The sequence below is a fragment of the Balaenoptera physalus genome (assembly GCF_965194825.1).
Source record: "Balaenoptera physalus genome assembly, chromosome: X".
In the NCBI taxonomy this organism is placed as follows: Eukaryota; Metazoa; Chordata; class Mammalia; order Artiodactyla; family Balaenopteridae; genus Balaenoptera; species Balaenoptera physalus.
Window position 1 is genome coordinate 20,923,839 of NC_138903.1, and position 262,612 is coordinate 21,186,450.

General features: G+C 40.1%; 3 protein-coding genes, 1 long non-coding RNA gene and 1 pseudogene across 10 annotated transcripts; 3 read left to right on the forward strand and 2 right to left on the reverse strand.

The window, feature by feature from the left end:
* Window positions 1-2,735: 2,735 nt before the first annotated feature.
* LOC309652990 lies at window positions 2,736-137,812 on the reverse strand. Its single transcript, XR_014258953.1, has 4 exons — window positions 137,724-137,812; window positions 136,015-136,082; window positions 118,434-118,674; window positions 2,736-18,434 (listed from the first exon to the last, which is right to left on the reverse strand). It is a non-coding gene; the product is annotated as an uncharacterized lncRNA (long non-coding RNA).
* A 219-nt stretch (window positions 137,813-138,031) lies between these two features.
* PRDX4 (peroxiredoxin 4) lies at window positions 138,032-155,423 on the forward strand. Of its 2 annotated transcripts, XM_082447281.1 has the most exons (7): window positions 138,036-138,392; window positions 141,901-142,018; window positions 144,819-144,935; window positions 147,473-147,595; window positions 150,941-151,071; window positions 152,090-152,124; window positions 155,309-155,423. In XM_082447281.1, exons 1-7 carry the CDS (start codon window positions 138,149-138,151, stop codon window positions 155,357-155,359), a joined length of 819 nt encoding a protein of 272 aa, XP_082303407.1. In that variant the 5' UTR covers window positions 138,036-138,148; the 3' UTR covers window positions 155,360-155,423. The 2 variants fall into 2 exon arrangements, with proteins under 2 accessions (XP_082303408.1, XP_082303407.1); XM_082447282.1 differs by lacking the exon at window positions 144,819-144,935 and having other exon boundaries at window positions 138,032-138,392.
* Window positions 155,424-158,170: 2,747 nt separating this feature from the next.
* Window positions 158,171-232,270, reverse strand: ACOT9 (acyl-CoA thioesterase 9). 5 transcript variants are annotated; one of them, XM_082447203.1, is made up of 19 exons: window positions 231,918-232,270; window positions 223,477-223,916; window positions 211,877-212,079; window positions 199,956-200,012; window positions 186,734-186,831; window positions 185,566-185,592; window positions 184,916-184,961; window positions 182,891-183,061; window positions 182,595-182,632; window positions 178,499-178,582; window positions 178,018-178,121; window positions 173,171-173,244; window positions 168,168-168,235; window positions 167,587-167,698; window positions 167,334-167,424; window positions 167,071-167,156; window positions 166,571-166,658; window positions 166,271-166,421; window positions 158,171-165,847 (listed from the first exon to the last, which is right to left on the reverse strand). In XM_082447203.1, exons 4-19 carry the CDS (start codon window positions 199,976-199,978, stop codon window positions 165,759-165,761), a joined length of 1,350 nt encoding a protein of 449 aa, XP_082303329.1. In that variant the 5' UTR covers window positions 199,979-200,012; window positions 211,877-212,079; window positions 223,477-223,916; window positions 231,918-232,270; the 3' UTR covers window positions 158,171-165,758. The 5 variants fall into 5 exon arrangements, with proteins under 5 accessions (XP_082303329.1, XP_082303331.1, XP_082303330.1 ...); XM_082447205.1 differs by lacking the exon at window positions 185,566-185,592; XM_082447204.1 differs by lacking the exons at window positions 199,956-200,012; window positions 211,877-212,079; window positions 223,477-223,916; window positions 231,918-232,270 and adding an exon at window positions 191,610-191,768.
* Window positions 205,590-210,683, forward strand: LOC309652977 (methyl-CpG-binding domain protein 3-like 2B pseudogene; annotated as a pseudogene). Its single transcript has one exon. The product of its transcript is annotated as a methyl-CpG-binding domain protein 3-like 2B pseudogene (transcript).
* Window positions 232,271-232,511: 241 nt separating the features above from the next.
* SAT1 (spermidine/spermine N1-acetyltransferase 1) lies at window positions 232,512-235,536 on the forward strand. Its single transcript, XM_082447313.1, has 6 exons — window positions 232,512-232,774; window positions 232,999-233,050; window positions 233,141-233,224; window positions 234,651-234,752; window positions 234,847-234,887; window positions 235,016-235,536. Exons 1-6 carry the CDS (start codon window positions 232,709-232,711, stop codon window positions 235,184-235,186), a joined length of 516 nt encoding a protein of 171 aa, XP_082303439.1. The 5' UTR covers window positions 232,512-232,708; the 3' UTR covers window positions 235,187-235,536.
* The last annotated feature ends 27,076 nt before the right edge of the window (window positions 235,537-262,612 follow it).

The following is a 262,612-nucleotide window of genomic DNA, read 5'->3' on the forward strand; positions in this document are numbered from 1 at the left end:
GACACAACACTGTAAAACAACTATACCCCAATAAAAAAATAAAAATTAAAAATAAACAAAAATAAAATAAAAAAATTAAAGATTACATTAAATGTAAGGGAACCGATCCCGAATTCCACACCTAGGAATTTGTTGCAAGGAACTTTTTGGAGATGCACACAAGGATGTATATACAAGAACATTTACAAATCAACTATACCCCAATATAAAATAAAAATTAAATTAAAAAAATCACAATGCTGGAACCAAAAAAAAAAAAGAATATTTACTGCACTGTTGGTTACAATAGAAACTCATTAATAGTAGCCTAGATGGCAAAAATTAGAAAAATAACTTATAGCTAACCATATGATTAAAAAACATGCAGCCACTAAAAAGCATTCTTCAGAAGGATATATATATACGTATACACATACATATTCTTTTTATTGACTGCATATATATACTATGTTGCATAGTATCCCCCCAAAACTTCATGTCTACCCAGAACCTGTGAATGTGACCTTCCATCGTTCCTTCCTTGAATTACATCTACTAACAGGTATTCTTTGAGTAAGTTTCCATTTCTGAAGCAAGTTCAAGTTGCTTTAGAAGTTCTGAAGTTCTTTTCCTCATACCCCAAAGTATCTTAACACTCACAGGAAAAAGAATATTGAACGTGTGACAAAAATCTCATGAGATGATAATTTAAATATTTTATTTACCTTGCTGTTTAACAACTACTACAAGGATAGTATCAAAGATTTTTAAAAACCCTGTTGAGAGCAAAGTTACTTATTTCTCCAAGTTCAAATTTAATAAAGGCCTCATCCTTGGTATAAAATTTCTAGCCTTCCTCTAGGTACAAGACAAGCTAAACTGATATAAAAAGCAGGACTGTGAGGGAGAAGGAAACGTGCCTTTTAAGAAGAATATGGAATTTATAAAGAGAAGTTAGCCTTCACTTCACCTTAAAGAAGGGGAGACTTGCCATATTCCTGTCCTTAAAACTAAAGTGAGAAGGGGGAGAAAAAATAATTATTTTTTAAGTTGGTGGATTCTGAAAGAAGGGAGGTCTAAAGTGTTCAGAAATACTGTCATAGTATGACCAGGTATAAAGTGGGCAAAGACTGCTCTCCCTTGAAGTTCCCAGGTCTCAAAAGATTTACAGAGGGACTTCCTTGGTGGTCCAGTGGTTTAGACTCCACGCTTCCAATGCAGGGGTGCAGGTTCAACCCCTGGTTGGGGAACTAAGATCCCACATGCCACGTGGTGTGGCCAAAAAATTTTTTTAATAAAGTTAAATAGAATCACACAGCTTTAAAAAATTTTTTAAAAACAAATATTGGAATACACCAGTGTTACCAGAGTTGGAGAAATGAATGAGAGAAGAGAGATAGGGTCTATCCACTTTCTGTGAACCAATGCAACATGGGACAAAGAAGAAGATCTGAGAAAAGAGGCATGAGGACACCATTCAGAAGAGGTAGGTGAAATTCCCAAAGGACCACCAAGGCCTAGGAGACTAGGAGAGGTTCTTAGGATTGAGCTCCCCTCCAGCAGGCCTATTAGGGACACAATCAGTTCATGACAAGTCTACAAATGAGACAGATCTACTTGGGTGAAACACAGAAAGGACTACCACTCTTCCAACTACCAAAAGTGTTGCTGCTCGTGCATGGGAAAAGCAGTTGTGACCAAACTAAAGAAGAGAGTCAACCTGTCATGAACAATCATATAAGAAAGCATCTGGTATTTTTCCTGTCTCTCCTCCCAAGTCCTGCATCAGAGGTACAAACACAGAAAGGATGGCAGAAGTGTGCATCTCTGTATTCATTACATACTAGAGAAATAAATATTATTTTAAGAAAAGAATGAAGCCACATCCAAATACTCGAAATCTTTAACTGCTTTCATACTATTCACCTCCTCATTCCCATTAAGGAAACTGTGGGCTTGGGAGAGTGTTCATCAGAATAAACCAAAGGACCTACCTCCTTATGTTTTATATGGTTCTTGAATGACTCAAACCGTTTGGCATCAAGAATTACACATTATAAAGAATAAACTAGATACGGAGTGGGAAGCACAAAACAATGTTAAAGCAGAGAATGAATAAATGTGTAGAGGTCATCTCAATAGATGTAGAAAAATTATTTGACAAAATTCAACATCTATTCATGGTTTAGGAAAAAAACTCATCAAACTAGGAATAAAAGGAATCATCCTCAATCTGATAAAGGGCATCTACAAAACAACCCTGCAACTAACATCATACTTAATGGTGAATGGCAGGAGCTCAGCTGAGTTAAGAGAGCTGAGCTGCCAGGTGTCTAGAGTAGACAATTAAAAAAATAAGCCAAGAATAAAAGAAACAATAAAGCTTTTTTTTTTTATAAATTTATTTATTTTATTTATTTATTTTTTTTGGCTGCGTTGGGTCTTCGTTGCTGCGCGTGGGCTTCCTCTAGTTGCAGCGAGCAGGGGCTACTCTTCCTTGTGGTGCGCAGGCTTCTCATTGCGGTGGCTTCTCTTGCTGCGGAGCACGGGCTCTAGGTGCGTGGGCTTCAGTAGTTGCAGCACACGGGCTCAATAGTTGTGGCTCGCAGGCTCTAGAGCGCAGGCTCAGTAGTTGTGGCGCACGGGCTTAGCTGCTCTGCGGCATGTGGGATCTTCCCAGCCCAGGGCTCGAACCCATATCCCCTGCATTGGCAGGCGGATTCTTAACCACTGCGCCACCAGGGAAGCCCAACAATAAAGCTTTTAAACATTTATTGTAATAGTATAAGCAAAATGGCTAAAGTCAGAGAAAGTACTGACTTTCCCTACCCCTCCACACCCACTTCGATTTTCCCCAGCAGTTGAGGGTCAGGTAAATCAGCACAGATGTGGGTGAGGGTTCTCTCACTGTGGACGTATCCCAAACAAAAGGCTCCTGTATGGACTCAGGCCAGTGAGAGGGAGAGGGGGGAGGGCTAGGCATGGAAAAATACTGAGTACTGACTCAGAATGGGGACAAGTATCTTCAAGTTTTCCCCTTATCCCCCAAAAGGAACCCTCCACAGAGGCTCCTGAGGAAAGCCTTGCCCAAAGAGTACCTGGGCTAAGAATGAAAATATGTGTAAGAACATGGCCGTCCAGAGAGATCTGAGTCTTTGACTGCAATTCCCTTCAGAGACTGCAGTGCAGTCTGGTGGGAAGGGCATTTCCCCTGTGAGGTCTGCCAGGTAAAGCCTTTGGAATTGCCTATGATCAGGCCTGATAAATCACATATAGGTATTTTATATAGGAGCCAGACTCCTCAGTTAAAGACTGAATGCTTCCCCCTAAGATCAGGAATAAGGCAAGGCTGTACACTCTTTCTACTTCTAGTCAACATACTGGAATTCCTAGCCAGTGCAGTCAAGCAAGAAAAAGGAAATAAAAGGCATATAGTTTGCAGAAGACATGAGTGTCTATGTAGAAAATCCCAAAGAATCTACAAATAAGTTACTAGAACAAACAAGTGACTTTAGCAAGGTTGCAGTATACAAGATCAATGTACAAAAATCAATTGTATTTCTATAGTCTAGCAATGAAAAATTGGAAAATAAAATTTTTTAAAAACTATTTAAATAGCGTCAAATAAATCATAAAATACCTTGGCATGAATCTTAGCAAAACAAGTGATGATATATATGATAAAATCTATAAAACACTGATGGAAGAAATCAGAGCAGCTATAAAACTCATGGGAGAGATATACAGTTTTAGTAGATTAGAAGACTCAATATTGTTAAGTTAGCAATTCTCCCCAAATTCATCTATAGATGAATGTAATATTTTAAAAATCCCAGCAGGATTTTTAGAGAAATCAGCAAGCTGATTCTAAAACGTTTGTGGAAAGGCAAAGGAACCAGAATAGTCAAAGTAGTCTTCAAAAAGAACCAAGTTGGAACACTCACACTACCTGATTAACTGACTTACTATATATAATCAACACACTGTGCTATTGGCCAAAGGACAGGCACATAAATCAATGGAACAAAAGAGAGTCCAGGAACAGACCCACATACACCTGGTCAATTGATTTTCAATGAAAGTTCAAATGAAATTCAAAAGAGAAAGAACAGTCTAGGGCTTCCCTGGTGGCGCAGTGGTTGGGAATCTGCCTGCCAATGCAGGGGACATGGGTTCGAGCCCTGGTCCGGGAGGATCCCACATGCCATGGAGCAACTGAGCCCGTGTGCCACAACTGCTGAGCCTGCGCTCTAGAGACCGCGAGCCACAACTACTGAAGCCCATGGGCCTGGAGCCCGTGCTCCGCAACAAGAGAAGCCACCACAGTGAGAGGCCCGGGGGCCACAACGAAGAGCAGGCCCCACTCACCGCAACTAGAGAAAGCCTGCACAAAGCAACAAAGACCCAATGCAACTAAAAATTTTTTTAAATAAAATTAAAAATAAATTTTAAAAAAAAGAACAGTGTATTCAACAAATGGTGCTGGGACGTTTGGACATCCACATGTAAGCAGAAAGGAAAGAAAGGAAGGAAAGGAAAGGGGAAAAAAGGAAAGGAAAGGAAAGGAAAAAATAATTTTAGTCCATCTGTCACATCAAATACAAAAATTAGCTCATAATGGATCATAAACCTAAATGTAAAACCTAAAACTATAAATATCATAGAAGAAAATAGAGGAAAAAATCTTTGTGACCTTGAGTTAGGCAAAGAATTCTTGTATACAATATCAAAATCAGGATATGTAAAAGAAAAAAATAATAAACTGTACTTCATCAAAATTAAAAACTTCTCTATCAAAAGACACTAAAGTAATGAACCAACAGGCCACAGAATGGAAGAAAATATTTGCAAAATATGTGTCTGATAAAGAACTTGTCTCCAGAATACATTAAGAGCTCTCAAAACTCATCAGTATAAAAACAAACAACTTAATAAAAACTGGGCAAATGATTTGAAAATCACTTTACCAAAAAAGATTTATGGATACTGAATAGACATATGAAAAAATGTTCAACATCATTAGTCATGAGGAAAATGCAAATCAAAAGCACAATGAGATAACATTACAAATCTATTACAATGGTTAAAATTAAGAAAACTAACTCTACCACGTGCTGGCAAGGTTGTAGAGTAACTGGAACTCTCATACATTGCTGGTGGGAATGCAAAATGGTACAGCCATTGTGGATCATACAGCATGCTGCCTTTTGAGGCCTTTTGAGGCTGCCTTCTTTTACTTATCTTTCACTTATAATGCGTTTGAGATTCATTCATGTTGTTGCTTGTATCTATAGTTACTTGCTTTTTATTGCCAAGTAGTATTCCATTTTATGGATAAACCAGTTGTTTTTACCCAGTTTGGGGCAATTATGAATAAGGCTGCCTATAAACTTTCACATACAGATTTTAATGTTAACATAAATTTAGATTTCTTGAGGGTAAGTACTTAGGAGTGCAATTGCTGAGTCACATAGTAAATGTATATTTAACTTTAGAAGAAATTGCCAAACTATTTTCCATACCAGCTGTGCCAAAATGGCTAAACTACAGGGACAAAAACAGACCAGTGGTTGCCAGAGGCTGGGGTGGAGGGAAGGGTTGGCTACAAATGGCCACAAGGGAACAATGTGAGTGATTTTATAGCTTGAAGGTGCTGTGTTACAGGACTGTATGTGTTCGTCAATACTTTTATAACTGTACACTAAAATGAGTGAGTTTTATGGATGTAAATCATATCTCAATAAACCTGAATGAAAACCATTTATGTAGAAGGAATGCATAGAAATCCTAGGACATCCTATGCCATATTTAAACCAAAGATCTGAGATAACAGATGGCTTCCCATTGCCTTCAGGATAAAAAAAAAAAAATCTAACTCCCTTAGTTGGATGTATGTGGGTTTTAACCATCTGGCCACTGCCTGCTTCTAGGAGGTCAGCATTAGTTCCATTTGGGTCTCATCTCAACAATGACTATCCACATTTGGGCATTTCCATTGTTTTTTGAGCTTGTTTTCAGCCCTTCCCAGCCATTCCATTGACTTCTGAAGTCATAATCTTCCTGCTTTAATACTTTAATACCTAGACCCCACCAAGCCTTCTCACCCGGCCTTGGTATGCAGCTAGCTCACTGACAGACCTCTTGGCAGGGTCCCAGATTCTCCCTACATACAAGCAGCCAAGAGAAGGGGCGTCACCTTCCCAGCCTCACTTCAGAAGACTGAACGAGACATAAACATAGGTATATATGTGCAAGCACATGTTTCCTGTAACACCTCTGTGACGCTCTTTACAGATAACCAACTCCTTTTATTCTCTCTGTTGATTCAAGTATAGCACAGCTTGACATCCCTATTGCTAGAGAATGCAATAAGTCTGATCAACAGTCGCAAAACTAGGAGCAGTGGGGAGCCTGGATGTAGCACTCTCAGGCTCTCATGCAGCAGTTTTTGCAAAGTGGATTCACCAAAGGTTAGTCACAGCATAGATAGAAGGAACTTTACTGTCATGTCCCTGTTTGGACCCTGAATTCTAATAATCACTCCCAACAGTTTGAATATATCATTCTGTTTCTAGAAAAGCAGGCTTTGCACCCCTGATTTTACCAGAGGAAATTTTTTCAGAATAGAAGAAACAATGATTAGGCAAATTCTGAAGAAAATAATTTTAAATATGTGTTCAAAGTACTTCTTGCTGGTATTAAAAATAGCAAAGATGGCTCAAAGTGAAGTGAAGATAAGCCTATCAAGGACATACGGTTTCAGCAAAGCAGTCCATGACAACCATTTCAAATGCTTCGGGGTCTTTCTCAATTATTTCTGACTTCAGAGTCATCCATGTTCCATGCTAAAATGAGACCTCTGCTTAAGAATGACTATCACTGCACATGTTTAAAAAAATTTTAATGTTCTCTCTTTTTTTTTAATCTAAACCAACCTATCCCATTAAGCAATTGAGTTTTGCTTTCTTAAAACTCTTTCTTTCCTTGGATTCTGGGACTTTACCTTCTCCTCATTCTTTTCCTACATTTACAGGCAACTTCTCAGTCCATCTTCTTAACTGAGCTCAGGGCATGTCCCTCCCACTCCCCATCCTGGTGGAAATCCTCCTGTAATTAGCGACATTAGAGTGTTGCACATAGGAAAAGCTGAAGACAAAAAAGCAGTTTGGAGGGCTCTGCTCTGCACTCGACCTCTCAAACATCCCATGTACTCCTCTGGTTTTTAACAACTTCCTGATTTCCAAACATGTGGCTCTACTCCAGACTTATTTTCTGAGCTCCAGAGTTATCTAGTAGTCTGGCTGTCTTGTTAGGGGTGCCACAATCTCAAAGAATCCAAAAGTAAACTCATCCTTTCTCCCTATCCATTTTCCCAACATATTCTTATGTATACTCCATATCTTAGCAATAATTTCTCATACATTGATTGTCTTGCCAATTCTACCTCCTAATTATGTCTTGAATCTGCCTCTTTCTGTTCATTCTCACTACTATAACCTTAGTCCAGAATGTCTTTAGCTCTTGTATGGGCTCTTTCTGTAGCAACTAGTTACTTTTCCTCATACACACACAATTTCACTCCTCCCTTCCAGTGCATCCCTTACATCCTCGCCAAAAAGGTCTTTCCAAAATGCAAACTTGACCATATTTCTTCCCTAGGTAAAATTCTCTAGAGGTTTTCATTGTCTACAGGATAAAACCCAACTTCCTTAGACTTTTTCTAAATTGGCTCCTACCTACTTGCCATCTCTTTATCTCCTAATCAACCTTCAAAACCATACTCAGATGTCAACTCTTCTATGAAGCTCTCCTAACCAACCCCTCTCCCCACAGTCCACTTAGGCCCTCCTTCCTCTATGTCATGTACCTAGTATCCTTATCATTGCTAAAATAAATTATAATTAATTTGTGTACAGGTGCTACTCATCTAAAAAGATGACCTCTATGAGGAAAGATTATTTATTGTTCCTATCTACATACTTAGCACTTGTTCTCAATCACCAGATGGTGAATGGATGAATGATTAAAGTGAAGAAGAAATCAATTAGTAAACCATCAACGACTGTTTATTTTTCTAAACATTCTGACTAGATTTCCTAATTGTCTTGAATGAAAAAGTTCCTGCTGCCATGATCATTTGAGCAATTGAAACTGCTATGTTGGCATCTATTCTGACAATAACTATAAAAGAAAAATAAAACCTTGTTACATATCTGGTGCTCTGAGTAATAACCTTGAAAACAGGCCATGAAATTTCCCCATTAAAAAAAAAAATCCCAATGATGAGGTCTCTGCCATAGTAATAAAATTCTGGTAAACACCGTGACCATTTATTTAGGAGAAGAATGAATTTGCAGCCTCAAGTGCTAGAGTCTCATGGAGAAGGAGTCAATACAGCCAAAAAGAAAATCCCTGTCACATTTAAGAGGAATAGAAACTTTATCACCCTGGAATATTCCAGGTCAAATTCAAGATGGATCATTCTTTGACATTTTAATAGGTGCAAATTAAATATGGTAATAGGTACATTTCACACAAAGCGATATCTCCTGCAATCAGACCACTATAAAGCTCTTTTTTTTAAGTAAATACTTGGATTGAGTATCTTTATATTCCCATACATATGCACAGATGCTGTCAGATGAGAGAATAGCAAAATTAATCTGTTCAGATAAAAAGGGTGAGTCAAAGAGAGACAATGATTACCACTGTTTTGCAGAGTAAGCTAAATTTACATTTCTGTTGTGTGTCATAATCAATTGCAATGAGAATAAAGACCAGCAGTCTGGGAAATCTCTAACAAGCCAGGAGCCCCTGCTCAGCTACATCTAACTTAGACTCTGACCCACACTGACGCCAGAAATAGAAGAATTTGTATGAATCTTTCAAATACCACAGAGATAATGGAAAGCCTAAGTCAAATTTCAGTCATTGCCCCACAGAGTTGATAAACTCATGCAATACTGACATGTCCCTGAAATTGTAAAGCAATTAAATATTTGTCAAAATCAAGCCTTTTCTATTTGGCTCAAATTCTGTTATTTTATGTCTTCCTACAGCTCCCTCAAATTTTGCCTATTTATATTTCCAAAATCAGTGGCAACCAAGTGTTTCAGTCGGGGTCCAAATAGGTTGGCACACTCAAATTAGGTTAATTTGAGGAGGATTTATTTTAAAAGGACCTCTTTTAAAAAGGTGTGGGCAAGATGCAGGGGAACCACAAGTAGCCCAGGGTTAACAACACAGGGGCAATTACAACCCCTAGGCCGAAAGGGAGGGGGAAGGGAACAGTTTCCAGAAAGCAAAGGAGAGAGTTGTGTGAAGGGCACTGACCTTCAGAAGTTCTCAGCCAGCCCAAGGTAATTTTGCAGGGAGGGAGCCAGGAGATAAATACCTGATCTCACTCCCTCTCTGAACTTCTGCTGGGGCTACCATGGGCTGAACCTACCTGGAAGCCAGAGGACATAAAACACCTTGATGACATCCACACAGGTCAGCATCCCAGGGCAAACACTAAAGGAGACTGGCTCTGGAAGGACAAATGGAATCTATCCAACACTCCATGTTTTAGGGCGAAACAGTTTTTCTTTTCCCAAGCATCATCTACATATAGTTAAGTGTCCACTGTATGCAATGTACACAATTATAAAAACATGGTGGGGCTGGGGTAAAGGAAGCTGAAGATGGAAGGAGAGTCACAAAGGAAGAAAGTACTCTTCCTACAGGAAATTAAAATTAAAACATGTTTCTAACTGGGGCAAAACTCATTCAACCACCATATTTCCCAGTGAAAATCCGCTCAGAGTGCAGCCTATGGAGGAGCAGTGTCAACATCGTCTGGGAGATGATTAGAAATGCAAAATCTCAGGCTGCACCCCAGACCACTGACTCAGAATCTTTTTAACCGGGTCCCCAGGTACCTGTTATGCACATGAAAGTTTAAGAAGCACTGCTTTAAGGACTCCCTAGAGTTACTCAGGGAAATAAGAGAAGTCTGGAGTAATTAAAGCTAGTGAGATTTCACAGGTAAAGGTTCATGGAGGAGACATATTTGAGAAGGATATTAAAACATTATGTTACAGAAAACGTGGCTTTTTATTTCGTTATAAAGTCAGAAAGCAAATATAGTTAATCAGTAACTGAATATATAACATTCAATCAAAAATATAGTCAAACACTGATGCTGAATATTGTTCCATTAATACAAAGTTCTTTCACAATAAAATAAAATTCTTATGCTACATAAATTCTCTAAAGGTTCTCTAAAGAAAGGGACAATCCAGGCTGATTTAAATTGGAAAGCTCCTGCTTAGGTTTGGGGCTTTGCTGTCTTTCTCTTCTTAATGCTATTTTCATTTCTATTTCAGGCCCAACTCTGGCACTTAATGGGTGTTCAGTAAATACTTTTTGATTGATTGAAGCCCAACTGATTTAAAATTGTGTGCTAAGCTGTAATAATAGATCAGCATCAGAACGCTAGTTGTAGATTTCTACTTAGAGAACACCACCATCTAGTGTCTCCACAAGAAGGTACCACCTCCAATCCAGTGTATGTTTTACCTAGCAGTAAGAGAAAATTATATTGCTAAAGTGACGGAGAAAAGACAGTCTCTTCAATAAGTGGTGCTGGGAAAACTGGACAGCTACATGTAAAAGAATGAAATTAGAACACTCCCTAACACCATACACAAAAGTAAACTCAAAATGGATTAGATACCTAAATGTAAGACCAGACACTATAAAACTCTTAGAGGAACACATAGGAAGAACACTCTTTGACATAAATCACAGCAAGATCTTTTTTGATCCACCTCCTAGAGTAATGGAAATAAAAACAAAAATAAACAAATGGGACCTAATGAAACTTCCAAGCTTTTGCACAGCAAAGGAAGCCATAAACAAGACGAAAAGACAACCCTCAGAATGGGAGAAAATATTTGCAAACGAATCAACGGACAAAGGATTTATCTCCAAAACATATAAACAGCTCATGCAGCTCAATATTAAAGAAACAAACAACCCAATCCAAAAATGGGCAGAAGACCTAAATGGAAATTTCTCCAAAGAAGACATACAGATGGCCAAGAAGCACATGAAAAGATGCTCAACAGCACTAATTATTAGAGAAATGCAAATCAAAACTACAATGAGGTATCACCTCACACCGGCCAGAATGGCCATCATCAAAAAATCTACAAACAATAAATGCTGGAGAGGGTGTGGAGAAAAGAGAACCATCTTACACTGTTGGTGGGAATGTAAATTGATACAGGCACTATGGAGAACAGTATGGAGGTTACTTAAGAAACTAAAAATGGAACTACCATATGACCCAGCAATCCCACTCCTGGGCATATACCTGAAGAAAACCGTAATTCCAAAAGATACATGCACCCCAATGTTCATCGCAACACTATTTACAATAGCCAGGACATGGAAGCAACCTAAATGTCCATCAACAGAGGAATGGATAAAGAAGATGTGGTATGTATGTACAGTGGAATATTACTCAGCCATAAAAAAGAACAAAATAATGCCATTTGCAGCAACATGGATGGACCTAGAGACTGTCAAACTGAGTGAAGTAAGGCAGACACAGAAAGACAAATATCATATGATATTGCTTATATGTGGAATCTAAAAAAAGGGGACAAATTAACTTATGTACAAAACAGAAATAGAATTACAGATGCAGAAAACAAACTGACGGTTTCCAGGGGATAAGGGAGGGGGAGGGATAAATTGGGAGATTGAGATTGACATATACACACTACTATATATAAAATAGATAGCTAATAAGAACCTGCTGTATAGCACAGGGAACTCTACTCAATACTCTGCAATGGCCTATATGGGAAAAGAATCTTAAAAAGAGTGGATACATGTATATGTATAACTGATTCACTTTGCTGTACACCTGAAACAAACACAACATTGCAAATCAACTATACTCCAACAAAAAAAAAGGTAGCCCATTGTGCCACATCTATCTTACTACACCACTAACGAAGTCTTAGAATTATTTCAGTTTGCTTTTCCCATGCATCAGTTCCATCTGTGAAACAGGAGGAGTGCTTTCATTTACTGTGGAAAACCAGCTCTCCCTCAACATCTGTGCAGCCCAGCCCACATCCTCTTACCTCAGTCCTTACAAACTCACTGCATGCTATGCTGTTTTCCAACTTCCAGAACCTGTGTGCCTGTGCCTCAGGGCTTTCTTAGGACACCAAAGCCCACCTTGCTGCTCACACAGCAGGCCAGACTTAGCATCAACCTTGCTCCCAAAAAGCCCCAATGGATGACTAATGGGAGTTGGCGTATAAACATCCCAGCACCCTTGCCCCTCAGGAGGGAGACTCTGTTTCCTAGACTTTTCTCATGACATTAATCAACAATCACTCACAGTGGTGGGGTTTTTTTGGCCACCTTCTCTTTCCTGTCTCACTTCCCAACTCCCATACCAATGTTTCCTCACCTCCAGATGAACTACTTGTACTTGAGTCTTTGCCTTGAGGTCTGCTTCTGGGGAAATCCAAACTAAGACATTCTCTAAAAAAACACTTCACTGAGGTATGACTGAGATGTAAAATCTGTACATATTTCATGTATACAACTTGATGAGTTTGGGGATAAGTATACACCTGTGAAACCATCACCACCATCAAGACATCCATAGACCTCCATTACCTCCCAAAGTTTACCCTCATCACTTTTATTACTTTTTTGTTGTAAGAACACTTAACATAAGATCTGCCCTATTAGAAAAATTTGAGTATATGATACAGTATTGTTAGCTATAGGCACAGAACTTATTTATCTTGCATAAAATGTTAATTTGGTAAAACGTGAACCTTGGAAATAACAATCTTTATACTTGTATACTAACAAATGCTCAGATATGAAATGTACTTTTATTCCAGTGACATGTATTGTGACTGGTTTAGCAGATCAGGTGTGGACCTGTAAATCTGAGTTTTGCCAAAAAAGTTTTCATAATGGAAATGGGAATTAGAAGATAATATTTGCACATATAACCTTGGTTATGAAAAGGTGACTTTGTTCATTCAAGGCTCAGAGCTATATTTATGTCCAACAACATCAACTTGTAGTCAGCAAATATTTATTGAGCACTTGCTGTTTGTAGGCACTGTTCTAACTGTTGGCAATACAGCAATGAACAAAACAAAGCTTCTGCTCTTATGTAACATTCATGTGATGAGGAGTTTACAGCATTAGGTTGAGAGGGGTTAGCAAATGATGAGCCAGGCATGGCACATTTCTTTGCTGCCTGTCTTTGCCAATGGTTTTGGATGGGATATGGTGCAATAAGAATGTCTCTCTGTGTGTGGCTTATTTCACTGTCATAATGTCCTCCAAGTCCATCTATGTTGTCACAAACGGCAAAATATCCTTCTTTTTTAAAAAGGCTGAAAGTGAAAGGGAATAACCTACAACCAAGATTACTCTACCCGGCAAGGATCTCATTCAGATTCGATGGAGAAATCAAAAGCTTTACAGACAAGCAAAAGCTAAGAGTATTCAGCACCACCAAACCAGCTTTACAACAAATGCTAAAGGAACTTCTCTAGGCAGGAAACACAAGAGAAGGAAAAGACCTACAATAACAAACCCAAAACAATTAAGAAAATGGTAATAGGAACATACATATCGATAACTGCCTTAAATGTAAATGGATTAAATGCTCCAAACAAAAGACATAGACTGGCTGAATGGATACAAAAGCAAGACCCATATATATGCTGTCTACAAGAGACCCACTTCAGACCTAGGGACACATACAGACTGAAAGTGAGGGGATGGAAAAACATATTCCAAGCAAATGGAAATCAAAAGAAAGCTGGAGTAGCAATTCTCATATCAGACAAAATAGACTTTAAAATAAAGACTATTATAAGAGACAATGAAGGACACTACATAATGATCAAGGGATCAATCCAAGAAGAAGACATAACAATTGTAAATATTTCTGCACCCAACATAGGAGCACCTCAATACATAAGGCAAATGCTAACAGCCATAAAAGGGGAAATCGACAGTAACACAACCACAGTAGGGGACTTTAACACCCCACTATCACCAAAGGACAGATCATCCAAAATGAAAATAAATAAGGAAACACAAGCTTTAAATGATCCATTAAACAAGATGGACGTGGGCTTCCCTGGTGGCACAATGGTTGAGAATCTGCCTGCTAATGCAGGGGACACGGGTTCGAGCCCTGGTCTGGGAAGATCCCACATGCCGCAGAGCAACTAGGCCCGTGAGCCACAACTACTGAGCCTGCGCGTCTGGAGCCCATGCTCCGCAACAAGAGGCCGCGATAGTGAGAGGCCCGCGCGCCGTGATGAAGAGTGGCCCCCGCTTGCCGCAACTAGAGGAAGCCCTTGCACAGAAACGAAGACCCAACACAGCCAAAAATAAATAAATTAATTAATTAATTAATAATAATTTAAAAAAAATCTGTCCAAACAAGATGGACTTAATTGATATTTATAGGACATTCCATCCAAAAACAACAGACTACACCTTCTTCTCAAGTGCTCATGGAACACCCTCCAGGATAGATCATATCTTGGGGCATAAATCAAGCCTCGGTAAATTTAAGAAAATTGAAATTGTATCAAGTATCTTTTCTGACCACAATACTATAAGACTAGATATCAATTACAGGAAAAAAATCTGTAAAAAATACAAACACATGGAACCTAAACAATACACTACTAAGTAACCAAGAGATCACTGAGGAAATCAAAAAATACCTAGCAATAAATGACAATGAAAACACGACAACCCAAAACCTGTGGGATGCAGCAAAAGCAGTTCTGAGAGGGAAGTTTACAGCAATACAATCCTACCTCAAGAAACAAGAAACATCTCAAATAAACAACCTAACCTCACACCTAAAGCAATTAGAGAAAGAAGAACAAAAAAACCCCAAAGTTAGCAGAAAAGCTGGTTCTTTGAGAAGATAAACAAAATTGATAAACCATTAGTCAGACTCATCAAGGAAAAAAGGGAGAAGACTCAAATCAATAGAATTAGAAATGAAAAAGGAGAAGTAACCACTGACACTGCAGAAATACAAACGATCATGAGAGATTACTACAAGCAACTCTATGCCAATAAAATGGACAACCTGGAAGAAATGGACAAATTCTTAGAAAAGCACAACCTCCTGAGACGGAACCAGGAAGAAATAGAAAATATAAACAGACCAATCACAAACACTGAAATTGAGACTGTGATTAAAAACCTTCCAACAAACAAAAGTCCAGGACCAGATAGCTTCACAGGTGAATTCTATCAAATATTTAGAGAAGAGCTAACACCTATCCTTCTCAAACTCTTCCAAAATATAGCAGAGGGAGGAACACTCCCAAACTCAATCTACGAGGCCACCATCACCCTGATACCAAAACCAGACAAAAATGTCACAAAGAAAGAAAACTACAGGCCAATATCACTGATGAACACAGATGCAAAAATCCTCAACAAAATACTAGCAAACACAATCCACAGCACATTAAAAGGATCTTACACGATGACCAAGTGGGGTTTATCCCAGGAATGCAAGGATTCTTCAATATATGCAAATCACTCAATGCGATACACCATATTAACAAACTGAAGGAGGAAAAACCATATGATCATCTCAATAGATGCAGAAAAAGCTTTTGACAAAATTCAAAACCCATTTATGATAAAAAAAAAACCCTCCAGAAAGCAGGCATAGAGGGAACTTACCTCAACATAATAAAGGCCATATATGACAAACCCACAGCCAACATTGTTCTCGATGGTGAAAAACTGAAACCATTTCCACCAAGATCAGGAACAAGACAAGGTTTCCCACTCTCACCACTATTATTCAACATAGTTTTGAAAGTTTTAGCCACAGCAATCAGAGAAGAAAAAGAAATAAAAGAAATCCAAATCAGAAAGGAAGAAGTAAAGCTGTCACTGTTAGGAGGTGACATGACACTATACATAGAGAATCCTAAAGACTCTACCAGAAAACTACTAGGGCTAAGCAATGAATTTGGTAAAGTTGCAGGATACAAAATTAATGCACAGAAATCTCTTGCATTCCTATACACTAATGATGAAAAATCTGAAAGAGAAATTAAAGAAACACTCCCATTTACCATTGCAACAAAAAGAATAAAATACCTGGGAATAAACCTGCCTAGGGAGAAAAAAGACCTGTATGCAGAAAACTATAAGACACTGATGAAAGAAATTAAAGATGATACAAATAGATGGAGAGATATACCATGTTCTTGGATTGGAAGAATCAACATTGTGAAAATGACTATACTACCCAAAGCAATCTACAGATTCAGTGCAATCCCTATCAAATTACCAATGGCATTTTTCACAGAACTAGAACAAAAAATTTCACAATTTGTATGGAAACACAAAAGACCCCAAAGAGCCAAAGCAATCTTGAGAAAGAAAAACGGAGCTGGAGGAATCAGGCTCCCTGACTTCGGACAATACTACGAAGCTACAGTAATCAAGACAGTATGGTACTGGCACAAAAACAGAAATATAGATCAATGGAACAGGATAGAAAGCCCAGAGATAAACCCATGCACATATGGTCACCTTATTTTTGATAAAGGAGGCAAGAATATACAATGGAGAAAAGACAGCCTCCTCAATAAGTGTTTCTGGGAAAAATAGACAGCTACATGTAAAAGTATGAAATTAGAACACTCCCTAACACCATACACAAAAATAAACTCAAAATGGATTAAAGACCTAACTGTAAGGCCAGACACTATCAAACCCTTAGAGGAAAACATAGGCAGAACTCTCTATGACATAAATCACAGCAAAATCCTTTTTGACCCACCTCCTAGAGAAATGGAAATAAAAACAAAAATAAACAAATGGGACCTAATGAAACTTAAAACCTTTTGCACAGCAAAGGAAACCATAAAGAAGACAAAAAGACAACCCTCAGAATGGGAGAAAATATTTGCAAATGAATCAACGGACAAAGGGTTAATCTCCAAAATATATAAACAGCTCATGCAGCTCAATACCAAAGAAAAAAACAACCCAATCCAAAAATGGGCAGAAGACCTAAACAGACATTTCTCCAAAGAAGATATACAGATTGCCAACAAACACATGAAAGGATGCCCAACATCACTAATCATTAGAGAAAGGCAAATCAAAACTACAATGATTATCACCTCACACCAGTCAGAATGGCCATCATCAAAAAAATCTACAAACAATAAATGCTGGAGAGGGTGTGGAGAAAAGGGAACCCTCTTGCACTGTTGGTGGGAATGTAAATTCATACAGCCATTATGGAGAACAGTATGGAGGTTCCTTAAAAAACTAAAAATAGAACTACTATACGACCCAGCAATCCCACTCCTGGGCATATACCCTGAGAAAACCATAATTCAAAAAGAGTCATGTACCACAATGTTCACTGCAGCACTATTTACAATAGCCAGGACATGGAAGCAACCGAAGTGTCCATTGAGAGATGAATGGATAAAGAAGATGTGGCACATATATACAATGGAATATTAGTCAGCCATAAAAAGAAACGAAATTGAGTTATTTGTAGTGAGGTGGATGGACCTAGAGTCTGTCATACAGAGTGAAGTAAGTCAGAAGAGAAAAACAAATATTGTATGCTAACACATATATATGGAATATAAAAAAAAATGGTTCTGAAGAACCTAGGGGCAGGACAGGAATAAAGACACAGACGTAGAGAATGAACTTGAGGACACGGGGAGGGGGAAGGGTAAGCTGGGATGAAGTGAGAGAGTGGCATGGACTTATATATACTACCAAATATAAAACAGATAGCTGGTGGGAAGCAGCCCCATAGCACAGGGAGATCAGCTTGGTGGTTTGTGACCACCTAGAAGGGTGGGATAGGGAGGGTGGGAGGGAGACGCAAGAGGGAAGAGATATAGGGATATATGTATATGTATAGCTGATTCACTTTGTTATAAAGCGGAAACTAACACACCACTGTAAAGCAATTATACTCCATTAAAGATGTTAAAAAAAAAAAAAGAAACATAGGAGAAGGGAAAAAAAAGCCATCGGGGTCTACAGGGAATTAGGAAATTGGTAGAGGTGTGAAATTGTCTTTCAAGAGCTAGACTCACCCAGACAAACCCTAAAAAGTCCCATATTTCTCTAAAATGAGTATTCAGAAAAAGGGTTGGATATGAGGGTGGGGTATGAGTTTAATGGTCATTATCTTGATCTTGCTTGTTAAATTCCTTGAGTATAAAGAACCTTCAGAACATGCTGAGTTTCACAACTGTGCTCCAGAACACAGAAGCATCTGTTATTCATATCTACTCACGGATCTGAACTTGATGAATATGACACCTTCCAAATTGCTAGGTTTGCCTGAGTTGAGTACACATCAAAGACTCATGCTGCACCTGTAAAACATGAATTAATATTAATGTTCATTAGCTTGGATCCTTTATTTCCAGGATCATATCAAACATGACTAAAGACTGTTCAAGGGCTATTCCTCTCAGTTTCATATGACGATATAACCAGGTTCAAGGCCAGCCCTAGGCTAAAACGTGAAGGAAGCAGATGCTATGTAACTGGGAGATCACATGATTGAATATTTAGGAAAATAAAGCAGAAAAAATGCCAGCGATGCCAGCCTCATAACAATAAGAGTAGCCATCCCACCTTTCCACAATCCACACCCCACCCCAACAAGAAAGTTTCAGCTAGAATTTTTCAAGTTAAAATGTATTGCTGACTTGCTTATTTTCCTTTGGGTAAAAAGGGGGGGATATATTAAAGACACATTTTGAAATGGCAGTGATAAAATTGTTTCTTTTCACATTTTCTTAATATGTATACCCTTTATTCTCTAAATGCCAATAACTAACACATGATAATTTCCATTTAGTTCAGCTTAGCATTGCTCCTGTGTAAACAGTATAGAAAAATGGTAAGGCTAACCATTTAGGTTTATTCACATTAAGGCCAGGACCCCAGCACAAATTAAATTCTCATTAAAATTCAAACCATGAACAGAAGAGCAATTTAAATATTGAACAAGGTGGGTCTCAAACCATGTATCCCATATTCAGCTCAGTCCACTAATGTGGTTAATGATCTAGACACAGGACCACTGGGAATGCATATTGACCAGTTTGGGATGCAGGGAAAGCACAGTAGATACTGCAGTGATCAGTGGTCCAGAGGGTTGAGATTGTTAAGGCAGTGTTATCAAGTACTCAGAAACAATACACTCATGAGAAACATTATGACAGGCACTTCCAGCTGTCCCCCTTCTCTCTCACAATAAGAGAACCCCTGATTTTAAGCTAGACTCTTAGCCTCCCCAGTTTAAAACATTTTCCATGCTACTCTGTAACTGGTGTGGTTCTGTGTGTCTATGGTCTGGTCAAAGGAAGATGAGCAAAAGTAAAGTTTACATCATTTGGGTCATGTCCTTAATGGCAAGAATGTGGCCCTCCACTCCTATTTTATACCCTTCTTGCTGCCTGGAATTCAGATGCTAGGAGAGTCATCTTGGATCATGTGGATGAAGTCAACATTCTAAGAATGACAGAGCAAAAAGATGGAGGGTGCCTGGGCTCTAGATGATGTCTCAGTACAGCAGCATCATAACTGCTGAGATTTTACTTTGAGAAATAAATTAACCTCTATCTTGTTTAAGGCATTGTTCATTTTCGTCTCTGTTAGAGCAGAGATTTTATACTATTACAAATACATGGCAAATAATTTCTTACTAATAAAATTTTAAGGATGGATGATCATGAGTTATTTATTTTGTTTTAAATTAGAGTAGTTGTTCTATTATAATACTACTCACACTAACTTCTATTCCAATATGTTTTATAGAGCAGGAGAAAAGGAGTATAATTGTATGGAGCATGTCACAAATTGTGAGAAGTCCACAGTGTACCCATATGATGTGTCCAACACGTGAATGCCATCTGTTATGTGTACTACGGGTTGAAAACTGCTAGACTGGAACAGGAAGCTAAGAAAACCATGGCTGTAGGTTTAATACCCATGTGGATTACTTGTCTTATACTCAGATTGTACTCCTTACCTCATTGATTGAGTTGACTAATTGATATCATAAGGCAAAACCAGCAAGAAAGCTGGACGCAAAATAACCTCCACTCATGGAAGAATCATATAGGGCACAAGCCCTACTACTGGGAGGGCAGCTTAATGACAGCCAAACGGGCAAAACTGAGGTAATAATGAGCTAAACAATAAAAAGCATGTTTTGCTTATAAAAATGTCAAGAAATAAATATATAAGACTTATATTGGCCAGAACATGAATAAACAAGCACTCTCCTACACTATTAGTAGAGTGTATATGTTTAATCCAAAGAAAAAAATCAGACAAGAATCAGACAAGTGCACAAAGATGTAATGTACTAAGTTGTTCATCATAATGCTATTTTTTTTTTAATTTTTGGCTGTGTTGAGTCTTCGTTTCTGTGCGAGGGCTTTCTCCAGTTGCGGCAAGCGGGGGCCCCTCTTCATCGTGGTGTGCGGGCCTCTCACTATCATGGCCTCTCTTGTTGCGGAGCACAGGCTCCAGACGCACAGGCTCAGTAGTTGTGGCTCACGGGCCCAGTTGCTCCACGGCATGTGGGATCTTCCCAGACCAGGGCTCGAACCCATGTCCCCTGCATCGGCAGACAGATTCTCAACCACTGCGCCACCAGGGAAGCCCCATAATGCTATTTATAATAGTGAAAAATTGGCTACAACTTACATGTCCAACAACAGAGAACTGGCTAAGTAAATTTAGTGCATACCTGTGATGGAATAATTTGCAGCCATTAGAATTGAATTATAGAAGATTATTTAATTACATAAAATCAACAGTGCAGGTTTAAAAATACATGCAGTATGATCTGGATTTTGTAAAAAAAAAAACACACACACACACACACACTATATAGATATAATTTACATGTGTGTTTAAAACATTTAAAATGTTAAAATGCAGGACTTCCCTGGTGGTCGGGTGGTTAAGACTTCGCCTTCCAATGCAGGGGTGCAGGTTCGATCCCTGGTCAGGGAGCTAAGATCCCACATGACTCGTGGCCAAAAAACCAAAATATAAAACAGGAGCAATATTGTATCAAATTCAATAAAGACTTTAAAAATGGTCCACATCAAAAAAAAAAGTCCAAAAAAAGAATAATAAAATAAAATGTTAAAATTCTAATGTTGGACTTCCCTGGTGGAGCAGTGGTTAAGAATCCGCCTGCCAATGCAGGGGACATGGGTTCGAGCCCTGGTCCGGGAAGATCCCACATGCCGTGGAGCAACTAAGCCCGTGCACCACAACTACTGAAGCCTGTGCACCTAGAGCTCGTGCTCCACAACAAGAGAAGCAACCGCAAGGAGAAGCCCCCGCATCAAGACGAAGAGTAGCCCCCACTCACCGCAACTAGAGAAAGCCCGCGCACAGCAACGAAGACCCAACGCACCCATAAATTAATTAATTAATTAATTTAATTAAAATTCTAATGTTATCTCAGGGAAGGAGGTTATGAGTAATTTTTATTTTCTTCATGTGCTTTTGTTTGTTTTTTTCAGAGTCTTCAGTGAAAATATATGTTAATTTTACAATCATATAAATAAATGTAATTTTAAAAGGCAGGATGAGAAGACAGGAGGGAGGGAGCAAGGGAGAGGAAGAGTGAATGCAGACTCTTGTATGCAACAGATCTGAATCCGCATCCAGACTCCACCTCATAGCTCTTTGACACTGAACAAACTCACAACTTCTTTAAACCTAAGTTCCCTCATCTGTAAAAACAGGACCAATAATTACCTGAAAAGGCAATTATGAAGGTTTAATATCATCATATGTGAGTATTTTCCAAATTTCTGAAGAACATTAATCATTTTAAATGCTCAACTATTTCCTTGGGAAATTCAAAATGTATGTTTGGATATTAAAGATTCTACCAAGCCTCCCTTAAATAAACCAGTTTAACTTCATTTAATCTAGCCCTCCCTGAATTTACCTGACCATGGAAATATATTTTACAGAATATCTATGAACCTACTTAATTCTGCCCAACACATCTTGGGAAATGCTGACAGGTTAATGGACACGCTCCATTGGGTAGTTTTTGGACTTTTTTCACCTATAAAGGACTGAGACTGGATTCTTATGATGCCAGAAATAGTGAACTACACTGCGCAGAGGACAGCTCATAATTAAGAACCTAAAAGAATGATGAACTTAAAAAGGAGAAGTTGGACTGGAAATAACACTGACAAATGCTGCAACGTGTTATTTCCCAACACAGGAATGAGGTATTTAATGCTGAAAGGAAAAAAGGAAGATGATGTCATTCCCTGTTAACATAAAATCATGATTTCTGTTGCTGATACTAAATGTAATGTGTAATCAAAAAATGAAGTTTACATGGGAGTAACATGTTGATTAATCCTAATACATGCCAAGATCCTTACAGATAAAAGCAAGCCAATTTCAATTTATGATTTCATAACACATTAACATTCTCTAGGGGTCTTTCCAACAGGAGATAGCAAGGCCCACCTTCAATATAATTAATCGTTTTACTTACAAATTGAATAATCAGACCCTACAGATATTCTTCAGGGGTCAGCATGAAAACTTCCCAGAAGAAATTAAATAATACATGATAAAACCAACATGTTTCACGGATAACACCATGAAAATTCAAAAAGCATTTTACGTTTTCACCATCGTTACCTTTAACTTAGTACAACTAATGTAATGAATGAATAATTGGATAAGGTAAAAAGTGCTTTGCGTATGATTCATAAATGGTGAAGGTGGATGAATTAAATACGCTCTCAAAATCTCTTATAACCCTGTCCCTGTATTCCTCATCTTCAATATATTGTTGACATTAGAAAAAAGTTACCATATGCCAACTGGTATTGAGCAAGTGGTGGATGAAGGGGAAATCTCTGAGAATTTGTAAAGACAGTAGCTTCCAGGAGATTCGCAGCCCAAAGTCAAATCACCTGGGTGGGCCAAAAAAACTTCAAGCAGGGTTGTTATTTTTTTTTTAACATCTTTATTAGAGTATAATTGCTTTACAATGGTGTGTTAGTTTCTGCTTTATAACAAAGTGAATCAGTTATACATATACATATATCCCCATATCTCTTCCCTCTTGCATCTCCTTCCCTCCCACCCTGTGGGAAGCATGCAGTCTTAGCGGGAGGTAACTCCTGGAGGAGACAGTATGTTTCTCACAGAAAGCAAAGCCCTTACCCTTGACTTGGAATGCACTCTTTTTCCCAGGCCTGAGGAATGCAAAAGAGATTAGCAAAGCTATCTCAAGCCAGGAGACCTCAGGGAGCTGAGAGTCCTGGTTGTTCCTTATGGCTGGGGGCTGTGTGTGTGCCTGGTTAGGGAAAGATAATGTTCAAGGATAGTTGTTGTAAACTTGTTGATGTCCATGGTGGTGACTGAACTGAGACGATAAGCAATTCTATGAGTTCATTGTCTAATAATGAGTTCCTCTCCTGTCTATATTAGATTCAGTAAATTCTAAATAAAGTGCCTTGCAACCATCAGTTGTCTTGGTCCTTCTGACCCCATACGCACGGTGCTATTCAGTCCCTTACCCCTCTCCCTCGGGACCTGGAAGACCCCCTGCGGTGGCTGGACCATCACACCACCCTCCCTATCCCACCCCTCTAGGTGGTCACAAAGCACCAAGCTGATCTCCCTGTGCTATGCGGCTGCTTCCCACTAGCTATCTATTTTACATTTGGTAGTGTATATAAGTAAGTCAGAAAGGGTTGTTACTTTATATCTGCAGTTCTGAGCCTTGGATGCTCATTGGAATCACCTGCGTAGCTTTAAAAACTGATGCCTGGATTCTACTTCTGCAGATTCTGATTTAAATGGTCTATATAGTTCAGCTTGGACATCAGGATTTTTTAAAGTTCATCAGACATTTCTATATATAGCCAAGTTGGAGAACCACTGTTAGTGATCCTAAAGCATATGTAAATGCAAATACTATTTGGAGGAAGGCACATCATTCCTAGGTTGCAAAGAAGTCCCACACTGTTTTCAAGAACAATGACCATTACACAGACAAAAATAAGAAAGCCCCAAGAAAACGAGATACCATAATTAAGAATAAGAAAAAATAAGAGACTGTAGAAACAGACCCTTGAAGACTTCGAATATAGGAATGAATTGTTAAGACACAGACCTAAAACAAATATTCCTACTAAGCTTAATGAAATAAAACACAAGCCTGAAAATAACTTTACTGGAAACCACAAAAAGTTTCCAGGGAGATCTGAAAATGTAGCCAAAGAACTTATAGAAATAACAATTAAAATCTAAAATTTAAAACTCAATGGATTAGTTTAACAGCAGATTACATATAGCAAAAGGGAGAGTTGGTAAAATGAAATACAGGTCAGAAGAATCCAAAATGCAGCACAGAAATATAAAAATATAGAAAATTAATAAAAAGCATTTAAGAGACTCTACGTAGAGTGTAGAGTGAAAAGGTTTAACACATTTTTAATTAGAGTTCCAAGAAAGAAAAGAAAGGGTAAGAATTTGAAAAGTTAATGACTGAGAATTAATGAAAAATACAGATCTGCAGACTTAAGAAATCCAGTGAGTCCCAACCCGGATATATAAAAGGATTTTTACCTTAGACACATAATAGTAAAACTGCAGAACACCTAAGACAAAGAGAAGATCTCAAAAGTAATGAGTGAAAAAAAAGAACAGACTGCATTCAGATGAATGACAGACTGAAAGCTGGCTTCTTAACAAGAGCAATGGAAACCAGAGGAAGGTAAAATGATATATTCAGTATTCTAAAAGGAAATAACCACCAATTCTATGTTGAAAATTCTCAAGAGTGATTGTAAATTGAAGACGTTTTAAGACAAACAAAAATGGAGAGAATTTGCCTCCAGCAGAATCTCACTAAAGGAAATTCTAGAGAATGCATTTCAGGCAGAAAAATTCCAGAAGGAAGAATTATGATGGAACAAAGAATATAGAGGCAAGGAAGAAGTGGAGCTGTCAGAAAATCTTTTAAATATTACTTTAAAAAATCAATAATAATAATGTTTTTGAGATTAAAATATAATTCTTACAAAACAAGAATAATTTATAACTGAAGAGAGAAATAATGAAATTAAGTGTTCTAAGACCCTTACAGTGTCCAAGAGAAAAATAAAGGTACCTATTAATTTTAGACTTGACAAATTAAGTAAGCATTTTGTAATTCTAAGGACACCACTAAAAGAAAAAAAATGTTTAACTTTTGAAACTGGTAGAAAAAATTAGAATGATTTAAAAAGTACTCAATCTGAAATAACGCAATAAAAGAGAGAAATAAAAGCACAAAATAGAATGATTAATTAAGACCAAAACCTATTATTAATTCCTTCAAATGTAAATCAATCCAATACTCCAGTTAAAAGACAAAGGGGGCTTCCCTGGTGGCACAGTGGTTGAGAATCTGCCTGCCAATACAGGGGACACGGGTTCGAGCCCTGGTCTGGGAAGATCCCACATGCCGCGGAGCGACTAAGCCCGTGAGCCACAATTGCTGAGCCTGCGCGTCTGGAGCCTGTGCTCCGCAACGGGAGAGGCCACGATAGTGAGAGGCCCGCGCACCGCGATGAAGAGTGGCCCCCACTTGCCACAACTAGAGAAAGCCCTCACACAGAAACGAAGACCCAACACAGCCATAAATTAATTAATTAATTAATTAATTAATTAATTAAAAAAAAAGACAAAGGTTCTTAGAAAAGATATATTTTAACTTAAAAAAACTACATTTTAATCAAAAAACTACATTTTGATCCAAAGCGACAATATCTAGAAACTAAGGCTAGAAAAATGTTAAAGTATAAGGATAGAAAAAAAATATACCATGCAAACACTAATCAAAAGAAAGCTACTAGGATAGCTATAGTACTGTCAGAAAATATGTAAGTCAAAAAGTATTACCAGAGATAAAGATAATCACTTTATACACATCAAAGGTAAAGTTTACCAGGAAGATAAAACCATTTAAAACTTGTACCTAATAATATAGCATCAAAATAATTAAAGCAAAAATTGAAAGAAAAAGGAGAAATACACAAAGTCATAAACATAGAGATTTTAACACAGGTCTCAGTAATTAATAAATAAATATAATAAAAAACCAGAATGGATATGGAAAATTTGAACAACACGATTAACACACAAGTTCTAATGGATATTTACAAAATACAACAATAAAATATACTCAGTGTAGAATTATTTTCAGAGTATTAAATATTTATAAACAAAATGCTTGACCATGAAGCTGGCCTCAACAAATTTCAAAAGACCAAATCATACGGAGCATATTTTCTGATAACAATGCAATTAACACAGAAGAAAATTACAAAAAGAAAACTAGAAATACTCACATGTTTGGAAATTAAGAAACACAGTTCTAAATAACTCATTGGGCAAGAAGGAAATCATAATAAAAATTATAAAATATTTTGAACTGGAGAATAAAGAAATACCACATATTAGCTGCAACTGAAGTGGAACTTAGAGAATATAGTCTCAAATGTATAAATTAGAAAAGAAGACAAACTAAAAATTAAAGAGCCAAAGCAGCCATCTCAAGAAATTAGAAAAAAAGTGCAGCAAAATAATCCCCAACAAAGCGGAAAGAAGTACAAAAGATGAGAGAAGAAATTAATAAAATAAAAAAGAAACATGAATCTTCCACTTCCAGTAACAGTGGGCTAGGTAATTTAGACCAATGCTTCCACTGAGGACAACTAAAAAAGATGGATAAAATATTTTTTTAATTCTTCTTAAAAGTATCAGTGAACTAACAATTAAGTGGGATGGCAGAAATAAGATAATTTCAGACATGTAATTTCTAAAAACTGTCTACTTTCCATGTATCCTTTCTCTGGAAGCCAATGGAAAATGTGCTCTATTCACAGCTGTGCTCCATCAAAATGAGGAGTAAACCAATGTGAAGAACATTTTACACAGGGATTATCACATAAATATTGAATAGTGATATAACTAAAATTATAATATTGGAATGGTGGAGAAAAGGACTTGTCCTTGTGTGTGTGCACGAGCATGTACGTGTAGTGGGGATGGGATGGTAGTAAAAGAAACTAAATCCTCTTCTTCTCTAGTCAGAAACCAATGGTTCAGGCCAAAGCTAAAAATTCATAAAGTAGCAATGTAAGCATGTCATTTATTTGTTTATTTATTTGTTTGTTTATTTATTTATCTATTTATCATTTTCTCTTTTTTATTTTTTCATTGAATTAAACATTCTTTGTTCACCAACAGAGCCATGGATAAAGAAGATGTGATTGTATATGTGTGTGTGTACACACACACACACACACACACACACACACACACACACACAATGGAATATTAGTCAGCCGTAAAAAATAAAATAATGCCATTTGCAGCAACATGGATGGACCTAGAGATTGTCATAGAGAGTGAAGTAAGTCATACACAAAAAGATAAATATCATATGATATTGCTTATATGTGGAATCTTAAAAAAGGGTACAAATGAACTTATCTAGAAAACAGAAATAGAGTTACAGATGTAGAAAATAAACTTAGGTTACCAGTGGGTAAGGAGGGGGCAAATAAATTGGAAGATTGGGATTGACATATACACACTACTATAAATAAAACAGATAACAAATAAGGACCTACTGTATAGCACAGGGAACTCTACTCAATACTCTGTAATGACCTATAAGGGAAAAGAATCTAAAAAAAGAGTGGATATATGTATATGTATAACTGATTCACTGTTGTACACCTGAAACTAACACAACATTGTAAATCAACTATACTCCAATAAAAATTTAAAATTAAAATAAATTTTAAAAATAAAAAATAAAAATTCAACAGAAAAAAATAAATTCTATAGTGCTTCACAATTTTCAAAAGTTTCACACACATGATTTCATATAATCTCATAATAACCCTTTTTTTATCCCCTACCCCTATATTGCCCCTCCCTCCTTCCCTCTCCCCACTGGTAACCACTAGCTTGTTCTATCTGTGAGTCTGCTTCTTTTTTGTTGTATTCACTAGTCTGTTGTGTTTTTTAGGTTCCACATATAAGTGATATCATACAGTATTTGTCTTTCTCTGTCTGACTTATTTTACTTAGCATGATGCCCTCCAAGTCCATCCATGTTGCTGCAAATGGCAAAAATTCATTCTTTTTTATGGCTGAGTAGTATTCCATTGTATGTATGTATGTGTGTATATATATATATATATATATATATATATATATATATACACACATACACCTCTTTTTTTTTTTAAACATCTTTATTGGAGTATAACTGCTTTACAATGGTGTGTTAGTTTCTGCTTTATAACAAAGTGAATCAGTTATACATATACATATGTTCCCATATCTCTTCTCTCTTGCATCTCCCTCCCTCCCACCCTCCCTATCCCACCCCTCTAGGTGGTCACAAATCACCGAGCTGATCTCCCTGTGCTATGCGGCTGCTTCCCAATAGCTATCTATTTTACGTTTGGTAGCGTATATATGTCCATGCCACTCTCTCACCCTGTCACATCTTACCCCTCCCCCTCCCCATATCCTCAAGTCCATTCTCTAGTAGGTCTGTGTCTTTATTCCCATCTTGCCACTAGGTTCTTCATGACCTTTTTTTTTCCTTAGATTCCATATATATGTGTTAGCATACTGTATTTGTTTTTCTCTTTCTGACTTAGTTCACTCTGTATGACAGACTCTAGGTCCATCCACCTCACTACAAATAACTCAATTTCATTTCTTTTTATGGCTGGGTAATATTCCATTGTATATATGTGCCACCTCTTCTTTATCCATTCATCTGTCAGTGGACACTTAGGTTGTGTAAGCACGTTATTTAGATAACACGTAGGAAAGGGTGGGGAGGAATGAATAGGAAGAACGCGAAGGATTTTTTTTTTTTGGCCGTGCCTCTTGGCTTGTGGGATCTTAGTTCCCTGACCAGGGATGGAACTCATGCCCCCTGCAGTGGAAGCTCGGAGTCCTAACCATTGGACCACCAGGGAATTCCCCACAAAGGATTTTTAGAGCAGTAAAAATACTCTGTATGATACCATAATGATGGACTCATGTCATTATATATTTGTCCTAACCCATATAGTGTACAAAACGAAGAGAGAACCCTAAAGTAAACTATGGACTTTGATTGATAATGATCTGTCAATGTAGGATCATCAATTATAACAAATGTACCACTCTGGTGGAGAATGTTGATAACGGGGGATAATGATACATAACAGTGTCAGCATGTTATTTAGATTTGGACATAAATACCAATGGAATGAACTAAAAGAGTTAAGTGTTTGCTTCTAGGGAGTGAGAAATGGTGGTGGCTAGGTGGAACAAGCTATTTTTCAGAGCAAGCCTTGTAGAATTATTTGAATTATTAACAACGGATATGTATACATTTGACAAAAATAAAAACCAAATTAAACTTTGAAAAAGTAAATGAGAAGTGAAGAAGTGAGACAGTATCTGTAGACTGCTCCTTTAGAGCACTTCGCTGTAAAGTAAAACAAAGGAATGATTTAGTACCTGAAGAAAGATGCAGAGCCAATATTGGGTTTTCCTTTTTGAGGGGCAGAGTGGTTCTTAAGATGGCTACACTACAGCATATATGCTGGGCGAATGATCCAAATAAGACAAACAGAAATATATATTGCAGGAAAGAAAAAGGATAATTGAAGGAGCAAGGGCTTAAGAAGGTGAGGGTGATGGGATCCAGAGTATCACTGGCAGAATTGCTTTTTTGTGTGTTTTGTTGTTGTTATTGTTTTGTTTTGTTTTGTTTTACGGGGGTTTTTTAAGGTTCAGGTAATTTCCAGTTTATTAGTATTATCTTGGCAGAGTGGGAAAGTTTGCAACAGTTTGGCATAGCAAAACTGGTTGGTATTGAATCAGCCATTTAAAATATAATCATATTTATATTCCCACCAACAGTGCAAGAGGGTTCCCTTTTCTCCACACCCTCTCCAGCATTTATTGTTTGTAGATTTTTTAATGATGGCCATTCTGACTGGTGTGAGGTGATACCTCATTGTAGTTTTGATTTGCATTTCTCTAACGATTAGTGATGTTGAGCATCCTTTCATGTGTTTGTTGGCAATCTGTATATCTTCTTTGGAGAAATGTCTGTTTAGGTCTTCTGCCCATTTTTGGATTGGGTTGTTTGTTTTTTTGATATTGAGCTGCTTGATAAAGGAGGCAAGGATATACAATGGAGAAAAGACAGTCTCTTTAATAACTGGTGCTGGGAAACTGGACAGCTACATGTAAAAGAGTGAAATTAGAACACTCCCTAACACCATACACAAAAATAAACTCAAAATGGATTACACATGTATCTTTTGACCTTGATTTTATCAACTGCTAATTTTTATGCTCATGTATCAGTTGCCATGTGTAAAGCAGTGACAAGCTTTAATTCTCTTTATTTCATAGCTTAGTGGCCTCCATTCTTCCCTTAAAAATAGATAAAAATATTTTGAGTGTGTGAACTTTACAAGTGCATCTAAATTTTGCCAAGTTCCAAATAATGGCGGTGTAACTGTAAGTACACTCTCTTTTAGCTCTTCATCATTTTATAATGAAGAGTTTTCTCTAAATCAGTGATTTTTTTGAGCTGCAGATTAAGACTCATTGGTGAACTGTAAAATTGATTTAGCATATCAAAAGCAGCATTTTAAAAGAAATAAACCAGAACAGAAGACTAGAAAATATTAGAGTACACTTAAGAGTAAGAATTGTTTCTTAAAATTTATTTCCATGTATATAGCTATTTACATATATAATGTATATTTATTTCTATATATACCATGTCTACATACACATACATGAACATATATGTTTGAATGTACTAAGTTATAATGTAAAATTATTTTTTTAATTGTAGGTTGTCATCAAAAAGTTTCAAAGCCACCACTGTAAATAATGTCTCAGGTCCCTTAAAGTTTTGAAGCCACATAGCAAAATATACATATAATATTTCTACTTCCTACCCTAAAATATCCCAAGGACCACCTTCACACCCTGAGAGAGCAAGTATATTAATGTCAGCTCTGCTGTAAAACAGGCAATCTCAAAAATCTCAAGATTACAACAACAAACATTTATTTCTTGCTCGTATCATGTTGGCTCTTGCAGGTGTGCTGCTGCAATTCCATATGTGATTTCATTCTGGGGTCCAGACTCCAGGAGACGCCCCTACTTGGGACATACCCATTTTAATGGCAGAGAGAACAAGCAAGAGAGATGATGGAAGTGTGTGACGCTCAGACGTGGCACACATCGCGTCTACTCACATTCCATTGGCTAAATTATATCACATGTCCAAGCCTAAAGTCAATGTAGTAGTATTATAAACTCTGCCTTCAAGATGGCGCAGCAACGCAAATGCCAACAAGCAAAGACATAAAAACTTCTCATCCGTAAGGGAGCTAGTATTTGGGAACAATAATACAATCTATCAGAGCAATTCACTTCTCTCCTTTCCCTTTCTAATCCCTTTGTATGATAAAGGAAAAGAGAATATTTCTTGTCCCCAAGGTAGGAAAGAGGCCAAGGTCATGGCTTATGTGAGCTGTGGCATGGCTAGTTTCCTCTGGATTGTGGTCAAATACTTCCCACTTAATTTGGGCTATTATCCTGTAAATGGACTAGCATTTTGAAGTATAACTAGAACAGGGCAATTCCATCCATGTACGGGAAAAAATCACCTAGAGAACATAGCAGGAAGACAACAATGATTACCTAGAAATAAAGAAAATTTCAAAAATGAAAATAGTTACCCAAAAAGAGGTAACACTGATCTTCTTCTGAAGGGCACCAATGAATTTTTATAAACCACTTGCAAATAGCACTAATAAAACTATGAGAAACTGGATTTTTTATGGTGTACGTTAAAAGTACTCATTTTCTGTTCTCTTGTGGAAGTTTACCTAAGTAAATGTTATTATCATTTTCTCAAGATCAAACTATTGGAGATTATGCATTCTAGTGTTTCTTCCTTAATTCAAAAATAGTTTAGAATCCCAGTCATAAATAGAACAGCTAATAATAAATCTCACGAATGCTTATGACTCTCTGGGAACCCTTAAAAAAGTGACAAATTAGGTATTCATAAGTGGACATTATTTAAAATTTTCCAACTAGTATGAATCATCCCAAACCAAATTATAGTAGAAATGCCCTATCCATATTAAATCCTAAACTATGCACTTCAATGGCCAATAATTTATTCTCTGAGAGAACACAAAGAAGACTCCAATCAATTTACATGAGACAATCCAAGCAAACATGAAACTGCTGCCAAGTTCCAACTGTTCCATCCTAGTAATTTTATTAAAAAAAAAATTGAGTGGAAAATGAGACAGTTGTTTTTATAACTTAACTATAAATAAAATGAAGTGTGTGTGTGTGTGTGTGTGTGTGTGTGTGAACTCTAGGCCACATGGTACCTCCTCTTAAACACCTTCATGCAATACACAAGAACACACCTCTATGTGCCCTGCACAAAAACTATTCTTACAGTCTTGGGTGACCTCTATGTTATTCATCAAAGAGAAGCATAATCATTCAGTACATACTTGATCCCCAAGTAAACCCTCACCTCACTAGTCACAACCTAAAAGGAAAGCCTGAGAAGGGACAAAGTGGCACTTTACCTTGCTGTGGCCCAAGGAAGACTTTCATTGATTATATGACAGGTCGCTCTCATTTCATTGAGATATCAAGGGAGGTTGAGTGTGAAGGAGATCCCCCCAAACATCTCAAAGGAGGCTACACCAACAGTCACCTAAACTCTGGGTAGAACACAAAACATAATGTCACTATTTCCACATAAGGTGACTGAATTGGGTCTTGATGGTGACTCCTGGTGCAAAGGGGTTGCTTTAAGAAGCACCCAACTACTACGCTCACGAGGTAAAGAAGAAAAGGGGCTTCCCAAAGTACAGTCGAGGCTTGGAATGTTAAAATTGAAGGAACAATAAGAGTTATTTAATTTGACCCTTCTGTTTGACATATAACGAAGCAGATCCAAAACATTTTAACGACTCTTCCAAGGTCACCCTAGCTAATTTTTTATGACAATTGGACTTAAACCTATGTCTCACTATTCATAGTTCATTGCTCTTTCCACTACAACTCTAAAACCCCAGTTTCAGCACTGATTTCTCAACAAGGGAGCACTGGACAATTATAGCTAGGATGTTAGTGAATAATATTTAATGATGGGAAAAAGGAACTTTCTTGCGTGACAGAAACATTCTAAATTTGATTGGGATGCCACACATGTGTATATATTTGACTGTATGCTCACTGAACATAAGATGTGTACATTTCTCCATAAATTATTTTATTATTAAAATAAAAATACATAAAAATAATTTATGAGATGCCAAAAATTATTTAATGATATAAGAAACTATGCACAATATATAGTTAAGCTTGTGCCACCTTATCCCAGGTCATGAAGAAATCAGAACCTGAGGCAAGGATTAAGACATTAAACTTTATTTGGTAGGTGCAAACTTGGGCAGTAAGAGTGAGGAAAAATGGGATGAGGTAAGGAGCAAGATAAGGAAAAATGCAAAACATGCAATTACTTAGCATGATGACTGCTTCACAAGGAACCACGAAGAGACACAGTAATACACTCAGCAGACGCATTCTCTCAGCACATAGGGCTTCTCTAGAAGCTTTGCTAGAAGGACTCGTAGGTACTTCAGAGCACTCCAGAGGAGAAAGAAAGGAGGAAAATTCTATCTGACTAGCTCCTTAACACTCATTTCCCGCTCCCATTTCGCACATTCCCCAGTAATACCAAATGACCCCTGGGCAGCTGATCAAGAAACCAGATCCTACAACCCACTGTAATATTTCTTCTCAGTCTGAATGTGGAGGATCACTCAGTGCAGATGGAGCACTAATCAAATGGGCAGAAAGAAGGAAACAGTCACAGAAACCTGAGATGGCACACAAGGTTTGTAACCCAATACAGATTAACGAGGAGGCGATAGAATAATATGCAAATTATTATCTTATTTTTATTAAATTAATAAATAAAGCTAGGAGAATATATTCTAAAATATTAAAAGTAATCATCTCTGGGGTGGTGAAGTTAACGTTGATTGCTTTTCTACCTTGTTCTTCTCTGTATTTGCTAAATTTTCTACCCTCCAAAATCTAATACTCATGTCTCCATTTCCCTTTTCTCCACCTTACTACCTTCAACCCTTCATGCCATGATGATGTTTTTAAGCCTACAGAGGAGACTTACTTGGGATTTAGTCACTAAATTCAACATGCAAAGCAAATATTGCATATAGTAAAAATCATTTTTGAAAATCCCTTAAATTACTCATAATAATTAGTTTACTGCCTGTAACAAATGGTATGTTGTGTACTACTCACAAACTAATTCTGAGGACCCCTAAAATTTGAGAACTTCTGAGCTTTACTGAAGGAAAAATAAAAAATCAAAAGTGTATGTGCAGTTGTCTGGGCAGTCAAACTATACTGCGGTCAAGATAACACTCTCACTCTGAGTGCCCATATGGTTCCCTTCCTTCCTTCCTTCAATCATGGTTCCACTCAGGTGTGATCTCCTAATATACAGGATGGTTTGCAGGAGGAAGATGAGAAAAAGAGAGAGCACTCAGCACCCTGCTGGAAGATTCCAGAGAGGAGATAGCAAAAAGATCAAGACACAGGTATGAAGAGGAAGAGATTTCCAACATGTTGGTATTCCTGTTCAGTTCAAATTATTAAATAAAATCCACTGAAAATTATCATGATCTACTGTTTGAAAATGCAACTTACTTAATGTTTGTATACGCATTGAAATAAAAGAACATATTAACAATGAAAATAATGGAACTTCCACAAATGCCTCTTTGCAAACTGCCATATCTGAAATAGCAACTCTTGTTGACCTCTACCATTTTAACTTGTTTTATTTAGCTTAGAGCTCTTTTAACAGCCTGACAGCATATCAAATACATAGTTGTTAATTTGTTTATTGAATGTCTCCTCCATCAGAATGTAAGCTCCATGAGGGCAGAGACTTTGTGTGTTTTGTTCACTGCTGTATCCTCAATGAGCTTAGAAGAATCCGTGGCACGTAACAGGTGCTCAATAAATATTTGTTAAAGAAAAGTATTAAATCCCTAATCTGTTTTAATATTAAGCCTCTATAATCTTAACATATATACTCAACTGTGTTTACTGTTGGTTGTGTTAAGGAAGATACCCCACTGTTCTTTCCTCTTTTTCTTCAGACACAGGTATTAGCAAGCTCAGGGCATTAATAGCCCAGCTTAGAACTGAATGGCACTAGGGCCATACTTCAAAGATTGCACTCTACTTAATAAATCATCTTACAAATTTTGCATTTTTCATGTTTCATTTCTAAATCATTGAGTTTTTATAGAATTATTACTATTTCCTACAAAATATTTTCTTATTCTATCATTCTAGACTTACTGAATTATAATGGTTCTGTTTGACATACCTTCAATATTCCATATGAAACTTGATTTATGCCACTATATCTCTGGGACTGGAAATTCAAGTTTATTGATATATGACCTACAGAACACAATCTATCCAGTAAATTTACTAGTACCTTTCAAGTATTATGTTATACTCTTCTATAAACTGCTACAGTCTGGTCTTAAAAACATATTTTACAAATATATAAAGTCACTTAATGAGTCTGACCCAACTCCTATTTATATTTTGCTTTTTTAAAAAATTTAATAAGCTCTTTTAAAACTATGAATAAGGGATGCTTCTGAGATAATGGAAGGGTAAATGAATATTTTAATTTTCTTCATTCATACCTTATTTCATTCCAAAAATGATTTCAGACAACATGATAATACATAGACTCTACAAGGTGAAAAATATATAAGAACACAAAGACAAGGAAAAATAAAGAAATAATGGTACTATGTGACCAGAGAAGTATCCTTTATACTTAGAAAGTGTGGAGCAGGAACAGACTATGAATAATTATACTTTATTGTTTTTTCCCCTGTCACTGTGACCAAATAAAATTTCCATACCATGAGAAAAGGGGAGCAAAGTATTCAATTCTTCCTTAAAAAGACTCAATTCAAGAAAGAAAAACAGGGAATTCCCTAGCGGTCCATTGCTTAGGACTTGGCACTTTCACTGCCATGGGCCCAGGTTCAATCCCTGGTCAGGGAACTAAGATCCTGCAAGCCTCATAGTGCAGCTAAAAAAAAAAAGAAAGAGAGAGAGAAAGAAAAACAATTAGAAAATGTCTGCTTCATGTCTGAAATATAAGAGAAAAATATCCTGGTTAAGCTTGGCCCTCAGATTCCACTAATCAAAGTAGGGTTCAGCCCTAAATGTCCATTGACAGGTGAATGGATAAAGAAGATGTGATGTATATATACACAATGGAATATTACTCAGCCATAAAAATGAATGAAATAATGCCATTTGCAACAACACGGATGACCTAGATTATCATATTAAGTGAAGTAAGTTAGACAGAGAAAGACAAATATCATATGATACCACTTATATGTGGAATCTAAAAAACACGATACAAATAAACATATTTACAAAACAGAAACAGACTCACAGACATACAAAACATATTTATGGTTACCAAAGGGGAAAGTGGGGTGACAGGGGGGAGAGATAAATTAGGAGTATGGGATTAACACACACACACTACTATATATAAAATTGATAAACAAGGACCTACTGTAGAGCACCGGGAACTATATTCAATATCTTGTAATAACCTATAATGGAAAATAATATATATAACTGAATCACTTTCCTGTACACCTGAAACTAACACAACATTGTAAATCAACTACACTTCAATTAAGAAAAAAAGTAGAGTTCAGACTTCAAAGTAGGGTTTCTGTACCCTAGGAGGTACATATGACAACCTATCAACCAATGTAGAGTGAAAGGAAACTATTAGGACTTCTTATGTTTACTTTTATATTATCCAATTAAATTTTTTTTTTGGTTCTGTACTGTTTATCTTACATATTTGGGATACTTCTTTTAAGCATATTTTCAAAGCACAAGAACAGTTTTTAACAAAATTGGGATTAGAATATATATATATACACACATATATGTACACATATATACGTGTGTGCATACATATATAACATTTGTCACTTAGTATTACTTTTTTACTGAGACTCTTTCATAAGCATTTTCTCATGCATTAAATATTACTTGAAAAAATAAATTTATTGAATACATTATATGGATGAACTATAAGTTCCATTTAACTGTAATCCCCAGTTGTTAGAAAATCAGGTTGTTTCCAATATTAACTATTTTAAATGAAGTTTTGATGAACATCCTTGGACACAAACACTTTTTTTCTTTAGAGGTAGAATTCCTCAGTCAAAGGATATGAACATTTTTGACACTTATGATATGGATACTGTGCTATTTTTACAAATGCAAAAAATTTTAATGGAAAAAAATAATTACTGATTGTGACTTTGACCTCTTCCCATCACATTTTAACAGCTGGAGCAATCATTTTCAATGTACTACTGTTACTTTAAAAAAATCTTTTCCTCTGACCCTGTATTTGTCTCTCCAAAGTAATGCCATAATAAAAGATATCCTCTTAGAAAAATAAACCTATTTATGTTAGGCCTTTGTTGTGCTGGGTAGAAATAAAGGACATGGAATACATAAGCTTTCAATTATACAGTCCTTTATTGCTGAGAGCTGCAGCTAATCCCTTCCTCCAAAAACACTGTTGAAGGCAATTATAGGGTTAAAAAGTCCTGGGAAAACATAAAGATTCAATCACAACCATGTCACATGTAGCCATCATATTGCCATCTTGATCTTTGAATAAGATCAACTGGAAATTAGAGCACAAAGCTTGAGAAATTTTATTACTATTTAACTTTTTGCTCAAATTATGCCAAGGTGTAGTCCAGATCATCATCCAGCTAGTAGATGCTATGGGCAGCAAATGAGAAGACACTTAAAATAGCAAGTTTTAATAATAATTATGAAACACGACATACCTTGAAGACTCAGGCTGCTCTGAGTACAATCTACTTTGGAAGGACCAATTATTGATTTGAAAGGTTTGTCTGCATAATGTGAAAGCGAATCTAACCTTAATCATCTTTTTGACCAAAATGCACAGAAACTTTAAAAATTAAAGAGGATAGGTATAATTGTGTTGATTTTTTTAAGCTAAAAAAATACGACCAAACTTTTTTTAAAAAATGGAATACCTCTATGGAAAGGGTGGGGAATAAAGTGAAGGGGACAGAGTTAAAAGTTAGACTTCTCTGTCCATACTTAGTTCTTAAGGTTTGATTTTGGAACCATGTAACAATTTAACATAATTGGAATAGAAAAAATAATCAAATTAAAATAATACAATTTCAGTGAGAAAGCGATTCCTAAAAATCAGGAGCAAAATGAGACAAATTAAGTGGTGTATTGATTTTGCAGCATAATCACAAAGAAAGGAAGAATTATTTCAAGTGAATTTAAATCATATTAATTTAGTTATACACCTCTAGTGGCATAAATCCTATGCCCAAAAAGAGACAAAATAGTATTTTCAGTAATCATATTTCTGCTGCTGGTAGTAATGTTGGTATTATTATTTGAAGGCCATCTTATAGAAAAAAACTAAATAATTAATTATGTTGGAGTCATTGGGAACCAGAATCTTTTGCATTGGGGGAAGGAAGGATAAGTAAAACCCGAGCATTCCTAAACTTATTTTGAAGTATTAATTTAAACTGATAATGCATTTTATCTTAAAATTATATACATATACATATATGTATATATATAAATACATATATACATCTCCACTGAAAAAAGCCTAGGTACAATGACCATTCTAGTAGCGATGAGCTCCCCTAGTGCTCCATTTGTGGTCTCTAAATACCATTTCCCACTAAAAGGGAGCAGAGCCCCTTGGAGAACGACTGATTCTATGTTGGGGCAGGAAATGTACAAGGTAAGCCTGGAATATCTTGTCATATCAGAAACCAACAAAGTTATCAAAGACTGTCTGGGGTCATGTCAAAAGGACCCAGAATCATTAATAATACCATGAAACGCTTTCCATCATTCCCCTTCCTCTCTCAGAGTAGCATAACCCATGCATAGAGGAGAGTAAACACTTAAAAGATCACCTTAAAATTTCAGCTTCGGGATCAGTTGAAATGGCCACAGTCTTTGATGTATGCCATGATTTCAGCCTCATAGCTGTAGCCAGTAGAACGTTAAAATACAGAATTTGTTTGGAGGTAGGAGTTGGACAGGAGGAAGACAGATCTTCCAGTTAACATTACCAGGAAACCCATCTTTTCACTCCAAATAAATAGATTTTCAGAAAGAAAACTACTTTCCTATCCCACCGAGAATAAAAGAAGGAATAAAAGACCTATTGCGCTGAATGCAATGCTCAGCCAAAGGAATAGACATGAGCAAGACAAAAAGAAAACTGGCGGCTCATGAGTAGAGAGAAAAGAACAAAAGACAAAGAAAGGAAAAATGCGAAACGTGACGTCCTGAGAGATCAGAGCCAGTTTCACCATAAGAAAGCAAGCAAACGGGCAGCAGAGGTTGGACAAAGCAGAAGAGACCAATTAAAAGAAAAATAAGAGATAAATGGAGTCACAGCCACTCAGATCTTGGAAAAGACTGAAGTATACAGAAAACTCTCCTTTCAACACATTTGCATATTGTAGATGGCAAGATCATTTTTAACCAGGTTAATATGTTTAATAAAAATGCTTAATAAGTTTTCATTACATGAGTTGTAGACTGTATTAAGATTTTCCCAAATAATACTTTTTGTTGCAGAAGTAAGCACCCAGCAAGCTTTTGACTGTATCAGTCATGAGGGATGCTAATGACCCCATAGTCACTAACTCATATTCAACCAGAGACTTTGGATTTCTGATTATGTACCTACATCCTTTCCTACTCAATAATTAGAGGAAGACACTAAGCCAGACTTCCTGGGTGAGAAAAAACACCAAAATTGAGGTTTTAATTAAGATTCAGCAACACAATGAAATATCATACAATCTTAAAAATGATAATTATAATGACCAGTTGGAAAATGGTGAAAGTTGTACAAAAATGAAATCATTAAAAACTACAACTATTTAATGATAGGTCATCCATGTGTAAAGTAATTTGCAAAACTAAAAGATGAGCCAGGGCGGTAGAAGTGTGCATGATTTCATTTTTGTATACTTACTTTACAGTTTTTATTATTAAAATAGTGGAAAGAGGCAAAGAGTAACTAGAAAGATTTGAGACTTTTAAATAACATGAACATACCAATTTTTAAGGAGCTCAAAGAGTAATAAAGCAACTCTCCGTAGAAGAAGCACTGAAAGCACATCTGCTCGGAGCTTTGCTGATCCCAGACCCTGCTTACTAAGTGGGAGGCCAAGTTCTTATCAGTGTCCAATACAAAATAGAAACTGTCATTTCTGACACTCTGATAGCTAACACCTACTTCAAGACTCAGACCAACTAGAAGAGAGAATAAGTATCAAAGCCAAGTGTAGAATCTCCTCCCCAGTGATAACCAGGGACCAGGTTCACACTTTTAGTGTCTTTAAAATAAACATCAATCTGTGTATCACTCTAATAATATCGAGACCAGTGATATCCAGTGGAAATATAACGTGAATCACAAGTCTAATTTTAAATTTTCTAGTGGCCACATTTTGAAAAGTAAAAAGAAACAGGTAAAATTCATTTTAATAATATATTTTATCAAACCCAATATATCCAAAATATTATCATTTAAACATAAAATCAAATATTTAAAATTCTTCAGATATTTTACATTCTTTTCATACAAAGTCTTTTAAATCGGTATTTTACACTCAGCACATCTAAATTCAGAGTAGACAAATAGCCATATGTGGCTAGTGGCTATCAACTTGGACAGTGCAGTTCTAGATTTATAGATAATAATTTTGTTAATTGATTTTATTTTTAACCAAAGAATCTGTTTCTAGCAAACTTGGAGAATTTCTACTTATCCCTGAAACGCAATGACAGTTTAATAACAACAGTTTTGAAAATTAACCTCCAGACTAACAAAGACTATTATGACGTGAGTTTGCAGTTTCAGTGGCTTTCTACTTGCGAGTTTTGCTGTGGTGGTGGCAGTCAGAGTAAAACTACTGATTAATTATGTACTATTTCTTCTATTATTTTGTTAAGTTGGTTTTATATTCAAGCACCTTAAAAGCCTGCCAATGTGAAACAACATTTTTCACCTGTTATTACATTCTACTTACTTAAAGCAGACTGCATTTAAATGATTTCTGTTTTATTTTCATCACAAATACAGATAATTTCAGGATATTCCTATCTTTAGCATAACCACATTTTCACTTTATAAGTTGTACTTTCATTATATCTTATTATAGATTTATTCAGTTAATAAATACTTACTGAGCATCCACTCTGCAAGCACTTTTGTAAGTACCAGGATTACAGTGAGAAGCAAGAAAAGTACTCTGTCATTCTACAGTTTCCATTCTAGTGAGGGAGATGCTACAATGACTGTACTTCACTTTAAAATACTTCATAGTGCCATAGTAAATGTGTATTGTTTTGTTAAACTTCAATTCTAAAAACAATCAGTTGCCTTAATCAAGATTCTATATTCCTGGAGTGGTCAGTTAGCATAACACAAAGACTATACTCCAAAGGATGCTACTACAAGTTCTTCTGTTACCCTATCAAGACCAACACCCCCATGCTTTGTTAATTAGCACACTGAAAGTCAAAAGGAGGGATTTTGGTGAAATGAGTGACCTGTTAAGTAACATGACGAATGTTTGAAACGAGCTTTCCACAACAAAGACAAAGCTACTCAAGAAATATGGACTGGATAAAAATATCTTAGAGTCACTGTCCACATTTACATGAACAGGGTATTAGAAACCAGCAAGGCCCACTGCCTTTGCACTTAGGGATGGTACCCGATGCTTGATCACTAAACAATTCTGGGTCCAGCTATTCATTCAGAGAATTTCTAATTGCCTGATGCAACCAGAGGTAAAAAAATCCTGCCTCTGAGATACTGTTATGTCTGCCTAACAGAACCTTTCATACAAGGTGGAGGTCCAAACACCCAAACAGACAGAGGGTCCAGGCTTTAAAAAGCTTAGACAATGGGTTGAATTACTGCTTTGTGTCTGCTTGCTAATGAACACTAATTTAATTAAGACCTGTATATGTAGCAGGATTTGGTTTGAGATTTGCTTTCATTATGACATGGTAGTAAGGCTACAGATGAATAACTAACCATCTTCCAGTAAAAACTTCTTCAGCAGCTACTGTTATCCTACCAAAGAGATCATTTAAAATGTACATGGGGCTTCCCTGGTGGCGCAGTGGTTGAGAATCTGCCTGCCAATGCAGGGGACACGGGTTTGAGCCCTGGTCTGGGAAGATCCCACATGCTGCGGAGCGGCTAGGCCCGTGAGCCACAACTACTGAGCCTGCGCGTCTGGAGACTGTGCTCCACAACGGGAGAGGCCGTGATAGTGAGAGGCCTGCGCACCGCGATGAAGAGTGGCCCCCGCTCGCCGCAACTGGAGAAAACCCTCGCACAGAAACGAAGACCCAACACAGCCAAAATAAATAAACAAATAAATAAATAAATTTATATAAAAAAAAATGTACATGACCAAAGTGACTTAGGTAAGTTCATCTGAGGGGTGACAATCAATAAGCACATAAAAAAAAAGTAAATAACATAGTTTCAGATAATAATAAGAGCTATTTAAAAAAGTAAGTGGCAAGAATATAGAGGTTGGGAGGTCAGATAGAACCTCTCTGATAAGCTAATATTCAAGCATAAACATCCCATGCCATAATTGACTTTTAAATAGCAGGTTGGTTTCCCCATACCCTCAGAAGCAATCAATGAACCTCTTTAAAGAAATAAACCTCAAATATAAGTCTCAAATTACTGCCCAAAAAAAATGTCATGGAACCAGAGCTTAAAATAATAAATCACAAAACACAAAAGAAAACAAGCCACTGTGGGTAAGAATCAGTAGAAACAAGAAACAGCAAAAAAGAGGCTTATAAAGACTATAAATACTGGAGTGACCAGATATAGAATACAGCATAAAGATATGAAATATATTTAAAGAAATAAAGGATGGTATTGAAATTTCTAAGGAATAACAGACTATCATCAAAAATGACCAGAAAATGTATTGAAGATTAATGTCTACTACTAAAAATACTGTAATAACTGGATAGAATAAATGAACAGGATAAAAAGCAGCATATTAGACACAGATGAAGACAGAATCAGTAATGATGAACTAGGTAATTAAACCTAACCCTCTAGCAAAGAACAATTAGAAAAGCCGGGAAAATGTTTTTATTTTGTGTTTTACAGGCAGTGGAGATAAACTACTCAGTGAAGAATTTGGGAGAGGGGGAGAGTGGGAAGAGAAGAGCCAAGCAAAGAAGGAAACTAGAGTAGTGAACAAAGGAGATGAAAGAGAGAATGGGGGAGGAGCAATATTTGAAGAGACAATGGCTAAGAATTTTCCATGGTGAGGAGAGACATCAAGCCACAGATTCTAGAAGCACTATTAATCCTTAGCAGACAAATACAAAGAAAATCACCTGTAATGGTTAACTTCATTTGTCAACTACCTAGGCCATGATACCCAGTTTTTAACCAAACATCAGTCTAGATGTTGCTTTTTATTACATGTGGTTAACATTTAAATCAGTAGATTCTAAGTAGATTTCCGTCCATAACATGGGAGGGCCTCATCCAATCAGCTGAAAGTCTTAAGAGAAAAGACTGAGGTGCCCCAAGGAAGAAGGAACTTTCCCTTCATACTTAGACTCAAGCTACAACATCAACTCTTCCCTGGGTCTCCAGCGTGCTGGTCTGCCCTGAAGATTTTGGACTTGTCAGCACCCACAATACATGAACCAAATCCTTAAAATCCAGAGATAGATAGATAGATATACATACATACATACATTCATACATACATACATAGGGATAAGATACAGATATCTATTGATATACAAGAGAGAGAGATAGAGATAGAGATAGAGATACATAGAGAGAGATGGATGTATACCTATTTATAGATATAGATGTAAGATAGACATAGATGATATAGACAGATGTCTATAGATGTGTATCTAGATAGACAGATAGATCTTAAAGGTTCTGTTTCTCTGAAGAACCCTAATACAACACCCTAGGCACATCACAGAAAACTTGTTAAAGCCACAGACAAAAAGGAAAATCCTACTATAGACAGACATAACAAATAGGTTCATTTCACAGAAGCAGCAATAAGACTGACAACCAACTTCTCAGCAAAACAATGGAAGCCATAAGTCAACGTAATTAAAATTTTAAAGTGCTGACCCTAACCTGAAATTTTATCCCACTTTCAAAAATTAAGGTAAAATAAAAACATTTTTAGACATACACTAGAAGAATCAATTTATCACTAACAGATCTTCACTATCATGATCTTCAATCACAAGTAAAATGTTCTTAGGTGGAAGAAGCTATAAAAAAGAATGAAAATTAAAAACATGGGTAAAGAGCCAGTAGGGGATTTCGCGCAGGCGCGTGCAGTCGAAGCAGACACCTGGGTTTCCTCGGTTCCCCGCATCCCTCTGGCCCACCTGGGTGGGGTCTTTTAACCCATAGTGGGAGCGGCCTTGGAGCGTAGCGTAGCATGGGCCCGGAGGGCGTTGTTGAAGAAGTGATTTCCCACTCTCAGGGTAAGGGCCTAGAGAGAGTCATCGAAGGAGGGGCCAGTGAAGTGTTCTCCTATCCAGCCGCGGGGGTGGTTTCCTGAGCCGCGTGGCTCCTGGGCCTTCCCTGCACCACTCCAGAATGCTCCTCCCGCCGGGCAGGGCCCTCCCACGCCCAGCTGGCGCGGCTTCCAGTACGAGGCCGGTTGGTTACATGAGGAACCTTAAATGCTGGACTTGAGTTCTTTGGGGCTTTTCAAGGAAATTAAATAATCTTTTTCTCCTCCAAGACGTTCTTCCCACAGTATTGTCCGGGTGATCCCACACAGTGGCTATCTTTTATAGGGGTTTATTTTTAAATGGCGTGTTAAAAACAAATTTATTACTTTCCTTCATCTTAGGCTCTGACCGTCAGCCCGCCCCAACCCGCTCCCCTTTACCTCCGCCCCTTTAGTACCAGGTGCTCTCCCCAGGTTAGTCTTAATCACCAGCGTTGTCTTAACAGAGGTAGAATGTGAACAACATAATGTAATTTTAAGGTTTCTAGTGTCCCCATTATAAAAAGTAAGAGGAAACAGTTTTAATAAATATACTGAGCTTAGTATATTCAACATATTATCATTTCAACATGCAATCGATATAAAATTATTGATATCTTTTATAGTTTTTCGCGCTAAGTCTTTGAAAATGGTGTGTATTTTACACAAGGATATCTCAATGTATGTTCGCTTCACACTAGTCATATTTCAAGCACTGAGTACTAGTAGCTCTAGACCTTGATTTTTGAATTATAAATTGAGATCCTTTCTATTTTGGATTTATAAAAAAAAAAAAAACAAAAAAAAAACAAAAAAAAAACATGGGTAAATATGTAGGTACACATAAAAGAATATGATTATATAAAACAACTATTAAAATTTATTATTTTAATAATTTAATATTGTTTAATTCTATATAGAATTAATTTAATTAAATGTACTATTTAAATTTAATTAAAATTTAAGAAGCTGATCATATACCAGTGTATGTTCTCTGATCACAAAAGAATTAAGCTAGAAATAAATAACAAAGATAACTAGAAAATCTTTCATATATTTGGAAATTAAGTAGCAATTAATTAAATGACCCATGATTCAAAGAAGCAATAATGACAAAAATCAGAACATATTTTCAACTGAACGATAATTTCAAAAAACAAACAAACAAGCAACGTATCAAAACTTATGGATGCAACTAAAGCTATGCTTAAGGGGTAACATAAAATTAAAGGCATCTATTAGAAAGCCTGAAAAACAATGATCTAAGCATTACCTCAAGAAGTTAGAAAAAGAAGAGCAAATTAAAACAAAAAAGTAGAGTTAGGGAAAAAATAAGGGCATAAACTAGTATATAGAAATCAAACAACCAACACACTCTTGAAAAATAATGTGGGAGAACTCAGTCTATTGGACATCAATTTACTCTGTAACTACCGAAATTAAGACATCATGGTATTGGCACAAAGACAGAAAAATAGAACAATAGAACAGAGTTGAGAGTCCAGAAACAAACTCTCACACATATAAAGACCCTTGATTTATGACAAAGGTGGTACTGCAGATCAGAGGAGAAAGGGTGGCATTTTCAATAAATGCTTCTGAGTCAAATTAATATCTACATGGAAAATATAAGAAACTTGACTCTATTCTCACACAATATACAAAAATAAATTCAGAAATCTAGTTAATCTAAATTTGAAATTTAAAAAAACAGTAAGTCTTCTAGAAGGTAGGAAATTAACTTCATGATCCAGGCATGAGGCAATAACATTTTTTTTTGAATTTTTGAATTTTATTCTATTTATTTTTTATACAGCAGGTTCTTATTAGTCATCCATTTTATACACAGTGTATACATGTCAATCCCAATCTCCCAATTCATCCCACCACCACCACCACCACCCGCCGCTTTCCCCCCTTGGTGCCCATACGTTTGAGGCAATAACATTTTTAAACTAAACATAAAAAAATAATAACCATTAATAAGTTGTATTGCATTAAAATTCAGAACACCTTTTCATCAAAAGACATCAGCAAAAGAGTGAAAAGGCAAGCCTCAGACTGGGAAAAGATACTTGTAATACATATAAAAAACACAGGGCTTATGTCAAGACTATAGAAAGGATTCCTATGAATCAATAAGTGAAAGACAGATGTGTTAGTCCAGGTCCTCTCAAGAACAGATGCCAAAATGGGATTAAATGTGCAAAGACTTTAAGGGAAGTGCCTGTGAAAGAAATTTAATTTAATGCACAAGCCAGTGTTTTAACACTTTCAGCCCCATGAAGGACACAGAAAAGTTTTAAACTATTCATTTATGTATATTTCGGCAGAGAAGTAACATACATCTAAAGATAAAATAAATTACATTAAGATGAAACTCCGTAATAGAAGTAGAATGGAATTAGGAGCTCATGGAGAAAACTGAATGATGGAAAACTCACAGTTTTAACTTGAAAAAGACACAGAAGAACAGAAACTATAAGGGACTGAGTTTACCTAGAACTGACTAAATTACATTTTCTGCTATAAACTGAGTTCAAGATAGAGACTAATTTCAGTCCCCACTCCACCTTCAAGTTTGTGGCCATTGAAAATTTATATTCTACACGTGCAATTGAGCATATTTATACCTAAATAATAATCAAAATGGAAAATATCAGTGCATTGTACTATATATTCAAGCATATGTTTTGCCTTTTAGAATTAAAGGCCCACAGTTTTTATTTTAAAAATTGAAGCTATTATAAATATGATAATGTAGTATAAATAAATATAATATATATTTTAAATATTTTTAGGTTCCTAATTTATATCCAGGCAGGAGCTTGTGCACCCCACAGGATCTACTTCATTCTCTGTGGTAATTGATGCTACACAAAGAAAAAAGGAAACTAAGAAGAGAAACGCAGTATGAGCCCATTTAGGGCTGAGCATGAATATGAAATGGAAGTATAAGAGGATAAGTAAACAGGTTGTAGGCACAGAATGAAGGGACTCTTCCTTAAGTGAAAATGTAATCATCTCAAGTACTTACAATGCACTGCACAGATGTTTATTTATATAAGAACATGTAAATACATACATCTGTCTAATTAAAAGCAGATTACAAATCCAGTGCTTTGAAATTGAAATGTATTAAGTACTATTCTAGCTAAGAGTCTCTTAACCACACAAAATGCACAATATGACATGATTTGGGGAGTTTTGATTTTGCTTTGTTTTGTTTTGCAGAAACATAAAAGTTATTTGGAAACATCTTAGCATATGTGGAATCATGCTATATCCTTTAACATTAATCCAGAAGATTTGAGGGAATATTAGAGAAATATATAATTTGATATTACAGAAAAAAGCAAGGGCTTTGGATTCAAAAAGAACTGAGTTCAAATCATAGCTCTCCAACTTAACGTGTGGCCTTGGACAAGCCACTTAACTTCCGCGATGATCTGTTTTTCCTTCTGTAAAACTGGAGAAGCTAATGTCTAACATCATAGGATGTTGGAATGGGACTCTCCTTGCTTGAGGTATCAAAATGTAAATGTCAGAACACAGACGTGAAACCAGACTCCTTCACCCACCCACTCCTACAGAGTTACTAAGGAAATAGTCCACGACTCTTTTATTGGTTAGATTTTGCTGCATAACAAACCGTTTCACAACTTAGTGTTTAAAACTACTAACATATATTATTATACTTCTGTGAATTGTCTTGGCATTTCTTCTGGTCTGGGCCAGCCTGGCTGGGTTAGGTGATCTAGACTGGCTTCATTCACATGTCTGGCTGTTGACTTGACGTCAGATGGGGTAATAAGAAGAGCTTGGCCACATAACTCTCATCATCCAGCAGGCTAGCCTAAGCTTATTCACACAGTGGTAATCACAAAGTTCCCAAGAGCAGCAAGAGAGGTCAAACCCCATTGTGCAAGTACTTTTTAAGTCTCCATTTGTATCACATTTACTACTGTCCCATTGGCCAAAGCAAGTCACATGGCCAAGCTACCACAACTCTAATCCCTCAGAAAGATAAGAGATATAAAAAGGGATTTGAAAAGAAAGTACCTAACTGCTAGTCAGAGCTCAAAAAATATGTTGAATGGATGAATAAATGAAAGAAAGAAAAACTGAGAGGATGGTGGTACCATTAACCAAAATAGGAGGTTTAGGAAGAGAAGCAGATTTGGGATTAATGGGAAAGAGTGAATTCCGTTTCAAACACACAGCACCTTGAGGTATTCATGAGACATTCGTGTAAAGATATCCGATAGACAAGTGGATACCCATTTCTGCAAAGTTGTGAAAGGATCTCCTGAAGCTCTTCAGAAATTAAAAATAAACTTTTTACTTGGGTCTATCCATTATTATTACCCTTTATTTACAATTGTACTTTATGTGGTAGTGGGCTTGAAATATTAAATTTACTCAAATCTAAGATGTATTTTCCACATTCTAACAGTTCAGTTGACATGTGTGCTACATCCATGTACACATTTAATATGATAGCATTCCTTTCTTTATGAAAAGCTGATGTTAAATCAATTCAGTGCCTTAAAACTTATGGCATCTTAAAATCAAGGCACTATGATTAACCATAAACCCTTGACCTGCTGTGTCGAAGAGTAGATTTTAACCCATTAGATAAGGCTATTTTCAGTCCAGACCCAATCACAAACTTTCTCTTCATCTTTCTGCCAGACCTATTCCACTTTCACTCTTACCCATCCAGGAAAAAACCACTACCATCCAGCCCATTGATAAACTTAGAAACCTGACAGACATTATTGATTCTTTCTTATTCCTCATCTACAATATTCAGTCCATTGCCATATCCCGCTAAACCTACCCCCAAAATATGATTCAAACACACCTCTACCACTACCACTCTAGATCAAGCAACCATCATCATGCTCCTGGACTATTCTGATAGCCTCTGAGCTGGTCTCCTTGCTTTCACTCTGGCCTTCCTGCTCTCCACTTTCCACAAGGCAGCCAAAGGAATTTTTAATGTAAGCTACATCATGTTATTCTCCTAAAGTTCTTCAAATTTCCACTGCACTTAGAATAAAATTCAAAATGACATCCATAGCTTTCCATGAATTTCAAGCTTGTGCCAACCTCTTTAACCTCATCTTGCACCACACTCCACATTGTTCCATTAAAACTCACCTATTTTCACTTTTCCCAATTTTTATTAAGCTCTTTCCCTCCTCAGAACATTAATCCATGCTATTCTCTCTGCCTAGCCTACTCTTCTCCCCTCTCTTCCCCCAGTTCATCCCTTCTTATCTTTTAGGTCTCAGCTTAAGTGTCACGTCTTCAGGGAACACTTTCCTGACCTTCCCACCCAAACTAAATTATATTTATCTCCATTATTTACTCTGACTCCATCCTTTCTTTTTATTTAAGGCAATTAGCAACATTTCTAAGATATATGTATATATATTAATGTATAAATGTACATATACATGTATACATGTGTGGTTTGTGTATATATGTATACATATGTATATTATATAATGTTTATTTTTTCCTCCCCCACTGTACCATAAATTTCATGAGGACAAAAACTGTGCCTGTCCTGTTCACTACCCAATAATTAATATTCTCCCCAGGGCATAGTAGACACAATAAATATTCCTGAAGGAATAAACAAAGAAATAACCAAAACGTCCTCACACAAAGGAGCAAAATGTCTGGTCAAACATAAAAACAGTAAGTAGCATTTGACTAGAGAAACTAGAAAATAGGGTGCTCAGGTGAAGCTAACAGACAAAAGCTGCAGATCCTACAGACAGAACAAGAAACAATTTCCAGTTAAAAAGGTACAGCAGCAGGCACAATATATTGGCAAGAAGCAAAACTTTACAATTTCCTTAGCAATACAAAGATTACAACACTTAAAATCTAAATTGGGGGATTGGGATTGACATATACACACTAATATGTATTAAATAGATAACTAATGAGAACCCGCTGTATAGCACAGGGAACTCCACTTCGCTGTACAGTACAAACTAACACAACATTGTAAAACAACTATACCCCAATTAAAAATTAATTAATTAAATGAAATACAATGCCAAAAAAATATCTAAATGTGGGTCAAATACTGAGCATTTCCCACAAATACCAAGAGCCCTGATACAAGTAGGTGACTTTCCAAGCGTGATGGCTATGTGGCAATGACAGCAAAAGATCCAGAGGAAGATCACAGGAACCCAAGTATGGGAGGGGCTGCTGGCTGTCCCTCAACATCTGCTCTCCCTTTCTTTTATGTAATACAGGTTTTTGGTAGTAGCCATGACTGATATAGGCAAAGTTCCAGAAGCATAGGGGAAAAAGCTGTGTGTCGTGGCATGAGAAAAGGTTGCAGGGAGGTGCCTTGTCTGTGGTGCTGCCAGTGCATAATGGAGAATCTGATGCCTTGAGTGGCTGCTCAACATTATACACGTAAGTGAAAGAGGAAGGTCTCTTTTCTGGAAAGAGGGTGATGCGTACAGTAAGGAATGAAGTCAAGAGACCTAGCACCCAGGCTCTGGATAGCTTCCTACTGTCTGTGGAACCTCAGCGTGACAGCAGCCTCACTGTGCCTCATGTTCTCCATGTGAAAATGGTGGCCATGAGGACTCCATGGAAATACACACAAACTTGCTCAAGACTCCCAGAGAGATAATGAGCTGTGTCAGGCCTTGAAGACTGGGTATGATCTTGTCAGATAGAGATTCTGCTCAACTGTGGAGTCATGTTTATCTTTAATGCCCCCAAAAAGGGATCCCTGAGTCAGTCAAGAGTCGTTCTGGTTATACTGTAATTGGTTGTGTGATGTTAGGCAAGTCATTCACCCTCTCTGGGCCTCACTCTTCCCAAATGCAAAATGAATGAATTAAATTAGATGACCTCTGAGGTCACCCTGCCTTAATCTACGGACTTTTTCCCCCCAGTATCTTTTTTTTAATAAGCCTTGTTTTTTGTTTTTTAAATTAATTTATTTATTTTATTTATTTATTTTTGGCTGTGTTGGGTCTTCCTTGCTGCGTGCGTGCTTTCTCCAGTTGCGGTGAGCAGGGGCTACTCTTCGTTGCGGTGCGTGGGCTTCTCATTGCGGTGGCTTCTCTTGTTGCGGAGCACGGGCTCTAGGCACGTGGGCTTCAGTAGTTGGGGCACGAGGACTCAGTGGTTGTGGCTTTTGGGCTCTAGAGCGCAGGCTCAGTAGTTGTGGCGCACGGGCTTCATTGCTCTGCGGCGTGTGGGAACTTCCCGGACCAGGGCTTGAACCGTTGTCCCCTGCATTGGCAGGCGGATTCTTAACCACTGCGCCACCAGGGAAGCCCTAGGCCTTGTTTTTTAGAGCAGTTCCAGGTTTACAACAAAACTGTGGGGAAGGTACAAAGATTTCCCATATATTTCCTGCCCCCACATGCGCATTATCCCCATTATCAACATGCCCCATCTGAGTGTACATTTGTTACAACTGAAGAAGCTACACATCATTATCACCCAAAGTCCATAGTTTACATTACGGTTTACTCTTGGTGTTCTACATTTTATAGGTTCCTACAGATGTATAATGACATATATCCACAATTATAGTATCATACAAAGTATTTTTACTGCCCTAAAAATCCTCTGTGCTCTGTCTATTCAGCCAACACTCCTCGTTAACCCCTGGCAACCACTGATCCTTTTACTATCATAGTTTTACCTTTTCCAGAATGTCATATAGTTGGAAATAATACAGTATGTAGCCTTTTCAGATTGGCTTATTTCAGTTAATAATATGCATTTAAGTTTCCCCCCCATCTTTCATGGATTGATAGCTCACTTCATTTTAGCACTGAATAATATTTCATTGTCTGAAAGTACCACAGTTTATTTATCCACTCACCTACTGAAGGACATCTTGGTTGCTTCCCACATTTTGGCAATTATGGATTAAGCTGCTATAAACATCTGTGAGCAGGTTTTTGTGTGGACATACAATGCTCAATTCATTTGAATAAATACCAAGGAATGCAATTGCTGAATTGTATGATAAGAGTGTGTTTAGTTTTATAAGAAACCACCAAACTGTCATACAAAGTGTACCATTTTGCATTCCAATCAGCAATTAATGGGAGTTCCTGTTGCTCCACAGCCTCACCAGTTTTTGACACTGTCAGTGTTCTAGACTTGGGTTATTCTAATTGGTGTGTAGTAGTATCTCGTTGTTTTAATTTGCATTTCCCTGATGGCATATGACGTGGATCATCTTTTCATATGCCTACTTGCCATCTGTATGTCTTCTTTGGTGAGGTGTCTGTAAGGACTTTGGCCCATTTCTAAATCTGGCTGTTTGTTTTCTTATTGTTGAGTTTTAAGAGTTCTTTGAATAATTTGGATAACAGTCCTTTACCATATTTTTTTATAATATATGTAAAATACATATTTTTCCCAGTCTGTGGCTTCTCTTTTTTTCTCTTGATAGTGTCTTCTACAGAGCAGAAATTTTTAATTTTAATGAAGACCACTTTATCAATTCTTTCTTTCATGGATTGTGTCTTTGATGTTTTATCTAAAAAGTCATTGCCAAACCCTAGGTTATCCAGATTTTCTCCTATGTTATCTTCTAGGAGTTTTATAGTTTTGCATTTTACATTTGTATCTGTGATCCATTTTTGATGTAATCAAACGTTTATGCTGGGCTTCCCTGGTGGCGCAGTGGTTAAGAATCCCACTGCCAATGCAGGGGACATGGGTCTAAGCCCTGGTCTGGAAAGATCTCACACGTCGTGGAGCAACTAAGCCCGTGTGCCACAACTACTGAGCCTGCACTCTAGAGCCCGCAAGCCACAACTACTGAAGCCCGTGCACCTAGAGCCCATGCTCCGCAACAAGAGAAGCCACCGCAGTGAGAAGCCCACGCACCGCAATGAAGAGTAGACACCACTTGCCACGACTAAAGCCCACATGCAGCAACAAAGACCCAATGCAACCAAAAACAAATAAATAAATGTTTAAAAAATGTTTATGCTGATTATGGTTGCCCAACTAAAAGCTGAATTTCTGAGCCTCTTTTGCTGCTATGTATGGCCATGTGATAAAGTTCTGACCATTAAGGTGTGAAGAGAAGTTACATGTGCAACCTTTAGTTCTCACCCTTAAAAGGAGGAGCATATTTTCCTTCCCTCCCTCCTATGGCTTCTTCTATTCTACCGTCTGGAACATGCATATTATGGCCAGCCATCTGGAACTGCATAAACAAACACAGAGGAGAAACAGAGGAGCAAGAAGATAGAAGGAAACTGGATCCCTGTACAGCCATGTAGACCAGTGTTCCAGGGACTACTACCTAAAAGAAAAATAAATTTCTATCTTGTTTAAGCCATTCTTAATTTCTATTTCTGTTATAGACAGTAGAAGGTACATCGTAACTAGTAGAGTGGGTCATGAAAGAGAGAATCCAGATCTTAGCAGAACGGGGACCATTCATTTGTTTTGTTTTGTTTTGTTTATTGGGGGTTTTTGTTTGTTGTTTGTTTTTAATTTATTTTTTTATACAGCAGGTTCTTATTAGTCATCCATTTTATACATATCAGTGTATATATGTCAATCCCAATCACCAATTCATCACACCACAACCCCCACTCCCCCGCCGCTTTCCCCACTTGGTGTCCATACGTTTGTTCTCTACATCTCTGTCTCAATTTCTGCCCTGCAAACCGGTTCATCTGTACCATTTTTCTGCGTTCCACATATACGCATTAATATACGATATTTGTTTTTCTCTTTCTGACTTACTTAACTCTGTATGACAGTCTCTAGATACATCCACGTCTCAACAAATGACCCAATTTTGTTCCTTTTTAAGGCTGAGTAATATTCCACTGTATATATGTACCACTTCTTCTTTATCCATTCATCTGTCGATGGGCATTTAGGTTGCTTCCATGACCTGGCTATTGTAAATAGTGCTGCAATGAACATTGGGGTGCGTGTGTCTTTTTGAATTATGGATTTCTCTGGGTATATGCCCAGTGGTGGGATTGCTGGATCATATGGTAATTCTATTTTTAGTTTTTTAAGGAACCTCCATACTGTTCTCCGTAGTGGCTGTATCAATTTACATTCCCACCAACAGTGCAAGAGGGTTCCCTTTTCTCCACACCCTCTCCAGCATTTGTTGTTTGTAGATTTTCTGATGATGCCTATTCTAACTGGTGTGAGGTGATACCTCATTGTAGTTTTGATTTGCATTTCTCTAATAATTAGTGATGTTGAGCATCTTTTTATGTGCTTCTTGGCCATCTGTATGTCTTCTTTGGAGAACTGTATATTTAGGTCTTCTGCCCATTTTGGATTGGGTTGTTTGTTTTATTAATATTGAGCTGTATGAGCTGTTTATATATTTTGGAGATTAATCCTTTGTCAGTTGCTTCATTTGCAAATATTTTCTCCCATTCTGAGGGTTGTCTTTTCGTCTTGTTTATGGTTTCCTTTGCTGTGCAAAAGCTTTGAACTTTCATTAGGTCCCATTTGTTTATTTTTGTTTTTATTTCCATTACTCTAGGAGGTGGATCAAAAAAGATCTTGCCATGATTTATGTCAAAGAGTGTTCTTCCTATGTTTTCCTCTAAGAGTTTTATAGTGTCTGGCCTTACATTTAGGTCTCTAAGCCATTCTGAGTTTATTTTTGTGTATGGTGTTAGGGAGTGTTCTAATTTCATTCTGTAACATGTAGCTGTCCAGTTTTCCCAGCACCACTTACTGAAGAGACTGTCTTTTCTCTATTGTATATCCTTGCCTCCTTTGTCATAGATTAGTTGACCATAGGTGCGTGGGATTATCTCTGGGCTTTCTATCTTGTTCCATTGATCTATGTTTCTGTTTTTGTGCCAGTACCATACTGTCTTGATTACTGTAGCTTTGTAGTATAGTCTGAAGTCAGGGAGTCTGTTTCCTCCAGCTCAGTTTTTTTCCCTCAACACTGCTTTGACTATTCAGGATCTTTGGGTCTCCATACAAATTTTAAGATTTTTTGTTCTAGTTCTGTAAAAAATGCCATTGGTAATTTGACAGGGATTGTATTGAATATGTAGATTGCTTTGGGTAGTATAGTCATTCTCACAATATTGATTCTTCCAATCCAAGAACATGGTATATCTCTCCATCTGTTGGTATCATCTTTAATTTCTTTCATCAGTGTCTTATAGTTTTCTGCATACAGGTCTTTTGTCCGCTTACAGAGGTTTATTCCTAGGTATTTTATTCTTTTTGTTGCAATGGTAAATGGGAGTGTTTTCTTAATTTCTCTTTCAGATTTTTCATCATTAGTGTATCGGAAAGCAAGAGATTTCTGTGCATTAATTTTGTATCCTGCAACTTTACCAAATTCATTGATTAGCTCTAGTAGTTTTCTGGTGGCATCTTTAGGATTTTCTATGTATAGTATCATGTCATCTGCAAACAGTGATAGTTTCACTTCTTCTTTTCCAATTTGTATTCCTATTATTTCTTTTTCTTCTCTGATTGCCATGGCTAGGACTTCCAAAACTATGTTGAATAATAGTGGTGAGAGTGGGCAACCTTGTCTTGTTCCTGATCTTAGAGGAAATGCTTTCAGTTTTTCACCATTGAGAATGAGGTTGGCAGTGGGTTTGTCATATATGGCCTTTATTATGTTGAGGTAGCTTCCTTCTATGCCCACTTTCTGGAGAGGTTTTATCATAAATGGGTGTTGAATTTTGTCAAAAGCTTTTTCTGCATCTACTGAGATGATCATATGGTTTTTATTCTTCAATTTGTTAATATGGTGTATCACACTGATTGATTTGCGTATATTGAAGAATCCTTGCAGCCCTGGGATAAATCCCACTTGATCATGGTGTATGATCCTTTTAATATGTTGTTGGATTCTGTTTGCTAGTATTTTGTTGAGGATATTTGCATCTATATTCATCAGTGATATTAGTCTGTAATTTTCTTTTTTTGTAGTATCTTTGTCTGGTTTTGGTATCACGGTGATGGTGGCCTCATAGAATGAGTTTGGGAGTGTGCCTTCCTCTGCAAATTTTTGGAAGAGTTTGAGAAGGATGGGTGTTAGCTCTTCTCTAAATGTTTGATAGAATTCACCTGTGAAGCCATCTGGTCCTGGACTTTCGTTTGTTGGAAGATTTTTAATCACAGTTTCAATTTCATTACTTGTGATTGGTCTGTTCATATTTTCTGTTGCTTCCTGGTTCAGTCTTGGAAGGTTATACCTTTCTAAGAGTTTGTCCGTTTCTTCCAGGTTGTCCATTTTATTGGCATAGAGTTGCTTGTAGTAGTCTCTTAGGATGATTTGTACTTCTGCGGTGTCTGTTGTAACTTCTCCTTTTTCATTTCTAATTTTATTGATTTGAGTCCTCTCCCTCTTTTTCTTGATGAGTCTGGCTAATGGTTTATCAATGTTGTTTATCTTCTCAAAGAACCAGCTTTTAGTTTTATTGATCTTTGCTCTTGTTTTCTTTGTCTCTATTTCATTTATTTCTGCTCTGATCTTTATGATTTCTTTCCTTCGGCTAACTTTGGGTTTTGTTTGTTCTTCTTTCTCTAGTTCCTTTAGGTGTAAGGTTAGATTGTTTACTTGAGATTTTTCTTGTTTCTTGAGGTAGGCTTGTATAGCTATAAACTTCCCTCTTAGAACTGCTTCTGCTGCCTCCCATAGGTTTTGGATCATCGTGTTTCATTGTCATTTGTCTCTAGGTATTTTTTGAGTTCCTCTTTGATTTCTTCAGTGATCTCTTGGTTATTTAGTAACGTATTGTTTAGCCTCCATGTGTTTGTGTTTTTTACATTTTTTTCCCTGTAATTCATTTCTGATCTCATAGCGTTGTGGTCAGAAAAGAGGCTTGATATGATTTCAATTTTCTTAAATTTACTGAGGCTTGATTTGTGACCCAAGATGTGATCTATCCTGGAGAGTGCTCCATGTGCAGTTGAGAAGAAAGTGTAATCTGCTGTTTTTGGATGGAATGTCCTATAAATATCAATTAAATCTATCTGGTCTATTGTGTCATTTAAAGCTTCTGTTTCCTTATTTATTTTCATTTTGGATGATCTGTCCATTGGTGTAAGTGACGTGTTAAAGTCCCCCACTATTATTGTGCTCCTGTCGATTTCCTCTTTTATAGCTGTTAGCTGTTGCTTTATGTATTGAGGTGCTCCTATGTTGGGTGCATATATATTTATAACTGTTATATCTTCTTGTTGGATTGATCCCTTGATCATTATGTAGTGTACTTCCTTGTCTCTTGTAACATTCTTTATTTTAAAGTCTATTTTATCTGATATGAGTATTGCTACTCCAGCTTTCTTTAGATTTCCATTTGCATGGAACATCTTTCCATCCCCTCACTTTCAGTCTGTATGTGTCCCTAGGTCTGAAGTGGGTCTCTTGTAGACAGCATATATATGGGTCTTGTTTTTGTATCCATTCAGCAAGCCTGTGTCTTTTGGTTGGAGCATTTAATCCATTCACGTTTAAGGTAATTATCGATATGTATGTTCCTATGACCCTTTTCTTAATTGTTTTGGGTTTGTTTTTGTAGGTCCTTTTCTTCTCTTGTGTTTCCCACTTAGAGAAGTTCCTTTAGCATTTGTTGTAGAGCTGGTTTGGTGGTGCTGAATTCTCGTAGCTTTTGCTTGTCTGTAAAGCTTTTGATTTCTCCATCGAATCTGAATGAGATCCTTGCTGGGTAGAGTAATCTTGGTTGTAGGTTCTTCCCTTTCATCACTTGAAGTATATCATACCACTCCCTTCTGGCTTGTAGAGTTTCTGCTGAGAAATCAGCTGTTAACCTTATGGGAGTTCCCTTGTATGTTATTTGTCGTTTTTCCCTTGCTGCTTGCAACAATTTTTCTTTGTCTTTAATTTTTGCCAATTTGATTACTATGTGTCTCGGCATGTTTCTCCTTGGGTTTATCCTGTATGGGACTCTCTGCGCTTCCTGGACTTGGGTGGCTATTTCCTTTCCCATGTTAGGGAAGTTTTCAACCGTAATCTCTTCAAATATTTTCTCGGGTCCTTTCTGTCTCTCTTCTCCTTCTGGGACCCCTATGATGCGAATGTTGTTGCATTTAATGTTGTCCCAGAGGTCTCTTAGGCTGTCTTCATTTCTTTTCATTCTTTTTTCTTTATTCTGTTCCACAGCAGTGAATTCCACCATTCTGTCTTCCAGGTCACTTATCTGTTCTTCTGCCTCAGTTATTCTGCTATTGATTCCTTCTAGTGTAGTTTCCATTTCAGTTATTGTATTGTTCATCTCTGGTTGTTTGTTCTTTAATTCTTCTAGGTCTTTGTTAAACATTTCTTGCATCTTCTCGATCTTTGCCTCCATTCTTTTTCCGAGGTCCTGGATCATCTTCACTATCATTATTCTGAATTCTTTTTCTGGAAGGTTGCCTATCTCCACTTCATTTAGTTGTTTTTCTGGGGTTTTATCTTGTTCCTTCATCTGGTACATAGCCCTCTGCCTTTTCATCTTGTCTATCTTTCTGTGAATGTGGTTTTTGTTCCACAGGCTGTAGGATTCTAGTTCTTCTTGCTTCTGCTGTCTGCCCTCTGGTGGATGAGGCTATCCTAGAGGCTTGAGCAAGTTTCCTCAGGGACCATTCTTTTAGTCACTCCTAAGAAAGAGTTTTCATCTGTCCCTTGAGATAGTAACTGTAAAGTAATATCAGAACCCACTTCATTTAATTTATAGTGGTTGCATATAATTATGTAATACTCATTATACATTAAATTGCTTATAGCTCCCATTGAATCAAATGTATTCAGCATTCTCTTGTATTCTTCCTAAGGATAAAAGTTACAGAGACCCTCTAGATATGTTATAAATGAGTTTCCTGATTGGACCCTACTTGGCAATGGCAGTAAATATTTTGGGGCTGAGAATGGGCAAAACCAATTAAGGAGCTTTCTCATATCTATACCTAAGTGATAACCCCTCTCCCCACTCTGATTCATACAGTCCTTACAAAATATTGCTCTAACCAGTTCATGGTATGTGCTATACCATGACAGAGCTATATTAAAGGTATTTTAAATGGGTATGCTGAATATTCTCTGCTTCCCTCTCCATTTAATTGCTTCCTTCCCTGTGCCCTGTACTAATCTTCATGGAATGCACCAGCTGGGTCTCTTATGTTCTGGCTTCTGGCTGGGTTTGGCCCATCAGCGGCATGCGTAGGGGATGTAGGGTAGGACAAAACAGAAGTCCCCCAGCTTCTTCCCTGCCTGGCCACAGTTGGCAGTGGCTGTTTTTCTCAACTCAAGGCCAAGAGGGGAGCAGAGAATGTCCCTTTTGTACATTTGGACAATTTCTCAGAGTGGAGGCTAGGTGCAATTGTGAGCTGTTGACAAATAGAAAGCCACCACCATCCTCAGGCCATGTCAATTAGGAATTGAGCCCAGTGTGAAATACTATTGGGAGAGAAGTACAGTCGCATGGTAGCCTCTGCTGCTTCCCAGTATAAAACTCCTTTGCTGTGATATAGCCAGTAAACCTTGCTCTAAACTGCATTCAGAGAGACAGAGTACTAAGAACTAGAAACAAAGTGTGCTTCTTGAACCAGAAGGAGGGGCATCACCTGGGAGAGTTTGTTAGAAATACAGAAGCTTGGGCCTCACCCCAGACCTAGTGAATCAGAATCTACATTTTTTATCAAAATTAACAGATGATTCATATGCACACTTAAGTTTGAGAAGCATCACCTTAAGAAAACATCTGCTCATATGCATCTCTTAATTTAATTACTTATTTTTTCCCATTTTCCCTAGAAAAATCCCAAATCTTCAACCACTTCGCATAAATGTTTTTTAACATTTGAATTACACATGTTGTACCCTCATCGGAGTGTGCAGTGAATCCTGAAGAATAAAAATTCTAATTAATACTCGGAGTGATTTCCAGAAGAAAAATAGTCAAGCTATACATAAAATTAATCTGGTTTTGGACGTCACTGGTGGCACAGTGGTTAAGAATCCACCTGCCAGTGCAGGAGACATGGGTCCGAGCCCTGGTCCGGGAAGATCCCACATTCCACGGAGCAACCAAGCCCGTGCGCCACAACTCCTGAGCCTGTGCTCTAAAGCCTGTGCGCCACAACTACTGAAGCCCGCGTGCCACAACTACTGAAACCCATGCGCCTAGAGCCCGTGCTCCGCAACAAGAGAAGCCACTGCAATGAGAAGCCCGCACACCACAACGAAGAGTAGTCCCCACTCACTGCAATTAGAGAAAAGCCTGCGTGCAGCAACGAAGACCAAATGTAGCCATAAATAAATAAATGAATAAATTTTAAAAATAAAAAATAGGTAAAATTAATTTGTTTTTGAATAAATTCTTCCTAAGTCTGACTCAGGTTTTTAATTCTTGCCCTCTTTTATGAGGTAAAGTTCATAAAATTTAGGACAGTTACATTGAACAGAATTGTTTCTCCACAGTTTCTCAAAGCCAATGGAATATATTTATAAATTTTATAAACATATTTATCTATGCTTATTAATAGTTATACTCTCACTATACTCAATATCCAATTGATGAAATCAATTATCTCATTTAATCATAAAATTCAAGAAGCATTTGCTTAAGACCAATGAAATCAGGGACTTCCCTGGTGGCACAGTGGTTAAGAATCTGCCTGCCAATGCAGGGTACACGGGTTTGAGCCCTGCTCTGGGAAGATCCCATATGCCACGGAGCAACTAAACCCGTGCCCCACAACTACTGAGCCTGCGCTCTATAGCCCGTGAGCCACAACTACTGAGCCCGCGTGCCACAACTACTGAAGCCCGTGCGCCTAGAGCCCATGCTCCGCAACAAGAGAAGCCACCGCAATGGAGAGTAGCCCCCGCTGGTTGCAACTAGAGAAACCCCATGCGCAGCAACAAAGACCCAACGCAGCCAAAAATTAATTAATTAATTAATTTTGTAAAAAAGACCAATGAAATCAAATTCTGCAACTCTTGAAAATTAAAATAATTACAAGAATATATATAACTGAAACTTGTGTTGATACAAATTGCTAACTATAACAACATAAGAGAAGCAATTTCTGAAATGCAAATATAGTTATATTGTTAATTGAAACATAGGTAAAATGAAATCTCTTAGCTAATGCTGTCATTAACTGACTTAAAATATTTCTGTTTTGCTCTGTAATTTTCTATGTTAATTTGATATTCAGCACTTGATTAAATTTGCCTTACACTTAAGCATAGACATTTAATTCAGCTCCCAGTTTATATTATGCTTATGAAGAGATGCAACATGCAATAAAATGTATAAATATTTTGGAATTCATTTCAATTACTTTATTTTTGCCTCTATGCATTAATATATTTTTATAAACATTCACTGTTTTGTTCAGGTTCAAAGATTTCTCGACTTGTAACATCAATTAACTGCATAAACTATATTTTTTAAGTGGCCTTGATGTAATCCCGAAACTAAAGAATTTTGTACTGTATGATGGTGTGCATCAATAAAAATTTGCTTTCTTTTGGATGTATGGTTTAAAATAATCAGAACTTTTCATGCAGTTCAGTTCACATCACATAGTATCTATTCATAGACTCAACCCCTGTAATCTGAGTCCTTATAATCTCTGTTCAAGGACTTATGAAGCTGAAATCCTGACAACTACAATAGTTATCATTTATTCACAGTCTACTAAGTGTCAAGCACTCTACTTGTTGCCTTACATATAATGGTCTCATTTGAACCCCACTACAAGCCTATGAAGTTGGTATTATTACCCAAAATGTAAGGTAAAGAAATTGAAGTTCAAAGAGGTTAAGTGACTTGCCCAATTTTTCACTGCAGGCAACCCCTTTGAACACAAGGTTCCAAACTCTACCTCTTTATGCCCTGCCATGATGCCTTGACGGAATGTTAAAATATATTTGTTGAACACCTCTTCTATGTAAAACACTGTACTTAACTTCAAAGAGGATTCAGGAAGAATGAACACAATCTTTACCCTCAAAAAAGTTTTAATCTACTTGAGGTAGAGGACAAGAATAAAAAGATGTACGTAAGTAGTTTTATTACTCACAAGAATGTAGGTAAATTGTTCCTTTTATTAAAGTCTTATTTTAGCCAAGAATGGGACATGTTCATTTTAAATTACATATTACAATGGATCTATAGTAATTGTCTTATTATAGATTCCTCCACAAGCTGAATCTCAGATAAGAAATCTAGTAAAAGAGTTTATTTGGTAAAATAGATCCCATCAAAATTTAAAACTTCCTCTGTGAAAAACCTGTTAAGAGAATGAAAAGACAAGGTGCAGACGATGATAAAGAATTTGAAAGCCACATATCTAACAAAGGACTAGTATCTATAAAAATATAAACAATTCAATTGGAAAATAGGCAAAAGTAATTAACAGACATTCAATAAAGAGGATACAGAGATGATAAACACATGAAAATATGTTCAACTTCATTATCCATTAGGGAAATGCAAATTAAACCCACAATTAAATATCACTACATATTATATGTAAATGGATTAAATGCTCCAACCAAAAGACATAGACTGGCTGAATGGATACAAGAACAAGACCCATATATATGCTGTCTACAAGAGACCCACTTCAGACCTAGGGACACATACAGACTGAAAGTGAGGGGATGGAAAAAGATATTCCATGCAAATGGAAATCAAAAGAAAGCTGGAGTAGCAATTCTCATATCAGACAAAATAGACTTTAAAATAAAGACTGTTACAAGAGACAAAGAAGGACACTACATAATGATCAAGGGATCAATCCAAGAAGAAGATATAACAATTGTAAATATTTATGCACCCAACATAGGAGCACCTCAATACATAAGGCAAATACTAACAGCCATAAAAGGGGAAATCGACAGTAACACAATCACAGCAGGGAATTTTAACACCCCACTTTCACCAATGGACAGATCATCCAAAATGAAAATAAATAAGGAAACACAAGCTTTAAATGATATACATTAAACAAGATGGACTTAATTGATATTTATAGGACATTCCATCCAAAAACAACAGAATACTCCTTCTTCTCAAGTGCTCATGGAACATTCTCCAGGATAGATCATATCTTGGGTCACAAATCAAGCCTTCGTAAATTTAAGAAACTTGAAATCGTATCAAGTATCTATTCCTACCACAACGCTCTGAGACTAGATGTCAATTACAGGAAAAAATCCGTAAAAAATACAAGAACATGGAGGCTAAACAATACACTATTTAATAACCAAGAGATCACTGAAGAAATCAAAGAGGAAATCAAAAAATACCCAGAAACAAATGACAATGAAAACACGACAACCCAAAGCCTATGGGATGCAGCAAAAGCAGTTCTAAGAGGGAAGTTTATAGTAATACAATCCTACCTTAAGAAACAAGAAACAGATGATGGTGTGCTGAATTGGGCGATTGGGATTGACATGTATACACTAATGTGTACAAAACTGACGACTGATTCAAAAATTTTAAAAAAGAAAAAAAAAAAAACAAGAAACATCTCAAATAAACAACCTAACCTTACACCTAAAGTAATTAGAGAAAGAAGAACAAAAAAACCCCAAAGTTAGCAGAAGGAAAGAAATCATAAAGATCAGATCGGAAATAAATGAAAAAGAAATGAAGGAAACAATAGCAAAGATCAATAAAAGTAAAAGCTGGTTCTTTGAGAAGATAAAATTGATAAACCATTAGCCAGACTCATCAAGAAAAAAAGGGAGAAGACTCAAATCAATAGAATTAGAAATGAAAAAGGAGAAGTAACAACTGACACTGCAGAAATACAAAGGATCATGAGAGATTACTACAAGCAACTCTATGCCAATAAAATGGACAACCTGGAAGAAATGGACAAATTCTTAGAAATGCACAACCTTCCGAGACTGAACCAGGAAGAAATAGAAAATATGAACAGACCAATCACAAGCACTGAAATTGAAACTGTGATTAAAAATCTTCCAACAAACGAAAGTCCAGGACCAGATGGCTTCACAGGTGAATTCTATCAAACATTTAGAGAAGAGCTAACACCTATCCTTCTCAAACTCTTCCAAAATATAGCAAAGGGAGGAACACTCCCAAACTCATTCTACGAGGCCACCATCACCCTGATACCAAAACCAGACAAAGGTGTCATAAAGAAAGAAAACTACAGGCCAATATCACTGATGAACATAGATGCAAAAATCCTCAACAAAATACTAGCAAATAGAATCCAACAGCACATTAAAAGGATCATACACCATGATCAAGTGGGGTTTATCCCAGGAATGCAAGGATTCTTCAATATACGCAAGTCAATCAACGTGATACACCATATTAACAAACTGAAGGAGAAAAACCATACGACCATCTCAATCCATGCAGAGAAAGCTTTCGACAAAACTCAACACCAATTTATGATAAAAACCCTGCAGAAAGTAGGCATAGAGGGAACTTTCCTTAACATAATAAAGGCCATATATGACAAACCCACAGCCAACATCATCCACAATGGTGAAAAACTGAAACCATTTCCACTAAGATCAGGAACAAGACAAGGTTGCCCACTCTCACCACTATTTTTCAACATAGTTTTGGAAGTTTTAGCCACAGCAATCAGAGAAGAAAAACAAATAAAAGGAATCCAAATCGGAAAAGAAGAAGTAAAGCTGTCACTGTTTGCAGATGACATGATACTATACATAGAGACTCCTAAAGATGCTACCAGAAAACTACTACAGCTAATCAATGAATTAGGTAAAGTAGCAGGATACAAAATTAATGCACAGAAATCTCTAGCATTCCTATACACTAATGATGAAAAATCTGAAAGTGAAATTAAGAAAACACTCCCATTTACCATTGCAACAAAACGAATAAAATACCTAGGAATAAACCTACCTAAGGAGACAAAAGACCTGTATGCAGAAAATTATAGGACACTGATGAAAGAAATTAAAGATGATACAAATAGATGGAGAGATATACCACGTTCTTGGATTGGAAGAATCAACATTGTGAAAATGACTCTACTACCCAAAGCAATCTACAGATTCAATGCAATCCCTATGAAACTACAACTGGCATTTTTCACAGAACTAGAACAAAAAATTTCACAATTTGTATGGAAACGCAAAAGACCCCGAACAGCCAAAGCAATCTTGAGAAAGAAAAACGGAGCTGGAGGAATCAGTCTCCCTGACTACAGACTATATGACAAAGCTACAGTAATCAAGACAGTACGGTACTGGCACAAAAACAGAAACATAGATCAATGGAACAGGATAGAAAGCCCAGAGATAAACCCATGCACATATGGTCACCTTATCTTTGATAAAGGAGGCAAGAATATACAGTGGAGAAAAGACACCCTCTTCAATAAGTGGTGCTGGGAAAACTGGTCAGGTACATGTAAAAGTATGAAATTAGAACACTCCCTAACACCATACACAAAAATCAACTCAAACTGGATTAAAGACCTAAATGTAAGGCCAGACACTGTCAAACTCTTAGAGGAAAACACAGGCAGAACACTCTATGACATAAATCACAGCAAGATCCTTTTTGACCCACCTCCTAGAGAAATGGAAATAAAAACAAAACTAAACAAATGGGACCTAAGGAAACTTAAAAGCTTTTGCACAGCAAAGGAAACCGTAAACAAGACCAAAAGATAACCCTCAGAATGGGAGAAAACATTTGCAAATGAAGCAACTGACAAAGGATTAATCTCCAAAATTTACAAGCAGCTCATGCAGCTCAATATCAAAAAAACAAACAACCCAATCCAAAAATGGGAAGGAGACCTAAACAGACATTTCTCCACAGAAGATATACAGAGTGCCAACAAACACATGAAAGAATGCTCAACATCATTAATCATTAGCGAAATGCAAATCAAAACTACAGTGAGGTATCACCTCACACCGGTCAGAATGGCCATCATCAAAAAATCTACAAACAATAAATGCTGGAGAGGGTGTGGAGAAAAGGGAACCCTCTTGTACTGTTGGTGGGAATGTAAATTGATACAGCCACTATGGAGAACAGTATGGAGGTTCCTTAAAATACTAAAAATAGAACTACCATACAACCCAGCAATCCCACTACTGGGCAAATACCCTGAGAAAACCATAATTCAAAAAGAGTCATGTACCAAAATGTTCATTGCAGCTCTATTTACAATAGCCAGGACATGGAAGCAACCTAAGTGTCCATCAGCAGATGGATGGATAAAGATGTGGCACATATATACAATGGAATATTACTCAGCCATAAAAAGAAACGAAATTGAGTTATTTGTAGTGAGGTGGATGGACCTAGAGTCTGTAATACAGAGTGAAGTAAGTCAGAAGAGAAAAACAAATACCGTATGCTAACACATATATACGGAATCTAAAAAAAAAAGGTCATGAAGAACCTAGGGGCAAGACGGGAATAAAGACACAGACCTACTAGAGAATGGACTTGAGGATATGGGGAGGGGGAAGGGTAAGCTGTGACAAAGTGAGAGAGTGGCATGGACATATATACACTACCAAACGTAAAACAGATAGCTAGTGGGAAGCAGCCGCATAGCACAGGGAGATCAGCTCGGTGCCTTGTGACCACCTAGTGGGGTGGGAAGGAGGGAGATGCAAGAGGGAAGAGATATGGGAACATATGTGTATGTATAACTGATTCACTTTGTTATAAAGCAGAAACTAACACACCATTGTAAAGCAATTATACTCCAATAAAGATGTTAAAAAAGAATCCAGTAATTACCATTGAAAAATATATTACATTAAGATTAAGCAAGAACATGAGGCCATAAAAATTACAAAACAAGAAATAACTATTTAAAAAAATATATCACTATATACCTATCATAATGGCTAAAATAGAAAATAATGACAGAACCATATGCTGAGAAGCATGTGGAGAAACTGGATCACTCACACGTTGCTGGTGGAAGTATAAAATGGTACAGCCACTCTGGAAAATTTGATGGATTATTTTAAAACTAATCATGTAACTATCATATGACTCAGTAATTGCAATCCTGGGTATTTATCCCAGAGGAATGGAAATTATGCTCATGCAAAACCCTGTACATGAATGTTCAGAGCAGCTTTCTTTGTAACAGCCAAAAAGTGAAAATAGCCCAAATGTCTCTCAATGGGCAAATGATTAAACGAACTGTTGTGCGTACATATTATGGAATACCACTCTTTTACTTCCTTCAATTCTATCCCTCCTTTGAAGTGTCTATTTTCAATTAGGTTACCCTTAGTTAAATCATGAACCACCATAACAGACTACCGGTAGGAGATTCTGCTTGGCAAAACTAAGGAAGAGTCTGTAGGAAATAGGTCACAAGCAGATAAAATCTTGTTTTTAAATGTTTATTTATACTTTTATTCCATTGTCAAATTTACCTCCTCTAAGTGTTCTCTGTAATTTCAAATTTTATTCAACACAAACAACTTCATGGCCCACCATGGAAATCCAGAGAAGTCATTTCTAAGCATATACATTTTATAATATTAGGAGAAACAGTCATAAAGGACTCACATTTTTCTGCAAAATTTTATCCACTGTGAGTCCAAAGTCACCAAGAACCAGGCCTGGAACTGGTGTTTTCTTGCCATTTGAACAGAGACTACTTTATTAGGAAACAGAAGTTTTATCAGAACTTTCTTTTATAGATTTGAACTCAACTGTGCTCTACCCTCTCCAAAGGAAGCAGTATTTCAGATAGAATTTTCCTTTTTGAGAATTGTCTTTCTAATTTTAGAAAACTGAGCATTGTATAAATAACACAATCACTGTAAAGGTATAAAATGTAACTGTTTGCTACCATCTAGTGGAACTACTAAGTTTTGCACAGAAACATTTTTCACTTTACCAGTCATTCTATTTCATTACTTTTCTGATTCTTGGTTACATGAATTTGTGGTTGTAAAAGTAAAACTTCTTGCTATTTGATCCAAAATTCTTAACATACAAGGAACAAGTGTAAGGGACAATATATCAATAGAAAGAGAGGAAAAGTCTTCTGAAAACACATTATTGCACTTTTTCCCATTTAAAATAAACTAAAAACTATTTTGATAATCATTCACAAACTGATCAGAGGGAAGGGTCAAGAATCATACTCCACCTAAGTTTATGCTCAGACTTGGTTCTCATGCAAATCGGTATTGTATCCTCAGTCCCAGCTTGCTCCTATTCTACATAACATGTAATTTTATTGCCAGACTTTTCCTCTAGGGTGCTTATGTCATGTAGAGCACATCAAATATGTCTGGTCATGGTAATTACATTCTTCTTGAACATGGCAAAGAAATCCTGGTGGAATACAAGAACTGAAAAACCAAATTATGAATGTGCCATATGATCACTGATGGGAAGACAAATGTGTAGCAAACACTATGTTCCACAGCACTGATCATGTTGCTTTCGCTATTCTAGAGTATAGAAGGGCTTTATCAGGGTCCATTCCTATGCCCTCAGTAGTCACAGTCATACAGATGAGCCTAAAGCACATATGATTCTCTGCCTGAGAACTTTCTCAGCTAAGGTTTCTTTCCTCAAGTTTGCATTCTAAAAGAAGAACATTATATTAGAGGAGTGTATGTATTGTGAAATGAGCATTTAGTCATATTTCTGGCATCAGGATTTATTTTCCCAGTCCTCATGGCCCCCTTGAATCTAGCTACAGAATACTGCATGGCGTTTACTACATCACAGGAGTCGGGCAAAGGTTTGTACTGACCAGACAGACTCCCAGACAAGGATATTTTCACAAGGATTATTTACACTCCAACACTACAAGTATCTTCATTTGGATCCTCCTCCATGTCAAAGCTCCCATCCCCAGGAAACACACCGAAAAAAACTGCAAGAGATGTCCTTTGTGCCATCTTGACCAGAGCCCTATCCACTGTGGTGCTATGCAATGGACACCTCTGAATAGCTTTGAACTGAACTAACAATTTCCCAAGTAGCATAAAGTTTAAATATCCATTAAAATAACTGGGATGTTTAAAGTTGTTAGTCAAGGACAACAGAAAGAAGAAAAGGACCCACAAGTAAGACACTATTGTAATGAGATGACCCTTCAGATTTATCTGTCCTGAGGACATGACAACAGTTGATAGAGAAGGAGCAGCTCTAATAATTCTCTAATCCACTCCAAATTTGGTTAGAATACTATTGTGTAAATAACCATTGCATGACCCATTGCCCCCCATCTCAAGATTGCCCAATAAGTGCCCTGGTCCTAAAGCATTCTCCTAAATAGAAGCTGGGGTGTTAAGCTGCCATGTGGCCCCAGATTCTTTCCAGGAAGAAACTTTTCCCCTGAATGATTCTCCCCTGTTCTGGGTAAACCATAAATTTCCTTGTATTGCTTAAGCATGTGCGTCATGTGGCACCTGGCCTGCCCCACCAGTACATCTGCTCCCCAACCCTCACACCTCCACCTGCCATCAGGAAGAGAACGGCGTCTTCACCTGCAGCACAAGAGGGGTGCATGCAGTCCATCATCCTGTGTCAGTTATCCTGAGGGACTTGATGGCCACGAGAGACTGGCACGCACTACAGATGCTGATCTTGCTGTGTCTCTTCTCCTTTCTGTGAGTAAAACATTGTTCCAACCAGTGCTTTGTGTGTTGAGTCCTCCTTCATGACTCAGAACCCACAGAAGATGCAGTAGGCCAAGGTCTGTGGGCTCCTTCTTCTGGTGGTTATCAACATTCACACTTACTTTCTTTTATATAATTAGAAGTTTTACCTGAGCAAATGTCTAGGGCCCCTGCAACAAACCTTAGCCCGTTTCCTTTCTCCCCCCTCCTACAGGCTGGACATGGTGGTGAGCAATCCCTGACCATGTAAAGGAAGATGGCAGCGTCACAAGACAGCAGCCCAACAACCAACTCTAGAGTTCCCATCTAGAATTTCACATAAGAGAAAAATGAACAAGTAGAGATGTTAGAGCAGGGAGCTGGAAGCAAATGTGAGATATCGAGAGATGAAATATGGATGGAGATACCATCTTCACACTGGCAAGACTTGGCAAAGGAGGGACCAGAGACAAGGAGTATAAAGACAGATCCTTGGGGGCTTCCCTGGTGGCACAGTGGTTAAGAATCCACCTGCTAATGCAGGGAACACAGGTTCGATCCCTGGTCCAGGAAGATCCCACATGCTGCAGAGCAACTAAGCCTGTGCGCCACAACTAATGAGCCTGCACTCCAGAGCTCGTGAGCCACAACTACTGAAGCCCGCGTGTCTAGAGCCCATGCTCCACAACAAGAGGAGCCACCACAATGAGAAGCCCGCTCACCACAACAAAGAGTAGCCCTCACTCGCCGCAACTAGTGAAAGCCCACGCACAGCAATGAAGACCCAACACAGCCAAAAATTAATTAATTAATTAATTAATTAATTAATTAATTATTTTTTAAAAAAAGACAGATCCTTGGAGGACACCAAATCTTAGAGGGTGGGAAGAGAAAGACAAGTCAGAGAAGAAACAGTCAGAGAAATAAGATGAAAAACAGGGGAGCATAAAAATCATAGGGTAGGCTCAACAACAACCACCAATTAAAAAATGGACAAAGGACTTGAATAAGCAATTCTCCAAAGAAGGTATACAAATGACTAATAAGCACATGAAAGATGCTTAACATCACTAATCATTAGGGAAACGCAAATGAAAAATACAATGAGATGTCACCACATACCCATTAAGATGGCTACTCAAAAAAAAAAATAATGACAGAAAATAACAAGTGTTGGCCAGGATGTGGAGACATTGGACCCCTAGTGAACTGTTGGTGGGAATGTAAAATGGGACAGTCACTTCAGAAAACAGTATGGCATTTCCTCAAAGAATTAAAAATAGAACAGGCATAAGATCCAGCAATTCCACTTCTGGGTATATATACCCAAAAGAATTGAAAGCAGAGTCTCAAAGAGATATCTGTAAATCCATGTTCATAGCAATATTATTCATAGTAGCTACAATGTGAAAGCAACCCAAGTGGGTTGCAATGGGTAAGCAAAATGTGGTATATACATAAAATGGAATATTACTTAGCCTTTAAAAGAAGGAAATTCTGACTTATGCTACAACATGAATGAACCTTGAGGACATTACGCTAAGTGACATAATCCAGTCACAAAAATACAAATATTGTCTGATTCCATTTATATGAGGTACTTAGAGTAGTCAAAATCATAGAAACAGAAAGTAGAATGGTGGTTTCCAGGGGCTGGGGGGAGGGGACTATGGGGAGATCTTGTTTAATGGGTAAAGAGTTTCAGTTTTATAAGATAAAAAGTGTTCTGGAGATGGATAGTGGCATTGGCAGCACAACAATGTGAATGTACTTAACACCACAGAATAGTACAGTTAAAAATGATTAGGATGGGAAATTTTATGTTATGTATTTTACCACATTAAAAAAAAATTGGACCCTGAATAGCCAAAACAATCTTGAGAAAGAAGAGCAGAGCTGGAGGAAAATCACTCTCCCTGACTTCAGACTATACTACAAAGCTAAAGTAATCAAAACAGTATGGTCCTGGCACAAAAACAGACACATAAATCAATTGACCAGAATAGAGAGCCCAGAAATAAACCCACACACTTATGGTCAATTAATCTACAACAAAGGACGAAAGAATATACAATGGGGAAAAGACAGTCTCTTCAGTAAGTGGTGCTGGGAAAACTGGGCAGCTACATGTAAAAGAATGAAATCAGAACATTCCCTAACACCATATACAAAAACAAACTCAAAATGGATTAAAGACCTAAACGTAAGACTGGAAACTGTAAAACTCCTGAAGAAAACATAGGCAGAACACTCTTTGATATATTGTAAATCATAGCAATATATTTCTTTGATCTGTCTCCCAAAATAAAAGAAATAAAAGTAAAAATAAACAAACGGGACCTAATGAAACGTAAAAGCTTTTGCACAGCAAAGGAAACCATCAACAAAATGAAAAGACAACCTACTGAATGGGACAAAACATTTGCAAATGATATGACCAATAAGGGATTTAATGTCCAACATATATAAATAGCTCATACAACTCAACATCAAAAAAATCAAACATTAAAAAATGGGCAGAAGCCCTGAATAGACTTTTTTCAAAGAAGACATACAGATGGCAAATAGGCACATAAATTTGCTCAAAATCATTAATCATAAGAGAAACGCAAATTAAAACCACAACGAGATACCACCTCACACTTGTCAGAATGGCTATCATCAAAAAGAAAACAAAAAACAAATGTTGACAAGGATATGGAGAAAAGGAAACCCTTGTACACTGTTGGTGGGAATGTAAATTGGTGCAGCCACTGTGGAAAAGAGTATGGAGGTTTCTCAAAAAACTAAAAATAGAACCACCGCATAACCCAACAATTCCATTCCTGAGCATATATCCAGAAAAGAAACAAAAACCCTAATTCGAAAAACTACGTGCACCGCAGTGCTCATAGCAGCATTATTTACAATTGCCAAGATATGGAAGCAACCTAAGTGACCATCAACAGATAAAAGAATAAAGAAGATATGGTATATATATACAATGGAGTACTACTCAGCCATAAAAACGAATGAAATTTTGCCATTTGCAGCAACATGGATGGACTTGGAGGGCATTATGCTAAGTGAAATAAGTCAGACAGAGAAAGACAAATACTGTATGGTATCACTTATATTTGGAATCTAAAAAATACAACAAACTAGTGAATATAACAAAAAGGAGGCAGACTCACAGATATAGAGAACAAACTAGTGGTTACCAGTGGGGTGAGGGAAGGGGAGAGGGGCAACATAGAGGCAGGGGAATAAGAGGTACAAACCATTAGGTATAAAATAAGCTATAAGGATATATTGTACAACATGGGGAATATAGCCAATATTTTATCATTATAAATGGAGTCTAACTTTTAAAAATTATGAATCACTATGTTGTATTACAACTGAAACTTATATAATATTGTACATCAACTATACCAGTTCTGGCACTTTTGACTTTGGGAACCAGAGATAACCCCCCACACACACACTCCACTGGGCAGCTGACACTCTGCACACATTTCCAGGCTCCTTGGCCTGATATGCTGGAGTCAATGAGTCTTGGTTTTGGACCAGGTCCCAAGTGGTAGATGGATAACTATACCTTGATGCATAGTCTATCCAGGTGACCATGGTCCTAACCTGGGCAGTGCAGGTACTGATGCTATGCGCTTGTTGATTTCACTGATTTTTCATCCACAAATGACCCTTATCCCTGGGTATGCACAAGGGACACATAAAGGAGGTGTCTTTCGCAATGTGCCGATAAAGTTTGTCTCCAGAGAGGCTGAGACTTAATCATCTAGTCATCGCCCTGCTAGGAGCCAGTCCATACTGTCAACCCAAGGGCCCCTGGCCAGCAGTCAATCAAATGTAACAAAGTGCATTTGGGGGGTTATTTTTCCAGAATAAAAAGCACAGCCCGTATCTCCACCTATTGAGCAGAATGCCCTTTTCCATTCACAGATGTAGTTTTTACCGGGGTTGTAAGCTACTGCAGACAACTGTAAGACATCTGCCTTTAACTTAACTAAACCAGACCCAGGCATCCTCATAAACCTGGTTGTAACAGAGCTGCCAGAGATGCTGGCAGAGCCCCTGCACATCAGACAGCCAAATCTAGAAGGTAACACTACACAATTTCCTTTTCCTCTGAAACACCATTAATGCCTGGTTTATTTCTTCACTGGATACACCACTTCCACTTAAAAATGGATGTTTCTTGGAGAATACCCACTCTGTTCATGTTTTCATTTGGGATACAGCCCATGAAGGGAAGTCATAACTACAACATCTGCTCTTGCTTTGTTATTCTCTTGATGTCCACTAACACGACTAATGAGCCTGAAACAGTCTTTCAAACGGGGTAGATCAAGTGGTAGTTTCAGGCAAGAATCAAAACAAATCTCAAAAGGTGCCAATGCCTAGTGGATACATCATTTTGACACTGGTTCCAGTTTGCAAAAATGTCAGTCAGCGACAATTTCACTCCAAACGTGCTTCATGGGTGATTTGCCCAAGTGGAAATGTGGTCTGTACAGCTTGTTGGAATGTTTCTAGGTCATGCTCTTGGACAATGTGGATGCCTTTCAAGTAGTCTTATGTAATGGGATGAGCTGGATTCACGTGTTATATGTAAGTGCATCCAAACTGAACAAGCTTACCATATGCTTTGCAAAACGTGGTTTTCTAGAAGTTCTTAAGCCAATCACTTCTAGAAGTGTAGGTTCACAGAAAAGCTAAGTGGAAAGTACAGAGAATTCCCATCTACCCCCTGTGCCCCCATGCACAACCTCCCCCACTATCAACATTTTCCACCAGAGTGGTACCTGTGTTACAATCAACGAACCTACATTGACATATCATTATCACTCAGTCTATATTTTACATCAGGATTCACTCTTGGTACTATACATACTATGAGTGTCAACAAATGTATAATGACATTTGTATGCCATAACAGTATCAAACAAAATAGTGTCACTACCCCCAAAATCCCGTGTACTCTGCCTATTCATATCTTCCTCTCCACTAAACCCTGGCAACCACTGATTCTTTTACTGTCTCCATAGTTTTGCCTTTTCCAGAATGTCATAGAGTTGGAATAATACAGTATGTGGCCTTTTCAGATTGGCTTCTTTCGCCTAGTAATATATATTTAACTTTCCTCCATGTCTTTTCATGGCATGATAGCTCATTTCTGTTAAGCACTGAATAATAATAATCCATTGTCTGAATATACCACAGTTTTCCCATTCACCTACTGAAGGACATCTTGATTTCTTCCCAGTTTGACAATTATGAAAAAAACCTGCTATAAATACCATGTGCATGTCTTTGTGTGAACATAAGTTTTCAACAGCTTTGGGTAAATACCAAGAAGCGCAACTGCTAGACTGTATGATGAGTATATTTAGTTTTGTAAGAAACTACCAACCTGTCCAAAGTGCCGGTACCATTTTACATTCCCACCATCAGTGAATGAGAGTTCCTATTGCTCCATATCCTCATCAGCATTTGGTGTTGTTAGTGTTCCAGATTTTGGTCATTCTAATATATGTGCAGTATTATTCTCACCGTTGTTTTAATTTGCAGCTCCCTAATGATATGTGATACTGAACATCTTTTCAAATGCTCACTTGCTATCTGTAAATCTTCCCTGGTGAAGTATCTTTTCAGATCTTTTACCAACTTTTTAATAGGGTTGTTTATTTTCTTATGATTGAGTTTTAAGAACTTTTGTATGTTTTGAATAATAGTCTTTTATCCGATGTGTCTTTCACACATATTTTCTCCCATTCTATGACTTGACTTCTCATTCTCTTGACAATGTCTTTCACAGAGCAGGAGTTTCTAATTTTAATGAAGTCCAGCTTACCAACTATTTCTTTCAGGGATCATGCCTTTGGTGTTATATCTAAAAAGTCACCATCATACCCAAGGTCATTTAGGTTTTCTTCTGTTTTATTCTAGGAGTTTTACATTTAGGTCTGTGATCCATTTTGAGTTAGTTTTTCTGAGGTGTATAAGGTCTGTGTCTAGATTCATTTCTTGCATGTGAATGTCCAGTTTTTCCAGCACCATTTATTGAAAAGACCATCTTTGCTCCATTATATTGCCTTTGCTCCTTTGTCAAAGAACAGTTCACTATATTTATGTGAGTCTACTTCTGAGTTCTCTGTTACATTCCATTGATCTATCTGCCTATTCTTTGGCCAATACCACATTATTTTTATTATTGTAGCTTTATAGTAAGTGTTGAAGTCAGGTTGTATCAGACTTTTGACATTGCTATAATCTTGCTATAAACTCTTATTAGTTCCAGGAGCTTTTTTGTCAATTATTTTGGATTTTCTTCATAGAAAAAAATCCAGTCAAGTGGGAAGAGAAGCTGGGGATACAGCTGTCCTGCAGAAGCATCAACTGTGTTTGCCAAGATTAACACAAGCTTGACTGGAGATACAGGAAGTAATGTCCAACTCATGCAAATGAAGTCAAGAATCTAAGGTTGAAAATGCCAGGCCAAAATATACAACAAGAGAGTTGACGGAAAGTGAACTGCACTTCCACCACGTACAGAAAAAAGGTCTGTATTTTTCATGGTTGACATGAGAACCCGATGAAAGTGAGTGTACTCAGATTCCCTTTAAAAGAAAGCAGTGAGTAGGAGCACCCAGAGAGGCAGATGACTCCAACAGGCAATCTGAGGTCACTTTAAGAAACTCTAACGTGCCCATAAGTGCATTAGCTGAGGATTTCCTCCACATCACAGAGCCCTAAAGCCTCATTACAGCCTCACATACCACGTGAGGATATGTTGCTCTCCACGTTCACTTCTCTTTCTGGGGATCCCATCAAGAGTATTTACCAGGAGGATATGTAGATGAAGACAGAAAAGGCAAAAGAGGTAAACTGTCAATCCTGTGTATATACATCATCTACTAGATTAAAAAACTCAAGCAGACACCAGCTTGAAGGAGGCAGAAATTTCCCAGTATTCAGGAATATAAGGTTTTAGTTATTATACTACACTTGGCTTCTAAGACTTTGGAAGTGACCACAGCATGTTTGGTTACTGAAGAGTAACCACACAGTCATAGTTACTCTCTAGAGATTTCCTGCCAGGCACGGTAAGGGCAGATCTCCAAGACAGTTTTCAATGTAAGGAGAAGGAGAAGAAAGTAACTTTCTCTTTACTCTTATCAAAGCAAGCTGAGCAAAGTGTTGGTTGTGACCCGTTTTGAAAAGAAGTCCTCTCTTTGAATATTATAGAAAGTGTCTAGCTTCCATTTACCTCTAAACGTTGTGGAATGACAATATCAAAAAAAAAGTCATAAAGAGACAGCCTTCTTGGAATGGGCTGTGTAAACATGGACAAATAACTTATGAGGTCGCCTTACCTGTGATACAGGAAATGATAATGCTCAATTCAGAGTTCTGATGCTCAAATGAGAGCTGAGAACAACAATAACCCCCCCAAAAAATTATCTGGTACAACCAAACAGAAAAATCGGATAATATCCATAAAACAAATGTTACGAGAAGACACAGAAGATGGCGGACTAGGAGGCACTATGAATAGGTCCATCCACCAAAACAACAATTGAGTTGGCAACTATTTTAAAGCTTTGAGGTCTACTTGAACACTTGCAGCATCCAGGGGAATGCTTAATAATGAAAGGGGCAGGAAAATGTTGGTGAATTTCAGCCCCTGGAATTTGAGGTCCCCCCAAATAAGGATAAGGGTACTAGTGTCTGACTCATTTAGGAAGAGAAGTCAGGTCTCAGTCTGCCCCTGTAGAATGTCCAAAGGTACTCACTTGGGAGTGAACTGCAATTCTACCACCCACAGGAAAAAGAGCTCATTCTCCATGGTGGACATGTAGACTCATAAAACAGGAGTGTGGTGGGAATTTGTTCCATCTTCATGAGGGAGGGACAAAAATTACTTGACTCTTGCTTCAAGCAAATGACTAAGACCTTCAGAAGACTACAGTAATATTCACTGGAGTTCCAAAGATACAAGACCTAGTGTCTGAATCATGCAGCAAGAGAATGTGGGGCTCTTCCTACCCCTCTAGAAGGTTCAGGATGCAGCACTAGCATCCCACCTCCTGCAGAAATGGCCTTATGACAGCCTTTCAAAGAAGAAAGAAGGTAAGTGGGACATGGTCTCAGAGGAAGGCATCACAGGCCTCTCATCCTCTACCATTCTGGGAGGACCACAGGACATTCAATCACAGTCAGATGAGCTATGCTTCAAGCTTTTCCCTGCCTGGCCTACATGTATACATCCAAGGTGACCAGGGGGAAAATGTAGTGCCAATCCTCTACACATGCATAATACCAGGACAATCAATTGTGATTCTCACCTTGATGAGCTAAAAGCTCACTGTCCTTGCTTCAAATTCCTACATTTTTTACTAAATCTAACATTTGATTTCTATTATTAATAAGAAGACCTACAATCCTAGATATCAAGATATAAAGTTTTATACCTGTCATCTCATTTCAGCTATAATACATAGGGAGTGTCATAAAATATCTCCCATGTAAAGAAGAAGAATCTGAGGCTCAGAGAGATTAAATGTCTCTCCCAAGGCCACACAGTCAATAATTGGTAGAGCTCAGAATTAAACCAGAAATAAAGAATCAAAACCTGTGTGTTTAGACAAGAGGGAGAGGAAGTTATCACACCAGATGAAGGTGTCACCCCATATCCTCCTGGGGAGGTTATCTTCTTCTTTCAGAGTAACCCTGAGACCATAGCAGTACACTTACTGGAACCATAAGGCTGTATACAAGGACAGAGGAATGTTTGAAATATGTAAAGTGCATTAGAAATTACCAGCAGTGGGACTTCCCTGGTGGTCCAGTGGTTGAGAATCCGTCTTGCAATGCAGGTGATGCCAGTTCGATCCCTGGTTGGGGAACTAAGATCCCACATGCCATGGAGCAACTAAGCCGTGCCGCAACTAGAGAGCCTGTGTGCCGCAACTACAGAGCCCACGTGCTCTGGAGCTCCTGTGCCACAACTAGAGAGAAGCCCATGCACCACAATGAAGAGCTCACACGCTGCAATGAAAGATCCTGCATGGCGCAACTAAGACCTGACGCAGCCAAAAAATAAATAAATAAATATTTTTTAAAAAAGAAAATTACCAGCAGTGCCTACAATTAATGATGTAATGACTGAAGATGCAGTGATTTAGACGCGTCTCTAAAATTCTACATTGAACAGGATGTTGAAAGCGACACATCCACTCATCTGTAAGAGATATGGCAAAAATCCAAAGGGCAAATCATTAAATACCCAGTACAACCATATTGTAAGTTGAGGAGCTAGGCCATCTTGTAAAGAAATAGACCATAACTGGTTCTGCTAGCATTATCCCATGCTCCAGCCCAAAGATACAAAAGGGTTTAGCTGGAAGGAATATAGAATTTTTTAGTGTCAGTGGTCAATATGGTAGGCATATTCTCCACCAGCAAAAGTCTGCCCTCCTCAATCCCAAAACACATAATTAAACGATCTTTTTAAATGAGAGGTAACCTTCAGGGGAATTGCAACATTAAAAACCAAAACTGACTTTCTTAATCATGTGTTTCACTTGCAGCTGAGCATCGGTAATGTATTCATCTCCTCCAGAATATTCCTTAAGAATTCAAGCCATCCTTCAATGGTAACTCCTACTTTGCTATTATATAGAGAACAAATGATCCAGCAAACATCTTAGGTAGCTACCCAAGCTGTGTATTTCATCCTGTAAACCAAGCACCATTGTTGGAGCAACCAAACATGAAGCAAAGTCTTAGAATCCTCATATAGAATTCCCACTTGGGAATGAACCGCACCTCCAGCACTTGCAGAAGAAAAGGTTATGATCAGCAATGTCCACATGTAGGAACCAAGATGGGGAGTGGTTTGAGATCATATCCAAGTTAAATCACTCAAGAGGAGACCTTAGATATGGAGAAAAGGAAATCCTCATGTACTGTTGATGGGAATGTAAATTGGTGCAGCCACTATTGAAGAGAGTATGGAATGTCCTCAAAAAATTAAGAACAGAATTACCATAAGATCCTGTTCTCCCCTTCTGGGTATTTATCCAAAGAATATAAAAACACTAATCTGAAAAGATTATACACCCCTATGGTCATCGCAGCATTATTAACAATAGACAAGATACAAAAAGGCTCATTAACAGATGAATGGATAAAGAAGATGTGGTGTACCAAGTGTTAGTAAGGATGTGGAGCAGCAGCATTCTCACATCCTGCTGGTGGCAGTGTAAACTGATAGAAACTGCTTTGAAAGACAGTTTGACATTATTTACTAAAGTTAAAGACACACATATCCAAGGACTTAACCTTTTTTTCCCTGAAGACCCAGCAGAAATGCCTGCACAAATGTGCACTGAAAGACATGAACAAATATATTCAGAGAAAATTATTTCAAACTGAAAATAACCCAACAATAGAGAAATCAATGGTGCTATATTAACTCCATGGAATGGTACATAGCAATGAAAAAGAATAAATTACAGTTACACACAATAACTTGAAAGAATCTCGCAAAATCTTGAGTGAAAGAAGCCAGGCACAAAATAATACCTATCATATTACTCCATTTCTATAAAGTACAAAAATAGGCAAAACTGATCTATGATGCTAAAGTCAGTTTAGGGGTATCCTTGGGGGAGGTAATGACTGGAAGGGGGGCAGGAGGAAAGGCATCAGGGTTGCTGCTACAGTGCTGTATCTTGATCTAGGTGCTGGTTACATGGTGTGCTCATTTTGTAAACATTTGGCATGCTACATTACAATTATGGTAGGTGAACTTTTCTGTATGGATATTTTTTCTTCAATAAAAAGTTTTTTAAAAAATTTAAAAGTAACATATATCCAGAGAAAACTATAATTCGAAAAAGATACATGCACCCCAATGTTCAATGCAGCACTATTTACAATAGCCAGGACATGGAAGCAACCTAAATGCCCATCGACAGGTGAATGGATAAAGAAGACATGGTACATATATACAATGGAATATTACCCAGCCATAAAAAAGAATGAAATAATGTCATTTGCGCACCATGGATGGACCTAGAGATTGTCAAACTGAGTGAAGTAAGTCAGACACAGAAAGACAAATATCATATGATATCGCTTATATGTGGAATCTAAAAAAAGGGGGGGTACAAATGAACTTATTTATAAAACAGAAGTAGAGTCACGGATATAGAAAACAAACTTATGGTTACCAGGGGGGAAGGGTGGGGGGAAGGGATAGTTAGGGAGTTTGGGATCAACATGCACACACTGCTATATTTAAGATGGATAACCAACAAGGACCCAATTATAGCACAGGGAACTATACTCAATATTTTGTAATAACCTATAAGGAAAAAGAATCTGGAAAAGAATATATATATTCTTTTATATATCACTGTGCTGTATGCTGTACACCTGAAACTAATCTGACATTGTAAATCAACTATACTTCAATTAAAAAAAAACAGACATGGTATTTGTAATGTGCGCACACACACACACACACACACACACATATATATATATACACACACACACACACACACACACACACACACACACGATGGAATACTACTCAGCCATAAAAAAAGATGAAATCTTGCCATTTGCGACAACATGGATGGACCTTGAAGGTATTATGCTAAGTGAAATAAGTCAGACAGAGAAAGACATATACTGTATGATTTCACTTATATTTGGAATCTAAAAAATACAACAAACTAGTGAATATAACAAAAAGGAGGCAGACTCACAGATATAGAGAGCAAACTAGTGGTTACCAGTAGGGAGAGGGAAGGGGGGAGGGGCAACATAGAGGCAGGGGAATAAGAGGTACAAACTATTAGGTATAAAATAAACTACAAGGATATACTGTACAACATGGGGAATATAGCCAATATTTTACAATAACTATAAATGGAGTATAACCTTTAAAACTGTGAATCACTATACTGTACACCTGTAACTTATATAATATTGTACAGCAACTACACTTCAATTTTAAAAAGGGAAAGAAAAAGACAAATACTGTATGATTTCACTCATATGTGGAATATAAAAAACTAATAAACAAGCAAACACACAAACAAAAAGTGAACAAATCAAACCAAACAAAAACAAACACGTAGATGGGAATTCCCTGGCAGTCCAGTGGTTAGGACTCTGTGCTTTCACTGCCAAGGAACCAGTTTCGATCCCTGGTCAGGGAACTAAGATCCCACAAGCTGCAAGGCACAGCCAAAAAAAAAAAACCAAACAAAAAACAAAAGACAAAAAAACAAACACGTAGATACAGAGAACAGAGTAGTGGTTACCAAAGGGGGAGGGGTGGAGGGAGGGCAAAATGAGTAAAGGGGATCAACTATTCAGTGATGGATGGAAACTGAATTTTTGGTGGTGAACACATTGTAGAGTATACAGAAGTAGAAATATAATGTTGTGCACATGAAACATATATAATGTTATAAATCAATATTACCTCAATAAAATAAATTATTAAAAATTATCTTTGTTTATGTGCCCAAAAAATAAATAAATTTTGAAAGAGGAGCCCTTAGAAAGAAAAGGGGACACACAACAATGGGGTGGGTCACAAAATCCTAAGGGCCAGGGTCCATCTATCAGCCAGTCACAGTAAAAGCACATTTCTGAAAGCCTGCATTGAATAGGATGTTGAACACAAGATCTCTCAGGTAAGAGACTTGGCAAAAGGTCTGTTATGGGTTTAACTGCGCCCCCCCACCAAAAAAAAATCCATATGTTGAAGTCCCAGCACCTAGAAGGATAGACTGCATCCTTATTTTGAGAAAGGGTTTTACAGAGGTAATAAAGTTAAAATGAGGTCATTATGAGAGACTCTAAACTAATAGGACTGTTCTCCTTATAAGAAGAGGAAATGTGGACACAGATACATATACATGGAGAACGGTATTGACCACGTAGCTGGCTATCTACAAGCCAAGGAGAGAGGCCTAGACCGTGAGACAATAAATTTCTGTTGTTTAAGCCACCCAATTTTGGTTACTTTCTTACGGCGGTCCTAGTAAGTTAACACATCTCCAAAGGCCAAGACAATTAGTGTCAAATACACCCATATTCTAGTGAGGTGCTGGTCAGCTGGCAAACAAATGGTACCAAACGCATCTGCCAGCATTATTCCATTAAACTACCACAGAGATGTAAAAGAATTGACATAGAAGAAAGAAAAAAAAGCATTTTTCGAGAATTCTGCCAGTGGGCTGGGCATTTTCTAAACACTCATAAGGGAGGGATAAGATTGTTTCCCCCTTGCTGCAATCCGTTGAGCTGGGGAGAAAATGACTGAGGCCGATGAAGGTTGAAGGACACAGGAACTACTGTGTGACTCACACATGTAAAATCAAGGGGTCGAGGCTTGAGGTGCCCCTGGAGAAAGGACAGTAAGTGCATCTTGTGAGCGAACAGCAATTCCAAAGAAAGATATTAAATTCCTGGGTCAACATGTTGTCCTGGGAAAAAGAAAAGCCTGAGAATTACTTCATGGGGAGGCCACCCAAGAGGACGACCTGGTAAAGAAGACAACAGAAGAGAAGGTCACGACAGGCCTAGGGATTGAGGGAGAATCTAAGAGACAAGTCAGAGGAGAGGCACCGCACGTGACAGGGGCATGAAGTCTGAGGTCCCTGAAGGAGAAGGAAAATGTTTCCCGAGTGCATCATATCATGGTGTCCTCCATATCGCAGAGCCTGTCTCCACACTACAACTTAGCCAACCATGTCACGGTGTGCTCTTCTCTCTGAGCCTTTCTCTCTCTGAGGAACACATCAGGGGGAGAAGAATGAGCAAGTGGTCAACTGGAGAGCAGACTGAGAACAGAAAGGCACACTCACATACACACATCACTTGCAGGATTCCAGTCTTCAGAAAGGACGCAGCCGAGAATGGAAGATATTTTCCAAGATTCGGGAATTGAGGTTTGGATTAATACAACAGGACAGTCTTCTTACCAAATGGAAATGGTGACAGAACATTTTGCTATGTAAGAACAACCAGAAAAAGGATGGGAACCTCCTGGGCTTCCCTACAAAACATGGGAAGAACTCCCCAAATCATTTTTCATAGGGGAAAAGAACACAGATAAAGCTACATTCTTTTTGACCCCACTGACATCAACTCAACAGGAGCTCAAAAGAAGAAATACTGACCAAATTCGAATCTGACTATGCTCTAAAGTTTTATAACAACACAGAAGTCATAGTGAGGACTGCAGGAAAGCCATGCATGTTTGCACTATTTGATAACACAAGGTAGGAGTTTAAGACACACTGTGTCTTAATTTTCTTCCCAAAAACATATACTTCTATTATTTTTAAGGGACCTTTGAAATCACAAAAGAAAAGACACTCTCTGAAAAAGCTCCCTGGTTTAAAGACCCCTGCATGGAGGTTGGGATACAGGTAAGCAATGAAATGATGCACTTTTAAAATTATACTCATGAACATCCAGAAAACTCACCTCCTGAAAGGGCCCATCCATAAACACGTCAGTCCTCATTCCGACATGAAAATTATCTCCACATGCAGTCCAAAGAAAATCTTAACCATGCAGATGGGAACTTATGAAGCACAGTGGTTAGCGCCCCATTTTCTGTACAGCTGAAAGCTTTGGCAATCTTGGATGCCTTCAAATCTTGACCACTGCATAAAGCTCCTGATTCATATCAGAGGCAGGATACTGAGTGCTACCCTAAACACCTCTGTTCTTCAAACCCAGCACAACTAGCAGGGCTCCCTCAACTGCCAGACAAAAAGGAAGTTGAGGTTTTGTATTTTTAAATTTGTCTTTTAAAATATGAAAAAAGTAGTCCCTTGAGAAAACCCACTTGTATAAAGTCCCCTGTTTGAAGGATGGGGTTAAGTTTGGACGAGAAATGATCCTCCACAAAAACAAGGAGGCCACTAACCCAGAGACCTAAAGGCAATTATATATATGATGAGGTCTGCACGTACTCTGACAAGTCACAGAACACCAGGATGAAGGGACCCTGGGTTACATCCACATTGCTGGTTACACCCACAGACGGGTTCCTAGATTACTCCCAAATCATCACCATTTTATCACTTTCTCCTTTCCTTTTTCTCTACTGTTCCCCATGTCTCTTGTGTTCTCATTCATTTTGCTGAGTGATATATACCAAAAAAAGCAGTGATTCTCTGACTGAAGACAGGACCCCAATCATTAAAAGAAACTTTCACAGGGTTATCTGGGAAAGAAGAAGACTAGTGGAATCCATTTCCACATACTCTTCTCCCATACATATGGTTTCCTACGTTAGATGGGCCCAAGAATGACTATGGAGCACATCCAGTGTCTCTTCCCTCCCTTTCACTGGCAACTTGTCATATTTTGACCTTCAGGTTCTCACCTATATTCTTCTAAAAGGGCAGTGTAACCTTATCAGTCTCCAGATAAAGGGGATTAAAAGTCACATGGAGTAAATCTGTCAAAGGAAACTGAGTCGCTAATAGCTCATGCCATATGGGTAAAACAAGGAGATGGGGCTCCCTGAGGTACCACCACCAGCACTCACAAAAGTTCGGATCACGCTTTCTACTTTGGTGTTTGGAGACCTAATATCACAAGCCAAGTGGCAGAAGGAGTACAAAGGCAGGGAACTCATATTTCCTAAATTGAAAAGCTACACGCATTGGTTACCAGGATTGAATTAATACCTGAAGCTGGAATCAAATCAATAGCCAACAAATAACCAAGTCTTTTCAGGGCCCTTTGCAAATACAAAAGAGGCTCCCAGAGAATACCAGGAGAATCCAAATACCCCCACATGACAGTTGGGGGATAAGTTTGGACGGGAGATAATCCATATGAAATTTTCGAGAGCAATGAGGAGGCATTTATTCCAGTATGAACTGAAATACATATGTGGCAGAGTCTTAATGCACCCTGACCACAAAAGAATGAGGGGATGAAGCGATACTGGCTTTCCCCCACTTTTGAGGTAAGTAAACTGGATGAGGAAGTGCACTTAAGTGCCTACAATTAAGGGTGTAGTGGGTGAAGGTACTGTGGTTCTGACATGTCTCTGAAAGCCTGCCTTCATAGGATGATCTAAGTGACACATCCTCAAACATAGAAGTTTTGCTAGAGACTCCAAAGGCCAAAACAATAAACGCAAAGTACCTGATATTCTACAGCAAGGTTCTGAGGTATCTTACCAAAAATTAAACCAAAATTGGTTCAGCTGGCATTAGCCCACTGCACAGGCTTCTAGGATATAAAAAGTTGAGCTGGAAGGAGGAAAGGCATTTTGGAGGGAGTTGTCAGTGTAGCAGACATTTTCTTACCAATCCTGACTCTGGGCCTCCTCCCCTTTGCCTAACCTTGCAATTAAATATTCTATTTAAATAGGAGGTACCAGCTGGGGAAATGCCACATTTAGAGCCCAAATTTATTTTCTAAATTGTGTGCTCCACTGGGTCCGAAATACTGGTTTTCTATCTATCTTACTCAGTCTAATCTCTGAGAATCTATGCAATCTGGAACGATATGGGGCCTGAATAACCCAGTGAAAGTCCCATGAAGCTGCTGACTACTGGGTTTGTTTTCCTCTGAAGGTGACACCATTGTCTGCTTGGATGTGATAAGGGAATAAAAATATAAAATACAGTCCTAATAAGAGTCCTTGCATATTGCTCCATTTGTAATACAGGCGGAGATGTCAGTGCCATTCTTTGTAAAGGTATCTACTACATCTGTGGCCAGAGGGACCCTGGAAAGGAGGTTAGGGTGTCACGTCTAGTTCTCCTGGCTATAAGATATGGAGATCTCTTCTGTACTTGTGTGTGGCTGTCACTCTGGGCACATTTAGCAGGCTACCTTGGTCTCATGTGCTGGAATTACTACGTCTATTTTGGGTCCAGATTCTGAATTGAAGATGGACTACCATGCCCTGTGTGGTGGTCTATCCAGGTGACCATGATCCTAACTTTGGCAGTTCAGGTCTGATGAGCTTGATGGTCTTACTGATTTTCATCTTGGAAGGGTCCTTATCCATGTACCTCCACAGAGAACACAAAAATAGGTGTGCATCTTGGGTAACGTGCAGATGATTTTTGTTTCCGGGGAGCTGAGATACGATGATCCAGTCGGCACACTGTCAGACACCAGACCAAACTGTAAACTCATAGGTGACTGCCCATGAGTGATTCAAAACGTAAAAAGGTACATTTGGGGAGATATTTTTCCAGCGCAAGCACCATAGCCCGCATCTCCACTTTTCTTTGCGGTTAGACAGCTTCCGCAGCCCACTACAACCCATCTGCCTTAAACTTAGCTGATGAGTCCATGAATTAGACGCAGCATCCTCAGGAGCCTAGGTGTATCAAAGCCACCAGAGGCTGAGGTGCTGCCACAATATCTGCATCTGAGACAGCTACATCTGGAGAGTGACTGGCCATCTTTTCCTGCACCTCTGAGACACCATTAGAGCCCAGTTTGCTTCTTCCCTAAATATACCACTTGCACATAAAATGGACATTTCCTGTACGATGCCCATTTTGTTGATATTCTCATTTGGGACCAATGCCATGAAATGGGAACCAGTGTGTAACAATCCTTGCTCTTGTTTTGTTACTCTCTAGATGTCCACTGGCACCCACTAACAAGGCGACAATAGTCTCTCAAATGGGGTACATCATGTGGCAGATTCAGGCAAGGACCATGAACAAACCCTTAAGAGTGCCATTGCCTAGTAGACCATATTTTTGCCACAAGTTCCATTCTGTATAAATGTCAGCCACTGACAATTTCCCTAAAAATATGCTGCATAGGTGACTGGCCCGAGTGGAACGGTGGTCTGTACAGCCTGATGGGTAGTTTCTAATGCAGGATGTTGGTCAACTCCAGTGCTTGTTAGGTAATCATATGTAACGGGCTGAGCTGGATTCTCATGTAAACCATGACGTGCACCCAATACTGAATGAGGTTATCATATGCTCTTGCCCCCTTTTGGTTTCCTGGAGATTTTAAGGCCATCAGTTTTTCATGAATAGACTTAGGGGTTGCTTCTAGGCACCAGTCACATGGTTTCCAAGAAGTTAACCTTGGTGGCTTGCCAATGATACTTGTCGGGATTAATAGTCCAGCCCTAGTTACTCAGATATTGGTCCATCTCTCTGAGGCAGACGGTATGCTACCCTTAGTCCTTAAAATCAGAATAATGTCACCAGGTAAGGGCACTAAGACCCCTGGTGAGATTTCAGTCTTCCCTAGGTCTCAGCCTATCCTCTGACGAGGAATCATTAGAAGGCTGAAGTTGTCATGGAGCTGCAGAGTAAACAAGTATTGTCCTCTCATTTAGGCAAAAAAGTTCTGGTCTTCGGCTTGCAGTGGGATCTGAAGAAGGCATTAGCATGTCCACCACTGGATATCAGACCCTTCAGTCTGTGCATTGGACTCTCTGACCATCATGATATCTGCAAGTGCAAGAGTAAGGAAGATTGCTGCCACAATGAGCTTATAGTAATCCATAGTGAGGAGTCAAGAACCATTGGCTTTCATCACTAGACACAGGATGATTGTAGATTATTTAAGCACCTTTGTCTCTAACAGTTCCTTAAAACTATCAGGAACTTCCTTTAACCAGCCCCCCATCCCAGTATCCTACTGTGCTTTACTTATACCCCTGGGCTGGAGTGGGAAAAGCTGGTGGCTCCCACTTTTCTACTCGCCCCATGACCACTGTTCTAATTGTGGCAATTATCCACTGGCAACATCCCTTACAATTCAAGAGAAGCATTATACTTTCTTAACACAACTCTTCCTAGAATCCATTCAGCAGTATCGGTTATAGCATCTTGTGTACATTGGCCCAAAAGAGCCTTCCCATAAACTCACATCAGTCCATAGTCCAATCTTAGACTTATTTCCACATCCAAAGTAAATTTTCGACTGAGCCCACAGAGGATTCTAGGCACCTAGGCACCACAGTGACTTGTGCCCCAGTGTCCATAAGGGCTGAAAAGTGTGACAACTTCAAGTGCCATCAAGTCCCTAAAACACCTTGACCAGTGCATAAAGCCTCCAGTTTCAATTAGAGAAGGAGGGGCTACAACCTTGCCTTAGACCTGTTTGTTCTTGAAAACAGGACCGTCTGAGTAGAAAGGTGGTACTGAATGTGTTAGATGAACATCAGTCAGAACAGCACAGGTATCAGAACAGTGTAGAAGTCCTCTTGATCCTTCTATTAAGAGCAATGTGGTCATGGCCAAATTGGCTTGTAACATGGGTCAGTCAAAGAGAATGAGATGATCATCCTCTGTCCGCCAGATAACTGGCACGGTCCCTCATCTGCTAGGCAAGAAGGAAACCTCTATAATCTCACTAGGCCTTTACCCAAATCCATCCTTAATATCACTTCTTTCCATCTCACTTTAGGAGCAAATCTTAGCACATTTTGATGCAACCAACTATCCCTTGTTACCAAATATTTTATCAATGAGGTTGGCTACTGTCCCTCAGATCCTGTTCCATACTTGAACAGGCAACCTTCTGGGTCTCACCTGTATTTTTGCGAAAGGATTTTGTGTCCTTATCAGCCTCCAGGAGGAGGGAGTTTAAAATTCATAAAGTCAATCTGGCAGAATCAGGTGTGGCAAAGTCCCAGGTAGCGTTGCCTCTTACGGAGAGACAATTTTTACAGCAGTTTTGTAGTAGACACAACTGCTGTCTCAGGAGCATAGAACCCTGGAGTGCATAGAAGACAGAAGTTGTTCTTTGACTATCCATGAAATTCTGTGTGTGAAATCACGTTGCCGTCAATTCTGTTAGGAATTGTAAGTCTCCCTTCTGGTGGGCAATCACGGCCATAGAGAATGACACCTTCCACTTGCCAATCAACAAGACATCATGAACTGTGAAAACTTCGGACATCAGAGGAATTTTTTTCTGATACACTATAAACATTCAAAATTCAAAAAAAATGATATATTTCAAGGCCAATGATACATTATTACAGAGTGCAAACAGTAAGTAGCTTGTAGGCATCTTAGTGAAATAGTAACTTTTAATCTTTTACTTTTTCATTGCAACTTCTCTCAGCTGCATTCAGAAACATTTTTTTGAAACACAGACCATAGATATTTTCACACAGACACTACAACACAGGCTTCCAATAGTACATCTACTTTCCCCAATTAGAAGCCCAAGGAAAAGAGAGGAAGAAACACGGGAAGAACAGCTGACACCACTAAGCCCAGGCTGCTCATACTTTAGTCCACTCCATGGTACAAAGACACTTTTCTCAAGAACTAGGCACCAATTAGACAGGTTATTTCAATCCTAACTCTTGCTACCTAACCCTCCCAGCTTTTATTCAAGAGAAAGTATACATTATTGATGCCAGAGAATCTATCTTACTACCGACCTGGCCCACACACCTTCGAAGAGGTTGGACGGTGGGAAGACCCTTATGCTCCCCACTCACGCACCTTGTAGACAAGGGCGTGCTACCAGATCCAGGAGAGCTGTATGTCTCATAACCTGGCCTCCACTGCTCTTCTGATCCAGGGAAGTCTTGATTTCTCCTAAGCCACTGTTGCTCTGAGACCAGGTCAGGAGAGTTTCACCTCAGCCAATGACTCGGCCAGGGTATTCCCAGGTGCCACAGATTGGCAGATGCCTTATCCACCCTAACATGGAACATACAGTCCCCTAGTGGGGAGACTGTCGCCCCTTTCATCCACCACTTAGGTGACACTGTGTGCTAACAGATGCTGGGTAAATCTAATTTGGCACTAACCAGGCCAGTGTGGTCTCTTGTCTAAAAGGGGGGGCGTTGTAACTTTATTAACCACACATTCACTGCCAAAGTTGTCACTGAAAGCACAGAGACATGCAAGGCCAAGGAAAAGGCCCAACTTCTTTAACACATAAAAATACAAAAAGTCTTTTTATATTTTGACACTTTAATACTTAAAAGGACAGCAAAAATAAGAATGAGGCAAAAATGCCAGCTCCCCATGATCCAAGCCCCACCCACCAAAAAAGCACTACAGGGTAACCAAAGGGGACAAATGACCTCAATGCAGGTTGTAGGACACCAGCTTGTGGAGAAGTCACCTCTAGACTACAGCTAAGTGGTTTTCTATTCTGAACTCTGTACTCAAGCGAAGGCAGGGCAGAAAGGCCCATGTCTCAACGGACTCTGTAAGGGATGAGAAAACTGCCTCATGAGGGATGAGGGCTGGAACCACTGACCCAAACGCACCACTGCAGAAACCTTTAGCCATGTTCCCTGGACTGAAAGTGACACAGAGCCTAGTGTCTGACTCACATAAAAGAATAGCTGGGGCTGGAGCTTCCCCTGCCACTGGAAACAAAAGGCGGCTGACTTGGGAGAGAACTGCACTTCCAGCAGCTGCAGAAGAAAGGACGGCTATTCCAAGATCAACATGAGGACTCTGAGAAAGACTGAGGGGGCATTTTCTAGAATTTCATGAGGGAGGGACCGAGAATACTTTCCCCTGTGTCCTTGACCAGGGCAAATGACAAAGGGCTTCAGAAAACTGAATGTAAGTCTGCTGGAATGGGGGACACCAGGACTAGTGTGACTGATACAAATGAAGTCAAGAATCTAGGGCTGTACATACTTGAGCAGAAGATATATGAACACATGTCTGGTAAGTTAACTGTACTTCTGCCACATGCAGAGAAAGTTCTATGTTTTCCATGGTCAATATGAGAACCCAATGAAAGTGACTGTACTGAGATTTTCTTAAAAGGAAAGCACAGAGGAGAGGCACAGGAGGGCTGGAACCACCACCTAAGTGTGAGACTAAACAATTTAGGGGCTCAAAGGGACACTAGTGGCAGTTCAGAAGAAAGGCACAAGGTGGGGCAGCAGCCTGCAGCCCAAGGCCCCTTTAGGAAGTTCAAAATGTGCCCATGAGCACATCCCCTGAGGCTCCGCATTGTTCAATTCGTGGCAAACTGCACCCCATCACCAGCAGCAAAAAGGCTGTGTTCTCCACGGTCAACATGTGGACCCGCCTAAAGGAGTGTGGCGGACATCCCCTCCATTCGCATGAGGAACACGTGAAAGCTGCCTGAGTTTTGATCCAAGCAAATGACAAGCAGCTTCAGAAAGCTGCTCTTATCCCCCCTGGTGCTGGGAAACACAGGAAGAAGTGTCCAACTCCGGCAAGTGAACTCCACACGTGGGGCTGGAGCTGCCCCAAGAGAGGCACACAGAGGAGCGGGGCAGGAGCCAGAGCGGACAGCCACGGCCTCATCGTGCCCAACATGCAAACCTGGGCACCTGCCAGGCCTGAGGCTGAGCCCAGGGCAGCTGCAAGCCCATAACGTCACGTCAAAACAAGAAAACTGAGTAAAAATTGGGAAACTTTCGTTTGCCAAAATAGAGGAATGTCCACGCTGGCAAGCTGGGACTAACCAGTGTCCTGGGCTACCATGTGTTCAAAAGCCAACAAATGCGGGGAGATCTTCAAGATGGCAGAGGAGTAAGACATGGAGATCACCTTCCTCGCCACAAACACATCAGAAATACATCTACATGTGGAACAACTCCTACAGAACACCTACTGAACGCTGGCAGAAGACCTCAGACCTCCCAAAAGGCAAGAAACTCCCCACGTACCTGGGTAGGGCAAAAGAAAAAAGAAACAACAGAGACAGAAGAATACGGACGGGACCTGCACCAGTGGGAGGGAGCTGTGAAGGAGGAAAGGTTTCCACACACTAGGAAGCCCCTTCGCGGGCGGAGACTGCGGGTGGCGGAGGGGGGAAGCTTCGGAGCCACAGAGGAGAGCGCAGCCACAGGGGTGCGGAGGGCAAAGCGGAGAGATTCCCGCACAGAGGCTCAGTGCCGACCAGCACTCACCAGCCCGAGAGGCTTGTCTGCTCAGCCGCCGGGGCGGGCAGGGGCTGAGAGCTGAGGCTCGGGCTTCGGAGGTCAGATCCCAGGGAGAGGACTGGGGTTGGCTGTGTGAACACGGCCTGAAGGGGGCTAGTGCGCCACAGCTAGCCGGGAGGGAGTCCGGGAAAAAGTCTGGAGCTGCCGAAGAGACAAGGGACTTTTTCTTACCTCTTTGTTTCCTGGTGCGCGAGGAGAGGGGATTCAGAGCGCCACCTAAACGAGCCCCAGAGATGGGCGTGAGCCGCGGCTATCAGCGCGGACCCCAGAGACGGGCATGAGACGCTAAGGCTGCTGATGCAGCCACCAAGAAGCCTGTGTGCGAGCACAGGTCACTATCCAAACCTCCCCTCCCAGGAGCCTGTGCAGCCCGCCACTGCCAGGGTCCCGTGATCCAGGGACAACTTCCCCGGGGAGAACGCACGGTGCCCCTCAGGCTGCTGCAACGTCACGCCGGCCTCTGCCGCCGCAGGCTCGCCCCGCCTCCGTACCCTCCCTCCCCTCGGCCTGAGCGAGCCAGAGCCCCCGAAGCAGCTGCTCCTTTAACCCCGTCCTGTGTGAGCGAAGAACAGACGCCCTCAGGCAACCTACACGCAGAGGCGGGTCCAAATCCAAAGCTGAACCCCGGGAGCTGTGCGAACAAAGAAGAGAAAGGGAAATCTCTCCCAGCAGCCTCAAGAGCAGCGGATTAAATCTCCACAATCAACTTCATGTACCTGCATCTATGGAATACCTGAATAGACAAAGAATCATCCCAAAATTGAGTCGATGGACTTTGGGAGCAACTATATTTTTTTTTCCTTTTTCTCTTTTTGTGAGTGTGTATGTGTATGCTTCTTTGTGTGATTTTCTCTGTGTAGCTTTGCTTTTACCATTTGCCCTAAGGTTCTGTCTGTCAGGTTTTTTTTGTTTTCTGCTTTTTGGGTTTTTTTAGTATAGATTTTAGAGCTTGTTATCATTGGTGAATTTCTTTCTTGGTTTGGATGCTCTCTTCTTTCTTTCTTTCTTTTTTTTATTACTTTTTAATATTTTTTATTTTTAATAATTATTTTTTGTTTTAATAACTTTATTTTATTTTTTCTTTCTTTCTTTTTTTCTCCCTTTTCTTCTGAGCCGTGTGGCTGACAGAGTCTTGGTGCTCCTGCCGGGTGTCAGGCCTGTGCCTCTGAGGTGGGAGAGCCGAGTTCAGGACATTGGTCCACCAGAGACCTCCCGGCTTCACATAATATCAAGCAGCAAAAGCTCTCCCAGAGATCTCCATCTCAACACTAAGACCCAGCTCCACTCAACGAGCAGCAAGCTACAGTGCTGGACACCCTATGCCAAACAACTAGCAAGACAGGAACACAACACCACCCATTAGCAGAGAGGCGCCCTAAAATCATAATAAGGTCACAGACACCCCAGAACACACCACCGGATGCAGTCCTGCCCACCAGAAAGACAAGATCCAGCCTCATCCACCAGAACACAGGCACTAGGCCCCTCCACCAGGAAGCCTACACAACCCACTGAACCAACCTTAGCCACTGGGGACAGACACCAAAAACAATGGGAACTACGAACCTGCAGCCTGCGAAAAGGAGACCCCAAACACAGTAAGTTAAGCAAAATGAGAAGACAGAGAAACACACAGCAGATGAAGGAGCAACATAAAAACCCACCAGACCAAACAAATGAAGAAGAAATAGGCAGTCTACCTGAAAAAGAATTCAGAGTAATGATACTAAAGATGATCCAAAATCTTGGAAATCCAATGGAGAAAATACAAGAAATGTTTAACAAGGAATGAGAAGAACTAAAGAGCAAACAAATGATACATTACATTAAACAAGATGGACTTGATTGGACTTGATTGATATTTATAGGACATTCCACCCAAAAACAACAGAATACTCATTTTTCTCAAGTGCTCATGGAACATTCTCCAGGATAGATCATATCTTGGGTCACAAATCAAGCCTCGGTAAATTTAAGAAAATTGAAATCGTATCAAGTATCTTTTCCAACCACAACGCTATGAGACTAGATATCAATTACAGGAAAAGATCTGTAAAAAATACAAACACATGGAGGCTAAACAATACACTACTTAATAACCAAGTGATCACTGAAGAAATCAAAGGGGAAATCAAAAAATACCTAGAAACAAATGACAATGGAGACACGACGACCCAAAACCTATGGGATGCAGCAAAAACAGTTCTAAGAGGGAAGTTTAGAGCAATACAATCCTACCTTAAGAAACAGGAAACATCTCAATTAAACAACCTAACCTTGCACATAAAGCAAATAGAGAAAGAAGAGCAAAAAAAAAAAAACCCCAAAGTTAGCAGAAGGAAAGAAATCATAAAAATCAGATCAGAAAAAAATGAAAAAGAAATGAAGGAAACAATAGCTAAGATCAATAAAACTAAAAGCTGGTTCTTTGAGAAGATAAACAAAATTGATAAACCATTAGCCAGACTCATCAAGAAAAAAAGGGAGAAGACTCAAATCAATAGAATTAGAAATGAAAAAGGAGAAGCAACAGCTGACACTGCAGAAATACAAAGGATCATGAGAGATTACTACAAGCAACTCTATGCCAATAAAATGGACAACCTGGAAGAAATGGACAAATTCTTAGAAATGCACAACCTGCCGAAACTGAACCATGAAGAAATAGAAAATATGAACAGGGCTTCCCTGGTGGCGCAGTGGTTGGGAATCTGCCTGCCAATGCAGGGGACATGGGTTCGAGCCCTGGTCTGGGAAGATCCCACATGCCGCGGAGCAACTGGGCCCGTGAGCCGCAATTACTGAGCCTGCGCGTCTGGAGCCTGTGCTCCGCAACAAGAGAGGCCACGATAGTGAGAGGCCCGTGCACCGCGATGAAGAGTGGCCCCTGCTTGCCACAACTAGAGAAAGCCCTCGCACAGAAACGAAGACCCAACACAGCCATAAATAAATAAATAAATAAATAAATAAATAAATAAATAAATAAATAAATAAAATTATAAAGAAAGAAAAAGAAAATATGAACAGACCAATCACAAGCACTGAAATTGAAACTGTGATTAAAAACCTTCCAACAAACAAAAGCCCAGGACCAGATGTCTTCACAGGCGAATTCTATCAAACATTTAGAGAAGAGCTAACACCTATCCTTCTCAAACTCTTCCAAAATATTGCAGAGGGAGGAACACTCCCAAACTCATTCTACGAGGCCACCATCACCCTGATACCAAAACCAGACAAAGATGTCATAAAGAAAGAAAACTACAGGCCAATATCACTGATGAACATAGATGCAAAAATCCTCAACAAAATACTAGCAAACAGAATCCAACAGCACATTAAAAGGATCATACACCATGATCAAGTGGGGTTTATCCCAGGAATGCAAGGATTCTTCAGTATACGCAAGTCAATCAACGTGATACACCATATTAACAAACTGAAGGAGGAAAACCATATGATCATCTCAATAGATGCAGAGAAAGCTTTCGACAAAATTCAACACCCATTTATGATAAAAGCCCTGCAGAAAGTAGGCATGGAGGGAACTTTCCTCAACATAATAAAGGCCATATATGACAAACCCACAGCCAATATCATCCTCAGCGGTGAAAAACTGAAACCATTTCCACTAAGATCAGGAACAAGACAAGGTTGCCCACTCTCACCAGTATTATTCAACATAGTTTTGGAAGTTTTAGCCACAGCAATCAGAGAAGAAAAACAAATAAAAGGAATCCAAATCAGAAAAGAAGAAGTAAACTGTCACTGTTTGCAGACGACATGATACTATACATAGAGAATCCTAAAGATGCTACCAGAAAACTACTAGAGCTAATCAATGAATTTGGTAAAGTAGCAGTATACAAAATTAATGCACAGAAATCTCTTGCATTCCTATACACTAATGATGAAAAATCTGAAAGTGAAATTAAGGAAAGACTCCCATTTACCATTGCAACAAAAAGAATAAAATACCTAGGAATAAACCTACCTAGGGAGACAAAAGACCTGTATACAGAAAATTATAAGACACTGATGAAAGAAATTAAAGATGATACAAATAGATGGAGAGATATACCATGTTCTTGGATTGGAAGAATCAACATTGTGAAAATGACTCTACTACCCAAAGCAATCTACAGATTCAATGCAATCCCTATCAAACTATCACTGGCATTTTTCACAGAACTAGAACAAAAAATTTCACAATTTGTATGGAAACACAAAAGACCCCGAAGAGCCAAAGCAATCTTGAGAACGAAAAACGGAGCTGGAGGAATCAGGCTCCCTGACTTGAGACTATACGACAAAGCTACAGTAATCAAGACAGTATGGTACTGGCACAAAAACAGAAACATAGATCAATGGAACAGGATAGAAAGCCCAGAGATACACCCACGCACATATGGTCACCATATCTTTGATAAAGGAGGCAAGCATATACAGTGGAGAAAAGACAGCCTCTTCAATAAGTGGTGCTGGGAAAATCGGACAGGTACATGTAAAAGTATGAAATTAGAACACTCCCTAACACCATACACAAAAATAAACTCAAAATGGATTAAAGACCTAAATGTAAGGCCAGACACTATCAAACTCTTAGAGGAAAACATAGGCAGAACACTCTATGACATAAATCACGGCAAGATCCTTTTTGACCCAGATCCTAGAGAAATGGAAATAAAAACACAAATAAACAAATGGGACCTAATGAAACTTAAAAGCTTTTGCACATCAAAGGAAACCATAAACAAGACAAAAAGACAACCCTCAGAATGGGAAAAAATATTTGCAAATGAAGCAACTGACAAAGGATTAATCTCCAAAATTTACAAGCAGCTCATGCAGCTCAATAACAAAAAAACAAACAACCCAATCCAAAACTGGGCAGAAGACCTAAACAGACATTTCTCCAAAGAAGATATACAAATTGCTAACAAACACAAGAAAGAATGCTCAACATCATTAATCATTAGAGAAATGCAAATCAAAACTACAGCGAGTCATCACCTCACACTGGTCAGAATGGCCATCATCAAAAAATCTAGAAACAATAAATGCTGGAGAGGGTGTGGAGAAAAGGGAACCCTCTTGCACTGTTGGTGGGAATGTAAATTGATACAGCCACTATGGAGAACAGTATGGAGGTTCCTTAAAAAACTAAAAATAGAACTACCATATGACCCAGCATCCCACTACTGGGCATATACCCTGAGAAAACCATAATTCAAAAAGAGTCATGTACCAAAATGTTCATTGCAGCTCTACAATAGCCAGGACATGGAAGCAACCTATGTCCATAAGCAACACTTATGTCCATCAACAGATGAATGGATAAAGAAGATGTGGCACTGGGCTTCCCTGGTGGCACAGTGGTTGAGAATCTGCCTGCCAATGCAGGGGACACGGGTTCGAGCCCTGGTCTGGGAAGATCCCACATGCCGCAGAGCAACTGGGCCCGTGAGCCACAGTTGCTGAGCCTGCGCGTCTGAAGCCTGTGCTCCACAGCAAGAGAGGCCGCGATAGTGAGAGGCCCGCGCACCGCGATGAAGAGTGGCCCCCACTTGCCGCAACTAGAGAAAGCCCTCGCGCAGAAACGAAGACCCAACACAGCCATAAATAAATAAATAAAATTTAAAAAAAAAAAAGATGTGGCACGTATATACAATGGAATATTACTCAGTCATAAAAAGAAACGAAATTGAGTTATTTGTAGTGAGGTGGATGGACCTAGAGTCTGTCATACAGAGTGAAGTAAGTCAGAAAGAGAAAAACAAATACCTTATGCTAACACATATATATGGAATCTACGAAAAAAAAAAAAAAAGGTCATGAAGAACCTAGGGGCAAGATGGGAATAAAGATGCAGACCTACTAGAGAATGGACCTGAGGATACAGGGAGGGGGAAGGGTAAGCTGGGAGGAAGTGAGAGAGTGGCATGGACATATATACACTACCAAATGTAAAATAGCTAGGTAGTGGGAAGCAGCCGCATAGCACAGGGAGATCAGCTGGGTGCTTGTGACCACCTAGAGGGGTAGGATGGGGGGGTGGGCCAGGGAGGGTGGGAGGGAGACGCAAGAGGGAGGAGATACGGGGATATATGTATATGTATAGCTGACTCACTTTGTTATAAAGCAGAAACTAACATACCATTGTAAAGCAATTATACTCCAATAAAGATGTTAAAATAAATAAATAAATAAAAATAAAAATGTTCAAAAAAAAAAGAAAGAAAGAAAGCATTGGCATGTAAACCACCATGAACGTGGCCTCCAGTCTACAGAATGAACTCTGTGATCGTTATGATTTCTGGAAGTTCAGGTTCAAGGATTATGGCCCCATTGAGCAGCACAGTGTATGTATATAAGCCTCATGGAAGCAAATATGCATTGAACCTCTGATTATGGTATGATCTAACGAAAGCATTAATACGTCTACCATTGCATACCAGGTCCTTCAGTCTGTACAATGGACTCCACTACTGTTATGATGTCTGGAAGAGCAGGGCAGGTACAAGGAGGACTGCTGCTTCACTGTTCTTGTGGTATGACGTAGCGAGATGTCAGGTACCACTGGCTTGTTTCACTGATCATTCAAGGCTACTGTAGGGTGGGATAGTCTTTCAAGCACCTCTGCCTACATTAGTTCCATGATCAGTGTAGGAACTTCCTTTCACCAGTACACCCCATAACCTGGTATCCTACTCTGCTTTACTGATACCTCTTGGCTGTGCTGAGGAAGCCTGGGGAACACCGAGTTGTCTACTTGTCCCACTACCCCTGTTCTACTGTGGCATTTCCCCATTGGAAACACCCCTTACACAACTCTCCCCACAGTACCTCAGCAGTATCAGTTACAACATCTTATGTGTGTGTTGACCTGAAAGGGTGCAACTATAAACACGTATCAGTCCCTTATCCAGTGTGAGGAGTATTTCTAAATCCAGTCAAAGTAAAGTTTTGACTGCGCTTTGGGACAAAGCACAGTGACTTGTTCCCAAGTGTCCAAAATGGCTGAAAAGGTTTAGTAACCTGGGTGCCCTCAAGTCCTTTATACATTTTAACCAGTGCCTGAAGCCTCTGATTCCAGTTAAAAAGAGAGGGGCCTTGACTTTATCATAGGCCACTTAGTTTTTGAAAGAACGAAGGTCTAGCTAGAAAGGTGGTGTTGAAAGCTTTAGATCAACAGAAGTCCAAATAGATAGGATCTCAGGAAATTTTAATCATAACACCTGCTGCCTAATCCTATAAACATTTTTCAACAAGTAGCATACCAGATCTGTAAAATCTATCTTCAGAGGATGTTGGGATGAAGGCATACTGGGTTACACCCACATTACATGCACCTTGTCTTCCTGGATATCTCAAAATTCATTCTCTTTACTCCTTTCTTTCCCCTTTTCTGTTGCTGTCTAGTTTTCTCCAGGTATCCCCTGTGCTCACTCATTATGCTGAGTGATATCTATAAATAATGCAGTGGCTCTTGGACTGAAGGAAGGACCCCAATCACTGAAGGAGAATAAGTAGAGCTGGGCAAGGAGAATCCTAGTCCCATTTCCACATATTCATCTTCCATATGTCTGGTTTCTGAAATTAGATCTGCCTACGAATGGCCATGGAGAACTTCCAGAATCTCTTCCCTCCCTTTTTGCAAGAGACTTGACCTATACTGATCTACAGGGTCTCACCAGTATTTTTCCAAAAGGGCATTGTCAACTTAGCAGCCTCTAGGTGAGGTGGCTAAAAATACCATAGAGTAAATTTTTCCAAGAGGGACTTCCCTGGTGGCGCAGGGGTTAAGACTCCACGCACCCAATGCAGGGGGCCCAGGTTCGATCCCTGGTCAGGGAACTAGATCCCACATGCATGCCGCAGCTAAGAGTTCGCCTGCTACAACTAAGACCTGGCACAACCAAATAAATAAATAAATTTTAAAAAAATTTTTCCAAGAAGTTGGGGCCCAGATGGCCCACATCATGGGGAGCGCAACCTGGGTCAACATGGAAATAGGATCCCTGAGGTGCTACCACTTCACATGCAACCTTAGGATCATGCTTCCAAGCATGAACTGTATTAAGATTTTGTATTTCTCATTTATTTCCACTTCGATACACAGAGAAGGTATTAAACTATCTCCCATATAAAGGTGAAACAATTGAGGCACAGAGAGATTTAATGTCTCTGCCAAGGCCACCAGGACAATAAGAAGAACCTAAATCACCTGACCTCAAAAGCAAGAGGAAGAGAAGGTTCCACATCAGATGGAGGTGCCATCCCATGTCCTGAGAAGATAAAACTCCCCTTTCATGGTTATTCTGAGAATATAGCAATACACAGGCACTACCACTTTACCTAAAATAAGTAAAGTACAAAAGGAAACGCACTCATTGTGCCTACAATTAATGGTGTAGCAAGTTAAGGAGGTGCAAGTCAGACATGTCCCCAAGTCTGTATTGAACAGGATGTAGAAAGCAACATGTCCTCTACTGTAAGAGATACGGCAGAGACTCCAAAGGACAAAACATTAAACACCCAATATAACCATATTCTAAAGTGAAGTGCTGGGCATCTTGCCAAAAAACTGATCAAAACTGGTTCTGCTGGCATTATCCCATGACCAAACGCAAAGATATAAAATAGTTTAGTTGGAAGAAATATACAATTTTCAATGAGAGTTGTCGATGTGGTAGGCATATTTTGCACCATCATGACTCTGGACCTCCTTACTCTGCTTCTAAAAGACATAATTATATGTCAATCCCAGTCTCCCAATTCCTCCCACCTCCCCCTTCCCCCCTTGGTATCCATACATTTGTTCTCTACGTCTGTGTCTCTATTTCTGCTTTGCAAATAAGATCATCTATACCATTTTTCTAGATTCCACATATATACGTTAATATATGATACTTGTTTTTCTCTTTCTGACTTACTTCACTCTGTATGACACTCTCTAGGTCCATCCACATCTCTACAAATGACCCAGTTTTGTTCCTTTTTATGGCTGAGTAATATTCCAGTGTATACACGTACCACATCTTCTTTATCCATTCCTCTGTTGATGGACATTTAGGTTACGTCCATGTCCTCGCTATTGTAAATAGTGCTTCAATAAATATTGGGGTGCATATGTCTTTTTGAATTATGGTTTTCTCGGTATATGCTCAGTAGTGGGATTGCTAGGTCATATGGTAGTTCTATTTTTAGTTTCTTAAGTAACCTCCATACTGTTCTCCATAGTGCCTGTATCAATTTACATTCCCACCAACAGTGTAAGAGGGTTCCCTTTTCTCCACACCCTCTCCAGGATTTACTGTTTGTAGATTTTTTGATGATGGCCATTCTGACTGGTGTGAGGTGATACCTCATTGTAGTTTTGATTTGCATTTCTCTAATAATTAGTGATGTTGAGCATCTTTTCAGGTGTTTGTTGCACATCTGTGTGTCTTCTTTGGGGAAATGTCTATTTAGGTCTTCTGCCCATTTTTTGATTGGGTTGTTTGTTTTTTTGATATTGAGCTGCATGAGCAGTTTGTATATACTATTGATTCTATGTATAAAATAGATAACTAATGAGAACATACTGTATAGCACAGGGAACTCTACTTAATGCACTGTGGTAACCTAAATGGGAAGGAAATCCAAAAAAGAGGGGATATATGTATATGTATAGCTGACTCATCTTGCTGTACAGTAGAAACTAACACAACATTGTAAAGCAACTATACTCCGATAAAGATTAATGAAAAAAAAAGAAAAAAGAAAATCGGATAGGAAGGCTTTGAGGCGTTTTACTCTAGAATTACAAGTGCAGTGCTTATAGACAGAAAACCAGTAAACTAGAACAGAAAGTCAAGAGATAGTACATATGAAACTAAAAACAGAAAAAATCTGACATCTCAAACCATTCAGGGAAAGAGAAACTACATAAAAATAATCTGCACATGTATCAGCTATGTAAATGTAAAAAAAAAAAACTGAAATCACACAATTACTGGGATAAAATATGGATGATTTCCCCAATAACCTGTTGAGAAACTCTCTCTCTAACTATGACTGAAAATCTAAGTGCAATAAAATAAATAATTGATAATACATAAATAAATAAAGACATAATTACACATTCTATGTAAATGGGAGGCTCCCTCCTGGGGAACTGCCACATTTAGAACTCAAACTAGGTTTCTTAAGCAAGTGTTCCACTGAAAACTGAGCAGCAGTCATCCCTTTCTGTTTTTCAGTTTCTTCTATGAGAATCCAAGCCATCCTGCAGTGGTACCTGCTACCTGGCTATTCAACAGAGCATCACTGATCCAGCAAACATCCCAAGTAGCTCAAAATGCTGAGTATTTCTTCCTACAATCAGGCATCATTGTCTGATTGGATGCAGCCAACGAATCCCAAAATGAAGCAAAGTCTAAGTCTATTACAGAAATTCCCCAATCTGCTCTGAGAACGGGTTTGTTAATACCATACTCAGAAAAGGTATCTACTGCTGCCTATAACCAATGGTACACGTGAAAAGAGAGTAGAATACCAGCTCTAGCATTTTTGTCTCTGGGACCCAGAGATCCCCTCTACTCAACTGTACAGTTGGCACTCTGCACATTTCCAGGATTCCATGGCCTCATGTGATGAAATCTCTAGGTCTTGTTTTGGGCCACGTCCCAAATTGCAGATGAATTACCATGCAGTTGGCACTGGTCCTAACCTGGGCAGGACATGTCTGATGAGCTTGTTGATTCCACTGAATTTCCCTCAAAGGGTCTTTATCCACGGGTATTCATAAAACACATGAACAGATGGTATGCACCTTTAGCATTCTGCTGATAATGTTCACTCCAACAAAGGCTAAAACTTGATCATCCAGTCTTTCAGCTGCCAGCCACCAGCCCACACTACCAAGACATTAACTTCCAGCAGGAGTCGGTAAAAATGTAGCACGATGTATTTGGGGGCTTATTCTCCAGGACAAGCACCACACCCCAAACTCTACTAATTGAGCAGAATTCCCATTGCAGGTACAGTTGTAAATGCTTTTCTTTGGTACTGTGCAGCTACACTGGCTCACATTCACCACTAGACTTTAATTTAGTGGCTAAGTCCATAAACTAGACCCAACCACCCACAAGAAACTTGGTATACCAAAGCCACCAAGTAGCCTGAGTTGATGACTCGAATCCATACATCGAAGAAAGCCATACCTGGAGAGTCACTGGATACATTTTCCTATAGCTACAAGACACCACTAATGCCCAGTTAACTTCTTTCCTTGATGTGCCACTTCCACATAAACATGAAGGCTCATTGGGGTCTAACAACTTTATGGGTTTCTCATGTTACCAGTCCCTTGATAGGGATACGAGGGTTTAAAAACCCCTGCTATTGCTTTGTTGCTCTCTCGATGTCCATCATTACTCACTAGCAAGCCAGCAACAGTCTTGCAAATGGAGTGTGCTCAGCTGCGGTGTCACACTAGCACCAAAAACAAAAGCACAAATGGCAACATTACCTTGACATCCTCAAAGAGACTGAGCGGCCAATGTTAGACGTTATATTAATGACGATTTCAGGAACACTTCTGAGTGTCTTTAGTGGCATTAATAGACTATAAGCCATTACTTCACTGATGTATGAATGTGAACAATGACATATTAGAAAGGGAAAACAAAACCCCGAAGTGCATCATTTCCTTAATTGGGCGGCTATTTCTTAATATGTGACTGGTAAATCTAGTGCCAATGACTAAGAAGTTGGACCAACTCTCTAAGGCAGACCATCTGCTGCTCTTGTCCCTTCCAATCTAAATAATGTCATCCATGTAATGGTACCGGGACACCTGTGATGAGGTTTCAGCCTTCTGTGCTTTCTGACCTATCTGCTGGTGGAAAAGTGCGGGTCTCATCGCATTGCCACATTAACGTATAACGTAGTCTGACCCATGAAGGCAGACTCTAATCACACAGGTCCTGTGGGAGCTGAGAAAAGCATCAGCATGTCCATCGCTGCACACAAGACCCTTCAGTACGCACAATGGAGTCCGAGAACGTTATGATACCGGAACTACAAAGGCCAGGAGGACTGCTGCCACACAGAGCTTCACCTACAATGAGGCATCAAGTACCCTTCATTTTTTCTCTGGCTGCCTAGGGATACTGTAGGTGGTACGGCCTCTTTAAGCACATCCACCTCCATTAGTCCCTCGGTCAATGTAGAGACCTTCTTTTATACATCCTTCCAATCAGAATTCTGCCCTGCTTTACTGGTACCTCATGGCTGGGCTGGGGCAGCCTGGTGGGCTCCCAGTTGTCCACTTGTCCCACTACCACTGTTCTATCATGGCACTTCCCCAGTGGGAACACCCCTACAATCAAGAAGAGAATTACATAGACTTAACACAACTCTCCCCACATTCAAGCAGTACTAGTTACAACAACGTGTGTGTGTACTGATCAGCTGTGTGTTTAGATCTGGCTGGGGAGTGACCTGCCTCTCCACCTCCCAAAGAAGTTAAGTTTTGTGTTCTCCATGTGGACACACAGACCCTGAGAAAGGGAATGTGGTAAGCCTTTTCACTCCGAAGAAGGAGGAACAGGGATTATTTTCCCCTTACTTCAAGCAAAGGACAAAGAGCTTCAGAAAGTTTGTCTTATGTCCTGTGGAGTCTGCAAAAAAAACACAAGACAATATCTGGTTCATGCAATGAAGTCAAGAACCGGGGGCTAGAGCTGCACTTGCCAGAAGGTACAGTAAGAATGCTGGCTTGGGAGTGCACTGCGCTTCCACCACATGCACAAGAAACGACTGTGCTTTTCCTGTCCACGTGTGAGCTCTGCAATGGTGAATGACCTGAGCCTGCATTAAAATGAAAGCACTAAAGAGGATCCCTTGGGGAAAAAATGGAAGCAAAACAAAGTGGTGAGTCACAAAATTCACTGGTCTAGAATGAGTCTAGTGCCCAGTCAGAGAACAGGTACATTCTTGAAAGCCTGCATTGAACGGGAGGTTGAACACATGCCCGCTCAGGTAAGACATCTGACAGAGGCTCACTTATCTGTTAAACTGTGTTCTCCCCAAAACTCACATGTTGAAGCCCTAACCCCCCAGTGCCTCAACATAAGACCTGGTTTGGAGATAGGGTCATTAGTGAGATAACCAAGTTAAAATGAGGCCATTAGGCTGGCCCTCATCCAATGGGTCCTTCTAAGAAGAAGAAATGTGGACACAGGCACATACCCAGGGAGAACACCATGTGAACATGAAGATAGCCATCTACAAGCCAAGGACTCAGTCCTGGAAAACCCCTTTCCCTCACATCTCTCAGAAGGAATGAAGTTTGCCAACACCTTGGTCTTGACTTGCAGCCTTCAAATGATACAATAAATTTCCATTGTTTAAGCCACCCAGTTTGTAGCACTTTATTATGGCAGCCCTACAAACTATTACAGACTCCAAAGACCAAGACAATAAATGTCAAATAGTTTCATATTCTAAAGTGAGGTGCTGGCCAGCTTACAAAGTAATGGACTCAAATGGGTTCTGTCAGCACTAGCCCATTACCCAACACAGAGATATAAAAGAGTTGAGGTGGAAGAAGGAGAAAAGAAATGTTACAGAGAGTTGTCGACATGGTGAGCATTTTCTCCACACTTACGAGGGAGGGACAAATATTGTTTTCCCCTAGCTGCAAACTGGTGATAAAAGCTACAGAAAAGCTAACTGATGCCCATGGGGGTTGAGAAACACAGGAACTAGTGTCTGACTCACCCAAGTAAAACCAAGAGGTGGGGTCTGGATGCCCCCTGGAGAAAGGACAGTAAGCATGCACCTGGGAGAGAGCAGCGATTCCACCGTTTACAGATCTGTGATTTGCTCTTCCCCCTAAGGCCTTCTCTATCTGGGGATTGCACTGGCGGGGAACGGGGACAGTGAGAATGAGCAATCTGTGCACTGGGGAAGAGATGGAAGACAAACAGGCAGAAGTGGTTTGAAAATATGAGAGAAAAAGAGGCCCCCTGAGAAAACTTACTAATGCAAAAAACCCTGCTTGAAGGGTGATAGAGAAATTCACAGAGGAGATGCTTCTCCAAGAACAACAAGATGGTTATTAAGAAGACATAGCTGAAGTAGTCACATAAGTGGCAGGGTCTGCATGCACCCTGACAGTCCAGAGAAGGATGAAAGGAAACTGGGTTACATGCATGTTGTACCCCGCATTGTACTCAATTTCTCCCGTCACCCCCCTTTTCTCACTTCCTTCCCCTTTTCCTGCTTTCTCTACTTCTCCCCAAGTCTCCCATGTTCTCATTCATTATGCTGAGTAATAGCTACAAAGAATGCAGTGATTCTCTAACTGAAGACAAGCCCCCAATAATTCAAGGAGACTTTCCTAGGGGTAGCTGGGCAAGGAGAATTCCAATAAAATCCATGTCCACACACTTATTCTATATGAATGGTTTCCTAAGTTAGATCTGTCCACCAATGAACATAGAGTACATCCAGAATCTTCTCCCTCCCTTTTCAAAATCAACTTGTCCCATTCTGACCTACAGGATGTCATCTATATTTTTCCAATATGGCACTGTGACATTATCAGGATCCAGAAAAGGGAGTCGAAAATCCCAAAAAGTAAAATGTCGAAAGCATCTGGGGGGCTTCCCTGGTGGCGCAGTGGTTGAGAATCTGCCTGCCAATGCAGGGGACACGGGTTCGAGCCCTGGTCTGGGAAGATCCCACATGCCGTGGAGCAACTGGGCCCGTGAGCCACAACTACTGAGCCCGCGCGTCTGGAGCCTGTGCTCCACAACAAGAGAGGCCGCAATAGTGAGAGGCCCGCGCACCGCGATGAAGAGTGGCCCCCGCTTGCCGCAACTAGAGAAAGCCCTCGCACAGAAACGAAGATCCAACACAGCCAAAAACAAATAATAAATAATAAATAAATTTTTAAAAAAAATCAACATGGAGATGAGGCCCTTTGATGTACTGCTACCACCCCACATGCAAAGTTGGGATCAAACTTCCTACCTTGGGGTCCAGGAGGCCAAACATACCACAAACCAAATGACTGAAGGAGTACATATATGGGGAGCTACTTTTCGCTAAAATGAAGGACTACACACACTGGTTGTTGGGATTGAATCAATACCTGAAGCTGTAGTGAAGTCAACAGCCAACAAATGCCAAATCTTTTTAAGAGGCCACTGAAAATACAAAAGAGGCTTTCCAAGAATGCTACCTAGTATAAATATCCCTCTTGAAAGGTGGAGGAGAATTTTGCAGGAAGATAACTCAAAATGAAATTCTCTCTAAAAACAAAAAGGAGGCATTACCTGCAGAGAGAGCCAAAGGCAGTCACATATGTGGCAGGGCCTTCCTGCACCCCACCTATAAAACGATGGGATGAAAGAATACTGACTTCCCTCCACTTCTGAGGATAGGTAAAGTGGATAAGTTAATGCCCCTGCATTATAAGAGCTTTGCCAGAGGCTCCAAAAAGCCAAAACCATAAATGCCAAGTAACCCACATTCTTAAAGTGTGAACTCAGCTACCTTGCCAGAACCTTGAACAAAGCTGTTTATGGAGATATCAGCCCATTGCCCATCTCTGGGATATAAAAAGTTGAGGTGGAAAGAGAAGGAAAGGAATTTTAAAGGGAGTCACCAGCATGATAAGCATTTTCTTCCCTGTTCTGTGGGCCTCCTCCACCACCTTCTCAACCTCATAATTAAACTTTCTATTTAAATGGGCGGAAGAACCTGGGAAATGCCACATTTAAAGAACAAACTTGCTTTCTTAAGTGTGTGCTGCACTGGGAACCAAGCATCGGTTGTCCACTTATCTTACACTGTCTCTTCTCTAAGAATCCATGTAATCTTTCAATGGCACCTGCTGACAATGAATGATATGGGGCATGAATAGTCCAGTGAAAGCCCATGAAGCTGGCCACCACTGGGTATGTTTCCCTCTGAAGGTGGCACCACTGTCTGATTGAAGTTGGTAAATACAAATATAAAAGTCCAAATAAGAGTCCTTGAGTACTGTCCATACTTGCTATGTGGACAGGCACATCAGTGCTGTTCCTTGAAAAGCTGTCTACTCCATCGATGGCCAGGGGTACCCTTGAGAGGAGGTTAGGGCACCAAGACTGGTACTGCTGGCTATGGGACCCAGACATCCCCTTTCTACTCAACTATGCAGCTGGCACTCTGCACTTATTTCCAGGATTCCTTGCCCTTAGGTGCTAGAATCACTAGATCTTGTTTAGTGGTCCAGGTGAAGATGGATTACCATGCGCTGTGCGATGGTCTATCCAAGTGACCATGGTCTTAACACGGGCATCACAGGTGATGAGCTCCTTGATTCTACTGACTTTCATTCTTGAAGGGTCGTTATCCATGGGTATGCACAAGGGCCAGAAATAGGAGGTGAGCATCTTGGGCAATATGATAATAATTTTTTGTCCCCACAGGGGCTGAGACTTGATCATCCAGTGATTATGCTGCCTAACACCAGCCAACACTGTCAATCCATGGGTCCTTGCCCAAGAGTTAGTCAAAATATATCCAGGTGAACTCGGGGTGGTGTTGCCCAGGGATAGCACTGCACCCCATCACTCCATCCATTGTGTAGAATCGCCTTTCCCATGCACAGATGCAAGCAGTTTTTTGTTAGGTTGTAAATCTTCCACAGCTCACTATGACCCATCTGCCTTTAACTTTGCTGATGTTTTCATGAACCATATCCAGGCATCCCCAGAAACCGGGGTGTACTGAAGCTACCAGAAGGCCGAAGGGCTGACATACTGTCACATACACAGTGCTGACATACTGTCACATACACAGTCCAACTAAGAGTCGTTGCATAGATTTCCTCCACTGCCACCAGAAGGTGAGATGTTGGCAAAGTCTCTGCATCTGACACAGCCATATCTAGACAGTGACTTCTTGTACCTGTGTGACACCATTAATGCCTAGTTTACTTCTTTGCTAAATTTACCACCTTCACATAAGGAGGATATTTCCTAGGCAACACCCACTTGGTTGGTGGTCTCATTTGGGAGCCACCCCATGGTATGGGAAAAGTCAGGGGGTAACAACACCTGCTCTTACTTTTTTACTCTCTCAATACCCACGGGCATCCACAATAGGTGAGCAGCAGTCTTTCAAATGGGGGATATTGTAGCAGTTTCAGCAAGGGCCACAAACAAATCCCAAAGGGTGCCCTTGTCTAGTGGCCACATCTTTTTGCCACAGGCTCTACTTGGCATAAATGTCAGTCACAGACACTTTCCCTCAGAAGTACTGCACAGTACTTGCCTGAATGGAATCATGCTCTGTACAGCTTGTTGGAGAGTCCTGAGACAGGTTGCTGGTCAAATTAGATGCACTTTAAGATGTATAATGTCATGGGCTGAGCAGGATCCTTATGTGAGGTATAAAACACATCCAGTACTGAACAAGCTTATCATAAGCTGTGCAAAATGTGGTCTTCTAGAAATTTTTAGGACATTTGCTTTTACTGAATAGACTCATCGATTGTTTGTAGACATCAGACCACATGGTTTCCAAGAACTATGCTTGGGAGGCTGGCTGCTGATTCTTTTTCTTTTTAATTTATTTATTTTTAATTTATTTATTTTTGGTTGCATTGAGTCTTCGTTGCTGCGCGCAGGCTTTCTCCAGTTGTGGCGAGCGGGTGTTACTCTTCATTGCGGTGTGCAGGCTTCTCATTGCGGTAGCTTCTCTTGTTGCAGAGCATGGGCTCTAGGCACGCGGGCTTCAGTAGTTGTGGTACACGAGCTCAGTAGTTGTGGCTCGCGGGCTCTAGAGCGCAGGCTCAGTAGTTGTGGCTCGCGGGTTCTAGAGCGCAGGCTCAGTAGTTGTGGCACACGGGCTTAGTTGCTCTGCGGCATGTGGGATCTTCCCGGACCAGGGATCGAACCCATGTCCCCTGCATTGGCAAGCGGATTCCCAACCACTGAGCCACCAGGGCAGTCCCTGGCTGCTGATTCTTATAGGGTTAATCATCAAGCTCTGGTTACTCAGATATTGGACTGCCTACCTAAGACAAACGGTATGTTGTCCTTAGCCTTTTGATTCAGAATATTGTCACCCATGTAATGTTACCAAGACAACCTGGCTGAGGTTTCAAACTTTTCTATGTCCCAGCCTGGAGAAAAATCAGTTTTAGGTGTTTGTGAGGCAACACATTGAACATATATTGTGACCTGAGAACCAGTGAAGGTAAATAGGCCCTGACCCCATGGATGCACTGGGATTTGAAGAAAGCATTAGCATGCCCACCATTACAAGCCAGGCTCCTCAGTCTGCACACAGGACCTGTGATCATTATGAAACCTGGAAGTTCAGGTGCAAGGAGGACTGCTCCTCAGCGAGGCTGCTGTATGGGACAGTGAGGCATCTAGTACTTTCTTGGCTTTTTTCATGGATAATTCAGGGCTATTTTAGGGTGGTATAGTATCTTTAAGCACCTCTGCCTCCATGAGTTCCATGATCAGTATAAGGACATCCTTTCACCCAACTCCACCTTCACAACCTAGCGTCATACACTGCTTTACTGATACATCATGGCTGTGCTGAGGAAGCCTGCTGGGCTCCTGGTTGTCTACTCGTCCCAACACCACTGTTCTATCGTGGCACTTTGCCATTGGGAACATCCCTTATAATCAAGAGAAAAATTACACATACTTAACCCAATTCTTCCCACAATACACTCACCCATACCAGTTACAACACCCTGCATGTGTACTGGCCAGAAAGGACCCACCTATAAACTCAGATAAGCTCATTCTTCAGTGCGAGAATTATTTCCAAATCCAGTAAGTGCAAACCTTGACCATGACATCAGGGGCTTCTACACAGCATAGTTCCCAGTGTTCAAAATTGCCAGGATGATCTGGCAACCAAGGTACAGTCAATTCACCAACATACTTTAACCAGTGCATAAAGCTGCCAATCGCTCTTACAGACGGAGAGCCCTTGAACTCTACCCTGGACCTCTTTTTGTTGAATGAAGTAAGTGTATGGGTAGAAAGGTGATGTTGAAAGCACTGGATAAACATCCTCCTGAATAGCATCAATCTCAGCAAGGTTTTCTAGTTGATCTTCCACCTGTCGTTAGCAAGGATGTCATGGCCAGACTGACTTTGAACGTGGGGTCAGTCATTAGATGACCAGGTAATCTCCACTCCTTGTCCTGCAGCATGACTGGCAGGGCGCCATCGTCTGTTAGCCAAGGGCCCAAACGCATATAGTCAGTCTTACTGGGCATTTGTACAAATCTATCCCTAATATGACTTCTTTCCTACTTTTTACTTATATACCTCAGTACATTTCTGCATGACTGACTGCCCCTTGTCACAAGACAACTTATCAGTGAGATCTGCTACTGCCCCCCAAGTCCTGTCCCATACTTAGCTAGTCAACCTGTGGGATCTCATCTGTATTTTTCCAAGAGGGCACTGTGACCTTATCAGCCTCCAGGAAAAGAGAGTTTAAAATCCCATGGAGTCGGACTTCCCTGGTGGTCCAGTGGTTAAGACTCCATGCTGCCAACACAGGGGGCACGGGTTTGATCCCTGGTCGGGGAACTAAGATCCCACATACTGCACGGCACAGCCAAAAGATCAAAAAAAATAATAATAATAAAATAAAAATAAAATCCCATAGGGTCAATCTGTGAAAAGCAAGTGGGAAAGCCCCAGGTATTCTTGCCTCTTTAAGATTATAAGACAAACGGGCCACTACTGCAGCAGTTCTGTAGGAGCAACAAGCGTTCTCTCGGAAACATAGAATTCTTTAGTTTGTGGAAGACAACAGTGGTTCTTTGCATGCAAGATTCAGTGTGTGAGCCCATTTACATTATTTCAAGTACTGTAGTTGACAGACAGGCCCTGACTTTTATTGGGGATCATAAGACTCCCTTGCTGGTGGGCATGCAAGGCAATAGAAAATGACACCTTTAACTCACCAATCAACATCCTTATACAGTGAAAACTTTGGATATCAGACAAAATTTTTCTGATACCATATGAACATTCAAAATTCAAACATGTAACACATTTCAATACCAATGACATATTGTTACATAGTATAGACAACGAACTGGCTCACAGGCCTCTCAATGACAAAATCACTTTTAAGTTTTTATCTTTTTACTGCAAGTTCTGTCAGATGCATTCAACCTGTTTTTCAGAAACAGAAACCACAGGTATTTTACACGGACACCACAACACCAGCTTCCAGGAGACGCTCTAACTCTCCTTGGCTGGGAGCCCAGGAAATAAGGGGTAAGGGGGGCAGGAAGTGCAACTGGTACTAGTAAGCGCAGGTCTGCACACACGTTTGGCCATTCTGCAGGCCTCAACAAACATACTTTTATCAATAACTAGACACCAAACAGACAGGTGATGCCAATCCTACCTCTTCCTACCTAACCCTCCAAACTTTTTTCAACAGGTAGCAGACACTATCCAATCCTAGAGAACCTACCTTACCCTAAACTGGCCCACACACCTTGAAAGAGGCTGGACAGAGGGAGAACCCTTACGCTCCGCCTCCTCACCGACCATGGAGATGAGGGTGCACTACCAGATCCCAGGGAGCTATGCCTCTCATAACCTGGCCTGCACTGCTCTACCACATCTGGGAGCCTTGATTTCTCCTAACCTCCTCACGCTCTACACCCAGATTAGAGAGTCTTATCTCATCCACTAACCCAGCCATAGGATCCTAAGGACCACAGATCCTAGGTGCATCATCTCTCCTAACATGGAACAGGCAATCCGTTAGTGGGGAGACCCGATCCTCCTCTCACCCACTGGCAGGTGAGAGTATGTGCTACCAGATGCAGTGGAATCTATCTTAGGCAGTAACCTGTCCAGGGTGGCCTCTTGCCTAGGAAAAGGGCATCATAACTTCTCTCAGCCACACATCAGTGCCAAGTCTGGCATCTCACGCACAGAGACATGCAAGGCCAAGGCCAAGGCTCAAATTATTACCCCACCAAAAATACAAACGGCCACTTTTACATTTGACATTTTAATACTTACAAAGACATCAGAAAAAAGGAATGAGGCGAAACTGTCAGCTCCGCATAATCCTTGTCCTCCACACCAAACTGACGACAGGGTAACAAAAGGGAGCAAATGACCTCGACGCAAGGTGTAGGATATCCCATTATGGAGGAGGCAGCTCTAGACTGCAGCTAAGTGCTTTTCAATTCTGCAGCTCTGTACTCAAGTGTTACAAGGGCAGAAATGCCCATGTCTCAACAGACCCTGAGTGGGTGAGAAAACTGCCTCGTGGCGATGCGGGTTGGAGTGGCTGACCCAAGGGCAAGAGCTTCCGAAACCTTCACTCCTGCTCCCTGGACTTAGAACAACACAGAGCCTCGTGTCTGGCTCATGTCGAAAAAACAGCTGGGGCTGGAGCGGCCCCTGCCCGGAAAGACAGAAGGAGGCTGACATGGGAGAGAACTGCACTTCCACCAGCTGCAGCAGAAAGGAAGGTTCTCCAAGGTCGACACGTGGACCCTGAGGAAGTGAAACTGGTGGGCATTCTCTCCACCCTCACGAAGGAGGAATGAAGATTACTTCCCCCCGCCTCAAGCAAATGACAAACAGCTTCAGAAAGCTTGACGTATGTCCCCTGGAGTTAGAGGAACAGTGGGACTAGAGTGTGACTCATACACACGAAGTTGAGAACCTGGGGCAGAAACTGCCCAGATCAGAAGGTATAATATAAAGGCTGGCACAGAACACAGTGCTTTTTTACCACCTGCATAAGAAAGGACTGTGTTTTCCATGGTCAACATGTGAACGCTGCTAAACTGAGTGGACTAAGTTTGTCTTAAAACAAAAGCACCAAGACCAGTGCCTAAAGAGAAAGAAAACCTCAACAGAAGAGAGGGCCACAAAAGCCTATATATTTAGGGGAAGTCTAATGCCCAGACAGAAGCTGCACGCCTGGACCCTTCAGGTAAATGGAGACAGATACTAGTATGGGTATCACATAGGAAGAGAAGCTAGAGATGCAGCTGCCCTGTAGAAGAAAGGACTGTCTTCCAAGGTGGACATGTGGACTCTGAGAAAGGGACAGTGGTGGGCATTTTCTCCACTGTCATGAGAATAAAGATAGCTTCCCTCTGACATTAATCAAGTGAAAAGGAGCTTAGAAACACTTGACTCATGTCTTCTGCAGTTAGCAAGACACAAGAACTAATGTCTGATTCATGCAAATGAAGCCAAGTATCTACAGCGGAAAATGTCCGGCCAAAAGATTCAGTAAGAGGAATGGCATAAAAGTATACTGCACTTAATGCCACATGCAGAAGAAAAGACTGTATTTACCATGGCTGACAACAGAACCTGGGGAAAGTGAGCGTACTCAGGTTGCTTTAAAAGGAAAGCACCAAGATGGAACACCTAAAGAGGCAGATGACCCCAACAAAAGTGTGGGTCACAAGAGAACAGGGTCTGACAGGGAGTTTATTGGCCAGTCAGAGGAAAGGCACTAGATGTGACAGGAGCCTGCAGTTTGGGTCCCTTTAGGAAGCTCAAAATGTACCCATGAGAGTGTGAGCTCAGAATTTCCTCTGTATCACAAAGCCCCAGAGCCTCATTACAACTTTGCCAACCATAGGTATACGTTATTCTCACACAAGCACCTCTCTCCCTGGGGATCACATCTGGAGCGGTGGGGCAGATGGATAGATACATCCATCCTATATAAACATATATACAAATCATTGGCAGGATGGCAAAACTCATGACACAGACAGTTGCATATGTGGGGGGTCTCCATGCACCCTCCATGACGACTCCTACAAGGATGGGATAAAGAGACAATGGCTTACCTCACTTTACCTGAGCACAACTTCCCAGTATTCTCCTGTGCCCCCTCTTTTCTCTCCTTCTCTGCCATGTTCCCCTTTTTCATTACTGTTCCTCACTTCTCTCCTATTCTCACTCATTATACCAAGAGATATACCTAAGAATGCAGCACTTCTCTGGCTCAGGTCAGAGCCTCAGTCCTACAAGGAGCCTTTCATAAGGATACCTGAAAGAGTCCTAATAAAACCAGTTTTCATCACATTTTCATCTTCTATATGTATGTTCTCCTAAGGTATATCTACCTAAAAAGAATCCTGGGCCTCAACCACATCTACCTTCCTCCCTTTTCATAATCAACTTTTTATATTTACAAACTGTAAATCACTTAGAAAAAAAAGTATTTGTAAATCTTTGTGACCTTGTGCTACACAATAGTTTCTTAAGTATGACACCAGCAGCACAAGCAACCAAAGAAAAAGTAGTTTAATTCGAAATCACTAAAATTAAACAAATTTTGTGTCAAGGGACAGTATCAAGAAAGAGAAAAGACAATCTATAAAATGGGAAAAAATATTTGCACATCATATATCTGAAAAGAATTTAGTATTCAAAATATACAAAGAACTCAAAACTCTATAGTCAAAAGACAAACAACCCAGGACTTCCCTGGTGGTTCAGTGGTTAAGACTCCACGCTTCCACTGCAGGGGGCGTGGGTTCAATCCCTGATCGGGGAACCAAGATCCCACATGCCACACGGTGTAGCCAAAAAAAAAAAAAAAAAGACAGCCTAATTAAAATTTATGCAAGGGCTTCAAGGGCTTCCCTGGTGGCGCAGTGGTTGAGAATCTGCCTGCCAATGCAGGGGACACGGGTTCGAGCCCTGGTCTGGGAAGATCCCACATGCCGCAGAGCAACTGGGCCCATGAGCCACAACTACTGAGCCTGCGCATCTGGAGCCTGTGCTCCGCAACAGGAGAGGCCGCGATAGTGAGAGGCCCGCACACCGCAATGAAGAGTGGCCCCCACTTGCTGCAACTGGAGAAAGCCCTCATACAGAAACGAAGACCCAACACAGCCAAAAATAAAATAAATAAAGAATTATAAAAGTATGTGCATTAAAAAATTTAAAAAAAAAAACTTATGCAAGCATATGAATAGACATTTCTCCCAAGAGATTATACAAATGGCCAAAACGTGCATGAATATCAATGCTCATTAAGGAAATGCAAGTCAAAACCACAATGAGATACCACTCCACATCCACTAGGATGGCTATAATCAAAAACACAGACAATAACAAGTGTTAGCAAGGATTTGGAAAAACTGGAATCCTCTCCCATTGCTGGCCTGCAATGATGCAACCGTGGTGGGAAACACTTTGGCAGGTCCTTAAAAATTCAAACACAGAGTTCCCATAAGACCCAAGAATTCTAGTCCTTGGTATATACCCAAGAGAACTGAAAACATATGTTCACACAAAAATTTACCCTCAAATGTTCACAGTACCATTATTCATAATAGCCAAAAAGTAGAAACAACCTAAATGTCCATCAGTTGATCAATCCATAAACAAAATGGTTACACAGTGGAATATTATTCATCCATGAAAAGGAATGAAGGATTGATACACGCTGCAACATGCATGAACCTTGAAAACATTATGCTACATGAAAGAAGCCATTCACAAAGTAACAGATATTATATGATTCCATGTATATGAAATGTCCACTATTGGCAAATCCATAAAGTCATAAAGCAGATTAGCGCTTTTCAGGTGAAGGGAGAATGGGGAACTGAAAGTGACTGATAAGAGGTATTGGGTATCATTTCTGAAGTGATGGAAATGCTCTGGAATGAGCTAGTGGCAATGTTTGCACAACACTGCACATATACTAAAAACCAATGAACTATAGTTAATGATACTGTATTGCGTACTGGATTGTACACTTTAAAATGTTGAAATTTTATGTATTGAATTATATCTCAATAAAAACTGTAAAATAAAATAACAATAAACATTATGAAACTCACAGGTTGTGTGGGTCTCAAATGCAGGAATGGCTGTCCCAGGGCATCCCATGAGGCTGCGGCCAAGATGTTACCAGGGCTGCAGTCATCAGAAGTGACTGGAGCTGGAAGGTCTGCTTCCAAGGTGGTGCAGTCACAGGCTGGCAAGGTGGTGCTGGTAGCTCATGGAAGGCCTCAGTCGCTTCCCACATGGGCCTCTCCAGAGGCTGCCTGAGTGTCCTCATGACTCTGTGGATGACTTCTCCTAGAATGAGAGAGGGACAAATGTTGCTACCTCAAGCAAATGACAAAAAGTTTCAGAAAGCTTGTGTCTCCTGTAGGTTGAGGATCACAGGAACTAGCGTCTGAGTCACTCAAGTAAACTCCAGAGGCTGGGGCTGGAACTGTCCCTGGCAGAAGGGACAATAAAATGGCAGCCTGAGATTAAACTGAACTGCCCACAAATGCAGAAAAATTTGTGTTTCCAGGGAACACATGTGGACCCCACAAAAGACAGTGGTCTGAAACTGTCATAAAAGGAAAAGCAGCTAGGTGGGCCACCCAGGGGAGCAGAAGGATCCCAACACAGGGGTGGGGCACAAAAGCCTAGGGACTGAGGGAGAGTCTAAGTGGCTATTCAGAGGAAAGACAATGGATGTGGCAGAGCCTGCACTCTGAGGTCCATCATGGAACCTGCGAATGTCCCCATGACAGTGTCAGACAGGGATTTCCTTCATACCACAGAGCCCCAGGCCAGGCTGCAACTTTGTCAACCATGTGAGGGTGCACCCTTCCCCCACAATCCTCACATTCTCTGGACCCCATTATAGATCAGAAACAGTATGTGGTCAAATTTACATTTAGACATTTATGCCACCATGGACTAATGTCTGTGAGTGCCATTGGAATTTTAGCTCAATAATAGTAGGACGTGTCTCTTTTGTTACTGCTGCACCCCAATGACAGTGTCTGGCACACAGCAGGTGCTCAAAAAGTATTCCTGATCAGTGCCTCACACCATAGACAAAAATTAACTCAAAAAGGCTCAAATACCTAAAGGTAAAAGCTATAACTATAAAACTCTTAGAAAGAAACGTATTATATCTTTATGACCTTCGATTAGGCAATAGCTTCTTAAATATGACACCAAAGCACAAGCAAGCAAAAAATATAAATTAGACTTCATCAAAATTAAAAGGACACTATCAAGTAAGTAAGAAAAAAAAACCCAGAGAATGGGAGAAAATATTTGTAAATCATATATCTTATAAGGGTTTAGTATCCCGAATATATAAAGAACTCTTACAACTCAACAACAACAGAAAGAAAAACAACCCAATTATAAAATGGACAAAAGATTTAAATAAACAGTTCTCCAAAGATGATATACATGAAAAGATGCTGAACATCATTAGTCATTTGGTAAATGCCAATTAAAATGATATCACTTCACATCCTTCCCATGACTATGACCAAAAAAACAGACAATAACAAGTGTTGAAGATGTGGAGAAATTGGACTCCTCATACACTGCTGGTGTAAATGTAAAATAGGATAGCTGCTGTGGAAAACACTTTGGCAGGTCCTCAAAAAGTTAAACATAGAGTTATCATATAGCCCAGCAAGTCCAGTCTTAGATAGATACCCAAGAGAATTGAAAACATAAGTTCACATAAAAACTTGTAAATGAATGTTCATCATTATTCATATTAGACTAAAAATATAAACAACCTGAATTTCCATCAATTTATGAATGGGCAAACAAAATTGGTATATCCATACAATGGAATATTATTCAGCTATAAAAAGGAAGAGAGTACCAATACATGCTAAAACATGGATGAACCTTGAAACCATTAAGCTTAAGTGAAAGAACCCAGGTCCAAAAGGACAAATATTGTATCATTCTACTTATATGAGGTATCTATAGCAGTCACATTCAGAGACAGAAAACAGAACGGTGGTTTCCAGGAGCTGGGTGGGGGGGGGGGTGGAGAATGGTGAGTTACTGCTTAATGGGTATAGTTTCAGTTCAGGAAGATGAAAAATTCTGGAGAAGGATGGTGGTGATGAGTGCACAACAATGTAAATGTACTTAATGCCACTGAACTATATATACACTTAAAAATGGTTAAAATAGGGGCAGAGTCAAGATGGTGGTGTGGGAAGATGCCGAGTTAGCATCTCCCCACAACTAGGGTGCCTGCCGGCCACTGGTGGGGGACCCTGACGCCCAAGGAGATGGAAGGAACCCCCAAGTGAACCGGTAGGACATGGGGGGACTGAGGGGGGAGGACAAGTGGAGGCCAGACAGGATCGGCGCCCCTGAGGCCAGGGAGATCAGGAGAGGCAAGCAGGAGGGGCCCTCTGGGAGGAGCAGGAGAGGAGCAGAGGGCGTTTGCCCCACCCACTAGGGGCCAGGGAGCCTGCTGAGCTCCCAGGCCGGTCTCCTGCCCTCCAAGGCCCATCCCTCCCCACCCCACCCCCGCTGCATTGGTCCTGGGGGGATAGGAAGGAGGCCAAGGGGAGAACAGAAGAGGCAGATGGGAGGGGCCCTCCCAGACCAGAGGAGCAGGAGAGGAGAGGAGGGCATTTGCCCCACCCACTCGAGCCCAGGAAGCCTACTGGGCTCCCAGGTGAGGTACCCTGCCCTCTGAGACCAGGGGTGGGGGGCACGCCTGGGCCCCTTCTGTTCAGTTCAGCCTAAGCCCCACCCCCCACAGCCCCCAGGGCCTTTTCCAGCCCTGTGGGTCCTAAGCATAGGCCCCACTCACCACCCAAACCTCACCCTTGCTTAGGTCCCACCCTTCACAGCCAAGGCCTTCACCACCACCCCCTTTTTTTTTCTTTTCTTTCCTCCTCTTTTTTACTGTTGTGGTATTGTTGTACCTTCCAGTTGTTGATTCATCTATATATTTTTTTATATTCTTTCTAACATATCTGTTAGTTTCCTAGTCTAATTTTATTTTTTAGTTTGTTATTGTTCTCTCTCTTTTTTTTTTTGCCACCCCATGTGGCTTGCGGGATCTTGGTTCATGAGCCAGGGGTCGGGCCGAGGATCCCGTGGTGGGAGCTCTGAGTCCGAACCACTGGGCTAACAGAGAACCTCAGACCCCAGGGAATATTCATCGGAGTGAGGTCTCACGGAGGTCCTCATCTCAGCACCAAGACCCAGCTCTACCCAACAGCCTACGAACTCCAGTGTTGGGAGCCTCAGGCCAAACAACCAGTAAGACAGGAACACAATCCTGCTCATAAAAAAAAAAAAGATGAGAAAGCAAAAAAATATGTCACAGATGAAGGAGTGGTAAAAACCTACAAGATCAAATAAACGAAGAGGAAATACGCACTCTACCTGAAAAAGACTTCAGAGGAATGATAGTAAAGATGATCCAGAATCTCAGAAATAGAATGGAGGCACAGACTGAGAAAATATAAGGAATGTTTAACAAAGATCTAGAAGAACAAAAGAACAAACAAACAGAGATGAACAACACAATAACTGAAATAAAAATACACTAGAAAGGTTGAGATTAACCAAGATGGCGGAGTAGAAGGACGTGCTCTCACTACCTCTTGCGAGAGCACCAGAATCACAACTGGCTGCTGGATAATCAGCGACAGGAAGACATTGGACTTCACCAAGGAGGATACCGCACGTCTGAGGACAGAGGCGAAGCCACAGTGAGACGGTAGGAGGGGCGCAATCAGAGTAAAATCAAATCCCATAACTGCTGGGTGGGTGACTCACAGACTGGTGAACACTTATACCACAGAAGTCCACCCACTGGAGTGAAGGTTCTGAGCCCCACGTCAGGCTTCCCAACCTGGGGGTCCGGCAATGGGAGGAGGAATTCATAGAGAATCGGACTTTGAAGCCTAGTGGGAATTGATTGCAGGACTTTGACAGGACTGGGGGAAACAGAGACCCCACTCTTGGAGGGCGCACATGGAATAGTGTGTGCATCGGGATCCGGGGGAAGGAGCAGTGACCCCAGGGGAGACTGAACCAGACCTACCTGCTAGTGTTGGAGGGTCTCCTGCAGAGGCGGGGGCTGGCTCTGTTTCACCATGGGGACAAGGACACTGGCAGCGGAGGTTCTGGGAAGTACTCCTTGGCGTGAGCCCTCCCAGAGTCTGCCATTAGCCCCACCAAAGAGCCCAGGTAGGCTCCAGTGTTGGGTTGCCTCAGGCAAAACAACCAACAGGGAGGGAACCCAGCCCCACCTATCAACAGTCAAGTGGATTAAAGTTTTACTGAGCTCTGACCGCCACAGCAACAGTCAGCTCTACCCACCACCAGAGCCTCCCATCAAGCCTCTTAGATAGCCTCAACCACCAGAGGGCAGACAGCAGAAGCAAGAAAAACTACAACCCTGCAGCCTGCGGAACAAAAACCACATTTACAGAAAGATAGACAAGATGAAAAGGCAGAGGGCTATATACCAGATGAAGGAACAAGAAAAAACCCCAGAAAAACAACTAAATGAAGTGAAGATAGGCAACCTTCCAGAAAAAGAATTCAGAATAGATAGTGAAGATGATCCAGGACCTCGGAAAAAGAATGGAGGCAAAGATTGAGAAGATTCAAGAAATGATTAACAAAGACCTAGAAGAATTAAAGAACAAACAAACAGAGATGACCAATACAATAACTGAAATGAAAACTACACTAGAAGGAATCAATAGCAGAAAAACTGAGGCAGAAGAACGGATAAGTGACCTGGAGGACAGAATGGTGGAATTCACTGCTGCGGAACAGACTAAAGAAAAAAGAATGAAAAGAAATGAAGACAGCCTAAGAGACCTCTGGGACAACATTAAACGCAACAACATTCGCATTATAGGGGTCCCAGAAGGAGAAGAGAGAGAGAAAGGACCAGAGAAAATATTTGAAGAGATTATAGTCGAAAACTTCCCTAACATGGGAAAGGAAACACCCACCCAAGTCCAGGAAGCTCAGAGAGTCCCATACAGGATAAACCCAAGGAGAAACATGCCGAGACACATAGTAATCAAAGTGGCAAAAATTAAAAACAAAGAAAAATTATTGAAAGCAGCAAGGGAAAAACGACAAAAAACATACAAGGGAACTCCCATAAGGTTAACAGCTGATTTCTCAGCAGAAACGCTACAAGCCAGAAGGGAGTGGCATGATATACTTCAAGTGATGAAAGGGAATAACCTACAACCAAGATTACTCTACCCAACAAGGATCTCATTTAGATTCGATGGAGAAATCAAAAGCTTTACAGACAAGCAAAAGCTAACAGAATTCAGCACCACCAAATCAGCTCTACAACAAATGCTAAAGGAACTTCTCTAAGTGGGAAACACAAGAGAAGAAAAGGACCTACAAAAACAAACTCAAAACAATTAAGGAAATGGTCATAGGAACATACATATCGATAATTACCTTAAACGTGAATGGATTAAATGCTCCAACCAAAAGACACAGGCTTGCTGAATGGATACAAAAACAAGACCCATATATATGCTGTCTACAAGAGACCCACTTTAGGCCGGACACATACAGACTGAAAGTGAGGGGATGGAAAAAGATATTCCATGCAAATGGAAATCAAAAGAAAGCTGGAGTACCTATACTCATATCAGATAAAATAGACTTTAAAATAAAGAATGTTACAAGAGACAAGGAAGGACACTACATAATGATCAAGGGATCAATCCAAGAAGAAGATATAACGATTATAAATATATATGCACCCAACATAGAAGCACCTCAATATATAAGGCAACCGCTAACAGATATAAAAGAGGAAATTGACAGTAACACAATAATAGTGGGGGACTTTAACACCTCACTTACACCAATGGACAGATCATCCAAAATGAAAATAAATAAGGAAACAGAAGCTTTAAATGACACAATAGACTAGACAGACTTAATTGATATTTATAGGACATTCCATCCAAAAACAGCAGATTACACGTTCTTCTCAAGTGCACACAGAACATTCTCCAGGATAGATCACATCTTGGGTCACAAATCAAGCCTCAGTAAATTTAAGAAAATTGAAATCATATCAAGCATCTTTTCTGACCACAACATTATGAGATTAGAAATGAATTACAGGGAAAAAAACGTAAAAAACACAAACACATGGAGGCTAAACAATACGTTACTAAATAACCAAGAGATCACTGAAGAAATCAAAGAGGAAATCAAAAAATACCTAGAGACAAATGACAATGAAAACACGACGACCCAAAACCTATGGGATGCAGCAAAAACAGTTCTAAGAGGGAAGTTTATAGCTATACAAGCCTACCTCAAGAAAGAAGAAAAGTCTCAAATAAACAATCTAACCTTACACCTAAAGAAACTAGAGAAAGAAGAACAAACAAAACCCAAAGTTAGCCAAAGGAAAGAAATCCTAAAGATCAGAGCGGAAATAAATGAAATAGAAACAAAGAAAACAATAGCAAAGGTCAATAAACTAAAAGCTGGTTGTTTGAGAAGATAAACAAAATTGATAAGCCATTAGCCAAACTCATCAAGAAAAAGAGGGAGAGGACTCAAATCAATAAAATCAGAAATGAAAAAGGAGAAGTTACAACAGACACCGCAGAAATACAAAGCATCCTAAGAGACTACTACAAGCAACTGTATGCCAATAAAAAGGACAACCTGGCAGAAATGGACAAATTCTTAGAAAGGTATAACCTTCCAAGACTGAACCAGGAAGAAACAGAAACTATGAACAGAACAATCACAAGTAATGAGATCGAAACTGTGATTAAAAATCTTCCAACAAACAAAAGTCCAGGACCAGATGGCTTCACAGGTGAATTCTATCAAACATTTAGAGAAGAGCTAACACCCATCCTTCTCAAACTCTTCCAAAAAATTGCAGAGGAAGGAACACTCCCAAACTCATTCTATGAGGCCACCATCACCCTGATACCAAAACCAGACAAAGATACTACAAAAAAAGAAAATTACAGACCAATAACACTGATGAATATAGATGCAAAAATCCTCAACAAAATACTAGCAAACAGAATCCAACAACACATTAAAAGGATCATACACCACAATCAAGTGGGATTTATCCCAGGGATGCAAGGATTCTTCAATATATGCAAATCAATCAGTGTGGTACACCATATTAACAAATTGAAGAATAAAAGCCGTATGATCATCTCAATAGATGCAGAAAAAGCTTTTGACAAAATTCAACACCCATTTATGATAAAAACTCTCCAGAAAGTGGGCATACAGGGAACATACCTCAACATAATAAAGGCCATATATGACAAACCCACAGCAAACATCATTCTCAACGGTGAAAAACTGAAAGCATTTCCTCTAAGATCAGGAACGAGACAAGGATGTCCACTCTCACCACTATTACTCAACATAGTTCTGGAATTCCTAGCCACGGCAATCAGAGAATAAAAAGAAATAAAAGGAATACAAATTGGAAAAGAAGAAGTAAAACTGTCACTGTCTGCGGATGACATGATACTATACATAGAGAATCCTAAAACTGCCACCAGAAAACTGCTAGAGCTAATTAATGAATATGGTAAAGTTGCAGGATACAAAATTAATGCACAGAAATCTCTTGCATTTCTATACACTAATGAGGAAAAATCTGAAAGAGAAATTAAAGAAACACTCCCATTTGCCATTGCAACAAAAAGAATAAAATACCTAGGAATAAACCTACCTAGGGAGAAAAAAGACCTGTATGCAGAAAACTATCAGACACTGATGAAAGAAATTAAAGATGGTACCAACAGATGGACAGATATACCATGTTCTTGGATGGGAAGAATCAACATTGTGAAAATGACTATACTACCCAAAACAATCTACAGATTCAATGCAATCCCTATCAAATTACCAATGGCATTTTTTACGGAGCTAGAACAAATCATCTTAAAATTTGTATGGAGACACAAAAGACCCCGAATAGCCAAAGCAGTCTTGAGGGAAAAACACGGAGCTGAAGGAATCAGACTCCCTGACTTCAGACTATACTACAAAGCTACAGTAATCAAGACAATATGGTACTGGCACAAAAACAGAAACATAGATCAATGCAACAAGATAGAAAGCCCAGAGATAAACTCACGCACCTATGGTCAACTAATCTATGACAAAGAAGGCAAAGATATACAATGGAGAAAAGACAGTCTCTTCAATAAGTGGTGTTGGGAAAACTGGACAGCTACATGTAATAGAATGAAATTAGAATACTCCCTAACACCATACACAAATATAAACTCAAAATGGATTAGAGACCTGAATATAAGACTGGACACTATAAAACTCTTAGAGGAAAACATAGGAAGAACACACTTTGACATAAATCACAGCAAGATCTTTTTTGATTCACCTCCTAGAGTAATGGAAATAAAAACAAAAATAAACAAATGGGACCTAATGAAACTTCAAAGCTTTTGCACAGCAAAGGAAACCATAAACAAGACGAAAAGACAACCCTCAGAATGGGAGAAAATATCTGCAAACGAATCAACGGACAAAGGATTAATCTCTAAAATATATAAACAGCTCATTCAGCTCAATATTAAAGAAACAAACAACCCAATCCAAAAATGGGCAGAAGACCTAAATAGACATTTCTCCAAAGAAGACATACAGACGGCCATGAAGCACGTGAAAAGATTCTCAACATCACTAATTATTAGAGAAATGCAAATGAAAACTACAATGAGGTATCACCTCACACCAGTTAGAATGGGCATCATCAGAAAATCTACAAACAACAAATGCTGGAGAGGGTGTGGAGAAAAGGGAACCCTCTTGCACTGTTGGTGGGAATGTAAATTGATACAGCCACTATGGAGAACAGTATGGAGGTTCCTTAAAAAACTAAAAATAGAATTACCATATGATCCAGCAATCCCACTACTGGGCATATACCCAGAGAGAACCGTAATTCAAAAAGACACATGCACCCGAATGTTCATTGCAGCACTATTTACAATAGCCAGGTCATGGAAGCAACCTAAATGCCCATCAACAGACGAATGGATAAGGAAGTTGTGGTACATATATACAATGGAATATTACTCAGCCATAAAAAGGAACGAAATTGAGTCATTTGTTGAGACGTGGATGGATCTAGAGACTGTCATACAGAGTGAAGTAAGTCAGAAAGAGAAAAACAAATATCGTATATTAACACATGTATGTGGAACCTAGAAAAATGGTACAGATGAACCGGTTTGCAGGGCAGAAGTTGAGACACAGATGTAGAGAACGGACATATGGACACCAAGGGGGGAAGACTGCGGTGGGGTGGGGATGGTGGTATGCTGAATTGGGCGATTGGGATGGACATGTATACACTGATGTGTATGAAATTGATGACTAATAAGAACCTGCAGTATAAAAAAACAAACAAACAAAACAACTAATACTAAACATTCATTGGGTTATTTGTATGGAAATATGTTAATATAAATGTTTCAGACATTACATGAAATTTCTAAAAATTTTATATGTTCTGGTATAATGTTATAAGTCATAATCCTAGTTATTACTTTAAAATATGTATCTCAGAAATAACTAAAAAAATAAATAAAAATAAATAAAAAATAAATGGTGTTGTTATAGTGCCAAGTAGAAAAATAAACAATTGTGTACACAGATAAAAAAATACACTAGAAGGAATCAATAAAAGAATAACTGAGGCAGAAGAAAGAACAAGTGAGCTGGAAGACAAAATGGTGGAAATAACTGCTGAGGAGCAGAATAAAGAAAAAAGAATGAAAAGAATTGAAGACAATCTCAGAGACCTCTGGGACAACACTAAATGCACCAATATTCGAATTATAGGGGTCCCAGAAGAATAAGAGAAAAAGAAAGTGTCTGAGAAAAGATTTGAAGAGATTATAGTCAAAAAGTTCCCTAACATGGGAAAGGAAATAGTCAACCAAGTCCAGGAAGCACAGAGAGTCCCATACAGGATAAACCCTAGGAAAAACACACCAAGACACATATTAATCAAACTAACAAAAATTATGTTCAAAGAAAAAATATTAAAAGCAGCAAAGGAAAAACAAAAAATAACATACAAAGGAAGCCCCATAAGGTTATCAGCTGATTTTTCAGCAGAAACTCTGCAGGCCAGAAGGGAGTGGTATGATATACTTAAAGTGATGAAAGAGAAAAACCTACAACCAAGATTACTCTACCCAGCAAGGATTTCATTCAAATTCGATGGAGAAGTCGAAAGCTTTTCAGACAAGCAAAAGCTAAGAGAATTCAGCACCACCAAACCAGCTCTACAACAAATGCTAAAGGAACTTCTCTAGGCGGGAAACACAAGAGAAGAAAAAGACGCACAAAAACAAACCCAAAACAATTAAGAAAATGGTAATAGGAACATACATATCGATAATAACCTTGAGTGTAAATGGATTAAATGCCCCGACGTACACACAGACTGGTTGAATGGATACAAAAACAAGACCCATATATATGCTGTCAACAAGAGACCCACTTCAGACCTAGGGATACTTAGTGACTGAAAGTGAAAGGATGGAAAAAGATATTCCATGCAAATGGATATCAAAAGAAAGCTGGAGTAGCAATACTCATATCAGATAAAATAGACTTTAAAATAAAGAATGTTACAAGAGATAAGGAGGGACACTACATAGGATTGATCAAAGGATCAATCCAAGAAGAAGATATAACAATTATAAATGTTTACCCACCCAAAATAGAAGCACCTCAATACATAAGGCAAATTCTAACAACCACGAAAGGAGAAATTGACAGTAACACAATAATAGTGGGGAACTTTAACACCCCACTTACACCAATGGACAGATCATCCAAACAGAAAATAAATAAGGAAACAGAAGCTTTAAATGACACAATAGATCAGATAGATTTAATTGATATTTATAGAACATTCCACCCAAAAGTGGCAGAGCACACTTTCTTCTCAAGTGCACACGGAACATTCTCCAGGATAGATCACATCTTGGGTCACAAATCAAGCCTTGGAAAATTTAAGAAAACTGAAATCGTATCAGGCATCTTTTCTAACCACAACACTATGAGATCAGAAATTGATTACAGGAAAAAAACTGTAAAAAACACAAATACATTGAGGCTAAACGGTGCACTACTAAATAACCAAGAGATCACTGAAGAAATCAAAGAAAAAATTAAAAAATACATAGAAACAAATGACAATGAAAACACAACGATCCAAAACTTACGGGGCGCAGCAAAAGCAGTTCCAAGAGGGATGTTTATAGCAATTCAATCTCACCTCAAGAAACAAGAAAAATCTCAAATAAACAATCTAACCCTACACTTAAAACTACTAGAGAAAAAAGAACAAAGAAAACCCAAAGTCAGTAGAAGGAAAGAAATCATAAAGATCAGAGAAGAAATAAATGAAATAGAAACGAAGAGAACAATAGCAAAGATCAATGAAAACTAAAAGCTGGTTCTTTGAGAAGATAAACAAAACTGATAAACCCTTAGCCAGACTCATGAAGAAAAAAAGGGAGAGGATGCAAATCAATAAAATTAGAAGTGAAAAAGGAGAAATCACAACTGACACCACAGAAATACGAAGGATTATAAGAGACTACTACAAACAACTATATGCCAATAAAATGGACAATCATGAAGAAATGGACAAATGCTTGGAAAGGTACAATTTTCCAAGAGTGAACTGGGAAAAATTAGAAAATATAAACAGACCTATCACAAGTAATGAAATTGAAACCATAATTAAAAATCTCCCAACAAACAGAAGTCCAGGACCAGATGGCTTCACAGCTAATTCTATCAAAACACTGAGAGAACAGCTAACACTGATCCTTCTCAAACTCTTCCAAAAAATTGCAGAGGGAGAAACACTCCCAAATTCATTCTACAAAGCCACCATCACCCTGATACCACAACCAAAAAAAGATATCACAAAAAAAGAAAATTATAGATCAATATCACTAATGAACACACATGCAAAAGTCCTGAACAAAACACTAGTAAGCAGAATCCAGCAACACATTAAAAGGATCATACACCATGATCAAGTGGAATTTATCCCAGGGATGCAAGGATTCTTCAATATATGCAAATCAATCAATATGATACACCACTTTAAAAAATTAAGGAATAAAAACCATATGATCATCTCAACAGATGCAGAAAATGCTTGACAAAATTCAACACCCATTTATAATAAAAACTCTCCAGAAAATGGGCACAGAGGGAACCTATCTCAACATAATAAAGGCCATATATGACAAACCCACAGCAAGCATCATACTCAATGGTGAAAAACTGAAAGCATTTCCACTAAGATCAGGAACAAGACAAGGATATCCAATCTCGCAACTCTTATTCAACATAGTTCTGGAAGTCCTAGCCATGGCAATCAGAGAAGAAAAAGAAATGAAAGGAATACAAATTGGAAAAGAAGAAGTAAAACTGTCACTTTTAGCAGATGACATGATACTATACATAGAGAATCCTAAAGATGCCACCAGAAAACTACTAGAGCTAATCCATGGATTTGGTAACGTTGCACGATACAAAATGAATGCACAGAAATCCCTTGCATTCCTATACATTAATGAAGAAAAATCTGAAAGAGAAATGAAGGAAACACTCCCATTAACCATTGCAACAAAAAGAATAAAATACCTAGGAATAAAGCTACCTATGGAGACAAAACATCTGTATGCTGAAAACTATGACACTGAAGAACAAAATTGAAGATGATACAAACAGATGGAGAGAGATACCATGTTCTTGGATTGGAAGAATCAACATTGTGAAAATGACTCTACTATCCAAAGCAATCCACAGATTCAGTGCAATCCCTATCAAACTACCAATGCATTTTTCACAGAACTAGAACAAAAAATTTCACAATTTGTATGGAAACACAAAAGACCCCAAATAGCCAAAGCAATCTTGAGAAAGAAAAACGGAGCTGGAGGAATCGGCTCCTGGACTTCAGACTATACCACAAAGCTACATTAATCAAGACAGTACGGGGGCTTCCCTGGTGGTGCAGTGGTTAAGAACCTGCCTGCCAATTCAGGGGACATGGGTTCGAGCCCTGGTCCAGGAAGATCCCACACGCCGCAGAGCAACTAAGCCCGTGTGCCACAACTACTGAGCCTGTGCTCTAGAGCCCGCAAGCCACAACTACTGAGCTCGTGTGCCACAACTACTGAAGCCCACACGCCTAGAGCCTGTGCTCCACAACGAGAGAAGCCACTGCAATGAGAAGGCCGTGCACCACAACCAAGAGTAGCGCCCACTCGCCACAACTAGAGAAAGCCCGCACGCAGCAATGAAGACCCAATGCAGCCAAAAAAAAAAGACAGTATGGTACTGGCACGAAAACAGAAATATAGATCCATGGTACAGGATAGAATGCCCAGAGATAAATCCACACACATATGGTCACCTTATTTTTGATAAAGGAGGCAAGAATATACAAAGGAGAAAAGACAGCCTCTTCAGTAAGTGGTGCTGGGAAAAATGGACAGCTACATGTAAAAGAATGAAATTAGAACACTCCCTAACACTATACATAAAAATAAACTCAAAATGGATTAAACACCCAAATGTAAGGCCAGACACTATAAAACTCTTAGAGGAAAGCATAGGCAGAACAATCTATGACATAAATCACAGCAAGATCCTTTTTGACCCACCTCCTAGAGAAACGGAAATAAAAACAAAAATAAACAAATGGGACTTAAAAGCTTTTGCACAGCAAAGGAAACCATAAACAAGACAAAAAGACAACCCTCAGAATGGGAGAAACTATTTGCAAATGAAGCAACAGACAAAGGATTAATCTCCAAAATATACAAACGGCTCATGGAGCTAGCCCAATATCAGAAAAACAAACAATCCAGTTAAAAAATGGGTGGAAGACCTAAATAGACATTTCACCAAGGAAGACATACAGATGGCCAAGAGGCATATGAAAAGATGCTCAACATCACTAATTATTAGAGAAATGCAAATCAAAACTACAATGAGGTATCACCTCACGCCAGTCAGAATGGCCATTATCAAAAAATCTACAAACAATAAATGCTGGAGAGGGTGTGGTGAAAAGGGAACCCTCCTGCACTGTTGGTGGGATACAACCGCTATGGAAAACACTATGGAGGTTCCTTAAAAAACTAAAAATAGAACTACCATATGACCCAGCAATCCCACTACTGGGCATATACCCTGAGAACACCATAATTCTAAAGGAGACATGTACCACAATGTTCATTGCAGCACTGTTTACAATAGCCAGGACATGGAAGCAACCTAAATGTCCATTGACAGATGAATGGATAAAGAAGATGTGGCACATATATACAATGGAATATTACTCATCCCTAAAAAGAAACGAAATTGAGTTATTTGTAATGAGGTGGATGGACCTATAGTCTGTCATACAGAGTGAAGTCAGAAAGAGAAAAACAAATACTGTATGCTAACACATATATATGGAATCTAAATTTAAAAAATGGTTCTGATGAACCTAGGGGCAGGACAAGAATAAAGATGCAGACGTAGAGAATGGACTTGAGGACATGGGGAGGGGGAAGGGTAAGCTGGGACGAAGTGAGAGAGTGGCATGGACATATATACACTACCAAAGGTAAAATAGATAGCTAGTGGGAAGCAGCTGTATGGAACAGGGAGATCAGCTCGGTGCTTTGCGACCACCTAGAGGCGTGGGATAAGGAGGGTGGGAGGGAGACGCAAGAGGGAGGGGATATGGGGATATACGTATACGTATAGCTGATTCACTTTGTTATATAACAGAAACTAACACAATACTGTAAAGCAATTATACTCCAATAAAGATGTTAAAAAATTTAAAAAGAAACGAAATTGAGTTATTTTTAGTGAGGTGGATGGACCTAGAGAGTCTGTCATACAGAGTGAAGTCAGAAAGAGAAAAACAAATACCGTATGCTAACGCATATATATGGAATCTAAAAAAAAAAAAGGTACTGGTGAACCTAGTTGCATGGCAGCAATAAAGATGTAGACATAGAGAATGGACTTGAGGACAGAGGGTGGGAGGGGGAAGCTGGGGTGAAGTGAGAGTAGCATCGATATATATGCACTACTGAATGTAAAATAGCTACTGGGAAGCAGCAGCATAGCACAGGGAGATCAGCTCGGTGCTTTGTGACCACCTAGAGGGGTGGGATAGGGAGGGTGGGAGGGAGGCTCAAGAGGGAGGGGATATGGGGACATATGTATGCATATGGCTGATTCGCTTTGGTGTACAACAGAAACTAACACAGTATTGTGAAGCAATCATATTACAATAAAGATCCATTAAAAAATAAAAAATTTTAAAAATTTAAAAAAATTTTAAAGTAAATAAATAAATAAATACGTGCTACAGTACCACATGGTGTGGAACCATGGCTACAGGGCCCACTATGGGACTTGAGCATCCCTGGATTTTGGCATTTGGGGGCGGGTCCTGGAACCAACCCTCCACAGATACTGAGGGACGATGGTATTTGTTTTGAAATTTTGCAGGTTAACTCTTAATTTAACGTGCATTTAAAGAGATGCTTTCAGACTCCCCTGGCGGTCCAGTGGTTAAGACTCCGCACTCCCAATGCAGGGGGCACGGGTTCGTTCCCTGGTCGGGGAAATAAGATCCCGCATGCCGCAGCTAAAAAAATAAATAAATGAAAATAAATAAATAGATTTTAAAAATGGTTAAAATAGTAAGTATGATGTTATGTATATTTTATCACAAGAAAAAAAGGAATGAAGTACCAATACATGCTACAACAGAGATGAACCCTGAAAACATTATACTTAAGTAAAAGAAACCAGACATGAAAGGACATATGTTATATGATTCTATTTATATGAAATGTCCAAAATAGGCAAATCTATACGACAAAAAATAGATTAGTCATAGCCAGGGGCTGGGGGAAAGGAGGAATTAACCACTAACAGAAATGAGGTTTCTTTTTTGGGGTGATGGAAATGTTCTGGAATTAGATAGTGGTAAGCACAAAGCACAACATTGTGACAATATTAACAACCACTGAATTTATTATATATTTTTAAATGATAAATTACATGTTTTGTGAATTTTATCTCAAAAAAAATTTTTGGACAATAAGTCTTCCCGCAGAATGAGTAATGTAAATGAAGACAGACAGATACTATCTTTTTTCTGACCTTGAGTCAGAAGTCACAAAGCATTCCTCCTGTCATGTGCATTAGAAGTGAGTCCCTAAGTCTGGCCCACACTCCAAGTTAGCTTTTACACTTATATCATGAAACTCATATCATTTCAGTCTCACAACATGGGGAAGGTATTAATGACTCCGATCTGCAGCTGAAACTAAGGCTCAGAGAAGTTAAATTAATTTCCCCAGGCCATAAGGCCAGTAGGTGGCAGAGCTCAGATTGGAACCTAGAAACAGCTGAGTCCACAACTTGTGCTCTTAACCTCTATCAGCGGTGGTTCTTAACCAGACACATCATTTGTGAAAGCACAGACGCTTGAGACTGCCCCCACCCTGCCCCGCAAACATCACTTAAATCATCATTTCTGGGGCCTGGTCCATACACTCAAATGTTTTTAAGCTCCTCAGGTGTTTCTATACACACAGAACCACCGCCCTGTGTCTGATGGTTTTGTGTTATTAATACGGGCAGCTGACTCCAGCTGGATGGTGAGTGTCTTGGGGGCAGGGCCCCGCCCCGAGCCTCCCTGTGACTGCCACTGTGACAGCACAATGTCTACCGGCGCGAGGCAGGCACACGAGGAGTATCATTGGACAGAAGGATTCAGAGCAACTGCCACCCAGAATGTCAGCTGCCAAAGGATTCCAGTGAGGAGTGCAGTTTGTGCCTGGGAGCTGGCCTGCCTGGCCACTCTCCAGTGGGCAGGAGGTTCACTGGGGCCCACTTGCTGGGCAGCCCTTGCTGCCAGCTGGGGCACCTCAGCTCAGCCCAGGGCAGAGGTGTCAGGAAATAACACTCTCCCCGAGTTTCCTCTCCCAGTTCCTAAACTAAGAGACCCAGCTCAGGGCCTAGAATTCACTGAGGCTTTGTGGCCGTTTGTCCAACGATCAACATGGATCACCGAAGACGACCTCAGGGCATAGGCCTGAGCCGAATCTCTGGGACTCAGTCCCAAATCCCCTAGGCCCCATTCCCCTTCCACGTGGAGCTGGAGGCCAGAGAAGGAGAAGAATGGGAGGTGCGAGATCCACCTCACCCGAGGACTCCTATCTACAGGACCATGGAAAGTGAAGAATTGACAGACAATGCTATAGGTAAGGACATGCTTCCCTCACCCCCTGCCTACCCCCCTCAGCAAAAGAGAGGTGGCTTCCTCCTTTGCCCATAGGAAACAGAGGTCAGGAAACAAAAAGCAGAGCATGTAATGGGCAGGACTGGGGTGAGGGATGAGTTTGTAAAGGGCAGGTTTCCTATCTGTCTCAAAGGGCTGCCACAAAGAATAAGGATATAATATGTGAAAACAACCTGAAACTACGACAGGCTATCAGGAACATTAGGTGTTATTTACAAAATCAAGTGTTTACAATAGCAAATGCTCACCTTGTGCCAGGTGCTTTGGGAAACAAAGATGAATTTGACATCGATTTTGACCCCAAAGAGCAGACAGTCTAATAGAGGAAAGAAACTGTTAGGATGGCTTCTGTGGGATTCAGAAAGATGACAAGAGCTCACAGGAAAATAGAAGGGACCCTGGGGGCATAAAGGCTGCCAATGGCTTCCGTCTTTCTGGTGTGTGTTGTGTTTCTCCCCTCAGTTCTCATCTGCCATCTTAGCAAATGGGTGAGTGATGGGGTAATTGTCAGAAGATGGAACAATACCATGCCTGGGAGAAAGGGTTTTGTGGGAACTGATCAAGTCTTGATTTTAAAAAAATAATACACATCTTGAGACAGCCTGAAGTCACCAAACTGTGACTTTCCTGCTTGAGCTTCTTTCCCTCTGGAAGACAATAAATGGTCTCAAGATATTGCTTTTCAGGTTAGACCTTTCTTCTCTAAGTCTTCCCAGTACTTAAAAGGACTACAACCTGAGTCATGGCACCGTTCGCCCAGCTCACTGCAGGAAAAGGAGAATAAGTATCTGTTAAAGGTATAAAATGCAAGCCATTCAGAGGCAGAAGGGTTACTTTCAGCTTCGGGGGGCGGGGGGGTGGTGGTTTGGGGGGTGATGGTGTGCGGTAGTGAGGCTCTGTAGGAGAGTGGGGGTAAGGATGAGAGGGTCTAAAACAGTGCTGCGACCGCACGACCAGTCACCGGCAATGGCGGGAAGCCTATCACAGCAATGGCGGGAGACCAGTCTCCGGCGAAGTTATGTGGAAGAGATGAGCCTGGAAGGATGAGGAGGCCCTAAAACATTGCTGAGGGCGAATGGGAAGAGGGGTGGGAGCACGAGACCTGTCGCCATCGACGCCATCGACGCCACAAAATGCTATACTGAGTTGGGCGTCGCTGGGCATCCTGGGCCTGCCCCCAGGGCACAGGCACAAACGCCTGTGGGGTGGAGAGTCTCGGGAGGGGGCGACGGAGGCTGGAGCTAAGGGCCTTCGGGCCCCAAGCCCATCAAACTCTTCCGGGTCCTATAATGGGCAGGACTAGGGCGAGGGATGAGTTTGGAAAGGGTTGTCACAAGGAGTAAGGATAAAACATGTGAAAGCAACTTGAAACTATGGCTGTCGGGAACATTAGGTGTTATTTATAAAATCAAGGGCTTACAAGGGCAGGCGCTAACCTTGCGCTAGGTGCCTTGGGAAACAAAGATGAATTCCACATCGATTTTGACCCCAGGGAGCTGACGGTCTAACAGAGGAAAGACAAACTGTTGGATGGCTTTCGTGGGATTCAGAAAGATGACAAGAGCTCACAGGAAGACAGAAGGGACCCTGGGGGCATAAAGGCTGCTGAAGACCCCTGTAAAGTGATGGAGTAATTGTCAGAAGATGGAACTATTCTGTGCTGGAACAAAGTTCGGTTTTCTGGGAACTTTTCAAGTCTTTAAAAAAAAAAAAAAGACACCTTTGAGACAGGCTTAAGTCACCAAACTGCTTGTTTGCCTTGCCTGCTGAAGGAAAGTAAATGGTTAGGCCTTTCTTCTCCAAATTCTCCCAGGACTTAAAAGGGCTGCAACTAAGGGCGGGGATGGGGGGGGGGGGGGAGTCATGGCGCCGTTCACACAGACCACTTCAAGGAAGAAACAAGTACTGTTAGAAGTATAAAGTGCAAGCCGTTCAGAGGCAGAAAAGTTCGTCTCACTTTTTTGCGGGGATGGTGTGCGGTGGCGAGGCTTTGTGGAAGAGATGACGTAAAAGGATGTCTAGCCCAGCGCAAGGGCGGGAGCACACGACACCAGTCACGGGCGACGCCGCTCTGCAGAGTTAGGCTAAGCTCCCAGCCTTGGCCCGCCCCAGGGCGCATGCGCAAACGCCTGCAGGAGCTGAGCAGGTGGGGCTGACGCCCACGTGGCGGGGCGGGGCGGGGCGGGGGGGAGCCCGGGAAGCGAGGGACAGGGGGAGCGGGGAGGAGGCGGGGGAGGGAGGAGGCGGGGGAGGGAGGAGGCGGGGCAGCTCTCGCGAGGCCGCGCTTCGGCTCCCGCGGGCGTCGGGCGCGCGGTTGTAACTGCCAGGAGGTGGGAGAAGTAGCTCTCGAGCCAAGGGACGTGCGACTACCCTTGCGTGGTCATGGAGGCGCCGCGGCCGCCGCTACCCGCGACGACTTCGGCCCCTGGCCGGAGCCGAAAGCTACTGCTGCTGCCGCTGCTGCTGTTCCTGCTGCCGGCCGAAGCTCTGTGGAGCTTGGAGGCGGAGGAGAGGCCCCGAACCCGCGAAGAGGAGTGCCACTTCTACGCGGGTGGACAAGTGTACCCGGGGGAGGCGTCCCGGGTTTCGGTCTCCGACCACTCCCTGCACCTCAGCAAAGCCAAGAGTAGGTGGTGCCCCGCCAAGGCGGGGTGACCGGTGGCAGAGGGAGGCGGGAGATGGGGAGGATCAGGAGACACGTGTACCCTGGTTACGGTGGCTACCCGGGGGCCTGGCTTGGGCGGCACCCCCTGGGCTGCCTCCGGTCCCGGGGAGAGCCTGGCTGTCTCCTTGGGGGGTGGGGGGGATGGAAGGGGGTGCCAGGTGTGAAGAAAGGGATGGGTTCCACTAATCAGATTTTGGAAGAAGTAGTGGTTACCCCAGAAGCCACAGATGAGGGAAAGAGGGTGGCCCTGGTCCTGGGCTTGCAGGCAACGAGGATGTTGTGCAAACTGAAACACTTCCTCAAACATCGCAAAGAGCCTGCAGCACATCGCGTCTGTTCTGCGATTTCGGGGAAGAATGCATTGATAAGTTGAATAATGATTCACAGAAAGTTTGATTAAACAGAAAAGTGGCTAAACAAAATGCTCAAGAGGGCAAACGTTTCATTTTTCTTTTTTCTTTGATTGTTGTTGCATCTTAGAAAGAAGATTATTAAAAGCCACCTTCCCAAAGGCCTGTGTAGTTAATGGGTATCCTTTGTGTTTCTCAGAAATGAGGAACTTGTTACAGGGTGTACTTTGGAGGCTCTTTGTAGGGAAATGGGAAAAGGGAGGTTAGAAGTAATGCATTTGGGTTGATGATAAACCTCGTGGCAAATTTGTGTCCTGCCAATTTGGCTTTTGATTATTTGCATTTCTGTCCAGTGTACACAACTAATGGCCACTTTCAGGAAGGACACGTCAGACTAAGTAGATACTGAGAAAGTTGTGGCCTGCTGCATCTGGATGTTAAGATTAGCCCAAAAAAAGTGGCTAGGGGCTAAAGGATAAAGACTGTCCCTTACTCGCTTTTAAGTAACTTGCTTTTCCTACTGACCATTTGGCTTTTGTGGTACAGTTACAGAATGCTCCTTGCCCAGGTTCAGTGAAAAAAAGTAGTGCTTCACAATTATGAATCCCCAGTGTTAAATTGGATGTTGTTATGCCTTAGGATGGAGTGGGAGTGATAAATGAGAAAAACTCTTTCGCCTCCTTAAACATCTGCAGTTCTTTCCTACTGAAAGTTATCTTTAGATTTTTGTTTTTAAAAAAGCTAGTGTTGCACTTTTAAAATTGTATTTCCAAGTCCCATTGGTTTTACTTGCCTGGGAAGATATTTTGAAATATGTCAGCCAGTTAAGTGTTTATTGGCATTACCTATATTTTCCATAACAAATCCCATCCAAGTCTGCACATGGAAGCAAAAAATAGTAGTAATAATAGATTTTCCTCTACCAGCAAACCTTTTCAAGTTTTAGGTATTTGCTATATTTCTCTCATGTGCAGGCTCATCTAGAATTAAAATTACAAGGACTTTTCACTCATAAAATGGAATATTATGGCACTATTAAGTTCATACTTTCAAATAATTTTTAATAACATGAAAAACTGTTCATGATCTACTGCTTCCTTTTTTAAAAAGTGGGGCACGTGATCCAAATTTGTGTGTTTAAAAAAGACTGGAAGGAAAGACATCAAAATGTTAACAGTAGTTAAATTGATGGGGGTTATGGGGAGAGGGAATTTAAATATTCTTCTTTGTACTGCTCTGCATTTGCTTTATTAATTATATGATTTATATTCGGGACAATTTTTGTTTGTTTTTTAATACATGCAAGGGGTTGCTTTGGGAATTCCATTTATAGATCTTAGCAAACTGCATTCTTTTTGCTCTATAAACTGATGACAGTTTTGTTTTTTTTTTGAACACTGCAGTTCTTAAATCAAGAACCCAAAATTTCCCAAGGAAAAAAAAAAAAGCAAGCAAGCAAGCCATATCCAGGATACGAGGGCCTGCCTTTCCACCACCTTGCCAACATTGTGTTATCATTTAACAAATCTTTACCGATTTGCTAAGCCAAATAATAACAATAAAGTATTCTATCAGTGTTTACAAAAGAAAAAAGAAAAAGAAAGAAAGAACCCAAAATTGCCAAAATCAAGATTTTCAGAACAGAATTTTTCAGTTTTATTGGTTTTCCCAATATGCTAAAATCATTAAGGACTATCATTGTAACACATTATTTTTTTTAATTATAGTCAATTTATTATAGAAGATTTATTTTATTTAATTTTATTTATTTGGCCACGCCACATAAATTGTGGGATCTTAGTTCCCTGACTGGGAGTCTTAACCACTGGACCACCAGGGAAGTCCCTGCAACACATTGTTATAATTATAACCTCATACTTGAGTAGCATTTTAAGTAATGTATATAAAGCATATATAGTTCTGTATCCTTCTGCTATCTAATTCTCCCTCCTGGCCTTTACCAAATCAAATCAAGATATTTCTGGCTCAAGATAAGGAACCATGTGTATATATTAACTTCACAGAGAAATTAATCTTAAGTTTGTCTCTATTTTCAGTTACCCAAAATGCTGGATATTATACAAAATACAATAAATGCTGGCTATTAAACCTTACTTTCTAGGAACCTTAGTCAAACTTGGAAGCAAGTATTGACTTTAATGTATGTAATGGTTCTGAAAGTTTAAGTGCTATCTGAATGTGTTAACAGAAGATCAAGGTACATTATTATCAAAGCGTGTTGGCTAGACTTACAGCATGCCCTTACAAGAGAGCAGCATGAACTATTCAATTTCCATTAGGTCACTTGAAACCTGTTCAAGAGGGGTCTCCTCTTTCAAAGCCCTGGAAAATTATCCCATGCTCTGGGATTTTACACTTCTGTCCTGGTATCTTTGCAGATTTCCTTTTCCTTGAATGTAGCAGCAGGTCCTCCATGTGTATGTGAGAAATTGGACAAGCATTTAAATTAGTACATCTGGAATACTGCCATTAGAGAACCAAAAGTCTAAATATTTGAAAGTAGAAAGTTGATTAACTTGGAGGGGCTATAGTGAAGTATCCAGTAGGGTTTAGTGAAGGGATGGAATGTAGGGGGTCTGTGAACATGAATAGGAAAAAAATTTTTATTTTCACTAACCTCCCACTGAAATTTGGCATTTCTTTCCATTATGAACATCAGCAACAAACCACCTTAGCTTCAGCAGTACTTGCTTGTACTTGTCTCCAGTAGAGTCACAGATATTTTCATGCCACATTATGGTTGTTGCAAGTATCCTGAAACATCATTTACACTCATCATAATCTTGGGTAGTTACTAGATCACTGCTAGATCTTGCAGTTTTAAAGTGTTAATAAAATGACACAAATCTTAATATTATCACCAGTTTGTTTTTTGATAGTTTTGATAATTGCATTTCAATGTAATTGGTTTCCTTTGCAATTCTAAATATTTTATGCATTCAGTAACACTATTCTGAGAAGTCCATCAGCATCACCAGACTGCTAAAGAGGTCCAAAGATTCTGAAGCCTGGATTTTTAGTGATTTTCTAAAAATGTCCTTCTGTGTTCCCACCAACCTTCTCATTGTTAAAGAACATCATATATTTTTCTTTCTTAGTTTCCAAGCCAGCACCTTATTGGGAAGGAACAGCTGTGATAAATGGAGAATTTAAGGAGCTGAAGTTAACTGATTATTGTGGGAAATACCTGGTTTTTTTCTTCTACCCACTTGATTTGTAAGTAATACATGTACATAGCAGCTAGTAAAACCTCAGTCATTATCAATCATTATTCAACAACATCAAATAGTTAGAAATTATTTTATTTAGCACTTGTTCTTAAAGGGAAAACAGATGAGTTTTTTCAAGAAGGTAACATCTTGAATATATTTCAGAATCATAACCCATTGACCCCGGTACTTATATCTACATGATTGTGTTATCATAATGTAGTCATTAGAGGAAAGCCACATTTATATTCATTAAGCCATACTTAGTAAGGCAAGAAAATGGACTGAGAATATTTTAGAAAGCATTTAATAGCAAGACTTATGCCACAAATCTGTTTGTTAACTTGAATGTTTATAAGCCTTTTTCTCTGGTGATGCCGTTTAACTATGGTTTTACTATTTTTATTCTTTGCTACATCTGTTGCTTTTCTGTGACTTGAACATTTTCCTGAAAATACTGGATATGCTTAAGGAATAATACCTATTAATATAAATTATGGTTATGGGGGTAGTTCTCTTACTTTAACTCTGGCAGTGAGCACTTTTGTAGATAGAAAGTTGACTCAAAGTAAATACTCTTGGAACTTTAGTCACATTGAGGATTTAACTTTGAGTGTTTTTCAAATTCCATGAAAGTGAAAAGATACCAAGGAGAGTTATCCCAACTTTTATCTTTTTTGTTTGAATATATTTTTTGGTTACAAAAGTAAATAGAAGATTCTTCTGTCTTTGCCACTGTATATTAAGGTCATTTTTACATTAGGAGTAATCTAGAACTAAGTAAATATATTTTAAACTTGCAGGGAGGATATACTTAAGCTCATATCTTTAGGTTGTCTCTAGGCCACGGGTCAGCAAAGTTTTTCTGTACAGGGTCAGATAGTAAATATTTTAGTCTCAAAGTGATCTTCATTGCAACTACTCACTTTTGCCTTTGAAGCACAAAACAGACATAGACAATAATGAATGAGTGTTGTGCTCCATTGAAAGTTTATTTACAAAAAATAAGATAGGCTAGATTTGGACTGTGAACTGAAGTTTGCTGACCCCCTACTCTAAATCCAAATAGAATTCTCATAAAAATTTGTACATTGAGGCTAAAACAAATCATGAATCTGCATAATATATAATCTTTTAAATTAGTAAGAACTTGCTTCTTTCTAATCAACTTGTACTATGGCTTGACTAGCTAAAATGTATTCTATAACTTAACTTCAAAGAGAAACCAGAAGTAGAAATTTTAATATATATAAAATGATAGGCCTTCTAAATTCATGCTGTAAAGCTGAAAAGCAACACATATATTAAATATATTTGATGCTAAACCTGAATTTTGAAATTAGTATAACATAGACAAATATGCTATTTCTCCAGTGTTATTTAAAACTCCATAATGAATAAGATATATCTAATTAGAGCATGATGTTAGCAGTGGTCTTCTGGGGCAGGGAGCTGAGAGAGCTTCTTTCTGTTGTTTCTGTGTAATGCCTGTCGGACTGGGCCTGGTTAGAGAAGGAAGAATCCTGGGACATTTGCCACAGTCTGCAAGGAAGAAAGTCGGAATTCTGCTGAGATTCTGCAGAATTTCAGTTTTCTGCCGAAATTTTAAGTTGGGCCAGTATGTCTCTAGGTGGCATTTCTTGGAATAATAGGAAGGAGGGCAGGGGCTGATCATTCCTACCGTTTGGAAAATATTAAAAATACATGTCATAGGCCAGGTTTCCAGGGACATAATCTGGATTAGAATTGTCTGCTTGCATATGGCAGTCCTCCACTCGAACAACTGAAACATTTGAAAGGCCTCTATTGGGCTGTGGTAGGAACTTGTTGTCCTGTAAGTCTGTTTTTCAAACTTTCTTGACGATGACACACGGTAGGAAATACATTTTTCATTGCCGCCCAATACACTTATACATACAAGGTAATACTTAGTCTGTATGCACCGATATAGTCACGCTCCTTAAAATACTGAACAACTTCCATACCAACCCCCTCCCCAAGTTGCCCCTCCCACCTAGTCCCTTTCAGAAACCTCCAGAGAGAGCTAAAGCCAACCTTGAGTTAAGGTGGTTAAATATTTTTAATATCACTCCTGAATAGACACATATATATACACTTATATATACATGTATGTGCTTTATAACTTACCCTTACTGTGTGTGATATATGTGTGATCATATTTTCTATTTCACTTTTTTTAAATGTTGGTTGGATCTCAATAAATTGGCTTAAGGAGTCCCTATCACTGCTTGAAAAATACTACCCTAAGGTAATATTCTCTAAATGTGCCCTTCTGACAACAGGACTGGGAGACGAGGTAGTAAGTAGAAGAGGACCTTATCAAGAAAGGGAGGGGGGTGGGAGAGTATTTCCTCATCTCCAAAATAGAGGTAGATGCATCTAGCTCATAGGGTTGGCATAGGAAGGTTAAAAAAAAATAGTGAAACAATGTAAAATTTGTATTGATCCTTTGAAAGCTATAAAGCACTATATAAAGTATTATTGAATAAAAGCTAATAAAATGGGGGATGCTGCCATAAGGGAGAAGGGAACATTGGTTGACCACTGATCCATTAAGTTATAAAAGTAAAGTTTATCGAGATGTAATTGGGAACTCTATAATATACTTTTTAAATTAAATAAGATTTGATCAAATAACCATTTTTTTAGACTACACCTTGAGAAGCTTCATATATAAAATTGTTCTTAATGTGTGTTTTTATATACTAAAGGTGTTTATAAAAACAAAATCATTTGAAACTAAGTATATGTGTATTTTGAGAATAATTTTTTTTTTTAACTTTCAGCACTTTTGTGTGTCCAACTGAAATCATCGCCTTTGGTGATAGAATTGAGGAATTCAGATCGATAAACACTGAAGTGGTAGCATGCTCTGTTGATTCACAGTTTACCCATTTGGCGTGGTCAGTATCTTAAACTTAATATTTGTAGGGAAAAGAATGGACATACTCTTAAATTATGGGCAGACAACTCTTAACATGACAGGAATATAGAGGAGCTCCAGTGGCACAATCGGTTAGCGCATGGTACTTGTATGACAGGAATATAGTTATTTATCAGACAGTTCAGGAATAAATTTATCTGAGAGCTGCTAGTTCAATGAAGGTACAGTAAAAATGCTTAAGGATTTTATAGGACATTTCAAATTTTGGGAAAAAAAGTTAAATTCAAAAGATGTAATATCCATAGCAAAAACCACTGAATTGTATGATTACTTTATTATCATAAATTGGGTAACCTTAATCTGGAGAAATAAAATCTAAAATACCATGTCTCTCTGTTACACAGTTGTCTAGTATTAAGTCAAACTCAAAATAGCTTTTATAATTACTTTTTAAGAAGCAATGATTTTTTAAATTAATGCTTTAAATAATTTTTTAAAATTCATTAAACATGAAAAGATGCTCCGCCTAATTAATTGCAGAGAATTTACAATAAAATGACAAGAGATGCCATTTTTTTCCTCTGTCTGGCCAAGAGTTCAAATATTTAAGAATTTCATCTAATGTTGACAAAGGTGTGAAGAAATGGTACTTACACAAACACAGTTGATTCAGCATTTCTGGAGAGCAGTTAGGCAACATGTTTCAAACATTGAAATGTTCATGTTGATGTGAGTTTTGTTTTGTTTTATAAATTTATTTATTTATTTTTGGCTGCATTGGGTCTTCATTGCTGAGCGCGGGCTTTCTCTGGTTACGGCGAGCGGGGGCTACTCTTCGTTGTGGTGCGCAGGCTTCTCACTGCGGTGGCGTCTCTTGTTGCGGAGCATGGGCTGTAGGCTCGCGGGCTTCAGTAGTTGCAGCACGCAGGCTCAGTAGTTGTGGCTCATGGGCTCTAGAGCTCAGGCTCAGTAGTTGTGGAGCACAGGCTTAGTTGCTCTGTGGCATGTGGGATCTTCCCGGACCAGGGCTCGAACCCATGTCCCCTGCATTGGCAGGTGGATTCTTAGCCACTGAGCCACCAGGGAAGTCCCTAATGTGAGTTTTTAATAGCATCCATAATTTTGTTCACAAAATTTTTGCACAATAAAGATTGTTCAGAATTATTTTGCTTTTAAAATTTAACATTCAATTCATTAAAGTAACAAAGTCAAAACAGGTTTTTCTCCATTTACAATTATGTATATAAATATATATACATATACATGAATATATATTTGTATATATAACTGTAAATGTGTATAAATTATAATTATAAATGTAAATTATACATACACACATATATGTATGTGTATATATGTAAGTAAAATTTTAATTGGTTCAGGAGCTACAATTTAAATTTAATTTACATTTCCTTAAGTAATTGATTCTCTTAACTATTTTAAGATGCAGTTATATATTTAATATATTTAAGCATCTCAATTTTCAGGCAAATTTTCCCAAGAACTTAAGTAATTCTTGCAAATCTAATAAATAAATAGGTGTGTCTTAAGTCCTTTTAAAATGTTTCTTTACTAGTTATAAACTAAAATTTCAGATTACACATTTTGAATTGGAATCATAAAGTGAATCTGTTATTTTAACATGCCAAATCTCTTAAACATTATAAATAATTTAGTATACAAATATATACCGATTATTTCTAAATATAAAAATATTAAAACTATGGGTTTAATTTGCTTCATTTCTTTAGTAATTCTAAATCTTTGCAGGATTAAAACACAAATCCACTAAGGAGAAAGTTATGTCATCCCAAATAATTTGGGATTGCTTTCCCAAGGAATTTTGCGGGATACATTCTCAGCTGGATAGGTTTCATATCAACCAGAGATTTCTACTTGGATGTCAGAACTGGGGCTGCAAACATCTGGAGCAACAGTTCCCTGTTTCCTAACGGCTACGTCAGTGTCCTACCATGAGGGCCCCAACCCACATCCCCCAGGTTCAAGTTGCAGAATACTTAAATCTGAAGACTGATGAGTCTGAGATTACAGCTAACTTCCTTGCTGCTTCAAGTGGACTTTGCATTTCTTGTCTCTCAGAATATTAAAATGCCATCCAGTTGTATCCTGCTTATCTCACAAGGCTTTGTCTTGCAATCACAATTCTAAGGTTATGCTTATTACAATGCATATCCTTTGATCCATAGTTCCACTTCTAGGAATTAATCAGACAAGTATACAAAGTTGAGAATTATCAGGATTTTCCAGCAGTGTTTATAAAGCAAAAAAAATGGAATCAGCTTAAATGACTGTCAGTAGAGATTAGTAACATATATTATGTCTGTACATTAAAAATGTGATGTGTATCTCCATATTTAGTGTTTAAAGGATATGAATATATTGTTAAAGGGAGGGAGAGGCAAGAAAAATAGAATGTATATTAGCCTGTCTTTGTTAGAGAATGTGTGTTGTATGTTTGTGTGCATATGCAAAGAAAGAGTGCTGTTTTAATATATGCCATTTACTTAACCCTGAAAGGTAAATTTTCTGTTGCAGGATTAATACCGATCGAAGACAAGGAGGAATTGAGCCGATAAGCATTCCACTTCTTTCAGATTTGAACCATCAGATCTCAAAGGACTATGGCGTATATCTGGAAGACTCGGGCCACACTCTTAGGTACCTTTCAGTGGTTTTACATTATGACAAATATGAATATATTTGTAATCCTCCTTGAAATGGAGTTAGAAGGTACAAGGTTTGATCAAGAAATATTTGCTCTATTTGCAAAAATGTTGTAGATACCATTAAAAATAATTGGTAAGTGCCCAACTTAAGCTATGTGAGTGTCATAGACTGTTAGAGCCAGAAGATTATTTAGAGGTATTTGACCAACCCTGTCATTTTACATAAAAAACAGATTCAGAGTTCCATGGACTTAGCCAAAGTTACTATAGTTAATTGCAGAGCCCAGACGTGAACCCAGGTCCCCAAATTGTTTGTCCATTTCTTTCTCCTCTTTTCCAAACTGACTCTAGTAATGGTTTTTCTAAATACAAGTATCATAGTATTTAGCAAACCTGTGTCTTTGGAGTAGGAAAAATTAAGGAAATATTTTACCCAACAACCCTCATTGAGTTACTTGAGTTAATAAATACTGATAGAATTCTTTGAAAAAAGGGCAACTTCAGCTTGAAACAGTTTTAATTTTCTTATATATTGTTGATTTGCTTTGCAGTGCTAAGTTTTTTTAATGTTTTATGTGAAGGTGTCAGTATTTTATAATCCTGTGGGTTTCATATAACAGCTTTATTGAGATATAATTCACGTACCATACAACTCACCCATTTAAAGCATACAATTCAGTGGTTTTTAGCATATTCACAGAGTTGTACTACCATCACCACAATCAATTTTAGAACATTTTCATTGCTCCAAAAAGAAATCCCATCCCCATTAGCAGTCACTCCCCATTTCACCCAGTCCCCCTCCCCTAGCCCTACACAACCACTAATCTACTTTATGTCTTTCTAGTTGCCTGTTCTGGACATTTCATATAAATGGAATCCTACAGTATCTGCTCTTTTATGACTAGCCTCTTTCACTTAGCATAATGTTTTCAAAAAAGGTTCATCCATATTGTATCATGTGTCACTACCAAGTTCCTTTCTCTTTTTTTTTTTGGTACTTGCCAAGTCTGTAATGGTTTCTGCCTAGAGTTTATTACTAAGTTAACTCCCAAAGAGTAAATATGCCACTAAAAAGATTGAGGCACTTTTAAAATTTAGAATTATTTTAACATTAACCAAGTGAAATTATCTAATATTAGCTATTTTATGTGATTTGAACCAATAGTTTGTTTTTTTAATTTTTTATTTTCATCAAAGTAATATATGCACATAGTTTTTTTTTTTTTATGCACATAGTTTTTAAAAGTCACATTTTCTTAAACAGTCCTCTCCTTACTCCTAGCCCTGCTTCATGGAGGAAGCTACTTTCAGCCCTTTAGCTACTGCTTGCATTATTTGACTTCATATTTCTAAACAGTATCTTATATAATACATCTCCTGGATATATCAATTTTGGTATTATTTTTCATGGTAAATAGGACTTTATCTTTCTTACATCATCCCCAAATTAATTTTCCCAGTATGATGTGTCACAATTTCAGATTAAGTCAATATTCAGTGTTTATATAAATATTGTTCACTGCTAAGCTTTTAAGTGTAGTGTGCTGAAGATAACCTTCCCCTCTGGCAAATTTTTTAATTTTCTTGTAGCTAATAAACTACTTCATTTCTTTCATTCCCTTAGTTGTCTATATATCCATCACTAATTATTCCTAAATTCCACACCTGGATTGTAACCCCTCTAAGTGCTGCATTTTTCCTCTGTCAGTTTTTTTCCTCCATCCTCCTGCTTCCAGTCAGACTGATGGCTCGCTAGGCCTGCTGCATAGCTGTTGTCCTAGCACTTTATGCACCAGCATCCTGGGACTTTCCTTCACCTCTTCTCTATTAGATACCCAATTTTCTGGCTCCCATGCCTGCCTGCCTTCTTTATGTAATCCTTTGTTATGGGGAAGCACATCCTCATAGCTTCCTAATACAAGGTCATTGGAAGGTAAAATGCTTGAGGGCCTTCTGTGTCTGAAAATGTTTTTATTCTGCTCTCATGCTTGATTAATAATGTGGCTGGGTGTAGAATTCTAGATTGAAAGGCATTTTCCTGTGGACATTTGAAAGCATTGCCCTGATACCTTTAGCTTCTGGGGCTGGTATTGAGATGTCTGTTGCCATTTTAATTTCGTGCTTTTTGTAAGAATGACCTGTCTCTGCTCTGTGAAAGAGACATATATACATATTACACCAAGTATGGCAAATGCCTTCGTCTCATAGTCTACCAAAGAAGCAGTTCACAAAATCAGAACAGAAAACAGAAGCTACAATTTGCTACCAAAGAAAAGGCAGATTTGTTTTTGTGTGGTGTGTGTTGGTATGATGTGCCTTACAGAGGCAAGGTCAAAATTTCCGATCAGGGTCACTTACTTCAGAACAGACTTGATCACCTTTGATGAGAATTTTCAACTGTAAAAGTAGTACATGAAAGAATACCCATATGAGTAGTAATTAACAATTTTGCCTGAGTTTGGCCAAGTTGATCTGGTCTAAGGAGACTGAGCCCTAGTTAGTTCAGACGTTGAGTTGCTCATTCAAAAAAGGTGTTATAGAATGAGCAGGAACACTTCAGTGATGTTTAACATGATTATGGAATAAGATTTCATGTACTAGATATGTAATGCCATGTATTTCTACTAAATATATATATCTCATCATTATTTTAATACTTGTACACAAGCAATTAGCCCTAGTACTCGAGATCCTTTTCTAATCCAAAGTAAGTATTGGGTTGAAATCCATATTGACTGAAATAAATAGATAGTAAAATCCTTTGACAATTTTTATCTCTAGTATACTTTAACTCTTACAGTGCCACCCCTATCTCAATAGCAGGTCTTTTAGGTCGAACTATCTCATTATTCCCCAGGCCTTAGTAGTGAATCACATATAGAAAGATTCAGAAGGAAAGGCAACTTCATATTGGTGACTTTGTCTTTTTCCACCACTGAAAAAGGAAATACAAAGACATTCTAAACAGCCAGTGATAAGAAACATGGATCACTCCTTCACCCAAAGGAAGGCATTGCTAGGTAGTTTAATCATTTCATTTACAGTACAATCCCAAACCTAGTACATGTCAAGATTCAACTGATAATACTACAGTACATTTCATAGACAAAAACAAATTATTAAAGCTACCGTTTAACAGTGATAATCCCAAAATATACAGTAGATAAGTGTGGGTATGGGGGTGTGTGCATGTGCATACCCGTCAAGTAGGTAAGTAGTGTTTTTGGTTCTGTATAACATCCTTCTGTGTGAGCAGTACAGGGATTCACGTTAACTAATATTTTTCTTGACTGAGAACAAATGTCCTCACCTTTACCATTCTTATGTTTTACAGAGGTCTCTTCATTATTGATGACAAAGGAATCCTAAGACAGATTACTCTGAATGACCTTCCTGTGGGTAGATCTGTGGATGAGACACTGCGTTTGGTTCAAGCATTCCAGTACACCGACAAACATGGAGAAGGTGCCCTTCCCTTCTAACCATCATAGCCTCTTGATTTTTTAGTTTGAGAGATACTAGCATAATTGGTTTGGTTTCTTATCTTACAAGTAATTTTCATGGTTCCAAAGTCTTCTGATTGTTTTCAGATTATTAGGTCTTTTAAGCAGATCAAATTATAATTTAAAGTGCTTTTAACAAAATATCACTAATATATTCTACTTACTGAATAGGATGGACAAAATATTATTTTCATAGTCCTTTTGGTTAAGCTCAGAGAAGTTTCTGCTACTGTAATTTTTCAAATTATGTTTCTATAAACTTAAAATGCACCGGCCAATCGGGCAGTATCTAGTAACGTAGGTTTTATTTGCATGTTTACATTATTTGATTTAGCTTTTTTTCCTCAAAGTAATTCAGAAATCCTTAAGGTTATTCAGTATCACACTGGTAATCTGTCATTTCATCCTTTCACTTCAAGTTTTTGTAGTAGCCAAATGGAAAAGGTCAGATCGTCTTAAAATAGAACACATGTTACATATTCCTTTCAAAAGTGTAACTCAGTGCCTGAGTCAGGGTGCACTCTAAATCAAGGGGAAATCCTACCTTCCAAATAATGTTAAAGTCTCTTTTGACAAACAGTGAACCATGGCATCAGTACAAAATACTGCAGGACATAGCAGATAAGCTTAAGGGAATGTACATTCAAAGAATTTTTGCTTTACCCAGACCTTTCAGTTTACCAGATTCCCAAACTTTCCAACTGTATTAGAGGAACTCTCAATTTGGTTTCTTCTATTGTAAATGTAACTAAACATAATTGACAAAAGTGAAAATAGATTAGCTGCCTGCTGATAAGCTCCATGGCTAAAATTTCTTGCTGCAAGCCAATAAGCTAACAGAAGTCAAGTGTCCTGTAGCAATGTTCTCATTAATATAGGCTCTATTTTCAGTTTCATTTGGAAAAAGAAAACACAAGAGCTGCTAAAGAGAACTGAACTCTGTTTTTAAACTGTCTTTTGCCAATTTTTGTTTCTTTCAGTCTGCCCTGCAGGATGGAAACCCGGTAGTGAAACAGTACGTCAAATTGATTTTTCTGTTAAGAGGATGGCTGGGGGGGAAAAAAAAAGCCAACCCTAGGATAATCTTTCCTTGTAATAGAACTGCCTTGATTTTGTAAATGAAGTAAACATTGCTAGGCAGAACTCATAAGACTACAGGCACTCTTTGGACTGTACGGAGAGTAGCTGAAACTGGGAAAGCAGAATATGGGACCTGGCGCTGTGAATTTTAAAGCCAAGTATACAGAGAAAGATACCATTAAAAAAAGGGGGGGGGAAACAATGGAGACGTGGTAGAATCAATTCAGGGCAAAGAAAACAGTCACAAGCAAAACCTTCAGTGTATATTAAAAGCTTTTAAGAAAATCTGGCTTACTGGGGGCAGACACCAAAAACAATGGGAACTACGAACCTGCAGCCTGTGAAAAGGAGACCCCAAACACATTAAGTTAAGCAAAATGAGACGACAGAGAAACACACAGCAGATGAAGGAGCAAGGCAAAAACCCACCAGACCTAACAAATGAAGAGGAAATAGGCAGTCTACCTGAAAAAGAATTCAGAGTAATGACAGTAAAGATGATCCAAAATCTTGGAAATAGAATGGAGAAAATACAAGAAACGTTTAACAAGGACCGAGAAGAACTAAAGAGCAAACAAACAATGATGAACAACACAATAAATGAAATTTAAAATTCTCTAGAAGGGATCAATAGCAGAATAACTGAGGCAGAAGAACAGATAAGTGACCTGAAAGATAAAATAGTGGAAATAACTACTGAAGAGCAGAAGAAAGAAAAAAGAATGAAAAGAATTGAGGACAGTCTCAGAGACCTCTGGGACAACATTAAACACACCAACGTTTGAATTATAGGGGTCCCAGAAGAAGAAGAGAAGAAGAAAGGGTCTGAGAAAATATTTGAAGAGATTATAGTTGAAAACAATGAGATTAATTAACAAATCCATCATCTCACAGTTAGCCTTTTTTGTGTGGCGTGAGAAGGCTTAAGATCTACTCTTCTAGCAAATTTCAAGTATACCAACAGTATTAACTATAGTTAACCGTGCTGTGCATCCGCTCCCCAGAACTTATTCATCCTAAGACTGAAGGCTTATACCCTTTGACCAGCGTCTCCCCATTTCCCCCAGCCCCAGCCCCTGGCAACCACCATTCTACTCCGTTTTTATGGGCATTCATTCAACAGACATTCCTTGAGCACCTGCTATATGGCAACTTTTCGAACTTGGATGATAGCCAGATGATACTTACTAGTGAACACCATAGCCAATGTCCCAGCCCTCAGAGTTACGTTCTAATTTTAGTTGTGGCGAATGCTTTTAGAAACAGGTTGATGGGAGTCGGTGGGACAGTGCCTGGGATGGGGATAAAGTGGTCAGGAAAGACTTCTCAGATGATATTTGAGCTGAAACGTGAGTGAAGAAAGGAAGCCAGTCGTGCATGGAGCCGTGCAGAAAGAGCAGCAGGGGCAGAGGCCCTGAGGCCGGAAGCGGCTCAGCGCGGCGGGGGAGCATAAAGGGCTGGCGCGGGCAGAACGCTGAGCTGTGGGAATGGGAGAGGACGCCAGTGTCCCAGTGCACGGAGGGTTGGAGTCCCATGAGTTGACTGAGCAATGTGGAGTCCCTCGTGACCACAGGGAGGGCAGCAGGTGGTTTGAGGATAGGGCAAGGGTAGGATGAGGAGAAGGAGATGAAGTATGAACTAGTTCAAGAACTACAGCTGTGAAGGGAAGAAGGAAAGAAAAGAGGTGGAGAGGGGGATGTAGGATCAGAAAAGGTTTGGTGGTGGCGTTTCTTTGAAGATAGATGAACTTTTCATCTCCATTGCACAGGCCTCCTGATTTGTCTCCCCGACCTCAGTTTCTCTCCTCTCCAACGCATGTCATTCTGCAGACCGGAACCTCTTAGTGGCTCTGCAGTACAAAGTCCTCATGCTCGGGCACAGCCTTCAAGCTTCTGCGTTCTCTCTTTCCACTGCCTCTCTCTGGTCGTCGTCCCATGATTCACGCACGCGCATACACATGCGCACATGCTGTGCTCCCACCAAATCACGCGACTCATCTTTCCCCAAACTAAGCCCCACTCTGTCACGCTTTTGTGCCTTTGCTCAGGTCTTTCTTTCTGTAGCCTGGAGTACCTCTCTCCCCTTCCCTAAATTCTCCAAGTTCTTCTTTCAAGACCAACTTAAATGCTACTTCCACTCTGAGGCCTTCCCTGATGCCATCTCAGCCTCTGTTGAGTCACAGAGCCTGTGTCCTAGTTTTGTGTGTTGCATCAAAAGCAGTTATGTACACGTACATCATCCCCACGTGCTTGTACAAGCCTCCAAGGCGGGGACTTCGGTGGTTACCACTGGATCCCCCACTGTGCAGCACACTGTTGGCACCCAGTGGTTATGCCATAAGTACTCTTGAATTGAATTGGAATGCAGAGAGATTATATATTGGCAAAGACAAAATGCTCCTGGAGTGATGCCTGAAATTAGGTAACATTTATTTTATGCTGAAGAAAATGCATATAGAACTATCATAAGCTGATTACAATAAATTACAAGGTTATATTTTTATATAGGGATAGATGTACTTTACCTGTAACTAGCAAGTAACAGTTAATGTGAGAAATGAGAAACCTAGGAGGTTTCTAAGGCTGTAACGCTCTAGGAGGGAACACTTTTTCTTTCAGAGCATTTGTCCATTCACTAAATAGGCACTCATGTTGTTTTTAGAGTACTTCTTTCACTTTGCGGTTTGAGATTAAAAGGTTACAGTTCTGGACCTCCAAGCAATCCATTTGGACCCACTGCCCCCTTTTCAGGTTGTAGCATACCATAACTTCATCAGCAGATGATTTTTAAAATACATTAACATCTGTAGCCATGCTCTCTTAACATGTTTGATTTAATTAGACCATACCTGAAGATGCCATGAAAGCCTGGTGGCAAAGAGAAGAGCTGTAAGTAAATTTGAGGGTGCTTGAGTACAGATGTTAATTTACTAGCAAATTATCTGCCTTCTGGGATAGCTGAGATTAGCAGGACAAATCCAGTTTTTCCTAAATATATATGATATAATTTGGTACACAAAATAATCTTTACCTTTAGTCAAGAGATAAGCAACTAATGTCAGACTACTGTTGAAATACTTTGGCTTTTAAAATGAATAATTTGCTTTTTTTCTTTAACAGATAATTCCAGATCCAGCTGGAAAGCTCAAATACTTTGATAAACCGAACTGAAAAATACTTCCTCAGGTCATGATGCTTGAAACTTCTCAGTAAAGTTCACTGTTTTATTACCACATTGTGTTGCAGTAGTAATTTCTTGAATAATATAAAAATCCATGTCAGGGTCCAAAGATATTTAGTGTTTGGTAGACACTGATGCCAAAAGGTAGGCAGTTATTCTCTATCTTTCCAAAATACAAAAATGTCAGACTGACTCAAACTAGTAACAAGAGTAATAACTAACATTTATGGAGTACATGCCATCTACCAGGCATTGTGTTAGGAGGTTAGGTGCATTATTTCACTTAATTCTCACAGCAACTCTTTGAATTCTTTATTTTACAGATAAGGAAACAGCTAGCTAGCAAAGGTAGACTCAGTCTTTGAACCCAGACAGGCTAATTTCTAGTTTCGGGGCTGTTACCACTCCACTGTGGCTCACCTCTCTGTACCTTTGCGGGTGGCAGGAAAGAATAGGTTGTGAGCACAGTCACCTTCTATAGCATCTGGTAGGGACGGTGGACCCCAGACTCTCTGTATACAACATAAAGCCCCTTGGTTCCTCCTTTTTTCTAAATCTACATTTACAGCTTGTACTAAATTTATAAGTAACAACTTACATGTTTATATTAACATTGGGAGTTCCCTGGTGGCCTGGTGGTTAGGATTCCGGGCTTTCACTGTCGTGGCCCAGGTTCAATCCCTGGTCAGGGAACTAAGATCCTGCAAGCCGCGTGGTGCAGCCAAAAAAAAAAAAAAAATGATATTTAGTTTAACATAAGTTGAATCCCTAAGTATATGTAGCCAGCTATTCACAAATGACCACATATAAAGCTGAACTCCAGTGGTACTTTGTCACCCCAGTATGGCAATGGCTTTACTATAATTACTTATATACATGCCATGTAGTTTAAGGGAACTGGGACCCGAGAGCATCTGCCTCGTCCTGTCTTCCATGCTAATCCCCTCTCAACACTCGCAAAAAGCCCCTCGCCCCAGGGGAGGCCGTCCTAGAGTTGGGGATATCCCTGGCCTCCTGGCTGACGCTCTGAGTTCTGTCATAAACGGCAGGGGATTAGTGACAGGCATTCGGACATGGACACGGGAATCCAACTGCCATTTATAACCCTTTGCTATAGCAAAGTATGTTCTAAGTGCTAACTTACAGTCAACATTTTAGAAGCCAACTATTAGTAAAGTTGAAGACTGCTACTACTTTGGTGTTCAGACAGGTTTGTGATAATCTTGTCAATCAGTACTTGCAGTACAATTGGAATCTTATTCTCAGGTTTCCTCTTTCCAATCTGAAAAGTACAAAATTTTTTACTCATGGAATAAGCTTGTATCTTCTTGATTAATAGTTTCCATTCTTTGGAGCTTTTCTAGCCTCATGTTCATTTTAGGTATGTTTACAAGGAAGACAGCTATTTTTGGATCCATTCAAAAAAGCCAGTCATTAATGTTTTCATTCAACTTTCAGGAACTATTGATCACCTACTCTAAACACCTGGCATATATCAGTGACCAAAGACAAATTTCTGCCCTCAAAGAGCTTAGTATTTGATTACAAGCAGGTCCTAATAGTATAATTTCCAGGTACCTACAAATAAGTGAAAATACATCCTGACTCACCACTTTTCCTATTAACTGGGTAATGTTAATAGCCTATAAATGCACTCCTCGGTGCCTTTTATCCCTTCAAACAGCTGACTTCTGAAAGTCCACAGGCCCAGAAGTATACCCTAAAGATGATCTCATGTGGCCATTTACAGAAGGCTAGAAAGAGTGTTCCAAAAGAACAGTCCCCTGCCCTGCTGGAGAGGATGGGCCCAGGCCTGACCAGGATGAGCTACAAGAGACCAACTCCCAAACATGCTGACCTACCATAATCTACAGCAGTGGTTCTCAACTGGGCACAATTTTCCCAAGGGACATAGTAATGTCTGGAGATGTTTTTGGTTGTCAACTATGGGAATGCTACTGGCATCTAGTGGGTAGATGTCAAGGATGCTGCTAGACATCCTACAATGCACAGGACATACAACACAATTATCTGGTCCAAGTTGTCAATAGTAGTGAGGTTGAGAAACCCTTCTCTAGGTACAGTTGCCAACAGATTATGGAAAGGAGACCAGTATAGTTTAGTAGCTACCTGTGCAACAGGAGGACAGACCATGCCATTACAGTAGAAGCTTATCCAAAATAATAGGTCAAGAGGTGGCCCGAAGTCTCTATGAAACACACTAGGCAATGTCTTTTCAGTGCACTTACATATATATGAATAACATCTGTGATTCCCTGCTTCTCCCTCAAATTTCTGACCTTCTGTTGAATATTCCCCAATTAAGCCTAGCCAGTGTTCTGACCTTTACAATGATTGTAGTGGACTGCTCTTTCGGGGATTTCTTAGTCCCCAGAATCTCATGCAAGGAATCATTCCCCACTCCCATCATTTCTTCTATATCCAAGGGCACATCTAATCCTACACCCTACACTTTCTATGTCAGTAGACTTCCAGGTTTTATATTTTGTTCTTAAATACATTAACCACTATTTTATTAATGATATTTTTATACCCTAACCCCCCCCATGTGATACCATGGAATGCATCCTTGTATTTTGTTACCCATGAATTCTGATATTATGTCACTGAAGTATCTTTGAGTAGAATTCTTAACATATGAATGTGAAGAAATGTGTATTTCAGGTAAATAGGTCCATAAAGGTCTCCATGCCAGTGTGTGCGGGGGGGGGGGGTGTATAAATATTAATATGTTTGTGTATATACATGCATATACATACACATATACATACACACGTCTATAAAATCATTAAATTTTTTACTTAGCTTTTAAAAGGAAATAAAATATCATAGCTACTGTGTATTTAGTCTTAGACAGCAAAGCAACTTTTAGCAATTCCATTATTAATGTAATAACACAATTTGGGCATAATGTTGTACACAAGTAAAATCCTAAAAAAAAATTTTTAAAGATCCACCTTCCTGAGCCTTAAGCTTAAATTTTTTTAATTAACAAAAAGTCAAGTCAAACACCCAAATTCACCTAAATCACACATTCGTTCATATGGAAGTTATTAACGACCTGCACATATGCAATGTACTCTGCTACGCAATACAGATAAAAAGATACGACACAATCCCTTCCCTCAAGAAGCCCACAGTTCCCCAAAGTCGGCATGTAAAAAGAGCAATACAGTGAATAAATGCTAAAAATGCTGACACCTGTGTTGGCTCCAAGGCCAGCATGAGCGACGACAAGGAAATATAGGGATGAGGGAACGTGTCACAGGAGGGGAGGAGTAAGCCCATTTGCTATTCGACCACTGAAGGCCGTGTCCCCTGCCAGTGTACTGTCCTTATACAAAAAGGCAGTGCTTGGGGCTTCCCTGGTGGCACAGTGGTTAAGAATCCGCCTGCCAATGCAGGGGACATGGGTTCGAGCCCTGGTCCGGGAAGATCCCACATGCTGTGGAGCAACTAAGCCTGTGCACCACAACTACTGAGCCTGTGCTCTAGAGCCCGTGAGCCACAACTACTGAGCCCACCTGCCACAACTACTGAGCCCTTGCTCCACAACAAGAGAAGCCACTGCAGTGAGAAGCCCGTGCACCACAACAAAAAGTAGCCCCCCCGCTCTCCACAACTAGAGAAAGCCCGCGCACAGCAATGAAGACCCAATGCAGCCAAAAATAAAATAAATTTAAAATAAAAAAAAATAAAATAAAAAGGCAGTGCTTGTGACCCAGCCTCAAGAGACAAAGCATTGACTGGTCTTCCTCTCTCGTGATCATCTACTGGGAGATGGCACATACTATAGAGTTGATTGGCTAGATTCAGGGGTCCAGTGTGTGGCCAAGGATAGAAGGTAAGAATTGAATCTGCAGGCCTGGGTTTGTTAACTTCAAGTTCTGGCCATTTGTGCAGCTCAGCCAGGACATCAGAAAAAGGATTTGCAAGTTTTCTATCAAAGGGAGTTATGTTGCACTGTAACCCAAAGGCCATGAGATGGCTCCCAGCACACAGAAATCCCCTTGTCCTGAGGCACCCTGTCAGGATAAACTAAAAGAGCAACAACTAACTCAAACGATTTTTGTTTTTTGTTTTTAAACCAATCTAATTTAGAGGAAAAAAAATGGAAAAAAAACTTCTAAATTCAGACCAATCAAAACTAAGTACAACTCAAAGAAGCATGTTAATGTGTGCTGAGAGAACCCCTTCCATTAATGACCATGACCCATTTAGATGTATATTTGACACTGTGACCTAGCACACCCGTAAATGTGCATGTGCATCATGCACATGCATAACAAGTTTCACACAATACTTACCATTACTATGGGTAATGTATTCTTTTATTTTTGTAATGTTGGTCACAACCCACTAAATTTCATGACCTACTAATGGGTCACTTTTTTTCTAGCAAATACATACATATAAAATATAAATTTAAATTTATATATGTGTGTGTGTGTATAAATAAAATACAGTAAATGCCTGGCATATCAATACCCTGTCATGTAATTTTCCTTCCATTATGGTACTGTTCATTTGTTTTAGCCATACTATTCCCTCTATTAAAGGTACACAATTTCTGTGACAAAAAAACAAAAATATCCTACCCTTTGTTTTGTTACTACAATCCTTTCCCTGAGGTATTACTTCATCAATGCCTCTGGCTTACTGAATGGTTTTGAGAAGGTCCTGTTTTATTCTGAAGCTCCTTTTTTTTTTTTTAGCATACACATCTTAACTGGAACTTGATTTTTTTTAATTACGTGCAATATAGTCATTAAAATATTTCTCTAACCAAACAGAAAATCAAGTGAAGGGAAGTAGGCCTAAATCTGGAAACTCTGGAATGAGAAAGCTGCCTCTCCTTTTATGGAGAAGGAAACAGAACCCAAAGAGATGAATCCTCCACGCTATGCCCTGAACTAGCTGGCTGCAGACATAGGTGAGACCTCAGAGGTGCCTAAGAGCCAGCATTCGGGCCAGCAGCACTCCTCCCATGTCACACTGCCTGCCCGAAAGCCACCCGCTGGACCAAAGGACCCCAAATCCACCTCAGATTGATCCCCTTAGATCAAAATAATCCCATGATACAACAGTTTTACGAGAAGCAACGTGACTGGTCAGGGGTCCTTAAATCCGTTGGGTTTTTTTTAATGCTATTTTATTTATTTATTTATCCATTTTTGGCTGTGTTGGGTGTTCGTTTCTGTGTGAGGGCTTTCTCTAGTTGCGGCGAGCGGGGGCCTCTCACTGTCGCGGCCTCTCTTGTTGCGGAGCACGGGCTCCAGACGCGCAGGCTCAGTAATTGTGGCGCACGGGCTTAGTTGCTCTGCAGCATGTGGGATCCTCCCAGACCAGGGCTCAAACCCGTGTCCCCTGCATTGGCAGGCGGATTCTTAACCACTGCGCCACCAGGGAAGCCCCTTAAATCCGTTTTTGAACTTGCCAAATCCCTATTTTTAATTCCTCTTTCTTGTTATCTATTTTAAAGTAGTTCATTATTTGTTGCCCAGGGAGGGACAGAAAACATTCACAAGTCAATTTAGAGAGTCAATCACAACTGCAGCAAAAGTTTTTCTCTAAGAGCAAATTTAAACAAATGCCCAAAATATTTCAGCCATCCTTGTCTCTTATGGTTGAGACCCTACAGAATCAAATGTGTCTTTTGAAAGATGAAAGGCCTTTTTCTCTGCCCAAATTCATTGAAAAGAAAAATAAAATGTTGAACTCCCTGGGGTGGGGGTGGAGGGCAAACTTCAGTTATTCAGGACTCAAGCTACTGGCTCTATTCAAAGAGAGGAGAAAGAGCAGACGGTATACAGAATGCCGGTAGCAAAGGGAACACGTAGACATGTAGAATACTCGGGTTACCACGAGAAATGGGGCCACAGCACCACATGGGCACACAGAACACAGTGCAGAGCATACTAGCATGAAGTGAACTCTTCTAAAGCAACCAAAAATAAAGACACCATCCTTGAAGACTGCCCAGTGAAGAACTACCTAAGCAAAAACTAAGAACTTGGTAATAAATGCCTGATGTAAAATGGGGTATCTCAGCATGGACTATTCAATACAAAACTAAGTCCAACCCACATTAGGAAGTTCTGTGCTAGACAAGTAGCAGTGCTGGTACTGGTTAAAAGCCCACTATTCCTTAAAGAAGAGGGACAAAACACTAAACATCGACAACCTACTGTATATCCCTTGGAGTTTCCTTCATCTCATCTTCTTAAAGTCCTGTATTAAAAATAAAAATCTCTAGCTCTTATAAAAACTTTTACTGGTAGAAAACATATTTTGATTTAAAAATCTGATATTCAAAATTACTTGAACAAGTAATTTAACTAAAAAGACAATAAGCAATTTTTAAGAGTTCAGTCTCAATAGAATTCAAAGAAAGGCAATTAATGAATGTCATTTTTCACCTACTGAAATGGCAAAGATGTTTTTAAAAGTAAAGGATAAGGGCTTCCTTGGTAGTGCAGTGGTTAAGAATCCGCCTGCCAGTGCAGGGGACACGGGTCCGAGCCCTGGTCCAGGAAGATCCCACATGCCGCAGAGCAACTAAGCCCGTGTGCCACAACTACTGAGCCTGCACTCTAGAGCCCACAAGCCACAACTACTGAGCGCGTGTGCCGCAACTACTGAAGCCCGTGTGCCACAACTACTGAGCCCGTGTGCCACAACTACTGAGTCCACGTGCCACAACTACTGAGGCCCACGCGCCTAGAGCCTAGCTGTGCTCTGCAACAAGAGAAGCCACCGTGATGAGAAGCCCGCACAGCGCAACAAAGATTAGCCCCCGCTCACCACAACCAGAAAAAGCCTGCACGCAGCAACAAACACCCAACACAGCCAAAAATAAATAAAACAAATTAAAAAAAAAAAGTAAAGGATAAAATTCAGCCAAGTTCAGGGAAATTGCTAACGAGTTAAGTGCATGTGTACAGCTGCTCTGGAGGGTTACGTGAACTATTCAAAGCCTTGAATGTGTGCGTACGATTTTGACCTACAGATCACTTATCAACAATTTTCCAAAGGAAATAGTTTAAGGATTAAATGTTTTAGTTTTAGGATATTTACTGCAACATTTCTTACAACAGCGAGAAAAGTTCTTGCAAAAGCTTCCGTGTACAGCAATAAGTGATTAAATGCATAACATACAATCTATACACCAGCATGCAGTAGGTCTCTTAACTGAACTCCGCTTAGCACGTTCACACAACTCCCCAGGGCCGTCCCTTCCTGCGAGGCAGCTCAGGGATCTCACCGGGTTACAGGCACATCTGCAAAATGCTGTACTGAAGGGCCAGGTGAAGCTCAGGATGCTAGTAAGTACAGCGAGGGGGACGAGGACTGATGCTAGCAAGCTTACGGTGCAGCACACGCTGGGTGCCACGAGTCCAGCTGCACGCCTCCAGAGTAGCTGTTTGTTCCCATGACTGTTTATGCCAGAAGTGCTCATGCATATTAACTGTGGTTTCAATAAACATTAAATTAATACAAATTTTTTTAAAAGCACTCCAGCCAATTCTGAGGCAGAGCCAAGTTTGTGACCGCTGTTCTAGAACCCACACTCAAGACTGTTTCTTTCCTGGGAGGACCTTTTCAGAGATGAATTTTTTCCCTCTGTGCAGCCTGGTTTCTCTCTCTTCTGAACTTGATCAACTTCCCATCCCATCAAAGGAGAAACTGGGTCTTGGCTGCAGACTCGTGGGAATACGTCCCTTTGGGTTCCTAGGTGGCAGTGTGACATTGGGTATGGCCTCCCTTGCTATCAATACATTCCCACCTTTACTGTTTACTTCAGAACCAGGTAGTGTGAATCCCAGCACCACCATCTACTACCTGGGGGAGCCTGAGCAAATTATTAACCTCTCTGTGCTTCAGATTCCTGAGTGGCCAAACCCTACGAGCGGGTTACAGAACCTACCTCATAGTGTTGGTGGAAGAAGTAAACACGTCAAGTGCTTAAGAGAGTGCCTATCTAGCACGTGGCAAGTGCTCTGTGAGCATAAGCATCTGTAATTATTATTACTGTTCATGTTTTTTAACCAGATATATGCTGCCCAGCCCCTAGCAGAGTGTGCTGAAGAGCTGTCAGGTGAATGGAAGAATGAACACTTGGTCCTGTGTCTCCTCTGTTCACCATCTGTGAACACCTCCTCTTGGCATGGTTCCTTTTTTTTTTTGATACATCTTTATTGGAGTATAATTGCTTTACAATGGTGTGTTAGTTTCTGCTGTATAACAAAGTGAATCAGCTATATGTATACATATATCCCCATATCCCCTCCCTCTTGAGCCTCCCTCCCACCCTCCCTATCCCACCCCTCTAGGTCATCACAAAGCACCGAGCTGGTCTCCCTGTGCTATGCGGCTGCTTCCCCCTAGCTATCTATTTAGTGTATATGTGTCAATGCTACTCTCACTACGCCCCAGCTTCCCCTTCCCCCCACCCGCCAGTGTCAAGTCCATTCTGTATAAAGCATCTTTATTCCTGTCCTGCCACTAGGTTCATCAGTACCATTTTTGTTTTTAGATTCCATATATATGTGTTAGCATACTGTATTTGTTTTTCTCTTTCTGACTTACTTCATTCTGTATGACAGTCTCTAGGTCCATCCACCTCACTACAAATAACTCAATTTCATTTCTTTTTATGGCTGAGTAATATTCCATTGTATATATGTGCCACATCTTCTTTATCCATTCATCTGTCGATGGACACTTAGGTTGCTTCCATGTCCTGGCTATTGTAAATAGTGCTGCAATGAACATTGTGGTACATGTCTCTTTTTGAATTATGGTTTTCTCAGGGTATATGCCCAGGAGTGGGATTGCTGGGTCATATGGTAGTTCTATTTTTAGTTTTTTAAGGAACCTCCATACTGTTCTCCAAATTGATACTGTATCAATTTACATTCCCACCAACAGTGCGGGAGGGTTCCCTTTTCACCACACTCTCTCCAGCATTTACTGTTTCCAGATTTTTTGATAATGGGCATTCTGACCGGTGTGAGGTGATACCTCATTGTAGTTTTGATTTGCATTTCTCTAATAATTAGTGATGTTGAGCATCTTTTCATGTGCCTCTTGGCCATCTGTATGTCTTCTTTGGTGAAATGTCTATTTAGGTCTTCCACCCATTTTTTAATTCGGTTGTTTGTTTTTTTGATATTGAGCTCCATGAGCCGTTTGTATATTTTGGAGATTAATCCTTTGTCCATTGTTTCATTTGCAAATATTTTCTCCCATTCTGAAGCTTGTCTTTTCGTCTTGTTTATGGTTTCCTTTGATGTGCAAAAGCTTTTAAGTTTCATTAGGTCCCATTTGTTTCTGTTTTTATTTCCATTTCTCTAGGAGTTGGGTCAAAAAGGATCTTGCTGTGATTTATGTCATAAAGGGTTCTGCCTATGTTTTCCTCTAAGAGTTTGATAGTGTCTGGCCTTACATTTAGGTCTTTAATCCATTTTGAGTTTATTTTTGTGTATGGTGTTAGGCAGTGTTCTAATTTCATACTTTTACATGTAGCTGTCCAGTTTTCCCAGCACCACTTATTGAAGAGACTGTCTTCTCCACTGTATATTCTTGCCTCCTTTATCAAAGATAAGGTGACCATATGTGCGTGGGTTTATCTCTGGGCTTTCTATCCTGTTCCATTGATCTACATTTCTGTTTTTGTGCCAGTACCATACCATCTTGATCACTGTAGCTTTGTAGTATAGTTTGAAGTCGGGGAGCTTGATTCCTCCAGCTCCATTTTTCTTTCTCAAGATTGCTTTGGCTATTCGGGGTCTTTTGTGTTTCCTTGGTATGGTTTCAGATCTAAAGCTTCCCACAAATCCTTACAAATGCTGTGTCTTTTGTTGAATCCCTTCACTACAACTTTTCATCTACCCTCTGCTAACAACAAAAGCTGGAAAATAGAAGGAGGCAAAAATACAAAGGAATCACATAGGGTTGATGGGATTTAAATAATACAGGGGAATTGCAGTAAAGGTCAGGTTTAAAGAATGCCCTCCAAATGCCCTGGCAGGAAACCATGTAGATTGATGGTTGCAATATGTGTAAGAAAAGAATGTGTCCACTCACATAAAAAGGCATTCAGCCCTCATTTCCTGAGTAGACAGGAGGAAACGTGGTAGGTTCACAATTTAAACTGTCTTGAAAGTATTTATTATTCAATAATTCTTTCCCCCTCTGCCCCACCCAGCCATTCTCTCATTCTACTTTTCTGATCAACCTAAAAGCTGAATACATCCTTCTTCGCTATGGAGGATGAGAATAAACACTAAGAGCAATATACTTGCTCAGGCCTTCATCAGACACTGTGTCACTGTGGGGCACTGGCCTTCAACAAACGCGGTCTTCCTAGGGCTTGATGAGGTAGTCCTTTTTCAAGGTCACTGGTGCACTCATGGAGCTGAAATGCCGCTGCCCATCTAAATACAACATGGACTCTGGAACATAAGAGAGAGAGCTCTGGAGACACATGCAGCACCTAAGAAAATCACTATACAAACACAAAACTACTTGGGAACACTGGGACAGCAATGAAAATTCAAAACCGGCATCAGGCATGCGCTGCTGGGCCAGGGAGTGCCTCGACTCCGGCCCTTTGGCTGGACCGGTCCTGACCACCAGTGGCTGCCTGCAGCTGACACTGGCCCTTCAGACAACAGCCAGGCAGGCAGAGCAGCAGTGGCCACCTGAACGCCATGAGGCATCCCGGCCTTCAGGGCTGCAGAATCTCAAAAGCACAATCCCCTAAAGACATGCTCTAGGGCTGATGGGCATCAGAGTACTTCCTACAACAATTTAAAAGGAGAGAAATGTCTTTAAAAGTTCCCCTCGTTAGGGACAAGCAGTCATTTGCCACTTACCTCCATATGTTCTGGGGAAAACCAAGGGCACTTCTTTTTCCGACATGAACGTGAAATGAAAGACATTGGTGGTCATATGCTCTTTATCCTGTAGAGAGGCCACCTCACTGTGTACTCTGACTTGAATGTAATTTCCCTGAGTAAAGCAAACCTAAGCGATTATGGACACAATAGTTAGTTAATTGCATTAGGAAGGGGGAAGAAAGCAGTCATAAGAGAAACGGTGGCTTTAGAATATAAAAACCTCTCTTCTAGGCCCAAATAATAAAAATTGTATTTCATCTCTCATCGCACACCTACCTGCGAAGAAAGAAACAGCAATGATCCAACCTCAACAGGTTTCTGAAACATGATATCATCCACGGTGACTATAAACGGTCGGGAACCACTATTGGGAAAACACAGTACTTGGGGTCAACTGCAAAATTCAGATGATCTCTAGTTTTTTCCTGATAATCAGCTGAAGCAAACTTTAAATGATCAAAGAATAAACCTAGAGAAGGAGGGAATAACCATACCAGATGGTAAGAGATGACACTGTGACCAGATCAGTACCTAAATCATCTTTTCCCTTCTGCGTATCATCACCCCTTTTTCTCAGCAGGCATTTAATGTACTAAGTGACAACATCAGAGCAAGAGCCTTCTAAAATGAAGATCAAACCCACCTGGTACCAGTGTGGCATTTATTTAAAAACACAATATAGTCCCAAACACATCCAGATGGGTCCAAAATGTTTCACTGAGTGAGGCAGTATAAACGGCTTCTCAGGAATTAAGACTACCTTAAACCCAACTCACCCGAAGTTACAAGCAGTAGCCCATCCAAGTTCATACGCTCTCCTCATAAGGAAACCACCAAAGATTCGATTGAAAATGTTCCGCTCCTATAGGGCATAAAATAAATATTAATAAATACAAGCCCTGTGACCACCCGAATCTGTAGAACAAAGGAATTCACAATGCCATAGAACAGAGGTCAGTTTGAAGGCGCGTCAACTCTTAGATGAGTGTCATGAGTCCAAGTTATCCTGTTTAGAAGATTTTTCACTAAATTCCAGTACCTGAGGGTGGCAAATGTCCAAGCTCTTCAGTTTTGAATTCTCCATCCACACTGCATTAGGAGGCAAAACTCGACTTCGAAAACTTATAGTCCTGTACAAATGGAGATTGAGTAAACCCTGTCAATGCCATGGTTTTGCTGCTGAAAAGTAAAATATTTGCAAACAACGCCCAATATGTTCAAGCAAGTGTAGCTCTGGAGAAGGCCAAGGTTTAGATGCTTTCCCAACCAGGAATCTCACCATCCTAACTTACTTTGGATCCAGCGTGTTAAGAAACATCTCATGTATGGTTGTCCTCTCCTCAGCAGTGGGAGCCATTTTCAGTAATGACATGGAGCTGAAGGCGACCCTTGTCCCCTTGTTCACTGGAACAGGAGACAATAAGGAGCTATGATCAGGAGGGCCACACTACAGCACTGGGTTGCTGACTGGGGCTGCCTCGGACCCTATAAACACAGTATTTCCAGATTTTGAAAAGCCCACTGGAAATTGCACATCTACCCCAGAGAAGGCTGCTGAGGCTACATAACACTTTCAGTGATTTTTTGCTTTCAGATGGAAATCATGTCTGCTCAGTGTGAGACCACTTATAATCACCTTGACCTACAGCCCCAACCAGCAGTTATCTCATTAAGATACATTTCCCATTTCATTAAATGTGAGAAAACAAATTACTTCACTTAATATTGTATCATCAATAAAAACCGTTCAAAGTATGGACTCTGTGGACACTTTATTGGTATGAGGAGCCCATGCACACTCTTAAATAATCTCCTCTGTAGTACAGTTAATGTGCTTTTTAAATTGTATCTTATTATGAACAAATTAATATACATTCTCCTTGTCTAAAGAGCTCTTCTTCCTCTGGGCTTTCAAGGGTGAGTGGATTAACAAATGCCGGCCTAAAGAGAAGAAAAGAAAAGAAAAATTTTAAGATATGCCATTACCTAATAAAAACTGAAGGTGTTCATTTTGGGTAACACTTACTGACTGCTTCACATAAGAACTCTGAACAATTAGGGGAGTCTTCTGGTTACAGACTTATCTACACACTAGAAAGTTCACGTTGTAAAAGGATATGGCCACTTGCCAAAATGTTTCACCTGATTCTAATTACGAGGAAACAGTCAAATATAGGTTGTAGAACATTCTGTAAGACAACTAGCCTGGACTCTTCAAAAATGTCAATGCCGTCCCAAGGCAATCTACAGATTCAATTCAATCCCTATCAAACTACCAATGGCATTTTTCACAAAACTAGAACAAAAAATTCTTAAACTTGTATGGAAACACAAAAGATCCCAAATAGCCAAAGCAATCTTGAGAAAGAAAAACGGAGCTGGAGGAATCAGGCTCCCTGACTTCAGACTATACTACAAAACTAGTCATCAAAACAGTATGGTACTGGCACAAAAACAGAAATATAGATCAATGGAACAGGATAGAAGGCCCAAAAATAAACCCATGCACCTATGGTCAATTAATCTATCACAAAGGAGGCAAAGAATATACATGGAGAAAAGACAGTCTCTTCAATAAGTGGTGCTGGGAAAACTGGACAGCTACATGTAAAAAAATGAAATTAGAACATTCTCTAACACCATACACAAAAATAAACTCAAAGTGGATTAAAGACCTAAATGTAAGACCAAATACTATAAAACTCCTAGAGGAAAACATAGGCAGGATACTCTTTGACATAACTCACAGCAATATCTTTTTGGATCTGTCTCCTAGAGTAATGGAAATAAACACAAAAATAAACAAATGGGACCTAATTAAACTTAAAAGCTTTTGCACAGCAAGGGAAACCATAAACAAAATGAAAAGATAACCCTCAGAATGGGAGAAAATATTTGCAAATGATGCAACTGACAAGGCATTAATCTCCAAAATATACAAACAGCTCATACAACTCAATATCAAAAAAACAAACAACCCGATAAAAAATGGGCAGAAGATCTAAATAGACATTTTTCCAAAGAAGACATACAGATGGCCAAAAGGCACATGAAAAGATGCTCCACATCACTAATTATTAGAGAAATGCAAATCAAAACTACAATGAGATATCACCTCACACCAGTCAGAATGGCCATCATCAAAAAGTCTACAAATAATAAATGCTGGGGGGACTTCCCTGGTGGTCCAGTGGGTAAGACTCCGAGCTTCCAATGCAGGGGGCCCAGGTTCGATCCCTGGTCGGGGAACTAGAGCCCGCATGCATGCCACAACTAAGAAGTCCGCATGCCACAACTAAAGATCACGCATGTCGCAACTAAGACCTGGTGCAGCCAAGATAAGTAAATAATAAATAAATAAATATTTTAAAATAATAATAATAATAAATGCTGGAGAGGGTGTGGAGAAAAGGGAACCCTCCTACACTGTTGGTGGGAATGTAAATTGGTACAGCCACTATGGAAAACAGTATGGGAGTTCCTTAAAAAACTAAAAATAGAGCTACCATATTATCCAGCAATTCCACTACTCGGCATATATCTGGAGAAAACCATAATTTGAAAAGATACATGCACCCCAATGTTCACTGCAGCACTATTTACAATAACCAAGACATGGAAGCAACCTAAGAGTCCATCGACAGATGAATGGATAACGAAGATGTGGTATATATACAAAATGGAATATTATTCAGCCATAAAAAAGAATGAAATAATGCCATTTGCAGCAACATAGATGCAACTAGAGATTATCATACTAAGTAAAGTCAGCCAGACAGAGAAAGACAAACATCATATGATATCGCTTATATGTGGTATCTAAAACAAAATGATACAAATGAACTTATTTACAAAACAGAAATAGACTCACAGACATAGAATACAAACTTCTGGTTACCACAGGGGAAACTGGGGGGGGGGATAAACTGGGAGTTTGGGATTAAAATATACACGCTGCTATATATAAAATAAATAACCAACGAGGACCTACTGTATAACACAAGGAACTATACTCAATATTTTGTAATAACCTATATGGGAAAAGAATCTGAAAAAGAATATAGGTACAGATATAGATACAGATATAGATATGTAACTGAATCACTTTGCTGTACACCTGAAACTAACACAACATTGTAAATCAACTATACTTCAATAAAAAATTGTAAAAAGTCAATGTCTTAAAAGACAGAAAGTGGCAGGGGGATTATTTTAAGGGGAATTATTTAAAGAAACATGATTACCGCATATAATATATGGTCCTTAATCAGACGCTGACTCAGGGGAAAAGGTTATAAAGAATATTTTAGGGACAATTGGCAAAGTTTGAATATGAATCATATATTAGATAATATAATTGTATCACCGTTAAGTGTCTTGGATATAATAAAGGCACTGAGGTTATGTAGGAGAATGGCCTTATTCTTAGGAGATACATGCTGAATTAGGGTAAAGTAGTCTCAAACTTACTTTGAAACAATTCCAGGGGAAAAAGTATATATGTTCGTATTTATTGAGAAAGGACAAGAGTAAGGCAAATGTGGTAAAATGTTAATTCGAGAATTTAGGTGAAGGGCATATGGGTGCTCATTGCATTATTCTTTCTACATTTCTGTAGACGTGAAATTGTCCAAAATAAAACACTGAGAAAAGGGATAGTACTTCACTGTGGTAGAATCCAAAGGTTGGATGAAAGAAAAATGGAAACAGAAGTACAGAAATGGCAGCTTGGAAAATTAGAATGCATCAGCTGGGAGAGAAGCTTTAAGTAATGCCCTCAGTGCTGGAAAAGGAGCCCCAGGGCAGCCCGTAGGAGCGGCAGGTCAGCTGGAGCTGGTGAGAGGAGCTAGAGAAGATGGGTGGATTCTTTGCTCGGATCAGAGTCACCAAGGGGTTTTTTGATCTTAACTCGGGTTTCCAAGTCAGCTTTCCATGCAGCAGAAGAGATTTCTCATTGCAGACTCCTAACCCAAGTTTCTAAAACAAATTAGACTTCCCATAGGCCTTTAGACTCCGTCCTGTACAAACAGCAATCCTGTAATGTTCCCCCCCACCCTACTCCCACACACATAATTAAACAGTTTTTCCCAGTCTGAATGCCTTGGGTGTAACTGGCATTAGGGAACCAAGAATCCAATGTAAGAGAAAAAAGATAAAGTGTTAAAGTCTGTACAGTTAAACTGGACTTGGAAATGACAGTATAAATTTATGAGGTTTTTTGTTTGCTTTTTAACATACATCCAAGCCCTGTCTACTGAAAAGGCCTAGAAACATGACAAACTGGTAACAACGTATAGTTCTAGTACCCAGATTTTGGTGTCTAAATACCAGTTTCCCACTAAAAGGAACCTGAGGACTCCTTGGAAAAATGGCTGATTCCAGCCCTGGGACAGAAAATGTACAGGATGAGTCCAAGACATCTCATTGTACCACAGAGCAGGAAGTTATCAAAGACTAACTAGGAAATGTCAAAATAGCTTATCACAGCAGCCAGCTTAAAGGAGTTCCCACTGACTAAAGATGTTCACTCCGAGAAACAGGAAGAACAATGGCTGCAATTTATTAAAACATATTTACTATATTAAAATCCATGAACTGACAATGATACTTTTTTAAAAAGCAAAATAGTAGAAAAACTATGTCATCACTAGCTAGTAAATGTGTAAATAAAAGCAAGAATGAAACACTGATCCTAACTTTCCTTTACAAACCAAATTGCCCTAGTTGATAAGGGAAAACTCTTCTTTACAGATCTCCAGCTAATAAATACAGAAAGTAATGATAGAATTTGAGAATCATTTTACATCCCCTAATGAAAATGATAAAAGCAATGATCAGCAAAGGACATTAAAAGTACTGGAGGAAGACTGATGGGAAACTAGCTATTCATAAGATTGGATACATTGGATACACCTTGTACACCTGTAGATTATTGCTGATCAATAAGAGGATAAACTGAACTACACAAGGCAAAAATTAAAGTGTGTCGCTACTTGAACCCACACACTAATCTCAGCATTACTATGAGTGGGACAATCTATACCTCCTGACATGATACAATATGAGATACAGAGACGTCATCACCTACGAAGTGCTCTCACCAAATACGCTGAACTCGAATCTAATCAAGGTTTAGACCTAACTTCAATTTACAGAAAATACTAGGGATAGTGAAACAAGTTAAAAAAAAAAATACCACGAGGAAGCAATGAGACAAATCCAGAAAGTGGGACACTGTATAGCACGATCAATCTGGGCTTTCAACCAGTTAATGATATGAAAGGATAAGGGGACAGTGGGGACACACAACCATTCCGGATTAAAACAGACTGAAGAGACTGCACAATTCTATGAATATACTAAAAGCCATTAAATTGTACACTTTCAATGGGTGAATTGTATGGGATGTGAATTATATCTCAATAAAGCTGTTAAAAAAAACAGACTTAAGAGACTTACAAATCAAATGTAATATGTGGACCTTGTTTGGATCCTGATTTGAAGAAGTCGTTAAAGATATTTGGGAAAAAGTGAATATGAACTATTAGAATATATTAAGGACTTACTATTATTTTTGTTAGGTGTGCTAATGGTAATGTGGTTATTTAAGGAAATAGCCTCATTTTTAAAGCAGTGCCCTACACTGAAGTATTTAGAGGTGAAATGTCATTATGTCTGGGATTTGCTTTAAAATATTATAAAGAAAATAATATACTTTAAAAAAAAAACAAAAAAACAGAAGAAGCAAATATGGCAAAATTTTAAAACTCTTAAGTCTAGGTGATGGTATCATAGAAATTTATTAAAGTCTTCTCTTCAATTTATGTATCTTTGATATCTTTCAGAATAAAGAATTAGGAAATAAAACGCAATTACCCTTTGTTTTCAGAATCACGAGCCACCATTACAAATGTCGCATCCAAAACAGGGGAAAATTCATTGTCGTGTAACTAGAGAACAAAGGAAAGAAAATGCAGATGTAAGAAATGCATTTACTGGGAAGACCTACTACAATCCTAACTGATATCACAGCCTTCGGGAAAGGCTGAAATGAGCAAAAGAGGACGAGTGCTTTCATTAACCACCATCTGCTGAGATGCCAGGCACACAACTGGGCTCTAGGGGGGAAAAGGCAGCAAGAGCAAAGAGTCTGTGGTCTAGCGGAGGAGAGAGACACCCAAAAACCCAAACAGTGCACAGTACGAGAAGTGCTGGGATGGGCAGAAACTATGGGCCTTGGAGCTGTGAGTGACTGGGACCCAAGGGCCAGGGTCACGGGGGACCTCGTGCATCACCATCATTTAAGTGTCCCACGTCTTGCAGAACGCTGGCTTTCTCCAGGCCTACCTGTCCTCCCAAAGGCACACACAGCCAGGCGGACCTCCCATCGCTCTCCCAGACATTTGTATTTCCAGGGAACTTGAGTGTGCCAACTACCAGGATGTGTTTGTTTCCTTAGCCTGGCACAGGGGCTTCCAAGAAGGGGTAAGATCAATGAGAATTCTGTGGATTAAGCTAAATATTTACAATGCAGAGGCCATTGAGATTTTAAGGTATTTTTTTTTCCCCTAGAAGTCTGTACTTCCAGGAGAGTCATATCATCAAGTCATATCATAACCTGAGGGTACAGTTGGTTCCATCCTCAACAAACCCACCACTAGTCCTCAACACCACCACCTGTTCAGGCCGTTATGAGCCTTCCCCCTCGAATTTCGGAAGAGTCTCACCAAACTTACTATGTCCCTGTCCTGTTCAAACCTTGCAAGAGGTCCTCCTTTACCCCAGCATCTGGTCTACGCCTGCTGGCATTCTATGCAAAGCCTCCACCACGGAGCCCAGATTCCACTCTAGTTGTTCACCAAACACTCCCGGCATGCCTGCACTCCTTTCTCTAGCCACAGCTAACAACTTGGAGGTTCTGAAATGTCCCATTTTGTCACCTGACCGCCTCCCCTCCACGCCTCTGCCAGATGCCTTCCTCAGGGCCACATTCCTCAAGATGCTCCTCCCCTCCCCGGCCCCAGCCCTACTCCCCAGGCAGAGTTCATCACTCCCTCCTTTGTTTGCCACCTAAGTGGAAACAAAGTCCTCTCTTGACAGCGGTTCTCAACATAAGTGAGGAAGATGTCACCCCCCGGAAGGCATCTGGAAATGTGCAGCGCTGGTGATGGTTGTCACATGAGCTGGGGGCCATCACTAGCGCAGCGAGGGGTAACCAAAGAGCTAAACAGCTCACAAGGCAGGGGACGGTCCTGCAGAACGAAGAATTTTCTCACATAGAATGCCAGTAGTGTCCCTGTTGAGAAACAGTACGTAATAATTTACTATATCATAATCATTTACTTATGTGTCTGTCTCCCTACTGCACCGAGAGCTCCTTGAGGACAAAGACCATTTTTATTCTCATTTGTTTCCCAGCAATTGACACAAAGACTGGCAGACAGCAGATACCAGATCAATGGCTGCCAACTGCCAGCGAATGAACTGAGGCAGCTAACTATTGAGCACTACTAGAGTGTGAACTCCAAGAGAATGGAACTTTCTGTTTTGCTCACTGCTGTACACCGAGCACAGACGGGGCACTCCATAAATCACTGCTAAGTCAACGTTAAATGAACGCCGTCAGGAAGTGGGCGAGGTGACTCACACCCGGATCCTGTTGTTGAGGCGCACAGAGTCGAGTGGAAGAGAAAAGACGTTCATACGCAGCTCTGCAGGGCAGAGGACAGCAGGTACCAGGAGAGAAGGTCAGAGGGAAGGAGGCGTGGGGAAGGAACAGGTACTATGAGCTGAAAAGATCAGGGAAGGCTTCGAGTATGAAGTGACCCAGAAGCACAGGTGGAATATGGATATGCAGAGCCAGAGCCCAAGGAATCCCGGCAAAGGGAAAAGTGTGCGCGAGGATGCTCATCCGCTCACCTACTGCTCACGTTCCAGTGTATTACAGTGAACATCCACTAGTGCTGAGCATCGGGGGTGCAAGGTGAACAACTCTCTACTCAGGACACTCAAGGTCTCCAGCTGTGCGCTCCAAGAAGGTGTGTGAACGGTAAGTTGGAGGGAATACAGCTGCAAAGGTAGGTTGGTGCTAGTTTATGGAGCACCTTAGATCCTAACTAGTCAAAGCAATTTAGACTTTGATCCACAGATAATGGTCATGGAAGGGTTTTGAGAAGGGAAGAGATGTGATTGAAGATCGGCTTTGGAAGATCTATCTGGAAGAAATGTGTAAAATTAACAGAGAGAGAGCAGACTACAGGCAGGCAGAGTAATTAAAAGATAGCTAAGATACTCACACAAGAGGCAGTGAGGGCTTGAATGAAACACAGAGACCAAGGGGAAGGGGAAGAAAGGACTCTGGTGAGTAGCTGTGGGTGATCAATTCACAAGACTTGGCAAAAGGCTGCACAGGAAAGGGAAAAAAAATTAAAGCTTTCACAAAGGTTTGGAGCTTGGAGAAACGGGAGGGTGGCAAAGGGGAAACCGGAGGAGGGTCAGGATCGGAAAGGAAGCTGATGCACTCAGTTTGGAACACACTGGACTTGAGGTAGCGAGAGCACACTCGGAAGAGAGATCTAACAGGAACCCCAAAAGGCAGGTCTGACGGTCAAGCCTAGAAGAGATCTGGGACCACCTCCATACTAATGATGATAAAGTTATATAATTGGCAACATTTGATTAGCGGTTACTGTGATAACAAAACAGCATCTCAGAGAAGGCAAGAAATTTGCCCACAGTCACATGGCTAATAAGCAGCAGAGCTGGGATTTGAACTTACATTTCAGCCAAACCAGAGGCAGGGTACCTATTGCCACACTCCCTCTCTGGAATAAAGGATCACTCAAGCCGTGAGTTATTAATCAAAATGGCCAATGAGAAATGCAAATTTAAAACAAAAGTCTGTACTTCTCTGACACTGATTTTCATTGGCTCTCTCTTCCCAATAATTCCTGTATCTCTTTTTCAACCTATTTGTCCAAGATTCCCTAGAAAGCAGGTCTTATGCCAGGAATCCACCGTGCATCAACCATGAAGATTAAAAAAGGGTGCGAACAAATCAGAGCAACAACTTTACAATATTTGCTTTAAAAGCAGTATTACCGTCAGTTACAGCAACATGGAAGTTAAAAAATTCAACTTTTTACATACAGCATCAAATAAAAAACTACTTACCTATTTTGACAAATAATTTTAAATACTACAGAGCAACCTTCAGACTTTTTCCAAAACGTGAAATGCTTCATAATTCCATAACAGAAAAAAATGTATCTGAATGACAGATCCACTGAATACCCTGACATAACTGAATAAGTCACTCTTAAGTAAGTTTTCACAATGAAATCTTGAACATACTCTGAATTATTTGATTTCTGTACTATTATCCTCTTTGAGGTACTTTTTCTTGACAAATTTCTTCATTTCTTTATAATAGCTATTCTGAGCTTTGCTCATTAGAGAGGCTGTTCCTAACTGCTGTAGTAATCTCAGTGACTGTTATGGGTTGAACTGTGTCCCCCAACAAGATATGTTGACGTCCTAACCCTCAGTACCTGTGCACATTACTTTATTTGGACATAGGGTTGCTGCAGATGTAATCAGGTAAGATGAGGTCACACTGGAGTAGGTGGGCCCTTAATCCAGTATCACTGATGTCCTTATAAGAAGAGAAGAGGACTCCCCTGGTGGCGCAGTGGTTGAGAATCCGCCTGCCAATGCAGGGGACACGGGTTCGATTCCTGGTCCGGGAAGATCCCACATGCCGCAGAGCAACTAAGCCCGTGCGCCACAACTACTGAGCCTGCGCTCTAGAGCTCGCAAGCCACAGCTACTGAGCCCGTGTGCTGCAACTACTGAGCCCACGCACCACAACTACTGAAGCCCGCGCACTCTAGGGGCCCACGTGCCATATCTACTGAGCCCACATGCTGCAACTATTGAAGCCCGCACGCCTAGAGCCCGTGCTCTGCAACAAGAGAAGCCACCACAATGAGAAGCCCACGCACTGCAACGAAGAGTAGCCCCCTGCTCGCCCCAACTAGAGAAGGCCCACGTGCAGCAACAAAGACCAAACGCAGCTGATAAATAAATAAATAAATAAATAAAAGAAGAGAAGAGAAGAGAAGAGACACAGACACACAAGAGAAAAATGCTATGTGATGAAGAAGGAAGAGATTGAAGTGTTACAACTACAAGCCAAGGAATGCCAAAGGGCCAGCAAACCACTAGAAGCTAGGAAGAAAGCATGGAAGGTTTCTCCCCTACAGGTTTTAGAGAGAGCATGGTCCTACTGAGACCTTGATTTTGGATTTCTAGCCTCCCAATTGTTAAGACAATTAATTTCTGTTGTTTTAAGCCACATGGTTTGTGGTACTTTGCTACAGCAGCCCTAGGAAACTAACAGTCACCAATTCCATTCATGCTTAACAGAACTCAAACTGTAGGGAAATTCTCTGGGGCAAAACTAGAAACAAGTACCTTAACATGGAGCTGTATATGATTTCAAAGTAATAAACAGTAAGCATAAACACCAAATTACGTGTCAGTCTTTGTCCAGGAGGAGGATATTAATAACACACCATCTGTATGACATGAACTTGAATTGTTTTTCTATAAATGGGTGAACTATATATCTGTCTATGGATAGACAGGTGAATAAGATTTTCTTTCACTGACACTAGCTGGTTGTATTGGAACAAGGGGGCAGTCTTAGGGCACAGACACACCTGGAACATATGCATCTTCACTTCCATGGACGTCTTCCCAACCCAACTAACATGGCCACTGAACTTGATGTCCTGTTCTGGGCTTAAGCATTTCTTACACATATCTACAAAACAGAAAAATCAACCTGAGCCCAAACCATACTCCAAATGTTCTGTACTGTAAATGGATAATTTCATTTGAAATTTTGGCAAATTCCACTATATTTCCTTTTTGTCTTCAAAACTAAAAATAATTTTTCAAAAATAATTTTTGAAAAATTAGACAATGCAAAGAATATAAAAAATAAAACTGGAATCATGCAAAACTCTTCTACCCAAAGATAATTATAATAAATATCTTGGTATATTGCAACCTAGACATTTTCATATGCACATATATACATAAAAATTCCCCCATAAAAGGAAAACATTTCCTCTAATCTCAATAATATTTTGTAATTACTAAAAATTCTAAGTATGTCTAGAAAATAATATCACTTACCAATCCTGTCCACCAGGGCTGTAACTATCGATAAAGGAGACATCTTAGCTGAATGAATTTTGTTGTGCATGTAGCAAATAAGAACTGCAGGAAAATAGAAGAGAACCAAATAAAGGAAAAGCAAAATTATTTTTTAAGATTCGCAATTTACTCCCTGAAATCCATAAAAAGTCTTGTCTGGTTTTGAAGACCTAATCCTCCATATTCCACTATGGTCTTTTCCTAGAACCAAACACTTTTTTATACATTGAAGAGATCTGGGAATCCTCTACTCTGACTGTCTGTTCAATTTTAGATTTGGTGAGGAAACTGAAGCCCAAAGCCCAGGCCCGCCAGGTGGCTTATTACTACTCAACAGAGGCACGGTGCCTAAATCAGAAAAAGACCCCAGCACATGGGTCCGACAGCATCAGACATCTTCAAAAAAGAGAAACAAATCACAGGGGCTCAGCTACCTGTTTTCCTCTTGACTCTTTCCTAATCATGAAGCTATTATTTGGCTCAGAGTTCTCCCTCCTTCCCTATATGACCCTCAGCTCCTACACCACCCTGTGGTTATCTGTGTACTTTCCATATTTTAACAAGCATTTAAAGGTGCGAAGCATGGTTCTATGTACCTTACAAATATCAACTCATTTAAAATTGTACTGTACTTCTTTAGTGGTCTCCCTGCTTGCCCTATGATTCATTCAAATTTGTATCATCGGGACTTCCCTGGTGGCACAGTGGTTAAGCATCCTCCTGCCAAAGCAGGGGACACGGGTTCGAGCCCTGGTCTGGGAAGATCCCACATGCCATGGAGCAACTAAGCCCGTGCGCCACAACTACTGAGCCTGCACTCTAGAGCCTGTGAGCCACAACTACTGAGCCTGCGTGCCACAACTACTGAAGCCCACACACCTAGAGCCCATGCTCCTCAACAAAGACAAGCCACCCCAATGGGAAGCCCGCACACCTCAACAAAGAGTAGCCCCTGCTCACTGCAACTAGAGGAAGCCCGTGCGCAGCAACGAAGACCCAACGCAGCCAAAAAGAAAAAGAATAAATAAATTTATTAAGAACAAATTTTTTATCATCAACCCTCAGGACAGGGTCTGTGCTCAATAATTATTTGTTGAGTAACAATAAACCCTTTCATCCATGCACCTGCTGAAGGATGTACTGGGGAGATGAGGGGCAAAAGGCAAGAAACTCCATTCAAAAAACTTGTGGTACCCAGAAAAGAAATCCTAAGTGTTTGACCTTCCACAGCATTAGTGGAAATGAAGACAAGAGAAAAGATGCAAGAGCTAAGAAGAAGGCAGGCTTGACAAGACTTGAATTAACTCAGGTTTCTAACTTGCATGAGTGAAGATGGTGTACCATTCACTGAGAAAGAGAATACAGCACAGGGAGAGCAGAATGGACTGTTTTCAACACGTTGAATTTGAGAAGTCCACGGCACATCCAAATGAAGATGGCCAGTAGGCAGGAGGACAAAGTGGTCTGCAACTCACAAAGCAGGCCAGGAAATGTAGCTTCTTAAGCATTCCACATACTGAGAGCAACTGAAGCACTGGGATTGAAGATTATTTATAGAGAAAGTGCAGATCCCAACAACAAAAAGGGCAGAAGACAAAACCCTGAAGATAAGTGACATTTAAAGGATCAACAGAGAAAGAGGAATCCACAAAGAAGACTGGGAAGTAGCAGCCTGAGAGGCAGGAGGAAATGTCACCAAAGCCCAAGGGTGAGTTTGACATCATTAGGAGCTTCAAAGGCGTCAGGTAAACCCTGAGAAGCACCCACGAGATCACACAGTAAGGGGGACAGTGGAGAGTCTGGCACAATCAGCTCAATGACACGGAGGAGCAGAAGCCAGAACACAAAGTTAGCTCTACAGTGAGAGAGAAAGAAAACTGGAGAGTGTTATAAGGGAAGGAGATTTTACCTATTTTTCATTGTAAGATGCAAGAGCCTTGAATATGTTTAGAAGTTAAGGGAAAAGCGAGGTTGAGAAAAGGCTTGAGATATGAGGGACATATCTTCAGGGTACGTGATAAGGCAAGTTCCTTGAAGAAATGGAAGGAATAGAATCAAGTGAACAGGTGAAAGGGCCTGGCCATCAACAGGAGGTGATGAAGAAAAACAGGGTAGTGGCAGGGGAATGTGTATATTTAGGGACACCTAAGTAAAGCAAAGTCAAGTGTGTGTGTGTGTGTGTGTGTGTGTCTGTGTGTGTGTGTGATTTTTTTTTAAAAGGCCAATAAGAATTTTAAAGCAGGTTTATTTAATCTGAAGAAAAACGTAGCTAGCCGTAAGCCTAACAATGGATTTGTGTCTCTATTTTAAAGATTATTAGAGCCTTTTTTTAAACCCATTCCCAACAGTTCAGTCCAAAAGCCATTACGTAGGAGCAAGCAAGATAGATAGCCCAGAGTCGGGTGCTAAAGCCCAAGAGGGGTCAGGAAGACATGCAGGGAGGCAATGAGCGAGATGGCCCAGCATGCCGCAGCCCGAGCACAATGACGAGGGGGACCTGGGATGGAGCAGAATCCCACTGAGGTGAGGGGAGCGTCCATGAGGGTTTCGGGGTGGCGGCAATATGAAATTGGCTACATACAGGGGAACTGATCAAATAAGTAAATGTACTACAGATAATGGAGCCAGCTGGAGAAGGGAATTACAAATGAGAAAAGGGAGGAATTAAGAATGAACCTGTGGTTGAATTAGAATTGGAACTATCAGTATGAACCCAGGGTTCCTATAGATAGACAGACAGACAGACAGGTAGGTAGGTAGACAGATAAGGAGGGAGAGACAGGGAGGGAGGAAGGAAAGGAGGGAGGGAGAGAGGGAGGAAGGAAGGAAGGAATACACATACAGGCAGGCATGTATAGATGTAAATGTACATGTACGTGCATATATTCCCCAGCTCATCCACTGAAAGCACAGAGGAATAGTGATACCCCAGCAACAATGACAACTCCCAGCACCCAGATCTTGGTTTCTAAATATCATTCTCATTAAAAAGAATCAGGGCTCCTCAGAGATTTGGCTGATTCCAGGACTAGGGCAGGGAAAGTACAAATGAGCCTAGAAATGTTCCGCCAGAAAGTGAGGAAGTGCTCAAAGAATGATGGGGACACAGCCAAAAAAAATCCACAGAAGCCAGCAAGAAGAATGAAGGGCAGTCCTGGGACAAGTTGAGCATCAAAACAGATGACAGAAATATATTATAATCCATTCAGTAAAATAGGAATCCCTGAGTCCATACTGATTTTAAAGTAATTGATAAAAGTCTAATGAAGAATGGGATATTTAAAAGGTCTCAAAGTACCTCCCTACAAGGTACTTATTAATTACAAAGGGGAAAAGAGTAACTTTACAGCAAAGAAGCCTGGAAGACACCACCTTCATCAAGGAATCAAAGTTAACATCACAGTAATGGGACAAATTAGAATTATGCACTACCTGCTAAGATGCAATAAAAACACAGCGTCCCTTCTGTGGACACTCCTGCCAAAGATGCATGTCCCAAATCTAACTTTGGGGAAGCATCAAACATACCCGAATTGAGAGAAATTCCACAAAAGAACTGGCCCATAACCTTCAAAAGTATCAAGGTCATTAAAGTCAGGGAAAGACTGAGGAACTATCCCTGACACAACAACTAAATGCAACATGTGATTCAGAACTGGATCCAGAACTGGATCCTTCTGCTATAAAGGACCTCTGGCCAAAGTTGAATGGGGTCTGAGGATTAGACTGTCTAAATATCAGTGTTAAGTTATTGATTTTGAGGGTTATATTGTGGTTATGAAGGAGAATGTCCTTGTTTGTAGGAAATACACGTGAAAATATTTGGGGGTGATGTGCATCCTGTCAGCAACATACTCTCACATGATTCAGGGGAGAACAACTCTTTGTACTCTGCAACTTTTCGGTAAATTTACTTAAATAATTATGACAATTCAGAAGTAGTAGATGCCCTTCTTTTTCTGCTCGTTTAGAATATCTCCATCTGTGCAAGTTAAAGAATAAAAAGACCCTTTCCAGACAGAGGATTCAATGTATTACTGTAAGTACCAGTTTAAAAATACTAAAATATCAGTACCTCCTAAGCTGTCAAGATCCTCAAGAATCCTGCCAAACCTGTGAAATAAAGAAAACTGTGATGAAATGAAAATCATAATGATCACCCTTTAAAAAAAATAACACTATGGGGTGATAAATATCTACTAAAATTGATTATGGTGATGGTAGCACAACTCTCTAAATATACGAAAAACCAGAGAATCACACACTTTAAATAAGTGAACAGTATGATGTGTGAATTATATCTCAGAGTTGTAATAAAGAAAGGAAATAAAATGAAAACAAATGACACAAACAGAAATAGTGCCGTGTTACCTTACAGTGTTTTGAACAGTCAAATATTTCTCTCGTAATTCAGGCTGACTGCCCAAAGGTAAGAGAACTTCAATGTAACTGTCTTTCATTCTCCTAGGTGGCAGTCCTTTCTGTGACGTAGCCAAAAAACTATGAAGTAATTTTCTTTCCTCCATTGCTTTCACGTGGTCTCTGAGAAGAAAGGACACAAGCTTCATAAAACATAGGACAGTGCTATCCCCCAACTCCAGTGACATACAGGTCAGTCAAACACCATCAAAAGAGGAAAGAGCAGGTCTGGACCTACCTCATCTCCTTTTCCTTCCCTCCCTTCCTACCTGCCACTTGGTGAAATCAAAAATTTCTCAGGCTAGTAGATAAGAAAAATACACTTATAAGTGATATAGATATATCCAAATGAACTATATATTCACCCTCATCAAAAAGTGTATTCAAAGAATAGAATCTTTGAAATGAAATTAAAAATACAGAAATGGACATAATAGAGTGTAAATATATGTACGTATATATATATCTACGCTAAAGAACAACATAGCCACTGAACTCCATATTCCCGTTTCTCACCTTGACAAGTCTCGTATTCTCTGTGCCCCAGCTCTCTCTCTCTCTGCCTTCATTTCAGGAAAGAGAGACAGAGGAGGAAAAATGGAGTATATCCAAAAGAAGTTTGGAAGGCAGAGCAAAAGGTAAAGAGGAAGAGAACATGAAAAGGAGACAGAAAGGGAAGAAAAAGAAGAGACGATTAAGGTGGAAGAAAAGAGAGAGACAAGGGGATAGGGAACTAAAATGTTGACAATATCACTAATTAAGCTGTCTTTCTAAGCTTTACTTATGAAGTATTATTGCCAGAAAAGTGTAGCCTACAAAAATATAGGGAGGGAACTGACGAACAAGTTAAATGGCACCAGGTAAATCCAGAATGTGGAACATTCAACAAGACACATGGCTTGGCCTCTTTAAAATCAAGCTCATGAGGAAAAAAAAAAGGAGGGAGGGATAACTATTATCCTAGATTAGGGGAGACTAAAGAGTCATAACCACGAAATGCAATATGCAATTGTTTACCGGATCTTGATTTTTTTTAAAAAGCTATAAAAGATATGCGGGGAACAATTGAGGAATTCTGAATATGGGTAAATAATATGCTATTAGGGAATTACTGCCAATTTCATTATGTAAGAGAATATCTTATTTGTTGGAGATGCACAACTGCTGATTTTGTTACATAGGAAAATATATTTATTTATTAGAGATGTATTGGAATATAACTGGAGCTGAAGTGTCATGATACCTTTATAGTTTAGCCAGTATATGTATATTGGCAAATCTGGAAAAATGTTCATAAGTATCCAATTCAGATAGTGGGAACAAAGGTATTCATTTCTTCTACTTTTCAGAAAATTGAAATTTTTCATATAAAGAGATAAAAAGAAGTCATTAGATAATTTTTATACCAAATAGATTACTGTTATTGTGCTTTTTCTTTTTATCTCATTTTAGCCTCAAAATTCTATGCACCAAGAGGGATATTATCCTATTTTACAGCAGGGAAATACTAAGAGAAAAGAGAAAGATTGTATGGGAGGCCTGGTTAATTGTGATCTAACAAGAAGCAGTAAAGGAGTCAGGGTGCATGAAATAGAAAAACCAGGAAACTTGGGTTCAAGTCCCAAACCTGGTACTCAATCACTCAATGTCTGAGTTTCAATCTCATCATGTGCAAAAAAGGAATAGGAACATATGTCATAAGCACGTCACAAGTTTCACTGAGAATCAGTGAGGTAATACTCCTGAATACACTTTGAAAAATGCAGAGTACGTGTAAATTACATGATTTTACGACAACAAAGCATCAACTGATGAGTATGTTGGAATGTTGATCTTCTCCCCCAAGTAAAAAAAACTCTCAACCCATTTCTGAACAAAGGGTTCCCCCCATTCCTACAGTGGGACCATCAACTGAGCCTAAACACAGCCTAGTACACCGCTTAGGGATAGAAGAACGAATAAACACAGAGCACGTACCTCCAGTTTGTGGATGCTCCTACTATCTCCCGCAACTTATCTCGAACTGAAACAAAAATAAAGAGGTCATTCCATGAAACAAAGAAAGTAAGAAATGGATTATGGCAACAAGCTCAAGAACTACGAAAAGCGATTCATGCACTCAAAAGCTTCAAAGATCCATGAATTTCCATTTAATGCCACAAAACAAACAGCTCAGGGAAGGGATCAGGCCTTTGCTTCCCGAAAACTTGAAACAACTATTGTCTCCTTAGTGCAGAAAAGAATATCCTTGTGTCAATCACTGGGATTTATATAAATAAGCAAAAAAGGATAACTCCAATTATTCATCTGCTGGGGCTGTATCAGTGTTGGCAGGAGTCCCTTTATGATGGAGATATTATGAACAGAATCCCTGCCTATCTTCTTATAGGCAGTGGGACTAAGACTAATATCAAAATTTGAATCTCACTCTAATTGATTTCTCATATATTTATACTACCCTAAATGTTAGAAAAGTTGAGGCAAGAAAAATGAAGCAAAAAAGGCAAGGCAAAAAAAAGCAGTTTAAGTTTAGTTAATGCCCATTGCCCAAAAGTGCAAGAATGAATTAGTGTGAAAAAAAATTTAAGCACTTATAAAAAAAAATTGATACTAATTACCACACACACCATGATTCACATGTATTGGTGAACATGCTATATGGATAAAGGGGAAATAAATTAGATAAGCAGTAGTAAGTCAATACTAAAAAATAAATCTATAGGATTTTAAATAATGTTTTGAGTTCATGTGTTTTTTTCTAGCATTTTAAAATACATACTCTGGTTACAGAAAATTAACTATAGCAATCCTTGGTCCTTCAACAACTAAATATTTGATCAGAACCAAATATGGTTAGATGAACATACATCTTAATTTTCATGAAAAAGTGGTTGATTTTTCTATCAATTGTTATGGGGAATTCCCTGGTGGTCCAGTGGTTAGGACTTGGCACTTTCACTGCCAGGGCCAGGGTTCAATCCCTGGTCAAGGAGCTAAGATCCTGCAAGCCACGGCCAAAGGAAAAAAAAAAAACCCCACAATTGTTATATACCATAAATTAGGTGCAAACTCTAATTACAATGAAATCATAGAGTAGTACTGCACCAAAAATATCCATTAGTAAATTAGTCTTATTTCTGATTTTTTTTCCTCCTGAGCTCCTTGAATAAAAGAATGGACAGAAAGTATCCCAAGTAGTACACAGACTACTGATGCTCAGTGACATAAAATGATTATTACTAGTTTATAATCAGTGTAAGAAGAAAGGCAGGTGTTGAGGGCCAAGAAACAAAGCAGAATTTTAAATTATATATATACATATATATTTATTTGGATCCTTTAAACAAGTCCCAGTTTTCATTATAATGAATATTCCTACACTGACAAAGACATCCATAGTTTGCATATGGATTAGTTACTGAAATTAACTTCAATTAACAGGGTCCCTCTAACAAAACTACAGACTAGGAGCGTTTAGTTGGTACAACTGAAGGGCCTGTCTCTTGCTTATGCATTAGATCTCTTTTTTCCATGCCTTCCACTTCAGTACCTACACAAAGGAAGCAGAAATCATTTAACTAAAAGAGCTCAGTCCCCAAGGCTCCCAGGAACCAAAGCTCAAGTACTGTATGTGATTTCTACCCAAAGCTATCCTGGTCATTTTCTAAGTGAGAAGTTTATGAAAGATCTACCTTTAGTATGCCTCATTTGCCCTAAACTGTCTATCTACATGCTTCGTAAATAAAACAGGGTTTTCCTCCCACATAGGCCTAAAAGGTAAACACCCATGCTTGCCTTCATGAATGTGGAAGACTCTCTGTTTCTCGGGATTCTGAGATCCTTGAGTCAGTCCTCTGCTGGGAGCAAGCAGCCCTTTGCTCAGGGTACAAAGCCTACAAAACAAGATGAAACACGCTTCGAGAAGGTTCCATGACTTCTTCCCTGGCAACCCCAAAGACCTGTGCCTCCTCCAGAGCACTCAGCCATCCCACACCCTTAGTAAATACTGTCTTATAGGGTCTGTACATGTTTCTCAAGCGTATGTATATTTGCACATGAGGCTACTCCGTAAATCATCTCTCCAATAAGAGTAAACATTTCTTGAGAGCAGAGACCAATTAGGTAATGATCTACAAAATAAATAAAAGATATCAACCAGGTTTAATGGATTTATTCTTATTAGCTTCAGAAACCCAGAATCAATTTGGTAAACAGCTGAGTAAACTAATTATGAACATTTATTTCGTTGTCATACCATACTTCCTCAATAAATAAGCTAAACCCAATTATAAGTCAATCAACTTTGAAAACAGAATTAACCCTTTCCAGGGTTACTCAAAGAGAGTATTTATTGGACCTAGGCAGAAATTTCCTACTCCCCAATGGAATAAAGTCAAAGCTATTTACCCCAATGCGCCGAAACTGTTCTCCCAAAATAAGTTGTTTAACTTGATTTTGGCTCACTATTGCTTAACTGTTGACTCCTAACCACACACTATCCTATCAGGGATAACACACGTATAGTATCAGGGACTGACAAACTGATCTGTTGAGAGCACAGTGGAAGAAGGCAAGGCATTGAAAAGGTAGAGAACCCCAGATACTCTTACTCATTCTAGCTCAAGTGACTAGTAAATTCTTACTACCTAATGCCAGGTCCAATGATGACTAACCTATTTTTAAAAAGCATACTTTAAATTTTCTTTAGAGCCCAAATTTATTATAGATTTCTCTTCTGAATTACAGCATTCAGGAAGAGTCTCTGAGTAAAAATATTTGGTAAAATCTACAAGTAGTTTTGATACTTGTCCTACTAGAACAAATCCTGGTCCTTTCACCAAGTCAACTACTCTAACTGCAAAGAACACAAAAATAGCAGCACATGCTCACTGGCTAATTCAACTCCTTAGTCAGCCACTCATCACACTGGCCCTGATACAATCCCTGCTGGTTCACTAAGACTGGAATACTTCCTAAAGCATTTGGGGTTTTGGTTTTGTGTTTATTCTCCAGTCACACAGCTAACAAGCCTCTATCTTACATAGTTGTGGTTTATTTTTTCACAATAAATTTTCCATTTATGTACTTTTATATGTGAATTAATATTTCAGTCTTCTTGTTCTTGACCTTCTAATTTGCATTTTCTCAGAACATGAGTTAAACTTTTTTCTTTTTCACTATTTCATTTTATGTATTTTCTGTAGGTTCAAATCCCTCACTGAAGGAAACAAGAGCATGTGGTCCTTCCTTCTGCCATCTCAGAAACTATCGTTCTGCAACTGAATATATCAGGTTTTAAAAAGCACACTGGAAAAAGCTAAAATCTTCCATTGCTACTATTAGCTGAAAGAGCAGAAAAATAATGCCCTCGATACATTAATTAGCAATAATAATAGTTGCAGTAGATGATCTCAATATAAGAAATGAGATCTGACTCTGAATGGCTAAATATTGTGAATACTCATCACAAACTAACAGGAGCTGTAAAACTGATCTCACATATTTGGGTAAATACACATATATACAAGCATTTCTGTTTTGTTCCTTAAGAAGCAGCATTTTCTGAAAAGTGATGAAAATCATCCCATCCTGCCTGAGTGAAAAGCAGTGTAGTATACAGAGGTTAAGAGCCTGACCATGGGGACTCCCCTGGTGGCACAGTGGTTAAGAATCCGCCTGCCAATGCAGGGGACGCGGGTTTGAGCCCTGGTCCGGGAAGATCCCACCACAACGAAGAGTAGCCCCCTCTCACAGCAACTAAAGAAAGCCTGTGTGCAGCAACGAAGACCCAACGCAGCCAAAAAAAAATACTTAAAAAAAAAAAAACTCTATTGCAGAAAGGCATGCTTCTCCAAAGTCTCCCCTAAAAGTCAAAAATGACCAGAAATTTGGAAATAAGCCAGGCACTATAATGGACCATCTCTGAATGGAGTCTCAAACAGAGATAGTAAAGAGGGAGTTGATGAATACAGAGAAACACTTGGGCCAAATTATTTGGAAAACTGTGGTCCTGCAGCCCTGTTGGTTGCATACTGCCATAATAAATTTGAAAACATATCCCTGTAACACAGCAAAGGCCTAATGTGAGTGCTTTTTTAAAAATCATTGATTAGGGCTTCCCTGGTGCCACAGTGGTTGGGAATCCGCCTGCCAATGCAGGGGACACGGGTTCGAGCCCTGGTCCGGGAAGATCCCATATGCCACGGAGCAGCTAAGCCTGTGTGCCACAACTACTGAGCCTGTGCTCTAGAGCCCGCATGCCTCAACTACTAAAGCCCGTGAGCCACAACTACTGAGCCCGTGAGCCACAACTACTGGAGCCCGTGAGCCACAACTACTGAAGCCCGCGCGCCTAGAGCCGGTGCTCCGCAACAAGAGAAGCCACTGCAATGAGAAGCCCACGCACCGCAACGAAGAGTAGCCCCTGCTCGCCGCAACTAGAGAAAACCCACGCACAGCAACGAAGACCCAATGTGCCAAAAATAAATAAATAAATATATAAATTTATTAAAAATATATATATTTAAAAACAATAAAATCGTTGATTATACTAATCATATACTGGTATAATAAATTTCTATTCTCTTGTGAACATTTGGCTTATTGTAACTTTTCACTACAATTTGATATAATCCCTACTGATAATCAGATGAAACCTGTGGACCCTCATGCCCAGTAGTTGTTGGGGGGGAATACATTTTTATTGATACAGAAAATGGTATATACTATTTCAGATGGTTCACAGACCACTCCCTTTTGACACCCCCATGGGCCCCTAGATTTAAAAAATTGTGATTCAGACCAACCTTCTGAAAAAACTGAGGCCCAAAGGAATTAGATGACTTTTCCCCTGCCTGTCAACTGGCACACTGGATAGAGCCCAGTTCTTCTAATCCCTCCCCACCTCATACACACCATACATGTAAGCAAACTGCTCTTTTCACAGTCTCAGGCTACTTCCCTTTATATATGCAACACTGAGGTGGAGGGAGCAGGAGAATGGTTCAATCACTGCTTAACACCTCAGTACCTCAGGGTTAATGGCTTATTCCCTGATAAGCCCTCAGGATTTTCACCTACAGCAAATCCTCTAGGCCTTTAGAAGAAACTGTCAAGAGGCCTCTACAGTCAGGCCCTAGGACTCCATGATTCAACCTTTCCAATAAAAGGAGACCAAGGAGCCCAACCTCTCCATGGCTAGCCAAGTGAGTCACAAAAGTCGCATGAAGGTGTGATCGTAAGTGTCTTAGCTGTTCTGGGTTCCAAGCTTAGGGTGGGTGTCCAGGAAGAGTTTTCAGTACAAAAACAGGCAATGCCACTCATATGCCCTCCACTCTGGGGAAATGCCTCAATTTAGAGACTAAACAAATTCAGATGACTCTTTTGTGAGTTGGGGGAAAAAAGAAGTACAAAGATTGCCCACCAGTCAAATAACCTAATCATCTCAGACAGTCTGTATTCATTTATGTACTCTTTCTCTCACTAGACACTAATGGAATACCTGCTTAAGGTTCAACAGGACTCAAAGGAAATGAGCCACAGGTTTATAAGGAGTTCAGGGCAAAGACAGAGGACTTCCAAGGAAGGTTTCCTCGGAGAAGACACATGAACAAAACCCTGGAGCTTGTAGAAGGCCTGTCACATCATGTCCAATGCAAGCTAAATCCAACTGTGGCTCTTCTTGTAATGACCTTCAACCCATCTTCAAACAGTATAACAAAGTAAATAAGAGAATGAGAGACAGAGAGACGCAGAGAACCTTTTTCAACTGAGAGCAAGGTCCACAGGGACAATGAGAGAGATCCAGGGCCCCCAAGAGAACTGCTGGGGATCACTGTCACTCGGAACCACTGTGGGCCACACCAGGGGGGCTGGCATACCTATAGCGGGATGAATTCAGAAGCTGCAACAGGGGTGAGCCCCCTGGGACCCAACCAGGCAGAAAGAACTTGGAACAGCTGGAGTGCTCCGGTGAAGGGGGTTGGGGGAGAGCCAGACATGCCCTGGAGTCTAAAGCCCTACGCCTTAACTGGACAAGCTGGGATGATGACTTACCCAAAAAGGCATCCTCCTTGTCAAAGGGGCCCAATCAAAGCCACTCCCCCACCTAGCCTTACAGGCCTTGCTGCTCGGTAAAAGTAAAGTGCAATCAGCACCAGGGGCCCTGGTCACACAGTCCTGAGGTCCTGAAAGCCCAAAAGGCGCCCTGCAATCTCTACCCACATTACAACACACTTAAGTCAGAGTCCAAGTCAGTCAAGCACTCAACCTTTAAAACGCTCTGCAAAGGAGGGCAGAGGGCCGGAAAAGGAACGTGCAACCCTAAGTACTAGCTTTCCGACAAGGGGCTAACTCCAAACCACCCCCCTGATGAGCAAAGAGATAGGAATTTCAGGGAACGCCCAACTTCCTCCCTTAAAGGGCCGCTTCGCTTTTAACATCAAACTCCGGGCCAGAACACGCGAAGGTGGGGGGCGCGGGGCCCCACCCTAGGCCGGCGGGGTCGCGGTAGGCGGCCGCCCTTCCCCACCCGGCCCTATTTTCTGCCCAAAATCCCCGGCACTAGTTTCGCCCTCCGCGGCCCGCTCCTTCCGCCCGGGCCAGCTAGCGGCGCGGAGGGCGGGCATGGGCGCCCCCCGGCCCGCGCCCCGCCAGGCCCCCGGCTACCTACCGCAGCGCCGCCCGCCTCATGGCGCTTGCCCGCCGCCGCACACGTGACCACAGACCCGGGACCCGCGCGCCGGTCGGCGGAGGGAAGTTGGGGCAATGGAAGGCGGGAGAGGGATCGCGGGCGCCGGGCTAGACCTTGCTCCCCAGGACCGCGACCTTGCTCCCCAGGACCGCACCCTTGCAGCGCGGCCGCGGGGGGGGGGCGGGGCCTCGTTGCCCGGGGGCGGGGCCGCGCTGCGCATGAAGGCCCACTCTTTGGCGAGAAGCTGGAATTAGTCTCTCTCCTCCATTGTTGATTAAATGCATCAGGCGGCACCGCTGGGGTGTGACTAGAGGCTAGGTGCAGCCGCATCCTTGGAGCTTGTCTCCGTCATCCCGCTTCGCTGAAGGCTGCGCGACCTTCACCCCCAAGCCCTGGCTCCCGGTCGGCCCTTAGCTGCACGTTGGAATCTTCTGGGCAGCTTTCCAAAATACCGATGCCTGGGCCCCACCCTATGGAGATTCTGAATTAAGGGTGCAGCCTGGTCTTCAGGATGTCTAAAGGCGCCCCAGGTGATGCTAACGTAAGCAAAGGTTGAAAACCTTTACCCGAAGGGGAAAAAATTGTTCCTCTCCTAATTTCGGTCTGCCCCCTAGTGTTTGACAGTTGGAGATCTTGGCCCGCCCAGAGAGATTCAAGGCCAAAAAGTTAAGATGATTTTTACCCTAGAATCTGATTTTCCATTTCATTCAACGAATTCTTATTCAGCTGTTTGCAGTGCGCAAGACGCTGTAGATTCTGGAGATGCAACAAAACAGACAAAACTCCCTGCCCTTAGGGGGCTTACGTTATAGGGAAGGAAAACAAGTCAGCAAGCAAGTTAGCAAATTATATCGTTTCAAACGTGATAAAGCGGTCTAAGGAGGAAATAAAATAAGGTAATGAGGGGGGATCTTTCCAGAATACATGCCCGTCTTGCTTTGTCCTTGAAGATGGTAATTTCCTGAAAGGCAGGGTTGATATCGTATGCTTTTTCTGATACCCCATGCTTACTAAAAATTTGTCTATTTTAATTAAGCTGGCTTTTTTTAAAAATCACTTTATGAATTACAAATGGAGCACGGTCTTTGGCTTTCTCTTTCCTCTCCACCTAACTTTCCCTGCTTTTATCAGTCCCACATCCAGAAGACTCTCCTTTTGGCCTGCAGGGATCTCACCTTCCTTTTTATTCATGTTGTCCATACCTTTTCAGTGACGGTTTTGTTTTGTTTTGTGGCAGCTGTACTGAAACCGAGCAGGACCCTACAGGGCCTTCCCAGGTACAGATTCCCCCCTCCCCCACCATATCTCCTGCCTCTGGTTTATAGAAAAGCTTTAGCCTCCTAGGCCTTCCCCAAGTTCTATGAAGCAAATTTAATCAGAGAAGTGAGAAGATACAGAAACAAAGGAAAAACAGTCAAGCAAGACAAAATAATAATAATTTAGCCATAAAGCAAAGTCAAGGACCTTTAGCGCCTCCTCAAGAGCTATAGATAATATCCTGAGCCACATCCTTGATTTGTTTTGCAGATACCGAAGCCCCCACCAGGTGGGAGAAGTTTACTGCAGATACCGAAGCCCCCACCAGGTGGGAGAAGTTTACTGCATGCTGCCCACAAGCACATAGACCCCAGACCAGCTGGAACCAGAAGGTTGATGACGTTTAACTCCCAAAATACCACCCTGTTACCTCACCGCCAACCAATCAGAAGAATGTCCACAAGCTGATCAGGCCCCCTACAATCCTCACCTGTAATGTGGCCTTTAAAAGCCCTTCCCTGAAAGCCATCAGGGAGTTCGGGCCTTTTGAGCATGAGCTGCCCTATCTTGTTGCTTGACCCCACTTTGGGCGCCTTGCAGTAAACACTATACTTTCCTTCACCACAACCCGGTGTCAGTAGATTGGCTTTACCATGAGTCAGGTGAGCAGACCCAGGTTTGGTTTGGTACCAATACTTCCTTATACTTTACCACACCTAACACAGTGCAATAAATATTTTATCGAATTATACTTTTTGGTTGGTTTTTACTTGAACTTTCGGTTGAGGCAATAGTAGGTTCAGGGGAAAAAATTAAGTTCAGGAGAATTTTTTAGGTTACGTAGATGGTGTAATGATAGGTAGGGGTAGCTTGTAATTTTGTGCAATCAAGTCACCTCCAGCCAGACACATTCTCATCAGTGTATAATCAGGGTATAAACAGTGTCAATTGGGCTGGAACAGCTAGAACCAGGGACTCAATGCCATGAAGATGCCTCTTCTCCATCACTTATCTTTGCTTTACTTTGCATACTGGCTTCATTCTTTTTTCTCTGAATAATGGCTTCCTCCACATGGCCAAAGCAGCTCCTGAACTTTACATTTTACAATCACAGACACATCCACATGCTTGGAGACTGACCCAAAAATCTGTATCCCAAATACAAAAAGTCCTGAAAAGAGATTCATTGGCCCAGGTGGGATCAGATACACACCCCTGGACTGGTCAACTGTGGCAGCAGGGCAAGGTGATGTGATTGGCCCATTTGACTTACCAGGAACCTCCTTACCCAGGCCCATGGACAGGTCACGATCTACTAGTATGGCTATTTCCATAAGTAGCCTCTCAGAGGGGGATGTGGAGCACTCCTTAGAAAAGGAGTACAGAGCAACCAACCCCACAGATGTCCCACTGCAGATGTTATTTATTTATTTATTTTATATTTTCTTTTTGGCTGTGTTGGGTCTTCGTTGCTGCACGCGGGCTTTCTCTAGTTGCAGCGAGCAGGGACTTCTCATTGCAGTGGTTTCTCTTGTTGCGGAGCACGGGCTCTAGGTGCACGGGCTTCAGTAGTTGTTGCACGTGGGCTCAGTAGTTGTGGCACACGGGCTCAGTAGTTGTGGCACACGGGCTCTCGAGTGCAGGTTCAGTAGTTGTGACACACGGGCTTAGTTGCTCTGCGGCACGTGGGATCTTCCCAGACCAGGGCTCGAACCCGTGTCCCCTGCATTGGCAGGCGATTCTTAACCACTGCACCACCAGGGAAGTCCCAGATGTTATTTAAAGAGAAAAAAAATGATCTCATCACTTAGCCCACTTACCTTAGTTCTAAGCTCAGGGAACCCCTGCTAAAACCCAGCCAGCCCAGCATTCAACCACATGTCTACAATTATCTCAATTGGCAGCATGCGTAAAATTCTTAAAACAGCTTAGCAACCCTGATTTCTGTGTGTGTGGTGGTAGTGGGGTTGTAAGTGTGGTATATGCTATACCAAATTTTGGACAGCAGGGATAGAAAGGAAAGTGGTCACAAAATCAGGCCAGGAAACATGCAACAGTTGTATGGTGGTGAGAATCACTGTCCTGAATAACAGATTCTCCACCCCACCTGTTTGTTGTTTTTCTCCGTTAGTTCTATTCTGAAATGGTCTCAGGGTAACAGAAATGGTATCAAATGTATCATTAAAATCAAAGACGCCTCATCATACACTGACAGATACATAAGACATTATCAATGTCATTATTATTACAAGTAGAAGAATAATATCAAATAACAAAACCTAACAATACGTTATCAGTTCAACCTAGTATTAAGAGTGAAAAGAAAAAAAAAGAAAAGAAAAGAAAAAAAAAGAAGAAAAAAAAAGAAAAAAAGAAGAAAAAAAAGAAAAAAAAAGAGTGAAAAGTATCTAGTAAGCATCCTTGGGCTGCTAAACCATAGATATTTTTGGATATCTAATTCAGGTAGAAAATGTTCTTGGAAAACTATGGCATCAACTTTCAAACATTGATTCATGCTATTATTTCATTAGGATAGAGAAACCACTTTTTAAAAAATAGCTTATTTCCCAGACTAGAGATTATACAAAAGGATCTAGAATAAAGTTGTGAGGGGGAGGAGGAAACAATGGAAAGGTGATTTTCCCCCTAAACCTGAAAGACTAGTGAGCTGTTACATGAAAATGCTTAGTATTATACCCACTTGTTCCAACAGAAGTAAAACCCAGGCTAGGCAATTTCAAAACAGTGGTAATTTTTTATCACTTTCCTTACCTTTCCTCAGCTCCACCTTTATGACTGCTCATCAAATTCAAGTGTTGAAAGGTTTTATGTTTTTAGCAATGCTCTTTTTCCTCTAACAATTTCCTCTTGCTTAAAAATGGCAAACATGTAAAACATGTCATACTAATAGTGACATGGGATCAGAGGGTCTCTTCAGGATAGGACATCTTCATTTCAGGGTGTCCTCTTCAATAAAGATGTCTCTTTCAATAAAATAGGACTTAAAAGGTAAAATTTCAGTGGGCAACTCTCCTACCCACGCCTAATCTTCTGATCATTCTTCACCTTGTCACGGCCACCCTCCTTCCCACTTCATACACTTTCTCCAACAAATTCAGTTCTCTTCCATTCGTTCCTCCCTCTGCATCCTATTTCTCTCCATTCTCTTGCCCACCCACTTTCCATCATTTTTTTCACACCACCCCAACTGCTACCATCCCAGCTGGGAAATAGAGCCTCCCTTCAGACCCCAAGGCAGCCCATTCAGCTGGGCCAGCGTAGGAGCCAACCCTGCCATTCCTCAGCCCAAGGAAAATCAACAAGTACCTCTGATACAATTACAGCTGCACCAGGATGCATAGCCATAGAGGGAACAAAGTTATCAACATACTTCACTATCTCTGCAAAAGCACATGCTTCAGAGTGCCCACAAGCTTTCAAAATTGACTTTACAATGAGGATTTGTGTATTTTATAGACATTAAAATCATGCTGGTTGTTTGAATTTACATAACATGTTTTCGGGTATAAATTTGTATCTTGTGCTATTTGGAGATGGGGCCACACAAAGACAGGATGGTGCCATTAGTATTAGTTGACTTGGGCTTCCCTGGTGGCGCAGTGGTTGAGAGTCTGCCTGCTAATGCAGGGGACACGGGTTCGAGCCCTGGTCTGGGAAGATCCCACATGCCACGGAGCAACTGGGCCCGTGAGCCACAATTACTGAGCCTGCGCGTCTGGAGCCTGTGCTCTGCAACAAGAGAGGCCGCGATAGTGGGAGGTCCACGCACCGCGATGAAGAGTGGCCCACGCTTGCCACAACTGGAGAAAGCCCTCGTGCAGAAACGAAGACCCAACACAGCCATAAATTAAAAAAAAAAAAAAAAATTAGTTCACTTTATCTTCAGAAACAGTGACATTATTCTAGCTGGTTTATCGTTATATGTGATCTTTATGGGATTGCTAGACTGCTTTGTTCTGTTTATATAGGTAACTCATTAGCACGCTGCACAGGACACCACATATGGCTTCTGTCTGGCCTCGTCTGTGGAGATGCAAAAACCAAGCCTGGAGAGAAGAAAGATCCTTGTTTTACTCCTAAAAAGGCTCTTCAAAGTGGCCATTTCTTCCTTGACTCCAGTTCCTACTATAACCCACAATTATTCCCCGGGTATTGCTCAAGCTCCTCCATCTCCCTCACCCTGGCCCTAGCAGTTCCTGTAAAAATTCCCTGAGGAGATATATATATCTCCCTGAGGAGGTATAGGTATAGATAAAGACATAGATATAGATATATAGATACTGTCAAAAATAGCACAACTAAAACCACCAAATCAATAAACAGTATTTAGCTCTCAAACTGGGAGCTTCCAAATTCAAAGACTGATATGAAGCTCATGGGCATGAAATTAAAGGATAGTTTATAAAGTGAAAATGAGAAAGTTATTAACGTTTACAATGACTCATTTTTACAATGGGGGTTCCAGATGGCAGGAGATTGGTTAAAAGTGATTCTCTCATACCATTTTTAGGAAGATGACTTAAGTTTTATTATGACTGTCAGAGGCATTTATAAGAAATAACCTAAGTTTTGCTTATGTTCATGAAATAATCTAGACTTAGTTTTGCTTCCATGGCTTACATGGTTTTGTCTGTCCAGGGAACCCTCAGGTTTGGTCTCCCTTTTGTATTTATGTTTAGCAATTCCCCCCTTTCCGGTCATTATCTCAGCAAGCTAAGAGTGTGACCAACTAGTTTAGCATTACTCTTGGTAACCACTGTTGATACAGCCAGGCTAAAGAATCACACGTTCATTGTTTCCAATAGTTGAGTCAACAGGATGGAGGGTCATGTAGTTGCTGTTACCAACAGCTGCATCATCATCATAGACGTGGGAAGTTAGATCACTGAGTTCTTCAGGTTATCTAATCCTGATGAATTTGATAATGAATACACCATACTTTTCTATACTTACCTGGTAGGAGAGATACCATGATAACCATAGTTTTCTAGTGAAACAATTTTTTCCATAGTCATCCCACTTTTTTTTTTTTTAAACATTTATTTATTTATTTTTAATTTATTTTATTTATTTATTTTTTGGCTGTGTTGGGTCTTCGTTTCTGTGCGAAGGCTTTCTCTAGTTGTGGCAAGCGGGGGCCACTCTTCATTGCAGTGCGCGGGCCTCTCACTATCGTGGCCTCTCTTGTTGCGAAGCACAGGCTCCAGACGCGCAGGCTCAGTAGTTGTGGCTCACAGGCCTAGTTGCTCCACAGCATGTGGGATCTTCCCAGACCAGGGCTTGAACCCGTGTCCCCTGCATTAGCAGGCAGATTCTCAACCACTGCGCCACCAGGGAAGCCCCTCATCCCACTTTTATCAAAGATATTTATAGTGAAACTAATTTGTTTATAAGTCATCTTATTAAACTTGGATAGATTATTAACATAAATGTAGTAAGAATAGTAATTCTATGCAGATTCTCAAATATGACATTTTGGTCAAAGCCTTGGTAATATCCAAGGGGCTTTACTGGCTCCATAAAGTCAACTTTAGTTCTTTAAAATTGTCTGGTAATAAGGAATTTCAGATTAGACCTTTAAAGTCTCTTTAGGCTAAGAAGCCAAGCTAAGGACTTGTTTAATTGTGTCCTGCTACAAGAAGAACAAATTCTTATTGAGTTTATATAAATATATATATTGTCATGAAAAGAGGAGTATTTAATAAGAGTTTCTGAATTCTGGAGGGATTAGGTAGGGAGAAAAAGATAAATGTTTCAACTTTTGTTTACAAAAGTATACTTTCTCAAATTGCTGTCAAGTTATAAATATTAATAGCTTAAAAGAGAGAAGCAAAAGGAGTCCTTTAAATCTGGAAAACAAAACATTAAACAACCAGCAATATTTAAAATGAAGTCATAAAAGTTATAATCATCTTCATCAGTTCATTCAGTCTCCTGTAATTAATTTTTGTTTTGCTTCATCTTGGGTTAGTAGCTTTATGAATCAATCACTTTTCCAGTAGAGTCTTAGAAATTCTTACCCAGTTCGGTGTTATGATCTTAAAGTTATCAGAAACCTGTATTCTAGAGTACTTGTTAATATCTTTTCCATAAATCTCTTTGAAGATGAAGCATTTTGCCTGTAGATGATTACAAATGCTTTCAGAGAGGAATCAAGAGTAAAACAATAACTGTGACAAAAGACTTAAAAACATCCATGGTTAAAGATCTAGTGAGAATTCACCAAAAAATGATGCCCAAATTATTATTTTGTGACATACAATATTATAAAATAATAACTGGAATTTTGACTGATAACATTATACAAGGACATATCAGGTTTTTAGGAATTTCATATAATTTCTAGAACACATATTAATAATATATACTATGTAAATATAACCCAAGAAGGTCAAACATTACTTTTTATTTGACAATGTTTGCCATGTAATTTAATATCAAATAAGCCTAAATAAACTGAGATTTCTCTTTTATAAGGAGAAAGAGCAAATTTTTTCAGAACTTCCAGGGGCCCTCTGGAAAATTCCAAAGTTAGTTTGAGGTCAAAAAGACTTCATTCAGAATTTGATTTGGGGAAGTTTGTTAAAAATGTCAAAAGATTTGAAACCCTTGATCAGTTAGGAGTGTAAGTCACTATGACATAATACTTAGTTATCTGTTCACCAAAGTGATAACTGAAAGATTTCAAAGGCAAATATAGAAAGTTATATAGTTGTAAAAAACCCTAGCTCTTAAAATTGAAAAGACTCAGTTTTCCTAATTAATCAAAGATCTGATAAAGACAATGTGGAACACAGGAAATATTTCCCATGACACAGAATCCTTGTTTCCTAGGCAGATTACATTAAAGGTAAAGAAAAACCTTTTATAATATTTTATTAAGAACAGACCAATAGTCTAAGAAATTTTGTGATTTTAACAGAGAGAAAATTAAACTCTAGTTTTGTATCAGTACATTACTGAGCTCATTTTTAAAATCCTTGTAAATAAATCTATTCAATTTTAGCCAGCTGTGACCTCACAACATAAAATTTCTCTTCCACAAACCTTTTGCATCTTTCTATATCCATTTAGGTTTTGCCTTCTTCTTTTTCCTTTCTTCTTCTGAAAAAAATAAAGTCATTTTATTTTACACATTACTCTCTTTCTCCTTAACAAAAACACATCCTATATTCCTTGCATACTCCTCATATGAAAATACATTTTATTGTAAATCAACTATCCTTCAATTTTTAAAAATTACAAGTTCAAACCTCATAATAAGGATCACTTTGATGTTCCATATCCCTAGAATCAGCAATATTTTCACTATTATATTGATTTCTTCCAATCAATGTGAGGGAGAGCAATGTCAGTTTTCATTTCTTTGAATCAAAGTGAAAAACTGCAGGGCAGAATAGTCTAACAAATAATGTTCATGTGCTGTTGGTTGTCAAAGAGAAGAGTTAGAGAGAAAGAGAAAACCAGACATCAGCTCCTCGCCCTACAATACACTAAACAACCAGCTCAGGTGGTTTTGTGTCCTATTCACTTGTGCAGTAACTATTGCTTGTATCCATGCCATGTAAACTCAGTCTATTATTTTCAGGATGTAGAACACACCTCTACATCCTTAGCAAGGAAACAGAAGAGCCAGTCTCATAATGAATGAGTGCTTTGGCACTTGTTAGGGGTTTGTAGCCTCGGGTTTAGACCAATGAGTTTATTAATTTCCTAATGCTAGATATTTAGGGGCTTTATGGAGAATAGATAGAAGTTCTGTTGACAGAATTAAAGGCTATGTAGCTGTGGGCTTCCCTCGTGGCACAGTGGTTGAGAATCTGCCTGCCAATGCAGGGGACACGGGTTCGAGCCCTGGTCTGGGAAGATCCCACATGCCGCGGAGCAACTGGGCCCGTGAGCCACAACTACTGGGTGTGCGCATCTGGAGCCTGTGCTCCACAACAAGAGAGGCCGCGACAGTGAGAGGCCCGCGCACCGCGATGAAGGGTGGCCCCTGCTCGCCGCAACCAGAGAAAGCCCTTGCACAGAAACGAAGACCCAACACAGCCAAAAATAAATAAATAAATAAATAAATTTATTAAAAAAAAAAAAGGCTATGTAGCTGTGACAAAATTAAGAATGTCTCAGTTCTACTCTGTTTTTGGAATCTGAAGGGAGAAGAAAGTATGTAGAAAAAATATGCAAACACTTACTGAAAACTGTTTGTTCTTTTTTTATTCAGATATTTTATGGAGTTGTTTTTTATGAAGAAATGAAATAAATCTGTACTGATATTTTTTAAATCCAATTTTCTTCCCTTTCTTTGTATACAAAGTTGTTTTCCTTCACTCTTTATTGTTTCTAGTAGCTCTATTTTTACATATTGATTATAAATTTTAGCTATGAGTAATCTTTATTTTCCAGTGAAAATTACAAAGCAGGCAATAGTGAACTATCTATCATATATTAGCACCCCATAGTAAATTAGCAAATTTATAAATACATAATTATAAAAACTTATACTTTTTAGAAACACGTTTTTCATAGTACAATATTTAATGTGGTTTTAATGTGGCAAAAGACATATTTATTAATAGACCCAAATATCTTTGTCTCTGTAAAAATTAAGAAAAATAAATAAATTTAAATTTATGTTTAGTGATCAATGTCTCAGTAAATTATCTTATTTGGAAATGATCTAGATAATAAATGTTCAATATTTAGTTTAGCTTAGTATAAACTTTTATTTACATTTATTTAAATTACTTGTTTTTAACAATTATGCTTAGATTAGCCATCAAACAGCTAGCCATCATCTTAAGTTATTTTGTAACATAGAGATAGCATGAGCTTATTCAACAAATAAACCAAGGTAGAAAAAGTTATATGTTTGCATTACATTTAATATTGACAATTCCAAAGACACGTCTGTTTTTATTAAACCAACAAACTTAAACTAACTTTTATTTAACAAAGATTATCCTGATCATGTGAACTTGAAAACAGTTGGATTAGAGTTTCCATTTCTGAGAGTTTTAGGAATATTTAATTTATACATGCACTTATTTCTCTTTAAGCCAACTAAGTAGAATTCTTTTAAAAATATCAGGGACGGAGTCAAGATGGCAGTGTGGGAAGATGTAGAGTTAGCGGCTCCCCACAACTAGGGCGCCTGCCGGCTGCTGGTGGGGAGACCCCCAAGGAGACAGGAGGAACCCCAAAGTGAACCAGTAGGATGTAGGGGGACTGAGCGGGGAGGAGAAGTGGAGGCCAGACAGGATCAGTGCCCCTGAGGCTGGGGAGACCAGGAGAGGCAGGTGGGAGGGACTCTCCAGGAAGAGCAGGAGAGGAGCAGAGGGCGACTGCCCCCCGACTCAGGCCGGGGAGACTGCTGAGCTCCCAGGGCGATCCCCTGCCCTCCAAAGCCCCCTCCAGACCACGTGGGTTCTTGAGGGCATAGGAGGGAGGCCAGGGAGATCAGGAGAAGCAGGCGGTAGGGGCCCTCCCAGACCAGAGAAGCAGGAGAGGAGGGTGTTTACCCCACCCACTAGAGCCCAGGAAGCCTGCTGGGCTCCTAGGTGAGGTCCCCTGCCCTCTGAGACCAGGGGTGGGGGGCACACCTGGGCCCCTTCTGTTCCTTGATCCTAAGCCCCAATCCCCACAGCCCCCAGGGCCTTTTCCAGCCCTGTGGGTCCTGAGCATTGGCCCTGCCCACCGCCCAAACCTCGCCCTTGCTTAGGCCCTGCCCTCCACAGCCAAGGCCTTCCCCCCCCTTTTTTCCCCCCTCCTCCTCTTTTTTAATATTGTGGTACTGTAGTACTTTCTGGTTGTTGATTCATCTATATTTTTATTTTTATATTCTTCATAACATATCTGTTAGTTTCCTAGTCTAATTTTATATTTTACTTTGTTATTGGTTTTTTTTTTTTTTTTTTTTTTGCCGTCCCAGGTGGCTTGCAGGATCTTGGTTCATGAGCCGAGTTGGGCCTAAGCTCCTGCGGTGGGAGCTCCGAGTCCGAACCACTGGACTAGCAGAGAACCTCAGACCCTACGGAATATTCATCGGAGTGAGGTCTCACGGAGTTCCTCATCTCAGCACCAAGACCCAGCTCTACCCAATAGCCTACAAAACCCAGAGTTGGAAACCTCAGGCCAAACAACCAGTAAGACAGGAACACAATCCCACTCACAAAAAAAAAAAAAAAAAAAAAAGACATGGCAAAAAAATATATCACAGATGAAGGAGCAAGGTAAAAACCTACAAGACCAAATAAATGAAGAGGAAATAGGCAATCTACCTGAAAAAGAATTCAGAGTAATGATAGTAAAGATGATCCAGAATCTCAGAAATAGAATGGAGGCACGGACTGAGAAAATACAAGAAATGTTTATCACAGATCTAGAAGAACTAAAGAACAAACAAAGAGAGATGAACAACATAATGACTGAAATGAAAAATACACTAGAAGGAATCAATAACAGAAAAACTGAGGCAGAAGAACAAATAAGTGAGCTGGAAAACAAAATGGTGGAAATAACTGCCAAGGAGCAGAATAAAGAAAAAAGAATGAAAAGAATTGAAGACAATCTCAGAGACCTCTGGGACAACAATAAATGTACCAACATTCGAATTATAGGGGTCCCAAAAGAAGAGGAGAAAAAGAAAGGGCCTGAGAAAATATTTGAAGAGATTATAGTTGAAAACTCCCCTAACATGGGAGAGAAAATAGTCAATCAAGTCCAGGAAGCACAGAGAGTCCCATACAGGATAAACCCTAGGAAAAACACACCAAGACACATATTAATCAAACTAATAAAAATTAAACTCAAAGAAAAAATATTAAAAGCAGCAAGGGAAAAACAAAAAATAACATACAAAGGAATCCCCATAAGTTATCAGCTGATTCTTCAGTGGAAACTCTACAGGCCAGAAGGGAGTGGCAGGATATACTTAAAGTGATGAAAGAGAAAAACCTACAACCGAGATTACTCTAACCAGCAAGGATCTCATTCAGATTCGACGGAGAAGTCAAAAGCTTTTCAGACAAGCAAAAGCTAAGAGAATTCAGCACCACCAAACCAGCTTTACAGCAAATGCTAAAGAAACTTCTCAAAGAGGGAAACACAAGAGAAGAAAAGACCCACAAAAATAAACCCAAAAGAATTAAGAAAATGATAATAGGAACATACGTATCGATAATAACCTTGAATGTAAATGGATTAAATGCCCCAACGAAAAGACACAGACTGGCTGAATGGATACAAAAACAAGACCCATATATATGCTGTCTACAAGAGACCCACTTCAGACCTAGGGACACATACAAACTGAACGTGAAGGGATGGAAAAAGATATTCCATACAAATGGAAATCAAAAGAAAGCTGGAGTAGCAATACTCGTATCAGATAAAATAGACTTTAAAATAAAGTCTGCTACAAGAGACAAGGAGGGCCACTACATAATGATCAAAGGATCAATCCAAGAAGAAGATATGACAATTATAAATGTTTATGCACCCAACATAAGAGCACCTCAATACATAAGGCAAATGCTAACAACCATGAAAGGAGAAATCGACAGTAACACAATAATAGTAGGGTACTTTAACACCCCACTTACACCAATGGACAGATATCCAAACAGAAAATAAATAAGGAAACACAAGCTTTAAATGATACAATAGACCAGATAGATCTAACTGATATTTATAGAACATTCCACCCAAAAGTGGCAGAATACACTTTCTTCTCAAGTGCACATGGAACATTCTCCAGGATAGATCACATCTTGGGTCACAAATCAAGTCTTGGAAAATTTAAGAATATTGAAATCATATCAAGCATCTTTTCTGACCACAACGCTATTAGATTGGAAATCAATTACAGGAAAAAAACTGTAAAAAACACAAATACACGGAGGCTAAACAGTGCACTACTAAATAACCAAGAGATCACTGAAGAAATCAAAGAAAAAATTAAAAAATACATAGAAACAAATGACAATGAAAACACAACGACCCAAAACCTATGTGACACAGCAAAAGCAGTTCTAAGAGGGAAGTTTATAGCAATACAATCTCACTTCAAGAAACAAGAAAAATCTCAAATAAACAATCTAACCCTACACTTAAAACAACTAGAGAAAGAAGAACAAAGAAAACCCAAAGTCAGTAGAAGGAAAGAAATCATAAAGATCAGAGCAGAAATAAATGAAATAGAAACAAAGAAAACAATAGCAAAGATCAGTAAAACTAAAAGCTGGTTCTTTGAGCAGATAAACAAAATCGATAAACCCTTAGCCAGACTCATCAAGAAAAAAAGGGAGGGCTTCCCTGGTGGTGCAGTGGTTGAGAGTCTGCCTGCCAATGCAGGGGACACGGGTTCGAGCCCTGGTCTGGGAAGATCCCACATGCCGCGGAGCAACTAGGCCCGTGAGCCACAACTACTGAGCCTGCGCGTCTGGAGCCTGTGCTCCGCAACAAGAGAGGCCGCGATAGTGAGAGGCCCGCGCACCGCGATGAAGAGTGGCCCCCGTTTGCCGCAACTAGAGAAAGCCCTCGCACAGAAACGAAGACCCAACACAGCCAAAAATAAATAAATAAATAAATTTATAAAAAAAAAAAAAAAAAGAAAAAAAGGGAGAGGATGCAAATCAATAAAATTAGAAAATAAAATAAAATAAAATAAAATAAAATAAAATTAGAAATGAAAAAGGAGAAATCACAACTGACACTGCAGAAATACAAAGGATTATAAGATACTACTACAAGCAACTCTATGCCAATAAAATGGACAACCATGAAGAAATGGACAAATGCTTGGAAAGGTACAATTTTCCAAGACTGAACAGGGAAGAATTAGAAAATATAAACAGGCCTATCACAAGTAATGAAATTGAAACCGTAATTAAAAATCTTCCAACAAACAAAAGTCCAGGACTAGATGGCTTCACAGGTAAATTCTATCAAACATTTAGAGAAGAGCCAACACCAATCCTTCTCAAAATCTTCCAAAAAATTGCAGAGGGAGCAATTCATTCCACGAAGCCACCATCACCCTGATACCAAAACCAGTAAATGATATCACAAAAAAAGAAAATTATAGACCAATATCACTGATGAACATAGATGCAAAAATCCTGAACAAAATACTAGCAAACAGAATCCAACAGCACGGACTGCACTTTCCAGCAAGACACAGGCTGTCTGCATCTCAGGGGTGGGTCCGAGGACAGCTCTCGAAAGATGGGGGAACCTGAATGGACCAGTTTTCCAAGCCAGCCTCTTCTGGGGAAGCGCAAAAGAAATATGATGCCTGAGACGTTGGAGAAGAAAAGACAAGACCATTTAGCCAAGGCCAAGCAGAGACATCGTGACGGAACTGCACTTCCTATGAGGCTGACCAGCTGCGTTTTCAGGAGGCCAGTCACAAAGATAACTTCTCATCCTGACAATGCGGTCAGGCGCCGTCAATGCGAGGGGACCTTGGAGAAGCCCCAACAAGTCTGTGCATTCAGGAGACTGCAGGGGCTCCAGGTCTACAGCCCTGAAGGAGAACCTTTCAGCACGTTGGACAGCGCAATTATTTTCGGAGTAATTGCCCTGCGTGGTGCAGGTGAATCCCTGGGCCGTGCTGGTGCCAGGTCTCTGCACACCAGCCCTGAAGCCATCACTACCCAGTTTTCAGACGGGGCAGAGATGATCCCAGGATTGGGTCTCTTCCTCCCACAGACCCTCTGCAGGCAACCAGTAACATATGCAGATATTCGCTGACAGTCTCGGAAAGTGAAAGGAGCAAGGGAGAGACTGGATATGGCCTTGAGGGCAGACAGGCTTGCCAGGGACACAGAGAGAGCCAGGAGCCCTGAGAACTAGGTGAAAAATGGAGAAGACTGTCCTGAAGAAGCCGAGCGCTGCGGCCCCTGGGAAGTGGTTCACTGCAGGACAGCCCTTCGTTCTACTTGCCTCTTTAAGTGTCAACCCTGTTTCTGGAGTGAGATGCTTTGTTAGATTAACATTGTACTCTATTAAACTCTTGGTAGACAAAAACGACAAGAGTAAACGTTTTTGTGAGTGAGAGATTGGGTTTCATGTGACAAGAAAAATAATTTTTCCTTATCTTTGTACACTTCAATCTCTGTCAGGATTTCTCTATTGAATTCTACAGAGGTAATCTAGTCTGGGGGGATTATTTAATGTTTTTAGTTATAATATTTTCTTACATTGCTTACACTTAGGCAAGAAATGATACCTACTCTAGAGATTATTTTTTAATATTAATGCTATAAAATTTTATTAAGCTTGCTTTTTACTTTTCATTTTAACATCTTTATTTTGTCATTATTGTGTCAAATGCTAAATCAGACATAAGACTTTTTTTTTTACATCTTTATTGGAGTATAATTGCTTTACAATGGTGTGTTAATTTCTGCTGTACAACAAAGTGAATCAGCCATGCGCATATATATCCCCATATCCCCTCCCTGTTGCATCTCCCTCCCACCCTCCCTATCCCACCCCTCTACGTGGACACAAAGCACCGAGCTGATCTCCCTGTGCTATGCGGCTGCTTCCCACTAGCTATCTATTTTACATTTGGGAGTGTATATATGTCCATGCCACTCTCTCACTTCGTCCCAGCTTACCATTCCCCCTCCCTGTGTCCTCAAGTTCATTCTCTACGTCTGTGTCTTTATTCCTGTCCTGCCCCTAGGTTCATCAGAACCTTTTTTTTTTTTAGATTCCATATATATATGTTAGCATACGGTATTTGTTTTTCTCTTTCTGACTTACTTCACTCTGTATGACAGACTCTAGGTCCATCCACCTCACTACAAATAACTCAATTTCGTTTCTTTTTATGGCTGAGTAATATTCCATTGTATATATGTGCCACATCTTTATCCATTCATCTGTTGATGGACACTTAGGTTGCTTCCATGTCCTGGCTATTGTAAATAGAGCTGCAATGAACATTGTGGTACATGACACTTTTTGAATTATGGTTTTCTCAGGGTATATGCCCAGTAGTGGGATTGTTGGGTCATATGGTAGTTCTATTTTTAGTTTTTCAAGGAACCTCCATACTGTTCTCCATAGTGGCTGTGTCAGTTTACATTCCCACCAACAGTGCAGGGGGTTCCCTTTTCTCCACACCCTCTCCAGCATTTATTGTTTGTAGATTTTTGATGATGGCCATTCTGACTGGTGTGAGATGATATCTCATTGCAGTTTTGATTTGCATTTCTCTAATGATTAATGATGTTGAGCTTTCTTTCATGTGTTTGTTGGCAATCTGTATATCTTCTTTGGAGAAATGTCTATTTAGGTCTTCTGCCCATTTTTAGATTGGGTTGTTTGGTTTTTTGATATTGATCTGCATGAGCTGCTTCTAAATTTTGGAGATTAATCCTTTGTCAGTTGCTTCATTTGCAAATATTTTTATATACTCTTTTTAAATGTACTTTTTAAAGGTTCATTTTTTTCCCTAGAACTTGATTTTGAAAATATTACTGATGAGTTTGCTTCTAGTAAAACAAAGAAAGTAAAATTTTCATAAATTCTGGTTAAGGGATAAATAAAATATTTAAATTTAAAAAAAAAAAAAAAGAACCCAACAGCACGTTAAAAGGATCATACGCCATGATCAAGTGGGATTTATCCCAGGGATGCAAGGATTCTTCAATATATGCAAATCAATGTGATACACCACATTAACAAATTAAGGAATAAAAACCATATGATCATCTCAATAGATGCAGAAAAGGCTTTTGACAAAATTCAACACCCATTTATGATAAAAACTCTCCAGAAAATGGGCATAGAGGGAACCTACCTCAACATAATAAAGGAAATATATGACAAACCCACAGCAAGCATCATATTCAATGGTGAAAAACTGAAAGCATTTCCACTAAGATCAGGAACAAGACAAGGATGTCCACACTCGCCACTCTTATTCAACATCGTTTTGGAAGTCCTAGCCACAGCAATCAGAGAAGAAAAAGAAATAAAAGGAATGCAAATTGGAAAAGAAGAAGTAAAACTGTCACTGTTTGCCAATGACATGATACTATACATAGAAAATCCTAAAGATGCCACCAGAAAACTACTGGAACTAATCAGTGAATTTGGTAAGGTTGCAGGATACAAAATTAATGCACAGAAATCTCTGGCACTCCTATACACCAAAAACGAAAAATCAGAAAGAGAAATTAAGGAAACACTCCCATTAACCATTACAACAAAAAGAATAAAATACCTAGGAATAAACCTGCCTAAGGAGGCGAAAGACTTGTACTCAGAAAACTATAAAACACTCATGAAAGAAATCAAAGATGACATAAACAGATGGAGAAATATACCATGTTCTTGGATTGGAAGAATCAATATTGTGAAAATGACTATACTACCCAAAGCAATCTACAGATTCAACACAATCCCTACCAAACTACCAATGCCATTCTTCACAGAATTAGAACAAAAAATTTTACAATTTGTATGAAAACACAAAAGACCCCGAATATCCAAAGCAATCTTGAGAAAGAAAAACAGAGTTGGAGGAATCAGGCTCCCTGACTTCAAACTATACCACAAAGCTACAGTAATCAAGACAATATGGTACAGGCACAAAAACAGAAATATAGATCAATGGTACAGGACAGAATGCCCAGAGATAAACCCACGCACCTATGGTCACCTAATTTATGACAAAGGAGGCAAGAACATACAATGGAAGAAAGACAGCCTCTTCAATAAGTGGTGCTGGGAAAACTGGACAGCTACATGTAAAAGAATGAAATTAGAACACTACCTAACACCATACACAAAAATAAACTCAAAATGGATTAAAGACTTAAATGTAAGACCAGACACTATAAAACTCTTAGAGGAAAACATAGGAAAAACACTCTTTGACATAAACCACAGCAAGATCTTTTTTGACCCACCTCCTAAAGTAACGGAAATAAAAACAAAAATAAACAAATGGGACTTAATTAACCTTAAAAGCTTTTGCATAGCAAAGGAAACCATAAACAAGACAAAAAGACAACCCTCACAATGGGAGAAACTATTTGCAAATGAAACAACAGACAAAGGATTAATCTCCAAAATATACAAACTGCTCATGGAGCTAGCTCAATATCAAAAAAACAAACAATTCAGTTAAAAAATGGGCAGAAGACCTAAATAGACATTTCACCAAGGATGACATACAGATAGCCAAGAGGCACATGAAAAGATGCTCCACATCACTAATTATTAGAGACATGCAAATCAAAACTACAATGAGGTATCACCTCACGCCAGTCAGAATGCCCATTATCAAAAAATCTATAAAAAAAAAATCTAGAAACAATAAATGCTGGAAAGGGTGTGGTGCAAAGGGAACCCTCCTGCACTGTTGGTGGGAATGTAAATTGATACAACCACTATGGAAAACAGTATGGAGGTTCATTAAAAAACTAAAAATAGAACTACCACATGACCCAGCAATCCCACTACTGGGCATATACCCTGAGAAAACCATAATTCAAAAAGAGTCATGTACCACAATGTTCACTGCATCTCTATTTACAATAGCCAGGACATGGAAGCAACCTAAGTGTCCATCAACAGATGAATGGATAAAGAAGATGTGGCACATAAATACAATGGAATATTACTCAGCCATAAAAAGAAATGAAATTGAGTTATTTGTAGTGAGGGGGATGGACCTGGAGTCTGTCATACAGAGCGAAGTAAGTCAGAAAGAGAAAAACAAATACCGTATGCTAACACATATATATGGAACCTAAAAGCAAAAATGGTACTGATGAACCTAGTTGCAGGGCAGGAATAAAGAGACAGACATAGAAAATGGACTTGATGACATGGGGTGGGAGGGCGAAGCTGGGGCGAAGTGAGAGTAGCATCGACATATATACACTACCGAATGTAAAATAGTTGGCTGGTGAGAAGCAGCTGCATAGCACAGGGAGATCGGCTCAGTGCTTTGCCATGACCTAGAGGGGTGGGATAGGGAGGAAGGGAGGGAGGCTCAAGAGGGAGGGGATATGGGGACATGTGTATGCATATGGCTGATTTGCTTTGTTGTGCAACAGAAACTAACACAGTATTGTGAAGTAATTATACTCCAATAAAGATCTATTAAAAAATATCATACATATATGGGAATTCCCTGGCGGTCCAGTGGTTAGGACTCGGGGCTTTCACTGCCGAGGGCCCGGGTCCAACCCCTGGTTGGGGAACTAAGATCCCACAAGCTGCACGGGGTGGCCAAAAAAAATATCATATATGTATATATATAATATACATACATATATGGATATACGTAAACATGTAGACAGACACAAAGGTCTTATAGTTTTCATTTTTTAATTTTAGCCATATCTCAGGTATAATAATACAAAACTCAAAAGAATCTGGATCCAAATTGTGTTTCTGGCTGACAGACTAAGTTAAGGTTACCTGCTCAGATGGCCAAAGTTTTTTAATGAAGATTGTGTGTGTGTGTGTGTGTGTGTGTGTGTGCGCGCGCGCACACACACATGCGCGCACTGTAAGGATTCTTTTAGAGAAGCTATTTTTAGAGTCACTTTGTCTCTTAGAAACTTCTGCATACAAATCAAAGAGTATCTTCCATCGTCTCTGAGAGGTTTGCAATCCTCTTTTCAAGGGCACCCCGTAAAGTGGACTATCTTATCTACGTTAAAGTTTCCCCAAAGTGGCCACTACAATTCCAAATTATCCTTTATAAAGGTCACCCATTTTGCCAGAAAGGCACAAGATCCTGGTCCATAGTAGGTATACATACAAGAAGCAAGAGTTTTTAAGGGAAGAGGAGAATGAGATTTAGATGAGGTGGAGCCTATCTCTTCCTCTAGATTCCCTGAAACAATCTGTGAGGAGCTCAGTAATCCTACCATTGCCTAAATCCCAGGGAATCACAAGTTTCTCCCCTTTCAGACAGAAGGGTGACTTACCAAGAAGCTTCAACAAACAGAATACAGGTATGCACAATAAATTCCAAGAGCTCAACATGCAAAGAGAGCAGCATTCAGGCTGACTGCAAGGTTGGCAAGACAGTGGTGAGCTCAATGGGCCCAGTGGGTACCAGCACGTGGTTGCTCACTGGCCTCAGAGTTGTTGAGGGTCTTCTTTGGATCCCACTTCTGATGTCAGAAAACTGTCAAAAATCCAGAAATAACACAATCAAAACCACCAAATCAATAAGTAGTATTTAGTAAGAGTTTGTTGTGTATATAAAAACAGTTAGGAACTGGGAGCTTCCAGATTCAAAGATGGATATGAAGGTCACAGGCATTAAATTACAGCAAGGCTTATAAAGTGAAAATGAGAAAGTTATTAATGTTTACAATGACTGGTTATTACAATGGGGGGTTCCAGATGGCAGGGGATTGGTTAAAAGTGATTATCTCATACCATTTTAAAGACCATGACGTAAGGTTGTTTTTTTTTTTTATGACTGTCAGAGGCATTTACAAGAAATAACCTAGGTTAAGTTTCATTTATGTCCATGAAATAAGCTAGATTTAGTTGAGCTTACTGGCTTAAATGGTTTTGTCTGCTCAGGGAATTCTCAAGTCCAGTCTCCATTTTGTATTTAATTTTAACCACACACACACACACACACACACACACACACACACACACACACACACTGAGAGCAATCTGCTTTAATGTACTAGAATAAATGTCTCAGGCCAAGCCTGCCAGAGTTTGGTTTTGCTATTAAAGGGCACATTCGGGGCCCCTCAAGGTACTGAAATCTAGTGTTGGGAAACTAGGGAAACAGTGTCACTTGCAGGAAGCCCAAATTGAATACTTTAGTGATTGGAGCTGCTCCAATTCTAACTGAAGTCTGTGCCTTCCTGTCTGGGACTATAAGCGTTGAGAAACACTCTGGGTGAGGGAGTGCGTGGGAGGGAATCAGAGAGGGGTTCACTACTGATGAGGCATATGCGGGAGACTCAGAAGTCTGTTCAATCATTCCCAGACCGAGAGCCCCACGGAAACCAAGCTGCTTTGAGCGCTTCCTCGTCACGCCTGCAGTGAACCTGCAGATTCTCTGCCTTCCAGCCCCGCCAGCCCACACCACTGAGAACTAACATCAGCCAATCCGGTCCCCGCCAGTTCTCGCACTTCCCCTCCCTAATGCTGACGCCACCATCATCAGGTCTCCGCCCCATGTGCCTCCCTACTTCATCCTTTGTCACCATAGAAACACACAGAGATTCAATGATGTTTGAGGGACTAAGAATACAGAGATGAAAAAAGCACAGTCTTGCACCAGGAGAGGCACACAGCCTACGAGAGCGAGAACACGGAAACAAATCAATATAATATGACATTAACTGAGGAATATGCAAAATACTCCTGATACAGCAAGAGTGAATTATTCCTGAACAATGTGATTTGGACAGTATTTTCCTCATCCACTATATTAGCTTCCTATTGCTGCTGTAACAAATTACCACAAACTTAGTGGGTTAAAACAACACAGATTGATTATCTTACAGTTCTGGATGTCAGATGTCTGACACACGACTCAGTGGGCTACAATCAAGGTGTGTTGGCAGGGCTGTTTTCTTTCCTGGAGGCTCTTGGAGAGAAATCATTTCAGAATCCCCTGCAAACCAGTTCTGGGGATGGCTTTTACTTGGCCAAGAGGCTCTTACAGTCTCAGAGAAAGTCAAGATAATGAATAGGAGGAATTTTTCTGATGAATTCTATCTTAAATTCTTAAAAAATAATCAATAGAGGGCTTCCCTGGTGGCACAGTGGTTAAGAATCCGCCTGCCAATGCAGGAGACACGGGTTCGAGCCCTGGTCTGGGAAGATCCCACATGCCGCGGAGCAACTAAGCCCGTGTGCCACAACTACTGAGCTCCCGTGCCACAACTACTGAAGCCCACGCGCCTAGAGCCTGTGCTCTGCAGCAAGAGGCCACCGCAATGAGAAGCCAGCGCACCACAACGAAGAGTAGCCCCCACTCACCGCAACTAGAGAAAGCCCGCACGCACAGCAATGAAGACCCAACCCAGCCAAAAATAAATATAATAAATAAATAAATTTATTTTAAAAATCAATAGAGCCAATATATTAATTTAATCCATTTATTAAGCACCTACTATAGGCCAGGTGCTTTGCTGGGTGCTAAGGTTACAAAGATCAAACAGACAGAGTTCCTGACCTCCAGGAATCCACCACCCTGAGAGGAAAAAACAGAAATGTGATCAAATGCACTGTGATAACTGCTCCTATGAATAATGTGCCATAAGACCTCAGAGGAAGCAATATAAATAATGCATTCTGCTGGTATGCAGTGTTGGAGGAGTCTTGGTGAGGAGACAGGATAGTGGCCTGTAGAGCCACAAGAGAAGGTGACATTTGAGAGTTCTTCCCTTAGAGAAAAAGAGACTAAATAACCCAAACTGAATTTTCCAGTTTCATAAATACACTTTTTATAAAGAGGCTAAGAACGCTTCCCAAATAATTAAATGGGAATGTGTTTGTTTGTTCTTCTGTCTCACATTATCACACATACCTGGCTAATTAAAATATGTCATTTTAGGGACTTCCTGGTGGTCCAGTGGTAAAGAATCCGCCTTCCAATGCAGGGGACGTGGACTCGATCCCTGGTCAGGGACCTAAGATCCCACATGCCGTGGGGCAACTAAGCCCATGCACCACAACTACTGAGCTCATGCACCTCAACGAGAGAGCCCATGTGCCACAAACTACAGAGCCCACTCGCCCTGGAGCCCGCGCGCCACAACTAGAGAGAGAAAACCTGCATGCCACAACTAGAGAGAAGCCCACACACCGCAAAGAAGAGCCCACACGCCACAACTAAGACCCAACGCAGCCAAAAATAAAATCAAATAATAAAATAATAATAATAATAAATAAATCATTAAAAAAATAAAATGTCATTTTAATTAAAGGCATCCATGGAAGGTGGCCAGGTATCAATGTACCAACGGCCCAGCTGCTCATCTCCTGGCAAGAAAGTTCCCTAAGTAACCTGCCAATGTCACCATCACCCCCAACCCAGATGAAACTTATGCTGGAGGCAACCAGGGTTATGTGTCCTCAGAGGAAATGAGTTGCATAAGCAAGACATCCGTTTCACTGCATTCTCAGAGGACTTAGTTCCACGCCCAGGGAGAAGTAACGTGACTCTCTCAGGATGGTTCAGAGCCAAGCCCCAGATTCCTGAGGGAGATTCATTGCTTGCTAACATGAACTTTGGCCCCGGGTAGACAAATCTCCAAACCATCGCCTTCATATGTCATGTTTGTTCAAGTCAAGACACACCTATCAAGTGCCTACTCTATGAGAGAAACTGCTTTGATGCTGGAGCCACGAGACTGAAAACGACAGTCTCTGCCACAGAGGGGCTCATGTCTGGCTTCCTGACTCATTTCCCAGATGAGGAAGCTGAGGCTCTGAACTTTCTGGTTTCTTTCTCTGGTCTGTTCATGTCGTACCCTCTTCATTTCCTCCCTTCCTGGATTCGCAGAGCCCAACTGAAGTCCTACTTCTTCTAAGAGGATTTCTTGACTCCTGTAATCATTAACTTTTACTTTCTCTACATTTCTATTTCACTAAGTCTGTATCTGACAACTTATCACTTAATTATACTTTGCTTTGTATTATTTCTTTAATTACTTAAAGTGTCCATCATGGAACTCCAATGATATTGTAAGCTTCTTGAAGGCAGGAGTCATCTTTTAAATTTCGAGTTGGGCACAAAGTTAATTCTCAATATTTAGTTAAGATTTAACTGATTGGATGATGGAAACCAGCTCTCAAGCAGTAATGGAAGGAGAGGAATGGTAAGCAATGCTCCCACCTTCAAAGGCTGGTTTAGTCCCAACCCAGCCTTCAAAAACCAGCTGCATTGCGTTTAAAGAACCTTCCATAAGAGCATAACATAAAAACAAAAGGGTCCACATTATAGATCATATTCACAATACAATCCATCCAATTAAAGATTGAGTCCATCACAGTAAAAAAAAAAAAAAAAAAGGATGATTTATTATATGGGAGGACCATGTAAATGTCAACCTCAAAAGCTAGCCTCCCAGCATCCTAAATTTAATTTAACCGATCTATTATCCATGCATTAATCTAAACCCTTTGAGATGTTTTTAAATTAAAAATAACTTTTTTTCTTATTGCCATAAAGGATTTTTTCCTCCCTCTCTCATCCCTACTCTTGGGGTCTGGCACCTTCTAGGAAAGCCTGATTAACAGAAGTAGGCATTTAGTAGGGAAAGAGACAGCAACTCTGTAACATTACAACGCCTGAAAGCACATGAATGTTGGCAGTGGGAAAGGTCTGATTTTTTGTAACCATGGTAAGGGCCTCTTTCTTTCCTCCCCTCTTCTACTTACTTGCAGGATTCAAGCCCAAGGAAATCCTCAGTCCTTTTCTAACCCCTGGCCTGTCTCATCCAGAAGGAACTGGATGACTGACACCCAGCTGAAGGCTATGGAGTGGAAGAAGTCTGAAGGGCTGCGTTTCCCCTGTGGGCTGTAAAAAGACAAGTCCACTACTTTCTTCTGGCCTGTGTTGCTTTGTGTCTATATTCTTTTCTCCTGTTACAGTAGAGTTTTTCCCCTGGTACTTCGGCAGAACTTTTTCCCTAGTACACTAGGTTCTGGGAAAGGAAAGGGAAAGGGAAAGGGATAGGAATAGGAAAAGGAAAGGAAAGGAGAAGCGAAAGCAAAAGCGCCATCAGGAGCAGGTTATCTGCCACTTGCCTATATGGGGCAAAGGCTTTTCACATCCTTTATACCCCTCTTCCACCCTATAGTCAGCCAGAACGTGGCACATTGTAGGAAGGCATCTGACAGTGATCTCTTTCACTGAAGAGAAGATATCATTGAAGAATTCCAAAGAACTCATAAGGGAGAAGAGGATTCCCATTGGTAGAACGAGAAAAGCTTATCCAGAGTCTTGAAGGTTCTGTCTTTATTTACTGGCTCCTAAACTTGGCACAGTGCCTGATACCCTGTAATTATATAATAATATGGATTGATGAAATGGCTAAATAGCAGTATGATAGCTACCATGTATTGAATACTTACCTCACTGCCTAACATGTTGAAAATATATAATAAATATTTGTTGAACAAAGAGGGAATAGCAGTAAGGATAATATTATATTATTGAGAACTTATTGCTCAATTATCTTGTTTAATCCTCACAACAACCATAGGAGATCAGTGTTCCCATTATTCCCATTTTACAGATAAGGAAAAATCAGGGTTTACAGGCATTAAGTAACTTTCCCAAAAATCAAAATGGCTAGCAAGAATTTCCCAAATAGCTATTACCAGACGCGCAGTGAATGGTGTCCTTCACCAGAGGGCATAGTCTTATACCCCAGACTTGCCCCGAAAAATTGATGATGCGGGTAGATCTGAGGAAGTAGACTCATGATCCCAGTCATGTACAACAGCAATCGCTGCTGGAATCAGGGGATTCTGCACAGTCAGAGGAACCAAACTGGGAAATGAGACGGCATCTTGAAAACTAGATGATCACAAGGCCTGAAATCATAATCCTCAAGTTCCCCTCTCATGTACATATTCAGCATTTTCTAAGCCTTCAACCAATATTTCTCCCTTTCTGGTTTGTTTCCCCATGTGGACAAATGTATTCTACATCTAATTTTTACTTTAGTAAATTATAAAGTAATGACACATGGTTCTAACTTAATGGATGTGTTATCATCAAATGGCTCCCCAACATACTGTAAACAAAATGTTTTGAAATTTGTCATTTCAGAATCCTATATCTGAATGTTAATTTTCCTAATCTAGGACTCTTTTCTATCTCAAGCCAGTAAATAAGGAAACTCTATTTCTACTTCTTTCCTTTCCACTGTGTTTTGGCAAAAATAGATTCAGAACTTATTACTATTTAATTTGATCCTTTCAGGTGGATCTGAGTCTGTCTCATTTATTGGCTAGATCCTTACATACATATCATCCTTATCCACCCCTTGGTCCTGTCCACCATGGAAACAGTAAGTGATAAGGGGACAGAAACAAGCATGAAATTCAAAACCAGATGCAACCTGGTACTGGGGCTACAGGGCCCTTATTTTCTGTAACTGGGGTGGACCATTCCTACTTGCCTGTTCTTGGTATAATACAGTAAGGTTAAAGTCAAGATTGGGAGAAAAGACATATCAGGTAAATACTTACCCAAAAAAAGCTGTGGGACTTCCCTGGTGGCGCAGTGGTTGAGAATCTGCCTGCTAATGCAGGGGACACGGGTTCGAGCCCTGGTCTGGGAAGATCCCACATGCCACGGAGCAACTGGGCCCGTGAGCCACAACTGCTGAGCCTGCGCGTCTGGAGCCTGTGCCCCGCAACGGGAGGGGCCGCGATAGTGAGAGGGCCGCGCACCGCGATGAAGAGTGGCCCCTGCACCACGATGAAAAGTGGCCCCCGCTTGCCGCAACTAGAGAAAGCCCTCGCACGAAACGAAGACCCAACGCAGCTAAATAAATAAATAAATAAATAAATAAATAAATAAAGTAGCTATTAATTAAAAAAAAAAGCTGTATTAGCTCTATTTATTTCATAAAAATGTACTTTAAATAAAAAACCACCATAAAAATAAAGAGGCACAAACGTGAGAATAGGAAAAATTCACCATGAAAATATAAAAATTCTGAACTTGCTTGAATTGGCAATTCAATAGAAGAAAAAAATATATGGCCAATAAACATATGAAAAGATCAATATCACATTAATAAAATTCAAACCACAATAAGATACCATTTTATACCCATCAGATAAGCAAAAACCATGAAGTGAAATTACCAACTGTTGGTGAGGATGGAGAGCGCTAAGAACTCTCATTCACTGCTAGTAGAAGTTGTGAATGGCAGAATCACTTTGGAGAACAATTTGGCTCTATTTTATAAAGTTGAACCCAAATATTATATGCTTTGACCCAGCATTCCAGTCCTTGGCAAGTACCCTATAAATTACTGCTCCTGTACTCAAGGACATATACAAGAATGTTCATAATAGCATTGTTTGAAATGGCAGGGAGGGAAAAAAGGAAACAGTCTAAATGTCCATGAATAGGAAATTTTTTTAACCTTGAATCCTCTGAGGATGAATTTTTTTTTTTTTTGTCTGTGTTGGTTCTTCGTAGCTGCACACGGGCTTCTCATTGCGGTGGCTTCTCTTGTTACAGAGCATGGGCTTTAAGCGTGCAGGCTTCAGTGGTTGTGGCACGTGGGCTCAGTAGTTGTGGTTCGCGGGCTCTAGAACACAGGCTCAGTAGTTGTGGCGCACAGGCTTAGTTGCTCCGCGGCATGTGGGATCTTCCCGGACCAGGGCTCGAACCCGTGTCCCCTGCATTGGCAGGCGGATTCTCAACCGCTGCGCCACTAGGGAAGCCCCTGAGGATGAATCTGAATCCAATTCATTCATAATACATTGCACAAATCACAGTTTCAAGGTCAGGACTTCTTTTTTTCTTGATAAATTTCAATGTTTATAATTTAATATTTCCTTCTTGTATCCCTTTCACACATATGAATAAGCCTAAACATTCCAAATAGGGAAAACATGCACTATTGGATTATTAACTGGAGAAAGCTGTGTAGCTCTCTGTCTTCCACAATGGCTCACAAGGTTGAAATGCCCTGTTGAATTTACCATGGTTCAGGTACTAGCCCTGAGATGTGCAAGTCAGAAACTTGAGTTGTCACTTCACTAAAGGTGAATCTATGTCCTTAGGAAGACTCACATCAACCAAGAGACTGATACGTGAAATAAGAATATCAATTTATTAATTCATAATGAGATGTGAGACTGCTTGGGGGCCATGAGAAACCCGGTTGTAATCAGAAAATTTACTGATAAGCAAGGAATCAGTTGCATTCAGCTAAGACACATTCACTAGAATGTAAGCGCCATGAGGATATTTTTGTCTGATTTTTCCACTGCTAAAATTCCAGCGTCTATAACAACACCTGATTCAATAAAAATCAATTAAATGAATGAATAAGGAGAAAATTAAGTATCCATCTCCACAATATGCAAAGACTGATCTCAAGATTCAGCTACTGGAGTTCTTGCATCAGGGTATTCTGGTTCCAGTACAGTGCCAGAGCAGGAAGCGCCAATTTTGGCATCTGAGATTCTTTTCCTATGCTTCCAGGACTGATCCTAGTAGACACCTTTAGTTGCCTACACTACAGCCATTCCCTTCTAATTCCTTGCTAAGAGCATCCCAATTTTGTTCGGGGCAGCAATGTGCTCAACCTCAAAGAACGAATCACAATTCATCTTGGCCAAACATAGCATCTGTTCCCGTGTGCCAAATACTCACCGTCCCAGCCTCCCTTGCAGCCATGGGTAGCCGTATTACCCAGTACTGTCCAATAAGACATAAAGGGAAGACTTCTGGAGTATTCTAGTAAAGATGTTGCTTTCCAGATAAAAAGACAGAGCCTCAGCCAGAGAAAGATTTTAGCTCCTGACCTTTCCTCCCTGTTTAGGATGCTGATGTGAGGAAATGATGCTTGGAGCTACTGCAGCCCTTTTATGTTCAAGAAATGAGTTGAGAATAATTGGCAGAGTGGAAGGGTTTTAAAAGCCCAGTTCCTCTGTAACATGGTTAATTGCTGAACTAGCCCTGAAACTGGCTACCTCCAGTCTTCTAATTGAATTTTTTAAGTTTTCATGGCTTAAGCTACTCTAAGTAGGTTATTCTGTTAGTTGTAGTCAAAAGCATTCCTAACTGATACAACGATTAAGGTTGTTATAAGATATACCTTTTCTCTTAAGGTATGTTAATACAGTCAGTCAGTTTATAGTCAAATATTAACTGGCCTAGGATACAATTTGAATATCTCTGCTCGATTTTAAATTTCACTTTCAGAGCCTATCCTAATCTCACTGATTTCTAATGCCACTACCCAATGTGACAGCACTGAGCACCTCAGGTCTCCTTTCCCAACACTCCTTTGCCTGATCTGTTCCTTCTTTCAAATCTTTCCAAGTTGTGCCAGGTTGCTGGCACTTCTGAACCAAAATAATCTCTTTTATCATGATAAACAGAAACTGATTTCAATGCTGAATGAATCAGAATATAGTTGATGTTATCAACAAAAGCTACTGAATTCCATTTGTGGGAATCTGGATATCATGCTTACTTACTTATTCTTTATTTCATTCCATTTTTGAGAGGTAAGTATAAGATGTTTTAGGTGTTTCCTTTGGTGATTTCTTACCTGATAGGTATAAGATATCAGAAACAACAGCAGTCCCCAAACTTCCTGTTTGTCCCGTCTGTTCTTTATTCCTTTTTTCCTCTTTTCCTGTCTTCCCTTGGATTATTTTTTATGAACCCATTTTATTTCCTCTATTGACTTATTAGTTATACCTTTTTAAGAACTTTAGTGGTTGCTCTGAGCTTTACAATATACAACTTTAACTTATCACAGTCTACTTTAAAGGTTATAGCATTTAACATATAATGTAAGAATCGTATAACAATATACGTCCATCCCATCTCCCCCATTCTTTGTGCTCTTGTGCTCATACATTCTACTTCTACAAATGTTATAAATCCCATAATATACTGTTGTTATTCTTACTTTAAGTAGTTAAGTATCTTTTAAAGACATTAAAAGATGATACTAATAGATGAAGAGATATACCATGTTCTTGGATTGGAAGAATCAACATTGTGGAAATGACTCTACTACCCAAAGCAATCTACAGATTCAATGCAATCCCTATCAAACTACCACTGGCATTTTTCACAGAACTAGAACAAAAAAGTTCACAATTTGTATGGAAACACAAAAGACCCCAAATAGCCAAAGCAATCTTGAGAAAGAGAAACAGAGCTGGAGGAATCAGGCTCCCTGACTTCAGACTATACTACAAAGCTCCAGTAATCAAGACAGTATGGTACTGGCACAAAAACAGAAACATAGATCAATGGAACAGGATAGAAAGCCCAGAGATAAACCCACACACATATGGTCACCTTATCTTTGATAAAGGAGGCAAGAATATACAGTGGAGAAAAGACAGCCTCTTCAATAAGCGGTGCTGGGAAAAACGGACAGCTACATGTAAAAGTATGAAATTAGAACACTCCCTAACACCATACACAAAAATAAACTCAAAATGGATTAAAGACCTAAATGTAAGGCCAGACACTATCAAACTCTTAGAGGAAAACATAGGCAGAACACTCTATGACATAAGTTACAGCAAGATCCTTTTTGACCTACCTCCTAGAGAAATGGAAATAAAAACAAAAATAAACAAATGGGACTTAATTAACCTTAAAAGCTTTTGCATAGCAAAGGAAACTAAAAACAAGACGAAAAGACAACCCTCAGAATGGGAAAAAATATTTGCCAATGAAGCAACTGACAAAGGATTAATCTCCAAAATTTACAAGCAGCTCATGCAGCTCAATATCAAAAAAACAAACAATCTAATCCAAAAATGGGCAGAAGACCTAAATAGACATTTCTCCAAAGAAGATATACAGATTGCCAACAAACACATGAAAGAATGCTCAACATCATTAATCATTAGAGAAATGCAAATCAAAACTACAATGAGATATCATCTCACATCGGTCGGAATGGCCATCATCAAAAAATCTAGAAACAATAAATGCTGGAGAGGGTGTGGAGAAAAGGGAACCCTCTTGCACTGTTGGTGGGAATGTATATTGATACAGCCACTATGGAGAACAGTATGGAGGTTCCCTAAAAAATTAAAAATAGAACTACCATATGACCCAGCAATCCCACTACTGGGCATATACCCTGAGAACACCATAATTCAAAAAGAGTCATGTACCAAAATGTTCATTGCAGCTCTATTTACAATAGCCAGGACATGGAAGCAACCTAAGTGTCCATCAGCAGATGGATGGATAAAGATGTGGCACATATATACAATGGAATATTACTCAGCCATAAAAAGAAACGAAATTGAGTTATTTGTAGTAAGGTGGATGGACCTAGAGTCTGTCATACAGAGTGATGTAAGTCAGAAAGCGAAAAACAAATACCGTATCCTAACACATATATATGGAATCTAAAAAAAAAAAAAAAAAAAAAATGGTCCTGAAGAACCTAGGGGCAAGACGGGAACAAAGACACAGACCTACTAGAGAATGGACTTGAGGATATGGGGAGGGGGAAAGGTAAGCTGTGACAAAGTGAGAGAGTGGCATGGACATATATACACTACCAAACGTAAAATAGATAGCTAGTGGGAAGCAGCTGCATAGCACAGGGAGATCAGCTCAGTGCTTTGTGACCACCTAGAGGGGTGGGATAGGGAGGGTGAGAAGGAGGGAGATGCAAGAGGGAAGAGATATGGGAACATATGTATATGTATAACTGATTCACTTTGTTATAAAGCAGAAACTAACACACCATTGTAAAGCAATTATACTCCAATAAAGATGTTAAAAAAAATAAAAATAAAATAAAGACATTAAAAACAAGTAAAATGTCTTTTATATGACCCACACATTTACCATTTCTGGTATTCTTCATTCCTTTGCATAGATTCTTGTGTCCATCTGGTATCCTTTTCCTTTAACCTGAAGAACTTCTTTTAGCATTCCTTGTGGTACAAGGTCACTAGTGATGAATGCTCTTGGCTTTAGCTTATCTGAAATGTCTTTATTTTGCCTTCATCTTTGAATGACATTTTCACTGGATATAAAATTCTGGGTTGAAAGCATTCTTCCAATGCTTTAAAGATGTTGTTCCACCATCTTCTGGTTTGCATTGTTTTTGATGAGAAACCAGTGATTAGTCTTAACTTAAGATTTTCTCTGTATCACTAGTTTTGAGAAATTTGATTCTGCCGTGCCTTGATGTGGTTTTCTTTGTGTTTATGCTGCTTGGCATTCACTGGGATTCTTGGATATGTTTGTTTGTAGTTTTCAACAAATGTGGAACATTCGGAAAGCTGAGTAAGAGAATTATAAAATTGTAAATTGAGTTTCATTGTTATAGAATGCTGAAGGTAAATGAAGAGTACTTAACCACTATTCACAGCTCTTCAACAGCTTTTTGTTTTTAACCATGGATTCAGAGACTAGATACTGAAAGAAAGTTTGGGACATTGTTCTATCTGCTGTCTTGCCCAGATTCTAAGCACTGTAACTGCATAACTTCCCTCTATTTGGTATAACGTTAAAATATCTGTAAAAAGGAGAAGGGAAAAAAAAAAGTTGTGTGAATCAATATGTTCTGCATAATGCTTTTTCAATATTTTCTCCTATTTTCACTAAGCCTACCTCTTTAAAAAAGATCTCCACATGTGGTTTATAGTTAGAATGTTAATTAGGCCACAGATGAGGTCCACTTTTAGAGACAGGATTGTAAATAATTTATCCTGCATAATGTGTTCTGGATTTGACCTTGTCCACATGATGTCTGGCTAGGCAGATAAAAAACTCCAGGCAGAGTACAATAGGGATTACAATACTGATTACCCAGCCTCTGTGATTACCAGCTTCTGTGATGATTCCTGATTCTATGATCATTGGAGCAATGTTCCCTCATTGGTTGGCAAATGTTAACAGAATCATTGCACACTTATTATTCATGAGAAAGGTGAAGCTTCATGACAAAGGTCAATGAATAAGAGAATGATCCCTGTGTAAAGGCAGGAAGAAAATTGATTTAGGGACAAATACTTCTCTCTCTGCATTGGACCATTCACAATTATTCTTCCTAATCCAAAAATTGTTACAGTCTTTATTTTACCAAGTAGACAGAAAGGAGTAAACATTTAGAGGGTAAGTGCTGTATTCTAAGTACTTTACAAAGGGCTTTACAGCAGCATTTAATATTCACAACCTTAGGAGGAGGAAATTATTCTTATTAACTCCATTTGACAGGTAAGCACACTGAGATGCAAGAACCTTGTCCAAAATCACACAGCTGGAGCCTACCCCGCTCTTTGGTGGGGCTAATGGCGGACTCTGGGAAGGCTCACGCCAAGAAGCACTTCCCAGAACTTCTGCTGCCAGTGTCCTTGTCCCCACGGTGAGCCACAGCCACCCCCCGCCTCTGCAGGAGACCCTCCAACACTAGCAGCCGTGTGGCTGACAGGGTCTTGGTGTTCTGGCCGGGTGCCAGGCCTGAGCCTCTGAGGTGGGAGAGCCGAGTTCAGGACATTGGTCCACCAGAGACCTCCCAGCTCCATGTAATATCAAACAGCGAGAGCTCTCCCAGAGATCTCCATCTCAACGCTAAGACCCAGCTCCACTCAACGGCCAGCAAGCTACAGTGCTGGACACCCCATGCCAAACAACTAGCAAGACAGGAACACAGCCCCATCCATTAGCAGAGAGGCTGCCTAAAATCATAATAAGGCCACAGACACCCCAAAACACACCACCGGACATGGTCCTGCCCACCAGAAAGACAAGATCCAGCCTCATCCACCAGAGCACAGGCACCAGCCCCCTCCACCAGGAAGCGTACACAACCCACTGAACCAACCTTAGCCACTGGCGTCAGACACCAAAAACAACGGGAACTACCAACCTGCAGCCTGCGAAAAGGAGACCCCAAACACAGTAGGTTAAGCAAAATGAGAAGACAGACAAACACACAGCAGATGCAGGAGCAACATAAAAACCCACCAGACCAAACAAATGAAGAGGAAATAGGCAGTCTACTTGAAAAAGAATTCAGAGTAATGATAGCAAAAATGATCCAAAATCTTGGACGTAGAATGGAGAAAATACAAGAAATGTTTAACAAGGACCTAGAAGAACTAAAGAGCACACAAGCAATGATGAAAAACACAATAAATGAAATTAAAAATTCTCTAGAAGGGATCAATAGCAGAATAACTGAGGCAGAAGAACGGATAAGTGACCTGGAAGATAAAATAGTGGAAATAACTACTGCAGAGCAGAATAAGAAAAAAGAATGAAAGGAATTGAGGACAGTCTCAGAGACCTCTGGGACAACATTAAACGCACCAACATTCAAATTATAGGGGTCCCAGAAGAAGAAGAGAATAAGAAAGGGACTGAGAAAATATTTGAAGAGATTATAGTTGAAAACTTCCCTAATATGGGAAAGGAAATAGTCAAGTCCAGGAAGCGCAGAGAGTCCCATACAGGATAAATCCAAGGAGAAACATGCCAAGACACATATTAATCAAATTATCAAAAATTAAATACAAAGAAAAAATATTAAAAGCAGCAAGGGAAAAGCAACAATTAACATACAAGGGAATCCCCATAAGGTAAACAGCTGATCTTTCAGCAGAAACTCTACAAGCCAGAAGGGAGTGGCAGGACATATTTAAAGCGATGAAAGGGAAAAACCTACAACCAAGATTACTCTACCCAGCAAGGATCTCATTCAGATTCAATGGAGAAATTAAAACCTTTACAGACAAGCAAAAGCTAAGAGAATTCAGCACCACCAAGCCAGCTTTACAACAAATGCTAAAGGAACTTCTCTAGGCAGGAAATACAAGAGAAGGAAAAGACCTACAATAACAAACCCGAAACAATTAAGAAAATGGTAATAGGAACATACATATCAATAATTACCTTGAATGTAAATGGATTAAATGCCCCATCCAAAAGACACAGACTGGCTGAATGGATACAAAAACAAGACCTGTATATATGCTGTCTACAAGAGACCCACTTCAGACCCAGGGACACATACAGACTGAAAGTGAGGGGATGGAAAAAGATATTCCATGCAAATGGAAATCAAAAGAAAGCTGGAGTAGCAATTCTCATATCAGACAAAACAGACTTTAAAATAAAGACTATGGAGACCTTCAAGATGGCGGAAGAGTAAGATGTGGCGATCACTTGCAAACAAGAGGCCTGATTAACACCTCACTTATTGCTGACCTGGCTCTTTTAATTGCGGCCTAAAGTCATGTAATACTTTACATTTATAGACAGAAGTCTTCCACTTTTGATGGTCTACCCCAAAGATGAAACAGCTTTCCATGTCCTAAATTATAATTTCTCAAAAAGAAATGTAAGGTAAGGTAAGGTAAGGAAAAGAAAAGAAAAGAATATCTTGGCCCATAATTCAACTATACTTCAATAAAAAACAAATTAAAAAAAAAGAAAGGAAATCTTGGCCCAAAACCAGGTGTTTTCCTGGAGGTGGTTGTATTTATTTATTGATCATTCTCACAGGTTATCACCCATCTGTGATATGTAGCAAGAAAACCACCCTCTGAGAAAGACTCAAATTCTATTACAACTGTGGAACCCAGATGTTATCAGATGTTATCAAAATTTAGATAATTCAAGCTAGAGCAAGCACATCTAGAGAGTCATCTCAAATTACACTTTCATGTAGTGAGGACCTGAAGTTTTAGAGTGTTTCTTTGGCTCCAGATCAACAAAATTACATCTCTGCTCATCTAGTAATTTCACTTCTAGGAATATACCTAAGGAAACAATCAGAAACCTGGGCTAAAATTTAGGTAAAAAGATGTTTATCAAAGTATTAGGGACTTCCCTGGTGGTGCAGTGGTTAAGAATCCACCTGCCAATGCAAGGGACACGGGTTCAATCCCTGGTCCAGGAAGATCCCACATGCTGTGGAGCAACTAAGTCCATGCGCCACAACTACTGAGCCCGCGAGCCATAACTACTGAAGCTCACGTGCCTAGAGCCTGTGCTCCACAACAAGAGAAGGCACCGCAATGAGGAGCCCGTGCACCACAACAAAGAGTAGCCCCCGCTTGCCACAACTAGAGAAAGCCCGCACACAGCAACGAAGACCCAACGCAGCCAAAAATAAATAAATAAATAAATAAATTAATTAATTAATTAATTAACAAAACAAAACAAAGTATTATTTATCATTGGGAAAAAGCCCTGCATCTTCAACAATAGAATGGTAAAATAAATTTCACAATGGAACTCTAAGGAGCCATTATGTATATTTTTTAATTTAAATATACCTAGTGACATGGGGAAATACTCTATACTATTAATAGTAATAATGCTAACAATTATGCCAGGTGCTATGCTGGGTATTTTTTTTTTGCCATACTGCGAGGCTTGTGGGATCTTAGTTCCCCAACCAGGGATTGAACCCAGGCCCTCAGCAGTGAGAGCGCAGAGTCCTAACCACTGGACCACCAGGGAATTCCCACTGGGTACTTTATATGTATTACTTCATTTAATACTCACAACAATTAACCATATGAAGGGTACTATTATTATTTACTAATTACAGATGAAGAAATGGTGACTTAACAAGGTTAAGTATTGATACAATCACACAGATGGGGAGTATCTAAGTCCAAAGCTGTAGTAGATAAGAAGCCACTACACTATGCTGCAGGATAGACATTATAGATACATGATACCAATATTTTGTTATTACATACGTACAACCCACACAAGGTGATTTTTAAAATATTTTTAAATGAGTATTGCAAAGCACAGACCAGTTGGAATGGATACTACAACCAATCAGAATGGAAGCCAGGTGTAAACAACCTAAATGGCCGTCTGAATTCGGTTAGCCTTTGTTGTGTAACAAAGAACCCTAAATTTTAGTGGCTTAAAACAACAATTCTATTGACTCATGATGCTGTGGGTTGATAACATGGACTGGGATCAGCGAGGGGGTTCTTCTGCTGGTCTTGCCTAAGGTCTCTTGTGTGGCTGCAATCATTTGACAGCTCAATTGGGACTGAATGGTCCAAGGTGGCATCGCTTACGCATCTGGCCTCACTTGCGCATCTCCTCATGAGGTCTTTCATCCTCAAGGAAGCTAGCTCAAGCTTCTTCATATGGCAGCAGCAGTGTTCCAAGAGGGTGTGAGCAGAAGCTTTAAGATCTCTTGGGGTCTTGCTTAGGAGTTGTACACCACCACTTTTACTGTATTCTATTGGTCAAGGCAAGTCACAAAGCCAGCCCAAATTCAAGGAGTGGGGAAATAGATTCTACCTCTTATTTATTTATTTATTTATTCATTTATCTATTCATTTATCTATTTAGTTTTTGGCTGCGTTGGGTCTTCGTTGCTGCACATGGGCTTCCTCTAGTTGCAGCAAGCGGGGCCTACTCTTCATTGCAGTGCGTGGTCTTCTCATCGTGGAGGCTTCTCTTGTTGTGGAGCATGGGCTCTAGGCGCACGGGCTTCAGTAGTTGTGGCACACGGGCTCAGTAGTTGTGGCTCAAGGGCTCTAGAGCGCAGGCTCAGTAGCTGTGGCGCACAGGCTTAGTTGCTCCGTGGCATGTGGGATCTTACCAGACCAGGGATCGAACCCGTGTCCCCTGCATTGGCAGGCAGATTCTTAACCACTGCGTCACCAGCAAAGTCCTAGATTCTACCTCTTGATGGGAGGAGCTGCAATGAATTTGTGGTTATTTTAATCCACTACACTGTATATACCAACTGAATATCAGCCCTGCATGTATATGTACATAGAAAAAAAGACTGGAAGGAAATCAACCTACTAATAGGGATTATTTTTATTAACTTTTTGTATTTCTTTTTTTAAATATATTTATTTATTTATTTATTTATTTTTGGCTGTGTTGGGTCTTCGTTGCTGTACACGGGCTTTCTCTAGTTGCAGTGAGTGGGGGCCGCTCTTCGTTGTGGCGCACGGGCTTCTCACTGTTGTGGCTTCTCTTGCTGCGGAGCATGGGCTCTAGGCGTGCAGGCTTCAGTAGTTGTGGCACGTGGGCTAAGTAGTTGTGGCTCGCGGGCTCTAGAGCGCAGGCCCAGTAGTTGTGGCGCACGGGCTTAGTTGCTCCGCGGCATGTGGGATCTTCCCGGGCCAGGGCTCGAACCCGTGTGCCCTGCATTGGCAGGCAGATTCTTAACCACTGCGCCACCAGGGAAGCCCCCTTTTTGTATTTCTGCACTTATATTTTCTTAATCAATATGCATTATTTTTATAAACAGAAAAAAAAAACTATGACACCTTCCATAATAGTTTAATAGGGCAAGTTGGACAGCTTCACTTTGGCAGGGAAATCAACAGAATTCCTTCTTTCCTAGCTCTACCACTTCCTGGCTGTTGCAATTTTGTAGCCCTCTGAGCCTCTGGTTTTCTCTGTTGCAAAGATGGAGCTAACATTAGCTATTTCACAGGACAGTTGATATTAAAGGAGTCAATGAATGTAAAACACCCACGATGTCCCTTGGCTGTTTCCTTTCCTCCTACTCTCCCCCTACTCAGACCTCTTCAGTTATAGGAATTATCTTTCTCACAAAGATTAAATTCTGTTGTAGTAAACTACAAACATATCTGCAAAGTAAACTGTATGCCCTGAGGGCTCGTTTCAAACTTAGTCCTCCTTTATAACCCCCAAGTACCTAGCATAAGAGTCAATAAATAGTTGTTGATTTGTTGACTCATTAGCCAAATAAAAGTTTTCCAAATGCTAGGAAGTTAACCCCTTTTTATGCAGTTTTAAATTTAAATTCCAGTATCAAGAGGGGGTAATGTTGGTCCTCCATGGCATCTATCTACTTCTGACAATAGAAAAACCTAACTTGATTCATAAAGAAAATTCACATTTCTTAGGGTTCTAAGTTTTTACATGTGCAAAAAACACAATCACAATGAGCTTTTTTTTAGCCACCTGTCTTTCAGAATGGGCTCTCCATGTCATAATGGCAAAGTGAAGCATAAGAGCATGAAACTTAAACTGGAAAAACAGAATAAATAGAAAAAAATTATAGTGTGTTTTAATGAAACAATCATTATTCTAAAAACCTAAGCAGCCCACATTGAAAACGACCTTGTTTTTGCTTCAAGGAGGCAGCTATTATTAGTGCTTAGTCACCTAGTTCTTACTTACTGTTAGCAGTAACTCTGTAACAAGCTCTCCTGGGTCCTCCCACAAAACAGAACAAAGCAGAGGCAGGAAGGGCCTATGTATGGTCATCTGTGTGCAATGGTGTCAGGAAAGACACTACCTGAAGTGGCTTTAGGCAGACAAGAATCAATGCTATTTTTAAAGATCTTTGAGAAACACATTTCATAAATTCTCCCAATGACTCACTATGCATGATACCCCCAGAGGGTGGGAAGGGTAACGAAGGAGCTACTTTTGCTTTCTTTTCTACATACAGGATATTGCGAGCAAAGGCAGAGAATTACTTGTTGAACGTTGGGGGAGTCATCTGGTGATAATCCAACCTATAGACTGAAAACACTGCAGGCCCCTTTTATGCTTTCTCTTTGACTCATTCCAGAACCCAGGCAGGCCAGACAAAGCAGGGCCCTCAGAGGACCTGTCTGGGAAGGTGGTTTGTAAAAGCCAAAAAAAAAAAAACAAACAGAAAAACCCTCTATCTGCAAGAGGCTTGAGTACTTGTTCCACTGGGTATAATCCAGGAAGAGCTATACTCTAATCCAACTGTTCTCAAACATTTTACTCTCAGGACATTTAAAAATAATTGAAAAATCCGAAAAGCTTGCCTTCAAAAATTCTAGAAAACATGAGAACACACAAGCACACATTCCTTTAGTCACCAGAGCAATGATGTCATCACACATCCTGTAAATTTGTAATTGGTTCGAAATAAAAAGTTTTAAAGGGGAGAGGGGAGAAGCACAGGGAATGAGGAAGGAGGGAATATAACAATTTTCAACAGCAATGCAAGCCAGAAGATAGTCAGATATCATCAATATGCTGAAAGAAAAGAACTTCTAACCTCAAACTCGCTAACAGTGAAATAAATCCTTCAAGAACTTTAAGATGAATTTAAAGACATATTTAGACAAGCAAAACAAAAATTTTCCAAGAGCAGACCTTCACTAAATGGAAGTATGAAGGAGTGTACCTCAGGCAGAAGGAAAGTGTTTCCACAAGGAAGGTCAGAAATTTAAGAAAAAATAAGGAAAAAAGTAAGAAAGAAGATATTCTGTTAACTCTAAAAATTACCAGCAGAGGGGGGAAAAAATCATCGAGGAATCGAAGTAGCTTACCTTAGGAAATTCTGGAAAACACAATACAAGCACACATTCCTTTAGTCATGAGAGCGATGACGTCATCACACATCAGTTCTCTGGAAAATTTCAGCGAGAGTAAGAAAGGGAAACGAAATCCTACCATTACTATGAAACTAGTTTTGAAAGGATCTTCGGACCCACAGGGCCCCTCAGACCACCCTACGAGAGCCACTGCTCTAATCCCCTTATCCCCCCATCGCCCAAAGCCAGGTCTCTCCAAGGAAGAAACAGCAAAGTCACTGGTCCAGGGCCAAAAGGGGAACCCCTCTCTTCCTTTTTGCGAAGGTTACTAGGGGACGCTTAGGCTCCGAGGTCGGGCTTTCAGGAAGGCTCCACCAAGCGCCGCTAGAGGTCGCCGCTAGAGAGCCGCACCAGGCGCCTCACCGCCCGCTCCCCCGCCCGCGCGGGCCGGGTTCACTCGGGCGGCCGGAAGAGAGGGAGGTGCCCGGAAGAGGGGGGGAGGTCGCGGCCTCATTGGACGAGGCGCCGCGGCCTCATTGGGCGAGGCGTCTCATTGGACGAGGCGCCTCCGCCTCACGGCCCGGGGCGGGGCTTCTTCGCACTAAAAAGCGGAGCCGGGCGGCTGAAGCGAGCGGCTGGTGTTTCAGTTAGGTGGTGTTCTTACTTTGTTCGCCGAGGTTCGCCGGGTCATGGTGCCATCCTGACTGGGAAGAGGACGCTCCCGGGAGACGAATGAGGAACCACCTCCTCCTGCTGTTCAAGTACAGGGGCTTGGTCCGCAAAGGGAAGAAAAGCAAAAGAAGAAAATGGCTAAATTCGTGATCCGCCCGGCCACCGCCGCCGACTGCAGTGACATTCTGCGGCTGATCAAGGTAGCGGGAGGCAGGGGCTCTTCCTGCGGCGGGCGGTGAGGTCCTTGTCCCCGGTAGGCCCCCCTCTCCGCCTGCCTCCCCCAGCCCCGGCCCGGCCGCGCCGCTCTGGGCGAGACTCTGGGAATGAATCCCCGCCCAGCCCACCCCATTCCCCCGAGCTGGCCGGGCCGGGGCCTCACTTAATTTTCTGCTTGTCTTCTTTTCTCTTGTGTACATCAACCCAGGAACTGGCTAAATACGAATACATGGAAGAGCAAGTAATATTAACTGAAAAAGGTAACGCATTAGTGGCGGGGCGGGGGACGAGCGTCCGGTGCCTGCCACCTTCATCGAGGCCAACATTGTCTCTGCTGCCTCTTCTTGCAGATCTGCTAGAGGATGGTTTTGGAGAGCACCCCTTCTACCACTGCCTGGTTGCAGAAGTGCCCAAGGAGCACGTGACTCCAGAAGGTAATCGCCCTCTCCTTCCAGAAGCCGGAGAGACCGAGTGTTGTGCAAGACGTAGTGACTGCTCTGTAGAAGCACTGACAACACAGGCTGAAGTTACTTACTGAGAAGTTGGCCAGAAATACTAGCCAGCCAGTGTTCAAACTACTGAGAAAAAGAAAATAGATGTGCTGCACTTAATAATAGGGCGGGTTAGAAGAGCTCTTTAAGTTATCAGTGCTGTGGAGACCCGGAAAAGTTAGGTATAAAGTCGTTTGTTGTAATTCAGTTTCATAAATGGTTCTTGTTTGACCCTAACGTAACCGTTTTTGTATTTGTGTTAAATTACATTTTTTTCTTTAATTTGTCCCAATCTTCAGGTTACAGTCTCTAGCTTCGCCATGTACATGGCCCTTCCGTGTACATGGATGGGCGGGGAGGTAACTAAAAGATCCTTTACACAATAAAGTAGATGATCATGATAAATGAGGTAAGGCCCTATTATCACACACTTAAAACACGGTAGATCAGAAGCTCCATTGTACTCACTTCCTGTTTGCAAAGGACTATAAAATGGCTAGAAAGTTTAATTTGAAACCTTTGCCTCCAATTGGAATTACAGATACCCGTAAAGAAGGAGTCAGATGCTTTTTTCCTTTTTTTCTTTGTTTTTTCTTTGTTGTTGTTTTTTCCTTTCTGGTCCTTGTTGAATGGGCAGAAGACAGAGCTAAAGAGGGAAGTTGTTGGGCAGGGGCGGTGGGGGTTGCTTAAGGTTTTTTCTGAGGTCATTTCCTCATACTAGAAAAAATGAGCAGAAAATGTAAGGGATGAGGTACTTTCCAGAGGTATATGGATGTTACATCACACCTGGGTACCTCTACTTCTTCCGGCTTAAACACTGGGGAGAACAAATCGAAAATGTGTGAATTGGAAGGCAAGTTCTGAAATTAAACGTTGCTCTTTTGGCCTGATGTCCTGACCTTAAGGAAGCAGAGTTTCTAAACTACAAATACTTAACTATTCTGAACTGCCGTGTAAACCTGACTTAATCCCAAGTCAAGATACCAGTATATCAATAGGATGTGAATAATGTGTGTGTTTAGTTTTAAGACCATAGCACTTTCGTTCTGGCAAGTAATGAAAGCTTTCTCACTTCCTGAGTGTGAGATCCAGCAGATTGCAGAGTGGCCAGTCCACAGTTTTAGCCTGGCTTCAGCTAGCTCTAATGTGTGCTTTTTGCAAATACATGTTCTAAGAACAGTGAGATCATCCAACAGTGGCCTGGATTGCACTAGCATAAAAGTCAGGAGACAGTCCGGCCCACTGGCTACTTATTTCTGTAATACATGCATGTATGTTTTTTAAAAACTTATGATAGACTTCTGATTTTGCAGCTACAACTTTGACGGATTGTTTTTCATCCATAACTCATGTGATACTCTTATTACAGGACACAGCATTGTTGGTTTTGCCATGTACTATTTTACCTATGACCCATGGATTGGCAAACTGTTGTATCTTGAGGACTTCTTCGTGATGAGTGATTATAGAGGTATGGTTGAGTTCAGGGGGGCTGCTCTAAAGAGAAATCAGGGCTTGAAGTCCTTAAAATGACCTTTTAAATTGTACTTCTCTTTCTTTTTTAGGCTTTGGCATAGGATCAGAAATTCTGAAGAATCTAAGCCAGGTATGTCTTGGTGTTTGGTTTCCAAATTTGTAAGGGTTACTGGATTATTTTAATGCCTGAATCAAAATTGGGTCTTGGAAAGCAGGTGAAATGTCACTGAGTTTGTGTTTTCCTCTCCTGCGTAACAGGTTGCGATGAAGTGTCGCTGCAGCAGCATGCACTTCTTGGTAGCAGAGTGGAATGAACCATCTATCAACTTCTACAAAAGAAGAGGTGCTTCTGATCTGTCCAGCGAAGAGGGATGGAGACTCTTCAAGATCGACAAGGAGTACTTGCTAAAAATGGCAGCAGAGGAGTGAGGAGTGCTGGTGTAGACAATGACAGCTTCCATTCTATTTTAGAATAAATTCTCAACTTACCTTGCTTTCTATCCTATTTGTAGTGAAATGATAGAATGAGCACCCATTCCAAAGCTTTATTACCAGTGGCGTTGTTGCATGTTTGAAGTAAGGTCTGTTTAAGATGGCAATCCTTGTATGCACGTTGGAGTCAGACTTCTGTTGAACATCTTTAATGAACAGCAAGGTGGTATGATAATGTCTATGAAAAAAACTCCACTCTTGTGAGTCATTTCAATGTGTACAATGTACACACTGGTACTTAGAGTTTCTGTTTTGATTCTTTTTTAATAAACTACCCTTTGATTTAATTGTTTGGTGTAAGCATTTTTACTGATCCTTTATTTCTTAGACATTTTTCTTGCTCTGTTGAGTGCAAAGTAAAAATGCCCAAGAAACATGATAAGTTGACAGTTTTTTAAAAAGAGCTTTTAACCCAGTTTAAAGTGTCTTATGGTCAGGAGCTGTGTTGTGCTGGTATTCCCAATGTCTAGAAAGAAGCCAGTTGAATCCCAAGGTTTTACATGTAGCAACATATAAAAATATGACTTTATATTGATGACACTACACTTAACCCAACAGAATTTTCAAGAGCTTAGAAACTAAGGCCCACAATGAAAAAGCCCATTTGTTACACCAGTAAAAGAGGTGGAAATGGGATTCTGAAATACTGGAAATTGGGGGAAAAAACATCTTGCCCACAACAACCTCATCCCACACACAAATACTATTCTGAAGAGAAAGTAGATCACTTTGCTCGTTAGGCAGGAACAAAACTTCCACATTTTTAAAGGAATTTTGTAAACTAAAAGGCTGGAGTTGGACACAGGTACCAATCAGGGAAATTAGCATCCTATTTGGAGGGCAAGTTTCTGATAACTGTTAACACATAGTTTTCTAAGCGGAGAAACAATAGGAGGGCTTAAAACTGCTGGGGGTTAGGGGAGAAGTAAACAGAAGCTTTCTCCAGGACTGAAAATGAAACTCTCAGAGAGGGCTGAGGAGGAGACAGTTTTAGATAGGTGAACTCCTTTATTACTCATGACACTGACCTAAATTCCTAAACCCACTAATTCCCACAATAATGAAAATGGTAGTTAATAACCACTGTACTGATTGCCAAGATTAATGTTTTCCAAAAGAAATCGTCAGATGACTGAAAAGCAGTACTCTGTATCTTCTTACTGTGTTCTCCAGGAAAGAAATACTGGGCTCCTCACTCAAAGGGTGATTTGTCCTGCATCCCTTGGTTTCAGTGTCTTGTGGCTTCCTAAATTAGAAGGCAGCCATATAAACAAGCAGGATCCTGTACTGTGTTTAACAGGAGTGCTTTGGGATTTATTGGTAGCTCAGAGAGCATGTCATGAAAATAGAGTCCATTCTCAAGCAGGGTCCTGCTAGACAGGCAAGTAACTATAGGAGACAAACGCTGGCAAGCATAAAAAGGGTTAACTAAACACAAGGAGCTTTGTGGGGAAAGAAGACATTTTGAAAATTGTGTTTTGGAAAGTGGGCCTCTTTGAGGAAAACAACTACATGCTGACTGTGGTTAAATATGTGAATAAATTAGATTAACCAAGTGAGTTACAATGTAACTCTTTGTTTTCTCATACTTCTTAGAGCTTAGCCCTAAAGGCCCAGTGTTGTCACCATGAAAGCTTTTAGGAAGTTTTTGTATCCACTTTAAAAAAGTCCCTTGAGTTTAAAATTTAGAAGCTGAAACACCACAGCATCATTCCACTGAATGTTCAACTCTGTTACAAAGGTACCTCTTTAAAAACAACTATAAAAACAAATGCATAAAGCTTGAAATCACCAGGCAAGTAAGAAAACATGTTCCGGGGAAATTATATGAAAGGAAATAATAAACAATGATAAACCTGGAAAAGGGGGGCAGGGGGAGTCCAGGTAAGCAACACCTCTGTAAAAATAACTTTGAAATTACTATTTTACTAAAATATTATGCCTGACATAATCATTTGGGAAGAACAGTATTTCAGGCCTAAGAACTTGCCAATTATTACATAAGAATATTTTGGGGTTTTCTCTGTGTAGTTAAAAAAAATAACTTACCTGCTAAGTTTATTAGCTCCCTTAAAGAATAATAAAATCAAAAATTTTGATAGTATTAAAACAGGAAGTAGCTGGGTTTATCCACACATAGGCTTACAAGACATCCTGCCGCCAATCTGATTACAGGGTCAACAGTAGAGGCACCTTCTGTCATGCTCCAAACCAGAGCCCAAGGTCATCAACTGCTTAGATTCCACTGGGCAGCCTTTCTAGGGAAAGAAAGTGGAGTCTTTTTCACAGAAATGCACAAGCAACAATTCAGAAGAAATCTAATGATTTATTAATGTCTTAACACCCACTCTACCCAGTCCTGTGAGTCCCCAGCAGGGCCTAGAATGATGGCACTTACCTGTGCTCCTTGAGGCAAGTGGCTGCTCAGCAGCAACTGAGGGAGCTGGCCAGGCTCTGGGCAGGCCAGGCCTCCTGTTCAGAGTCTGCAGGTGGCCATGTCCGCTCCCAGGATTCTGTTTGCGAGACCGGCCTCATCTTCGTCTCCTTGCTTCATCATCTCTTCGTGTGGATTGTCATCTCAGGGTGACTCTGTGCTTTATTCTCATCCCTTTTCTTTGTGCTGCCGGTCTGGGCTTCAAGCTAGTCAGCTGTCACCCACAACCCAGACTGACAGGCCCACACCCTTATTGAGTCCATCCCACCCCCACCCCTACCATCATTGCCTTTTATGCCTCATCTATCAAAGGCCACCAAATGCCCTTCCTTGCAAGGTTCTCCCAGCACCCTCTTCCCCCAACACCTTTCTTTCTTGTGGCTCGCATCTGCCCAGCAAATGTTTTAGTAGCTTCCACGCGGTTATCAACATAATAGTTAATAAGAGCTAACGTTTAGTAAGTACTCACCAGGAACCAGGCATTGCATTTAGCACTTTGTATAGTTATTATGTCATCTAATTCTCACAAACATCGTGTGAGGTAGATGCTACTATTTGTTTCTTTTTATAATGAGAAACTAACCCTCAGAGAGGTTAAGTTTCCTAAGGCCACACAACTAGGCCTGGGAATCAAACTCCAAACAAAATTTCTCAAACCCCTGGGGGTTCACTGCCATATTCTCAGAGGACCTCATATTCTCCATAAGAATGACTGAATTTGGTGTTTCTTTTGGATTATACTCTAAAGAATAATAAGTACAATTGTCCCTCAGTATCCGAGGGGGACTCTGGAATTTTTTTTTCCAAATATTTTCCATCCACTGTTACTTGAATCCACGGATATGGAACTCACAGATCAGGGAGGGCCAACTGTATAAGCATTTTCTAGATCATTGAAATGAGTAGTTCTTAGTCCGGGCTGCACATTAGAATCACCTAGAAAGATTTTAAGAAATACTAACGCCCCACCCGGATAGAATCTTTAATTATATCTTAATGTGCATTCCAAAGTGAAGGCAGGGTTGATCGCCACTGATGTAGATAATCACCTTTTAACCGAATCCTAGTCACAACTGTGAGGACAACCATTTCAGTCTGTGTTTACGCTGCTCACCTTGGCACCACATCATTAACAAGCAAAGAACAAGTGAAGTCACATCACGCTGCATGAGGGAGAACCTCCTGGAGAGTTTTTAGAGAAAAATGGTGGGAGAATTGTGTCAACCAACTGCATACGGTGCTGCAACCGGAAACAGCCATCAGTACCACGCTCCTTTGCAAGCAGCAACTTCATTTCAGCAAAATATCTTCCCTCACATTAAATCAGTGTTGCCCATTTAAATTTTATTCATTTGGTAGTTTTGTCTGATTTGACTTGTAAATGTATATGGTTTCACAGTTGTATAGGAGCTATGAACATCAAATGTTCACATCTAGTTGTATGTCTACAGTAAGTAAATATAATAAGAATAATTTCAATCACCACTGTGAGAAGTCTTTCCTGTAAAAGGAGTCTGTGTTACTAGAGTTTGAGAAACACTGCTGTGACCATAATGCAATACTGCCTGCTTCTGATTGGTTAAAAAAAGGCCAACGGCATCATAGGTAAGACTTTACCAATTAAGCCCCAATTTGGACAGATTTAGTCTTGATATTTCAGCAAGAATATTTCATAGATATGTTTTTTTTCCACCAAGAGGCATATAATGTTTGGTTGTCTCTTTTTGTGATGCAGCCGATGATGTCAATACCAAGGTGCACTGATTCATTAGGAGTTTCAAACTGTGATACTCTATCATTCCTTGTTCATTTCTTAGCTAAAATACTTCTATAAAGAGAACTTTCTCCTATATTGTATTTCGTTACCATGAAGTACAGTTCACCCAGCAAAGGCAGGATACATGCTTGATTCTTTTTATTTACTGGGTTTCAAAAGAATGAACTGGCTTCCCCAGCATCTCCCAATTCGGTTTTTTCCCCCCAAGTATCTTTATTAACTCGTGGACTTTAAATATTTCCTGTGTCTTAATTTCCTGCCATCATTTTTCTGATTGAAGCTCGGATTGCTCTAATTGTCCAGCGAGAGCTTCTTCAAGTTGGCTTCAGAGTCCTTCGGACACGACTGCAGAAGCCTTTCTTTGTTAGCTTCCTCGCTTTTAAGATGTCCCAGGTTCATCTTGTACATTTCCTACCCCAGACCTGACATCAATAGCTAGGTAATTCCGAGCTTCTGAGATTTCCAGGGAAGCAACATTTACTGGGATCAAGCAGTGTTCACAGCTCTGTTCTGACAATAAATAACATGGGCACAGCAGACTGGTGCCGTTCACCTCCAGCTTAGCTCAGGGAGCCTTCCACCAGCTGTGGCCCAGGGCTGTCTTCTTCCACCTCGGGGCTTATCCCGCTTTCTTTCATTCAGTGAATCAATAACAAAAACAACAAAAGTGGTTACAAAACAGCTAAATCCACAATGACAATGATCCTTGTTTGCAGAGCAACGCGGTCTGTCCAGGGGCAGTTTGGGTCTGGTGGAAAGAACACTCCACTTGGAGTCAAAGGAAACTGAATTGGATCTTTGCTCTTCTTCATTTACGGGACTAAAAATAAACTACCTCAGAGTTGCAAATGAGATTATGAATACGGAAGTGCAGGATGTACATGATTAATATATTCTATATGGGGCTTCCCTGGTGGCGCAGTGGTTGAGAATCTGCCTGCCAATGCAGGGGACGTGGGTTCGAGCCCTGGTCTGGGAAGATCCCACATGCCACAGAGCAACTAGGCCCGTGAGCCACAACTGCTGAGCCTGCGCGTCTGGATTCTGTGCTCCCAACAAGAGAGGCCACGATAGTGAGAGGCCCGCGCACCGCGATGAAGAGTGGCCCCCGCTTGCCGCAACTAGAGAAAGCCCTTGCACAGAAACAAAGACCCAACACAGCCAAAAATAAATAAATAAATAAATAAAATAAATTAAAAAAAAAAAAGCCATGGTTTCCAGTTTCCCCATTTCTGGTTTCACATGCCTACAAGTACTACAGTTTAAAAAAAAAAAAAAAATATATATATATATATATATATATTCTATATGATATACTTAGAGTAACCCTATGTTGAGCATCTACTATGTGGTAGATACCATGATTTTATTTCATTAATCTTCATAACAACAGTGGCAGGATATGCCACCCCAAAATATGCCACTTTGGCATAAGGATTATTTTGAGCTAAAGGCACTCGAAAAACAGCAGATGCCAAGAAGAGCATTCTCATCTCCCCTTTTCCTTCTGAAAACAGGACATAACACTCCCAAGTGAAAGATGCCTCCCCTGTACCAGGAAAAAAGAAATATTCTTCCACTGGGAGTCAAGGTCTGCCTTTAGCCTCCCATCTATTTCAGTTACTTTTCCACAATCGCCCCTTTGTCCAATCTGTTAGAAGAGCATTTAGGTTTGCCACCTCTTCGAGCGTTCATTTCCTTATGAGGGCTCCCATGTCACTGTAAAACATATTTGATCAATTTGTGTGCTTTTCTCCTGTTAGTCTGTTTTATATTAATTAAATTCTCAGGCCCAGCCAAAAACCGCAAGAGGGTAAAGGTCAAGTTTTTCCTCCCCCCACATGTTCCTGTGGTGTGCCAGTGAACCAGCTGGGGTTAGGGAGGAGCCTTGATTTGTAGAATTTGCTGATTAACAGCGTGTAAATACTTCCACCAAGGCTGATTTCAAGCTACCAAAGGCTTCAACAACTGGCTTGCAAAATTCCCGAATATTTAACAGTAGGCTCTCCCAAGCCAGTAGGAGCAGGCTTCAGCACACCACTGAATCAGGCCCATTTCAAAGATGAGGAAATGGAAGCTTAGGGAGGTTGAGCGACTTGGATTCACGGCAGGGGGTGTGGGTCCAGGCTGTCAACCCGGTCTGTGCCTCCACAAATGTGTGCTTTCTCTACCACACAGCTGGCCCTTCTCAAAGCAGCTGATCCACACTCTTTGACCTCCTTGACTGTCAACATCCCAGGAGCAGGGATGTGTCCCATAATCTTTATATCCTCAGGGCCTCATTCCACGCATGGCACGCAGTAGGCATTCAACAAACATTCATTAAATAAATGGAATCAACCAGCCCCAGTTTTGGGGGGAAACGGAAAGAGAGAATCAACTTTAATGTCATGCTTTACCTGTAACAGGCATCCACTTTGAGAGTCAGAATTTAATTGGGGAAAAAAAAAAGTGGAATGTATAAAATTGATGAGTGATTAAAAAAAAAAAAAGATCCTCCTGAGGACCCTGCTGTGTTTTTCTTTTTAATTTTATGTCTCTATTTTAATAAAAAGAACTATATACCTTGTATATGTACAAAGTAAAAAAAAAAGCGGATAATTATAGGGCACTTTCTACATTCCACATGTTATACATGGATTATGTCATTTAATCCTTAAAACAAAGCCATCCTTTTGTGTATGAGACAGGTAGGGTGTAGGGGGTGAAGCAACTTGTTCTGTGTTATACAACCAGAAGGCAATGGGGTTGAGCTTTGAACTGGACAGCTGGGCCCCAGACACACCTCACAAACCACAACTCACTGTCTAATTTAACTGTACACAGTGGCCTTGAGTCATTAATACTGGTGGTGCTTTGGGACTCAGACTGTTTCTTTGTCACCTGGAAAAGGTCTTGCCTGTGCTTACGTTAGGTGTGGAGGAGCCAGGGGGAAGGTGGGATTGAGACCAACTGCTTCCTGCCGCAACGCTTCCCAGCCAGCTCTGCAAGAAAATGCGGCTCTTCCGCAGAGGACCAGCTTCAAGGCAAGGCAAGTGGTTCAGGAACCACCCCACTTCACTTTCTCTTCCTCAAATTATATACAAGTTCTGTTACTAGAAACAAAAATTTGCTCGCCTAAATTTTCCACACGGGCCTCCAAGGAACTGAAAAACAAAAATCATTTTCCAGTTTCTCTGGCTTCAAGCCTGATTCCAGGACATGATCCAACACTAATCACCATCCAAATGCCTGTCAGTGAGATGGTGGCGATGTACTCTGGCATACAGTACTGAGGCAGCCTTGTGCAATGTTGTTACAGCATTATGTTATAATTACACCCCGGCCTTGTTTCCTGCACATCTCGCAGATGCTTATCCACCAACGGGGTGTTAGCTGACAATCACTCTAAACAAGCCTGGACAGAAGAAATAATAGCGGTAACCCTGAGGAACTTCTGAAAGAATATACAGCTAATATTCTAGAACGTTCGGCCAGTTCAGTAGTCTCTTACAGGCAGATCAAACGTCAGGCAGCATTTCTACCTTTTCCTGTTCTGCTCTGAGCTCTCTCTGTGCTCTCTTGTGTTGTCCAGAACAACATCACTTAACTCCTCTGTATCTTGAAACATGTTGACTTAAAACATGAAACAGCGGAGGAAATTCTTACAATCCCTCAGTCCCCACCCCACCTCCCAGAGGAGCTAAAAGCTTAAGGAGTGGTGTAGCAGGCTGTTTGTTATAACTGCTAAGGGGGCGGGGGAGCTGCCTACCCACCCTCCTACCGCTCCTCCCCTGGGATGGGACAAGCAGAATCTTATTGGTCATGGACACTGGGTCCAACCAGATGGAACTCTCTGGAAATGTTCCCACCGAAATCCAGGGAAGTGGGGAGGAGGAAGTTCCAGAGGGAAGAATCTAGGTGGTGGTGTGTGTAGTTTGCATTCCTGTCTGTGTTTTAAGAGGTTTCCAGGCAGGTTTTAATTAACCTCCAGCTGAAACTTGCTAAACAAGTTTTGCAACCCAGGTTGTTGTGTTAGTATTTTTCTGGGTGTATTGTCCTAGGTTTGAATTTCATGAAGTTTATTATTCTTTCTAGTTAAAACTCAATGGGAAAAAGCAAAGTGTATGTTTTAAAACCTAGGTATTTCCTGGTAATGGCTTGTAGGAAAGAATGAGATTTGGATTGAGAAAGGAAATGAAAATTTATTTACAAGTGATAAGACAAAACTAAAAATATTATTTTTTCCAATGAAAAATACACCATCTTTTGGGTCAAATGCTAATTGTTTAAGACTTCGTTTTTAAAACAAACCCTTAGGTTTCATATGCTCCAACACCTAGGGGAGAAACAGAATACTTTTGTTTCTTTCTAGTTTCCTTCATCAAAGCCTGCATTTCAGAAACTAAAGCACAACATGATCTTTCTGCAACAATAACCACTGAATAATAATCACTCTGTCCTCAAAGCAGCCACTGAGAAGACTGGGCTTTGAGGATACTCGACAAGATGCAGGCTGCTGCCGCAGGGGCCTCTGTCCCCAAACCCTAAGAATAATCTTTTGACATGATCTCTGATAAATCACTCTCTACAGTCATTTATATAACCCTCTGCCCCTAGCACAGAGGAGTCTACTAGTTCAAGGCCTTCAAACTGGGAAATACTTGCCATTTGAAGTATATGAGAACTTTCCAGGTGACTGAGATTTAGGAACTTGCTTTCCAAACCTCAAATTCCATATGTACTCTTTCTGGAAATAATCTGCCTGACAGTGCCCATGAGGTAACAAGGGTTCCTCTTGACCATCTCCCCGTCCATAATAGTCCTTGCACTTGAATACAAAAAGATGTATCCCTCATCTACCCTGAATCTTAGCAGAGTGTGTTACCTCAAAGTGTAAAAACCTCTGGGCACCAAACCAAGGAATAATTCAGCAATGTATAGCTCCTGAGGGAAGTTCCCTGAAAGTTAAGCCAGAGTCAGGGAGGAAAAATAATTTTTTCTCTACCCTTCTAGGTTCTTGGCTGAGATCTCCCTATAATGAAAGACAGATTAACAGGAGATAAACAAACAGAAGTTTAACAACATGTATGCCTCCTGTATACCCAGGAAAACTAATGCTCCAAAATGGCCCAAGGCACCACCTTCAATACCATCTCTAGCTAAAGACAAAAGAAAGATGTTAGGGGAGAGGAGAGCCAGTTACGGATGGTTACCAGGAAAAGCACAGTAAACAGTAAAGGGTATGGCAAATTTAAGTTGTCTTCTCCACTGATAAGAGGTTCTAGAGACTTAGACATTTTCTTTCTCCTGGTACACAGAGGGAGACACCCTTACAAACGGATATTTCTCTTATAAGTGTAAACGTCTCTTACAAAAGGGTAATTTCTACTCGATTTTCAGAGCTTCTCCTGTGTCTGCTAGTTCTTAAAAATAATCAGCCTAAAATAATCGTCATGCCAAAGAGGCATGTTTGGGGGGAGGGATATTCTGCTCCCCTTCACCAGCTTCTCAGATTGCTTAGGAGCACAAACCAAGGTTTATATTTCAAACTCCACAAAGAAAGAGGCTCCTGAGCAAGCCAATTCAAAGTGTCTCTCTTGGTAGAGATCTAAGTGGTACAATAAAGGAACTACTGGTTAAAGAGTGTCAGCAGTCAGTTGGCTCCGGGCAGGGGCGGGGGCGGGGCGGGGGGGTGGGGGGTGGGGGGTGGGGAAACGACCATAAATTTCCACGAGATTGCTGGCTCAAGCATTTTATCATGATTGTTTATTACATCCCAGAAGAGACTGTAAATTCCATTAGACATTTGGGACAGTTTTCTCTCTCAAGATCTGAGAAAGAGATCATTTGGTTAAAAAACAAATTGAGAGGAATGGCAACTTATTTTATCCAGGTGACAAACTGCTTTATCTAAGCATTAGAAGTGGAAGTGAGGTAATATTTAACATTTATTTGAATTGAAAAATAAACTCAGATTTTCTTTAAGGATTTCCATTCCCTTTCACCTAATTAACTCCTACTCTTCCTCAACTCTCCACTTAAATGTCACTTCCTCAGGGAAGCCCTCCCAGACCACCTCCTAGTATACATTCCACTAACACCTCCTTCATTGCAGTCTTCCCATTTGTGACTTGCTGTTTATCTGTGAAATTCTTTAAGATCTGTCTCTCTCATTAGAACAGAAGCTCATAACGGCAAGAATCATGTCAGTTTTAGGTCCACCATTGGTTGGTGAGCAGGGAGAGGGTTAATATTTTGCACAAGTCTTTAAAAGTTAGTTTGCTTTGGCTGATTGGTTTGACAATGAGGACTGGCTGTGCCTTTAGGTGTACAGCAGGCACTTTCCATTAACTGAATGAGCTAAATGAGCTGTGCTGAGATTTCAAAGCAATAAAAATAGATTTAAAGTATGTGCATAATGTACAGTACATCAGAAATCATGTTCTTTGCAACTATTTAACCTATGATTTTAAAAATATAAAATGTCAATTCAAAATGTACAAGAGAAAATTTGAAAATTAAATTTTTAAAAGATGAAATACATGGAGGGGTACATAGTTGTTCAAAATTCTTTTGACCAGAAATGCTTGAACGAAACTGAAATAGTACAATCACTGCATGAACACAGGACTCCCACTTCTACTCTTCCTGGGTGGGCGTCAGTCAGCATCTGCTTGAACACATTCGGTGCTGGGGAAGTTACTACCCTACATGCTAGCTCAAAGCACTGTTGGAAAGCTCCATTTGTGAAAAAGTTCAGCTAGCTTGAAGTTGAAAACTGTCTCTTTGTTGTTTCTATTCACCCAACTGTGGCCTTAACTCTGCCACTGGAGCTGGAATAGCCCCTCACCCACTGAGCAGGCTTTTAATGATTCCAAGATAGACACATCCAATATCCAATCCTTTAAAAATTCTGTATTATATTATTTCTTGGCAGGGCACCATCCTTCTTTGAAGATCTCCATTCCCCTTCACCTAATTATAGACTCCTACTCTTCCTCAGCAATCAGCTTAAATGTCACTTCCGGCACCTCCAAGCAATGTGTCCACTTTCTGCGCAGGGAAAGGGGGAAGGCAGAGGGTAAAATACACAGCCTGTCCATAAACAGCTCGGCCTTTTTAAAAAAATTCTGTAGAAAGCCATCTCCAAAAAAAAAAAAAAGAAAGCCTTCTCTAATCACTTCCATCTACATTTCATTGGCTGGGACGTGTCACAAGGAAACTCTTAGTGGTAAAGGAGAGGCTGGGAATTCTAGTATGTTGCTTTCCGATTACTCTTATAGAAAGTCATGGGTATAAAGTGAGCAAAGTGATAAATCACATATCGGAAAAATTACAAGCTATGATTTTAGAAGTTATTTAGAAGACTGTAAGGTAAACTAAATAATCAGCTAACAAAGTAGTTATTAAGACAAAACAAAACTTTGACAGTGTGTAAAGCAACGCAATTTTCTAGTTGGGTCAAAGCAAAAATATAAACAGTTCACCAAAAAATGTAGACTCACAAAAAAATAAAAGGTAGTATACATGGCCTGACATCGCTTTGCTCTTGAAATTTTCCAGTGACTTCTCTTTCCACTCCCAACTCCAACCACCCTACCCCAAAGTGTTAAATGGTTGTGATGTTCACGTTTCCTAATCAGCATGTAAGTCAGAAATTCTTAAAATGCATTTTAAATTGTGAATCATACCAGGACATAACTTTGTCTATAGAGCAATTTGATTTTTTAAGGCAACTTAATTTTAAAAAGACTTGCACACAAATGTTCAGTTGATTACGATTAAGACCATTTTCTTCTGGTGAATCAGCATGATTTCTTCATCAAATTATGCATTTTGTCTGCTTTGTGGAACATTGGCAGTTTCATTTCCTGTTAAGGAAACAGTATCTTCAAAACTCAGATAAACCTTTGCCTTTACTATTTGAGTACTGAAAATAAACCAGGAAAAATCTCAAATAAGTCTTCATGATTATTTAAAGGTTTAGAAGGGGATTATTTGTTCTGATTGAAAAAAATTATCTTTTCATGTGAGTCTTTTATATGGAAGATCATTTCTGAAGCTTTTGTGGCTGATACGGTTGGATTCGTACCTAACTTCTTTCTTCTTGTAAAATAGAATCCTGTCATCATCACAATCTATACTCTCCCACCTGGACTCTCAGCAGGAACCCTGGGGTGGCTCCAGGGGTAAGAGCCCCAGTTCTCTCAGTATACATTGCATACAAACATCCTAACAACTTTTTGCAAAGTGTTTCATTATTAGTGTTTTGTTTGAGAAAAAGTCCAAAAGAGGATATGGTGAAAAGTCTACAGGATAAGGAACATGAGGAGAAAGAGACAGCATTTTAAAATAGAATCACATGATTTGCAAGCAGAAAAAAAACAAGAAGAAAAAAAAAAGAGGGGTGGTGAGAAATCATAGAGAAATTGTGCTGAGTGGCAGGGAAGAGAGGCTAGTACCATACTGAACATTTTTTGAAGTGTCTGTATAGGCGTTGGTATGACAGTGACCTTAATGTACCAATAGCATCCTGTAGACAATACAGGGGGACTACATATAAGGTTGTTTGGTTTCTGGTTTTTTTTATGGAATGGTCCAGATTTTTTGTTTTCTGTCTAGAAAGCAAAAAAATCAAAAGTGCAAATATCATGGCCTGCAGAGGCTCTAGCTTTCGCCCAGCCCACTCCCCATTTCCCTCCTCCTGTTCATTAGCAGAACTCCCCTTCCACCTACATGGTCCCCGTGTCCTGGTAAGATTATCAGTCAGGATGCCCGCTCCTCTCGAAGCTCCCATCACCCCAGGACTTGGCTCAGGGCTGGGTGTACCCGGGCTCCACAGCTCCCACTAGTTCACAGGCTAGAGGCTGTAGCCGGGGGCTGTTGGCTGCCACCGTCCTCGCCTTGAGGGAGCACCTGCTGTGAGATGCACCGAGGCCTGTGGGAGCCAGAGCCAAGCGCTGGGTTTGACATGTTCCTCCTCCCCTTGAACTCTTAGCTCACGCTCCACCATGAACCGCAGCCTCCCCATTTATAGGTTGCCTCATATTCTTGAATCTACCCCACGAGGGTAGCTCTTCTCCCCACCTAGGTCCTAAATGGCTTGGTAGCAGGTCATGTTATGTTGTTGTGTTTTTTTTCCAAGAAACAAGGAAATGTAGTTAAGATTTGTTCAATTCTTTTCTTGTGACAGAAAGTATACTAAAACCAGAATGTTTTTCTAATAACTGAGCACACTAGGTGGCTGCTTAAAAAACAGCATTTATGGTGCAGAACTTACATTATCTCATTTAATCTGCACACCTGACCTGGGAGGTGGATGTTCAAGTTTATGACCTTGGAATTTTGAACTGAGTTATAAATTGCAATGAACGCAAGTACCTCTGACTCCAAATTCTGTATAAGAAAATGAACGGCCCATAATGCCTCCTCTTCGCCACGCCCCCCCACCCCCCCCACCCCCGCAACCAACAAGCAAACTTGCACCACCTTGTTATTCCTGGTTATCTCAGGGATAAAGGATGTTCAAAGACAAGGCCTTACAAGCTGAATAAACTGGACAAATTATCCACTTGAATTTCATCAAATACATTTCCCAAGCAACAAAGTATGTGATTCAGCATAGAAAAAACTAACTGCTCATGAAGATAACACATTTTCTGAGAGTGCCTTTGGCCAACCTTAATAACTGTCTCTGCAGGAGAGGCCTACATTTGGGGAATGGAGGGAGGGAGGACAAGCCAGTTGTTGGACTGGGACCTTCCAGAACCACAGCTGTGACCCTTAACAAGATAGCTGACCTGGGCCTTTCATTTCTTTGACTTTATTTATGCTTTTAATTCCAAAGTTGCAAATAACAGGAAATGAACCACAGTGTTAGCCAGTTAACATCAAAGGTAGAAGGAGACCAGGAGGCCGACTGTGAAAAAGAATTAAAAGGGTAAACATTCCAGTGAGTCACAAGCATTCAAAACTCACTAGAACCACAAGAAGCAAATAGTGTGGGAACCCAGAAGTGGACACCCCAAGGAAGAGCAGACCTGGAGCTCTTTGAAAAGTATAAAGTTCTATACAAATGTGAGAAATAAGACATAAGTCACAGTTAGGGAAAATATTCATAAGATAGAAAAATGATTTTTAATGGAAATTAATTTGGAGATATACTGACCTGCACTATGTACACGCTAGCCGTTTGTTCTTTCTTGTAGAGAGAATAATCCTTGAAGGATACTTGCTCTTATATTTTTCAGACCGTAAATATCACAGATTATATGGTACTTCAACTTTGAAATGAAAGTTTGTGTGCTGTGTTTTAATAAAAATGGTAAATTTACAAATCATGGTGCTGAGAGGAAAGCAGTAGCAATCTGCTTTTTCTCTTTGGCACAGTGGTTCCCAGCCTTGGGGAGTCTTACAAAATACTGATGACTGGGTTCCCCCTGCTTGCCTGCCCCAGAGAACCTGATGTCATTGGTCTGAGTACAGCCTGGACATCAGACATTTAAAAATCCCCCCGGGGACCTCCCTGGTGGTGCAGTGGTTAAGAATCCGTCTGCCAATGCAGGGGACACGGGTTCGAGCCCTGGTCTGGGAAGATCCCACATGCCGCGGAGCAACTAAGCCCGTGTGCCACAGCTACTGAGCCCGTGTGCCACAACTACTGAAGCCCACGCGCCTAGAGCCTGTGCTCCGCAACAAGAGAAGCCACCGCAATGAGAAGTCCGCGCTTAGTAACAAAGAGTAGCCCCTGCTCGCCAAGTAGAGAAAGCCCGCACGCAGCAACGAAGACCCAACACAGCCAACAATAAATAAACAAGCAAACAAAAAAAATTTAAAAAATAAAAAAAAATAAAAATCACCCCAGGTGATTCAAGTGTGGTTAAGGGCAAGAACCACTACCCTCAAAATTGCTTAGAAAGCAAGGCAGCTGCTCAGAGAAAGAAGGGAATTTCTTTTAAAAAAAAAAAAATTATTTATTTGGCTGCTCTGGGTCTTAGATGTAGCACGCGGGATCTTAGTTGCCACATGGGCATGCGGGATCTTTAGTTGGGGCACGCGGGATCTAGTTCCCTAACCAGGGATCAACCCGGGCCCCCTGCGTTGGGAGCACTGAGTCTTAACCACTGAACCACCAGGGAAGTCTCGGGGAATTTCTTGAGGTAGATGGAATCCATAGTTCTGATTCCATCCCCCTTAGCTTAGCACCCTCCACCGCAGGTATATCCTCAGAGAGTTTCTACTCTAAGAAATCTGGGCATCAAAAAAACCTTTTAGGGAATTCCCTGGGGGTCCAGTGGTTAGGACTCCACACTTTCACTGCCGAGGGCGCAGGTTCAAACCCCGGTCAGGGAACTAAGATCCTGCAAGCCACTCGGTGTGGCCAAATTAAAAAAACAAAACAAAAAACCACCTTTTAATTTTCCCATTCTTTCAGATGTTTGGGAGAAAAGGGTATAAAGGAAAAGTTCCACGGCTGGCATCTGTCACGCTGGGTTTGCTCACCACCACTTAGGCTGAGTTTGAACGCCAAAAATGTTCGAAGTTAGACTGTTTAAGAGATGGGACCTGCATGTGTGTGTGTGTTTTAACGACAATCAGAGAAATCTGGTGTAAAGGTGCTTGACATCACACTTATTGCTACCTCCATCTGACCAAAAGCTCATGTGACTTTAGCCATAAAAATATCTATGTAATGATGCACATGCGGGAGCTTTAGTTTCTGTCTAGTTTTATTTCACCTAACAAACAGCGCTAGATGAGGAAAAAAGTGATCTGTAACTCCTCTTTGTCTCTGAGAACTCATTCTAGTAAAGTAAAATGAGGTTTAATGAGAGGAGGTAAAAAATAGTATAAAGAAGTGAAAATCAGATTGAAAATGAAGATACATTTTCAAGTCTGATCTCGAAATGAAACGTTCACTGCTGTGACTTCATTACAATTTCATTTTGATCATTTCAATTTGATATAAATTCTGCTCCACCTTTTTTTTCTGTGTCTGCCAAAAATATTGGTATTTCCTTGATGTACACTTCTGAATCTGCGAAGAGATTAAGATTTACATATCTCTGGGTTAAAACTGAAAGAGAAAAACAGTATGGAAGTTCCTCAAAAAGTTAAAAATAGAACTACCACATGATCCAGCAATCCCACTTCTGAGTATTTATCTAAAATGGCTGAAAGCAGGTCTCAAAGAGATATCTGTACACTCAGGTTCATAGCAACATTATTCACAATAGCCCAGAGGCAGAAGCAACCCAAATGTCCATAGATGTATGAACAGATTAACAAAATGTGGTACATACATACAGTGGAATATTATTTAGTGCTAAAAAGGAATCCTGTCACATGCTACAACGTGGATGAACCTCGAGGATATTATGCTAAGTGAAATAAGGGCAGTCACTAAAGACAAATACTATATTATTTCATTTATATGAGGTATCTATCTAGTCAAATTCATAGAAACAGAAAGCAGAATGGAGGTTCCCAGGGGTTGTGGGGAGGGAGAAACAGGGAGTTGTCGTTTAATCGGTATTATAGGGGAGCAAAACTTGCCATCCCACAATGTGTCTCTTCGGCATGTGGATTATTTCGAGCTGAAAACAACCAAGGCCCAAGACTCAGGAAGAACCTCTGACCTGCCGCCTAACTGCCTAAAAGAATTTAGGTAAAAGGCCTGCTCCCCAAATAGAGCTATCACCAGAGATCTCTGTAAAGAACGTGGTCGAGGTGTGATGAAGGAGACTCAGCAGGGCCTAGAGAGATCAGAGTCTACTATGTACCCCACTGTCTCTGCCTGGCCCAGCAAACATTGTTTATGAAACATTTGCTTATGGTTCCATCTTCACTATGAATTGCCTTCCTCTCCTTTGAAGTCCCAAACCACTACCCCCAACATGCTCTTTTGTCTTTAGCTGAAGACGGTATTCAAGGTGAGGGCTTAGGCCGTTTTGGGGAGTGACTTAGTTTCCCTGGGTCTCTCCCATGTATACATGTTATTAAACTTTTGTTTGATTTTCTCCTATTAATTTTTTCATGTCAATTTAATTCTTAGACCAGCCAGAAAAACCTAGGAGGGCAAAGGAAAATTTCTTCCTCCCCAACAGTACAGAGTTTTAGTTTTGCAAGATGAAAAAGTTCTTGAGATCTTTTTCACATCAATGTGACTATATTTACTACTACTAAACTGTACACTTTAAAATGGTTAAGATGGTAAATTTTATGTTATTTGGAAGATGATGTGATCACTCATGGATCAGATCTGAGAAGGCTGAAGATCCAAACTTGTAAGAACAAGAAAGACTGGGAATCAGGAAATTGGGTGGTCCCTTGAAGTTGGAGAGTTTTTCATGTTCCTTTGACTGGGAAGCGTCCAGTAATAAATCTCGGGTTCATAAATATCATGGGGGAAAAAAAACTAAAAAAGGAAGGCTGAGCTAAAGAAAGTCAAAGGGTTTGGGCAGCAGGTGCCCTCCGTTCTAAATTAGGACAAGAACAGTCGTGCAACTGCAGACTCTGAAACAATAAAAGGCAGAGGACTCAACAGTACTCTGAAAAGGTATTCCATTGTGATGTATTTTGATCTGAGTCTGTTCTCATTCTATTAAAAGAAAAGTCTCTCTTTGGTGGGAACTAAAAACAAAATCTGATTCATATTGAATTTTTTCCCAAAAGTTACACAAAGGGAAATAATAATGCCAACTGTGAGAATTGAAGTGGAAATCAGATCTCAGCCCGACTAGAACAACCAATGGGGACAATAGACAATAACTGTGACTCTAATGAAATTCATTTCTCAGCTGAAGGCACTGGGCCTATGTTTCTCTTGCTCTATTCTTAGTACTAAATTTAACTTTTTCCCTTTCAGGGAAACAGCTCTCTTCAGTTTGAAACAATAGATATTCACACTGCATTCCATATTTTCTGGGTTCTCAGTGTTGCCTAAAATGTCATGACCTCCTCTCTTCCCCCACAATATTTCTCCTTCTGCAGCGGGGGTGGGGGGTGGTGGTGTCACAGCTGTTTTCAGCACATGAGAGTGGAGAGTCGGGGTAGGCGGTGCAAATCTACGCAGCAGGAGCAGTAGTGATGAAGTGAGGGAAGGCACAAAAGCTGTATCTTACTCATCTCTTCCTCTCCAGTGCTATGCTGCCATTTGCTGGCATTCAGGAAATTTTGCTGAATGAATAGGACAGACAAATTTGGTATCTTTCTACACATGAAAATGAGCTAAAAGTTTTAAAGTAAAAGTGGTTGTTGCATTATGACACCTCAATAAATGCTAAGGGAATGTGTGGCTGAATGAACTAGATTTCCTAGTAACCATGCCCGCTGTTGCCTTTTAGGCTGTTGTGGTGCAGGGCCTAGCTGCCTACCAAATATACTCTCCAATTCTCTCTCACATTAAGAGAAGCCCAGTTTTTCACTTGGCATGTTGCTTCTCAGCTAAAAGACATTTGTCAGACTCCGTTGTAGCTCGGTTAAGTTATAGTCAACAAGTAAGCTGAAGTAATGGGTGGAAGTTCTGGGAAGTCTTGGAAGGGAGGTGGCATATGCACCATCCTCTCTTCTTCTATTCTGCTGCTTGGAACTATGGTGTGATGGCTGGAGCTCCAGCAGCCATTTTAGACCACAAGGATGAAGAGTCTATCCTAGAGATGGCAGAGTGGAAAGCTGAAGGGAGCCTTAGTCCCTATGACCATGAAGCTGTCACACCAGCCCTTGGACTGCTTACTTCTAAGGTTCTTTTATTTGAGAAATAAACTTCTGTATTTTCAGCCACTAGTTTTAGGCTGAACCCAATCCTAAGAGATACAGCTGTGATCTCAGAAAATCAAGAACTAGGGGAGAGGTCTCAGACCCTCCCCTTTCTCTCCTTAACACATCAAACTCAGTTTAGGGAGGGTACCAGTCCTCTACCTTACAAAGGTACCCCTTTGTTTTCATGATATATTCCTGTATTACTGCAAAGGTAGTTTAATTTGACTGGCAGACTCCTGGCTCCTGACTCCTCTTCTGTATTGCTAGAAGCCAGGTCAGTGCCATGGTGCTTACCAAAGACTCCCCTTGGCCTCTCTGCTGCCTTCCCTTGTGACCTCTTCTAGGCCTGCCTTCTCCCTACGGCAAAGCTGTCCAACACCCTCTTGCAATCTGATTAAACTGATTCACAGTGAGAATGAATGACTAATAGTCTTCATCTAGGGAGAAGGGTAGGCGAGCACACATTCTATGGGTGTATAATTCAGAATGCATTTGTCACTCGGGGAGAGAGAGAGTGGAACATGGTTGTAAAATGATTTGTGAGGTCACACAGGCGGTGAGGCACAGGCCTGGGACACGAATCCAGGCCTTCTACCTCCTGGTTCAGTGTTCTTTCCTTCAAGCCAAGGAGTCAGGCACACTAGGCACTCCACTTCAAAACTGGTGTTGCCATGTCCAGGAAGAGCATGTGGAGGGTGAGACGAGTGCCTTATGAGCTCTGCCAAGTTATAATCTGTTGGCAGAGCTGAAGCCACAGGAGTGGGAAGCACATGGGGATGATCACAGGCTGAACTTTTAACCCAAAGGCTCTGAGCGGCACATGATGGGAAAGGGAAGAGGCTCCCACTGTGTGCACGTGACTTCTCTCGTGTGGCTCTTTCATGGACGGCTTGCGAGGAAGAGATGAAACTGCCCAGAAGGCATCTCTATTGCTTCTTCCAGGGCTAAATTTGTGGTATGGGTCTCATATCTTCTTGGTGATATTCAAAAAACAGGCTATATAGAAATCTTTTTTTTAAGTTGTAAAATTAACATAATATAAAATTTACCATCTTAACCATTTTTAAGCATACAGCTCAGTGTCATTAAATACATTCACATTGTTGTGCTACCATCACAACCATCCATCCACAGGACTCTTTTCATCTTCCCCAACTGAAACTCTCTCCTCATTAAACACTAAGCCCCCATTCCTTTCTCTGCAGCCCTCAACAATCACCATCCAACTTTCTGTCTCTATGAATCTGACTACTCTAGGTGCCTCATATAAGTAAAATCATACAGCATTTGTCCTTTTGTGTCCAGCTTATTTCACTTACCTTAACGTCTTCAACGCTCATCCACGTGGTAGCATGTGTCAGAATTTTATTCCTTCCAGGGCTGAATTATGTTTCATTGTATGGATAGATATAGGAACTGTTTTTAAAGAAAAGATACATACATGTGTATATAAACAAAGACACTGAAGTTACGTGATACTGTACAAAGGGGTTGAATTTTGAGTCTATGCTTCATGCGGTGAGTATAGAAGGAGCTGGTAGCCTTGCCACATATTAGGTGCCCGTGGAGAGAGAGAATACAACGTGGGCCCGTCCTCCAAGACAGCTCACAGTCAACCTGGGAGGCAGACACAAGTAGCTTTAATACAATATGACAAACATTACATCAAAATAGAGGCGAAACAGATGAATTCTCCCCAGGAGGCGTCAGAATGATTACAGGGTGACCTTTGACTAGGCCTTTGAGAACAACGAAGTCGGGAGTATCTGGACTGGCTATCTCAATGCCAGGACTGAAACTCTCACAGGTGTTATGTGGGGTTCCTGTTGCAATGGTGGCGAAACAAATTATACCCAAACTTGGAAGCGGAAAAACAGCCATTTATTTATGCTCATGGATCCTGTGAGTCGTCAATTCCATCGCGGCTCAGCAGAGACAGAGGGTTGCTGCTCCACTGCATCTCGGCTGGAAGACCTGAAGCCTGGCTCAGTCGCATGTCTGACAGTTGATGCTGGCTGTCTGCCAAGATCATAGCTGGAACCATCAGTGGAACACCTACACTTGGCCTCTCCGTGCGACCCGGGCTTCCTCACAGCATGGTGCCTGGGTTCTGAGGGCAAGCTTAGTGAGGCAACCAGGTGGAAGTCACATTGCCTTTTCTGACCTAACCTCAAAAGTCATGCATCTCACTTCTGCTGCATCCAATTTGATATGAGGAAATCACTAAGGTCGGCCCGCACTCAAAGGGAGGAGAATTAGATTCCTCCTTTTGGTGGGAGGTATGGCCAGGTTCTACAATAACATGTGGAACCAGAAATACTGCTATGGCCATATCTGATCATAGCAGGTTTGGCGGTACGTGCCTGAGGCTGGAACTATCTTGGCATGGGGACTCCCTGTGGGACAAAGGCCGAGTCCATGAGTACAAATCAGCTACAGGAATATAAAGAGTGGTAATCTTAGGCCACCATTCCAGCCCTTGCAGTGACTAATTTCAGTAGTGAGCAGGTGGTAATGGTCATGTGTCTATCTTTCATTTAGGACTGACCGATTCAGACCTAGTAAGCCCCTTGGGTTCTTGAATACAATTTGGGGGGGGGGCTTGAGAGAGAGAGTGCAATATTGGATTGGCTACTAATTTGGGTATGTGGCTGTTTGAGCAATTAACTTGGTTACAGGGAAGTGACATTTGTACCTCCAAGCTGGTGAAAAGGTCATACCTACTACAACTTTCATATGCTAATTTGTGGGCCTACCTGCCCCTCCCACCAGATTAGAAGCTCTTTTAAGGACAGGACCCATCTTACCTGGTCTCCCCAAAGGATTTAACAACAAGCTTGGCCTCTGGAATCACACAATTCTTTTTTTTAACATCTTTATTGGAGTATAATTGCTTTACAATGGTGTGTTAGTTTCTGCTTTATAACAAAGTGAATCAGCTATACATATACATATATCCCCATATCCCCTCCCTCTTTCGTCTCCCTCCCACCCTCCCTATCCCACCTCTCTAGGTGGTCACAAAGCACTGAGCTGATCTCCCTGTGCTATGCAGCTGCTTCCCACTAGCTAGCTATTTTACATTTGGTAGCGTATATATGTCCATGCCACTCTCTCACTTCGTCCCAGCTTACCCTTCCCCCTCCCGGTGTCCTCAAGTCCATTCTCTACGTCTGCGTCTTTATTCCTGTCCTGCCCCTAGGTTCTTCAGAACCATTTTTTTTTTAGATTCCATATGTATGTGTTAGCATACGGTATTTGTTTTTCTTTTTCTGACTTACTTCACTCTGTAAGACAGACTCTAGGTCCATCCACCTCACTACAAATAACTCAATTTCATTTCTTTTCATGGCTGAGTAATATTCCACTGTATATATGTGCCACATCTTCTTTATCCATTCATCTGTCGATGGACACTTAGGTTGCTTCCATGTCCTGGCTATTGCAAATAGAGCTGCAATGAACATTGTGGTACATGACTCTTTTTGAATTATGGTTTTCTCAGGGTATATGCCCAGTAGGGGGATTGCTGGGTCGTATGGTAGTTCTATTTTTAGCTTTTTAAGGAACCTCCATACTGTTCTCCATAGTGGCTGTATCAATTTACATTCCCACCAACAGGGCAAGAGGGTTCCCTTTTCTCCACACCCTCTCCAGCATTTATTGTTTCTTGATTTTTTGATGATGGCCATTCTGACTGGTGTGAGGTGATACCTCATTGTAGTTCTGACTTGCACTTCTCTAATGATTAGTGATGTTGAGCATCCTTTCATGTGTTTGTTGGCAATCTGTAAATCTTCTTTGGAGAAATGTCTGTTTAGGTCTTCTGCCCATTTTTGGATTGGGTTGTTTGTTTTTTTGATATTGAGCTGCATGAGCTGCTTGTAAATTTTGGAGATTAATCCTTTGTCAGTTGTTTCATTTACAAATATTTTCTCCCATTCTGAGGGTTGTCTTTTCGTCTTGTTTATGGTTTCCTTTGCTGTGCAAAAGCTTTTAAGTTTCATTAGGTCCCATTTGTTTTTGTTTTTTGTTTTTTTTTGTTTTTTGTTTTTTATTTTTTTAAACATCTTTATTGAAGTATAATTGGCTTACAATGGTGTGTTAGCTTCTGCTTTATAACAAAGTGAATCAGTTATACACATACAATATGTTCCCATATCTCTTCTCTCTTGCATCTCCCTCCCTCCCACCCTCCCCATCCCACCCCTCTAGGTGGTCACAAAGCACCGAGCTGATCTCCCTGTGCTATGTGGCTGCTTCCCACTAGCTATCTATTTTACATTTGGTAGTGTATAGATGTCCATGACACTCTCTTACCCTGTCACATCTCACCCCACCCCCTCCCCATATCCTCAAGTCCATTCTCTAGTAGGTCTGTGTCTTTATTCCCGTCTTGCCACTAGGTTCTTCATGGCTTTTTTTTTTTTTTCCCTTAGATTCCGTATATATGTGTTAGCATACTGTATTTGTTTTTCTCTTTCTGACTTACTTCACTCTGTATGACAGACTCTAACTCCATCCACCTCATTACAAATACCTCCATTTCATTTCTTTTTATGGCTGAGTAATATTCCATTGTATATATGTGCCACATCTTCTTTATCCATTCATCTGTCGATGGACATTTAGGTTGCTTCCATGTCCTGGCTATTGTAAATAGAGCTGCAATGAACATTTTGGTACATGACTCTTTTTGAACTATGGTTTTCTCAGGGTATATGCCCAGTAGTGGGATTGCTGGGTCGTATGGTAGTTCTATTTGTAGTTTTTTAAGGAACCTCCATACTGTTCTCCATAGTGGCTGTATCAATTTACATTCCCACCAACAGTGCAAGAGTGTTCCCTTTCCTCCACACCCTCTCCAGCATTTATTGTTTCTAGATTTTTTGATGATGGCCATTCTGACCGGTGTGAGATGATATCTCATTGTAGTTTTGATTTGCATTTCTCTAATGATTAATGATGTTGAGCATTCTTTCAGGTGTCTGTTGGCAATCTGTATATCTTCTTTGGAGAAATGTCTATTTAGGTCTTCTGCCCATTTTTGGATTGGGTTGTTCGTTTTTTTGTTATTGAGCTGCATGAGCTGCTTGTAAATCTTGGAGACTAATCCTTTGTCAGTTGCTTCATTTGCAAATATTTTCTCCCATTCTGAGGGTTGTCTTTTCGTCTTGTTTATGGTTTCCTTTGCTGTGCAAAAGCTTTTAAGTTTCATTAGGTCCCATTTGTTTTTGTTTTTATTTCCATTTCTCTAGGAGGTGGGTCAAAAAGGATCTTGCTGTGATGTCATAGAGTGTTCTGCCTATGTTTTCCTCTAAGAGTTTGATAGTGTCTGGCCTTACGTTTAGGTCTTTAATCCATTTTGAGTTTATTTTTGTGTATGGTGGAATCACACAATTCTTGATTTAAATCTCAACTCTGCCACGTGCTAGTCGTGTGGACTTGATTATGCCGGACTTAAGGGTCCTCATCTCAGAATTATTAAAAGGATTCAATGAGATTATTTTGCCCTGCACCAAGAAGGCAGTCAATAAATATTAGTTCCTTTCTTTCCCACTCAAAAATGTATGGTCAGGCAGACTCAGACTCCCCCATCCTACCCTTTGCCAGTTAGCTTTTTAATTTCCCATGAGTCCTTCCTCTCCCTGTTGGCGCATGCTCCAGAGACTTCCCTTGAGCCCTGCCAGTCTTGTTCCCCCAGGAATTTCACTCCTCCCCAATTCCCACCATGATAGGAGGAGGAGTTGGGGAGGCAGGAAGGGACCAGGGGCTTTAGGAATAAGAAAGAGGAGCTGGTATGCCTTGGGGAGCAGGGAGGAAGCCCAGTTACTAGAGCAAGTTAAATCCATTTCATTCATTGATGAAATAAATATTGATTCCATCTCACTAGGTCCTAAAGACTATGCAAGAAGCTGGGGATACAGCAATGAGGAAGAACAAGGTCTCTAGCTGATCTTTGCAGACTTTTTGAATTTATATTAGTCATTAGTATATTGTATGTGGGGAAAAGATGGTGTAGACAAAAGACAGACAAACAAAATATAGCGATAGTGCAAGAAGGAAAATAAAACTACCTTACACTGGTTGATTGGAACCCACCCAACTGAAGATCGATTTAGGTCAAGACCTGGATGTCAAGGAGCTAGCCTTGCAAAGATCCAGGGCAGGGCTGCTCACCCCCAGCACTACTGACATTTGGGGATGGATCATTCTTTGTTGTGAGACTGTCCTGTGCATTGGCAGAAGTTCAGTAGCATCCCTGGCCTCTGCCCACAAGATGCCAATGGCACCCACTCTCCTAAGTTGAGACAGCCAGAAATGTCTCCAGACATTGTCAAGTGTCACCTGGGGGGCAGAACTGCCTGATTGAGAACCACTGGGCCCAGCCTGCTTGGCCTCACCAGTTCCAGCTGCCCCTCCCTCTCAGTGAATCTGTCAACTGTGACAACTGGCAATAGATCTTGAAGATGAAAGAGGTAAACCACGAAGTGGGAATACTTCCTGGTTCAACTCTTCTTCGTGGGCTGCTCTTCTTCCCCACTTGCAGCCTGAAACTGGGGTGAGATAGTATCAGAATACCACAGGGTACACAGTCAGGCGGGTACCATGGGACTGGGTTCTGCATCACTCCCCTGAAGAGGACCCCCCAGCAGTCCATCAAACTTAGAGAAGGGCCAGGCAGCCACATTTCTATCATTCAAGACCAGATTTTTAGTTGCTTTTAGCAGTTGTCTTAGTTAACTGGAAAAAGTAAATGTAAACAACTCTACCTCAAATTTTATCGCCTAAACTCACCATCTCTAAATATCATCAGCTTCCTAGAAATAAGCCACAAATAGAAATAACTGAGCTAATATCACTTGAACTTCCTAAGTATACTTTTATTACATTTTGAGAAATTCCCTCATTTTCATTTCAGAGACTATGTATAACACGATATGGGACAGAACAGGGTGTTGGGGCAGAGTTCAGGTAATAGGGGTGTTGCTTGGGCAATGCAGGACACAAAGTCTTTTTTTTTTTTCATTTTAAAAATTGTGATTTTAAAAAACAACATAAAACCTACCATCTTAACCATTTTTAAGTATGCTATTTTTAAGTTCAGTAGTGTTAAGTATATTTACATTGCTATGCAAAAGAACTTTTCCACCTTGAACTTTTTCATTTTGCAAATCTGAAACTCCAGAACTCCAGAACCTTTTCATTTTGCAAATCTGAAACTGTACCCATTAAACAAGAACTCCCCATTTCCCCCTCACCCTAATTCCTGGCAACTACCATTCTTTCTGTTTCTATGAATTTGACTATAGTAATGCCCCCTTAACCATGGGGGATACATTGTTCCAAGACCCCCAGTGGATGCCTGAAACCACAGATAATACCGAACCCTATATACATACAGGCATACCTCGTTTTATTGCATTTCACTTTATTGTACCTTGTAGATACCGCAGTTTTTACAAATTGAAGGTGTGTGGCAACCCTGTGTCAAGCAAGTCTTTTGGTGCGATTTTTCCAAACATTTGCTCATTTCAGGTCTCTGTGTCACATTTTGGTAATTCTTGCAGTATTTTAAACTTCATTATTATTATACTTGTTATGGTGATCTGTGATCTTTGATGTTACTATTACAAAAAGATTATGACTTGCTGAAGGCTGATGATGGTCAGCATTTTTTTAGTAATAAAGTATTTCTAATTAAGGTACATACATTGCTTTTTTAGACAAAATGCTATTGCACACTTAATAAACTACAATATAAACATAACTTTTATATGTCCCAGGTGGGATGGTGCAAGATTTCATCACACTACTCATAATGGTAACTTAAAACTTACAAATTGTTTATTTCTGGAATTTTCCATTTAATATATTGGGAACTTGGTTGACTATGGGTAACTGAAACTGGGTAACTGAAACTGCAGAAAGCAAGACCATGGATAAGGGGGGACCACTGTACTTTAGATACCATATCAGTGGAATCACACAGTATTTGTCCTTTTGTGACTTATTTCAATTAGAATAATGTCCTCAAGTTTCATCCACATTGTAGCATGCTGACAGGATTTCTTTCCTTTTTAAAAAAATTTTTTTGGTTTTAGATTTCCTTCATTTTTAAGGCTGAGTAATATTCCATTTATGGATATATTACATTTTATTTATCTGTCGATGGGCATTTGGGTTGCTTCCACCCCCCAGCTATTGTGAATAGTGTTGCTATGAACACAGGTATGCAAATACATACACAGTCTTTTAAAAAACATCTTTATTGAGATATAATTCACAAACCACACAATTCACCCATTTAAAGTGTACAATTCAATAGTTTTCCATATATTCGGAGTTGTGCAACCATCACCACAATTTTAGAACATATTCATCACCTCAAAAAGAAAACCATTAGCAG

What these genes read in the sequence shown, in the direction of transcription:
- SAT1 (XM_082447313.1), top strand. Translation starts at nt 232,709, where the DNA reads ATGGCTAAATTCGTGATCCGCCCGGCCACCGCCGCCGACTGCAGTGAC. An exon ending in ACATTCTGCGGCTGATCAAG is followed by an intron (nt 232,775 to 232,998) that starts GTAGCGGGAGGC and finishes ACATCAACCCAG; the next exon opens with GAACTGGCTAAATACGAATA. An exon ending in GGAGCACGTGACTCCAGAAG is followed by an intron (nt 233,225 to 234,650) that starts GTAATCGCCCTC and finishes CTCTTATTACAG; the next exon opens with GACACAGCATTGTTGGTTTT.
- PRDX4 (XM_082447281.1), top strand. Translation starts at nt 138,149, where the DNA reads ATGGAGGCGCCGCGGCCGCCGCTACCCGCGACGACTTCGGCCCCTGGC. An exon ending in TTCTTCTACCCACTTGATTT is followed by an intron (nt 142,019 to 144,818) that starts GTAAGTAATACA and finishes TTTAACTTTCAG; the next exon opens with CACTTTTGTGTGTCCAACTG. An exon ending in CACCGACAAACATGGAGAAG is followed by an intron (nt 151,072 to 152,089) that starts GTGCCCTTCCCT and finishes TGTTTCTTTCAG; the next exon opens with TCTGCCCTGCAGGATGGAAA.
- ACOT9 (XM_082447203.1), bottom strand. Translation starts at nt 199,978, where the DNA reads ATGGATATAGAAAGATGCAAAAG. An exon ending in AGTCTTCCACATTCATGAAG is followed by an intron (nt 185,593 to 186,733) that starts GCAAGCATGGGT and finishes TTATCCATATAG; the next exon opens with CATGTTCACCAATACATGTG. An exon ending in TTTCCCCAGAACATATGGAG is followed by an intron (nt 165,848 to 166,270) that starts GTAAGTGGCAAA and finishes CTTATGTTCCAG; the next exon opens with AGTCCATGTTGTATTTAGAT.